This window comes from Gopherus evgoodei, chromosome 22, assembly GCF_007399415.2.
Source record: "Gopherus evgoodei ecotype Sinaloan lineage chromosome 22, rGopEvg1_v1.p, whole genome shotgun sequence".
NCBI classification, from domain to species: Eukaryota; Metazoa; Chordata; order Testudines; family Testudinidae; genus Gopherus; species Gopherus evgoodei.
Window position 1 is genome coordinate 4,288,451 of NC_044343.1, and position 266,072 is coordinate 4,554,522.

Below are 266,072 nucleotides of genomic sequence, written 5' to 3' on the forward strand. Positions count from 1 at the left end.
AGAGAGGAAGGGAGGTGCAGTGGTTAAGGCATTGGGCTGCCACTTAGGCTCTGCCTACACTTATGTTGTGTTTCAATATACAGGCACTACATATGTAGCTACCCACCACAGTGAAAGGCTCTAGCAGGCAGCGGGGTTGGGGGGAGGCAGTTCGACACTACACTGCTAAAAATATCAGTGTAGGTGTGGAGGTGCTGCTTGGGCTTGTGGAGAGCCAGGTAGGGTATAAACTCCGGGGCCTCAGTTTCCCCTCTGTACGATGGGCATCATAGCAGTGCCCTGCCCCAGAGTTAGGGGGGACGGATGTGAGGAAAATACATTAGAAGTTGTGACATGCCCTGATGCCATGGTGGTGGGGCCATATGAGTACCATAGATAGCTATTCTTATGATCCATAGAAATGGCTAGCCTTTTTCTGAATCCCTGACAAGCTCTTGGTTCACCCTATCTGGTGGCAATGAGTTCCACAGGCTAACTGAACAAAAAAAATAGATTTTCTTTATCACTTCTATATCTGCTGTCATTCACTGAATGTCTCCTTGTTCTTGCAGTCTGGGGAAGGATGGAGAGCATCCCATTGGCTGCAGCCTAGGGAAGCAAGTGTGAATGGACTGTGTCAAAGGATGATGATGATGGTGAGGTTGATGGTGATGGATAGAATGCTCTACCATAGCAGCTTCCATACAAGAATTTCAAACCCCCGCACCCCCCACAAGCATTGATTAATTAACCCTTGTGTTCCTGGCCCTCACCTGTTCCAGATGAAATTCACCCCTGTGTTGAGCGGTAGTGCAAGTCTCTGGGGCCTGGGGTGTTCCTGTCTCAGTGCTTGAGGTGCTCACAAGAGATCGAGTTAGTCTGTATCTGGTTCCACCAGGCTGTGCATAACAGGAGCTTCACAGCTCAGCCCTTAAAATTACAGTCTTCAGTATCACAGGGGCCAGCCCTTAAATCCTGTTTTGAGGACTCCGCTAGGACTTCAGTGAGGTGCAGGCCTCATGCTGGCCCCTCTGAATTTCATTTTGCAGAGAAGAAACTACTCCTCAACTTTGTAATTTAAAGATGTATGGCAGAAGTGTGAGTGCTGTGTGTATCACCAGGGAGCTGGCCTAAACGCAGCTTTGTAACAGCACTCAGATGCCAGTAAGAAACAGACTCTCCCGCAGTAAACTTTACACTCAATGAATCACATTTCTGTAGTCACACGAGTAACGCTGTCATTCTTAACGGACTCCGAGTTGATTCATCTCCAGAAAAGCCTCTCTCGCCCGCACAAGGAGGTGGCGGTAAATCTGGGAATACTTGGAAGCATTTCGCTGCACTTAGCATCACGAGATGTAGCTGAAACCCTTTAACAAACACCTAGAAATCTTTGTCTAACCTGACCTCTTATAATCATATTTTGTATCATTGTAAACTAAGTACAGTATAGCCTGTATCTAGCTACCTACCTACATATCCATCCTCCCCACACCCATCTAACTGATCTCCTTCAACCCTGACTCACACAAGCAGTCTCATTTAAATCCATGAGGTTACTCCCAGGAGTAAAGACTACTCGTGTGCGATTCCTGTAATAAATGTGGCACAGAGACTGAATTTTATTCCTTGGCCCTGGTTACGTGACAGCAGACTGGGTTACAAAAGGTTAATGCCCCTGTCCTGTGGCAGAGGTCAGGACTGTTTGGAAGTCCTGAGCTGCTGTCTCCAGCCCTGTGTGTGTAACAAATAAATGATGGGGAAACACAGGCTGGGACTAGAAAGCACCTTTGCCTTGCACAGGGTTATATATGGCCTGCCACTGTTCTGCTGCTTGGTGACGAATAGATACAGCGTGTGCTGACGCAGCCCCCTGGCCTAGCAAATCTGGACATGGCGAATTCCAGGGGAATGATTACGCGCGGCACTCCATCACTGGGCCTCTGTGGAGCAATGCCTTACGCTAACTGTTGGCCTGCCCCTACTTGAACATGCTGCTTTAGTCACCGGGTAGATTTATCGAGCTATTTAAGCAGCCCATGCAAGCCCTTTCAATGTCCTCCCTCGGTGATGTGTGGGAGAACAACATTGCTCCACAGCCAGGGAACTGCAGTGAGGCTACGCTCAGGTAGGCGCTGAGTGAGCAGCAAAAGCCTGCTTGCTAGCAGGCACCAGAAACCCTTTTGTGCTGCTAGTGAATGTGTCTCTGCTCCTATTTCTATGCCGCCAGAGGGACCCTTGTTTATTACACGAAGGGAAGAGGCTGATGATTAACTCCTTGAACTTCATTTTCCTTTGCACGCAGAGGGTGTTGTCCAAGCTCAGGTGTATCCACCAGCCTGATGAGGTTAAGCTACACTTAGGCGGTGCCTATGTACGAAGGTGAATGCCAGCCTCAGAGCCTTAAAGATGCATTTGCAAATAAAGACCTGAGCAAAGATTTAGGGCAGAAAGAGGGCAAGAAGCACATTTGTCTTCACCTGTGCCCTCTCCTCCTTGGAATTAGAATTTTCCTCCTTCCTATTAATCAGGGCCACTCCCCAGTTTTGCATCCTCGGTGGGTTTCATCACCATCGCCTGGGCCATTGATATGTAAAGTGAGCAAAATTAATCCTTCTTGAGTCATATTTCACTCAACAGCCAAATCACTGCTGGAGACATTCTAATAGCGCTCACGTCATCCCCCCGGCATGTGCATGGGGGTGATCCAGCATGTTGGCCCAAGGCAGAAGGCCACCAAATGTCTAGGCAACGCATAAGTCCCATCATTATCCACAAGGAGCTTTTATTTAAAATGTTTTGTCTCTTGAGAGCTTCCCTTTGACTGTACAGATCTAGCGCTTTATCGATCTTCTCTAGTTCCACGCACACTCATTGGCTCGCGTACTGTACTGGGATTCAGGATCACCGACTCTATTCCCAGCTCTGCCACTAACCTTGGGTGTAGCATGTCCTTGCTCTCTGCCTCAGTTTCCCCATCTGCAAAATGGGCAGTAATGATACTGACCTCTTTTGTAAAGCTCTTTAAGATCGATGAATGAAAAAGTGTTCCATAAGAGCTCGGTATTATTATTAATCTATCCAGCCCCGTATTTCTTTCTTTCTTCTAAGATTCTTCTAGATCCCTTGTTAAATATGAACCCATCATATTACTTTCCCATCCTGCCCTCCTAACTTCAAACAGACTTTAAATATATCAGCTGAAGATTCCCCCTTCCCCCCATCCTCCTCCTGAATTCTGTCAGTTTCAGACACTGTAATGTCTATTTCATGCTGTCCCAGCCTACCCTTCTCATTACCTCCTTGGTTCGTTACTCTCTGGTGTATTCCGAGCCTATCCACCCACCTCAAAAAAACCCCCAATCAACCAACCAACCAAACCCCAAGCACATTTATTTTTATCCTGGAGTTTTGCGGAGTGCGCCTCTCACTTGAAGCTGCTTGTACCAGTGTGCTAAGATGCACTGGTAATGATCTCCTCCGCTAAGCAAGGGCTTGCAGCATTGGTCTCTCAAGGCCACCCGCCATACGTTCATGTCACCGCAGCAGCTATCGAGCAAGAAAAAGAGGCATTTCCCGACAATGGCAGGGAGCAAACCTGAGGGGGATTTTTTTTAGGACAGCAGGTAGGAATTGGCAGAGTTCTGTGGCACCTTATAGACTAACAAACATATTGGAGCATGAGCTTTCGTGGGTTGTCTCTACATGCATCCGATGAAGTGGGTGTTCACCCACGAAAGCTCATGCTCCAATATTTCTGTTAGTCTATAAGGTGCCACAGGATTCTTTGCTGCTTTTACAGATCCAGACTAACACGGCTACCCCTCTGATACTTAACATCAGGTAGGAATTGTTTCTATCCCCCTGGCTGCTGCAAATAGCACTGAGCTGGCTGACTGCAGCTCTCTCTACGTCCGGCTCTCTGGGTAGCTGTGCATTGCCTGTCTGAGAGCTGGAAGCAGCATGCACCTCATCACAGAGGCCGGAAAGGGCATTACGCTGCAAAGAGCTTAGCTCATTCCTCAGCATTTACTGCAAAAACCAGCCTCCTCCCCTGTCCCCATGCACTCTAGTCATCTGGAACAAGCAGCGAGCCTTCCTCCAGCTTACCAGGAGGAGGAGTCACCAAGGATCATGAAGATCCTGAGTGAGCCATTGTTCCTCCCGTCCCTGCCATCACACACAACAGATCCCCACATGCTGTGTCCGGCCCTGGCACTGCCCCGCCCGGCAATGGCTGTGAACACGGAGTGATTACGTATGAATATCAGGCTTTTCAGGCCTCTGCCCTCAGCCGCCAGCCGCACAAGAACCACTCCAAGCTCGAGTGCTGGCTAATTTGCTGCCACTTCTCCCCTCTAAGATGAAGGATCCTGCCCCCAGGCTGCTTTTTTTCTTACCTTCCTCAAAGAAAGACAGCGAGAGCTGCTCAATTCACTTCACTTCTCACCTCCTTTTCCCCATTTACACTGGGCCAGAGGCATAGGTGCTGGAACTAGGGGGCCTGCTGCACCCCCTGGCTTGAGCTGGTTTCCATTGTAGACAGGGTTTACAGTTTGGTAAAATGGCTCTCAGCCCCACCCCCACTGTACAAATTGTCCCTTCCAGTCCGTGGCAAGGTTCGTAGGACTTGGAGTTCCAGTCCAGTTCTGCATTAGATTGAGAGCTCCAGCTTCTTATAACCCTAGGACAGGTACTAGACAGCCAGCTGCAGGGTGAGTTTCGCGCACACACACACACGCTAACCCACAAGCACTGTGTCCCTGCTAAGCTGTGATTGTCTGACCTGAGCACTCCCAAGGCACAGCACACCCAGGCAGGGGCCAGCTTTGGCTATATCAGGAAAGGAGGTGAGACTAGGAGAGCATCTTGCTGATGGCTTGGGTGCTAGCCTGGCACGCTAGAGACCCGATTCAATGCTGTGTGACCGTGGCCTCCCTCTGCGTCTGTTCGCTCTCTGGAACAAGGGACTAACAGCACTGCCCTGTCTCCTGGGGGGTTTGGAGGATAAACACATAGAAGATTGAGGTGCTCCGTGTTGGGGCCATACAGTACTATCAATAGACATATTTAATTGTATTTGGCCTTCCCAACTCATGGATCTTTCTAGCCGACAGGGAAGCTCATTCCCTCCCATGTGGCTTATGGCACAGCATAGCCGGTCATGCGCACGCAGCCCCTGGTGCCTTCAAAGCACGATCCAGCTGTGCTTGACGAAGGCGGATTGGTGTTGTTATGCTGACATTACAGATGGGTCAGCTGAGGCAAGGGAAGGGGCAGAACTAGCAGTGGGACCCCGAGAGCCAGGTCAGTAGGGTGGGGGGAGAGATGGAGGACGTTCTCCCCATCTGCGCCATGGCAGCAACAGAGGTGACAATTGAGCTCGTGGATTACAGATACACGACCCCCCTGAGCCGGAGTTGAACAGGTGACTTAGAGCATGGGGGGGAATCTCGTGACCCCCAGCTGGCGTCAGGGGGCCACAGTCATCTCCTGCTGTCAAATTGGAGGGGATTCTCAATGGATGGGAGGGGAATCCCCGGGAGTGGGGTGGGGAAGGATGATCTTGCGGCTAGAAGCACTGGCCTGCCAGTCAGGAGAGCACAGTTCAGTTTCTGGCTCTGATACGGACATGCTGTTTGACCTAGGGCAAGTTGCCTGATCTCTCAGTGCCTGGGGAAAGGGCTGAGAACCACCGACTTGGAGGAAAGATATTTAGCCTGAACCATGCAGTCCACCTGCCCAAGTCTTGCTTTAGGGCAGTGATATGGAATAAGTCCCCTTTGATTATGTTTTTTGCTCCCCGGCTCTCCTATATCACAGTGTCCAGAAGGCTCACTTCCTCCCACCTTCCCACCCTCCGGAGCTGCCTTATTTTGTGTGTGTGTGTGTGTGTGTGTAGGTGGGTGAGTGGGTGTGGTTCCAGGGTGTTTTGTTTTGTTACAAAGGCCAGTTCTTTCTGTGGGACGTCGGGAGGGCTTCCACACCGAATGCTGCCTCCTCCAGTTCACGCTGCTTCACTGCAATAACGCACGGCGTCTCTGCCAGTTACTGTGTAATTAACCAGTGCTCTCCCCGAGGTCATGGGGACTCCAGCAGCAGATAATGGGCTGCACTGCGACTTCTAGCAACTCTCCATCTACCCACAGAGCCGCCCGAGAATGGAACTGATGCTATTAGAATAACAAGGGCAGACACATTCACTTGGATTAAATTCATAAGGGCTCTTGGTTGTCATGCTCTGGGGTATAAAACTATCACGCAGATGGGCTTGGGGAAAATGTTACCCTCAGGGTATATTACACAGTCCAGTATTAATACTCCAGTATTGCTCTCTTCTCATCTGACCCCCATCACCGCACATAGATGAGTCTCATTATTACAGCAGAGTCTGGAGGTGCCATCTGAGATCAAGGCCCCCATTGGGCAAGGTGCTGTACATACAGAGCAAGGTTTTGGTTCAGAAAAACACGTTAAGTGTTGGCTTAACTTGAAGCCCGTGGTTAAATCCATCTCTACTCAGCAAAGGATTGTCCTTAAAGCTAACCACATGCTTCAGTGCTTCGCTGAATCTGGGCCTTGGAGATGATCCTTGCCCCCAAAGGGTTTATAATCTAAAACAGGTAAAGTAAAGGGGGGAGTATTATCCTCATAGTACAGTCTACTCCTCATCTGATGCCTTCATCATTAGCCATGGAAGGGGACAAGATGCCGGACTAGGTGGGTCATTGGTTTGACTCATCTGGAAATTTTTTTAGGTTCTTAAGATTCTTAAAACAACGGTCTTTATAGTTTTTCAGGTTTATCACACAAATGCTCTCCAGCTAGCGCCCAGAGACTTAGCTACGTAATGGCTCGTGGAGTCTAACAGGAGACAATGCCAGAAAGTCCCTGTTCGATGCTTTGTAAGTGTAGGAGCGGGAAGCCAAAAAACCAAAACGTGCTAGGATTTTTTTCTTACCAGTGTGTTCTAAGAACGAGAGTGAGCAGCCAGCACCAGAGAGGTGAATGTACCAAGACAATCAATAGCACAATAAAAAAATTGAATTTGCTATGGATAGGAAGAGGAAACCGAGGCTAATGGTCTAACATCAATGCTCTATCTGTGGATTTCAGATTCACCCAACACCGTAATTTCTTGAGCGGGATGGTGGGGGGGAGGAAGGGAAGGAAATTCGCAGATTTTTTTTCAAGTTTTTTTCCCCTCAATTTCAAAATTTGAAATTTAGACTCTTGAAAAAATCCAGCCAACTCTCCAGTTGGTTCCCCCATTGGTCACAACAAATGCTTTGCCTCTTTCCCCCTGGAATTTCCTCAGAGTCCTGACTAGTTCTAGCAGCCTTTGGACCCCACCTGTTTCTTAATCGTTGCTTGTATCTGCCCAACACGGTATCGCTGAGGACCTAGCTAAGCTACTAATCTGGTCCCCATTACCACAGCACCTCACCGTCTTCAGTGTATTTGTCCTCCCAGGGCCCTTGTGAGAGAGGGGGATATTGCCACGTTACAGAGAGAACTGAGGCCCGGAGAGGCTACGGGTGGAATCCCCCAAGCAGCTAGGTTCTTAACTTCCATCCTAAGTGACTTGCCCAGATTCCACAGAAAGCCTGTGGTGAAGAGTTGAACCTAGGTTTGCCCACATCCCAGGCTTGTGCCCAAACCACTGGGTCCCCCTGGTTCCTGCTGCCACCCCTACTGCAGTGAATGGGCATGTTGCTGATGACTTTGACGCAGCATTGGGGGCCCTACTGAGGATCCCGCTGCTCTCACTGATGCCAGGTGCTCAATATCTCCCAAGGTGAGACCTTGGTCCCAACAAACCCTCAGGCCCAGATCCCCTAAGGGGTTTGGTACCCAGGTCCCATTCATTTCAGTGGCGGTTAGGCACCCAAATACCTCTGAGGCTCTGGGTCTCGCTGCCTCCTGCAAGATGCCGAGCACCCTCTCCTGCTGTTGAAGTCGATGGGCGATGCGGGTCTGGGACCTTATAGGATGGCACCCGGAGCATTTCCTGGAGCTGAGGAGCATCTTTGGCCCACAGTGGGAGCCATCAGCACTTTGCAAGATAAAATCTCAATGGCCAGTGGGATGGAGCAAGACCAGATGGCTGCAGTAAAGTAGGGAGGAACAGGGACGTTAGCCCCAGGCGAAACAAATCCCTGGTACCATGGTAACCAAATGGCTGTTGCTCCAGGTTAATCAAGACACTTGGGGCCAATTAAGATCCTTCTAGAAGGCAGTGGAGATAGCTACATTGATTGAGGCACCTGAAGCCAATCCAGGGCTGGCTGGAACTAGTTAAAAGCCTCCCAGTTAGTCAGGAGGGAGCTGTGCTGTTGGAGGAACGAAGAAGGACAAATCCATATCAGGTGCAAGGAGGGAGGCCCTGAGGTAACAGTGAAGGAGATATTGAGTGGGGGCTGCTGTGGGGAAGTGGCCCAGGGAATTGCACACATCCTATTTCCAAAAAGTCAGCTACCACAGCTGCTAATTTTAGGGTCCCTGGGCTGGAGCCTGGAGTAGAGGGTAGGTCTGGGCTCCCCACTCCCTTCCCTGATTAATCACTGAGACTGGGAGACAACAGAGACTGTGTGAGGGAGGATTGCTTCTCCTCACCTCCATTGTTGGCTTATGATGAAAATGGCTGAGTAAGCTGTGACCCTTGTGTCTAGAGAGAGAAGGGCTATGTGGAGGGACATACGAGCCTCTGAGGCTAGCAAAAATCCACCAGGAAATGCAGGACCCACAAAGTCAAGGACAGAACTTTGTCACACCAGATTTTTCAAGTGCTCCACCCCCATTAATGGGGCAAGATTCCCCACAAGAGCTCGTCTGCTGTGTAGGTACCAAAATAAGTCAGCTGGTGCCCGAGATTCAGCCGTGGCGCTGAGCCATTCTGAGCATCTGGCCACTGATGCTGGTGCTGGACTCTGAGAGCTGAGTTCTTTGGGATATCCATCCTCAAGTGTCCCCATCAAAACGCCCAAAGGTGTGCTAGGGACATCCTCCCAGATGGCACCTCCAGCTGGCAAAGGATTCAAGGAGGGGAATTGTGCTGGGCATCTAAGCTGACTAAAGTTCCAGGAAACAGACAGCTCTACCAACCGCCACCCCATGGCGAACATTACGGAGTCATTATCCATCCCTGCTGTACAATTCTGTACCTATATTTTATTTATATATCCACTCGCACTGCAGGCATGTGGCTAAAATCTATTGGTTTCGAGCACAATTTTATTGTCTTTTTAGGGGTCAGGAAATGGTAAACAAGCCGATTATCCTTGACGGAGGGGGTTAAACGTGCTTCACCCTGCACAGCTATCTGCGCCAAGCCAGTGGGTTTCATTCCATGTTCAAGAAAGTTATCATCTGCCTGTAAATAAGTGAGTAGCAGACAGGGGGCCTGTACTAAAATTACTTTTATGCTAAACGGTGCAGCTGAATGTTCTCAGTTAGAAAGCAAGTTTAGAAGCCCACGTAAGAGACCATGAGGTGCTTTTTCTCAGTCATGCATTTCAGTTGCTCTCTATTATCGGGTAGAAAGAACAGAATGAGTGAGGATGGAATCAGCTTCGGCTGGACTGTCTCCTCCACTTTCAGTTTTCATCCCTCCCATCTCCGTTCCTCAGCAAAGAAAGGCGAAGAGGATTCGGAGCTCGACCCAACGTTTTGCACGCTGAGGGGCATCTGGAGGTAGGGTTTTATTTGAGTCTTTAAAGGACCAGCTGCAAACTCCAGCCTTAGAACACGCAGATTTGGAACGCCCAACATTCAGATCCGGAGTTTTGGTTCAGTCCATTTTAGCGGCGACATCCAGATCTGGAGCTAGCTTTGGCTTGACAGCCCTAAAGCTCAAGGGGTTTTGGCTTTAGGATTTTGGTTCAGCCCATGATAGATAAGGGGCAAGCTGCAAACTCTAGATCTGGACGGGTGTTCTGATTCTGGACACCTTCAAATAGTATGGGTAGTTGGCTGCAGGATTTCAATTTGGGCCAGTTTTAGGTGATGAATTCTCTCCACCCCAAGCAAAGAGAATTCTCGTGTCCTCTTAGGCCAATCAAAAGATCAGAAACGTGTATGTAGAAACATTTCTTTAGCTGCTGAGGTCACCCTGGGCTTGATTTTGCAGGGTTGGCTTTGAGCAACTGTGACGAACTGGGAAAGTTCTTAATGTTTTCTCTGAGTACTGTGTTGGTGCCTCAGTGTCCCCATGGCAGTTCTTAAGTATCTGGCAGAGCAAAGGGTCAGTGCACCTAAATGCCTGACACTCTGTCTCCTAGCAACTGATGGCCTGGGCCCCTCCTTGGCAAAGGTGCCAGCTGAAGGTGTTGGAGACAAAGGGATCAGGTGACCTCCTGGCCCGGGAAAGGGGCTGGGAGGGGTTGTTAGTCTGGAGCTGGCTGGGGTCAAGGGTGGAGGGCAGACCTGGGGGTCTGGCTCACTGCCCCCCAGAATGGACCCTGCCGAGGGGTCCGGTTCGCTGTATCTACAAGCTCTGTTTTAGACCCTGTTCCTGTCATCGAATAAACCTCTGTGTTACTGGCTGGCTGAGAGTCACGTCTGACTGCAAAGTGGGGGTGCAGAACCCGGTGGCTTCCCCAGGACCCCGCTGGGGTGGACTCGCTGTGGGAAGTGCACAGAGGGGCAGAGGATGTTGAATGCTCCAAGGAGAGACCCAGGAGGTGAAGCTGTGTGAGCTTCTTGCCCTGAACAAGTCTGCTCCAAAGGAGAGGAGGCTCCCCAAAGTCCTGACTGGCTTGGTGGGGAGCAGTTCCAGAGCATCGCCCGGTGACTCCGTGACAGCAACGATGCCACAATAGGTTATGTTCCTTGGTCATCCCAAGGAGACCTCATCCATTCCACCCCATGCTGCACTGCAAGCCTCATGCCGTATCTCTGGCAGGTTTGTGTCACGCAACAGCCTGTGAATAGCTCCTCAGGGCACACCCAGTGATTCAAGATGCACCTTTCATGTTCCCCGCTGCTGATGTCTTGACCTCCTTCACCAGTGCTTAATCTGTGCCAAGGCTCGCCAGGGCTGAGTCCCAGCACCTAATTGCTTGAGCCTGGGCACCTCTTTCATTACAAATTAAGCACTGCCCTTCACCCTGTCCCTGACTGCTGGACCTCACCCCATCTGCCTCTCAGTTACTGCTTCTGTGGACCACAGGGATGACAGAGATGTTGTTCTCTTTTCCATTTAAGGACAAATGAGTAGCACATTAGTCAGCTCTGACACTTGATCTCCTTCCTTCACCACAGACAGGCACTTAAAGCGTCAGAAAGTCTAAGAGACAGGGCAGAAAGTGGGAAGGCATCTCGTACCATTTCCACCAAAGATTCTCCTCAGTTTTAATCCTCTGCCCAGCTTGGAGTCATCGTCTACCTTCCTCAGAGCTGCAGAAGCAGCCATGACCCTGCCTCAGCACAGAGGGCTGGACTATATGACCTCTTGAGATCCCTTCCAGTGCTGCATTTCTATGAGTCTACGACTAATTATTTACCTGTTGAATGGGCCCAAGCCTGACTGGTTTCCACAGGGGAGAAAAGGGAGCACTGGAGGATGGCGGTGGGTGTCTGTGTCCCAAAACGGCCGCTTTTTGATTCACCAGAGATGGATCCGACCTGGCTCATGTGCCTTGTCTGCCTCCTGAAATGGGTTGTGTTTGAAAATAGGTCGAACTGGACCACGGCTGGCCGGCCAGACCTATGTAAACTGGACCAACCACGTTCCACCACCAGTTCCACCCTGGCCCTGATACTAGGTCTTGAGACTGACTTGTGGACAAAGGCTCAAACCCTCATTAGGTTCTGGCCTACATAGGCCAGCTACCCATGGCCCAGTACTGTGCAGAGATGGAGCAGGGAGGAGCTGTGCTTGGAAACTGTTGTCAAGTTGGGCCTGTTTCCAGGGGCAGACGAAGTTTCCTCTCCCCGTGTTTCCTCTTTAGAACTCAACAACACACACTATGAGGGGCTTTCTCCGTACCTCATGCCCTCTACAGCCCAGATCCCTCTCTGACTCACACTGGAAGGGGCTGTCTCTGCCCCTCTCACCCTCAGAGCCCCTTTTGCCCCACATGGGATGGGTCTGTGTCTGAATCACCCCTCAGGGCCCCCTCTGACACATGGCAGGTGGGTCTATGTATCTGCTCCCTGCAGAGGCCTCACTATCCCAATGTGGGGTCTAGGAGTTTCTGGGGTGTGAGGTACCGAAAGGTCTGTCTCTGTACCTCACACCCCAGAGCTTTCTACACCCCCCACTGGGGGGCAGGGGCTTGTGACTCTTTGAGTTGTCGCTCACGCCTGCCTCATCTTCTCTTTGTCCCGCCTGGGTGGAGACCAGCTTTTCCCAGTGCTCCGAGCACTCTGGCCAGTGCTAGAAGGGGAGGTAGGGGCTGCTGCTCTGTTGTCTTTTATTAGGAGTAATTTCCTTCCTTGTAACCTCTCCTGACCCCTTCTGTTCCACACTGGAGACTGTTATCTCCCCTCCCTCTCTCATTGGATGCAATATTCTGCTTTTTATCCCCCTGGCAGGATTTTCTTTTCTTTGCTTGTCACACACGGAAAGTTCAGCTTCCTAATCCCCAAATTGTCCCTGGTCGGTTTTACATACATTTATAAGCTCTTCATAATGGATTTATTTTTAAAAAAAAACCCTCAGAGGGTTATTATAGGATATTTTCATTTTAATTGAAAACTATTCCCAATTCGGAGGGGTTAGATCCGCAGCTGGAGTAAATCAGCACAGATATATCAGTTTCAACAGACCAACACTCATTTTCACTAGCGAAAAGTCCAGCCTGTTATGTCTGGCTCTGCCATTGCCCCTTTCCCTGCTATCTGCCTGCATGAGTCTCACTACAGCTTAACCGAGCAGAAAGCTGGATGCCACAGAGAACTAGCTCAAGTGAGCTCAGCTGAAACTATGTACTGTAGCAGGATTTTAAGCAGCTCACCCGCTCTTGGCTGGCAGGAAGTTTAGCTAGTTAAAGTGCGTAGCTCTGCATGGGAGCCAGTGATCCATCCCAGAACTGGATTCTTTTCTCTGGGATGATGGTTAAAATCTGGATTAACTCCATTAGTTGGAGTTGGTTTTCCACTGGTATAACTGAGATCAATATGGGACCCCTTGTGGTTAGCAGGTTTTAATATATGTGCCATCACCTTGGTTCTACGGTGAACCCTGGGGAATTTCCTCAGTGTCAAAGTCAGAGTCGAGCTGAATGGCCAGTCATTTCAGGAGACTTTCGGCCACAGACGCATGCAAACATGTCAGAGAAGCCAGACCTAGATTTGCTTTTTAGCAAAGCAAGTCAACGGAGCTTGGTTAGATGTGAAATCGGGCAGGTGATGAGCCTAAAAGCACAGCTGGAAACGGATTGTAAATGTGGCATCGGGGCTCCAAGCGTCTCGTAAGACTCCAGATCCAGTGTTCCAGTTAGAAACAGAAAGGTGCTTGAGCACATCCTTAGCAGGTGTAAACTGGTGTAGCTCCAATGAGTTCAATGCAGCTGTGCCCGTCTGCAGCCGCTGAGGATACAGCCTGCTCTTCCTAACAGCAGGCCTGCTCATGTAGCCTGGGATCTGACAGTCAGACTGGTTCTTTCTTTCCTACACATCATCTCAGTAACAGAGGCTCTGTAGCCCAAAAGATGACCTCAGTGACACCTGTGCAATCCCACTGCTGTCAGTGGGTTTGCACAGGTATAATGGGCTGTAAGCAATTGTGTTGATTATGCACAAGTAGGACCAGAGCCCAGTTTGCTGCCTCTCAAGGATGTTAATTCTGCAGGGATGACAATAAAAAACCAGCAAAATAGAAGCCGCTATTTTTGTCACTGAAGTCGGCAGATCGGATTCTGACACACAAAGGTGCAGAATCCACTGAGTCAGAGGGAAGCCTTTTTACGGTCACTTTTCAGAGCAGAATTACACTTGGGAAGGAAAACTCCAGTGCACCCTGGACAGGTATTTGAACCCTGGCAAAGATGAGCTATTTGGCCTTGCAGTAGCAGTTCATGCAGTTGAGTGCCTGAGTCTGGTCAGTGTTTACCTGTGGCAGTAGCCTGTCCATGATGCCGTGGAGGAAAAAAGGGCTTGTCCCATCCCTGCCAAAACAGGTGGCCAATTGTGCACGGTTGTGTTCAGGTGGATACGGGATGGGAGGCCAGCTGAGCTAGACTGAGAAAGGTGGAATGGCTTCTGTCTTAGTCTCAGAGCTACTATTCTTGGTTGTAAAGTAACGCCTAGCACCTACCTGGCACTTTTCATCCACGGATCGCAAAGCGCTTTATGAAAGCAGTCACTGTAATTATCCCCATTTTACATATGGGGAAACTGAGGCACGGAGTGGTGAAGTGACTTGGCCAAGGTCACCCAGCAGGACACTGGCAGAGCCAGGAAGGGACCCTTACAAATCGCTGCTGCTCCTAGTTAAAATTCAGATCTGATTGCGGTGAATAAATTATCAAAGGAGAGAGCATGTGGAGCTTGGGAAAAGTACCATATAACCTGGGACAGAATTAGCCACGAGAAGGGAACCTGATGAAATGGGGAGGGGGAGGGGGGAGAAGGAAGGGGAGTAAGAGGGGAGAGGAGCAGGGTTCAAAGGCAAAAATGGAAGGGGGGGTGAGTTCCCTTAAGGCTAAAAATCGGAACCAAAAGTGACCAGAAAGGAGGAGTGATTGCTTTTGGGGAAGGGGAATTGTGGCATAGTCCACATTCCCTCTGTATATAAACAAGGGGGTCCTGATCTCCAGGGGGGCTCTGCCAAAATGCAAATACCTATATTACTATTCCTACTAACTCTGCTGAGCATCAAAGAGAAGCGGGCAAGAGGTTTCCTCTCCTTTAACTGTGCATTTGAGATAAGTGTGAACCAAACCCCCCAAAAAACAAAAAAGCCTCAAGCCGCCCAGACATGAATAAGTCTGAATCTGGACCCAAATCTTGCGGGAGACTCTGGCTGTTCCACTTTCACAGACTCCTGTGATTTTCTCACAAGGTGTTTTTCTTAAAGCTCCAGCTCCTAGAGTCTGGTGATGAGGTGAGAATCTCTGCCTTCATTTTTTTAAACAAGTATGTTTCTAGCCCTCCTAGTGTTAGAGAAAAACTTGGAAACGGGACTTGAGGGCAGCCTAAAGGCTCTGACTCCAGACTGCAAAGAAAAAGAACCAAAGTGTATTATTTAAAAAAAAAGAATTTTTGTGTTTTTAAAGCCAATCTCATGATATTTTGTGGCCACAGACATGTGTTTTTTTTTTTTTTTTTAACATTTGGGGCTGGCAACATGACGGTTTCTCAACAGCAGGTCAAGCTCTCGAGCCCTGGACATTTCAAATCCATCTCGGTGTGTCTCGTGGACCCCTGCCTTCCAGCAAGAGCTATTATTTAGAGAAAAAAAACAAAAAACCAAACCATGAATATAGAGTTTGGGAATTGTGGAAGGTTGCTTGCCTCCCCGCCAGCTGTCTGTCTCTTAAAATATAAGCTCGGAGAGCTCATTGATGGGTTTCATTCGCCTTCTTTCAGTTCTGAGGAGCTTTAATGTTGCAGGAGATGCAGAAACGATGAATGGTGTCTCTTCCCTTAGACGTTTGTCTCCTCTCAAGCGCTGTAATTCCATTCGTCACTTTCATACCCTATGCGTTTGTTTATCACGCTCGCATCTTTCATTTAAAGCTCCTATACTGTTACTTGCAAGGGACTCTGGCTGTCGGGAATGCCCGGATCTCAGCCTCCCTTAGGAAAAATTTTCCCAGCTATTTTTTCTCTCTCCCTGTTTAATAAAGCAAAATTGGAAGTCAGAGGGGTCTCAGGGGGCTGCCTTTTCTATCAGTGCCCTCCAGTCTGATCTCAGTTTCCCTTTGCGGTTGGAAACTGATTGTATTCACAGAGGGGGAAAGAAAGACAAAACTAATTAACTGGAACACCTTGTTAGATGTTTTTAGTGTGTGGCCACTAATGTACCTTTCAGCTTTTCTGATCCGATGGATCAAGAACAAAGAGGCACTGAGAGAGCGACCAGGGGCCAGGAGTGACAACTGACAGATGCCATTTGCCCCTGAGCATATGGGGACTTGGTCTATGATGAGAAAACGGCATTGGGAGACAGGACCCCTAGTGTGGATCAAAACCATGGGTCTGATCCTGTCCCTCCCCCTATAAACCGAGCCACCATGGGCCACGTGAGATTTCCTTCTGTCCCTGAATAGCATGGGGCAGATGCCAGCATGGCCAGCCTTATGTTGTCACCTCATGGGCAAGGATGGTAGGGGGCATGTCCATAGACTGTCATGAGGAGGCTGCTGTTGGTGAGACCAGTCCCAGAAGATGTTCTCCACTATGTCAGGCACCCTATCAGCCCCGCACAGCAGCCCACAATCTGGTGGGGCTGTGGTGGTCCATCCTTCCCCATTGCCTGCATGTCTGGCTCGGGGATCGGGAGACCTAAGATCCATCCCTGGCTCTGCCACTGATGCCCTGGGTGACCTTGGACAAGACACTCATCTCTCCATAAGATCAACATAAGAACCCCCATACTAGGTCAGACCAAAGGCCCATCTAGCCCAGTATCCTGTCTTCTGACAATGGCCAATGCCAGGTGCTTCACAGGGAGTGAACAGAACAGGGAATCATCAAGTGATCCACCCCCTGTCGCCTATTCTGGCAAACAGAGACTAGGGACATCATCCCTGCCCGTGCTGAGTAATAGCCAATGATGGATCTATCCTCCATGAATTTATCTGGTTCTTTTTTTAACCCTGTTATGGTCTTGGCCTTCACAACATGCTCTGGCAAGGATTTCCACAGGTTGACTGTGCATTGTGTGAAGAAATACTTCCTTTTGTTTGTTTTGAACCTGCTGCCTCTTAAACTCTGTGCATGAGTTTCCCAGATGGGGGTAGTGATCCTTCCTTTGCCTTTCTTGTCCTTTTAAATTGTTTGGGGCAGGAGCCATCTCTCGCCACATGTCTGTGCAGCACCTAGCACAATGGAGCCCTGATTTCAGTCGGAGTCTTTCAGCTCTATTGAGACTCTGACAAATAATGACTGTGAGATTGTACAGTGATAATGACTGTATAATTCAATTGCTGGATGCCGGAAGCTGTGGTTTGGAGAGAAAACTGACCTGTTAACTGCCCATCTAGGCCAGCTGCTAATTGTAGTGATTAGTTTTCCGCTGACCAGAGGCAAAAGCTGGCATATTTCATCCCGGATAGTGTTGTTTCTCCGTGGCAGATTGAAAATCAATACAAAAGAAAATTGAAAAATACATATTTGGGGGGAGTGGAGGGAGGGGAGAACATCAACGAGCCAGACTCATGGGGTTAATTGCTACCAGTTCATTACACCCAGCCAATAAATAAATAAGTACATCACATTTTCTCCTCCACCCGCCAGAAAAGTTATCCAGAAAGGAGGAAGCCAGGAAGTAAAAAGGAAGCAATAGATTGATGGGTTGATTGCAAAAAGTGGGATGAAGGCTATAAAGCATTCCTTTCCCTTCATTAGGATCCATGCCACTCATTTCCCTAATAACCCACCCTGAAAGCTTTTAAGCACTTAGAGCCTGTTGCTAAGGGTCTGCTGCTTTTCCCCAATCAAATCCTGATTAGCTCAGCAGTGGGCTAAAATTGGGTTGTTTTTTTCCCTCCACTTGCTCATCGGACAAGTCCACCTCCTTCCTTCCTTCCATTCTTCCCCTCCACCTCTCCCTCTGTCCTGAGACAAACGGGTGTTGGAAATTCAGGCCCTGGTGGGGGGGATTTTTCTTCTCCTTCTAACTACTGTAAAGTTAAAAAACAAAAGAGGAGACAAGGTAGAGGCCGGGAATTAGCATGTGTCAGCAGCAGCAGAGGCAGCTGTATCCAAAGGGAGTTTGCAGAATGCTGCCAGTATGAATGGTTTTTCTTCTAACTTCTTCTTTGTATGGTGCTGGTGCCTAGAGGCTCTAAGCGAGGGATTGAGTCCCATTGTGTGAGGTGCTGTACACTTATATACCATGAAAAGGGCACGTTGATGTAGCAGAGAGAGGTATAGCACGAGTCGGTGGCTAGAAGGGAAAGACACACGTATTCCCATTGGAACAGGGCGGAGCTGTTTAACATTGGAACACTCTGCTAAAGGAAGTGGTGGCTTTTCCGTCTCTTGAAATCTTCAGATCAAGCCTGGGTGCCTTTCTAGAAGATGTGTTAGCCAAAACAAGCTACTGGGGTCAATCCCGGGGAGACAGGTGATATTCTCTGGCTATAGAGGAGCTCGGGCTCCCTTCTGGCCTGAAAACCTCTGACTTGCCTGCCGAGCTTGCAGTCCTCAATTAAAGACACAAGAGAGGCATTTTCCAAAGCAACTGCTGATTTAGGAGTCCCACTGAACTCCCACGGGACTTATTCTCCTGTGGGAAGTGGAGTCTTTTGAAAAACATCCCTTTCCCCACCAGGTGAATGCAACAGCCTGCCAGGGCGCGCCAGGCCAGGTTGGACTGGGTAGCCCTGTTTGAACACAACTGTAAATTCTAGGATAGACGTGATATCAATGTTTGTTCGTAGTCATGTGTAACCCTGTTATTATCCAGATTATAGCAGCGCTTTCAGACACCCTGCTCCCCACAGCTGCGCCGGGCGCTGCAGAAAGGCCTGGTGAGAGACAGTCCCTGCCCCAAAAGAGCTGACAATTTGAACAGACACAGGTTGGGAGGGGAAACAGGTGCAGACTGGAGGAGTGACTTGCCCAAGCCCCTGCAGAAGGTCAAAGCCAGGGATAGAAGCCAGTTTTTCTACCTAGAGGGAGCAGGGCCCTCTCCACTGGCCTGCAGCCTAGAGTTCAATGCAGTTAGCGGCAAAAGTCTATCTCCCGTCCACACCTTCAAACGAGAGCGTAGATTCAAGTGGGAGACGTATGGGCCGGGGAGTGTCAGCTCATTAACCAGCCAGGCAAATATGGAGCCAGTGTGTGTGTGAAATAGACGCCGCGAGGCACACGGGCAGCACGCAAGGCCTCGAGAGTTGTCAGTCAATAAATATGTCAGCATGGCCTGGCGGGGGAGAGAGGCGGGGAAGTGGAAGGGAAGCCATTTCCTGCAGCTTTATAGATCCGAAAGCTACAGTAAATTGAGGATTCCAAGACCTGGGCTCGGCTATTATCGGAAAGAGGCTTTGTAGGACCTGTCTGGGTGCAGTCCTGTGCTGTGATTTGCTTTTCTCCTGCTTTTCCATATGATAGACGTGTGTGTGTGAGAGAGAGAGAGAGTGTGTGTGTGTGTGTGTGTGTGAGAGAGAGAGAGAGATCCTGTGTGCACGCACTTCTATTTGTGCATACTTGTGCACAATCATTCGTGTGTTTGTGTGTGCGCGCATATGTCTTTCTAGAGAGCTACATCCAACCAATGCTGCATAGATGTGTTTAGAGAGCAAGTGTTATGCTTGGAAGTATATCTTGCCTGTCACTTTCCACCTCATTAACTCCCCAGTCCTTCTCTCCACATCTCATGGATCTTTCCCCCCTCTCTACAGCTCTTTGCTCTTCCCTCATTCTCCCAATGTTTGTTATTTAACCCCACTGAGTATTTTGGGAAATTCTGATCTGTGACATCCATGGAGCTCCGAGTGATGTCTGTCTGTCTAGCTAGCCATCCATCCATGGTTCTTATACCACTTCCCTCAGTGTGAGAGAGATGCTGAGGGCATGAGGATTGAAATATTGGAGCAGATACACCATCTGAGCCCTGAAGCTGGCAGCTGGGAGCTGGAACGAATCCCCTATGTGCCAGGAGATCTATCCTGCATGCAAAGCGGTGACCAGAATTTGGTCTGGCAGGACTCCAGGCTGTGGACCTCAGCATGGCCCTCAGCAGGGCAACTTGTTAAGAGAACCCTTCCAGGCTTTTAAATGTATATGTCAAATATGGCCTATGGGATGGAGCTGCAGCCTAGTATTTTCAACCTGAAGTTAGCCCCGCCCGGCCAACCCCTCTGCATCCATGGATGCAGCTCTGTAGTATCCATGTGAAAGCCCGAGGGATGCTCTCCCCTGTCTTTCCATTGCTGCTTCACAATGGCCTTTTTGGGTGAATTCCTGACCTGGAATTTTTGCTGCTGACCTCAACAATCAGGTTGCTCAGCTCCAGTGGAGGAAATCCAGCAGGTCTGATGCCTGCCTCCTGCTCTCACTGACACTTGTGGGAATCACAGAATATCAGGGTCAGAAGGGACTTCGGAAGTTCATCTTGTCCCACCCCCTGTTCAAAGAAGGACCAAACCAGGACCAATCCCCAACTAAATCATCCCAGCCAGGACTTCGTCAAGCAGGACCTTAAAAACCCCTAAGAAGGCGATTCCACCACCTCCCTAGGGAACCCATTCCAGCGCTTCACTGCCCTCCTAGTGAAACAGTGTTTCCTAATATCCAACTGTTAACCTAGACCTCCCCTGCTGCAATTTGAGACCATTGCTCCTTGTTCTATCATCTGGTACCACAGAGAACAGTCTAGATCCGTCCCCTTTGGAGCCCCCTTTCAGGTAGTTGAAAGCTGCTATCAAATCCCTCCTCACACTTCTCTTCTGCAGACTAAACAATCCCAGTTCCCTCAGCCTCTCCTTGTAAGTCATGTGCTCCAGCCCCCTAATCATTTTTGTTGCCCTCCGCTGGACTCTTTCCAATTTTTCCACATCCTTCTTGTAATGTGGGGCCCAAAACTGGACACAGTACTCCAGATGAGGCCTCACCAATGCTGAATAGAGGGGAATGCAAGTGGACCCCGTCAAAGTCCCTGGAGTCACTGTGGCTCTGCACCAGAATGCAGTGCAATGGCAAAGCTCTCTTTGGCTCCAGTGGGCATCAGTGCTTGGCCCTCCACTCTCCAGAAGCCCCCATCTTAGCACCCCTCTCCTCCTTCCTTGTGAGAAGAAATGGCATCCCGGCCCAGCTCCACATCTGAAGGCCAGGCTGCTTACGCAGCTGCTACTGTTCTAACAGGCGAGCCCGGGGAGAGAGAAACAGCATGAGCCATTATGGGTGTACCCTGTCCGGTCCACAGGGTGGGGAAGGGGTGGAGAGGGAATGTGCTGCATCCTTAAACAAACGTCATGACGTTGCTGAAATGGCTTTGCCCTGAGTTTGCTTGAAAGTTTCCTTGAAACCTCCATTCTCTGTGTCCTGGACAGAGAGGAAGGTCTCTGGGTGAATTAACATTTATACAGCTGTGCCTTGCATTCTCCTTCCCCCTCCCCCCATCTCTATTAACACCTAATAAAGACAGAGCTTTGCGCAAATTCATAATTATAGCACTGGATGGAAATATTTGTGTTTCTGTTCCCAGAGAGTTTGCCTCGGAAGCCCCTCAGCCAATTTGGAGTGAAATTACCAGTGGGCTTCCCCCACCTCCCTGCTGGCAGCCCGGCTTGGTTGCCAGAGGCTGTTTGGGGAGCTTACCATGATGAGGGTCTGGAACTGGGAGGGATCCCAGAGGGTAGATCATAAATAGAGAGAGTCACGGTCAGCTGGGTTCTGCCCTGACCAAAAGGCGCAGGATCCAAAGACCCAACATGGGGGAAGGAGATTGGAGGTGGGAGAAAGTTCGCACAACTTCACCTCCACAGGGAGCAGCTGGAGAGGGGTCAGGCTAGTTCAGAGAGTGGGCAGTGCTAGATGGGAGGGGGGACCGGCCACGGCTGTGATGACTCCGTGTCCTTCCCGCTGCAGAAGTGCCCACTGGAGAGTTGACTGCGACGTGAGAGATGCTCTGTCCTCCAGTCCAAAACCAGGCCCTGGCTGGTGCTGACTGGTCTATTGAGCAGAGATGCTGAGACACAAACAGAGACTGACTTTCCCTCGCAGTTGGGTGAGTGCCAGGCTATGTCGCTCATTCAGGGGGTGAACAGAGTACCCCAGCCCCAGCCCCAAAGCTCCTCATTGTCTTGGCCCAGCATGCCGGATGGCACTGGGGGAACCCTGACAAGGATGGCCAGACACGTGTGGCAAGGGTGTGACGTTGCAGTGTATTTGTTAGCCGTGTGTGTGCGTTTGTGTGAGAGAGGGGGAGAAAAATGAAGCCCTCTTCTGACTGGACCCACAAAGAACAGACGTGACCATCCACGTCTACCCACTAAAGCAGCTCCCTATTAGCTCAAAAGGGAAGAGGCCTATAATTCGCAGGCTGCAAGAATCTGAAGTCTCAGCCCAACTCCCCAGGATCTTTCTGCAACACGTGGATTCTTATTACCAACCTGCACTGAATCATGCCAGGGTCCTTACCGCGCCCTCCAGCCTGGTAGGCTTTTGCAGCTGCCTTAGGGGCTGGTTTTCACCAAAGAAAAAAGGTTGAAAACCAAAGAAAAGTCAGCAGAGACACGAAGGAACGGCTCTGGTGGGCAGCAATGTTTCCCCAGTGCATTGCCCATTTGATATTTGCAGCCGCGGCTGTGTGGGTGAGGATGCAGAGGGAAAGCAGCTGCTGATGGATTGGGCAGAACAAAAACCTGTCGCCTTAATTTAGATGGAATCAAGGGGCCCAAAGAGTCAAAGCTGTTAATGTGACTCAGCAACTGTCCAACCCTGGCCAGTGTTAAATGAGGTTTAGGGTTTGGGACCATGGCAAACACACCCCTTCCAGCCTGTTGTTAAAGATCCAGAAAAGAGGGGGAAACAATGAAAGCATTTGAAATGCAAAGTATTAAGTCAGGCTTTCATTTTACCAGCATCCCTTGCTTCCTCTCCCTGTAGCTGGAGAGTTTTTAGAAGGAAAAAAACCCTTGTTTGCGAATCTGTTACACAGTATTAAAGATGGCAATTACTGTGCCACTGGGAAAAGAGAAGAAGTTGGATGAGATGGGCTGGAGCGATTGTTAAAAACCGATCCAGTTTCCTAGAAGATGAAACAAACCAAACACACAGAAGGGGAGAGAAAAGAGCAGCAAAGAAAGAAAATGCAGTTTCTGTCTCACTTGCAACCTCGCTGCTGGAAAAGCACAGGCCCAGCACAATAAGGACAAATGCAAAGTGCTCCACTTAGGAAAGAACAATCAGTTGCACGCATACAAAATGGGAAATGATCAATTAGGAAGCAGCACTGCGGAAAGGGACCTGGGGGTCATAATGGACCACAAGCTAAATATGAGTCAACAGTGTAACGCTGTTGCAAAAAAAGCATTCTGGGATGTATTAGCAGGAGTATTGTGAGACACAAGAAGTAATTCTTCCGCTCTACTCTACTCTGCTCTGATTAGGCCTCAGCTGAAGTATTGTGTCCAGTTCTGGGTGCCACATTTCAGGAAGGATGTGGACAAACTGGAGAAAGTCCAGAGAAGAGCAGCAAAAATGACTAAAGGTCTAGAAAACATGACCTGTGAAGGCAGATTGAAAAAATTGGGTTTGTTTAGTCTGGAGAAGGGAAGTCTGAGAGGGGACATGATAACAGTTTTCAAGTACATAAAAGGTTCTTACAAGGAGGAGGGAGAAAAATTGTTCTTGTTAACCTCTGAGGACAGGACAAGAAGCAATGGGCTTAAACTGCAGCAAGAAAAACTTCCTAACTGTCAGGGTGGTTAAGCATGGGAATAATTTGCCTAGGAAGGTTGTGGAATCTCCATCACTGGAGATTTTTAAAAGCAGGTTGGACAAACATGAGTCAGGAATGGTCTAGATAATACTTAGTCCTGCCTCGAGTGAAGGAGACTGGACTAGATGACCTCTCGAGGTCCCTTCCAGTCCTACGATTTTATGATCTCATCAGCCACCCCGAGACCTGGCAAACTTCTACCGTCGGGCTGTTTAGATAATTGCTTTTGGTTGCCTCTCTTGTCACAGGCTCACAGCAGGGTTGCAAAATATTCAGCCTTGGCTGGCTGGGACAAAGTTTACCATCCCAGGGGAATCCCAACACCCCAATTTTGGTTGGTCGATTTCCAGCCCTCTCCCCCTCTGGTTTACCGGTCATAATCCTAACACAGTCCTTGAGGGGAGGCCAATAAACTCCTTTTTCTTTCCATTAACTCAGATGTTCTGTCACCTTCTTCCATCGGTTCTCAAACAATTGGATATGACAGGTCATGAGGACAATGAGGAATTTTCGCTCTCTGCAGACCCAGTTATCACAACAACTCCCTGCTCAGGCAAGACTTGACTTGACTCCATCGGGGTCACAGGCTAACGGGGTGACGCACATCCCTGTAGGGGTGGGGGGGAGGCATGGAAGGTGGAGATGCGGCTGTCCTGGCTGGTCCATTCCGTCACCCCCACCTTCCCAGCCATCGCTGCGCTGTGTCAGCTGCTAGAAGGCTCTTTGTAAATTCACTGCACTGCCTAGCACAAATGGGTTTAAACTACCTTAAGTGTTTCAGCGGGGAACTGGCATTCCCAGTGTAACACTGTATTACCGCAGCATTAGGAGTGAAGTATCGATCGTAATCCCCTGGCTCAAAAATAGGATTATAAAAAAAAAGAGGGTGGGAGAGAGGCGGAGGTGGGGCATCCCGATGGAAATGTAGACACTCCAGCACCCCCAACCTGCCCATGCCCGGCCGAGATGCCTGTTCAGCCGAGGCAGAAAAATGAATGCATGGCCCTTTAAATCCAGTTTTCTGTTCAGGATGGGGTCAACCCCTCCCTTTGTCGCTGTGATGTCCCTCTGGGGCAGCAGCAAAATGATCCATAATTTAACTATAAAGGGGGGGGGGCTAGATTCAGCTTGGAAGGCAGGTGCGTGTGCATCCACAGATCTCAAAGCACTTTACAAAGGGGGTCAGTACCATAATTTCCATTTTACAAAGGGGGAAACTGAGGCATGGAGGGCGGAAATGACTAGTCCAAGGTCACTCAGCAGGCAGAGAATCCAGCTCTCAGGAGTCCCCAGCTAGTGTGTTAGCCATTATACCACAATGTCTTTTTTGTCTAAAGCTGGACCCACAGCGAACATAAGAGATCACAAGCTGACAGCACACTCCTCTAACACCGGGGGTGGAGAGTTAGCTATTTGGAGCCATGAAGTATTGCCCACCCCCGTGACATTGGCCAGGTTCTGAGAGCTTGCCGTCTGTGCAGGTCACACCCATCTAGGGTGACTAGATGTCCCGATTTTATAGTGACCATCCTGATTTTTTGGGTCATTTTCTTATATGGGCTCCTATTATCTCCCACTCCTGTCCTGATTTTTCACATTTGCTGTCTGGTCACCCTACACCCATCTGCCAGTGCCCACTGCGAGATTGGGCTGAATCCCCATATATATCTCATACCCACGTCTTCCTTGCTCTCTGTCTGTGTAAGGGCCTGAACATAGCCCACTGAACTCAATGGGAATCTTATCTGTTGATTCCAATGGCTTTTGGATCAGGCTGTGGAAAGTTTTCAACTCCAATTATAACAATCATGTGGCTTTGGGGCACTGAGGCTTGTGTGAGGCGGGAGGGAGAGGGGGAAGGGGGGCAGCAGCTGAAATGGATTTTGGCTAAATGTAAAATATCATAACAGGATTTTTCCTCCTGCAAATAAGATCCTCGTCTTCTCATATCAGTGATCTCGGTATTAGCTGTTCCATCTGACTGTGTCTCCAGATGCATATTTCCATTACCTGGCCCCTGCAAAGCCATTTTCCCCAATCAATACCGGGGCCTCTATTTTCCAGCTGCAGCTAAATTCCTATTTCCTGATTGACTGATTGACCGATATAATAAAACCCTATGGAACCGGCCTGTGGTTTCCTATGGCTGAGGACCTTTGTTCTATTTTTGGTTTAAATATTGTGCAGAACAGGCCAAGCCCACAAGGCACCATTCCAAGCACCTAACAGGATGGACTGCAAAATAATTATCCATGCAAAGCAAGTACAAATGGCAGCAAATTCTTGCCTCAGGAATCTTGGGGGGTGGGGAGAGGGGAAAGAAGGCAGATTTTAGCTACAAAATCAGCCCTCACCGCCTCCATGGAAAGCAGGCTGCTGTGTCCGAGCCAAAACATTTTCAGTTACGTTCTTCCACCAGTACATAAAGTGTTTACAAGGAATCAGAACCATAGGCTCTTAGCTGATGGAAGGGTGGATCGCCTGAGGGGACAGACTCAGGCTGGGGATGGAAGACAGCCCGAGTGCCTCATTTTGCCAGGCAGGGAGCGGGAGCTGGGTGGAGGTGGAAGGGGAGGCCCACCTGTTGGAAGACATGAGAAATAAGCAGGCTACCAAGGTCATGGCGGAAGAAAGAGGAAGGCATGCAGGGCATCGGCGCTCCGTGGAGTCGAGTAAGTTTATAACACACAACAAACCAAGCTGTTGTACTGAGAGACAGGCTCCGGTTACAGAATTTGGTGCTACTCAGGTGTGAGAAAGTCCTGTAGGGGTTCGGGATGGGGAGATAGGGGGTTGGGTTGGGCTCATCACTTGTTACAACGGTGTAATTACCTAGCAGTTGCCGGCCATGACAATTCAGAAACGGCCAATTCAGTTCCCATGAGAGTTAGATGCCTAAATTCTTGGGCTCCTTGAATGCCAGCTGATGTGAATTAGTGCTGGATTAAGCTCCGCCTAGCGTGAATTGTCACTCAGAAATCAAACCCGAGCGTCCACAACCAGGTGGGGTAAGGTGGCTTTTACCCCTTTGGGCCTGGTGCCCAGACTAGCCTGTATTTCCCTGGGGGAAGGGGCTGGATTTGATCTGCTTGTAAACACCCCAAACCCCTGGCAAATGATCCACCATGATCGTGTCAGGCTGCTCACTGGGCCCAGATCCTCGAGGGCCCTGAATCCCTGGCTTCAAGTCAAGCCCGCTTGCAGTCGAAGGCCTGATCCTGCAATGGATTGTCTGAGTCTGCTGAGAGGGGACCTGCTCAGCGGCGACACTTGGAATCGTGGGCACCGGGTGGGCAGCAGACTCATGGCTGTGCTGACGCGGTGCCAGCTTAGGGATGCAGCTGTGCACCTCCCATGTTTAGGTCTGTGGCACATGACATAGGAGAGACCCGCCCTTGTGACTAACCTAGGTTGCACCCCCAATTCTAGTGACCACTGTGGGGCCATTACAGAGACCCAGAATTGCAAGGACTTGGGTCTGTCCTGGCCACACCTTCACTTCACCTCTGCCCCAGGGTGCCCCCTGTGTCTGGAGTTCCTGCAGAGACAATTCAGGGGCTCCATACGCCAGGAGGTGGGTATTCCCCTGGGGCGGCCTTATGATTCCTCTACAGCAATGTTTCTCAGACTAGGGTCGCTGCTTCTGTAGGGAAAGCCCCTGGGGGGCCGGGCTGGTTCTTTTACCTGCCCTGTCCGCAGGTCCGGCAGATCGCAGCTCCCACTGGCCACGGTTCTCTGCTCCTAGGCCAATGGGGGCTGCTGGGCCCTAGGGACTTACTGGCCGCGGCTTCCAGCAACCCCCATTGGCCTGCAGCAGAGAACCGCGGCGAGTGGGAGCCGCGATCCGCCAGACCTGCAGACGGGGCAGGTAAACAAACCGGCCTGGCCCACCAGGCGCTTTCCCCACACGAGCGGCGACCCCAGTTTGAGAAACACTGGCCGACAGCCCCTTTGCACCAATCTAGCTGATGCAAAGGGGCCACACGACAACAGAGAATAGGGCCCTGGGGCTTGAGTCCCCTCCCCAGCAGGCAGGTAATTCACTGTCATTTGCTGCACTGGGTGCAAATGCAACCCTGCTCAGACTGGCAGCGCTTTACCCGTCATATTGCAACAGTGCAAATGAGGACACGAGGCCAATGGGGAACGAGCTGCTGGCTGGGGATGAAGGGGGACATGACTCCTCCCAAAACAACTTTTATGACCTGGGTTGACGTGCCTCTTGGCGTGGCTGCAGGCTTCGGCGCAGCCTCGCTCCTGGCCCCAGCCAATTTGTTTGCATGGGGTAGCTGCTTGCATCGATCTCACAATATTTCCGTTCTGTTGACTGCCTGATGGCCCGCCCCACTCCCCCTCTTAGGAACCCATCTACCCTCCCTGTGTGGGTCTCGGTTCTGCAATGGTCTCCATCTGTGGCTGCCTCCTTTATGTTCTCAACCACTCGAGGCCAGAAAGCAAAGTTAGGAGAAGCCAGAAGTTGGAAGCATATTTCTCCCCCGTGCGGTTCATGGAACTCTGCAGCTGCAGCCACCACTGTGGAGCTGGATGAAACCTGTCATGCTTCATTACTGATCTCGCATTGTCAGGCTGTGACTAACAAGCCAGGAAGCCAAGAGCCACTGCTGCCGATTATATGCAAACACTGAAACAACATCGTGGCTACAGTAAAGCTCCAGGAAGGAGGGAAATAGAAGATGAAGAAGAAAGAGGGGAGAACACAAAAAAGGGATTTTTTTTTCTGCCTGCCAAAGCCAGGTCTTGTGCTGTTGACTTGCCCCCCACGCCCTTGCCTACTGGAGCCACCAGTGTAGGACCTTTTGGCAAATCCTCAGCCCTGTCTCTCCAGCAGGAGCAGTGCCTGACTGCCTCTGCCTCCAAGCCTCCACAGACCAGCAAGTTAGGGTGAAAATTACTAGCGGAGGGGGAAGCCTGAATCTCCTCTCACTCAGCCAGGTGTAAATCAGGAGTAACTCCGCTGAGATTAATGGGCTTGATTCTCCTCAGGCTCACCCCAGGGTACTGCAGCACAAATGCCAGTGGAGTTATTGAGTAAGTGACTGAAATAAGTGAGTGGTGGTCCAAAGCCTGCTGGATTGCACTAATGGACCTCGTACTGCTCTCAGTCACACCAGTAAATCCAGAGTCACTCCCCAGTCAACCGAGCAGAGTCACCCAGAATGAGAGCAGAATGTGGTCTTTAAAAAAAAACACCACTTCCCAGTCGCACCAGCACATAGACGGAGGACTGGAAGGCACCTCAAGAGGTCCTGTAGTCCAGTCCTCTGCACTCACGGCAGGGCTGAGTATTATCTAGACCATCCCCAACAAGTGCTCATCAAAAAGAACTAACTCCCTTTGATCACTCTAGGAGGAAGGAGCCAAGACGCTCCTCAACCTCCATGAAAAGAGAGAGAGAGACCTTCCTCCTTTCCCAACTCAGGGCGCAGGGCAGCTCACTCTGGGTTCCTCCTGTGGATTGCAAGAGGGGGCCGTCCTGTTCGGCTGCGAATTCAGCAAAGCCCCAGGGTCCCTGAATGATGAAAATGGTTAGTCAGTCATGAAAGGGGAAAATGGATTCACTCAATTTCACTGTTGTGCATCTTACTGCAGCTGACACAGGGCAGAATGGCTGCTTATTATTATAGATTAATACGTACGACTGAGGCCGAGGCAGTATGGGGCCGAAGGTGGATTCAGAATTCTTTTATGCCAGGAAGAAAAAAGCTCCCAGGGCCGTGCAGCCTTTATCCACCCCACAAGCTGTGCCCGATGGACTGCCTCATTTATCTTATCTTTGGAGATTTTTTGGTGAGCGAATCGGATGCATCATCACATCAGAGAGTGACAGATAAATCCAGGCTGGGATCCATCCACTGAGCTGAGCCTCACCAGAACTCGACTTGAGTCAGAATCCTACTTAAAAAACAAACATCCATCCATCAGCTTAAGACAGGAATAAAATGGAGAGAGTCGGATCCTGAATCGGCCTGGCTCCATGGGACTCAATTTACAGTCGCTGGGGCTCTGTTTTAGGCTCCGTTATCGTTCTGGCAGGAAAAACTGCTCTTAGGAAAAAGGCTGAGACCTGAGAGAACTCATCAGAACTGATTCTGGGGCCTTGCCCTGGCTTTACACCAGTGTACCACACTGATGGCAGTGCAACACCACCTGATCCCGCGGCATGAGTGTGATCAGAATCCGTCTCCCAGGAGATAACTTGGGGCACCCCAGAACTTATTCAAGTGTAAGAACCCTAGGTACCAAGTGTTATGTTGTTTTCCCCTCTTTGTATTCATTCTACAAGCTCTCTAGCACGTGCAGCGCCTAACACAACCGGGCTCTCGAAGCTCCCGTAATACAAACAGTGGCACTGCTGTCACCGCTGCGCTTTGCTTATGGTCATGTCGCTCAGGTCTGAGCCTCCTCTCTTTGCAACCAGTATAACTTCTGCTGCCTTCTGTGGCGTTACTCCAGATTACACCGGGGTGCTGGCGGGGTCAGGCAGGTTGTAACGGCGACACATTGGCTAGGTGAGCACATAGGATCGGGTCCCATTTCCTCACCTGCCATGGGGCTCTAGCCCTTTCCTGGTTCCACAGGGCAGTCTTGGCCATTTCGACACAAGACCCCTCTTCTGTGCCCACCCGGCACCAACCCGGCCCCAAAGCCTGGAAAAATGACCCCCCCATCTCCTCTTACTAAAAATAAAGGGGATGAATGAGAGCCAGAAAAAACCAAACATGTGGCTGCCACCAGGGGGGACTGGGTATCATCTGCATAGCAGGAGCATTTTCTGCCTGCCGAGAGCCCTTCGAGTGGCTCAGAACAGCTGCTGGTGGCTTAAGCCTGCCTTTGGCATTCTCCAAATGGCTCAGCCACCCCCCTTCTATATTTTCGTTTCCCCCGATTGACTGACTCTGAATAGAGTTCATATTTCGCTCCTAAGCTCCTCTCCATAGTTTTAATCCCCCTCACTCCTCCTGGGCTGGTTTTGTTTCCCTCTTCCGCCTCGTCTTCCTTTTCTCTCCTTCTTCCACCTCTTCCCCCTTCCTCCCCCCCCGCAAGTCAAATTACGCTTAATAATATTCTGAAGGCCATGACACCCATGTTGTCTCTTTGTCATCCTTCGTGGTGCAGCTTGAAAAGATAATACAAACTGCGGCACTTATCTACAATTGAGAGCCGAGACAACTTGCTAATCCCTTAATAATGCCACATCAACAGCCTCATTGGCTGGCAGCTCTCGAGGCTTCCTCAGCTGCCTGTGAAATTGCTACTCGGCTGCCAAAGTCTGTCTCTTCTCTGTTTGTGTGTGTGTGTGCGTTATTCCAGCTGCTGCTCTTTTGTCAGCGATTCCTAAACTATGTCTGGCGATTTGAGCCATTGACTGGGCCTTGCGGGCCTGGCTCCCTGAGCGCTGGGAGCAAGGATGGAGACAGGTGAGCCAGCTGAGGGGACGCACCCACGCCGAAGGGGCCAAAGGAGACGGGTGCTGCGTTCTCTGGGGCTATGCCTCAGCCATTTCTGCAGTGTGATCATCCTATCTAAAAGCAACCCAGGCCGTGGCTTTGCCGCCCGGGAAGGGCCTGCCTCTGACCTTAGCTACGCAGATGTAAATCAGGAGTAACTCAAGTGATGTCACTGGCGTTACACCAGTGTAAAACCTACACTTAAAGAGAGCAGGATCACGCCCAAATTTTAAAGGCGGGCCTGAGTCTGATCTCACTTATGCAGCTGTACAGGTGGAATGATTCTATTGCAGTCACTACAGGTAGCCTGGTTTAAAGCTGTCATGAGAGGAGAAATAAGCCAGAAAGCTTTCCTGCAAACCTAGTTCAGATTCCCCTTTCACACTGATGTAAATGCCAGCTGGCACTGATTTTCACTGTGGTGTAATTGCATTGGTGCCAAGAGTTGCTCCTGGTTTACACTAGTGAGAGCAGAACTGGTCCTTTCTCGAGCACAAGGGTCAAGTCCTGAGAAGCCCCTTGACCTCATCAGGAGCTGCGAGCACTCAGCAGCGCCTGGGACATGCCTGTGATGAAAGTCACCAGGAGTTTTGCCTGTGTGAAAACTGAGTGAGGACTTCTTGGGACAGCTCTAAGCAGGTAGAGGGGCCCATGTCACCAGCACAGCCGGTCGTGTCTGTTGATTTATCTAAGAAACAGATGTAGGCAAGCACCTGTCCTCTGCTGCACTCATCCAGGCCGAACCAGGCTCTGTTAAGGCACAAGAGGGGAGTTCACGTCCTGTGGCCAGTTAGCACTGGGGTTCTTTGTTGAGCCAACTGCAAAGCGAGCAATTATGCCAGACGTGGAGGGGAGGTGGCTCCCTGCTTGCTGGGAATTGGCTGATCTATAAAAACAGTCCTTCGTGTCCATTCTTAGGACGCAGGGCCAGATCCTGTGCTAATGTAAATCATTGTTGTCCTCAGAGTTCTCCTAGCCGAGGAGCCTGCGCCCCACGTCCAGCCCAACCCTTCCCCATCACGTAGCCCCCTGCTGAGGCTCTAGCAGGCCCAGTGGTGGTCATCTGGCGAGGGGAGTCACAGTGTAAAATCCACATGATCTAACGCGAATCAAAACCAGACACCAGGCATACAACTGTGTTACAACTGTGGCTCCAGACCTCCCCTGGCCTCACAGGCAATGAGAGACGAAGAACGTCGGGCTAGTGGTCCAAGCACAGAGCTGGGGCTTGGGAGCGCTGCGGTCTGTGCTGGGCTCTGCTACAAGCTCCTCACAGGCTGATCTCAGAGGTAAAGTGAGGACAGCAATCCTAGTGCGAGCCTCTAAGGGACAGACAGTGCCTGACGCTGCATTCGAGCACCGCCCAGCCCAGTGGGACCTTCATGCTGACTGCAGCCTCTAAGTGCAATGGCCATTACAGTAAAGATTAGTATTATTATGTGTATTACCATAGCTGGGAGCCCCAGTCATGGCCCAGCCTGCCCCCAACCCCCCTCCGCCCCCCGTGCTACAAACAGACAGATGACTGTTGGGTACATCAGTGACCCAGTGGAGTAAGAACTTGGCCTTAGCCTAGTTATCAACAAGCCAGCTTTCCCTCCTGGAACACAAAGTGCTCCCCAGCAATGGTGTAAATCAGGAAGCGCTGCGACACCGTCACCCCCATTACGGAGAAGCTCAGAATGGGGCCCCTGCCCCCAGCCTTGAGGACTGTGACGGACAGCAGTTGCCACTTAATTTCCAGCATTCTCTCCCTGCCCTGCTTCCCATTCCCCACCCTCATTTTGATTTACGGCTCCCTGGAGTAGTCCAGAAGCTGTAAACACACTTTTATTTGTCAGTTGTATCCCTGCAGCTTGCAAGCCTGTCCAGAAAGTAATATATGAGTCTAGTCCTCTTTGCTTGATGCTGTCAGGATTAGGAGCCCTACATATTTTATAGAAACCTCTACATGATCTTCCTTTATAAATCATTTAAATAGGAGTGTCTTTTCTTGATGCGCGACATAAAATATTTACTGGAGTGGATGAGGCTGCTCATTCGTGTTTACCCTCCTGCTTAGCAAACCGGCTACATTTACAAATAGCCCTTAGGTGTCCAGGCGGAAGACATGGTTAAGTAGCAGGGCTCATCCATTAAAATCCCTGAGCTCCGTGCCTAGCCGGGGCTGTGAAGGAGAGGATATAACCCCCGGAAAAGAATGAAATAAGAAACGCACGCTGAGGTGTAGCTTCCCCCGCGACGTGTCTGGAAGCTGCACGGGAGGGTGGCAGAGGCTGGTTTGCGTCTTGTGAAAGGAGGAATTTTTGATGTATTTTGTTTTTCTTTGGGGGCTTTTATTCGGGACTCACTTACGCACATACTTAACTTTGGGCCCCGTTGACATAACCATCTGTTTGCTTATTTATTGTCTCTCTTTTGGTTGTATCATTTGCTCCTTGTAGAAGCAAGACACAATGGGACAGTGTGTTTACGAACTACACACAAAGACACTCCAGCTGGATCTACACCCAAAGAACACAGTCAGAGCTACTGGAGGCCTCACAAGCTATTTAAAGTGATACTACCTGATTCCTATAGCTATACTGTTCTTTAACTGTAGCTCTGTTTTCGCTTTCTTCCCCCCGCCCCCATCTCCCGCCCGCTTTCCCCCACCCCAATTTGGCAAGCATTTAAGCACATACTTAACTTTGATCCCATTGACTTAAACGTGTGTTTGGAATTTAGAATTTGAGCGCGTGCTGGCTTTGACTCAGCCGGACATTCGAAGGACACTGTCGAGTGTAGGGATTAACTGGATTTTATTGTACCAGAGCAAACCTCTAGTGTAGAATTTGCACCAGCTGTGGCACTGGCTCACTATATTTAAAAATAAGCAAAACAAAACCAAAAAAATCCCCAAATGGCTTTTGGCTAGGTCCCTAATCTTAGCCAAAAAAATCTGGAAGAATTTTTAAAATCCCACTCTCCTCTTCCCTGATTTGTTTACTGCTGTTTATACGTCACTCACCTGGAATGATTAAAAGAGACAAGTCACATTCACTTGTCATCAGTTTCACTTTCTGGCTCTTTCGCACTAGCACCAGGCTAGCTGCAAATGCTGCAAGGCACTTTTCAATCTCTGTTTCTCAGGTTCTTATGAGAAATCTCACTCTGGGGTATTGGCTGGAAATGCAGATCCATTTCAATCCAGGCAAAAACTATGGAATTAAACAATAAAGTCATGGAAAAACTTGTGGTTTTTTTTGGCCTTGTTTTTGTTTTTTTATTTTCACAAAACCTAAATTTGGGGCCAAACTTGACCCATTTCACCTTCAGGTGCCCCAAATATCAAGTGACCTAAGCAGAAAATAATATCACTTCATACTAACTTTTTAACCCATAGATTTCCAACAGCCTTGCAAGGATGAGCCCTTGTCACAGATGGGGAAACTGAGGCACAAAGCCAGGCTGTGATGTGCCCAGGGTCACAGAGCTAGACGGTGACACAGCTGGGCATGGAACCCAGGAACCCTGACCCCAGTCCCGTTACTCATTCACGGGACAAGAGAATAATTTATTGAATGGTTACAGAGACTGGTTCTGATGCCATGAGTAAAGCGATGGAATTCTGCCCTTTCAGCACTGTGTGACTGGAGGTCAGCTGATGAGATATTACCATTGATTTGAACATCCAGGTGCTGCTGCCACAGCTGGATATTCTCAGTGGTTGACTCTTGACCTGGGGCTGGCAAAGCCATGAGCTCATTGGCCTTTGGACCCTGGCAGAAAGACTGTGTGTTTGCTCAGGCCATGAGTCACAGCTCTGGATCTGGGTTCTGATTGGGGAATGTCGCCTCTGAGACCAGTGTGCGTGTAAATAAATACAGGAGACGGTGAAAGGGAGCTCAAGCTGACCTGGTGAGAGTGCCGGAGAACAGACTGCATCAGGGCAGCCTGTCACTGGCCAGGAGAGCAGAGATGAAACCAGCAGAAGGGCCTTGTCCATCTCAGGTACACGTGATCCTAGGTTACTCTGTGTGATGAGGGGATGGGATCTAGCTCCCTGCATTGGGATGCAGTAAGTTTTGCTGACTCCCCTTGGCCTCCAGACCAGGTGGGTCCTGTCTGAATCAAACCTATACAGCCAGGTCTGTGCCAGCTCCGTCGTGCCATCCCCATCCCCTGCCTTGCGACTGAATACCCCGGAAAAGGACCGTGGCAGTCTCAGTCATTAGCATTCATTGCAATTCTTTTCATTTGTTACCCGGCAGAGAAATGAAAACATGTTGCTCTCCTCAGTGGGGTGTTTCCAACGGAGAGCCCTAACTTGGTTCAATCACCCTCTGCCATTGAAATGCCAGAGCACTACTTTCCCCTGCCCTGTTGGGTAGGAGACATTTCTATTAAGAGGTTTGCGCCGGGGCATGTATTTTACATAACACGCCGCGTCCATGCTGTGCAACATTCATGAGGCTCATGCTGGAGCAATTGGTCCAAATATAATGCCGGTTACCTAAAGCGAGAGGCGCGCACAGAGGGAGAACGGAGGCTCGTTCTCTGACTCGGCGAGAAATCGCTCCCTATTAAAGCTCTCTGGGCTGGAAAAGGACTGGAATCGAGTACCAGCTCGGAGTCATGGAGTTGGATACAAATGGGTCTTTGGGCTGTAGGCTGAACTGCATTAAGGTCGTGGGCTGAAGGGAGCGGGTCACTCTAGCAGGACAGGCGGATGTGGGGACAGAGAAAGAGAGAGAGAAAGACTCACAGGGTATGTCTGCCTTGCAATTAAACAGCTGGCCCGTGTCAGTGGCCCCAGGGCTACCAAATTACAGTGTCGACGTTTGGGTTCAGGCTGGATCACAAGCTCTGGGGCTCTTGGGATCCCAGCTGGACCTGGGATCTGATCCACTCTGGCAATTTCTCCCAGCAGGCTCCGTCTACACTAAGCTTTGGGCCAGCCCTGCCCACCCCAAAGTCAATGCATAACTCCTTCCCCTGTGGAGAACCGAGCTCTGATGCCCCTTCTTCAAGTCTCCTGGTATCAGTCAGGCACGACGGGAGCAGGAGACCAAAAAAAAAGGGCCACAATGCTCCAGACGAGCCTCAACCACCCTGCCTCTGAGATCCAGACCAGCCAGGGAGTTGGGTCTGAGCAAAATCCGGATCTAAACCTCATCAGGCTGCCGCAGTCTCTAGCTCCTGTGCTGGGCAGGCGCCTGCTGGAAACATGACTTAATCACTGGGGGAAGAAATTGGCTGCTCTGCAGAGAACCTGCCCAAGGTCTATCCGCCACTTACGTCCCACTTAACACCTATGGGATTAAGTGGCACTTGAGCGGTACATGGGCCTATGAGCATGAGTGAGCCCTAACTGGAGTGTAGGCCATGGGCTGCAGGCTATCAGAGGAAGAACACAGCGCAAGGGTAGGTTGTGAAGGGCCTTAAAAGCAAAGACAAGTAGCTTGTGTTTGAAGTGGCAGAGAAGGGGAGCCATCAGAGGGATACACAGAGTGGGGTGATGTGGTCAACACATTACGCACACCTAATTTGATCACATTTTATGTTACAGACCCATTTGTAAAGAGTTTAGTAACAGTACAATAGTATCAAGATCGGTGTAGGATAGGATCGTAATTAGTCGGATGGAAGACCAGCCAAGTTCCACACCTGTTTCCCAAGGAATGGCGCTACGCGGCCAGTGATCACATGGTTGCCAGATGTTTCAGTGGTCCCATAGAATCTCCCATGGAGGACATGGACGGAACATCTAGCCAGACCCAAGGACCCAGCTAGACATTGAGACAGCTCACGCTCACTCTGCAAGGAAACTCGGTCTTGTTGGGATTTGGCTTGATGAAGGTCATGATGATGGTATGGTAGAGGGATGGTATAATTGGTTCATACGTGAGTAATAGATGCTTTAATAACTGGTTACTATGTGACTGAAAGGCGCTCAGATAAGGGCAGAATAGAATAGGTCAGTGGTTCTCAAACTGTGGGTCGCAACCCCATTTTAATGGGGTCGCCAGAGCTGGCTTAGAGTTCCTGGGGCCTGGAGCCAAAGCCGAAGCCTGAGCCCCATCGCAAGGGGCCAAAACTCCAGGGCTTCAACTGTGGGCAGCAGGGCTCAGGTTACAGACCCCCTGCTTGGGGCTTTGGCCTCCTGGCCTGGGGCAGTGGGGCTCCGGTTTTGGTCCCCTCTTCTGGGGCCATGTAGTAATTTTTGCTGTCAAAAGGGGGCCGCGGTGCAATGAAGTTTGAGAACCCCTGGAACAGTCAATAGGTTGCTTACAAACCAGAGTTTATAATCAACTACTGTATATAGCAACTTCTATTGAAGGGCTTATAACCGTCAGTAACACATGCTACTCACGTCCAGATATGCTTATAAGAGCTATTTGGTCCTGCCATGAGGGCAGGGGACTGGACTCGGTGACCTCTCGAGGTCCCTTCCAGTCCTAGAATCTATGAATCTATGTATTAACCCTTTATAAACCACTTATATAGGAAATCTCGTATAAAGTGAGATCCCCCCCATATTTTTTAAAGTATTTTTCCCCTGGATCTCTCTCTCAAAAAAAATTAACAGCTCAAGAAACAAAATAAATGTCTAATGGCCTGAAAAGTTTCATTTCCTGCAAGCGAGGGCCCTGCAGAATAGCATGTAAAAGAGGCGACAATATCTGCACACAATTACACACACGGCTGGGTTATTCCATGGAAATCAATGGCCGCAAAGGGACATCGCATTAGGGGCTCTGCAGTATCATACACTGGCTGGTCTCCCATGATGTGTGAGAATGTCTTCTCCCCTCCGGTGCATATTTCATCTGCTTGCTGGCACCACACGAGGCTGAGCATTCAGATCAGCTGGGGATCAAAGGGGCTCTCTCCGCTCCACCAGAGGAGATGTGGCCCAGGCATTCATTATTTCCTAGGACTTGTGTGCTGCTATGTTCCAGCCAACTCCCTGCTTTCCCCTCACTCTATTTTCACACACCATCCTACTGGGCTGGTGTTTTCTTGGGCGTTTAACAGCAGGCAGCTTGTAACATGAACATTTCTGGTTGTATCACTTGTACCTATCAGAGATAAGGATGAGGAGAAGAGAGAGAGAGAAATCGTGGGATAAAGTATAGAATCAAAAGGATGGAGACAATAGTCTTACGGGAAATAGGGGAAGGGGCAGTGGCTTTACCAGCACTTACACACTGAGATGACAGTCTGTCTGTTTGTCTGTCTGTTAGGCGGTGGATATTACAGTGGTGCTTAGAGGCCAGGCAAGTCAGGGCCCTGTTGTGACACAAAATGACAGGCCCTGCCCCAAAGAGATTACAGGCTATGGGACAAGGCCCAGTAGGTGGCCAAGACAAGTGAGCAGAGCGGGATGGTGGGGAGATGGGGATGACAGAAAAGGTAACAAGAAAAAATAGGGTGTGCAGAGTTTTAGGAGAAGTGATCACGGCCTGGTACCTGCATAGTCAGTACTATCTATCTAGCCATCCATCCATCCCCAACACCCTACTCTATCCATCCATATCCATACACCCCCTCTATCTATCCATCCTCATACTCCCACTCTATCCATCCATCCGTCCCCATAACCCCCTCTATCTATCCATCCATCCAGCCCTATACCCCCACTCTATCTATCTCCATACCCCCACTCTATCCATCCATCCCCACACTCTCTATCAATCTATGCTCTTACGTGGTTCTTATATGATCCCTATCACCATAGTACCTAGCTGCCTTCCCAAAGCTCCAACGGGAGGGGGGGTGCCCTCTAGGTGCTGGGCTACCCAGAGGGCAAAGGCAGACCACCCCAGGAGGACCCCATCGCGACGCTGTTGGATCCAGCAGCTCCTCCAAGGATTTCTGGATAATCCCCGAGAGCCTGTCATGGTGGAAACTGACCAGAGGGAGCCCTAGAGGTGCACACGGAACAGCATGGACCGGACCCTGCCTAGCTTTGCACTGACGCTGTGTTCGGGGCAGACTGCACCTGGAGTAGGAAAGTGGGGTGTGAAACAACAGATGAGGAGCCGATAAGGGGAAAGAAAACCAACCCTCTATGTTCTTGGTTACAAGACCATAAGAATGGCCCTACTGGGTCAGACTAGTGGTCCATCGAGTTCAGTATCCTGTCTTCTGGCAGTGGCCAATGCTGGATGCTTCAGAGAGAATGAACAGAACAGGGCAATTATCAAGTGATCTCTCTCCCATCGGCCAGTCCCAGCCTTTGGTAGTCAGAAATTTAGGGAAACCCAGAGCATGGGGTTGCATCCCTGGCCATCTTGGCGAATAGCCATTGATGAACCTGTCCTCCATGAACATCCCCTGGCAATGAGTTCCACAGGTTGATGGTGGATTGTGTGAAGAAATACTCCCTTTTGTTTGTTTAACACCTGCTGCCTAGTCATTTCATTGGGTGACCCCTGGTTCCTGCGTTATGTGAAGGGGTAAATAACACTCCCCTATTCATTCTCTCCACACTGGTCATGATTTTATAGCTCTCTATCATATCCCCCCTTCGTCATCTCTTTTCTAAGTTGAACAGTCCCCGTCTTTTCAATCCCTCCTCATATGGAAGCTGTTCCAAATCTCTCCTCATTTCTCTCTATACTTTTGCCAATTCTTTTCTGAGATGGGGTGACCAGAAATTCAAGTTGTGGGCGTACCATGGATTTATATCGTGGCATTCTGCCATTTTCTGTCTTATTGTCTATCCCTTTCCAAATGGCTCCTACCATTCTGTTAGCTTTTGGGGCTTTTCTGATTGCAAGGCCAGCTCTCAATGTGTTACATCGGGTGTATAAATAGTTGCTTCTGCAGGGCTCCAGAGGACACCGAGGCAGTTCTCAGAAGGTGCAGCTCTGAGGTGCATGCTAAAAACTCCAACCTAAATAGCCTGCAAAGCAAGGGCTAAAAAGATTAAACTGAATTATAGAGACACAACATCAGCCCTGCTCAGCCTTCTGCAGAACTGACAGGGCCAAGGCTGGGGAGGGGGGAGCATAAATGGGAGTTTAAGTGAAGGAAATTCACCACAGATGTTCCTCCAGGCACAGCTTCTTGGCTGCGTGGAACTGGGCTAGCAGAGAGACGTAGCTCCAGGAATTACACGCAGGGCCTGTTTGAGAGGGAGTAAGGGGGCATCCGGGGAAATGAGTCGGGGCAAAAGGAGTGAGCTTTAATGGGTTCCACGCATTGCTGGAAGGGGAGGGGAAAATGTGTGTGTGTGCGCGCACATGGGCGTGTGTAGTGTGAGAACATGCATGTGTACACATGCAAGTGTGTGTGTGCACACACTCAGCAGGGCAGGGCTAGGGACCAGGGTATAGCTGTGAATGGCATAGGAGTGACTGCTCTGCTCAGGCTGTGACAATACACAGACTGAAAGAGTCAGTCTCTCCAGGCCTCAGGTCCCCTTCTGTGAAATGGGAACAATGCTGCCTCCTTTCCTCCAAGCTGGGTCTGTCCGGTCGGTTCAGACTGTAAAGCTCTTCCAGGCAAGGACTCTCTTAATGTGTGTCTGGGAAGCACCTGCCCCCATGCAGCCCGAACCTGGGCTGGGGGGTTCTGGGTTCTACAAATAATCAATAAGGCTTGGCTGAAAGAAGACCCAGTCCAAACTCCAACCGAGCCACGACCCTGTTGGGAATCTCACCCCGTTCCTCTAACTTCCCTGCCCTCTTGGGCTTCAGTTGCTCCCTGGGCTTCACTTGCAAGCAGACGTGACAGCGAGGCTGACAGGCAGGATGTCCCGGAAATCCAGTGGTTATATTCATTACGAATCACAAATGCCAGGAGCCCACAAATCGCAGCCAGCCAAAGGTGCCAAGTCGTTTACTGTACATTTTGAGCAACCCCTGTGAATGTTATGCACCACAGGCACCAAATGCCCCCTGGAGAACTAGCGTAAAGGCTTATGCCATTGGCTGGCCAGCGTGAGGCATAGGAACCAAGCTATGGGTTAAAGTGGGGCCTACACCTGGCGCTGGGTCCTCTGCTTGGTGATGACGGTCACCCTTGGGAAGCAAAAGGACGTAAGTGCAGGGCAGGCCCCCCTGAGCAGGGGGGAATTTCTCCCAGAACAAGGATTGCCCCGTGGCTGAGCATCAGCATGAGTAAGTGACCCCCCCCCACATACACACACACGGGCGCATTAGCCCAGAGGCATCCAGGAGGGATGGTGGGTAAACGCCTCTCCCGCCCCGGCCTATGTTCCATGCCGCCTCTGTACGCCCAGGGGACTGCGTCAAAACTGCATCAGTGCAAAGCGAACATCAGCCCGGGCTCAGCACAGCAAACAGGTCAGGACGTGCAGTCTCGCTGCGTTGACTCCCCACCCGCGCACCAGCATAACAAGTGGAATTCAAAGTGCCAGGAACTTTGGGGATTCAAGCAGCCTGGAAACAAAGGATATTTATAGCCCTGAACAAAATCCACACTTTTGTAGGTGTGTTATCCCCCTCCCCTCTATCCAAACAGTACATAAAGGAGTCAGTTCTGCTTTCTTTTCAGGCCCCTAATGTGCTATTACAGGGGGCCTAGCAGCAGTGGCTGGGGGGGTGTTGGATTCTCTGCTTGGGAAAGACAGAGGTACACAATCTCTGAGGGCCGAACGCTGAGTTCTTTACTCATGCCAAGTGATACTTTATGCTGACGCTTTCAGTGGGGCAGCTTGCCACATGCATGAGTGTTAAACAAAAAGTAGCAGCAGATGTGTTCAAGTGAAGGACTGGGAGCCAGGACTCCTGGGGGTCTATTCCCAGCTCTGCCACTGACTTGCAATGTGGTCTTGGGTGAGTCACTTAATCTCTCTATATAAAATGAATCACTGACCTGTAGGGCGGGGTGGGGGAGATATAACTTTTCACAAATAGGGGTTTGTAAAGTGCTTGGAGATCCTCTCCTGAAAGCAGCTGCAGAGTTGTGAGCCTTTCCATCATCAAACACGGCTTTAAGAGCGTCTCTTCAGCCCTGCCTTTAAACCTCAGCTTTCAAAAACTTTGGTCGGAGGTGGGGCTGAAATTTCATTCCCAGCCTACAGGATTGGAGGCCAAATCTGCAGCTGGCGTAAATGGGCACAGGCCATTGAAATCTTACATGGCTTTGCACCGGCGGAGGATCGAGACCACTGCTTTTATTTTGGCAAACGTCATTTGAACACTCTGCCGCTGATGAAGTCTGACAGGCGAGAGAGAAAAAAAAGTCTTTGTGAGCAGAGCGCAGCTGCTGGGTCTGATCCTGGTCTCAGTCGCACCAGTGCGAATTGTGGCTAATACCACTGAAGTCGACGGAATTAGCAAGAGATAAGCAGATCAGAATCAAGTTCCCTATGTTGTATGTGCCTGTAATGCAAAACCCGCATCCTTTCATGCCAGTCAGGATATTCCTCTGGACCAGCAGAGCATAAGTGCTTAGTTTCCTTTAAGAGATTAAAAGTGGGGCTGGGGGGGAGAATTAATGTCAAGATGTTGAAATGACCAAGTAGCTACGTACTATTCAAGAACAAACAGGAGCTGTTTCTTCTCAGAAAGGCCACACGGAGCGGTATGCGGCACCTGGAACGTGCTCTGTGTAGGAAGATGCTTATGATTTATCCTGGCAAACTGTGATTAAGGGCGACTTGATATTATTATGATGCTGATTTATCATTTGTGTTACCATAGCGCCCAGGCACCCCGGTTACAGCCTAGAACCCCCTGGTGCGAGGTGCTGTGTGAACACACAACCAAAGACCCGACTATCCAAGCATAAGACAGGAATCGACAGATGGGTGCAGCCAGTCGGGAACTATGAGGAACCAGTGAGTCAATATTGGGCTGTAGGCTTGACCATCAGAGGTCCAGCTGCCATCATGGCCCAAATGAGACCAGAGCCCTGTTGTGCTGGGCTCCATATATACAAAGGGTGAGAGGCAGTCCCCGCCCCGAAGCCCTCGCAGCTAAATACACAAGGCAAGCAGGGAAACTGAGGGCACACAGCAGGGGAGTGGCTTGCTCCGGGCACACAGCAAATGTAGTTGAAGGGCCAGGAACAGTAAGCAGATCTCCCATCTCCCAGTCCAGTGCTCTAGCCATGGGACATGCTGCCTACCCCTCCTGCAAATGCTGTTTATAAAACATGGACCCATTTTGCTTCATTTTGAAGGTTTGAGCAAGCCTGGAAGGATTCTGTAAAAGATACTAGGACCAGACCCTCCGCTTGTGTAGACTTGGCGTAGCTTCCTTGAGTTCAGTCAGGCCGATTTATCCCAGCTGAAGATCTACAGCTCGTATCATGGAATCCTAGAATCTCAGGATGGAAGGGACTCAGGAGGTTCTAGTCCAAGCCCCTGCTCAAAGCAGACCAATCATCCAGCAGGGCCTTCATCAAGCCTGACCTTAAAAAGCTCTAGAGCATGTGCATGTAGCGTTGTGTGTATAGGCTAAGTACTCATATTGCATATGGATCGATGCACAGACATACTCACATGCAGTACAGGAACTACGTCTCCGAGCATGAAACGATGCCACTTCGGGATACAATGTGCAGCTGTGGCATCCATTGCTCCATCCCTTATGAAAATGAGCGGGGGGCTTGGGACACACATCCACGCTGCGATCTCACACTGCTCAGTGCTTCCTCCAGTGCCCGACTCCAGGCACCTGCCCGTCTCCCCCGAAAGCCCTACAGGCAGACCTGCTGCGGGGGCAGATGGGCATGTGCTCTGCTGGCTTCGGTGGTGCAACGACTGCCCCATAGGGCTTTAGACTCTTCCAAGGGCATGCCAGGTGGACACGGGTAGGACACTCGGAGACAGAGGGCAGGTTGGAGCCAGGGATTCTGCTCCGGCAGGGGAACTGTTCAGCAACGGGGAGTGAAATAGCCTGGCTGGTGCCAACTTGGAGGATTCCTTTGCAGAGTTAAGTCCAGCAGAGCCGTGCATAGTGTCTTGGTTATCCAGCAGGAGCCCAAGGCAGAGCTGAGAGCACGACGGTCTTTGGGAGGGGCGAAGGGAGATTTGGGAACAGGAAAATATGCTCTAGCACCACCTTTGCTTCTCCCTGTGACCCCTCTCCTCCTGTCCCTACCCCCTTAGTTTGGAGCTACAGGGACCAGCTTTGTCCCATCAGCAACAGAGGGCGAAACTGCTCAAATGGGTTTGCCAAAGGACCCTGGGGGAACACGGAGCCCAGCTAAGCCTGGGCGTGAAAGAAGGTGGGGAAATGCAGTTCTCTGCTAGCCATGCTCCCAGCCCCAAGCAGCGGCCACTGTGCTGGGTTTCTTTAACGCGGCCCCCCTAGGCTGGAGGAGCTCTGCACGCAGGGCTGCAGAAGGAGAAGCTGCATCAGGCAGTGCAATGAATCCAGCGTTGGCCCCGTCAGAGCTAGATCCATTCCCACTGGCACTGGCAGCCCCACAGAGCAAAGGGAGGGAAGGGCCTCACGGTTGCATTTCTCCCCATAGATCTGTCTGGAAACAGAAAGCTCTGGATTCCTATTCCCCGCCAGGCCCCTTCTCTGCCGCTCCTGGTCAGAGTGCACAGGCCTACATGGGATAATCCTCCCCTTACTCCCCCATGCCCAGAGAGACGGTGCCTGGCACAGCAAACGGGTGTGATCTACACGGTGCGCGTATTTGTGTCCCAGTAAGAGGCCTGCCTTGCAGAGCAACCAACGTCCACCCACCCGTGAAAACGAAGACACGTTTTAAAGCCCGCTTCCCCTCGATGCACCTACCTGCTAATTGTCCGATGGCTGCTTGCCTGGCAAGAGGGGGGTAGCTGGGATTCCTGCCTCAAATATGTGCTGCCGTCGCCAGCACTTTCCATCAACAGCTAATAGGGCAGTGAAAAGCAGCCAGTCTTATTACTCACATGGGACACCTCGTCAATTAGAATAAGATGAAGAGTGTGGAAGGCCTGGTACATCCTCAGGGAGGGCGGGGGCACAGAAACGAGAGTGTTCGCTCAAGCTGGGCTGTGTTCAGAGAGTCCCTGTTGCCTATTAGAGGAGGATTTATGGTCCGTGGAGAAAGCAGAGGTCCTGGGGTCTAAATCGGCTTTGTTTCATAAGCCTGGGAGCCTTTGGTTCGTTCTGCCCGACACCCGAACATCTGGAATAACAGCAGCAGACTCGTCGGTCACGTACCGTACCGCCAGCAAGCTGAGCAGTGTGGTCCTGATGAAATTGGCCCGGCTTTACTCCTGGCGGTAAATCATCGCTCCTTGTAGCCAGAGGAGCTGGAATCCATATAACACCAGCCCTGAAATCTCCACCATGGGGCCTAATGCGGGTTGTAAACCTCCGGCGTTGCATGGCTGGTGCAGCTGGAAACCCTTCCAGGTTTTATCAGGCGACCAGACCGACTATGTCTGTGCAGAGCCAGGCTGGTGTCTGCCACGCAGCTGTGGGCACCATGGAGCGCGGATCGTCTCAGACCAGAATCTCCCAGGCAGAGCAATAGCCCAGGGGAGTTGTAGGGTGACCAAAGGGCAAATGTGAAAATTGGGATGGGGGTGAGGGTAATAGGAGCCTATAAGAAAAAGGCCCAAAAATATCAGGACTGTCCCTATAAAATCGAGGCAATCTAGTCACCCTAGGGAGTTACCAAGTGCATGGTGGAATGGCAGATGGTCGAGGTGGTGCTCTGGGTCCCAGCACGCAGTAAGGAAGGAGAAACTAGAATACAGAACCAGTCCCGAAAGCCCTGAGTTACCAGATTAGGTTCTCCAACATAGAATCCTAGGACTGGAAGGGACCTCGAGAGGTCGTCTAGTCCCAGTCCCTGCACTCACTGCAGGACAAGTGTTTGTCTAACCTGCTCTTAAAAATCTTACAGAACATGTGCTTGGAGGGCAAGAAAGTGGTTCTGGCTCTGCTCTGGGCACCTGGGTCCTCATCCCCATCCGAATGGTTATTGCACGATCCTCTGACAGCTTGTGAGATGAAACGGACACCTGAATTCCACATCCCAGATCACTGCCGCTGGTTAGAAGGGAGGCTCCCGATTAGGCGGTAAATCACATTACAACCTCCCCACTTTTCCTCCTGCCCCAGAGCAGGTCCCTGGCACTAAAGGGAAGCCGGCTCCGCGGGCGGGGGCAGCCGTGTTCGAGGAGTCGGGATGCCTCGGTTCTTGTCTTGGCTCACTATGCAACCTTGGGTGAGTCACGTCCCTTTGCCAGGCTGCACCTGGGCAACGGAGCACTAACAACGCACACTCCCCGTTGACAAATGCTTTGAGATCTGGGAATGAAAAGGGCCTTAGAAGGGCCAATCATTATATTCCTTCCCCAGTGCAGCCCTGCGGCGCTTTCAAAGGTTAATTCTGCCCCTCACGCTACAGCAGGGCAGAGTACCTGCTAACAGGACACGGAGCCAGCTCCCCCGCTGGCAAAATCGGCACAGCTCAATGGGCATGACTTCAGTTGTAATGACTTCAATGGGCCAGGATTTCAAAGGAGCTCTTGTCAGCTACACCCAGATGAGGATCTGGCCATAGGCTTACCTTGGACAGCGATCAATCGGTTCCACAAAGCAGCAGCCCCTGGTTTCAGCCGCGTGGGCTCTCCCCCGTTTTTTGTGCACACCCATCAAGAATGAATGCTGCCAATTAGGACAGTCTCTGCAGCAGGTCCATGCACGTGCTGCTCGGCCCACAAACATCAGCCTCACGTCCCTGCTTTTCCCTCCTCGTCTCTTGCCATTACTGCTTCTGACTCACGTCAGCCAGGCTCAGGAGCTGTAAATCCAGACAGATTTCGCTCCATTACGTTCCCCCCCCCGGCCCTGCAATCCCACCATTTCTGCTAAGTGCAGAAACTTCAGAGCCATCCACTCACCTGTACCACCCACCGGGGACACAAGCCCCAGCCCACCCTGTTTCTTACCATCTAGCTTTGGAACTTCCCTGGGCCCCTGTGCCGGAGTATCTGAGCGTCTCCCAGGCTGCAGTGCATGTATCCTCCCACCTACCCTGGGAGGCGGGGCAGTGCTGTTACACCTCTTTTACAGATGGGAAACTGAGGCACGGAGCCACGGTCACACTAGGCATCCATGGCAGAGCAGGGAGTTAAAGCCAGGTCTCCCCAGTGCAATAAGTGCAGGACTTTCTGTCAAAGGTCACCTGAAAGCCAGGGCCCATCAAGCCTGGTGTCTTACTACCCAAGTGTCCCACGCGGCTGTTTGCCGCAGGGAAAACTGGGTGCAAAACGGTGCCGTGTTAGAAGAGCACTTTACACTAGTGTCAGTGACTGCGCGAGATGCAGGGCGACAGAGAATCAGGCCCGTGGCGTTCACAGGGCCTGATCCTCCTCTCACTGCGGGCCCCAATACCAGGCCTAGTACTAATATATTATTATAGTAGCACTGAGAGGCCCCAGCCAAGATCAGTGTCAGGTGCTGAACAACCCAGAGGGAGGGACAGTCTGTGCCCTGGAGAGTTTGCAATGAAATGGACAAGCTAGCAAAGGGTGGGAGGGAAAGAAGTGCGGCTGTCACTAGTTGACACTGAAGTCGGACTTCAATCAGCTTTGGACCAGGCCTCTGCATGCGTGTAAATCCGGAGTGACTCCATTTACATTGATGGAGCTGCACTCGGTGTGAGAGGAGAATCAGGCCCTACAAATCTGTTTCAAGCACTGTCAGACACCAGATGTGTTTCTTATGCCAACCAGCCCAGGCTGGGGACTTCATGGTGATTGCTCAGCCTGCTGCTGTGGGTGCTAAGACAATCTCCCAGTGCAAGAAGCTAGGGGTTTTTCAGCATGTTATGTTCTCGGCTAATCCCAGCACGAGACAGGACAAGCGCCGAGTCTCGGATGTTCAGACTCACCTCTGTGGGTTGAAAGGTAGTTGTGGCCCCTGGCTTCTCTTCCAGCTTTTGAGAGCCAGAGGTCCCTTTGAAAACCTCAGGCATACGTTCTTGCACTGCTGTTTGGAGGATCCCAGAACTGAGAGACAGGACCAGCCCCACGAAATTGCCTCCAGTCCAAAGGTGTAAGACAACGGAGGATCTTTCCCTCCAAAGCATCATATCCCCAAGTTTTTAAACAGCCCAAGCATAGCAGCCTCCGGCTCTGGCCTTGGGAGAGGGTTTAACTGACAATCCCCCAGCCCACTATTTGATCACATGAACGCTTTAAAATGGGGGGTTCCCCGCCAGCTGGTAAAAATAAATAGAAAGAACTGGAGTAGGTTTTATGGCCAGAGGAGACCATTAGATTGGCTTCTCTGAGCTCCAATCTAGCATAGGCCAGAGAATTTCACCACGCTTACCCCTGTTTTGAGCCGAGCAGCTTGTGTTTGACTAATGCACTTCTGGCCATATTTTGCAAAATAGCTGCCAGCTCCTCGTGATAGAACAGAGGTGGGAGCATCTCCATGATGGGCCCATTCCACCCCATCATTCACCCTGGCAACAGTGCACTGCACAGGGTCTGCTCCAGCTTGCAGACAGGGTCCGGGGACCAAGGCTGCGTAGATTCAGCCATTTCGAGTGGTGGAGTTTACCGCCCTGGCCTTCCATCGGTGTGGTGCCCTAAGTAAACGTGTGTGGTGTGGGGGGGTGTTAGGGAGAACTAAGGCAGAAGGATCGAAACTTACAAATCCTGGCCTCCCCTTTAAAAAGAGGAGCAAACGGCTCCTAAAAAGTCCATCTCACAAAAGATGAGGTTTAAAAAGAAATCAATAAAAGGAGTTTGGGTTTGGGAGTTGGGGTTCTTTTGGGTTCGCCTTCACCTTGGCAGCCTTTCATCACCACTTCAAAATGTAATTGCGCTGTTCATCTGCTCCAGCTGAACGTCTCTGTAATGGAACCAGGTCCCAAGGATTCATTTTTCTTCTGGGGTGGGGAGGGGAGGGAATTCTTTCTTTCTTTCTTGGCATGTCCTTGCAGAGACGCTGCCCCTACATCTGGAAGTCATCGCAAAGAGAGAAGCAACGCTGAAGTCCCCAGAGCAGGAGTCACCATTGGTCCTGGTAGTGGGCAGCTATCAGCTGGCTTTCCCCTAGGACCACCCCTGTTCTGCATCCTCCCACTCCTCTTCTTCCCTCCCTCCCTCCCCCCCGGCCTCCGAGCAGCCAGCCCTGACCACCGCTGCTAGAATGAAATCCAGATTGGCTCCAGTGGTAATAATTTTCAGGGGGTCCTTTTGATCACATGACTGGGGTATAACATCCGCTAAGAAACATTGGATGAAAGCTAATGCTGGGACTGAAAGAACTTCTGAGTCATTTCAGCTCAGCCGTGCCTCAGCAGAAGCTGTCGGCCCCTGTTAAGCTGGGTGTTTTAGTAATGGGATGGGTCACCCCCGTCTTTTGAAATGGTTGTCACTCCCAAATTCCTCTCCTCTGAGGAGCAGATCCGTGTGTATGTGTATGTGTTTGTTTGTGGGAGTGTTTCAAAGCTATTGGCACTTTGCTGGACAGATCTCTGTCTGCCTGGTTAATAGCTTACAAGCCAAATTTTGTCCTTGGTTCTACCCGTGCAAATCCTTTGTAAGTCAGGGGGTCAAAAACTCCTTGCTCTTGTCCAGTAAACTTCCCTTCAAGTCGAGCACTGGGGGAAAGATTACATACACGGTGCGCCCTGACAGGAGCAGAAGGTGGAGTGTTGGAGACGGGCACTGTTAGGCACAGACACAGAATAAACCAGATCTCCTGAAAACACTGAGGGACAGATTCTAGATATTACTTCGTCCTGCCTTGAGTGCAGGGCACTGGCCTAGAAGACCTCTAAAGGTCCCTTCCAATCCTACAATTCTGTGATCACTGAACATGACAGAAGGCGCCCAGATAGCACGGTGATGGGTAGCAGAAAAATACTCTGAGACAGAGAGATAGTTCTGTGACCAAAGAGAAAATTTGGCCTCCGCATTAACCAAGGGTTTTATGGCAAATAATCTTGCCTCCTACACTTTCATTTCCATTGCATCTGGGGGAAATTCCCCTCTGTGCAGAAGACCAGCCACCACTTACATCCCACAGAGATGAAAGGGGACATAAGTGGTGCATAAGTTTCATACTGGCCCTCTCTTTGCCAGGGAGGAGTTTCACCCTCCTTAAGGTCTTGTAAGAAGGAGCATTTGCAAAGGCGGAGGGCAGATTCTGGTGTCGAGTGCACCGGTTTAAATCTGGAGTGACTCCATTCAAATGGACGGAGTTGGTCAAATCTAGATGGACAGCAGTGTCACTGAGAATCGAATCTAACCCCTCATGTTGAAGTCATCTGGGACCCAGAGCACAGGCTGCAGGAAGTACTCAAGTGTGCCCCTCTATTGTAGCATGGGCTCTGGTGTTACACTGAAGGGATTGCTCACATGTGCTAGGAGAAGCAGCTGCTTAAGGACTTCCCTGAATCAGGGCTCTAGAGAACAGGGAATGATGTTGATTTGACACCAGCTGAGGCTGTGGCCTGCTAGTTTTAGTCACTGTTCCTATACATGGTTTGGCATTAAAGAGAAAATGAAATTTAGACGTGTTTCATTCACCAGGTTGGAATTCTTTGTTTTCCAACAGTGCCAGACACCTTTCAATAGGAACGAGAGGGACATGGAAACGGGGTCTGCTCCTTAAAAGTCCATCTGCTTCTGCTGTTTCTTTCCCAGCTGGGGACGTAACAGTCCTCAGTTTCTGGGATGGCATTCATTTCCCCTGCAAAACCATCCCGATGTCACCGATGGGGGTGGAGGGTGCGAGGATCCAGGCAGAGGGGTACACAGAAAGCTAAACCAGAAGAAGGAAAAAGTCCAAGCCTCTGTCTTTACTCGTGTGAGTAGTTCTATGGGACTCCTCTCCCCAAATAAACAACGGCAGCAAGATTGGCCCCAATTATTTCACTTAATGTGATTTTCGAAGGGACTGATTCTGATCTCATTGACACTAGTGTAAACCTGGAGTGACTCTGTGTAGTTACTCCACCAGAGTAAATGAGACAAATTTCGGGGCCTTAAGAATAAATAGCCAATTCTGATTCCTTTATGTCGAACAGCACTTTTATTCCAGGCCTGAGTCCATTGACGTGAAGGTGGACAACGTGCAGTGTAAGTTGCGAGTACGCCAATCAGTGTCTGGAATCAGTGACATTAGGAGCCTAAACACCAATGTGGATCTGGGCCTCAATTTTCAACCCTGTCTTAATTCAGGCCCAACTCTCACTGGAACCAATTGTGCTCTGGCACCAAGGTGGCCTCTGCACCAAGCAGTGATCTACATTTTATCTTTACTCCTTTAAATAAGGGGACAATTAGGCCCAAATGAGAGTTTTGCCTAGATAAGGACTGAGTAAAATCTGAATAAGGAACACGGGCGGCCATAACAACACCCCAGTGATCACCAGTGTCGTGAACACCAGGAGGGAGGGAAGTAAATGGTGCAAACGCCACCCACACGCTGCAGTGATGGGTGACATATAAATGAAAACACAATAATTTAACGCATAACGGGCTCTCCCACCTCGGCCAACGAGAGCTGGTTAGGGTGACCAGACAGCAAGTGTGAAAAAATGGGGCAGAGGTAATAGGAGCCTATATAAGAAAAAGCACTAAATATCAGGACTGTCCCTATAAAATCGGGACATTTGGTCACCCTAGAGCTAGTTCTCCGGGGCATGTGGCTGTCGGATGATCTGACCCCAGCTCGAAACTGGGCTTTGGTCAACTACCACTGGACAAAAGACAGATTTTTCGCTTCGCTGGAAGTGCCACAAAATCATGGGGGGGGAAAAGCATTTCGGGTCGACCCCTGGAATGGAATTTTCCCAAATTTCCAACAAATCAAAGAGTAAAAAAAGACCAAAGAAAACAAAACAATTCTAGCCAAACAAAATGTTTCGTTTGACCCAATACGATTTTGTTTTGAATTTTTTTTTTGCATTTCTTTTAAATACCATTGAAAGACGTTTCTAAACCAAAAGGTTGCTTCGTGCCAAAAAACTGAAGCGGCTGTGACGTTTGGGGAATTTGGTTTGTTTCTCCGCAGCTAGCCTGGTGAAACTGACGTGGTCGCACTCGCCAAATCTGCATTGGGCTCCTCCAAAAAGGTTTCAGCTGAAAAATTTCACCCAGCTCGTAAGCTCAGCTAGTGCCAATGAAACCTTCCTCATCTGCACTCGGTTTTGTCCCAGTCTGCAGCTAGCCCGGGGTAGGCAGCCAATGAGGGCTGCGGCAGGGCTAATCCGGGTATAAACAAGGCCCGGGAGCAGACAGATCGAAGTGAAGCAAAGCTGCAGGAGACGGCTTGGCAAAGAACGTGTTTGTGGAAGGCTCCCGTGAGGCGACAGCTGATTTTAAAGCCAGGAGCTTTAGCGCTTCTGCTGCTCAGGAGCCACGAAACGACAAGCGCTCCGCATCCCACACCTTGGGGCTGGCGAGTCCCTTTTCAAGGACAGGCTGCAGGGCCTTCAAATGCCAGACGCCTTTGCCTCTCCTCTGCCCCCCTCTAAACCGTGACACCCCCCTCCACCTCCTTTCCTTCACACCATCACAGGTTGCCGTGGTAATGGCTGTGAAGCTGACACAGGGGAGGGAGGGAATCCTGATAGGGATAAACAACAGGAGCTGGCAAGCTCTTTAGACCCGAACAGCCCAGAGTCACCGCTTCATTTCTAGGGGAATCAGGACTCCTGGGTTCTAGACAGAACCACTGAGCACTGATAATGGCTACCCCCATCGGGAGGGAGAGGGGAAGCTGCTGGGGGATGCTGCTGATTTGTGCCTCAGTTTCTCATCCTGCCCTTCATCTGTTTCTGCCATGAGCTCTTCAAGCCAGGGACTGTCCCCTACTAAGGGACATCTACCCTGTGATTGAAAAACTCAAAGCACAGAGTCTCAGAGCCCAGGCAAGCTGGGTTCAGCTCGGGCTATAAAATTGCTGTGTAGACCTTCAGCCTGGGCTCTAAGACTCTCTCCACTCATGGGGTCTCAGCGCCTGGGCTCCAGCCTGAGCCCAAGCGTCTACACTGTGGTTTTACATTGTCCCACAAGCACGAGTCAGAGCAGCCATGGCCCTGGGCTTTTACTGCAATATAGACATAGCCAAAGGGTGTGTCCACACTGCACACTGAGCCCAGTCTGTGGGGCCCGACCTTGTGGATTAGCTGTTTCCAGGCCCGCACTTCATCCACACTGCACTGTTAAACTGGGCTAACAACTGCCAGCCCCTGGGTCTCACAGCTGGACTATTGACTCCCCACCGCACTCCGCAGCCCTTCTAACTCGGGGCTGTGGCTTGAGCTGCGTCCACACTGCACACTGACAGGGCTTGGACCCACATCACAGCAGGACTCTGGCTCTTGCCCACCCTCCTAGCAGGGTCCTAGGACCCAGGTCCCGCGTGCTTGCTGACCTGAGTCAGACAGGGTTGTGTGTGGACGGAAGGGGGGGGGGGGGTTGGGGTCCAATCTGACTCACAGCCCAGGAGTTGGGTGCAGTGTAAGTGTGCCCTAAAGGTACATCTACACAGCAAAAACCCAGCTGTGGCAGCGCCTCTCAGAGGCTGGGTCTACACACCCAGGCTCCACTACAGTGCTGAAAGCAGCCATGTAGCTGTTTGCGCTCGGGCTCTGAACCTCACCCCTCCGCCCCGGGCTTGTGAGCCCAAACAGCTACACGGCTAGTTTTAGTGCCCATGAGCTCGAGTTGGTAGCCCCAGGCTCAGAGACGCATGTCAAAGCCTACAATGTGTACATCCTTGACTCAAACGCCAGTCAGCGCTCAAGCAGCATTCTTTTCACTTTGAATCTGTAAATTTCCCTGATCATCGCTGGAAAGATTTGTTCATCGCGCTGTGTGCGTCCGGTGAGATCGAAGTTTACCAACATTTGTAGCTAAAAATCTCACCTTTCCAAGTCAGGCATGGACAAGTGCCCCTGAGCGCTACGTGCTGTACATAGCACGCCCTCCCCTGGCTTTTTCTTTCACTTTTGTAGCCAGCCCTCAGTTCGTCCCTGTCACTGATTGCCTTGTCTCCTAATCAAGCTCAGGGCCTCATTTTGCTAGCTGCTGTGAATGCACATTGTTAAAGACGTGAATGTTACAGGACAGAAGCCCACGTATGTGCAACTAGAGTGTTGATAAGGTGCCAGTGGATGGAGCTCAGTCATAGGGAGGTTCCTGGGTTCAGTAGGTCTGATATGTTTGCTGTTGTGCCCTTCCAATAATGTGCTCTGAGCAACCTCACTGGGAAAGACAAAGTGAGGCTTATTAGACTCATTTTACATGGGGAGAACTGAGGCAGGGAGCGAGGCAGTGACATCCCCAAGGTGACACAAGGCGTCTGTGGCAGAGCTGGGAGTTGAAGCCAGGTTTCCCGAGTCCCCAGCTGACGCCTGTCCCACAAGGTCACCCATCTCCAGCCAACTCCTTCCTCTTTTCAGACGGTCACCTGAACTCGCCCCCTTCTCTGCTCTGGGGTGGTCCCTCAGCAGGGCTGCCTTGGCTCCCGGAGCCTGTTAAATGCCGGCTAAACCCTTCTCCTCTTGCCACATGTCTCGATTGCCAAAGATCTGACAGAGCTGAGACGTAAGTCCTGGATTGTGAGTTGGCAGCAGGGTGGCGCCCTGGCACAGAGCCAGCTGTGCTGGGCTTGGAGCTGCTCCAGTGCCATGAAAACCCAAAATCTTGCCCCTGTCATGGTGAGACTGGACTGGATACAGAGGCAGCCTCTAGCCCCAGCAGCTACCGTCACTAAGCGCCCTCTAGCGTCCTCAAGTGCGTATGGCAACCGCTCCCTCCTGCCCTGTTGTGCAGGTCCTTTGGGGTTGGAAATTAGCAAGCGTTTGGAGCAAAGGGGCCAGCGGGGTTCATTTTTTATTGGGCTCTCTGATAAAGGCCACTGGAGACCAGCCTGGTGACAAATGCCATTTCAAGAGGAAGCAATAAAGATAATACAACTCTGGGGCAATAACTCCCCACGCACACATACACACCAAAAAAACCCAACCCCCCAGGCCCGGAGCCAGCCTCCAGGAGTGTGTGAAATGCGGTGCCTGCCTTCCCAGCGCGGGAAATCAATCACACCTGAGTTGTGTGGTGCTCGCCGCGAGATAAGAAGCCTCTGAAATGTTTAGCTGCAAGGAATGCACAGGTTTTTTTTTTTGGGGGGGGGGGGGGGTTGTGCTTCTCGTCGACCGTTCTCCATAAAGGCAAAATAGTTCAAACCCTCTGCCAAGAGGCTGCATTTCCAGCCCTCGAACCATCCAAAACCAAGACTTCCGAGACAGGCAGCTCAGGCCGATGTGGGTGGGGGTCCCATCAGGAGAGGAGGCAGGTTCCACGGGGACCTTCCAAAGCAGAGAAGGGTCCGTTTTCATACACCCCAAGCCTAGTGAGGCTCAGACTAAAGCAAAGTAGCAGAGTTCCCTCCGTGGCCTATCTAGCTACTTCTCGGATCCCCCGTCCCCATCGAAGGGTTCTACAACCATTAACGAGCTTACCCAGCCCCCTCACCCCCCCCCCATGCAGGGGGTACCACGTTCCCTCACCTTTGCACATGGGGAACTAGAGATTACAGACCCCAGCCAAAGCTCAGCAAAAGCAGCCGGGGCCCAGCCTCTATTTATTGCTGTTTAATTTGTGCTGGGTGCATTACATCCTGAGCCGGGGAGAAGGTCCCGGCCTCCCACGGCCTCACCCTTTACATAAGCTAAACAACGAGTGCCCGGGGGTTATTGTTTAAGGGGCTAAGTAGGGGGCTGCCAGGCAACGCAAGCCATCGGATGGGGGTTCCCTTCCTACCTCAGCCACAACCCCTACAAGGGGCGGGACGGAGGGTGCCTTTTAGTTAACAGAAGCATCAGGACTCCTGGGTTCTTTCCCTCGTCTGCGGCTCTCCTTGATTCAGCAGGAGTGTTGCTCTTTGTGGGCACGGTCAGTATTTATACCCAGGAGCCTGCGAGGCGGGGGATGAGGCCTCCTGCCTTAGTGTTGTTTCTAGCCATGCCTAGGGTGCATGTTGGGGCTCAGTCCCAGGGGGCAGGGAGTTGGCACCTCTAGTTCAGGTATTGGTGCAGGAGCTGGCCCCACGGCAGCAGCAAGGCCGAGCAGCACTGGCTGCCTCACTGCAGGTTTGGCCCCATGGCCCTTGTGCACCAGGGATACCCCGCCTCGCCCTCTCTTCCAGCAGCCCACGTCCCCTCTGCTTCGCCTGCAGGGCTCGCTCAGCAGCAGCCTCCAGACCTGCTACAAAGTGAGAGCCCGCCTGGCAGAGCCGGCGGGGAGAGGGGCAGGGGAAGTCTGAGGGGGGGCTGCACCCCTGCTCCAATCCCTTAAACAAGGAAGGAGTCTAGGACTCACTGGGTGGAGTCCCAGTTGTGTCAATGACCTGGATCGAGTCCATCTGCCTGTTTCCCCTCCCTCTCCTGTGAGCTCTTTGGGGCAGGGGCTGTGTGTGCCATGCCCAGCAGCGTCCCAGAACTCCCAGCAGCGGCTCGCCTCATGCCGGAGGGGGCCGGTTGGACAGCTTGGCCGTGGCAGGCTGAGGGTCACACAGATGTGTTTACTCCTGGCCAAGGCCGTTTTCCCTTTGCCCAGTCCCCTCTCTGCCGCAGCTGTTCCGAGAGATGTGTTGGGCGCACATGGTGCTGCAGATGGTCTCGGCAATTGAATCTTTCAGTGCATCAAAGAGGCGCTCTGGGAGGGGAGGCAGGGGCAGGGGACTGCTATTCCCACAGCCACTCCCTCTAATCCAGAGCACTGAGAGTCAAATGGTTCAAAGGAATTTCCCCCACTGACGAGCGAGTCGCTTTTAATTAAACATTTAGTAGCTTGGGGTTTCCTCAGCGCCACCAGAGTTGAGAATTCACGTCCCCTCCCCACTTTAAAGGTAGCCTGTGGCTCACCTGCCATTGATGGGGCGACCCCACCCCGTCACTCCCCCAGCACCCTTAAACCCTCGCCCCAGGTGGCAGCCCTCAGACTGGGCTTAGTCAGCACTGCCACACAGAGCAAGGTGCCATGGTGCCAGTGGCCTCGGAGGTCAGTGATGACTACCAGGGGGAGTGGAGCCCAGAGGCTGTATTTCTGGCTGGGCTATGCTGGCCATTGTGGGGAGGGGAGGTAGTGGTTAGACCAGGCAGACTTGGACACCAGGACTCCTGGGTTCAAGCCCCAGCTTTGGGAGGGAGGATGGTCCAGTGTTTAGTGCAGGCAGATGGGGCATCGAGACTCCTGGGTTCTCCTCCTAGCTCTAGGAGAGAGTGTATCTAGTGGTTGGTGTAGGGGACTGGGAGTCAGGACTCCTGGAGTCTCCTGCTGGCTGCACTTGTGCAAATCCCTTCACTGTTCGGTCCTGCCTCAGCACAGGGGGCTGGCCGTGATGCCCTCTCAAGGTCCCTTCCTGCCCTGCATTGCTCAGATTCCAGGCCCGTGTTTCTGGAGGCCGCGTCCCAAGTGGTTACTTCCAGCAGCAGCCTAGGAGTCAGGACACCTGGGTTCTCTTGGCAGATCCGCCACTAACTCTCTGGAGGACCTTAAAGAAGTTAGTTTACCGCAGTGAAACGATTTCCCCCGTCTATAAAACAGGGTCGATGACACAGGCCCCCCAGCATGGATACAACTGCAGAATCAGGGCTGAAAGGTGCCCAGAGCTGGACTTGTGTCTTCCTGTCACCACGCCCCTTATCTCCTGTCCTCTGGGTTTCCCGCCCTTACAGCCATGGGTTGCATCCTGTCTTAGACTGCAAACTCCTTGGGGGAGGGGCCCTGTCTTCCTGCACAATTGTGCGGTGCCCAGCTCAACGGAGCACAATCCGAATTGGAGCTGATGGGCGCTGCCGCCAGATGGATGTAATGGATGAGCGGAATACAATAAATTGGTTGTACTAGTGCCTTCCCCTGGGCCTTCCAACTGTGGATCACAAAGTCATCCCAAATGAACAAGGTGCAAATAGTTACCAGGGAGGGCAATTGACTGTCGGAACTGGCTTAGGGACGGGGTGGAGCCGCCATCACTTGAAGCCTTGACATCAGGACTGGATGTGGTTGTTACGAGCGTGATGCAGAGTGTCCGGGGTGAGAGGCCATGGCCTGGGCCATGCAGGACATCACACTGGATGATCATAAAGGGACCTTTCCGGCCTGAAAAGTCTATGACTCTAGCGAGCATGGCCTAGTGGCTAGAGCCCTGGACTGGTATTTAGGAGATCAGTGTTCTGGTGCTGCTGCTGGGTGGCCGTGGGCAAGTCACGTCCCCTCCCTGTGCCTCAGTTTCCCCATCTGTAAAATGTAGATAGTCACATTGGCCTCTTGTGTAAAGTGCTTTGAGATCTAGGGATGATGCCAGCTGGGTATTAGCACTACTTGTATTATCAGCTCATTCAGAAACCCTAGTCACGGGCCAGATCCCAATGTGCCAAGCGCTGGGCAAATCCCGAACAAAGAGATGGTCTCTGCCCCACGGGGCTTATTCTTGTTATTACAATTAATTAATACTAACAATGTGTCTCCGTGCTCTCCTTGCTAATTTGCTGGTTTTATTCTAGTGTTTCCAGCCCCATGTGGAAAAAAGCATGAGTCAGGCCTGAAGAAAAGGGCTTAAAAATCATGAGAGTTCACATTTTTATATATGTAAGTCGCTGAGTTCTTTTTTATTCCCTTCCAGCTTCTGAGCCGTTCGATTGCACTCGGGTCAAGCCTTCATGCTTTTCTTCCAAACTGGAGGCTGAGCGTCTCCCATATTCCCCTGACTCTGGGAGCAGGCAACTTTCAGAAAGGTGCCCAGAAAAGTGGGTCCCAGATGCTAAATCTTTGGGCCCAGGTGGCAGTGTGTGGGAGAGACTGCAGAGATGCGAACAACAGCAGTAGAGAGCGTCTGATGGGGGCCCAGCTGGTGCAGATGTGCTCTGTTTTGAGTCTCTGGCCTGGGGCACTGACCCATCTGCCTAAGTCACCGATGTCTGTTAGCTGTGAGGCATGTGTATATTCTCTGCTATGCTATGGCCTTAAAGCGGGTGAAACCTGCTTCTGAAAACCTCCCCTGTGGAAGCCCAACTCCCCTATCTTGGCATGAGGCTGGAGCGCACTGGTCTTTGACAAGTCAATGCTTCTCAGGCTCCATAGGGAGTCACAGGAAGCAGCATACATTAGAGCAGCCCTGGGGCGGCTCTATATTACACTGAGGGAACAGGTCTCTGAACACCCACAAAATCCAGGGAGCACATATGTAGCTTAAAGCTACCTTAATTGCCAGCCCTTGGTCCTTGTCCCAAGCACAGGACGCAGTCACAGAGAATCAGGGTCATTTGATAGGGTGGAGACTGGCTATCTTTGGACCTGCAGCAAAACACTGGAACATAACACCTCTGCATTGCGAAGGGATCCAGCTCCAACATTTACAAATGCCTCCTGGCTTCACGCTGGGCTGAAAGACACACACACACACACACGGCCCAGCCTTTCCTGACCCTTGGGGCACACAAACCCCTGAGACCTAGCTGAATTTTGCAGCTTGGCCTCATCACTCCGCTCTTCAGAAGAGGGTGGGGTTTGGGGGACGCCCAACAGCAGCCTCCACCTGTGCAGGCAGAGGGCCTGCCAACCTCCCCTCATGTTCGTGGCTCGGTGAATGCCATCTCCTAAATGAGCCTGTTTCCCAACCAGCGGGAACCCCTGTGCGCCAAGTCACCGAATGACGGCCTTTGTCCTCACTCAGCAGGGCAAGGAAGGAGTGTGTGCTGAGCCTCCGCTGCCACTGGAGAACATGTCACGTGCTCAGTGATCTGAACACTGGCCTGCTAACTCCAGGGTTGTGAGTTTAATCCTTGAGGGGGCCATCTGGGGCAAAATCAGTACTTGGTTCTGCCAGTGAAGGCAGGGGGCTGGACTCAATGACCCTTCAGGGTCCCTTCCAGTTCTAGGAGATAATAAACAATGGAGACATATCTATTTTATTATGTGCTTGAGGGGGATTCGGCTCCCAAACGTTCCCCCCTCTGTTTAGTCTGGGGCTAGCTGTCTCCCCGTCAGGGCAGGCTTTAGGAAGTGCGGGGCCCAATTCGAACATTTTCGGCGGGGCCCTGGCAGGGATGACTTAAAAAAAAAAGTGGAAAAAAAGCCTTTCATTTCTTTCATGTATTATTTACTTTCCATAACTATATAAATAATAAAATTATATATTATGTACATTGCATCATATATGCTGTTGATTGGTTATTAATAACTGCCGTTTCACATGTGTGGGTCCCAGCTGCTCCCTGCCCCCCTCATTGAAGCAGGTGTGCAGGTTGCTGCCCTGGGAACTGCAGGGCACAACTGGACATGGGGCTGGCTGCAGGCAGGGCAAGGGGTGCGGGGCTGGTTGGAGATAGGGGGTGTGTGGGGCGGGCTCCATTCCAGACAGGCTCCATTCCAGTTCAGATATATGGCAGCTTCCAAATCTTGGCCTCAGACCTAAACTGGCAGCTAATCCAGGCTTGCAAATATCTTGAAAAAATACCCAAAGAGGGTCAGGTTGGAATTAAACAGCAAACAAAAAACAACAATGGCTGCAAACGTGGCAGCAAAGGCGGGAGGGGGAAAAAAGCACAGAATCAACCCTCTGAACAGGGCTCTGGCTGGCAGGTTAGCCAGGCTGGCAGGTCCTATCCTGGCGTCCCACTCTCTTGCTCCCCCATGCATTATCATTATTTCTCACCACTCTTGGTGCACAGATGGCCCTCATTAAAAAGCAAAATTAGTCTTTCACCCTCTTGTGGCCAACTTCAGAGCCCCAGATCAGCTGTATTAGGCTGAATTAATTACCAGCGGATTGTTCCTATTCTGCTAATTATGCTGAAATATGCATTAAACACTGGAATTTAACATGGGCTGCACAAAAAAATTATTTAGCACTTAAAAAAAAAACATGATTTTTTTTTTCCGCAGGAGGGAATTGGCTGGCAACTGGCGTCCCAATGCAAAGTGGGTTCTTGACGGTGCAGCCTGCTTTGCTTTCGAAACAGCCTCTCCCCTCCACCAGGGCACTTTTTTTTTTGATGTGATGGAATCGGGAGCAGAGCTGACAAATTCTCCTCGTGTCTATTCAAATTCCTTCAAGAAAAACTTTAAAAATGAGATTGAAAGAAGGATCCGAGTTCTGATTTCCCCGCTTGATTCATTTATTCCTTCTCGCTTCAAGAAACACATAGAGAGGGGCCAGATCCTCAACCAGTATAAATCAGACGCCCTGCACCTCGGCCCAGGTTCTTGTGTCGTCGTTTACATCACTGTGTAGGGCTGTGTGACTTTGGAGGAGTCACGTCCCAGCTCTGAGCCTCAATTTACCCGCTCCCACCATCTATGTCTGTCTTGTCTATTTAGGCCTGGCCGATGTTAAGATTTGCACCACTTTAATGAAGGGTGGGAATTTAAGCCGGTTTCGCTCAAGCTTTGTGTGGATGTTCCTGGTTCAGTTGCAGAGTTGCCTGCTTTGGTTTAGCTTGAGTCGAATGGGAAAAGGTTTCAGGTAAATTGAAATACGCTCTTTCCGTAGGGTGACCAGATTTCCTGATTTTATAGGGACAGTCCCGATTTTTGGGTCTTTTTCTTATATAGGCTCCTATTACTCCCCACCCCCGTCCTGATTTTTCACCCTTGCTGTCTGGTCGCCCTATCTTTGAAACACAAATCCAAGTAGTAAAAGTCTTTGGGGGGCCGGGACTGTTTCTTAGTGTATCTATACAGCGCCTAGCACCCCGGGGACTCCAGTGCTTGGTGCTGTTGTCGTAACGCACCCCCATTGCAAAGATGTAAATGACAACGCAGGCTGAGCCATCCGGCCTGTTGACCTCTGTGGAGTGACGGCTGATGGGCACCAGTGTAAACACGAAGGGAATCATGCCCTGGCAGGGATATTCACCTGAGCGAGGACAGCAGGGTGGTCCAAAAAGAATCAGGGCTCCCAGGCTGCAGGGATGAGCATTGGAGCTCGGAGGCAGCAGCCGAGCCCTGAAGAAAGCATCTCCAGGAGGCAGGGAACACAGCACTGAAATAGGGGCCTGGGATTGTCTTGTTGTGTGCACTGTAGAAGCTCCCCTGAGAGCAGGGCCCCCTTGTGTCAGGTGCTGCCCCCGGGGAGAGCCAGAACCTGCCCTAAAGAGCTTACAATCTCAGTGGACAAGACAGAAGATTAGCATTCTGCTTTTGCAGATGGGGAAACTGAGGCACAGAGACATAAAGCAATTTGCCCGGGACAGGGTTGGGATTTGCACTCGGACCCACTGTCTTAATTCCCAGGCCACACCTCTTCTCACAGCATTGCACCATCGGCAGGTGAGTTGCAGTCATTTCCTTTCCAGGTGCTGGCTGCTGTCGGTGTGACTGTCACAAGCGTCTGCCTCACTCAGCAATATTCCCGGCTCTCATAGGCTCCCGATTTCTTTGATCCTTTGGGGATTTCGTTTCTTGGCTCGTCTCGTGGCTTTGGTCTTCTAACACTAATTAACTCACTGAGGATCGACTACAAAACAACAGTACTTTGCACTGCTCAAAGTTCCTCTCACCTGGGGATCTCAAAGCCCTTAACAATCAATAGTTCCACCTCTTTACTGGGTAGGGAAATATTATCCCTAAATAGCTAAGGAATGTATATAGCCCAATAAAAGCTGAGCACCTTGTGAGGGGTGGGGAAACTGAGGCACATCGCTTTTAAGTAACTTGCTCAAAGTCAGACAGCAAGTCAGCGGGTGGGTGGGGGCTTGGACAGTACCCAGGAGCCCTGAGTTCAAATTCCTTGCTCAAAAAACTAGATTACACTCCCCTTCCAAAGCAGGAAATAAAACCCAGCAGCCCTACCTCTCTGGTCCCAGCTTTGGCCACTAGAGCACATGTCCTCCTGGAGTGGGGAAAAGAACCCAGGACTCCTGACTCCCACTCCCTTACTCTTGGCCCTGGAAGATTTTGTCTGTCAGTGTTGGTATTTGCAGGGAGGGGAAGAAAACACTCAACCAAAACCAAAAAAGACAATAATCCAAGTGAAGCAGAAAACGGGGCATGCCAAAGGGGTGGGGGGAGGAAAAGGCAGGAGAGGTCTCGAAAGCAATGGACTCACGTGACATTTATTTTCATTTTATTATAAAAAAATACAGACTCCAAATGAAGTTGTGATCGGGTTTCCCATCAGCACGACGTCTAGAACGAAAGCTGCATGTCTAAGAACCAAGCTAGGCTGAGCTGAGACCCACAAGCGAAAAACAGTTCCCGGAAGATGGGTTCATCCCCGAATGTAACACCAAAACCCCCCCAGACCAAACAAAAACCCCCCAAAACAAACAAAAAAAACCCCAGCCCCCACTTTTTTAAATGCTGCTTCCTTATTTGCTTTCTCTTTCCTCTTTCTGTCACTGTACTATATATATATAACATATATACCACAGACCAAAGGCCCGATTTCACCACTGCTCCACCGCCTGCGATACCGAGATGATTTATATTACGGGAGCCAACCAAGATGGGGGCTTTTTTGGGTTAGACATTGTACATTCACAGTCCCTGCCCCCACGAGTTTACGGTCTAAGCCCCTTGTCCTGGAAGCGGGCTCTGGGTGAGCCTGTCTGTCCAGGATCGAGCCCCACCAGAGAAGACAGACAAAGGAAGTATTATTACCAGCTGGGGGACTGACGCTGGAATTTTCAAAGGAGGCACTGACTTTCCATGGGCACTTACAATCCTTCAGGCTCCTTTGAAAATCCCCGCTGAGTCAGCCAATTATTTAAACACGGGCACAAGAGTTGTTCCATTGACCTCCAGGATCACTCGTGTTTCCGTCCCTTGCTGAATCCGGTCCAAAGGGTGCCAGGCCAGCCTCCCTTCCCTCTTTACTCCATTGGCCCACTCCTGGAGCAAGGCGACTCGAGTTGAGCCAAGGAAGCAAAGTCTGCCCCCCCCCCCCGGGCAGGGAGGAGGGTGACGCTTGTATAAAAGTGGTGCTTTCCTCTGCCTTTAAGAAAACGTTCCCCAGTCTAGATCCCATGGGGGGCTGGGGAGGGAGGGGAAGCAGAGCGGGAATTGTTGATAAACGAGATGATCTTATTGTGAGTTTTTAGCTTCCTAGTCTAAAAAATAAAAACAAAATAAAATTAACATAAAACCTTCCATAAAATTCATTCTCAACGATACATTAAAAAACCCCCCCAACCCCTGTCACAGTATAACGCCTGCTGGCTATATTTACAGAAGGACCAGGGCCGGTTAGCTCCCTGGGGCTCACGGACAGATGCTGTAGAAACTGATGGTTTCTGTGCGCGTTTGAAAAAGGCATCTGCAGAAAGACCGGTTTTTTGTACTATTATTAGGATTGTGATTTTAAAGCTATGCTTTATTTCCAGGAGCGAGGAGACAACTCAAGTTCTGCCCTCACAGCGGGGGGAGCCGGGCAGCAATGGAGGCGCCCGCAGACAGGGCTCCTGCTTTACAAGGTGATGCAAATCTCACCCCCGGCCCCTCCACCCCAGCCAGACTCTTTCCCCCACCCCAAATACATCCATTGCATCCCTTGGAGAGAGACTAGCATTCTGCCAGCACCTTGCTGGACTCCTCTTTAATGGGCACAGGTACGTGCAAAGAAGAATCAGCCACTCGCTTTTCCCCCACCACCGCCACCACCTTTTCCACGTCCCTTTGCTTGTCCCTTGTTCTTAGTTCTTTTTCCCTGGAATGTAACTTCCTTTTATCACCAAAATCCTCCAATGGGGGTTGGAGCAGAGGAGAAGGGGCAGAAATCAGGAAGTGGGGTTTTATTTGGAGATGGGTTTGTGCCAAAACACTAGATGCAGACTGTCCCCGGATGCAAGGACAGGAGGGGTTGAGATCCAGGCCTGGATGGGGATCTGAATTTTGCGAAATGGGCCCCGTTTAATCATCTGAATTCCGAAGTGTGGGGCCAATCGGCGGCTTTATTTTAAAGTGGAGAAGGAAGCAAAGAAAGCCAAGCCAACAGTTACTCCAAGCCAGTAACAGCGCAACGGGGGAACAAGCCATCGGGATGTGCAGGATCGAAGGAGACTCATAAAGGGAAGGAAGGATGCCCAGGGAAAACTTCATAGAGATCCACCCCCTCAGGTCAGTTTCAATCTCTCTCCTGCTGTCGCAGGCTGATTAGGACCTCGCTTGCATCTGTAATACAGCCGGAGATCACTGAGCTGCACGGGGCGGTGGTAAGGACAAGACAGACGGGGCTGCTCTGCTCCACGTGTCTGGAAGCAGTGGCCACAGGAGAGGGAATTGGAATGGCAGGGCTGATGACGCGGATCCGTGCTGGGATCAGCAGGGTTACATAGGCAGGGGCACTGCTTTCTCAAAGGGACTGGGGGGAAGTAAGGAGGGGATGGTTGCTGTCAGCGCTGGGAGCTCATTAAAAAAGGACGGGGTTGGCTATGAGAGAGGAGAAAGGTGCTAGGCAAAGATTTGGGGCCGGATCCCCAGCTGGCGTAAACAGATGTAAGTCCGTAGAGCGATGCTGATTTCAACTGGCGGAATTTTTAGCTTTGGGAACCCAAGAGGGTGAATTTCACCTGCGCGCAGCCTAGTTTAGTGGCTCGCGTGGTCCATGGAAGGGCTCTGCCCAGGAGGGAGTTCAACCCAGCTGCCCTCCGAAGGCTCCCTCTGCATCCCCTGCCCACTTAAGTCCCCTTTGCTCCATGGGGAGGTGGTAACCAGCCAGAGCCCCTTCTAAAGTCCAGCCCCGGCCCCTACACTAATCGCTCGGCTGTCACGTGCCAGCAGAGCAGTGACATTCCTGACATTAAACCCCCTTCCCCTCCAGCCTTCCTGCTCAACTTTCCCAAACTAGATTTTTGATCCTGCTTGTGGTGACCTCAGTGGCAAAGGCCTCTCCCCACACATTCTCCCAGTGCCTTTGCTGGGCCCAGGAACCCTTCCGCAGGCGTTGCTCCTGGCTTCTCCAAGGACGTCAATTGCAGGGTCAATTACATTTGGCTGGCTTATTTGTATACCTGCCCATCCCTTCCCCAAGAAAACCAACCCTCCCCCCACCCAAAGAAACCACCCACATATCCATGAAAATGGTACAGTCGTCCCACACGGTTCTGACAACCAAGCCAGGTCAGTGCTCCTCCAAAAAGCCTCTGATGGCCTGTTTCCATCTGGCCCCCTGCCTCCAAAACACAGGCCCTGAAAGGAGCATTAAGGTGTTAGCACCGCTCTGCCCAGGTGGTGCTGAGTCCAGTGGTACCAGTAATGGCAAACATCTGGGCTAGTTTGGGAAACAGCTGTGAGTACTGTCATTCTCAGCCCGGATCCGGCACGTCCCAGAGTCCGGGCACCTTGTTTGTTCGCTAGCCACCAACTCCCCTGCTTGGAGCCTGGGACTGAATCGGCCTGAGCGTCGTGGAAAACCCGGGAAGGAAAGCCCAAGCTAGCCCCTGATCCTGCATTCCCTTGACGGCTTGGAAGGGGAATGCTGCTCACGGAGATTTATGAACCACGGACGGGGGAGAGGGGGTCTCGTTTTGTGGCTAAGTCTCAAGGAGTGCAAGAAAAGCACACAAAAAATATAATAATAAAAGGATTCTAATATTTGGTCTAGAAATTTCAAAAGCAAAATCCTACAAGGAGGGTCAAAGCGAGCTGAGCCCAGCACCATGAAAAGGGCGCTGTCCCGGAAGCAGGAAAGCAGCGCCAATCCCACGCTGCTCTTTTCCACTGTTATTTTGTCATTCTCCGCCCCCACCTCCAAACCAGACTGCCGAGGCGCGGGGCAGGGGTGTTATATTTTGTACATCGGTAGAAATTTTGCAGGCTTCTTCCAAGCGAATCCACGCCAGGAACAGAAATGCTCCAAGCTGGGAGTAAGGCCTGGATAGGGAAAAAATCCTTCCTCGTGTCCCCTGCCCAACCCCAACTCCCGGCTCAGGAGTTGCAGTTCAAAGGTTATTGTGAAAGAGAAAACTTTTTGAAAAACAAAGCAAAAGGCTGGCTCGAGAGGGTTCCTTCTCCCCGGAGGCAGACAGAACATGTCTCTTCTCCTGCATGTGTCCGTCTCTCTCCTCCTTTCCCTTGCCAAACAGCTCCCCTCTTCCTTCGTTTTCTCCTCTCGGGGCTAGGAAGTGAGAACAGTCCAAAACACTGGCACCACGAGGATGAGGTGCGGGACCCTGAGGCTGCAGCAGGAATTATTGCTGGTGAAAATAGGTTCCGGAGATTCGTACAGGGAGTCATCTGTGAAGGAGGAGGAAAAGAGACATGTGTCAGACCACAAAATGCCCACCTGGGAAGCTGTAGGGCCTGATCCTGCAATGTGCTGAGAATGGTCAACAGGGGGTGCTTAGCACCTCATAGAATTGTTTGGGTCTCTCCCAGGATCAGGCTCACTGGAGGTCTATGCTGTGGTCCTCCTGCATTGGATCATCTCTGTATTGTCTGATGAGGTCTGAGCCAACTGCAAGGTTGTCAACCCCCTGGGTTCTGAAATCATGAGCATTCACCTCCCACCCCCCGAAAAAAATCATGAAATTTTAAAGTAATAACTATTAGATTCTTTTTTTATTTGCTTTCTGGATTTTATTTGCCTCCTTGGGGGGTGTGCATGAGTCACATTTACAAGCTTTTTTCCGTAGCCAGCAATGTGAGAACCGTACTTTATTAGGGTGTTTAAATGAGAGTTGAGATCCTTGCCTAATCACATGACTCCAGGAACTGGGGCTTTAAAGAAATCCACCAAATATTAGAAGAGTGGTGATAAACTCAACACTGAGATTGCAGGATTGGTGTCTGAGATTGTAAAACTCTTTGGAGCTGGGATTACAAGTATTTCTAGCTGCTCTGGGAGGGGTCTAGAACATTCTTATGGACGCTGTGAAAGAATAAATCATTCTAATAGGAACACAGGAACTGCGAGAGAGGATGAAATCCAAGAGCCAGCTAGCCCGGTATCCTGTCTCCCACAGTGGCCGATACCAGACACTAAGAGGAAGATGTAAGAACCCAGACATGGGTTAATGATGTGGGATAATCTGCTCCCTACATCAGGTCCCACCTTGATCTCTGATAGTTAGCGACTAGCTTAAGCCCTGAAGCCTGAAGGTTCCTTCAGAAATTTTTGGTGTCATTAATCAATTTGCATAATCAAAGACATGCTCTTCATCTAGGAAGGTCAGTAGCTAGCTGTGTGCATAAGACGCTGTCGTTTCTAATCCTTTCTTCGTGGGCACATCAAAAGAAAACTTCTTCCCAACTGATTTTGTTGTCTTCAAGAGCTCCAGACACACAGTGTTCCAGATCAGATCCACACCGGGAAACTAAACTCACTATGAAAACGGATAGAAAATACAGCAGCTGCATTTTAGAGCTGCTTAAACCTGGATACTTTCCCCCCCTGCATTTAATTTCAATGGAGCCTCCCTCATTCACCTGCCACTTTCTCTTGGTTTCCTTTGGTAAGTTATGATTGTTCTTTGTTTCATTTGATTTATTATATCCATAGAAATACCAACAAATGGAACGGGAACATACAACCAGTATGGGGGAAAGTGATTAGAGCAAGAACACCGTCAACCTCACGCATTCAAAACTCTAGAGCGAGGCCTTCAGAAGTCACAAGACTGGCTTCAAAATCTTAAGATTTAAAAAAGAATCAAGCACATTGGGCTCCTTTTTAACTTGCCCTCTGGTGTCCGAAACTTTACAGGTCCCATCTTTACATTTTCTTCTGCCACCACAGGGGCTGCACTTCTAGCTTTGGGTCTTTTGGTTTGTTTTCTTGTTGTTTGTTTTGATGACACCTGGAGTAATTTACCGCACTAGCAACTTACCAAACAGGAATTAATTCAGGGAAGTCTCGTGGCCTGGGTTAGACGCAGGAGGCCGGATTTTAGTATCACAATGATCCCTTCTGGCCTAGGAATCGCTGAATAAGAAAAACCTCAGACACTGTGAGCCTGGTGGTAAAATCGTGAGGGCAGGCAGTGTGGGATCAAAGAAATGGAAAGGCAATTCCATAGTAAGAGCCTGGCCCAGGGCCGCCCGGGGGAGGAGGGGGGCAAGTGAGGCAATTTGCCCCAGGCCCCGCAGGGGCCCCCATGAGAATATAGTATTCTATAGTATTGCAACTTTTTTTTAATGGAAGGGGGCCCTGAAATTGCTTTGCCCCAGGCCACCTGAATCCTCTGGGCAGCCCTTCCCGGCACCAACAATGAGACCCAAGAGGGGAAACAATGCGGCCAGATCTGACATCCTCGCTCAGCCAGGAAGGATCTATTGAGCTTGAGGAAAGCTGGCAAAACCTGGCCCACAGACACAGAAAATCAAGGAAGCTGCAAACGTGGACCTGGCAAATGCAGGTCCAGAAAATAGCTATTGCCCTGATCTTGGGGAGGCTTCAGCAGGTGAGTAACTTTTCTCTCACTTGGGCACCATCACTGAATGCTAATGGTTCCTTCTGCATCTTAGTCCATGTGTTTGTAGTCATCCTGGCTGCTTAATTCCCCACGCAACCAGGTTCTGCAAAGCCTCTGAGCTGAGGCCTGATCCAAAGCCCACAGAAGCCTGTGGGCATAAGAACGGCCAGACTGGGTCAGATCAATGGTCCATCTAGGTCAGTGTCCTGTCTTCTGACAGTAGCTGGTACTAGGTGCTTCAGAGGGAATTAACAGAACAAGGAAATTATCAAGTGATCCATCCCTTGTTGTCCGGTCCCAGCTTCTGGCAATCAGAGGTTTAGGGACGCTCAAAACATGCTGTTAAATCCCTGTCCACGTGCCCAACAGCCATTGATGGACCTATCCTCCAAGAACTTATCTAATTCTTTTTTTAACCTTGTTATACCTTTGGTTTCACAATATCCCCCGGCAATGAGTTCCACAGGTTGACTGTGTGAAGTACTTCCTTTTGTTTGTTCAACCTGCTGCCTGTTAATTTCACTGGGTGACCCCTGGTTCTTGTGTTATGTGAAGGAACAAATCACACTTCCTTATTCACTTTCTCTACACCTTTCATGATTTTACAGACCTCTACCACGTCCCCCCTTAGTCGTCTCTTTTCCAAGCTGAAAAGTCCCAGTCTTATTAACCTCTCCTCATAAAGGCTTTGAACTGGGCTCATGGTTCAGCAAAGCAGAGACCCAGTCCTACTCTTGTGCAGTCCCGGCGGCAATGCTGGGTTGCATAGGAACCCCCAGTTCCAAGACAAACATGGGCCCTTGCAAAGGGAGTTCTGTGCGCATTGGCCCAGACGGGAGAGCTAAGTTGTCTTGGTTAAACCACAGCGAGGAACTCCAGCTGCTGAGTTTAGAGGCTGTTTGCAGCCAGCAACAAAAAGGACAGTGAAAGTGGGGGACTCAGCAAGGCGGGGAGAATGATGTGAAATGAAAATACCTGCTGGGCAGGTATGAAAGCTCAGCCCTGTCTAGGCGCTGCTGCTGCTGCTTTTATGGGCTGATGTTCTCAAGGCATGTGGTGCAGGAGGTTTTTGTTCTGCTTCGTTAAAACCAGGCTGACAGACCTATGGGAACAGCTGCCTGCCTGCACAGTGAGCCTTTCGGAATGAAGTCCCCAATATCCCCACGGAGCTCGATGCCGAAGGAGTTGTTCAAAAGCTGATCCAAGGCCCACAGAAGCCCGTGGGCATAAGAACAGCCAGACTGGGTGAGATCAATGGTCCATCTAGGACTCAGAGATGTCAACTGGGTCTTGGGTTTTGGACTGTCAGTCTGGTGACTTGAGAAAAAGCCACAAGCGAACCACCGTCCACCTCCCAAAACGTATGAGGTAACTGCTCAAGACACAGTCGGATATTAGGAAAACTTGCGAACTGTAAGGAAAGTGAAGCACCGGACCGGGTTACCTAAAGAGGTTATGGCATCCCTGTCATTGGAGGATTTAAGAACAGACATTTGTCAGGGATGGTCTAGGGTTATTTCATCCTGCCTCCACACAAGCGGTTGGACTAGATGACTTCTTGAGGCCCCTTCCAGCCCTACATTTTCATTATCTCTCTCCCTGCGTCTGTCTGTATTTCACACGCAGTATGAGGCATCTGCCTTTCCCACATGTTTTATTGTCGTATAAACAGCAGCTGGAATAACAGGTAATCGGGAGGCAAATTCTTGGGGTTTGAATCCTGGGATATGCTCTTATCTGCTTTTGTTCCCGGCAGCTGTGCAGTGTAGCAGAGGGGGCTGGGAGCTCCCTGCGCTGACCCTGGGGGTAGGGGTAAGGTTATTGCTCTGTAAATGGGATTAGAAGGCATTTCATCCCGATTCTCTCCTAAGCCTCTCCCTGACAGCCGAGTATGCCAAATATGCGGGTGGTATTGTGCAAGATGGATTAGATCCGACCGCTGTTGCCAACTTGTAAGAAGCCTGGGAGACTCACGCCCCGTAATTCTGGCCAGAGCTGGAGTTGGACCAACGTTTGGGAGGTCAAAGGGCAATTGCTTAATAACAATCCAATAATCCAGCATCCAAAACTCTAATCAGACAGCAAAGCAAGATTCATTCAAGGGAATAAGTTAAATTATGACTAAAGCTGTTAACGTGTTCCCTGGGCTCCGCTCTCTTCTGTTTGTTACTGGATTAAGGATCTTATGGACCTGAAGCCAGGAAAAGCAGAGCTTTCCCCTGGCCGTTGGTGCAATTTTCTCCTGCTCCTGCCTGTCCTATTTCCCTCCCTCTCTTGTGTCTTTTCTTTCCATCTGTTCTTCTTTCTTTGCTGCCGCTCTTTTGCAGTGTTTTACACACTTGTGCCATTAATGTTCGGGTTGCAGTAGCGCCTCCAGGTTCCATGCACGATCAGGGCCCCAATGTGCTAGGTGCTGCACAGACACCTTGTAACAGGGTCTTTCTTCATGAGTCTGCAGGTCATCGTGCAGCGGGGTGCTGGTCCTGTGCAGCACTGAATACTCCCCTTTCCCTGCAAACTCACACTTAGTTGGGAGCAGTCATGAAGTTTTGGGCTGCTCAGTACGTATGGCATGCTGAGCCCCCAAAACGCCACCTGAAATCAGCAGGAGGGGGGACATTCAGGAGCTCAGCCCCTCTGCAAAAATGAAGTCCACGCCCTGTCTCGAGTCGGACTCCCAGAAAACAGAAGCATTCAAAGACTTCATGGCCGCTTTTGAAAATACAGGGGCTCAGTATCCACCGGCTGGGATCAGGACCCCGTGGGACAAGCTGGCAGTTCAGATCCTCATTTGATCTCGCTTAACAATAACCAAAGGGTTGACTTAGCGCCTGATCCAAAGCCCACTGAAGTCAATGGGAATCTCCTACTAAGTCCCGCTATAACGCCTAGCATGGTGCGGTCCCCGATCTCAGCTGGAGCTGCCTGGCAGCAGTGTCATAAAACACTAACAATATTGATCGAGATTTTTTTCATTCTATAAAAGCCGCCCAAAACCGAGAACTTGTTTTTCGGTGGCTTCATTATTTGGGGTTTTATTTTAAAGCCGCTCGAATGACAAAGAAACGACGTCCTTTCCACCAGTGCAGTCGGTCCCTCACTTCCCCAGCGAGAGCTGCTGCCACGCACTAATTACACGTTAACAGGAGAAGAAAATTATTAATTTGTTTTTCGAAACGCCTGAGTTATTTGATTCTGAAAAGTCGCCACTGTGCCGAGATTATTGTTTTTTTCCCCTCATTTGAAACTCAGCGGCAAACGTCCATCTTGCAGGTTATGTGCCTGGCAAGAATTGAGGTACCACGCAGCCTCCTGCAGGCTTTGGCAGGGCTGGTGTGCTAGGAATTCAGGTGCCATTCAGTTGGTAGGGGAGCTCCCGCGGAGCGTTCGTCCTACACAAAAATCCTGGCAAAAGGTTGACGTCAGTGCGCCTTCAAAGCTGTGACAATAGCCAGGGTTTTAACCCACTGCATGCAAGTGACCTGTGGGCACAAGTTTGATATATGGGGATGGCTTTATTCTCACCACCACCTTCAAATATTTTTAAGGCTGCCCTGAAGAGCTGTGGGATTTTTTTTTACATTGCAAATGAAATCAGGAAGAGCAAACGAATGCGGAGCAAAGCACCCGTTGTGCCTAGGGGTTGCCAAGCTCCTCAGCTGGCATCAACCCATGTAATGCCACTGAAATCAGCACTGATTTACATCAGAGGTGGATCTGGCCCAGGAAGGCAGGAATCCTGTATAACGAATTTAAAAGTATGTAATCAGTAATTTGATATGCATATGTGTTCGCTCCTGCTGATGTTAGAACCTGGCAATGCCACTGGGCAGGATCAGGAGCTTTCCCCGCGCATCAGAATGGCAGGGAGGTTAATCAGACTCTTCTCAGGATCCTCTGAAGTATTTCCTGAGTGTGTTTCTGTGGTGGTACAAGGAGCCAGATCAGCATCTCCCAGGGAGAAAAATCCTCCAGCTAGCAGTAGCCACCCTGTACCACACTGCAGGGAAGAGACAGGGCTCCGGTGCATTGAACATGACAGAGATTCTTTTATCGAGGCTGCTGCATAGAGACCCACCATGCGGTCCCCTCTAGCTCCCACCTGGGCCACTCAATGTTATCACACAGGGGGTCTCCATAAGTCCTGGTGTGGATCATGCAGCCCTCGAAGGGACTTTGCCCCCGAAGAGAATGGGCAAACGAAGCTGGGATTGGAAGAGCCAATGGTGATTGCGGTAACGTGGGACAGAGCAGCCATCATGGCTGGGGCTGGGTCAGAACTTGCGCAAGGTTTAGGGCTGTTTAGATCCGAGCACTTGGCTCAGTTCCGTCTCTATGATGGGGTTTTGCCAAATCTTTTTCCCCTTCGTTTAAGCCATTGTACTTGAAGGGAAATTTAATTAGTAATATCCCCACCCCCTCAGCGTTCCACGCTGGGCAAACTCAAAAGATCACTGACTGGCAGATTCCCACCCTGCTCCTAGCCTGGTTGAGGAAATACCACAAATAAACTCGCAGCTGCTCAGAGCTTGCATTTCGCCCTAGCCACATGGAACAGGAAGCTCGGCAGACTCCGGGCCCGGTTCTATGTCGAGAACCCCTGGGTTCTAAGCTCTGGGTTCTAAGCTCTGCACGATGCGTTCTCCCCTCCTGAACACTCAGCTTCCCAGCTCCCATCCCCACTTGGGAGCAGGCAACACACTTGAGCTACTTACTCGTTGGTCGAACGTAAACCTTCAGCTTTAAGCAGGGCCTGTCCACCATGTTAGGGGGAGAAGCAGCTGGAAGAAACACAACGGAGAGAGAGAGAAAACACAGTGGTGTTAGGAGAGGAGCGAGACATTTGCCTTAGCAAAGACCAGCACAGTGCTACCTGCTAAACCAGCAGCATCTCTCACTGCAGCTCCCCCGGCTCGCAGCAGGCTGAACATAAGCCAGTTTATTGAGGACTACAGTATAGGCCGGAAGGGCACCTAACTCCCTTAGGCACTTTTGCAACTCCCAACAAATCGTGCCCAGAGGCACAACTCAGGGTCAGGGCCATGTTGAACTGGGAGTGTGACCAACACATATAAAGACATGGCCTCTGCACCAAAGGTCTTTACATCCTAAGCAGACGAGCGACATATGAGGGGTGTGGGTGGAGGAGAGAGAGGATCAGGCAGGTGCAATTTTCATAGACATATCGGTCATTGTAATTTTTCAACGAAGGAGGGCTGCCCCTCAAGCCAGTGTAAATTGGCTGATTTCTTATAGGCATCTCCCCAGAGCTGGGCGTGGGGGAGATATTTGCAGAGGGCAGTAGCCTGAAGGATCATTGATCTATTTCTAAGCCCGCCTGAATTCACCTATAAATAGCAGTTCCAGCTAAGCACACAGGTTTTCCTTCTATGGCAACTGCTGAGCTGCCGCTGTTGCTTCGTATCACAGCTGGGAGGTGAGGAATCTATACTCTTCCCGCGACTCTCAGCGGACCCTTTTCTGTTCAATATTTAGCAACCAAGTCGCTATGCCCATATTCAAGCAGGACAGAAATGTTAGCCCTGTCTCCGATGCTGCTAGCGTTTCATGTGGCAGGAGTCCCCAGGACAGAGCTTCCGCACCAGCAGCAGCCCCAGCCTTGCGCGTGGGGCGGGGGGGAGGAGAAGGCTCGGGCAAGCAGCTCAGGCCAGCCCCACAAGGGGGTAGGGTGGGGTGGGGCCTCAGGCTAGCTCCACATGGTGTCCCAGTTTCCCTTCGGGAAATATGGTCGTCCCCAAGCATGGCTTAGAGCATGGCTCACTTCTCTCACTCAGCCTCATTAACACGACTCAGCCCAGACCTCGAATAAACTGGGGCTGAGGTCCCTGAATGCCAGCTATCCCCCTTTCCCAGCCCTGGCCTCTCTGCTGCAGGTGCCCGTGCTCTTTTGGGTGGCGGTTTTTGAAGGTGGCCCTGGGAAATGGGCTGAGGCCCATCAAACTCATTCCACACAGGGGCCTTTGAGCACCCATCCGACATGGGGTCTTGGGGACTGGGATTCCGGAGGCCTGGACCTGCCATCAATTCTCCTGTGTGATTTTGGGCAAATCACTCGATCTCCCTAAATTTCTCATTTGTCAAGTGGGGGTAAAAGTCTTTCCTTTCCCCAACCCCTTGTTGGTTTGGACTGCAAGCAATCCTGGGCAGGGGTTGTCTCTCATTCTGTGTCTGTGCAGCACCTAGCTCGACGAGGCCGTGAGCACCACTGGGATCTCTAGGGCCAGGATGTTTTTCACATATGTGGCAGTTTACAGACTATCCAGGGACGTTGCTCATGATCTGAGGTTCTCTGCACTATACAAAACCAGGTGCCACCTTCCTTTAAAGCTGCCCCTTGCAAAGCTACTGCAAAGGGTGGGTGTGTAAGAAATGCCTTTTCTGTGGCTTTTTACTGAGCGGAGAAGGACAACCGGGGTCTCCTAGGTAGAACTCGCCCTCAAAAGGCAATGAATTAAGAACAGAAGAAGCAAAATACTTGATCTGGTCTACCCAATGCCTAATCAGCCAGTGGAACTCATTGCCACATGATATTATGGAGGCTTAGTGGGATTCCAAAGGGGATTTGACATTTGTACGGATAATAAAAAACATCCACCATTTTATTGCATAGCCTGAAAATGTAAAACGGGGGACAAATCCTCAAGCTCAGAGGATGGATCAACAACTCACTCACTGGGGCAGCTTGTTCCATTACGGGATTTCTTGCACTTTGCTCTGAAGCTTCTGGTACTACTGGAGACAGGTCAGACAGACTGAGCACTGGCATGTTAGTCCCTGTGTCCCTGCCATGCTTTCTGTGCATGCAGCAGTGAAATCTTTGACTTGATCTTTTTTAGCCTTGGTGTCCTCACAGCAGCTGTTGCATCTGCAGCTCGCGAGAGGTTACTGGCAGTAGAATGTAACACTTCTCAGAAGCAAGGTCCGGTCTCTCCCTTGTGCTTTCCTGGTTCTAACCTACTTGGCTCTCAAGTCGCTGAGATAACAGGGCTTCCTACTGAGCTTCCATACGGACTGGAATCCGTGGCTATAAAAGAGGGGACAAGCTAGTCTGGGAGAGAGAATGCACATCCAGCCATCTCTGCTTGACCTCCAGCTGCTCCCAGCTCCCTTTAAGGAGCTTAAAAGTTTGAAGGCATCAATCGCATTATTGAAGTGATCCCTGCCACTTAAACCACCTCTTTGATCAACACTTAACTGGTGTCAAAAGTTGCCCGACCCCGGGCTGTGCCTTTCTGCCGGACTGTCCCTGGATACATGTTCTAACTGCAAAAAAATGTCTGCCAAGCCAGATTTCATGCTTGTTACAGACTCCTTCAATCCGAAGGAAGGGAAGGGGGGTCGGCGGGGTTGTGTGTGAAACCCCTGCTGCGAAAGAACTACGGGCGCAGTGGGTACAGGGGGCACCTCAAAGCCTCGTTGAAGTTTGCCTGAGCGGCTGTTGAAGGGGAACAGTTTGCAGTTAAAAGGGTGCCAAGTGAAAAGCATGGGGGTGGGGAGAGAAGAGATTAGGTTGGGGAGGGGGCTAAGCCGGAGTGATGAGGAGAGGGAGTGTGTTGGGTGGGGGGAAGGGTGAGAATCGAACAAGGTGAGGTGGGTTTTTAACTCGCTCTGAGACTGATCCTCTCTGACAGCCCCGACCCCAAGCTGTGCTGATGAGAAAAGCTTGCTGTTTCCTGCCTCTCGGGGTCATCTCAAATAAATGTTAAAGCAGTTTGAACCATTGAGTGAGAGTATGTTCACCAGGGGGGCAGGGCCCTAGAGTGCAGACATTCCTCCCACCAGCACCAGGACTGGCCTCTCTGCACCTGGCCCACATCCCTGAGATTCCCAGGCCCAGCCACAAGCAGGAAGGGAATTGTTTGCATAACACACAGCCAGAGATATGAGCCTTGTAATCTACCCCTTCGATCATTTTCACTGCTCTTCTCTGAGCACTTTGTCAATATCTTTCTGGAGCCCAGTAACATAAGAATGGCCATGCTGGGTCAGACCAAAAATCTGTCTAGCCCAGTATCCTGTCTTCTGACAGTGGCCAGTGCCAGGTGCTTCAGAGAGAGTGAACAGAACAGGGAATCATCAAGTGATACATCCCCTGTCACCAATTCACATCTTCTGGCAAACAGAGGCTAGGGACACCATCTCTGTCCATCCTGGCTAATAGTCATTGATGGACCTGTCCTCCGTGAACGTATCTAGTTCCTTTTTGAACCCTGTGAGTATCTTGGCCTTCACAGCATCCTCTGGCAAGGAGTTCCACAGGTTGACTGTGCATTGTGTGCAGAAAACAAACATTGTCCCAAGCAGGATCGCATTAATGCCATGGGACTAACTGAAGATGATGTTTTTATGTATGTCTCTTATCTACATTCACCACAGCATCTAAACGCTTCTTAAACATTGGTCAGTTCGTCCCTGAGAGGGAGAAAAGTGCTACTATCACCATTCGACTGCTGGGGAACAGAGACACAAGGGACTTGCTCAAGCTCAGGCTGGGAGTCTGTGGCCCAGCTGGGATGCTGTCTTGCATCCCAATCCAGTGTCTTAACCACAAAACCAGCCTTGGATTCTTTTGTAGCCAGATCCCACTGCGGCCTCCTGGCTAACCTGCACTCGGTTCTCCTCTCTCAGTCTCACTGCTTCCCCAGTTCCCCTCTGCCTTCAGCTCTACGCATCAAGAATTCATTTTTCTCTGATACGTTTTCTTGCATTTTCCCAAGCTACACCTCATGTGGCTACTGCCTGGCCATATTCCAAATCTGCGTCCCTTTGTGCTTCGTTTGTTTCTGTCCTCATCAGCATTTCATGGATTCAGAGATTCCAAGGCCAGAAGGGACCACTGTGATCACGTAGTCCGACCTCCTGTATAACACGGGCCCTGGGATTTCCCTGAATTAACTCCTCTTTGAACTAGAGCAGAACTTTTAGGGAAAAAAGATCTAATCTTGATTTTAAAGTGGCCAGTGATGGAGAATCTACCACAGCGCCTGCTAAGTTGCTCCAGTGCTTAATTACTCTATTAGAAATTTGCAATGTATTTCCAGTCTGAATCCATCTGACTTCAACTTCTAGCCAATGGATCTCACACCTTTGTCTGCTAGACTGATGAGTCCCCTCTGTTATCACATAATTGTTCCCCTGTGTAGGTACAGACGCTCTTTGGGTTACGCAAGACCCAACTTACGCAAATTCGCACTTACTGAAAAAGTTCCATAAGCCAGAAATAGGATTTTCGAGTTGCAGAAATGTTTGTGTAATGTACGGGTATACGTTTCCGACTTATGCAAAATTCGAGTTACGCAAGGCTTTCTGGAACAGAATGATTGCGTAAGTCGGGGGGCATCTGTACTTATAAACCGTGATCAAGTCACCCCTTAACCTTCTCTTAGTTAAGCTAAATAGATTGAATCTCTCACTAGAAGGCAGGTTTTCTAACCCACTAATCACTCTCCTGGCTCTTCTCTGAGCCTTCTCCAATTTACCACCCTCCTTCTGGAAGTGTGGGATCAGAACTGGATACAGACGTTGCTCCATGACCAAACTCCTCCCAATTTACTGCCACTCCTGGGTTTCATGGCAGCGCTGGTGCCTCCCTCTCTTTGAGATCAGGAATGAAGAGGCATGAAAGGGTCATCCCTAAAGGGGTGGGTGGATTTTGTGGGAAGGGCACCTGTGTTAGGAAGTGAGACCATATAACTGACTTTACATAGGGCACTGAATGGCCCCATCCAATGGGAACAACCTGTAGTTACTGCCAACCTGGGCAGGATCGAAACGAGTGGCCTTGAGCTGAAGGGTCTCTCCCCAAACTCCCGGGAGCAGGCAACCCTTTCCTCCCCTTTAGAAACTGACTCCCATCCAACTAAACCTGGATTCCTTTTCTCTGGACCTTGGGAAAAGGGAGCGGAGAAACTCTAGGGTCTGAGCGAATGGCCAGAGACCAGACTGACATGCCACACAGGGCTGAAAGCAGCAAACCTGGGATCCAGGGACCCCCGGATTCTAACCCTATCCCTGTCACCGGCTTTCCAATCTGCGGCTGCGTCATTCCCAAAGTTCCCCCTCTGCCACCCCTGCTGTGAGGGCTCCTTGGCTAGGCCTGTACACATAGAGAGCACTAGGACGTCAGCACTGCTCCCAGGCCTACCCTTCGCTGCTGCGACCCCAGCCTGGAGAGGGGAGGAGGCAGCTGACTCTGTGATGCATGTTCAGCCCCTAATGAATGCCATTTCTGCCTCTCTACGCTATACCCATGGGCTCCCCCCACGAGCGGCGCTGCCAAGCCACTGCGGCCTCCCCGAGAGCTCCGTTAACGATGTGTGTGTGTGTTTCCAGTGTCCCACCAGGACGCAGCAACCCCTTGAGCCCTTCCCCACTCCCTGCTCTGTGCCAGGGGAGGGAGCTGGCACCGAGACAGGCAGGAAATGACCCATGTTTCTCCATTGTGTGGGCCTGAAAGCCAGGAGCCGGTGCTGTGCATTTCACGCCGAGGGGAGAGGAACAAGCAGCTGCCAGGAACATAATAATCAGAGCCCACAGAAAAAGGTGAGAGGACTGGGTCTGTGTGGGTGCTTGGGCCTGTTAATGCACAGCCACCTGAGCTTGGGGACGACACATGCAGAGCCTGGGAAGAGCCAAGCAGCCCAGTTCACAGCGGCAGGAGCTCCCCTCCATCTCCCCGGCTCCCTCCCATCCCAGCAGGGGTAGGAGCCAGAGACTGGGAACACCAGGGAGGGGCCCCAAAAGGGGCTCCCCTTAAGGGCCTGGGAAGTCTTGCTCTGGAGAGTCGACTATTTTGTAGGCATTAGCTCTGCCTACCGCCCTTCCAGCTGGCCCGAGGTGCAGCCTGGGACATGCTTCTCCCACTTCCTCCTGGCACATAGGGGTGGAAACCGCTCCCCCCTCCCCACCCCCAAGGTTTGTGCAGGATGTTGTTACTCAGGGTATAGGAGTGGATCAAAGGACCAAGGCAGCAACAATAGAAATAGAGTTGGGTGGGGACCAGACAGCCCCCCTCCTCTTCCCTCCCCAAGTCCTGACAGGAGCCTTTCAAGGGAGGGCAGCCCCCCAAAAGGCAGGTTAGCAGGAACAGGTTAGTCAAATGCCCCCCAAAGATCTCGGGGCAGGGAGGGAATGAAAAGCCCCCTCTGTTAACAAGAGGTTAAGAGAAATCAGAACCTAGGTGTGTTCGGGGGCGGGGGGGGGGGTTTGCTCATCACTCCCTGAACCAAGGCTCAAAGGGGAGAGCTGAGACCCTGAAAATGCAGCTACCAGAGCAGCTCTGCGGTGCTAAGCAAGGAGAGGTACTTGAGTGCCAAGCTCTTTGTTTGCTCTGGGAAAGGAAGGAGCTGCGCTGGCTCCCATAGAGCCTGGAGGGCAGCTCGGCCTGAGGTTTGCAATGCAATCTAATACCCAGGAAACAGCAGCCAGCTCCTTAGGGCCAGGAGCCCTGATGAAACACCATCTGCTTGAGGAAAAACAGGAGCAGATTCTTAGGCCCCCAAAACCCACCCAACTTCCAGAGAGAGACCAGGACTGTGCCTGGGATACAGTCTTCCTACAAATTCTAAATAGCCACCCCTACAGAGCCAGAGGCCCTCTGCAAATGCCATTATATAGGGAGGAAGTGGGGGGGTGGAGTTATGCCTCAGACCACACCCACCTCCTGAGACAGGCTATAAAAAGCTGACTGTAGGTACAGCCAGGTTTCTGCTGTTGGGTGGGGTTGTGGGCTGCAGTGATTAGGCTGCTATTAAGGGCTGTAGTGGAAGATACATGAAATGTTCTTGCTGTGGCTATAAGGGAGTCTAGATGAATGTGCTTTGCTAGTGAAAGCTTTATTTCCAGGCTGAATTTGGTTAGCTTCAACTTCTAGCCACTGGATCTTCAACCTGTGGCCGCTAGATTGAAGAGTCCTGTACTATCAAATATTTGTTCCCCATGTTTGTACTAACAGAGTGTGATCAAGTCACCCCTTAACCTTCTCTTTGTTATGACAAATAGACTGAGCTCCTGGAGTCTCTTGCTATAAGGCAGGTTTTCTAATCCTCTAATCATTCTCCTGGCTCTTCTCTGAACCTCCTCTGATTTATGAACAGTCTCCTGGAATCGGGGACACTGGCATGAGCCCCGGTATTCTGGCAGCAGCTGCACTAGTGCTAAATACAGAGGTAAAATAACCTCTCTCCTCCTCCAGATTTCTGTTTGTGTGTCCAAGGATCATATTAGCTCTTTTGGCCAGCATTGCACCGGGAGTTTATGTTCAGCTGATTATCCACCACAATACCAAAATCTTTTTGAGTCACTGCCTCCCAGGAGAGAGTTCCCTGTCCTCTAAGTATGGCCTATGTCTTTTTGTTCCTAGAGGTGTATATTTACATGTACTAAAAGACACGCTCTGTTTGCTTGAGACGAGCTTATCAAGCCCTGCACATCACTCCGCAGCAGTGACCTGTCCTCCCTCATTTATTACCCCAATTTTAGTGTCCCCTGCACTGGAGGGGGAGCTGCTGATGTGTGAATGTGGTGGTGAAGGAAAAGCTTCATCAGTCTGCATTTTTGCAAAGTATCCTGCTTAGAGCAGAGTGCGTGGGTCTGGCTGGGCTGACATGAATCCTTTTGTGTGACGTGACCAGAGCCAGCTGTTGCCGGTGCCTTTCAATACTGCTCAGCGGCCTGCGCGGTGACATTGATAATTTACAATGACACTTATTAACAATAGAAGAGCATCGTCATCCCCTCCCAGCCCTTCAGGCGCCTGTAGCAGGGAGGGGCTTCCCTTTAGGAGGTGAGAGAACTCGACCACTGTAGTGAGTCCTTGGGGGGTTCATGCTGTTGTCTGTTCCAAGTGGCGGTCTGTGCGCCTTTCCCCCTTAACAGGGAACACGAAGATAAAAGCACGTAATAAAAATAATACTCATTGGGAGAGAGAAAAGGCATAATTGCAATAATTATCTTGGCAAAACTCCCCTCTCCAAATGGAAAATGGAATTTTTTTATGTGCATTTTAAAAAGAACTTATTTATTTTTTAATTAAAAAGGGAAGGAGAAAATTATTCTCAATAAAGTTTAATTTAAAAGTTAAAGCAGGGGAGGTGTGATTCTCCCAATTGCTAATGTTAATGGGCCTCTTATGTCCCACCCCTGCGCACACACAATCCTCTCCTCTCCAAATGGGGACAGGGGGATACATCCCCGCCTTGATGGATCCCCCACGTCCTTCTAGGTGGGGACAGACACAGCCCTCTCTTCGCCACACAACTACACCCCTCTCCTCTACAAAGGGACTCCCCGGCCCCAACTTGGATGAGGAAAACAGTTCCAATTGCCCCTCCCTGTTTGCAAGGGTGAACTAACCCCGGGCTTGGCAGCCGCCAGCCGTTAGGGAGGGGACCCGACAACCCTGGCTGAACATCCCAAGTGTTGCACGGCTCGGCACGTGCCACCGGCCGCAGCTGCCCCTCCACAACTTCCTCGTGCTGCAGCAGCCCATCTCCGGCGGGGGCAGCTGGGGCAATGTTCCTGCCCTCTTCGCTCTGTGTTGGCTGCCCACAAAGTGCTGGGTTGATTTTCATTTCTCCCCAGTGGCTCTGAAAGCTCTTAATAGCACAGGCCCCTGGCTGTCCTCCAGATCTCCTCCCCCTGCTCCATGTACTCAGAGCAATCCCCACGCACGCACCCCCTGACCCTGTCTGCCAGGGCATCCCACCAGGCACTGGGCCTTGGCTGCGAAGGGCTGAGGCTCTGGATCCGCCCCCCGCTATCCTGTCTCTGGGCCTGGGGCCGATCTCGATCAGCCCAGTATCATTCAGAAGCGACTCGATTGACTGATCTAAACTTGTGGTCGGTGAGCTCAGAACTGGGCCCTCTGCCCACCTCCCTCGCTCCAGAGAAACTGCTCAAAATCATTACTACCCCTTGGTGATTTCATTGTTCAGCAGCAGACACGCAGCCCCATCTTAATTCCCTTCCCTTGTTACGTCCTGCCAGGCACTCTCTCCATTCGAGCCACAATATCATTTTCCAAGCACTCTTTAAAAACGGTATCTTATTGCAGACATGACCATGCTCCCAGCCTGTGCTAAGGCTGGCTAGCTGGGGTGGTAAGCTCTGGGCTGCAAGGACTGGTTTAACGGTTGTCTTGTGTGCAATGGGCATGCTTGCTGGGGCCTTGATAACTATGAATTAATAAATAGAAGGTTTATGAGTAACCTGATGGAGAAGAGGGAGTATTGTTTATAATTGTTAATGGTTATCATTTAACATCTCTTACAGTACCGCCTAGAAGTCAGCTCGGTTGGGCCCCGTTACGCAAGGTGCTGTAGACACTTATAGTCAATGGCTGTCCCACTATCTTTCACTCAACTGTTCAACAATCCTGAGTTGGGTTCCCCAAAATCACAAGACTGGTTTAAAAATTGTACGTTGTTTTTTAAAGGTTGGGCTCCTTTCTATTTGTGCTCTGGATTTTATTGCCTTCAAGGCGTCACGTTTTCAAGCGTTTGTCTGGAGACGCATACTTTTGTTTTAAAAAGAAAGCTGAGATTCTCACGTGACTCCAGGAGTTGGAGCTTTAAGAAAAGCCCCAAATTATTGCAAGACTTGGTGACCCAATGACCTTGCCCCAAAGAGCTTATAGTCTGAAAGACAAGACACGCCAGGTGGAGGAGAAAAACAAGCAGTTCCACCACTTTGTCCACACAACCTGGGGATCTGCCCACTCAGACACACCCGTGCACACACTCAGAATATACTCAGTGCTGTTGAGGGTACATTCACACTGCAATCAGAGGTGTGACTGCTGCACACATAGGCAAAGCCAAGTTGCTTTGAGCTAGCCAGCTTCCTAAAACCAATGGTCAAGCCATGGCCACGTGGGCGACAATATGAACTAGCCACCTGAGTATAAACCCACCCGGAATACTGGGTAGGTACTCAAGCTGTAGGCTAGCTAGATCAAAGCTAACTCGGGTGTGTCTACACATGCCACAATCACACCTCCCAACTGCAGTGCAGACGTACCCTGACAGTCCTGTCCAGCCATCTTCTCTGCCCCCTGGTTCTGTTCTTCCCTCTGGATCTCCTCTTGTGCTGGGCCAAGTTCTGGTGCTCTCACCCAGTTCACATCCATTATTACTGTAGTACAGGAGGACCTACAGGTCCCAGGTGTGATCAGGGCAGAAGGGAAACAGAGGTACCGAGAGGCCAAGCGATGTGCCCAAGTCACCCAGCAGGTCAGTGGCAGAATTGGGAATAGATCCAGTTAGTTCATTCCTCCACTGCTGCCCTCTGCCCAGCTGCCACCTGGGGGTGTCACAAGATGCTGTGCAGCCTCAAAACCTGGAGCAGAAAGGTTCAGGCGGGAGCCACGTGCTGGTAGGTGGCAGGATGCCTGAAGGGAGGCAGGTCCCAGATGGAGTGTCCACAGCCTGCCCCAGCCGCACGGATAATCGCTGTTCGCTTAGAGTCCCACCGTTGAATTCTGGGACTCGTGACCATCTCTTGATATGCAGCCTGGCCTCCACCCCTGCATCCAAACTGAAATCGTGGAACGAGGGAAGGAGTAAAAGGCCCTGCAGACTGAACTTTTAGCCCTTATCTATGCTGGGAATTTGCCCTTGTCACAGTCATCGGTAGCCAGCCTCTGGCATAGCAGTGTCAGTGCAAACCTCGAGTGCAGACAGGCTGGGGCCAGACAGCACCAGGGCGAGATGTGGCTTGTAGCAGCTTTGTCTAGCCACGCTAGGGATTTGCAATCATGCCACTACACTGAGAACTGGCCGTGGATAGCTGAAATCCCCAGCCCAGACAAAGCCTCCGAGTCACCGGCTATTTCTTACCTCCACAGCCTAAAGGGACGCAGCCTAGCTTCGTAAGAAACCACGCAGTATTCTACTTCGTGTGTGTGTGTGTTTGTGTGTGTGTGTGTCCGTGTCCGTCCACCCCCTGTGCCGGGCCTGTCTGCTCCAGAGGCTTGTTTGCCAGCGGGAGACTGAAATGTTACCGAAAGCTCCAGTTCGTAGTGCTCATTTGTACTGTACCTGCCAGCGCAGACAGTGCTCATCTGTAACGTACCTGCCAGGCCCCCACTTGCTGCTTTCTTGTTACGGGTCCAGCATGTCTCATGTCATTTATCTGTTTTCAGCAAATAAATTCTTTGCAGCTTCCAGGGGATCTGATATGGTGGATAAAGGCTGGGACTCAGGACACCTGGGTTCTCTTCCCAGCTCTGCTTCTGACCTGCTCTGTGACCTTGGGTGAGGTCCTTCCCCTCTCTGTGCCTCAGTTTCCCCGCCCACCCATTGTCTATTCAGATTGCTCTGCAGCAGGGACTCCCTCTCCCTATGAGTCTGTGAAGCATCCAACATAATGGGGTTCTGATCTAGATTGGGGCCAAATAATTAACCATAATGTTTAGTGTTGGAGCCAGGTCACATGTCTGGTCTCCCCCAATCTTGCAAAGTTCCCCATTAACTTGACTTTCCTATTTCAGCCCACGTATCATTTTCTCTGCCTGGGGTCCCAAATCACCTTCCTTTGGCTTAACAACCTGATTACTTCATCCAAGTACTCCTCTCCGACTGGGAAAGATGTGTCAGTCTCTCGGGCTCTTCTCTCCTTACCCACAGATCTTTGTTTTAAACGGATTAACAGGTATCCTAAACTGAAACCAACAGGGGGCTGAAATCCTGAAGCATCTGATCTCTGCTCTAGACTCCGCTCTGATTGCCAGGCATAATGATTTTTTTTTCCAAGGAATGATACAGCACATTGTCTTGATTGTGCCGCACCCCGATCATGAACTAACCTCCTGAGCTGGGGAGAGACCAAGTAACCCAGTTCCAGATCTTCAGAACGCAGCTGTAAATTCTGATCCAATACGAATCGGCAAATGGGTCTCACCATTTGTTCGTGTCCCCAGCGCCAGCTCTTAACCTTGACCCAGAACTGGGAACACAAAGCTTCATCTCTCTGCCTGCGAGGTTAATGGAATTCCAATTTGTGAGCTCTAGAAGGAGGTAATTTCTCTTCTTTCATGTCTGCTAAATACGGTTCCTCAAAGAGGCATAATTTCTAATGTTCCGCATGACATGAATTCTAACTGGTTTAGCGATGATCAGTTTCACCATTTACTCCTGTGTAATCTCTCCCTAACGACATTAAAAATAAAATAATAATAAAAAAAACAGAATAAGAAAAGAGAGTTGTAGACGCAGTGACTTCACGAGTGACATTTTATGGGGGAGGGGAGAATGGTAATTTAATCTAGATAAAAGGAACAAATTAAGTGGTTTCCAAACAGATGCTTTAGAAAAAGGGGAAAAATAATAAGAAAAGATAACGGGGCTGGTAGTTCCCACACAAGAGGAGAAGAGCGTCTGGCTTCAAATGACACTATCAAGTGCTTTTGGGTCATGATTTTTTAATTTTAACCTTTAATTGCAAAACTCCTGGGGTCCGATCCAAAGCTGCGAGAATTGTTTCACCGGCTCCAATCCGCTTGCGCTCAGGCCTCATAATGCAACTTTTTCCCTATTTGATTTTTGTCTTGTGTACATCCACTCAGGAGGCTGAAAATTTAAAATGGGCCCGATTCTCCTCTTGCTTGGGCCCCGATCCTATACACGTGTGCTTGGCTTTAAGAACAGGAGTTGCCCTGTGCACTGCAGTTAAGTCGCGTGAGTAAAATTCTGCATGTGGTCAAACACTTGCAGGATCAGGGCCTTGGAGCGGGGTAAACCAGGAGAAACTCTGTGGGCTGTTTGTAAAGGGCCTGTCAGGGTGCTAACTGCTGGAAACTGGGCTAGGCTGTAACTCCAGAGGTGGCCAGACCTCCAAAAGGAGTGAGATTCATGAGAACGTAGGAACTGCCAGACAGGATCAGACCTGAGGTCCACCTAGCCCAGTGTCTTTTCTCTGACAATGGGTAGCACAAGATGCTTCAAAGGAAGGTGTAAGAAATCCTGCAGGAGGCAGTGAGGGGATAACCTGTCCCCATAGAAAGTTCCCTCCTGACCCTTTTAGTTAGGCTGGCTCATGCCCTGAAGCATGAGGATTTATATACTTAGCTAAAAAGTTTCACATCTAGGATGATCTATTCAAAATGGCCTCACTCCAGTCCCCAGGCACGTGCTTCCAGTGTCACAAGCCAATGCAGCCTCAGCTGGTCTCAGCCATTTTTGTGGTGTGTAGGGCGAGAGCGGTCCCTAAATCAGCTGTGCTCTCTATAGGGCTGGTTTGGAAATGGTAGGTAGCTCCCACCCCAAACACCCTAATTTCATTGGAAATGGTTCAGTTAAGGTTTTTGATATTTTTTGTGTGAAAATGACAAATTTTCAGTTTTCATTTTCTGAGGCCTAGGGGAAAAAAGGGGGGGGGGGAGGGAGAAAAAGGGGAAGAACCTCCAAATTATTAAATAAAATAAATGATTTTTTTCTAATTAACAATTGAGTGATATAAGCTTTTTCATTGAAAATGTTTTCACAGACCATGAAAGTCCCTGTAAGTAGCTGCTGCCATTGTGAGTTGTACTGGGAAGGGGATGAACCGGTTAGTGTAGGTCAAACTGCTATGGCACAGCTGGTAGGATACTGCGCTGGGTGCCCGCTGAAGCTTCTGAAGGTACATCTACACTGCAGCTGGGCAGAAAGACTCATGCACTAAAAATAGCCGTGTGGCCGTCGTGACTCTGGCAGAGCCTCGGGCTGGCCCCCTGAGCTCAGACCTGGGGGGCTGGGTGGACCCGAGGCCCGAGCTGCCGTCCAAGCTGTGGTGTCCACCCTGCTGTTTCAGCATGCTAGCTCCAACTCCACCAGCACAAGTCTGTCGCCCCACCCCGGGAGGCTCCCTCCCAGCTGCGGCAGAGATATCCAGAGTGGTGGAACCGGCTCCCCGAGCTGTGCGTGCGAACCGGTGAGGATGCACAAACGCCGAGGGTGCAGGCCAGGTGGCTTGTGGGCGGGGGCTGGGGGGGCAGATTTTGCACTGAGTGCTGGTTCTTTTTTTACGACGGGGTAAATTACAGTAGACGCCTCGGCCCTGAAGAAACAGGCGCCAGAGGCACCGGTGAGCTGAAATCTGCTATCAGCCACGTGCGTTTAATCCAAGGGAAGCATAGGTGCTGGAACCGGCTTGAAGTGGTTTCCATTATATACAGGCTTAATGGCTGAAGGGAAGGGACAGGAGGAAGGCGAGAGACAGCCCTTACTACCACCGCCTTGACGACAGACATGGGGGAGCCACATAACCCTTTGACCCTTCACCCTCTCCTGGAAACCAAGGCCTCAGCCTCTCTGTGTCAGCCAAAACTCTGCGGCTCTGGCCAAGGGGGAAGATCAGCCTCCCCTGCCTTCTCAAAGGCCAAATACGTCCCTGTGAGACCGTACCCCCATCTGCTGGTCCTTGGAGACCCACCAGCCGTGACAGCACTGGGGAATATGAGATGGGGGGGGCCGGTTCGGAACTAGACCCAACGGACGCTCTTGACTCAAACTCCCAATTTTAGGCCACTACGGGTGCAGATGGAATTGTCCAGGCTGGAATCAATGGAGTTCCAGCAGGGATCAGTTCTGCCAACTGAACTAGGGACTCAGTGGCCTTCCCCCCTCGCCTAGGCCCTCCGCCTTCCCCTCCGAGCGAGGAGCCCTGGATGGAACCTTCTCCTCCGTCCTAGCCCCAAGCGCCGTGCCTTCAGTTTGGCTAGGTGTCCCTCTCTGGGACCCTAAAAGAAACACAGGATAAAAGCCCTGCTTCTAATCAAGATGAATGGGGCTCTGTTAAAACAGAGACGTAAACCAGCCTCCCCATTGGGTGGTCGGGCGGGTAATTATAGTCACTTGATTATTTTTGCTTGCTGGGAGCCCACGGCAGGGGAGACCCCCCAGGCAGCTTAAGCTCTGCATTTTACAAGGCGAATGGTCCATGGGGCGGGAGCAGAATGAACTCTAATGCTCTCATCCCTGGCTTTTTGGGGGAGGAAACTCCGGCTCACCCAGGAGCCTCTCCGTGTGTTCGGGTTTGGTTTACTAATTTTCTGAGCACTCAGCTGGCCCGGATCTTACACGAAGTCTTAGTTAATGCCAGCTTCAGTGTTTCAGATTCCGGCATGATCAGCAGAGAGTAAATGGAGTTGCTGCTTTAAACCACAATAAACCCTCCGTCACCCAACAAAAATGGGTGAGCTTTGTTCTGACCAGCAGTATAGCCTTGTGGCTGGAGTGCTGGACTGTAACTCAGGTGACCTAGGTTTTAGGCGTGGCTCTCCTAGTGGCCTGCTGGGTGACTCTGGGTAAACTTTCTTCCTCTGTGCCTCAGTTTCCCCATCTGTAATATGAGGCTAATGCTAGTGCCCACCTTTGTAAAGCACGCTCAGGTTTACTGATGAAAAGTGCTATGCAAGAGCTGGGTATTATTCACTGCATGGAAAGCTGCTGTGTCCTGGGAGAGGCAGAATGAAGGCAACCGGAGGACTGTAGGCACGCTCACCCGCAGCTGTGCTCAGAGTTAAGAAGACTGGGGCAGTTCACACCTCTTGGGGTTCTTGTTTCAGGACCTCTGCAGATCCAAGCAGGCAGAGGTTATGCTGGTCCCAGGGGCAACTGACATGCTCTTAGCACACCGACACAGCAGAGTCCAGTGCATGGAAATAAGGAAGGCCCCATCCTGAAGGGAAAGGAAGAGCCCCAGAAAGATTTTAGGTCTGGGATTACCGTACGGCCAGCAGACCAGGGAATCATTCAGAATTCTTCCTAGAATGCTAAGGACGGGTCCATTCAAACCTCACCCTGGCCCTTCACCTGAGCCCAGCCCGTTAAAGTTAACGAGAAGGCTCCCATTGGACCAGCCCCCTAGGTTTTAATGTGACCCAGATTTCTAGTCCAGTGGAGGTATGAATATTGGACTGGGGAGCCATTGATCCTTGACCTCTGATACTGGCTGTGACGTTGGGTGCGTAGTTCTGCCTGTCTCCCCACAAAGGGCTATCCAAGTGCTCTGACAGTGAAAAGCACTAGGAGTTATTCCAGATTTCATCTGAGATGCTTGGAGCCAGATTTGCGCCGCACACTCTGGCTCCTTTGCACACCTCTGGTATTGCAACGCAGCCATAAAGCAGGGTTTAGAAGCGGCCGCTTAAGATGGCTTCACAGCTGCTTTGCATCACCGGAGCGGCACAGAGCAGACAGCATACGTCCAGCAGAACCTGGCTCCTGCTTACTGTTCAGACTGTATTTTCTGTTGGTGGTTTCTTTTTCTAAAGGGAATTTTAGCCTTGCAGGAGGGAAGAGGCCCAAATGACAGGATTTAACCACAATGCTGCTAGCTTCCCTGCAACGCTACCCCCATCCTTGCACTCTGCCTCCATAGCTATGTCTTGGGAAGATCCACACCTCCTTATCCACCCACAACGAACAGTTCCCTGATCAACCACGGGCTTCACTTGAAGGGCTGGGTCTGTCACCCCCAAGTCAACAGGATTCCCATGTGCTTGAAGTTCATCGTGTCCATATGTGCTTTGCTGGGACAGCGCCAGTGTTCAGCACCTGTCAGGATGGAGCCTAGAGGGCCCTATCCTGGGAGATGCTGAGAGAACTGAGTACCTCAGAGGAGGTGCTCTCAAGGGATCTGGGCCTGGGATTCCATGTGGCAGCCAGTTCTCTAAGTGTCATTAGACCCAGAACCAGCCCGTCTCCATATAAAAACTCCATGTGCCTGGACAGCAAAATCAAGGCAAAGGTGAGTGCGGTGACAAAGCAGAGAGTTGGAGACACGTGCCTGGGCCAAGCTTTCAATGCAAAGGAAGGCAGGTGATCAGCTGGCCTCTCGTATGAGCTCCGGGTTTGACAAGAGCACCTGGGTTCCTCATGTGATGGGGTTACTTCCTGATTATTTGAACTCTCTGGCTCTTAAACAGTATTATTCACTTGCGTACAGACTCGAGCCTGTAGCCTGACCTCTGCCTTAGCAATGTTTTTTTTTCTGTTGGCATAGATATGTTTTTCAGTGGACATTTCTACCTAGAGCAAATTGTCACAGCCCTACATGAATCTTTGCATGGTTCATTTTGTGGATTTTGTGGCTTTACAAGTGATTTCATAAAACCCCAAGTCAGCAAGGAAGCTTAACATCGTCGCAAACCACAGCCAGCTTGCGGCGTCATGGCTGTGACTTCCCGGTACGCAGAAGCCACTTGAAACTTCAGAGACAGAGCTCGAATTGTCCTATTCCAAAACTACATCCCCCCGCCACCAGAGCTGCTAGACGGGACACACAGCAGAATGGTTCTGACTGTATCCAGTAGAGGGCAGCGTTGCACATACCCACCCTCCAGCTCAATTCAATGTGCTTCACGTGGCTGCTAAGCGAGACGCTCACACTGAGCCGTGTTAACCGCTCACCGTGCAAATTTGCACGTTCTGCACTAGGCCTTCCATCTGGATTTTCAAGTCACCCTCACCCTGTTAGGAACAGGCATGCACCGCGGCCAGGGGCCGTTCTCCGCGAGGGGGCAGGGCACAGCCAGCCTGCAGCGTGGGATACTCACAGATGTAGTAATACTCGTGCCCTGGTCTGAACTCAAATCCTAGAGAGAAGGGAGTGAAGAGCTGGAACTTCTCTGAGAACTTCAGGGGCCCGTTGGGGGAGTCGGGCCTGTTGCACTCCCAGCGCTTGAAGCCTTTCTGCCGGTGGTCACAGGAAGCATGACCCTCATAATTGACCATGTACAGGATATACCGCTCCATCCTGTCCACCGGGAACGGGTCCTCATAGTGAGGGCAGTAGATATCCAGGTAGTCGTTGATGCTCACTTCCACCGTGTAGTCCCCCCGATGGAACCTGCGGGGAACGAAAGGAGAAAGCGGGGGTGAGAAGCAGGCAAGGACCGCGGCGGACTGGCCAGCCTGACACGTGTCAGCCAGAACACCAGGTTCTCTGCAAGATGAGAGATCGGGTGCCCTCAGCAGCACAGCTTTGGATGTACCTGCTTGGCACTGTGGGTGCTTAGCACCTGTGACTCTCAGACCCAAAGCAGTGTAACCCTTCTGCCCCTCTGAGCAGTACGCGCTTCTGAAAGATTTCTAGGTTAAGACACACGCCCAATGCTGCACAACAAGTCAGCAGCAGAGCCAGGAAGAAGACCCAGGAGTCCTGGCTCCCATGAACCGCGGACTACACACCTTATGCCAATGGGATGCTTCGGGCATAAGAAATTCAGAAGTGACCAGTGACTCCAGGAGCCTGACTTGGGACACCTTAAAGGGCCCTGATTTCTAGACAATGCCAAGGTCCTACCCTCTGAAAATTACAGCCCCCTTTCAGTATCTCAAACTGGGCACCAAAAAAATCACTAGCCACTCGTAAAAATCACTAACCACTTGTAAAAAGCTAGACCTTAAGTCCTGACTCTCTGCTACTCTTCTCCTTCGACAGGCACTGGCAGCTGTGCAAAGTGAATGTAGAACACAACCATGCTGATTCATATCACACTAACTCAATATAAACAAAGGCACATGGGGCCAAGCCTGGGAGAACTGGGCCCTACATTTTTCCCTTTTTCTTTTTGGTACCTGTAACAAGCACAGAGAACCTATCTCTTCTTTTCTGATTCTGCCCTTCGCTGTGTCAAACCAACCACCCCCTATACAGAGAATAAGGGTGTGACGTTAGTGACGTAATCTGTAACTGTATAGATCACTGTTGCAGCCACTCATATATTTGCAGCAAATACTGTACAAAGGTTGTCCTGTGAGGGATCTGTGGGAAGGTTACGATTTGCTGGGTATGATTATGCTCTGAGCCATTTTTGTAGTTGAAGTTATGAATATTGGCTCTGTACTTGCATATCAATGTGTTTTGATTCTAAGTAGCTTTAGTAAAGCATTTGGTCAGCTTCTTGAGAAAGGAATTTGCAACTTAAGTGCCCAGTCAAGAAACACTCAACTGACAATGGATTTTGGGAGAGGCTGATTCTGGGCATCTAAGTTTTCCTGGAAACAAATGATGGTGTTGGCCTGCAAACTGAGTCAAGCATGGACATGTGACTCCAGACTCCATCTTGCTGCTGGGATTTTCCACAGGAAGAACAAAGAGGTGTTGTCCCACAGGCAGAGAATATAAAAAGGCCCTGAAAACTCCTCCATCTTTCTTCAATCCTGCTTCATATCTCTGGAGGAACTTTGCTACAAACTGAAGCTTTGAACAAAGGGCTGAATGGATGCACTCCAGAGACTTGATTTGTGCCTGCAGTTTATTCCATCACTACTACAAGTCTGAACCAAGAACTATGACTGTGTGTAATTGAGTCATTCTATTTAACCAATTCTAGCTCGCATCTATAGCTTTTTCCTTTTATGAATAAACCTTTAGATTTTAAATTCTAAAGGATTGGCAACAGCGTGATTTGTGGCTAAGATCTGATTTGTCTATTGACCTAGGTCTGGGGTTTGGTCCTTCGGGATCAAGAGAACCTTTTTTCTTTTACTGGGGCATGTTTTCATAACCATTTGTCCCCATAACGAGTGGTACTGGTGGTGATACTGGGAAACTGGAGTGTCTAAGGGAATCGCTTGTGCTTAGCCAGTGGGGCAAAACTGAAGTCTTTTCTATTTGGCTGCTTTGGGTTGCCTCATTAGTAAAGGAACCCCAGCCTTGGGCTGTGACTGCCCTGCTTTAAGCAATTTGTCCTGAATTGCTACTCTCAGTTGGGCCCCACCAGAACCAGCATTGTTACAAAGGGAAACAGACAGTAAAAGTTTTGCCCTTATCCAGTGCTTCTCAACCTAGAGTTCAAAGCACTTTACAAACATTAGTTAATGCAGGCCTGCACAACTCATAAAGCAGGGAGGGCCATGTTACTCCAAAGAAAACAGTTGAGGGCTGAAACCCCCCAGCGCCGTCAAACCCCCCACAGAGCTGCCCAGCGCCCCCCAAAACACAACTCCCCTCAGTGCCACTGAAACATTCCCCCAGCACTGCCCGCCCCATGGAAACAAACCCTCCTTTCCCAGCGCCACTCCACCGAAACAACGGTATTAAATCTTGGTAATATGTTATAGCAGGCCCCTACGGTAGTATAATTAAGGTAAAAGAGAGATTTTTTTTGCTAGAAGTAGAATAAGATCTTCCCCCCACTTTGTAATCAGTTGTCCAGTTGAATGAATGAGGTGTGAATGAGCAATCTCCAGACAGCTGCAACCCTTGGAGAGGGGCTGGGAGCCAGACCAGATCAGTAGAACAGGTCAGCCACTGACTCCTCAGCCCCGCTCCTGCGGCTCGCCCACTCCCCCCCCACACCCCGCCACTGCCCGCCCGCTCGCCTCCTCAAATCCCCCCCTCACCCACCGCTTGCCTACTCACCCCCCGTGGGCTGCACGGTGAGCCCACTCAGACCACTTGTGGCCCCCGGGCCTTATGTTGTGCAGGCCTGAGTTATTGGAACCCACGAAAAGCCCCAGGAAGGGAGGTTTGACTCATCCTATTTTACAGAAGGAAAACTAAGGCACAGAGACATTCAGCAACTTAAAAGCCCAGACAGCAGATTAGTGACATACCTGAGAACAGAGTTTAAGTCTGAGCCCCTGTGTTTCACAGGCCACAACTGCCACCCAACCACCCCAGGGTTTCTGACTCATACTCCCCTTTACTTTAACCACTAGACCACTCTCCCTTCCAAAATCAGGCACAGAAACCAGGAATCCTGACACACAGGTCCTCTGCCCTCACCACCAGTCAAACCCTCCGAATCTGCGTTTGCGCTACAAGATTAAATTCAGGACCTCATTGTTTTAAGAGGAATAAACTGGTGACACTTGGTAATAAGTAACAAAAAATCATTATGCATTGCGATACCATCAAACCCTTTTGGTATTACTGCAGATGTGCGCTCCAATCCTATTGTAATGTATGGTTTTTGGTACTGATTATCTGAGAGATTAAGGGATTAGCAGAGCTGGAAAATGACTCTACAATACCTCGGCAATTCCCGTTTTAGACCTCGATACGCCACAGTCCCCTAAGACTAGGCAGCTCCGTTCGCCACCTTCCAAACCCACGCTCGCCTTCTGGGGACATTTAAAATAACTTACTGTGTAGATTTGATTGGCCCTCGCGTTTGACGAGGACTCCTCAGTCAAATGCACGAGCCCCTCAGGCGCAATCCTGCCTTCTCCCCACACCGAATGGGTTTTCTCTGCTAATTAATTTTAAGTTCCTATAGAGGCACTTGCCCTCAAATAGAAATTCTCTTGTCGGCATCAGCAAGGCTAGGGCAGGTTTGTGAGACTGATTCACTTCCAAGCTGCTGAGAGAGCACAGAACATCTGGAATAAAAATTGGGGCCGTGGTGCGTGTTTACATACACCCACGGGCATTCACAAGATGCCAGGAGACACTTAACATAAAACCGTTCCTCCTTCTTCTGCTTATATTTTGGTTATGTGATGAGATTTCCAGACAGGTCGTATCTCTGTGCCTTTTCGGCCAGGCTCTCTGACGACATACTATATCGTGCCGATGACTGTGGAAAATACCAGCTTAGGGGCCTGATCCGAAGCCAACAGTAAGAATCTTCTTGCAGAAAGGCAGTTGTGTCTTAGGGCACGGAGCACCGGGCCGGGGAGAGGTCAGGGTGCTTGTGTTCTATCCCCGGCTCCACCACTCAGTCTCTTCACTGGGGACAACAGTGCTCAAAGAGCTTCGACAGCCACCAAGGGCAAGCTGCAGTCATCTGAAGTAGGCCAAAATCAGTGCCCCCCACGGCTCTTTGCACTGATGTACCTGACTGTATGCGGTGACGGGCGCCAGGGAACTGGGCCTCTTGGGCTCTCTCCCTGGCTCTGCCACTGCCCAGCTGTGTGACCCTGGGTGAGTCACTTTGCCGGTCTGGTCTATGGTGTGTGGGGAGGGGGGAGATTTTCACTGAAATAGCCACTCCAGTGCAAGCCCCTCCAGCGTAAACACGCTGCACTGGTGCTGCTGAGCCTGAGAAGGGACTAGCACAGTGTGTCTCCGTTAAGAGTTCGAGCCTGTCCTCCTACATCACTGTCCTGGCACATCTGTTCCCTTGTCAGAACAGTACCAGATACCAGGGTGAGGGGTATGAAGGGGCTCATGTCTGGGGCACTAAGAGCTCAGCATGATGCTGGGTTTGCTCCCCTCTCACAGAACCCCTAGGGCCCCCCAAAGCAAAGAGCAGGCCAAGAACAGACCCCACTGTAGCCCCTCAGGCCTGCTCTCCTCCCGCCCTAGGATTCCCCGTCAGGCGAGACTGACAGGAGTACATGGGCCCCCTGTTGTGCGAGGGACGGGAGGGGGCTGGGCCCTACGGGAAGCCTTGTCAGCTGTCAGTCTCTCTTTAAAACACTGCAGACAAAAAAGCGGGCAGACACCCCTCTGCGAAGGCAGCAGGCAGGTCACTGACACTCCAGCAGCCGAAAGAGGAATTATTCATGAAAGCCGGATGGGGGAGCCTTAAGACACACAACCCCCCAAACTTTTGTTGTGAGTGGAGGGGAAGGGCGGCATGAGCGGCAGGGGGTGTGTGTGTGAGAGTCCAGGCTGTGCCCCGCTGCAGTGCATGCCTGGTGCAGCCCCAGAGCCAGGAGGCGGCTGGTGAATTGGTACCGGAACTGGTGGAACAAGGCCAACAGCTGGGCCAGGGCCATCTGAGAACCGTGTGCCCACCGCGACTGAGCCACAGCGCTCGGCTGCAAAGAGGGACCAGAGCTGTGGGAAACCAGCCCAGATTATAAAATCCATATTCTCTGCCGGTTTCAGTCAGCGTCACTCCACTGACCAGTTTGTCAGCCGGGGATCTGGCCCATAGTTCTTTAGGAGCTAACCAGCTGGGTGTCTCCCTATTATCCAGACCGTGGTCCTGTGGAAGAACAGAAAACTTTCGGGGATCCCTCCATGAGTTTCAAGGACCCCTCCCCCAGCTAGCCCTAAAGAAACCGTGAGCAGAGTGGGAGCGAGGATGCTGAGCAGAGGCACATGAAGGCAGACTGCTTCCGTCAGGGGTCCGGGCAAAGGAGATGGCAAGAAAGTTCATGGGAACGGACCTCTTGGAGGGCCATGAAAGGGACTGGCGGACCATCGGGTTCTGATTCCTGTGAGTGTCCATGGCTGCACATTCTCACTGCAGTTATCTCAGGTTAGCAACACGCAGGATGAGCTAACTTGGGGTCTGCCCAGTAGCTCAGGGCGTGAGGGATGCTTTGTTGTGGGGGAAGGATAGAGACATCAGTGTGTGAATGTGGAATGGGTTAAAGGCATGTTTGAACCCATGTTAAGTCTGCAGTGAAGATGAGGCCTGAGCCCTGGTCTACACTTAGCTACGCCAATCACAGGCGTGGAAGATTCACACTCCTGAGTGCTATGAGGGCTGAATGCAACAGTGGATACTGCGACCTGGCCCCTGTGCTGCAGGGAGCTGGGCTGAGACCCATCAAACTCATCCCATGGGGGCCATCAATCACACACACTGTTACTGATTGGGAGGTGGGGGTGGAACTGTCAGGGAAGATGGGGTGGGGAGGCATCAAGTGGTGAGATTGAGCCCCCAAAGCTGTTTACACACAGGCCAGAAGCTCTGCCCCAGATCCAAGCACTTCCACGTCTGGGGAGGTTCGAAATTTGGATCCGGACCCAGATCTGAATTTTGCAAGTGGCCTTCCAGCTTTATAATGGGCCTGAACCAAAGCCCCAGGCCTCTGCCCCCCCACACCCTGGAGTATGAAATCTCTCCTCCTACCTCTCCCTGCAGTATCTGAGCTGCAGGAGCCAGACCTGGTTCTGAATTTTGCATCTTCGCTCCCCACATCTCCCTGAGGATGGGTTCCAACCCCCGTGCTGTGCCCTGGGTGTGCATGGTGGGAGGCGCAGGAAGGTGCCCGCTGTGCAGCATCTGGTTAAAGAGCCTCCATTTCAGAGGAAAATTCATATCCCCCCCACCTCCCAAATCGACAAATCACGTCCCCTCTCATGTGGCGGAGATACAGCCACATCTCCATTTAGATGGAGCTGGCCCGGTGGACAAACAGAGCCCCACGGGGTCTCTAAATGGTAATTCAGCGCTGTAGGATGGGCATCCTTCTCCAAGCCCCTGGCCTGCTTGTGAGCCAAGCACACACTGCTGTGTGTGTAATACAACCAGGCAGGGGGAGGGAGAGGGGCCGCATGCCAATGGAGGCCAGTCAGTGGGAGAGTTTAAAGGGAGGGGTCCCCCTCCCACTCCCAGGGCAGGGTGTGGGGGAGATGTTGGCCCAGCAGTCAGCCTGTGGCAGGAGGCGAGTGGAGCTCTCCTGGCTGCACAAACGTGTGTCTGGCTGATTTATGTGTGTCATGAAAATCCAGGCAGTGGCAGGGGTCAGTTCTATGGGGCAGCAGAGAGACACAACACGCGCACACACACACACACTCTGACACACACACACACACACACACACACTCTTGTTGCTGAGTGCCCCCACACACATAGAGTCACTCACTCAGACACTCAGAGGCGTATACCCCCCATTCTCTTCCTCTGATGTGCACACACAGACAATGCGCACACACAGGTATATACACAGACCCTTGCCAATGCTCATGCACAATGCACACACACACAGACTATGCACACGCTCAGGCATACACACACACAGGCACATGCACACACCTGTGCACAATGCGCGCACACACACAGAAAATGCACACACTCGGACACACACGAGTGCACACACATGTCGTAACTCTTGCTCTCTCTGGCATGCACACATTCCAAGGCATTTTAAAGCTCTGCAACTCAGACAGCTAGAAAATGTAAGTGAAAGCTGAGGTTCTTGTGAAAATCTCATGACTCCAGGAGGTGGGGCTTTAAGGAATGCACCACACACCGCGCAACTACTGATAGACTGGCAAGATAGTCGGCGACACTGCAATTCCCACAGCCTTGGCAGGGTAAGAAAGAATGAAATGTACAGACAATGACAGGGATATGTGTGTGTGTGTGTGAAATAAGAAAGAAAAACACTGATGCAGCCCCTCAAACCGCCAGGAAACAAAGCAGGGGATTCAAGAGGATGACACAAAAGACACGCAGTCATCACAAAGGGAAGAAGGGAATGAAAAGAAAGGAGGAAGGAGAGAACAAATGGAGAGCAGAAAAGAGGAAGGCTGTTCCCTGAATATTACTGAAGCACTTCTCTTGCAATCTTTAAGCTACTATGCCCCTCATTACTCGCTTCATAAGCACTCTGATCACACAGTGAAATACGCTAATTAAGGAGAAGGGTTTTCTCTCTCTCTCCTCTCCTTTTCCGATCCAGTCATGCCAGCCCTGCCCCTGGCAAGGTAACATTTTAAAATGTAAAATTAATACCGAGGGCCGTGATTCACCGGGCACCAATTTTCAAATGCGCACGCACAATAAAGGGGAAAAAAACACCTCTCCTCTCCTCCCTTTGTTTTTTGGTAAGGTATTTATTTATTTATTTATTTATTTATTTATTTTTATGATTGTTATTAAAGCCCAAGGAAAGAAAGAGAGAGAGAGAGAGAGAGAAAGAAAGCAGGATTATCAGGGGAATAATTATTATTGTGGGTCTTTTGGAAAAAAAAAGCAACTAACTCAGAGGGCCTTTGCTGGATGAAAAGCTGCTGAATTAGAACCGATCAGCTGTGATAAATGGGGGGGGGGGGCGGATGAAAGGATTTGATGGGTATGGGGGGGGAGGGAAAGGTTTAGCTTTCGGCTCTGAGGTGGAGGCGATGAAATCGCCAAGTGATAATAACAGTAATCCCTGGCTCTTATCTAGAGCTTTTCATCCGTGGATCTCAAAGGAGCTTCGCAAAGCAACTCAGCAGCACGCACTTCATTTTTACAGAGGGGGAAACTGAGGCACGGGGAGGGGCCATGGCTTGACGAAGGCCATCCTGCGGCTGGCTCTGAGGAGTGGGGGTCCCCTGTGCCTTTGATTTCAATGAGGCACCACACCGGCAGAGCGGAGCCGGCAGCAGAAGTGGGGTCCCCTGCAATCTGATCGCTTTGGCCAGACCTCTTTGTGGGCTCCTGGAGGGTTCAAAGGAGTGACGAAGGCTGCAGGACTGGGAGCCAGGCTTAGCCAAGGATATTTCCCCCGCCCCCCACCCCCTCGACATTGGTTTCTTGGACCATTTCAAGGCTTTAAAAAGGAAAGAGAGACAGGCCCCAACCTTCGAAACCAGCTGCTCATCGCTGGGGGATGTGCCACCCAGTGCTGGGTTTCCAAACCCCAGCTCCCTGGAGGCAGATGGTGCACCTGCTCCGTCACACAACACCTTAGGTTGCTGGAGAGGTGAGTGCATGGGGGGCGGAGGGGAGGGACTCTTTCTCTCTTCCCCGCGGCTCTCTGGTGTTTCGACAATGTACCAAGAACCAACCGCTGGACTGGTGTCGTTCACCAATATAACACTCAGGGCTCTAGCATGCTCCACACATATGACTCAATGCATGTTACAAATGGGGGGTCACGCTGCACGTTTTCCAGAGGGCAAAGTGGTGGCACGGACTGGGGAAGGGACTGGCCCAATGTCACTCGGCAGAGCTGGGAATTTGGCCCAGGCCCTCTCACTCCCAGGGCCCTACCCATTAGGCTATACTGCCTTCCCCTACCGCACTTTATAAGATTACGAGGAGGAGGATTTATTAGCTGTATTACAGTAGTGCCGAAATGACCCAGTCATGGACTGTGCTAGGTGCAAACAAAGATGGTAGTGGCCTCACAGAGCTGAGAGGGAAAGGAAGGATCATTGTCCCTATGCTACAGATGGGGAGACTGAGGCCCAGAGAGGTGGAATGACTTGCTCGGGGTCATATTGGGCATCCAAACCCAGATCCCCTAAGTCCCATGCCCACTCCTTCCTCTCCAATATCCGAATGAGACGGAGAAGGAAGGGCCCCATCCCGAAGCAGGCAGTAGAATGATATTCAATGGGGCAATGAGCAGTTTGGAGGGGCAGGGGGGATTTGAGGGATGAGCGAGAGAGGTTGTTTTTCCTGGACTAACACAATGAGAAGGAGACTCTCTGCTCCTTTGCTTAGGTAGCCGAAGGCTAGTCCCTCCCTGGACTCCCCCCATCCTCCTCCTCTCCAGATCCCCTTGCCAAACGCTCCCCCCAGCAGGAGGCCTTCTGCCCTGACTAGTAGCATGCTATGTATTTTGGGCTACTTGGGATCTTAAAGGGACCCAACTGCATTTGGAGTGAGGTGGCCAAAGAGGGAGCAAACTAGTAGTCACTCCATCCTCACTCAGGTGCAAGAGACATGAATAGAGTCAGAGCGAGGGAACGGACAGAGGCATCTGCCCGCAGGCATCTGAGCGCAGAATCACAGAAATGTTGGGCTGGAAGGGGCCTCGGGAGGTCAGCGCGTCCAGCCCCCTGCGCCAAGGCAGGACCAAGGAACCCTAGACCATCCCTGACCGGGGTTGTCCAACCTAGTCTTATAAATCTCCGGTGATCGGAATCCCACCCTCTCCCTTTGAAGTCTGTTCCAGAGCCTCCTTATTCCTAACATCGAACCTGAATCTTCCTTGTTGTAGATGAAGCCCATTGCCTCTAGTCCTATTGACGGCGGATATGGAGACCTCAGCATCCCCTTGATAACAGCCCTCACTGTGTGGGCAGACGGTTATCAGGTCCCTCCTCAGTCTTTTCGCAAGACTGAACATGCCCAGTTTTTTAAACCCTTTCCTCAGAGCCCAGGTTCTGATCACTTTTGTTGCTCTCCTCTGAACTTCTCCAATTTGTCCACATCTTCCCTGAAGCCCAGCACCCAGACTTGGGCACGGGACTCTGGCTGAGCCTCAGCAGCGCCAGGGGGGGACAATCACCTCCCGTGTCTGACGCACGAGACCCCCGTTAACACACCCCAGCATGATATTAGCCTTTTTCCCAGCTGCAGCCTACTGTTGCCTCAGATTAAATCTGTGATCCACGAGGAGCCCCTTTTCCACAGTACCGCCACCTACCCAATTCGTCCCCAGTTTGTGGCTGTGCGTTTGAGTCTCCCTTTTCCTAAGTGTTGTATTTTGCACTTGTCTTTATTAACTGATAGTCAGCTGCATGCACCTAATGTCTGCCCTGCGAGCCGCAGGAGAGAGAAAAGGTGAATCTCTGAAATTTCCCAGCGCTCGGTAAGCTCTGTCCTTTCCCTCGCTCAGCCTCTGTTCACGTCTCTTACAACACCCCAAACGAGGATTACATTTCAGTGTAGCCAGCAGATAGCAGCCCGATAACATTCTTCCCCGCCTTGTATAGCCTGTATCTTGCAGCTGGGATCTGAGCCTGAAACCACACGGACAACAGACAGCCCATTGTCTGGTTCTCCACATGAGCAGGTCAGAGGCACGGAGCCCTTGGCTGTTGGGCTGGGTTTTTTTCCCTTTGCACATTCACATTCCAGGGTGCAGCCCCCCTGCCCCCCTTAGGGAAAGGGAGCTGCAGAAACCCAGAGGCAGGCACACAGGGCCTACATCTTGCCTGGTGAGTCCAGGGGAAGGGGAGCCCCACAGTCAGGAAGTCGTGCTGCCCCTGAGGCTGCAAGCAGGCTGGTGCCCCCCCACCTGCAGATCTCTCCCAGCCACGGCTGAGTTGGAAGGACCCTGTTGCATGGAATAGCATCAAAGGCCTTCTCGGCCCATTCTGCTAAGACAGGGCACATGGTGTGTGGAGGGGCAGTTCATGCCAAGTCAGATGATGCTTTCAGTGCCCACTAGAAGCTGGACTGAGACCACCCCCCATTCTCCCAACCTGTCACCAGATGAGAACGGTTCCTAGTCACTCCAACATGGGCAGGAACTGGGGCAGTGATTCAGAGGTGACACCATCCCACCTATCCTGAGCCACCCCGTCCTGATCTTGGCACCCTGTTTCCATTCACTCACAGCAGGCATCTGGGACGGACACATATGGCCAGTAGAAGGGATCTGGTAAGCCACTGTTCCCCTAGCCCCTGCCTACAAGGGGAAACACAGTCTGTAGCAAGCTCTTTGACTTCCAAAAGGCACAAGAACTCAGGACTCCTGGCATCTCTTCCTGGTTCTGTCATTGCCTTGGGTTGGGAAGGTTGTCCCACTCTGTGCCTCAGTTTCCCCATTCTGCAAAACAGGAATAATACCTCCCAACCTCATCCAGATATAAATCCTGCCAGTGCTCCAATACGACAGCGAGGAAGAGCGAAAGGATAAAGAGCGTTAGGCATAAAAATGAGGCCTTGTCTATCACAACCCATTCCCCCAGCTATTGACTTCTGACATCCCTTGGCATAAATAAAAGCCCACGGTTTGCCACGCCAGGTACATGCTAGGTTGCATATAAGCCATGTGCACTTGTGACTTACACCTACACAGGCTCCCTATGCCCATGTGTTGCATTTGGCCCTTTGGATGTCTCTCTCAAGGCTTTTTCCTCTGGAGAGGCTTTGAGGAGCTAAGCCCTTGCAGTATGCGAATCAGCCAGCAGTGGGAGTGCCATATACTGTTTTTCTCTCCCTGACTTTAAGTTCACCTGTGGTCCAAATGCCCCCCAAGGTATGAGCCCTGCTCCTAACCTGGGTTCCCTGCCTGGCCTCTCATTGCTACGGATCCTGAGCATAGCAGCGGCTCTGGGTTATGGGACCCAGTCCTCCACCTGGGGCTGGAATCCCTAGAAATCAAGTTCGCTGATTTTCCAGTCATGGAAGGATGCCCAAATGTGGGCATTTCCATTCCATTCCAGCACAATCTCCGTAAGGTCCCAATATCTAACATGCCGATTTCATAGGTAATTGCCAGTCCTCTGGTCCCGACGCGGTCCCGCAGCAGTGGGAGCATTTAAGCAAAGTCCCTGCCCTAACTTTGAACCTTGATGGGTTCCAGGGTGGGAGCAGCCAGGAGTGGGGACTTGACAGAGGCAGCTGCCCAGCCTGTTCTACTGCGGCTCGCTCCTTTCTTCCCAGGGACTGCGAACGGGGCCAAGGAATGCCATACTTCTGGCTCAGCACAGCAGAGAGCCTCTCTCCAGTGCTCTAGGGTCTGGCTTCCAGATGTCAGCTGGGCTTCAGGAGGGTTTATTTTACAGCAGCGTCTAGAGGCCGCAACTGAGATCAGGCCCCCAGGGTGCTAGGCACCCACCATGCCCGACTAAGAGAGAGTCCCTGCCCTAATGAGCTCGCAATCCAGATAAAGGATGGGTTAGCCCCATTTCACAGATGGGAAGTGGAGGCACAGAGAGGCTACGCAACTTGCCCGAGGTCACACAGGAAATCTGTGTCAGGGCTGGGAACTTCCCCCTAACTCTTCAGAGCCCAAAGCCCAGCCTTTCTACAGGCTTCAGCATCGATCCGAAAGCTTCCCCCTTATGTTGGGGTTCGTCTTCCCGGAGCCCAGTGTGTGCAGCTCTCACCCTCCTTCCCCACACCCTGGATCACTGCGGTGTTCCTCCAGAGTTGCTCTCTATAAGAACACAGCCTAAATGCCCAAGCCGCTTTAGGGAAAGGCTACCAGGATTCCAAGGCAGCGCGGTCTTCTGGTTAGAGGCAGGGACTGCGTCTCAGGAAATGTGGGTTTCTATTCCCTGCACTGCCCCGATCCTTTGGCGAGTCATTTCACCGCCACTGAAACATACATGGGGGATAATGATACTTAAACTTTACTTAAAAAGGAGTCTGGATCCTCCGGTGAAGGGCAGAATGGGGCCAGATCCCCAGATGGTGTAAATCAGGCCAGCTCTGTCGGAGTCAAGGGCTCAGATCACCAGGTAGCATGAGTCAACCCAGCTCCATGGGAGTCAATGGGTCAGATCCCCCGCTGATGGGAAACAGCATAACTCAATTGACTTCAGTGGCTCTGCAACAATTTACACCATGTAAGGACCCAGCCAGATGCATTATTATTATTTATTAAGTCCAACCCCAGCAAATGTGACTCTCTCCATACCCTGCCCCCTGGCCCATCAGCCGAGATGCCCCGTTTGCTGGGGATTGACAGGCGGTATTGACCCGTGGTGCAGGGCTCTGAGTGGCAGATGGCGTCCAGGTGGCTTTGAAATGATTCGTTTTGGTTTGGGATGTTGAGACACATTAATTGGCCCCTTGGGACATCATGATAAAGTACAGTAGAGAGGATTGATTAAGCTTCCCAGCAAATTACACCTTGGCAACCTCATCCTCAGCTCCCTGGATCATCCCTCCCTGCTGCAAACCAACTCCGCTGTTCCCTGGGATGGTTGAGGTTGCATTGCCCAAAGCACAGCCTGGGTCGCCCAGTAGGAATCCACGTGGACGCAAGCGACGAGCCAGCTGCCCAGCTCCAATGGGCACTCAGTGCCCATGAGAACAGCTGCAACGTAAGCCCCTAGAGAGACACAGAGAGGTCCTTAAGCACAGGTAATCATTCGGGCCAGGGACTTGCCTGAACCAAGTCCCCCCCAGTGCTGGGAGGTCAGGCCACATCAGAGGCACCACGATGTGAGGTGTGGCTTGGCGCACACACGATGCCCTCTCTCAAGCAGCCCTAGCCACCCGTTCTTCAGTTGTTAGCATGCCCAGCTGGACCATCAACCATTGGAATGGCAGGACAGATGGACAGCACGCCCCAAGGGGAACGGGCCATGCATCAGACCCACAGGGCTGCCCCGTGGCTCCCGTACCTTGCACGTGCTCAAAGCTTATCACGGTCACTTGCAGGTCCAATCCACCCCTCCCAGCCTGTAAGCGAGGGATCTGCTCCATTGTTCTCAGCGGGAGCTGCCAGGTGCTGAGCATCCTTGAAAGCCAGAAAGTGCCACGGAGACCAAAGATGGGCTCCATCTGAACAGGGCACCCCGATAGCTGCGGGAGTTTTTGAGGCTGGAGAGGCGATGTTCCTGTGGGGACCTCTGCGCTGCAGGACCTCCCCAGGGTCGTGTGCATGATCTCCAAGGCCCCCAAACGGCTGTGTCTCAGCGTGTCTGTCCTGGCTTTTCTTTGCCAGCACATTTTTATTTATGTATCTGTTTCCCCCTGCTGATTCGACCCCTCCTATAAATATTACATTTCTGCCTGATCAAACATTCCCTCCCGATGGCTTTGCTGAACGCTGCAATAAGCACATTCCAGAGGCCCAATTGGGTTTTTAAGCAGTTTCTCTCTTTGCCTCTGTGTGTGCGGGTATGTATGTGTATGCATGAGTGTGTCTGCGTGTGTGCATGCGGCCTGTGCCTGATCCTCGAGCTCTGCTGCTTCCCTGCTCACCTGGGAGCAGAGGGCAAAAGTAAAGAATGCAGTGCCCAGGCCTCGGGTCTAACCCCGGCTACCGAGCATGGCGCCGAATACAGATGTCATGGCTCCCCCAGAGGAGCCTCGGGAAGCACCAACAGGCTTGGAAGCTCCTGCGGATGGAGAAGATCCAGACAGTCAGACCAGCCACTAGCCGCAGCGGCTCAGTGAGAGGCCCAGCTGGTGCACTGAAAGGACCCGGAGAGTTGAGCTATCTTAGCACCACATGGGATGGTGTCTCCAGCACCTGCCGCTGGCCACCGAGAGAAGCAGCACATGGAAAACCAGTATCTCATGGAACTAGCGTCCTGCGGATCCCAGGCAGCTTGGAACCCGGCTCCTTCTGAGGCCAGAACAGAGAGCTGGAGTGACCCTCAGTCATCCGCCCCCGCCCCCAAATCCAAATGAATCAGCGCATACCTGAGGAGACACTAATACTTCCTGTCACTCCACCTTCATCTCCAGTTACACTTCACACTGCTCCAGCATGAGCTGTATCAGGCCTGGGAGATCCAGTAACTTCCTGTTACTCAGACATTGACACATTAATGCTCTGCAATACTGTGGCATTTAGTACCATTAGCTGGGGTACACTGGAAGGCACGTCAATACTCCCAGTTACTCTGGAATATACCAGAAGATACACTAACACCCCATATTATTCCAGTATTAAGTACTTTTTGCTGGAGTACACCAGATGATACAATACTCCCACTTACTTTAGCATTAAATACATTTGGCTGGAGTATACCTGACGGCATGCTAATAGGCCACGCTACTCTGGCATGGAGCATACTGGATAATTCACTAATACTTCAGGTTCCTCTGGCACTAAGTACCTTTATCTGGAGTATACCAGAGGTGACACTAATACTCTATGTTACTCCAGCATTAAGTACCTTTATCTGGAATACATGGGGAGATACACTAATACTCCATGTCACTCTGGCTGGAGCACACTGGAAGATATGCTAATATGCCGTGTTACTCTGGCATAACGTATGTCTGGCTGGAATACCCGGGGAGATACACTAATACTCCGTGTTACTCTGGCATAACATATGTCTGGCTGGAATACCCAGGGAGATACACTAATACTCCATGTTACTCTTGCATAACGTATACCCAGGGAGATACACTAATACTCTGCGTTACTCTGGCTGGAATACCCAGGGAGATACACTAATACTCCACGTTACTCTGGCATTAACCACTCTGGACAAACTCCATTCAGCGCAGCACGCCCTAAGGTCCAGTTCTTGCCAGGGTGCAATGAAGTGAGGAAGAGCTGATACGACTGCATTCGTCATATGTTCAGCCGGGGCCTGTGCAGCGTGGACTCTGCAGACTTCCCGATAGACCTCTGTGCCGTTTGCATGGCAGAAAGGTGACTATCAGATCAGTTTGCAACAAGGGGGATCATGCCCTGGACCTTTCTAGCCTGTCTGATCTCTGGGTCCCCCAGAGGATTGAAAAGCTTTCTTTTCCTTCAGCTCCACTCCTGAAACTCTCGGATTTATTACCCAGACTGTCTGTGTGTATGAAATAACCTCACTGCACTTTTGATCACAAAGGCAGCCGTTTGGAAGGCACCGTCAGAGCTTGTTAGAGGAGCGAAGTCGGCAAGGGACCCTAACGCTGCAGCAACAGCGAGAAAGAACGGGATCCGTGCTGCCAGCCTACAGCTCAGCACCTTCCAGGCCACACACACACACACACACACACACACACACACACACACACACACACACACACACACACACACACACACACAAATGAAAGCGCATACAGAGACACAGACGTGAATGCACAAACACAAGAGAGGCAGAAACACACACAGACACAGACAAACATAGACACTCAAACACACACACACACACACACAAAATGCACAAACACAGAGGCAGAGACACACACAGACTGACACACAGAGATATAGAGGAACATAGACACACAAATGCACAAACAGAGTGACAGACACACACACATACACTGATACAGAGAGAGACACACACCCAGAGACATACATGGAAACACACACACGTGCGTATATACACACGGAGACAGACAGAGACACACATAGAGAAAAACACAACCATATAGAGACACACACACACACACAGAGACAGACATAAACTCACATACTCAGCCACAAACACCCAGAGCAACAGACACAGAAGGAGACACACACAGATTCAGAAACTCACACCCGCACGCAGACACACACAGAGACAGACAGACACAGCCTCACCCGCACGCACAGAGCCGTCTGTTAATTTGTTATCATTTAAGTCTTTCAGTTCGTAAAATGTCAAAAGCGTTTAATATAAAACCCCCACCTGGCAAGCTCCCCATCGCCCCGTGTGATACCCACAGCAGGGCTGCCAGGCTGCGATAATTAAAATGAGTGGGATTTGAACTGTCTCAATGAGGCACGTCACTAATTCGTCTGCTAAGAAAAACCCTGCTTTAAAACTCACCCAGGAGGAATGAGAACAGGGTGGGGCTGGGACTGGCAGGGAGAGGGGAGGGGGAATTCCCGCTCTATTCTTCTGCTTTCCAAATGTCCTGATCCAGCAAGCTTAAAAACACTGCCAGTAACAGCATCACTGTAGTTCCCGACCCAGGTCAGGGCCCTGTGCACAGAGAGGGAGAGAGAGGTCCCGTTCCAAAGGGCCTACAGGCGACGTAGACAAAGAAAAGGTTGTTATTCCCATTTTACAGATAGGGAAACTGAGGCTGCAGGGGTGGTTTACAGGCCAGATTTTCAACCACTCAGCACCCCTGCTCAGTGGGACACTTATAGCTCCTGAGCCAGCTTCCGGAGCTCTTCTGAAAGCCTGGCTCTGTATCTTGGTGGAACTGAGCTATTGAAAACCAGAGTGGAAGGGACTTGCCCCAGGTCCCCCAGAAAACTTGTGGCAGAGCTACAACTGGAATGCCAAACTCCTGATCCCCAGGCCAGCATCCGCAAACCTGTCCTTCCTCTCTGCGGCATAATGCGAGGGTAATTCTCTGCCCTTCCGTTGCTCCTTTCAGCCACGGCTCCCAAGGCCCTGTGCACTCACTGACTAAGCTATACAATGGGGCCTAGGCCCGGGTTGGGCACACTGGGCACCAGAGGTTTGTCTCGAAGTCTTGGCCAAGCGCTCGCTGTGCCATGCCTCCAGCCCAGAGGTGGCTGCATCTCAGTGCTGTGGTGGGAAAGGTGTCGGAATATGCATTGTAAGCCAGACATGAGAAGCAATCCTTCCGCTCTACTCCGCACTGATTAGGCCGCCACTGGAGTATCGTGTCCAGTTCTGGGGGACACATTTCAGGAAGGATGTGGACAAACTGGAGAAAGTCCAGAGAAGAGCAACAGAAATGATTAAAGATCTAGAAAACATGACCTGTGAGATTGAAAAAATTGGGTTTGTTTAGTCTGGAGAAGACAAGACTGAGAGGGGACATGATAACAGTTTTCAGGTACATGAAAAGTTGTTACAAGGAGGAGGGAGACAAATTGTTCTCTTTAACCTCAAGGACAGGACAAGAAACAATGGACTTAAATGGGTTTAGGTTGGACATTAGGAAAAACTTCCTAACTGGGTGGTTACGAACTGGAATAAATTGCCCAGGGAGGCTGTGGAATCTCCAACTTTTAAGAACAGGTTGGACAATCTAACCATCAGAGGAGTGAAGTTCTGGAACAGCCTTCCAAGGGGAGCAGCGGGCGCAAAAGACACATCTGGCTTCAAGACTGAGCTTGATAAGTTTATGGAGGGGATGGGATGACAGGATAGCCTAATTTTGGCAATTAACTGATCTTTGATTATTAGCAGTAAATATGCCCAGTGGTCTGTGATGGAATGTTAGATGGGGTGGGATCTGAGTTACCACAGAGAATTCTTTCCTCACTGAGGGCAGACCAAGCCCTGTGTAGACTGTTGCATTTCAGTGTCTGAGGAGGAGCTGGGACAATGCGAAGGGAGATGCTGGAGCAAGGGTATAAACTGCCTTCAACCATTCCCCAAGGGCCTATCACTGCTCTCTGCATGACAGCTCGCTTGCCGAACACACCAGCCGTCGGCGCAGTGCTGTGATCTGCTCTAGCGGGGGGTGACCACAGTCTGCCCCTTTGAGGATAGGGCGCAACACTCCCTGACCCCTCCTCTGCCAGCAGGAATGTAGGGATGGGGAGGGAAGGGGAGGCCATCTCAATTCCTGGGGAACAAATTATTCCTGACACATCTTCCCTCCCCCAGAGCCGGCACCCCGAGTGGGGATGGAATTCACTTCTCAGTTTGATTCCCCTTCTGGTGTTTTTACTTCCCCAATCCCTGTCTGGCTAGATAAAGGCTCCCCCTTCTCCAGTCTCCAAACTGCGGACTCGGGTGTATCTGTCAAGCACATGCGAGCATACACATTCATAGGTAGCCATGCGAACATGCATGAACACAGATTTCCAGCTATATGCACTCATGCACGCACAAAGTCATATATGTGCACACATGAACACACACGCAATCGTGTAAACATGCACACGCACAGGTTTATAAGCCCATTTATACACATGTATACATGCACACATGCCCACAAAAACATGCAGGCTATGTGTGCACCCATGCACCCACACGTGTCCACATGTGCATGCACCTAGGTGAACACACACGCTTTTACATGCACTCCTACACATCCACACATGCACGTCCCACACAGCCATCCCGGGCAGCGAAAGTAACTGATTGTGCTGCTGGGATTGTGGCAGCCTTTTGTCAAATGGCCCCTCTATTATCTGCCATCGGGGCTGGGTTAGCCAGGGCGCTGTCTGGGGGCTGCATTTTATCAAGCAGCTGAGATGCAGCCTTGTCCAGAGCAGAGCTACAACCTGTGATTAGGCAGCACTTTGGAAGGAGCGAGGGAGAGAGCGAGCGAGAGCGTTCCCCTGTCTGGGCTTCATAAATCTCAAGCCACTTAGCTCCTTTACAAGAAAAAAACAAAACCAGAAAAACACCCCACGAAGCAGCAAACCTCTCCCTCCCAGACAGCGACAGGGACATCTCAGCTCCTCCCTGAGCTGATGGATGCAAACTTTTCCTCCCCTCTCTCCGCCTAATAATTTCTTCTTCACTCTTCATTTGTTTCCCTCGATTGATTCCCAAACGCCAGCTCCTCAGCTCGGCCCATCATTTCGAGACAAGCTGGGGGAGCAAAGAGGGCTGCTGACCATCCGGCAGTTGGGATAGGCCTTCCCAGAGGGGTTGTTGGTCACATGTTGGTCAAGCTCCCCTGGGTGAGGGGAAAGGCAGCTGAAGCAAACACCAGATTCTGCTCCTGTGAAACCAAAATATCAGCGAGGGTGACCAGATATCCTGATTTTATAGAGATGGTCCTGATTTTGGGGTCTTTTTCTTATATAGGCTCCTATTACCTCCAACCCCCATCCCGATTTTTCACACTTGCTGTCTGGTCGCCCTAATATCAGCCCAAGGTTGCTCCGGCCCCACCCCCGTTCTCCTGCCGTTTGCAAACGGTGGGGGGGGATTTGGTCTGCCGTGTGGGTTATTGACCAAGCCTGGAGCCTGGCGAGTTTCACTAACTGGCCCCAAGCACACATGGACAGTCATTCAAGGACCACGGAGGCAAGCCTGAGCCTACGTGTACACGTCCACACATGCCCAGAAACACACCCACACACGCCTGGTTCTGCAGGCACCATGCACACACACTTCCGCACCCCCAAGTCCACCCCCCCACACTTACAGACATGCATGAGCCATGCAGCGAAGGATGAACACACACCCTCGTGCACACACACACATTCTCACAAGTCACTTTCCACACTTGCCACTAACCTGTGGTCCCATGGCTTACAGCAGGGGTTCTCGAACTGGGGGTCGGGACCCCTCAGAGGGTTGCGAGGTTATTACATGGGGCGTCATGAGCTGTCAGCCTCCACTAGGGTGAACAGATGTCCCAATTTTATAGGGACAGTCCCTATTACCCCCCCACCCCCATCTCGATTTTTCACACTTGCTATCTGGTCACCCTAGCCCCCACCCCAAACCCCGCTTTGCTTCCTGAATTTATAATGGTGTTAAGTATATTAAAAAGTGTTTTTAATTTATAAGGGGGGCGGTTGCACTCAGAGGCTTGCTGTGTGAAAGGGGTCACCAGTAGAAAAGTTTGAGAGCCACTGGCTTACAGGGAGGGGGGCTTCTGGCAGGAGTCTTTGTCTCTGGAACCTCCTGCTCTCCCTGTTGGCCAGTGGCCCGGTTTGATGACGCTGCAAAGCCAAGCCATTGTCCTGGGCTTTCCCAGGCAGGGTGGGGGCTAGCGAGTGGGCTGGGAGGGGCCTCGGCTGGCACCACATCAGCCTGCACACGGGTTTTTTGTTTAATCATTGTTTTCTAATTTTGCCTAGTAGAGGCACTGAGAGACACGAGATCAGGGTACTCAGGCATCTGCACGGGGACGTGGACCAGCCTGGGCCTTCCTTTAGAAATCACTGTATCACAGACACATCCCCGCAACACCTCGACACACACAGCCTCCCCCCCAATCCCCTACCCGCATACATTCTGTGTCTCATCGGGACACACAACACATCCCTCTTCCACACACAACTCCTCCTGCCCTCCTGCCTCCTGTGAGATGCTCGGCCGTTCTTTTCTGGGGCCGTGTGATTTATCTCGGCGGGGGGGAAGTGCACGTGCAGAGCCCGTCCAGGTGTCGTTCTGCCCCCTCAGCATTGTGTTTCTGCCAAAAGACTTTTCCCCAGCTCCCCAAGGAGACAAACGGCTTTAATTTTTAATAACAATGAATGTAACCGTGGGGATGGGGGTGATCAATCCGGCTAACAGCCATGTCGGGGCGCTCCCACAGCAGGCAGAAATCAATCCTATCTGGCACCCCAAATACACAGGCTACCAAAGTCCACCACACAGGGCCTCTCTTTGTTTTGTGCCTGGTCGGCTCGGGCTCCCGGCCCGGGCTCCCAGCTCTCGCAGACAGGGGCCCGGCCGGAGAACGGGGTCTGCCCAGGTTACACAAAGGGAGCTGTGCTTTGCCTCGCTGCTCAGCTGGAGCCCTGCAGAAGCTGGGCCTGGAGGGACGGCTTCTTCTGACTGCACACAGGGCTGGGGGAGCCAGATCTGCTGGTGCAGTCCATTCAATGTGGGTGAAAAAATAAAACCTGCAGAGGAGACTGGTCTGCACTCCATGCAGGACTGACCTCTATGGGGAAGGGTCTGTTTGTCCCCCTGTATGGTGATCTGGCCAGATCCAGGAGTCCTGCCCCCATAAACTGCTCTAATCGCTGGACAGAGGCTCCAGGAGTCCTGACTCCCAGACCTGTGCTTTGACTACTAGAGCCCCCATCCTCTTCTCAGAGCTGGCACGGAACCCAGGAGTCCTGACACCTAGCCCCACTGCTGCTCTAACCCCCTCGACCACACTCCCTCCCCAGAGCTGGAAATAGGCTCCCAGCACCCCCTACTTTCTCTCTTAGGCCACATGCGGAACAAGAATAGAACCCAGGAGTCCTGACACCTCTCCCCTCCACCCCACTCCCGTAACCACTAGAGAACACTCCCTCTAAGTTACTCTCTTGGCGCTCTCTGTTGGGGCGAGGACCTTGCAGGCATCTATTGACGGGGTGAGGGTGGGGCACGTTCTCAAGTCTCACTCCAGGAAGTGGGGGATGTGCCGCACTCCAGAAATGCACTTAGCCCCCAGGGAGAGCGCAGGGGCACATTCCCCACACGCTGTCCCTCAGCGCCGCGGCCCCATGGAGTTGCAATTGCTATGCAGGTCTGCAGAACTCCAGAAAGCGGCGAGGTAATTATCTCTTGCTCCCGCCAGCAGTTAAGGTGTAATTACCGGCCCCTCGACGGCGCAAGCTAAACACTCATGAAAACAGAAGTAATGTGTGCTCCAGAGGACGTGCTGAAAACAGGGTTATAATCTCTCCACGGGTCAGCCTGCAACGACTCACTGGGACTCTAATCGTTTTGCAGGAGCAGTGTGCTTCACGCAGCACACGCCCACCAGCCCAGGTGGGGATCTCAGTAAGCACAGGAAAAAACAGCCGCTCCAGTTGATGGGAGGGAAGCTCATCGTGGGACGCTGGCGGGACACCTGGGTTCTAGTCCTGACCTTGGAGAGATCTCGTCCTCGTATGACTGTGTAGCGAAGTAGTACCTAGAGGCCCCGCTGTACAGATGCATAATGGGCGCCAGACCCCGCCCCGAAGAGCTTACACTCGAAACAGACACGGCCAATAAAGGAATGATTATTACTCCCTTTCACAGGGAATGAGCAGCAGATCTCCTGAGCCCCAGCCCAGTGCCCTTCCTCGTATATGTTCCTTCTCCAATTGGTCGCCTCCTCTACAAAATGGAGATGACATGACCTATCCTGGTGATTTAAATGATAACTACGTGATTTAAATCATCAATATTTACCAGGCACTTTGCGCTCCTTGGCGGAATGCGCTAGAGAACAGCAAATTATTATATAGTCACTTGATTCCACGAATGGCACGTACCTGAATTTTGGAGGCTCTGGACTAATGGCCAGGGAGCTGCTGGTTGAAAGCTTAGAGCTGCTCAGGTTTGTGGGGAGGCAGATAATGATATAAAGGACCAGGGCGAAGCACAAGCGATAAGGCTAATGGGATCCCAGACAGTAATAACCTACTCAAGACTTTCAGTGTGTTTCTTCCTGCTACATAGAAACCAACTGCATGCTTCAATTGGGGGGGGGGCATATTTCAGCAGCAGAAAAGCAACTTAGAGGGTTAGATCCTTAGCTGGTGTAAAGCATCACGGCTCCATTGGCGCCAAGTCCCCGGACAGCGTAAATTGGCCCAGCTCCACTGAAGAGCTACATCGATTTACACCAGTTGAAGATCTGGCCCAGTGACTCGAGAATGGAACCGTATCCACCCTTCTTACAAACGCTCCCTCCGTCTTTAATCACAGCCCGGCTGGACGCGCAACTGCATCCTGCGCTTTCACTTCAATAACCACTTTTTTTTAAGCATGTCCAGCTACACTTGTGCCGCCGCACCCCTGAATGACAAGATTTCTCGCAACGGTGAATTACCGAGCTGCTTGCTACCACTGACCTGTTAACTGAACAGGAGAAGCGTGTAATTCTCATAGAGGAAGAGTAAATACCCCCAGCTCTCCCATCTAGGGCTGCATTTAGAGGCAGTGCAGTCTGCTGTTCGCCAGCTCTGGCACCAGAATGGCTGGGTTCTTTTCCCAGCTCTGCTACTGACTAACTGAGCCACCTCGGGTGAGTCACCAGATCTTCTTTGTGCGTGTTTCCTCGTCGGTGAAATGACGATAAGAATATTTTTCAGCCTCACAGTGGGGGGTCGTGAGGCTTATCCCATTAATGTTTGTAAAGTGCTTTGAGATCCTCAGCCTGAGGAAGGACACATTGTTATTGTAACAAATCGAGGCCAATTAAGACTTCACAGCTGTCACCTTGATGTATCCTGAGGCCACCACACAGTGACAGCAGGGAAAGAACTCAAACTCTCCTACTACAAAAACACAAATCCCTTCCACGTAAGCTGAAGGGGAATCTTCCCTAGTTATCAGCAGTATAGGGCATATGAAACACTATAAAGTAGTTCTGATTCCCTCCAGCAGAAGGCAATGAGATACGCGCGCACACACACACACACCAGTTAATTAAAGTATTATTTGTATGGCTAGGGTTCTAATAACACAAACCTCATGATTTCGAGAAGGAATTTTCTCATGACATGGTTGCATGAGAATATTGCTAGAATACATGGCTTTGGAGCATTAAGAACACTGCTATCGGCTACAAGTGAATGAAAGCTAGGGGAAACACTGCCCAGCCCCTGTGTTTCCAAGGAATCAGGTCCAGTCCATGGCTTCTTGGGATTTTCATTTGGCCTTGGAAACCAAAGCTTCCCCCACAGTCCCTGTGTGGGGATCTGCACAGGCCACATTTGACAATGGAGCTGCTCCTGCGCTGTTGTACAATGAATATGATTATCCCTATCTTACACAAATAAAGTCAGACACTTATAGGGGAGGTGAGTGGCCTGCGGGACCAGTCATGGAAGAGGGGGCTTTTCATCTCTAGGTCGCTGGTTCAAATCCAGGGAGGGCTCGGAGGGTCTGCCTCCGCAAAAGGAGTTTGCAGAATCAACGCCTGGGGTGTTTTGGCACCACTTTGCACAAGGATGAGAACTTCCCTGCAGGGTTCCACGCCCCCCTCAGCACTGTAGCACTGAGTGCATTCAGAGGCACGACTGGCATGGTGCTTTCTCCGCCGCCGTGTCCAGCGGCACTAGAAGGGCTGGTGCAAAAGAGGTCCACAAAACAAATGTAAGCTGCCCCTCCCCAATCAGGGAATACACCCCTCTGCCACCTTCAGAAGAGCCCTGAGGGGGCCGGCTGGCGGGAGCAGGGGGTGTGGCTGGGGCAGACCTGCCTCCTGACGGTAAAGGGCTTTGCAGGAGGGGGCACAAGGCAGAGCTGCTGCTAGGGGAGTCCCCTGTACCTGGGTGGACGAATGAGGCTCTACTAAGCTAACATCTCCTGCTCCCCCAGCCCATGGTCTCTCCAACTCCGGGAGGCAGCTGCCTACTAGTTACTCCCCCTGAGACACATGGAGAAATCAAAAGAGAAAAGGCTCCTTGTTCCTGGCCTCATGCTGCTGGAGCAGGACAGCACATTGCGGGCCCTCCAGTACCAGCAAGGGGGAAAACGGGGCAGGCTGTCCACTCACTGAGGCGTGGGGCGTCACCACAAACAACAGCAGGGCGTTGGATTGGACAGTTTATTCAGCACACTAGCCCCAGGCGAGTGACATAACACACAGGGCCAAATGCACTGAAAAACAGTGTGGCCTAATGGATAGTGCACTAAACCAGGGCTGTATTCCCAGCCGTTCCCCTGGCCTGCTGGGTGGCCTTGGGCAACTCACATCTGCTCTGTGCCTCGGTTTCCCCCTCTGCAAAAACGGGGAAATGAGTCTAATGACCTTTGTCAAGTGCTTTGCAATCTACCAGTGTAAGATCTGGGTATAATAATTACCTCTAAAGGCACCTCTATCTGAAGCACTCCCCGTAGACGGGGATGGAAGACAGACAGTGGCTGTGATCCAGCCCGATGTAGAACAGTGTGACTCTGAATCACAGCGGTAGAGCTCAGCTCGGCAGTTTCCCATGCCGGAATCGCCTTGGACCGCCCTGTGGCACATTTGTCGCATGTCCTCAGAGCGGAGAAGTCTGGGGGCTGTCCACAAAGTGATGTTCTGTCCTCAGGAGTGGATGGGGAGACAGGACCCCTGACATTCCTGGGCTGGGTCTCACTCCAGACACCCTTTCGTCTAGGAACTGAGGAAGGAATTGAGAGTTGGGGCCCAACAGGGCCCCGTATCCGCTAAGAAAATCAGGAGCCGTCACCCTGCCATGGTGGTAGCCCCAGTGGACTGACTCGTGCAGAGCAGGGTCAGACGACAGGGCAGAAGTAGCTGAGACTCATCTGCAGTAAGGAGCCATGGGTCCAAACGCTGCTAGTGGCGTCACCGTAGTGTGACTGGACGCAAGGCAGGAAGGATGGTCTGGGGATCAAATCCCATAAGGACCCCTTGGTTCTATGCCTGGCCCGGGGAGGAAGTGCTGTCTAGTGGTTAGAGCAGTGAAGCAGCAGTCAAAGCTGCCAGGTTCCTAGAACCAGCTCTGCTATTGATGTGCTGCGTGACCTCGGGCAAGGCATTTGATAGACACTAGATAGCTCCTGATTGAGTTAGGGGTCACTGTGCTTGATTTTTGACTAGGCCTCATGATACAGGCGCCCCCTCCACTGCCCTGCTACTGCAGCAGGCAGCACGAGCAAAGGCAGGGCTAGTCTGGGTCGAGTCGCTCAGGACAGACCCGTGCTCCTATGGAAAATGGCCTGGGATCTTTAATGTCCACCCAGAGCAGACGGGGCCCTAACTTTATTATCTGAACTGAGATACCAACAGGCTGCGTGGGACTCAGCCCATCTCCCTGGGAAGGATGGGCCTTAGCTCCCCTGGCCTGCGGCAGGTTCCCGGAGCCCCATTCCGCCACCCCTGATGGCCAGGCCCCAGAGCGTCCCCTCCGGCAGGGACTCGGCCATCACCGAAGGGGTTAACATGTACGGCTTTGTTTTTTCCTGACAGGAATGAATGAAGCAGCCTCCACATTTCACTCCAAGGGGATGTTCTGCTTGACAATTGACTACTCGCAGCTTTCAGCTCTGTCAGCTACCATTAAGGCTGGGATCCTGGCTAATTGGGTGCTTCATTAGGGGCATTCTTTACTGTTATTGCCAGCTGACAACCAGGCCTCTCTCCTTCCCCTGTAGGGTGGAGACCAGGACCAGCTCCTGATGCTTTTAATCCCTTCCCTCCATGCCCAGGTCCATTAGATGACGTCCCCCCATACTGGCCAGGGGACCCAGGGGCTATAATCTGGAGGAAATCCACCCCTCCTGACATCCCTAGACAATGCAATGCAATGCAATCCTGGGGCATTAAAACTCTCCGGAGATCCCTGGAGGTACCCGGATGAATTCTAACCACGTCTGCAGCTTGCGTTTCGGACAGCACCGGGTCTGATCCAAGCTGGGCAGCGTTTCGAGGACTGAGGGCAGGTAAGTCACTGTGTCATGTGTCCCTCCCCCACAGCCTGCCCCCGTGTATGTCCATTAAGCTGAAGGAATGAAGCCATCCCTCCAGCCCCCCTGCACAGGTTTCATCGAGGAAGGAAGGGTTCTCCACCCATCTCATTGAGGCATGTCTGTGTCACCCCCCCCCCCGTAGCCTCCAAATTTATGGTGCAACGTGGTCTAGCGGTGAGAGCAAAGGATTGGGAATCAGGAAAGGAAATAGTCACTCAATGGATAACTAGACTGTGGAACTCATTGCCACAGGATGTTGCTGATGTCAAGAACATAAGTACAATTTGAAGACAGGCTGGGCGTTTCTATGGATAACAAGAATTTCCAGAACTATAATAGCTGATGCTCAGAAAGTTTCAGGAAGGATTAAAATTGCCCCTCGAGCTTCAGGGCTTAAGCCAAATTCTAACTATTTGGAGTTAGGACAAGACCTTTGCAGGAGCAGCTTATCCCACATCTGCCTCCTGCTAGATTGTGGACCTTCCTCTGAGACATCTGGTGGGGTCACTGTGGGATCCTGGACTTGAAGGACCAGGGGTCTGATTCAGTCTGGCAATTCCTCTCTTCCAGTGATTTCGGGGTTTTTTTCCTGGAAGGGAAGGTGGTCTGGTGGCAAGAACAAGGTGTTGGGGTTCACGACACCTGGGTTCTAGTCCTAGATCTGGGAGGGAGTGTGATCACTGTAGGGGCGAGAGCTGGGGACTGGGATTCAGGACTCCTGGGTTCTATCACTGGCTTGGAGAGTGATGTCTAGTGGTTAGAGCTGGAGACTAGCCATCAGGATGCCTGGGTTCTATTCCCAGCTCTGGTACTCATTCAGTGTGTCACCCTAGCGGCAAGTCACTTCCTGCTCCGTGCCTCAGTTTCCCAATCTGTACAATGGAGGACAATGAAACTGCCCATTTCCCAGGGGAGATGGCTCAGCTGCCACTGTGACACTTCCAGAGAGATTTTCAAGAGAGCTCAGAAACCTCTGGCTTGAGGCAACTCGCCCAAATTCAGGCGGGGGATCCCCCAGCAGATTTCCCGAGGCCCAGTCCGTAAGAAAGGCTTGTCTGTCCTAGATTATTACTCCCATTACTCCAGCTCTTTAGCTGCACAGAGAGAGCTTGTCGGGCTGCACCTGTTGAGAGCAAAGGCTGCAGCACGCGACGAAGTGAAGTGTGTGCGGCGAGCAGCGGCTTTCGATCCAGACGAGAGCCGAATCAAAGCAGCCTCGTCACAGCCAGCCCCGGCGGGAGGATTTCTCGGCGCTGGAGGTTGTTGGCAGTGGCATCGCAGCCTTTCCCATGGGGCCCAATTTTCCTCCCTCGCCTTGCTCAGGAGCTGGCTGCCAAGGCCCCTCTCGGGTGGGGTAGGGAAGGCAGGAAGGACGTTGGCCCATGCGCCTCATGTCTCTATTAATGAACCCTCTCTTCTCTGCCCCTCGTTTCTGTGGCAGCTTTCCAGCTGCTTTATTAAATAATCCCCAGCTCGGCCTTGGTGCAGCAGCCAGGATGTTGACATGCACTAAACTTTCTAATCATGTTCCTCCAGGTGGCCTCGGATCCATGTGGCCTGAGACCGGCGGGAGGGGAGGGGATGGCCATGATGGGAGCAGACAGCTCAGCCTATCCTGGGGTCAGCATTAGCCCCCCCTTAATGCCCTTTACGCAGCCCCCTAGGTTCTGGCTCAGTTACGCCAGGGCTGAAATAGCCACATTCACCTGGCCTGGGTTATCTTGCCTGGGGGCTTGTGTCCTGGGAGTGGGCAGAGTGTGGCCACCCACAGGACATGGTACAACAAACATGCAGCCAAGCGTTGGGTTACTTATTATCAGCAGGAAACCATCCAAATTCCTGGGACCCTTTTATGGACCCATATCCTCAGCTGGCGCAAAGCTGGTGTAAAGTGAAGTCAGTGGAGCAACGCTGATTTACGCCAGGTGGGAGTCTGATGGGGACGAAAGAAACGACCATATAAATCAATAAACTGGGGGGCATCCAACTTGCCAGAGTCTCCATTTAAAAGAATCAAGCTGGGATGGAGATGGCAGCTGAGTCAGGTGTGGGCACATCATTCTCCCCAGCAAGGGAATCAGCTACGGATAGTCCCCTTTGGGTTTCATCTGGGCTTTCAGCTGATTTTAATTCTGTTCTCCAGTGTTGCGGCCATGTCTGAGGAGGAAAGCATACAGAGTAAAGGCTGACTACAGACCCACTCGGATTTCTGAAGGACACAGAACGCTGCTTTGAGGTAGATCTAATCCTCTGAGTTTGACAGGGCTTTTTACCAGGGGACCTCACAGCACTTTACAGACATTAATGAATTCAGTTTCATGACCCACCTTCCTGGAGTGGGGCCAGTGTTACTACCCCCACTTTACAAATGGGGAAACTGAGGCACAGCCAATCCATAGTCAAAAAGCAAATCTGCAGCTGGACCAGGATTGCAACTGGCACGTCCTGATTACTCGTTCCCAGCTCTACCCAATTGCAAGACCTCACAGCAACAGCACAGCCAGAGCTCAGATCTTCCTGTTCGAAAAGCACAGGCCCCCACTACCTGAGCTAAGGGAAAATCAGTGCTACCTACACAGTGTAGGGCTTATGACACACATCTGTGCAGTTCTGGCTGGTGCCCATATATGCTAGTTTGCTACAGTACAAAGGGACTATGCAACCAGAAGACTGCATCAGAAAGAGACAGCAGCCATGAAATAACAGGTATTCCCACCTGGATTGACTCTTCATCTCGTTTCTAATTACTTCTTTGGCCCCTTCCCACTGCTCGTTAACTCTCCAGGCCATGGGGACCCCCACCCCCACCCCAGTGCAACCTGCCGAGGCCCCCCTGGAACGACACCAGGGATAAATCCAGCCCCACCATTTGCACAAAAGATGCCCCAGAACCAAGGGTTGCATTATTAGGTATGCCACACCCTCAGCATGCAAACCTCTCCCCCGCAGGTCTGCGGCCATCAGCTGGGACGCTAAGGGCACGCGCTGCGGCTGTGGAGTCTGTTCTAACCTCTCTGGGGCAACTTCAGCCTGTCCCACTGAGATAACTTTCCCTGCGCCGGGCCCAGCTGTCCCGTGCCTCCCCCATTTTGCAGACAAGAGCGGAAATCTGTTGGACTGAAAACTGCCTGGAATAAAATATCAGAACTAATGAACTGACTTTGCTCGCCCTTCCACGGTCCACCCCAACCCACCCCGCTACACACAACCTTTGACAGTTGCCTCTTTATATGCCAGCCCTGTGTTAAAGTCAGGGCAGGAAATTAACTTCTCTTCAGGGATTGCTTTGTGAGCTTTTAACTTCCAAGGTTTTTAACTCTCAGATATTCACCAAAAGAGAGAGAGAGGGAGAGAGAGAGAGAGAGAGAGAGGGAGAGAGAGAGAGAGAGAGAGAGAGAGAGAGAGAGAGAAATCTTCTAAGAACATTTCCTATTATACAAGCCCCTCGTGGGATATTTTGCTCAAACTGGCTCTCAATAATTTTTTCACAAGCTTTTATTTTTTTTTTTAAATACCCTGAGAAAATAAATATTCCATCTACTTCCAATTTGTTTGAAAGAACCCTCCATTCTCAGCGGTTGCTTGCAGTAATTCTGGCAAGAGTCTGATCGCGTCTGACTCGGTCATAATAATGACTTCTCTGACTCGGCGAATGGAACCAAGTCTCCGGGAAAGCAACAGCTGTGATTTTTTAAAAGGGCTACGCTAAAAAGTATCACCTCGAGGGCCTGATCCTGCACCACCAAATTGAGTTTTGCCGTTGGCTTTGGGGGGACCAGAACGAGGCCACATGTGCTACTGTGATCGAAACAGGAAAGGCCTTAAAAAAAAATCCCGTTCATTTTGCACCTTTGGTTTACAATGTAGCAAACTACTCCAACATGGTCTGGTATATAGGACATTGGCTTAAGAGCCACCATATTGGTTGCAGCTGAAAGTTTGAAAAAAGTGACCCCGACAGGCTCAAAAGCCACAAGGCCAAGAAAAAGAATCTAATGTATTTTTTCTAGTCTTGTGATCTTTGGAGGCCCGAGTCATGATTTTTGAACATATGGAATTAGCATGTGCATGATGATGCTCACCCCGTTTTGTTAGGTGCTATGGATGAAAAGCAGCTATATAAAAGCAACCAGTTATTAGTGACTCCAATCTGCTGGGTTTCCCTTTCCAGTTCCCATTTCCCAGCCAACGTTTTGGATTCCCCCGGGGCCAGGGGAAGGTTTAAGCATTTTGGCTCCTACTCGTTTGAGCAAAAGTGTATTTATTTATTTTTAACAAAACCCACATTTTGAACCTAAAATGACCTGAGCAAGAGAGCGTCCGGCACACACTATCCGACCAGCTCAGGAAATCAAAAATGAAATGCACTTGTCATCACGCGCTCATACTGCTCCTGCAATGATCTGCAGAGGGAAGCCGCCTCTTCGCCCAGCATAGCATTGAGTCTGCACTGAATCAGAAATGTTTGTGTGCAAAGAATACACCACTCACTTTCTAAAAACAGATCGTCATTCTCATCAAGCAAGGGACAAGTCCAGCAGGCGCAGAAGAAATCAGACCTCCAGTGATAATGATGGGTCCACGGACAGCTGATCCATTTATCAATTACTTCTCAAAGCAGAGACAAGCCCAAGCCCGAGCCTGCTGGTAGCCAACAGAGAACTTGACTACACTGGGATCCAGTCCCTGGCCTGGGGTTTAACTTTGCAAACTAAAAGCCTGACTGAGGACGTTTTGCAAAACACGGTTAGGCTCATCTCCCTGTCTAACACTCTGTCCGCAGGGTGGGTTTGCCACCAAGGTAGCTGCATCAGTGCAACCCACCTTAGGGCAAGCCACGATTTGCACCTTAAGTTTTATGCAGAGGTGCAAACAGTGGTTTACTCTGTCTACACTGAGGGTCGGCACCAATGCCTGGAATTCGGGCAAATCCCCAGCACAGATAAGATTTAAATCTCTTTGCTGATACTGCTTCCCTCCAAGCCCTGCTTCCTCCTCCCTTCTGCCACTAGGTCCTGATTGTGTTCAGTGGCTTATTCCATATGTACACACCCACGCACGGTGCCATTTGCTCTGGTCACTGTTAATCTGGAAGGAGCCATTCTTGTTCAACAAAGGTGCATTCCCTTCCCCAACGGAAAAACGTTTGGTCGAAAAATCTCCAGCTGGCGATGAGCACCAGGAAGCAGCTTCAAAACCAAACAAAGGGTCCAGAGAGTTGGCGTGAACCCCAGTAAAGAACCTTTCTCCCAACAGCAACAGGAAAGGTCAGTCCGCCAGCACCTGGGATTCCCTCACAATCAGCGACTAGGCAGAAGGCATCCCATGGAGGATCAATGGCTTTCCTACACAGTCTCTAACCCTAACCCTCCCTCTTCCCTGCCACTGGCTCTCCCTGTCCTGGGGATGGGGCCCCATCTCTCTTCTCACTAGCCCCACTGAATCCATGCTCAAATGTGAACCCTGCTTTGGCCATAAATCAGAGCCCTGCACCCTTGCCTGCTCCAGATCCAAACACAATCTCTTTGTCATAGGTCTGGAAAACAGAGTTAGGACACCTGGTTCTGCTTCTCTTCTGCTGAAGGGTGTACGGGATCATGGTTAAAGAAAGAAGTCACTTCCCTTCTCCGTGCCTCAGTCTCCCCTTTTGTAAAACAAGGAATAACAAAAAGCACTTTGGGACACTGAAGATAAAACATGATACCTGAACACTGGGTGGCAGTCTTCTGGTCCCTAGTTAAACACCACAGGATTAGCTAATGTCCCAGGGGTTAAATAAGACAGTTTTTTCCTTCCAAGCAGCTTCCTCTGCTCATGGATTCTGTTACATTTTTCACTGAGACACTTAAAAATCTTACCTACACTTGCCTTTCCAGAAATCTCCTTCATTCAAATTGTCACAGCTTGATCGTGGGTAATAAGCCTATTTTAAAGCAAAATAAAACACCCCCCTCCCCCCCGCCCCACACACTCACTCTGGCCATCTTTTAAACATACCCTCATGAAAATGAAAATGCGAGATAACACCCCGGCTTATGTCGCATTCCCTCCTTCCCCCTCGAGTAAGTATGCAAAATCCAGCTCCTCATTTCTTATGTGGGACTGCACGGGAATGACTCCCGCAGGAGGAGGTATGTGCATGTGTTTTCTTTCTGAAATATTAAGGCTTGTTTTCTCCATTAATCCTGTCACTCTGTCGGTTCCTGGCATGTCCATAGCTCGCAATGGACTTCATGCCGGGAACATTTAAGCTAGTTATCCCATCTGTTTCTTTTTCTCCTTGGACGATCTGTATTAAAATGCCTCGGATTGGAGCCCTGTCCTGTGTGAAGCTAAATCCTGTGTCTGTGGGCAATGCTAATGCTGCTGCAAAGACAACAGGAGGCGGCCGGAACCCATTAAGGTTACACTGAGTTGATTTTTTTTCATTTTAGTTCTGTATTTATGAAAATACCCTGGATATAGATTAATCTTCTTTGCTTAATAGTTAATTTTGCTTCACCAGGAAAGGGAGGGGTGTATGGGCTAGTGTTCAGAACGGAGGCTGGAAATCAGCATTTCTTCTGGCTCTAGGAGAGAGTATTGTCTAGTGGGTAGAGGCAGAGCTGGAAGTCAGGACTCCTGGGTTCTGCTCTGAGTGAGATGCAGTGGCTGAAGCAGCAGCCTGGGCATCAGGACTCTGGGTTCTACTCCTTGCTCCAGGAGAGAGTGTGGTTAGTGCAGGAGTCTAGCAATCAGGGTTCTCATTCCTGACTTTGCCCTCATTTCCCCATCTGTAAAATGGGGTGATAACAGCAACCTGCCTCACGGGGACCGAGGTTTATTTTTTCCACGTTTGAGGCACCTGGACGAAATGCACAGTACAAAGGGAAAGCGTTGTTATTATTCCTCCTACCTGGGAAGGTTTCTCTAGTTCCACTGTAGCTCCTGTAAATGCCTTTGAACCTCCTGCTGAAATGCTATTTTGTAGCTGCTGGCAGCAATGCGCTTCAGTGAATTACCACAGTTATTCCTACGCCTCCTACAGCAACAACACAGGAAGGTGGGGAGGCCGGACGGGGGAGGAGAGGGGACCAGGACGATTTCCCCTCTTTCTCCGTCACAGCAAGGACCCCACAAAGCTGGGTAAATGAGAGCCCTGCGTCTTTCCTATTGGGCACTCGGAGTCCTGACCAAACAATACTGGCTCTGCAGGGGTTTTCCCTGCCCTCGGATGTTAATGGGAGGCCTGTATCAAAGGGCAGAAACTGGCTCAGACTGAGCATTAAAGACAAAAGCAATAGAAGTAAAAAAAAGGGGTGGGAGATGCTATAAATATATTCTCTGTACGTCTGGAAATGGCTCCTCTCCACCCCCAAAATCTCCAGTGTTCAACATGCCCAGGGTTTGGAGCCACATCAGGACTTAGGGGTCTCTGTCTCTTTAAGAGACTGATCCTCCACTTACACCAGGAATCAATCAGGAGTAATGAACGCCACTGAAGTCGGTGGGGCTGCCTCTCCATTCTCCTGTCGCTCGTGAGGTGGCTTGTCCCGCCGCCAAGCAGGTATAAAACGCTGCTCTTCTGATCTGCACCCACGTTGCCGGGCACCAGAGAACGAGGCTCCTAACAGAATCACCAGGGGTAGTAAACTGGAGAGCAGAGAATCAGGCCCCACGACTGTATTCAAAGGGGCCAGGAATGTCTGTAGTCTGAAGGGGAAGTGAAACAGGGGGGAAGGTGGCACAGAGCGTCTAAGATCCAAGGAGCTGCTGAGTGAAATTAACGACTGGTAAAGATGAAGGGACCTCACAGCCCCAGGCGCTCGGAGAGTCAGATCCGGGGGTCAGGTTTGTAGACACGGCTGGGTGGTTACATGAGCAATATAACCATGTGTGCAGCTGACCGTGTGCAATAGGGATGATCGTGCTGCTTGCTGTATAGTGTACGCTCATTGCCCAAGGGACTGATTCTCACACACACACACACAGAGTGCACAGTGTTGCACAACTGCCCCGTTAACCAGGGCCCAGGAGAATTTCCTTGGACACATCAGGTGTAGGCCACACACACACACACACACACCACAATGTTGCACAACTGCCCCCTTAACCAGGGCCCAGGAGAGTTTCCTTGGAAACATCAGGTGTAGGCCCCACTGCAGGACAGGGAGGGGGGCACTGGCTAACCTCCTCAGCCCTGCCCCAGCCGGCCCTGCACTCAGGCTAAAAGCCAGGATGGATTCTCCAGGCGCAGCCTCGTCTTTGGGGGATGTGGAAGGGGTATCACCATTACAATGGGCACCCAGGACACAGCAGACAGAAATCACAGGGCTCATGGGACTGCTTAGCAGAGGCTCTAGGAACCCAATCTAGATTCAGCCTGCACCCTGCAAGTGAGATTATTACTCTGCTCCATCCTCTGAGACTGGGGCCGGGGGGGAGGAGACTTTGATTCCGGTTAAATGGGTGCCAATCTGGAGTAATCCCACGGGAGTCCCAGGAGTTACTCCGGATTGACAGTAGCGTCACTGAGGTCAGAATAAAACCGACTGTAGTTTATCATGTGTGCTACGGTAACACCTCCAAGTCCCAACCCCAGGTCGGGGCCTTTTTATGCTGGGTGCTGTGCAGGCATTTTGGAAGAGGCAGGCCCGTCCCCTGCGAGTTCATGAGCTAGTACTCGGAAAAGGGGCTGTGCTGCACGTCTCTACTGGAAGCCATTTCACACTGAAGAGGAAGGCTGGCCTTGTGATTAAGACACCGGCTGGGAATTTAGGAGAGCGAAGCGCAATTCCTAGCTCTGCCACAGCCTCCCTGAGTAACCTTGGGCAAGTCACTTCATCTCTCTGATACCTCACTTCCCCATCTGTAAAATGGGAACAATAATCCTTCCTTTCTGCCTTGTCTGTTTAGGCTGTGAGCCTTCCTCTATGCGGATGCACAGCGCCTCACGCAATGAGCTCCAGTTTTGAGGCACTACCATAACACACATGCCATCAAAGCCAAGGGATGGATTTGGCCTCGTGTCTCCAGGATCAGAATGGGGTGAATGCAGGAATTTCCCAGAATGCCACTCACCAGTGTGAAGTATCAGAGGGTAGCCGTGTTAGTCTGGATCTGTAAAAGCAGCAAAGAATCCTGTGGCACCTTATAGACTAACAGACGTTTTGGAGCATGAGCTTTCGTGGGTGAATACCCACTTCCTCAGATGCATGTAATGGAAATATCCAGGGGCAGGTATATATATGTGTGCTAGCAAGCAAGCTAGAGATAACGAGGTCAGTTCAATCAGGGAGGATGAGGCCCTGTTCTAGCAGTTGAGGTGTGAAAACCAAGAGAGGAGAAACTGGTTCTGTAATTGGCAAGCCATTCACAGTCTTTGTTCAATCCTGAGCTGATGGTGTCAAATTTGCAGATGAACTGAAGCTCAGCAGTTTCTCTTTGAAGTCTGGTCCTGAAGATTTTTTGCTGCAGGATGGCCACCTTAAGGTCTGCTATAGTGTGGCCAGGGAGGTTGAAGTGCTCTCCTACAGGTTTTTGTATATTGCCATTCCTAATGTCTGATTTGTGTCCATTTATCCTTTTCCGTAGAGACTGTCCAGTTTGGCCGATGTACATAGCAGAGGGGCATTGCTGGCATATGATGGCGTATATTACATTGGTGGATGTGCAGGTGAATGAACCAGTGATGGTGTGGCTGATCTGGTTAGGTCCTGTGATGGTGTCGCTGGTGTAGATATGTGGGCAGAGTTGGCATCGAGGTTTGTTGCATGGATTGGTTCCTGAGCTAGAGTTATTATGGTGTGGTGTGCAGTTACTGGTGAGAATATGTTTCAGGTTGGCAGGTTGTCTGTGGGCAAGGATTGGCCTGCCACCCAAGGCCTGTGAAAGTGTGGGATCATTGTCCAGGATGGGTTGTAGATCCTTGATGATGCGTTGGAGGGGTTTTAGCTGGGGGCTGTATGTGATGGCCAGTGGAGTCCTGTTGGTTTCTCTCTTGGGTTTGTCTTGCAGTAGGAGGCTTCTGGGTACACGTCTGGCTCTGTTGATCTGTTTCCTTATTTCCTCGTGCGGGTATTGTAGTTTTGAGAATGCTTGGTGGAGATTTTGTAGGTGTTGGTCTCTGTCTGAGGGGTTAGAGCAGATGCGGTTGTACCTCAGTGCTTGGCTGTAGACAATGGATCGTGTGATGTGCCCGGGATGGAAGCTGGAGGCATGAAGGTAGGCATAGCGGTCACCAGTGTGATGATCACCCAAGGATTTTCCAGGTGAGCTGTCAATCAGCACGACACTGTCTTGCCGAGGCAGTCATAGGGTGAGAGGTGCGGCACGAGGGGCGGGGCAAAGGGGACGTTGGGGCAGGCGGAGGGAGGAAGGGAAATCAACGTGCAGCTGGATCTCACAGCCAGTCTGTAATGTGGTCTTGAGGGATCTGCCGTACACACTCCACGTAAATTATTGAATTTCTCCAAACTGCTGCACCTTTATAAATCATTAAAAGCTGCTTTTGATCTGTGTTAATGAGGTTTCCTGAGTGCAGTGCCTGGAAATGCGGTTCGACATGAGATAGCAAATCAGCTAATTAAAAAAATAAAGAATGAGAGAGACAGTGGGACAAAGAGACAGAGAGGACAGAAAGCCACGTGTAAAGTCCCCTCCTCGGGAAAGGCCGGAAGTAATAGAGGGTCTCTTTCTCTCTCTCTCACACACACACACACACCCCTCTCTCTCTCTCTCTCTCTCTCTCTCTCACACACACACCCCTCTCTCTCTCTCTCTCTCTCTCACACACACACACACACACACACGTACGTACGTACGTACGTACATTGTTTGGGTTTTAACCCAAGTGGGAGGGGAGTCAGAGGGAGTTTAAGAAAAGCCTACTAAGTTTGTCTCATGATGTTTCTTATGCGATGGGGGAATTTTAATTTGAAATTTTAAAAACAATTTTAAAGCAGGTCAGCAAATCTGATGATTAATATTAATAGAAAGAAGTCCTTTTATTATTTAATTTTTATTTCTAAAATCTCACACCTGTATAAACGCCCATGTATGAGCCACAGCAAACATAAACTCATTCAAAAATCTAATGGGTTAGGTACCTGGATTAAAACCACAACTGATGCCCTAACAATGAAATTCCTACCCTCCTCAGTCCTACAACTCCAACCTTTCAAAAATTGGCAAGTCAGGCCCCCCAGATCACAAGCTTTGCTCAAAACTCATGAGAATTTTTTAAAATAATAGATCTCTTTTTACTAGCCTTCTAGTGTCCGAGCCTTTAGAATGCAGCCAGGTCCCCACGTTCAAGCTTTCCTCTACATGTAAGCTAGAAACGTACTTATTTTGTAAATGAAGACCGAGATACTCATGCTGTCTCTTGAGTCCAGCAGCTGAGGCTTTAAGAAAAACACTAAATCTCGTGAGATGTGGTAAAATCGCAAGAGTTGACAACACAGAACTTCTCCACACCCCTGGAAAGAGACAGGTCTGGCAATTTTGCTGTATTTCACTGTGTGACGTGTTTAGGCTTTAATGTTGTCCAGGGTACTATCCCTTTAAATCTTTATGGATCGTTCCATCTGAGGAAGCCATGTAACCATTTTGTGCATTGCTCAGTGCAGATTGTAAGAGAGGAGCGACACACACTGTGCTCTCACTCTCATGGAGACTATACTTCTGTTCTGTCTGCTGGGCTTTGAATCAGGTCCCCAGTCTTATAACAAAGGGTCATTCTGCTTTGTGCCTGGAGAAAAACACCAGAGACGTCAATTTCAGGCCACCACCGGGAAGCAGACATCTTCCCATTTAAACCTTAGATAGGAGGCAGACCCTTGCTTCAGATGATCTCAGCAGCTGTGGGGTCACGCAAGGATGGGAGAAACGGGAGGCTGCTCTGGGAAGAAATATGAGCCCCAAATGTCCTACTCCCTGCAGTTGGGGGGAAGCTGGTGCCATTCAGCCAGCTGGCCTGGAGGAAGCTGACAGGCAGGGTCAGGCGATTAGAGGCCTGCAGAGCCCGTGTCAAGCGTTACTTCCCCAGCCCTGACAGCTTTAATATCAATATTTATCTCAACTACAAAACTCTGATCCCAGCTACATATTCAGCAACTCGATTACAGGTATCTGGAATGATTGTGACGGCTTCTATAGATGGGAGGTTGGTTTAGGCTTAATGCTGTTTGACAGGCCTGCTGCAGCCCGTGGCCAGGAGCTCCGCGCAGGTTCGACTGGAGCCAGACAGCACCGGTTCCAGGGAATCGCTCGGTAAATAAATAAATAACCTCGGCCTGGGTGAAAGGGCTTCTATGGAGTCAGCCGGGGACAGGCCACTGCCTTCTGCCAGCTCCTGGAGGCTCAGGAGAGACTGGGGAGGGCTGATTCTCAGTGATGATGCTGAGGCCTCCTTTGGTAGCCCATAAGGCCTGAAGGAGCCTTAAAATGGGTGGAAGTGGCCCCCTGAAAATCCGCCCTGTGCAGGGGGCTTCCCTGGCCTGCGTGGAGCTACACACCCACTACAGAGTAGAGGGGCACCAGGCAGGTGAGGGGGTGTCCATGGTGCACTGCTCTCTGGCTATGGCTCTGCTGGCCAGCACCCCTAGGAGGCAATGGGGTGCAGAGAATACCTTAGAGCAGCCTGGAGGCTCCTCCAGTTACACCAGGCAGGGACCTGCCCAGCCCCGGAATACAGGAGTGCAAAAGTAGCTTAAAGCCACCCTAACATTCCCCCGATTCCTCCTCTCCATCACTTCCCCTAACACAGGAACAGAGCCACTGAGAATCAGGTCCTGGGTTCAGAGCAGGGCAGAACCCAAGGTGATTGCAGTGCCTCGCCGCAAGGGATTCTGGGTTCCATTCAAGAGCAAAATAACAACCAGAATTTCTGTGCCCACCTTGGATGGACACGAGGTAACTCCTATGAGAGGAGGAAGGTGCTGCTACTGCAATGGATTCTGGGAAGCAAATGGATTCCCGAAGCAAAGAGCCTGACCTGGATTTCTGTGGCCACCACTAGAGTCCAGTTTGAGTTCTTGAGAAGAGAAGAACCGGAACGGCGTTGGAATGGACCCCAGAGGGAGTAGGAAACACCCCATGGCACTAATGCAAGGACACTGCATTGACTTCCACTCTGGGCAAGTCATTCAGGTAAAGCTTTAACAATCCCACAGGGCGTCGTGTTCCCTGACAGTGCAGGGTAAATCCACAGGCACAATGACTCGTCAGCATAACACCTATTCTCCCCCCAACGCTTCTAAATACATGCCAGCCTCTCGCCCTCACAGCCACCTCTAAGGTCCGAGCGGGGAAAAGCGCATGCACACTTACCAAACCCAGGGAGGACACCTCTCCGCTCCTGTGGGCACGTGTCCTGGGCACTCGGCTTGGAACCTCAGGGGGTGAGAGGGGCCCTGAATTTTTTTTCCTCTTGTAACATGAGGTCACACTAAGCAGACGGCTGAGAACCACTGGCCTAAGCAGTGGTGGATTCACAAAGGCTGAGAAATGATGGAGCAGCAACAGCTTAACTAGAAACCGTTGCGGAACTGGCATTTGGTTTATGACAGATCGAATTCTGAGGTCTTTGATATTGATTCAGTAGCTACACGGTAGTTAGATACTCCTGGAATTCTGCCTCTCTCTCTATCTCCCGCCCATACGCATCCATCTCTCTATCTATCTATCCCCATACACTCCCTCTATCTATCTCTCTATCTATCTGTTTATCTATCTACCGTTTAATACTGCACGTACAAGAGTTACAAGAATGATCTAAGGCTGGAAAACATAATGAGAGACTTAAGAAACATGGTGTATTTAGCTTATCAAAGAGAAGGTTAAAAGGCAACTTGATCTCAGCCTACGTAAGGAGGAGATGTCTGATAGTAATAGGCTCTTTATCTTAGCAGACAAAGGCATAAAAAGGTCCAGTGTCAGGGAGCTGAATTCAGCAAAATTCTAAGTGGAATTAAGGGCCAATTTTTCAAGTGAGGTTAAGCCACTGGGACAGCCAACCAAGATAGAGCAGGGTGGGAAATGATTTTTCTCCACTCCCCCAAGAAAAAATTCAGCAAAAATCATTTAGGTTTTGTCTAAATGAAATTTTTCAAGTATTTGTCAAAAAACTATAAACTGAAAAAAAAATTGTTTTTTCTAGGAAAACCCAACAATATTTGACAAAAACAGGTATTGTTCAAGAAAATGTCTGTTCTTCTCAAAAAGCCAGTTTCCAAAGCACTTAGAGGGAATTTTTTCAGCCATCTCCCTCCGTGGATTCCCCACGGCTCAGAGTTCTCAGATCCAGGCTGGACACCTTTCTCAGAGATATGCTCCTGTTCAGTCACCAGTTACTGGGCTGGCCACAGAGATCTCTGAGTGAAACACAATGGTCTTTTGTGACAGGGTGTGCATACCCCCTGCTGGGCTGGAAGGGGTTAACACCACACTATGGTTGGAGGAAGTCCTGCCCCTCAGACCGTACTGGGCATGCTCCAAGTGCTATGCTAGTATAAAAGGGAGCAGCCCAGCTCAGTCTGGGCTGACTGCTGGAGAGGGAGGACCTTTGGTGGAGTCTTTAGCTGAGGAGCCATCACAGCACTTGCCTGCAGGAGCTGGAGATCTCAAGAACCGGACTGGAGATCTGTGGCCAATGGAGCCCCAGGAATTGCCCACGCTGAGGAACCTGGTGACCCTGATACCCCATGGACTGCAGCTTCAGGAAACACGGAAGTGACCCAAAGAGGGTGAATGAGTGGTATCTTAACCCATGTGAGGTCAGCATGTTTCAGTGGGACCACTCTGCCACTGACAAAGCCCTGGTTAGGGGTCCAGTGGAGTTGGGTGGGTCCGAGACCCCCTACTTGGGCCACCATTTGCGTGGTGGCGGCCCTTGGGTATTGGCCACTAGGCCACACTGCCCTGTATCTGATGGCTGTTGTATTGATTTAGGCCACACAGCCCCAGACCCAAGGACCACCACTTTCGCTATGGCCCTTGAACCCTCAGTGTGATGGGGTCCGAAACAGTCGGGTAGATGGTAACCGCAGTATCCACACCCACTGTCCACCTCGAGTCCTGATCCCTTTCTCCTCCTCCTCCACATCCCTCCCATTCTTTCTCTCTGCTCTGAGCTGTGTGGATGGGCCTGCCCCAACCTTGCCTGCTACAACATGCTCCAGGTCCTGGACTCTTGTTCCCAGGGCCATGCTCATCTCATTACTCACTAGGGTCGGCCTGACGTGCCCCAGCTTGGCTTCAGAATCTGCTTCCTCCCTTGTGATTCATTCCTTGATCCCATCCTGTGCAGGCTGCAGGGACGATGCACTTCAATATCAGTAAATCGTGAATGGATTCAGCATTAGTGTGTTTTTCCATCCGGCATCCAAAGGAAAAACGGATTCTTGGCTGCAGGATTCAGGCTGCTCTCGAGTAATAATGCTCAGATGGCTCCTTGCTCCACAGGGTCCCAGCGTCCTTTTAAAAACTAGTAACTGCATCTTGCAACAACCCAGTGTGGCACTGAGCATCACTGTGTCTGCTCTACAGATGGGGAAACTGAGGCAAGAGAGTGACTTGCTCAAGGTCAAACAGTCGGTAGCAGAGCTGCAAACAGAACCCAGGAGTCCTGCCCCCCAGCCACCTGCTTTAAGATCTAGGCAATATACACTCGCTGTTTCCTGCCTCATCCTGCTTCCAGCTCTGCACAGCTGTGGCTTGTCCTCCTCTAGGGCTGGCTCCTCCATATGCACAGCCAGGGAGCTAGGGAGTTCTCCTGGGGACCAGGAGGTGAGGCTGAATCTTACGCTGTTGTGAGGCTCCTCCTGCAGCACGTCCAAGGCCGCTGTATCCCGTAGCCTGTGTCCTGTATGTGCAGGGGGCGAGAGTGTTACCTAGGCATCTGCACCGTTGCAATGCACCAGCCTGCCCGGCTTTCCCAGACTCTCCCACAACATGCGTGTCCCAGTGCAGAGCGGTCTCCTGCAGAGCACAGCTGCATAGCAAGGTGGGGCTGCTCACCCTACATAGGCCCTCCGAGGCACGATGATGATGACAAGGACTCAGCATCCAGGAATTAGCTGCTTCCTTCCCTGCAGTTGCAGAGGGGACCAGGCTGGAAAGAGAGATCTGCTTGCTCCAGTATCCAAGGTGAAAGCCTCTGGCTTGGTTCCTCTGGGTCCATGCGTATTAAGAAGATGCCACCAGGCTGCTGATGTGAGCAGCATGTCCCCATTGCCTCGTTAATCTAATTAAAGATGGAGTTTGCGAAGTGGTTCGGACAGAGCCAGGCCTGGGTTATTCAGGGCCCAGGGCCATCTAGACTTTCTGCCTGTTGTTTGTATCACCTGCTTGCTGCCGGGATCCCAGCTGCCCTAGCCCTATGCCATATTTGCCCCAGGCTCCCAGCACCCCAGGGAGCCCTGAGACCTGACCAAACTGGGGGGTTGTGCAAAGCATCCTGAAAGCAGAAGCACAGGCAGCATGGGGTGATTAAGTGAAACAGACAAGAGTCTGGACTCTCTGCAGTCAGCAGTTTTCACAGGCCCTGCCCTCGCACCCTCTCTGGTGACAAAGGATCTACCAGACCACATCGAAACATCAGTCCATTTACCCTACTATCCTGCCTCCGGCAGTAGTCGGGAACGGATGCTTTGGAGGAGAATAAAAACAGCCCCTCCAAAATCCCATAAGCACTTGGATAATTATGCATATAGGGAAAAAGATTCCTTCCTGACCCCTGTAGCAAGGAGTTTATGCCCTGGTATATGAGATTTCCATTCTCCTTGTTAGCTTAGTTTACGTAGCTAGAAATAACAGAAAGCTGCCGCCTACCACCCTCGAGGATCACCCCACTGAGACCCAGTACCCCCATCTGAGGGGGGCGTGCTGGTGTGGGGAAGAGGGGAGTATTGATCCTTCAGTCCCCTATTCTGACAAACAGAGCCCTGCAGTTCAGGCAGAAGTGCTGAGAAACTGACCCTCAAACTGCCTGTGCCCCTTGTTATTCACAGGCCCAAGTTGTTTAAAAAAAAAAAAAAGGCTGAGGTAGGATTTGAACCTCCATTTCCAGGCAGCATTAGGATGATAAATGAGACATTTAGACCACTAAGCCATACCCCCTGGTTGCCTTGCTACTTCTCTCCCAGCATTCTTGAGAGTTTCTCTAGCATTCATGCCTCGGGCAACACCAGCTTAGAAAGATAGCAAGAAACCGCATCTCAATGTGACATCTCAAGAGAGGGGAGAAAGGAGAGAGCAGGAAATTCCTCCCCCCCCCCACTTTTTTTTCTGTGTTGCAGTTATGGGCTGAGATCTTCAAAAGCAACTGGCAACTGTAGGTGCCCAACTGGAGACACCTTAGAGGGTCCTGCTGCCCAGAGAGCAGGTGCTCTGTACTTCTCAGAATCAGGTCACCCAAGATCACTGGGCTGTTTGGTGGCCAAAGGGATTTGTTCAAGGTCGCCAATGGACACAACTCACACAATGAGGCATAGTCCCATGCCTTAACCACAAGTCAACCATCCTCTGGAGTAGGCTGGAAATCTTGGCCTTGAAAGTCAAGTGTTAGCGCTTCCACCTTCCCTCCCCTGCACAGATTCCTAGGACATCCACAGCAAAAGAAGCTTGCAATACAGAGCTGGTTGCCTTTGGCAGGCTGGCTGTATAACGTACATATCCCAGGAGAGCACCTTCAGGCAGTGGGTCACTCGATGCACCACTTACAAACATATGGCTTGTGGCAAGGAATGGTTTCTTTCCCCCCCACTTCCTAAATTTACTTTTTTTAAAATTGCTTTTTAAAGTTTCCAGTGGGTGATATAAATGCCATCAGCTATCCAGCACTGACACAATGAGGTTATGGCGAGCCTGAGCAAAAAAACAACAACAACAACACACACACACACTTTCAAAGTAGAATTGGAAGGGGCAGGGGATTGTGGGTAATGGTATGCAAATTATCATGCAGAACTGACACTCGGCTGCTGGTGATTACTTTCCCAAGCTGAAGGTAATCACTTTCAGCCCGCCGTGCAAAATTTGCAGGGAAATCTGTATGAAAACTGCCACCAAGGGATCTGTGAGGGGGGCAATGAACCAGGTGAGGGGACATTGAAGGATCTGGCAGTGAGTTGTGCTTTTCTCAATACCCCTCCCTCACCCCCAAACAAGCAATAAAAAAGTGAGATCTCATCAGAGGATAGAAAAATGTCCCGATCCTGAATGTGGCTGGTAAAGTCCTGCCTTGCACTGGAAGTTCCTTATGAGCATTCGTTAATCAAACAACTTAGCCCAATTTCTGTCCCTTCACACTAATACATGAGTCCTGCTGGCCACCTCATACCCCCCATGCATGCCGTTTTTACCAGCACCAGGCCAATTCTAGGCTGGCTCAGCCATGCCCACGAGAGGCCATTCAATTTTGACACACAGACTTTTACAAAAAGAGGAAATGACTTGCAAGGAAAAGCAGGGCAAAGAAAACAAAAAGTGAAGGTACTTCACACAAGCTTTGTATCCGTGGTCCCAGAGGAACTGGATGTTTTGGCTCCAGTGCTCAGTGGTGGAACAATTAAGGCTGGCATTTAAATCGTCCTCATTACACTCCAGAGCTAACACCCCAACTGACGTTTCATTTTCAGCCTCATCTTTTGGGAGATGCTTATATGCTACAATAGAAACAGAAAAGCAAGACAGAAGCCGTTCACATCTCCCAGAGGACAGCCCTGTATCTCTCATGCTCAGGTCTCCTTCCCAGCCAAAAGAGCTAGAAAGTTACATTTTGTTGAAATGAAAACTTAAACTGTACATGATCTGTGTGGCCCACTGGAAAAGTCTGAGCATCCCAGGAGCAGCTTGTTGGACTCCAGAGAACCAATCAGATTCACTTACAGGTCAGATACCGATTCAGAATCTGTGACTGGAAGGCAGAGGTCTCGCTGTGTCTCAGTCGTACACCCCCTCTCCCCGACTCTGTCAGAGGAACTATCTACACTGCGGCGGGGGGTGGAGTGCATGTTTAACTCGGCTTAAAATAGCAGAGAAGTCACAGCAACTTGGCTTTTAACTCAGCTTTGCCACTTGAGTTCAAGCCTGCGGTGACCTGAGCTGCCACATCTTCCCTGCTATTTGAACCTGAGGTAAGAACACAACTTTTCTGCAGTGTAGACATACCACTTGGTAAGGGGCCATATCACTCCTGGAGGATTCTATCAGTGCCATGTTCTCCAGCCCCAGGTGGCTTGGGACACCTGAAACAAGTACTCAGCACCTTGTTCCACCAACCCAGCTTAAGACTATGTCTTCACAGCCTGCACCTACGTCTTCCCCTAGCCTAGACCCAGCCAACACCATTTTCTGTTGGTGTAGGAACACCACCTCCCTGGATGACGTTAGCTACACTCAAGCCACATCTACACTACAAAATGAAGTCAAATTAACTTATGTCAGCGTACAGCCGCTGCGGTAATGCCATCGCTTGTGCGTGTTTACACGCTGCTCCTTGTGTCAGCAGTGCGCATCCTCACTAGGAGCACTTGTATCGACTGTACTGTAAGTGTGGGGCATTGTGGGAAGGCTCCTGAAAGCCAGGAACTGAAGCAATGCTGGGTCTACACTGACACCTAACTACAGACCTGGACTCTACACCACTTCTGGAGGTGGCGTTATTACGTCAGCGGGAGTGAGATGTTAAGTGTAGACACTTCCATCGTTAGACTGACGTAAGGTACCTTGCATCAACCTAACTCTGTAGTGTAGACCAAGCCTCACAGAAGCCCTCTTAAGTGGAAATAGCTGTGTCTACACTGCTGGTTTTGTTGGCTTAAGCTAGGTCTACGCTGGGGGGGAGTAGACCTAAGATACACAACTTCAGCTATGTGAATAGCACAGCTGAAGTTGGCGTAACTTAGGTCGATTTACCTGGCCGTGAGGACGGCAGCGAGTCGACCACTGCTGCTCCCCCATCGACTCCGGAAGCCTCTCGTGCGCAGTGGAGTTCTGAAGTCGACAGCAGAGCGATCGGGAATCGATTTTATAGCATCTACACTAGATGCGATAAATCGATCCCCAATAGATCGATCACTACGGCGGGTAGTGTAGACATACCCTTAGCTAGGTGAGTCGGGGTGTATGTTTTTCACATCCCACCACTGTAGCTATGTTGATGTAACTTTGAAATGTAAACCAACCCTAAGCTTTTGCATTTCTTGGAGGCGTCACAGGTCACCAGTTCTCTTGCAACAGAAGAAGACAGCTCTTCCCAACCCACAGGGCTCTTTACACAAAAACAACCCCAAGGCAATCTGCAGTGATTGATAATAAGGCAGAATCTAAACAATTCCAGGCGGGTCCTATGGTCTCATTTGCCCAGAGAAGCACTCAGCCATTCTCACATCTCAAATGCTCTCCAGACAACACACTTATCTGATAAGATGTGCCCTCAACCGTTCATATTAATTTGGAGCTGAATCATGCAGACCAGCTCTGGATGTCTGAGACAAGCTACAAAGTGACTTGGATGGAACAACTCTTCCAATGGGCTTTTATATATATATATTATTCCTCCTTCAGTTCAGACACAACCAGCCTGAGGATTCCGGGCTGCGTGTTGTGTATTGATGGAGTGAGACTCCTCAGCCATAGTCCATCCTGAAATAAATCCATGGGCACCCCAAGGCGTAACCCACCACCAATGGAGTCTCTTCCCTCGGGACTGGTTTCCAGGCTACAGGAGGGAGCATAAGCCAGTGCTTAGAGCCTGGGCTACAAGCCAGGACTCCTGGGTTCTGTTCCTGACCCAAGCTGGACATGGGCTCTCAAGCTTTTCCTTTCTGAATGACCCCCCTGCCCCACCCCGCGCAACATGCTATAAAAACTCCAGGGTCCAGTGGAGGGGGAGCCTTGGGGCTCTGGGCTTCAGCCGCCGGGCAGGCAGCAGAGGGGCTTGGAGCTCGGGGCTCACAGACCCCTGGTTGAGAACCACTGCTCCAGGAACTAGAGTAGGGGACTGGAAGTCCTAGATTTTATTCTCAGTCCTGGAAGGGGAGCGTGGCCCAGTGCTTCCTGCACGGGCTGGGGAGACACTCTTGGGTTCTATTCCCACCACAAGGAGGGAAGCGGGAAGTCTAGGGTTTCAATGTGGGAGTAGGAGTCGGGACTCCTGGGTTCTATTCCCAGCTTGGGAGAGGGAGGTGTCTCCAGTGGCTCATAGCCATGATCTTGGACACTTCTTCCCCTCTCTGTACAATGGGGAAAGTGATAATAATTCACCTCACGCGAGGGTTTGGAGGCTTTAATGGTTGTAAAGTGCTGATCAATCCTTGGGCAGGAGGTGCAGAGGGAAGTGAAGTGGAAGGAGGAGTCTGCAAACTGTTGGTGCTGAATTCGAGAAGAGTCTGTGTTAGCCCCACCTCCGTAGTTCTGTCAGCCGTGCCAGTGTGGGGCAATGGGGGGGCATGGCCTCTCTGCCCCGGCCCTTGCTTCTTTCCTGGGCGCTCTCAAGCTTCCCAACATACTCTGTCCCAGCCCCGCAGTCCCATCCCTCCCCCTACTTCGAAGTGCTGCAGCGTTAGAGCCTTTCACTTTACCAGCCCAATGAGCACGAAGCTAACTGGGGTGACGTGTTTTCCAAAATCCCTTGGGGTTCACAGTAAGCGTCCCCGGAGCTGCAGCTTTGCCCCTTCGAAATGCGGGGGCAGAAAGCGTGCACTGCTGGGGGGTGTCCTACCCACACTGCAAAGCGTGTGCCTATCTGGTGAATGGGTCTGTAATACAGGCCCTAACAGAGATCCTGAGCGCTGCAGGGGGAGCTGGGCTTTCTGCTCATTTTCATGCTTCAGAATTGTCCAGAAAGTCTTCTCTGGGGGTTGAGGCCCCGATCCGGCAAATGCTTTAGTGCTCAGGCTTAACTTCCATGAGCAGTTCCGTTCATTTCAGCAGGAGAGCTCAGAGTAGAGAACGTATTTGCAGTGTTGCTGTAGCTGTGTGGGTCCCAGGATATTAGAGACAAGGTGGGTGAGGTGGTATCTTCTTGGTGAAAGAGACACGCCTTTGAGCTTACGCCGAGCTCTGAAGGCCCGTAAGCTCCAAAGCTGGCCTCTTTCACCAACAGCAGTTGGTCCAATACCAAGTACTGCCTCACCCACCTGGCCTCAGTAGTAAAGTTAAGCAGATGCTTAAGTGTTTGCAGGATCAGGTCCTATACTGAGAAATCAGAAACCTCTTAGAAAATTCTTTATTCCTTTAGATCACTCTGTCCAAGAGACTCCCAGCCACGATCAAAGTCATGGGCCCTTTGTCCCAGGAGCCAGACAGACCAGAGCTGGTGAAAAAATTACAAAACAATTTTGTGAAAAAAAAATCAAAACATTAAAGGGCCACCCCCTTGCCCCCGTTTTGCACTGGTTCAAAATAGAACAAATGTGGTTTCTGTGATTTTGTGTGTGTGTGAAAAATTTCAAATTTTCAGATTTGTAAATTTTGATTTTTCAATGTTACAGCATGGCAGAGTCACAGACTTTCAGGAAATAATGAGAAGGGAAGGCCACACAAAGCCAGGCATACCTCATTCAGTGGCATTCAGTGGGGAGGAGAAATAGAGGATAGAAGCAGGGAAGCAGGAAACAACAAAAAAAGAAAAATCTCAAATGTCAAAAAAACTGAAAATTTTCTGTTTTGAAGAAAAACTGTAAAATGTTAAAAACCCAAAAGCTTTTCATTAAAATTTTCAGTTGGGGGAGTGGGAACCCCCACTTGTCATAGGAAAACAGCTTTGACCAGTTCTGCTACAGACACGCAGCCCTTGTCTACCCACAAAAGCTGGACTGCTCTTACTCCATTTGTGTCGTTCAAATGATGCAACTCCCCTAGTGCCGGGCCGCCCAGAGGATTCCGGGGGCCTGGGGTCTTCGGCGGTGGGGGGCCCCCGCTTTGGTGGTAATTTGGCGGCGGGGGGTCCTTCCGCTCCAGGACCTGCCTTTGAAGTGCCTCAAAGACCCGTGGTGGGGTCCCCCTGCCGCCAAATTACCGCCAAAGTGGGACCCGCTGCCGAAGTGCAGTCGGGTCTTCCACAGTAATTCGGTGGCGGGGGGCCCCCGCAGCGGGTCTTTGGGGCACTTCGGAAGTGGGTCCCGCTTTGGCGGTAATTCGGCGGCAGAGGGTCCTTCCGCCCCAGAGTGGAAGGACCCCCCGCCAGCGAAGACTGGGAGAGAAAGAAGCTCTGGGGGCCTGGGCCCCGCGAGATTTTTCTGGGGCCCCCAGAGCAAGTGAAGGACTCCGCTCCAGGGGGCCCGAAAAACTCTCGTGGGGGCCTGGGGCAAATTGCCCCACTTTCCCCACCCCCCCCGGGGCTGCCCTGTCCTAGTGTGGATGCTGCTATACTGGTGTAAATGTGCTTATACCGGTCCAGCCAGTCCCATGAGGGAAGGGCAATACGCTACACTGGTATGAGGCACTCACAGAGATAAAACTGCTGCCAAATCAGTTTAAGTATTTTGTTTAAACACTCCTAATCAACAGTTGTACCAGAACAAAAAATACATGTAAACCAACCCAGGATGAGAGCCAGTCCTTGTCCCAAAGAGTTACATCCTCTATTTTACTCTTGGGAGTAGCCCCCTGCCCCCTTGAAATCAAGGGAACTATTCACAGTGGTAAAGTTAAGCAGATGCACAAGAGTTTGCAAGCTCAGGGCTCAAATTAACCAAGGGGTGGGGGGGAAGGTAGACAGACTTGCCGAAAGACATACAACACTTTAATAGAAGGACAAGAACCCCTATCTCCTGGCTCCCAGCTCAGTGCCCAGGCCACCAAACAACACTGCCTCCCCGGCCTGCGCTCTGATTATGAACCATGAAAGGACTTGTGAAAGCTAATGGCGTTTTTACCTTAATGCTCATCATTCACATTTCTGAATATCATGAAAACAGCCTCATTGGCTTCTGTTGTTTTGTTTTTTTAAATCAGCGTCAAGCTCAGTTTCATGTCTTGGGCCTCTTGCATTAGCATCATGCTGCAGTATTTGGCCTGCACGCTTTTCCAGGGGAATAGTTGGTTTTGGTTTTAGTTTTAAGACGGAAAGAAATCCCTTCCCACTGGATTTAAATGGATGGAAATATTTCCACTGGTCTACAGTTCCATAAAAACTTAAGTTTTTTTCAAACAAAACATACTTTGGGGACAAATTTGATGTGGCAGCACAGATCCTTTAACGCAAGCCCTGATCAGACTGTCGGCGGATACTGCTGTATCGGCCCAGTATAAAATAGATGGACACATGCACAGATAGATGGGTATATTGCTCATGACAGACAGATACTGGTTTTCCTCTGTCTCATAAGGTTGCCTGCTTCACTATGAAAAAATCAGAAACTAAACCCAAACTAATTTTTTGAGCAAAAATAATCAGCCTCCCAAATGCCAAACATTTCTCTCAAAACCCCAGATGTGTTCAAGTTCCTTTAGCCAATCACTGGCTTTTTAACCATTTCTCTCTGCCCCCCTCCCATCCACCCCCCCCACACCCTGTTTACTCTTTTCTTCCCAAGAAGGTGGAAAATCTATAAGAGGCCACACAAATATGGTAATTGAAGCTGCAGCCCCTGTCTGAGTTGAGCTATCATTAGTCCCCATAATCAAAGCTCCCTGGAATTGTACCAGCTGCTGTAATTCACACCACTCACCCTTCATTAACATGGATGCTTGTTAGCCAAGCACTAAGACTAATCAATACTGCTATTAACGAACTATTCTGAATTAACGCATTGTAACCTGGCAGGCCTTAGGACCTGGTCTCTGGACAGGGTGATAGCAAGCTGTTGTCACCGACAGTCCATCTTCTTGCCTTCTCCCACGAATCCAGCCCTGCCAAGCGACAGGCTGGTACACAGACCCACAAGTACAAATTGGAGCCCCGCTCCGCCTGGCTTGCAGTGTGGCTCCATGAGGAACTGGTGAACGTAGGAATTGCCATACCGGATCAGACTGGGTTTATCTCAGTCCAGTGCCTGACGACCACCTTTCCTCTTGGGGCCTTCCTGGAAGGCCACATCCAAAGGGTAATGATGAGAAACTGGATTTCTGCCAACAGACTCTTCACTTGCAGAATATCACAAGAATCCATTCCCTCCCTTGTTCCCTTCCATGCAACAGCTACTGGTCTGTACAACCGCTAGCAGCAATGGTGAGAAACCCCAGGCTCAAATGTCAACAGCATGCAGATGACACACACCTCCTCCTGTCACTCACAGGCCAGGATAACATACTGGGCACCCAGCTGTCTCAGAGTCCTGCCCAGAGCGGCATGGGGACATAGATGATGGAACTGGCGGTGCGGGGGGTGCTGGCTTGAAGCGGTTTCCATCATACGCAGGGTTTACAGTTTGGTTCAATGGCTCACAGCACCCCCACTACGCACTTTGTTCCAGTGCCCCTGCATGTGGATGAGGAAGAGGCAGCTAAAGCAAATCCCAGTGGAGATCAGGTTCTGCTGCAAAGAGCTGCCATGGAAGCCAGGAGAGCTCAGGTGTTTACTCATCTCGGAAAGGTCCAGGCTCCGTGTTTCAAATGGAGCTAAAAAGAGCCTGAACTGCCTGATGCTTCGCTAAATCCAGCTTCAGCCTTTGATCACCAGCTGCTCCTGCACCTCCAGGCACCATCCAACTCAGACACCACAAGCAACCAAAAGCCAGGACTCAGAGTTCCTGTGCCAAGGGAGGAACGTCCCAGTGGACACAGGCTCTGCAGCTGCTAACATCTGCGCTAGTGGGCAAAGCTCACGAGCCAGGACTCCTGGGTTGTAATCCTGATGCTACCACTGATTTGCTCTGAAACTTTCGCCTGTCTCAGAGGAGCAGCCATGTTAGTCTGTATCAGCAAAAAGAACGAGGAGTCCGTGCGGCACCTTAGAGACTAACAAATTTATTTGAGCATAAGCTTTCGTGGGCTAAAACCCACTTCATCAGGTGCATGCTCTGTCTGTCTCCTGTCTGTGCTTCAATGACCCCCATCTATAAAACAGAGATAATGACACTGCCCTGGGGTGAGAGAGGAGGTTGTGCGACTCAATTCATTTATGTTGGCACCCTGCTTTGAGACCCCAGGAACACAACACAGTAATACCCCCCATGAGGGGCTGATTTTACCCCTGCTCTGGAGAGAGGTCTTACAGATCTGCCATTCCTCATCCTTCCTGTGGCCCTTTCCACACCCAGAGTGCCACAGACAGGGACCACTGACCCCAGCCCAGAAATCCTGGTACCTCCACCTCAATCCATGAAGGCACCAAGCTTCCCCACCCTCCCCTACTCCTCCCTGGCTGTCTCTTACAGCCTCTGGCTACACAGAGATCAGAAATGTTAGATCTTTCTTAACATCTCCTGCCAGTGCTGTCAGTGGCCCTCTCCAGAGTACCAGGGCTCTCTGTTATGTAAACACAGCACATCCTCTGTCAAAGATTACCCCAAAAAAAGGCTCATTTGCACATAAAAGCAGCCTCTGCACTAGTTTCGGGCATTGTGGCATGTAAGGAAGACTGTAGGTTAAACTCAGTAATAAAGCAAGGCGGCGGAGAGGCTTTGTCCTCCCCCCCCCACCTAATCCCGTCTATAAATATTGCTTGACTAGCTGACAATTGAGTGATACGTGCAATCAGCTTTTAGGAGTCAGGGGTGAGGCCGGGACCGGGCACAGTGCCCGTCTCAATGGGCACTGAGAATGGACAGGGGCTGGCACAAACTGGCTTTACTGAGGAATAAAGCCCCCCTCCTTTTTTTTTATAGTTGGAGTGGATAGCAATGAGCAGCTGGGTCCACAACTCAGGCAACTCCCTGGGCAGCTGCCCATGGTGACCACCGGGTCATACCAGCCGCGTGATCAGGCACAGCCTGGGAAAAGGGGTTTCCATTACGCCACACTGCCCTGCCCCTTGATCCCCTGTGATGCACCTCAATCCTGACCAGCAACGCCCCTGCTCGGCTGCTGCCAGCTCTGCTGACGCCACTCTGTGTATTCCAACCTTGGGCTCCCCCGTCCCCAGATCCACCACTGTCCCTCACTTCTACTGTTCCATCCTGGGCTCTCCCACACATAGATGTCCCTTAACTGTGACCTGCACCCCAACCCCACCCCACTAGTCCAGCCCTGGGCTCTCGGCCAAGTCCCCAGACACTGTGACCGGTATCCCCTGCACCTCGCCTCCCATTTTAGATCCTCCTGGGGCTCTTTCTTCCCATTTTTTTCCATATTTTTAACCATTCATACAGGCGCCATCCCCAGATCCCCTGGGAGCTTCGAACCCGCGAACAATCTAAATCATTGTATCCAGTTCGTGGCCAGTCACTTCTGTGCTGTCTCCCCCACCACCTCCATTCTTTACTGACCTGTGAGTCGCTCTGCTGGATTATGAAGCACCAGCTGATAGCAGACAACAGGTATTGCTTTCTGCCGCTGACCCGTAAGGCGGGTACCAGGAGGGTACCACTGGGCAGCTCTCCCTACCCAGCTAGCCAAACTGATCTCACTCATGTTACCGGTGACTTGGAATAACACCAGTACAATTACACACAAGAAGCTGCTTGTCTCTTTAATTGTAAATACAGTAAAATATTTTATTGCTGGCCCGTGTCAGTCCAGCTCAAAGAGGAAAAAGTTGTTATTTTCCTCTTCAGGATCGAAAGGCTCTAGGGATTACAAATGCCACCCTGTCTTGCCCCTCTACCTCGCTGACACCTCACTCCACCATGCCCATAGTCTGGGGACAGGGCCAGGCTCTGTCGATAATGCTGGGGGAATCCAGGCTGACTTGCTCAGAGGATGGCATCAGCCATTTGATTGTGAAGTCGAGAGCCCTGCAAATTGAATCAGATCAGAAATTCATTGTCAGGAAGTCGGCGGCTGGGAAGTTTAATGATAATTGTGTTAGCGTCGTCAGCTGTGTCTCCTCGTCCTCCTGCCATTCCTAGAGAGTCCGAGATGCCCAGAGGGACAGGACAAGGCACAGGGCGAGAGAGATGCAGCTCCCAGAATAGCATGAGGCAGTGGTGAGAGCCGGGGAAGCAGGAACTCCTGGGTCCTGATATTCCTGCGCAGGGAGACTAGACAGGCCAAAGTGCAGATCGAGAGCAGTGTGTCTTGCAGACCATCCCCTGGGAACGGTGAAGAGGGGCGGGTGCGCTGCCAGCGAGGGGGATGGCTCAGAGCCTGGCAAGGGACGGGGGACAGTGTAGGAGGCACTGCAAAAGCAGCTGGCTCAGGAGAGGACAGGGACTGAGGCAGCAAAAGGTGTTTATTGTGGCAGCTGACTGCAAGGGTTAGGGACAGGGCTGGACTGGGGGCTGAGTGGTGGGGGGAAGGGGCAACCTGCTTGCCCCAGGACACATGCACCCACGCCTCCATGTGCACGTGCACCCACACCCACACATGCTCGCACACCCGCACAAATACACTCCCATATGTGCATGCACTTTCACGCGCACCTCACACGTGCACACTTGTACATGTGCCATGGCCCACACCCAAGCACATGGGCTTTGCAAGGGTGCCCACAACCAAGGGCAGGCTCCCAAGGCCACACACACACACACACACTCACGCCCCTGTCCACACACATTCACAAGTGTGGCGCCGGCACATGCACGCAGCCCGGGTGCGCTGCAAGGGCACTGCCACTGGATCACGCCCGCGCCCGGCTGCGTGAGCACACCACCCTGCTGCTGCTCAGCCTGGAAAGGGGCAGAGGGCCTCACCCCAAGGAAGATCCAGGGGACTGAAAGCTGGAAGTATCAGTGACAGGACTGATCAGTTTCAGGCTTCACCCATGAGATCTGGAGTAGCCTCCACATGTTCCACATTGGGTCCAGCTCTTCCCTACATTCTGGCCCCCTCATCTGCATCTAGGGCAGAGAACGGGTCTCGAGGGTATGTCTGATCCATGCCCTCCCCAGCCTCTGTACTGGCTCGGCCCAGCTTCTTCATGCTGTCTGCCCTAATTAACACATCTGGCAACGCAGGCGGGCGCTGAGAGCTGGCACCGGCTGGGATCTGCTGGACTTTATCTACCGGAGGCAGGCAGGGGTCCCCTCCTGGCCACAGCTGATCAGCACCGAGCAGCAGCTCGCTAGGAATCCATTGGGAAAGGGAGATAAGGGAGCAGGTTTTGGGACTGTCCAAAAGGGCGGGGGGGGGGGAGCGGTGGCCCCACAGGTAAACAATCCTGCAGGAAATCAATAATTAGTGCCCCAACGCAGGAGCTGCCCTCGTTAACGCTGCTCTAACGGGCCCATCCCTGGAGCTCCAAAGCTAGTGCCCTGCTGGGATGATCCCTGACAATGCAGAGCCCATCGGCTATTTGGACTCACAGCAACGTTAACAGGTGCAGGGCTCCTGGATTGGGAGGGCGACGCAGACACCAGAGGAGGGATCTCATGGACGCTGGGCCACTGCTGGCCCTGGGCCCTGGCCCTGGGACTCTGCCAAGCCATCTCTGATCTCCCCAGCAGGCTGGAAAAGCAAAGCACCGCCTGGCGACATGGCCAAAGCTCTTTGCCAAACGCTGCAGAGACACTGGTCCAGAGACGCAGTGGCGGCCCCAGCATGGGCCGGGGGCATAGGCAGGGATGGGCAGGTGGGTGAGGCTGGCAATGCAACCCACACACAACAAAACTGTAGTGCCACATGTGCACAGGGAAGGGAAATACAGCGCGGCACCCAGACAGCTAGAGGGAGTTCCTGAGTCCCGGTCCCAACCTCCATCCTCCGGTCCCCACTGCTTCCCAGCAGCCCACCTATAACCCATCACCCAGGGCACAGCAGATCCAGGGAGAAATCATGGCCCTCCCAAACACGTCATGCCCAAGTTCCCCTCATTCAGCAATGCCAATGTTCCCTTTGCCTGTGCTGTACAGAGCCATGCCAGCTCCTCTGTGTTCGCTCCAACTAACAGCAGCTTTGGGGGGCAAGCAGAAAGGGTGAAGGCAGGATGCACTGATCTGTCTATGGTCTCAGTGTGCTCGGGGCTGTACATACAGACAACCCAGAGACAGACCCTGCCCCAAAGAGCTAACAGTCTAGGATTTAGACAGTAGGCACCAGGGCCCTGATCCAGCAAAGCACTTAACCCTGTGCTTAACATTCAGCCTATGCTTAAGCCCCTACCCCACTGAAGTCACTTACGCACTTGCCGAATCAGGGCTTAGTGAGTAACGCAGACAAGAGGGAAGAGATCAAAGTAGCTGGGGAGAGGGGTGTGACAGCACAGGTTAGTAGCATAAGGGTCTCAGAAGCGGCCTGGCCATCCCACTGATGTTCTGGAACCTCTAAAGGAATTAAAAAATATAGCCTCCTGACTGGATCCCTGGGTAAAAACTACCTCTACCCTAGGATGAAGTGGGATTTGGATCCATTTATGGCAAAGAACAGCTATAGCTCCTACTTCGAACCAGCAGACCTGGGTTCTAATGCCTGCTCTGCCACTGACCTGCGGGATGACCCTGGTCCAGTCACTGCCCCGTTCTGTGCCTCAGTTTCCCCTCTGATCTTTTCTCTGTCTCATCTATACAGACGGTAAGCTCTTTGGGACAGGGACTGTCTCTCACTGGATGTCTGTACAGTGGGGCCTCGATCTTGGTTGGGCACTACCATAATACGAATAAGTAACCGTATTCCATCTCACTTTGTTTTAAGCACATAAACGAACATGGCTGAGGGCGTGTGGAGTTTATTGAGGCTGATCCAATGGCCTTCTTCATGCTTATTTGGTCTATGAGCTACTGATTGAATTGGGTCTCTCCCTGAGAGTGAGTGATTTGTTTTCGTCCATGTTAGTGGATATGACACAGATAAGATGCTCCCATTACAGATGAAGCTGTTAAGGACGCAGGCGATTGCTCTCCACTGGCTGATGCTGCTTTTCATTTTTGATTATTTCATTTGCTGGTTTCTTTATTGTCAGGAGGTCTTTTGTCACGGTTGGTCACTGTGGGAGGCGGAGGGGGCCGCATGTTTCACGGGTGACATTTTAACCTTGTAACACTTTAATTCGAAGGGAATTTCAAAGGAGCGACAGGAGCGGTTTCTAAATGTGTTGGCCGTCAAACACACTCTGTCGTAACTTGATCGGCAGGAAACAGAGGAAGTCATCCCGGGCCCAGAGCTTTGCGATCACAGCGATAATGCCTCAGCCGTGGAAATCAGCTGCCTAAAGGCTCTGCCTGGTAAGGCGTGGTTATGTCAATGGGAGCTGATGGAGATAGCTAAACGGGTCGTTCAGTGGCTAGATAAGTGGAGGGACAGATAGTGGGGTATGTAGGATAGACAGACAGACAGACGGCAGTATATGTATGTATTTATGATAGCTAGATAGATGCACATGTATGACAGATAGCTTGTCTGTCTGTCAGTCAGTGGGAGTTAGTAGCACTCAGAGCCTATCAGAATGGGCTCCAATTGTGCAATTTTCTCCCTGGGCACAGGCAGGGGCATCCCTTCCTGACCCGCACGGGGCTCCCTGCACCCCTCTTGCAATCAGCTCCTCCCCTTCTTTTCCTGTCCGGTCCAGCTGTGTTTTATGGAGCAAGGCCCATGCTGCTGAGCCCTCTCCCCACGCCGGGGACACAGAGGTTGCAAGTCTCTCTGCAGGGCACTGTGGGAAGAGTAGGATCGCCCCTCCCAAGTTCAACACCCCCTCCTCGGGCAGAACAGCCTGTGTTCTAGGCCTCGTGCTTGGAAACTCAGAGTTACACGGACTGAGACAGGAGGGGGGTGCACACCACTGCAGCCGGGAGGGAGAGCTATGGGGCAGCCCCTCCTACCGCAGCTGAGGAGAGGAGGGGGAGCGTCCCTCTACTCAAAGCAGAGGAGGGGGAGGGCATCTGTGCTCCCCTACCCCCGTTATGTCTCCTCTGGAGCTGCTGCTCTCAGGGACACGGCTGGCTCGCTGGCTTGTCTCTCCTTGCTCCAGTCTCTCTCCCTCTCCATAGTCCCAGCCAGTTACTGGCACTAAGGCCTCTCCCCTCATGCCCTGGGGTCCCGTGGGGCTGGCATTGGAGAGATAAGAGAGGCCTGGGCTAGACCCCACTGCCCCCTCCCACATGCTTTCCAGGCTGGCGAGGTGTTGCCGGGATCTCCGTCCCCATGAACTATTCGCGGAAGACAGAAGGCTTCCACTCCCTCCCACGTCTGCCCGGTCGCTTCTCGGTGCTCGACCCGCCCCGGGGAGACAAGCTGGGTGTGAGTGAGGTGGGGACATCCCAAGGGCTTTCGTTACATCTGCCAGGCCCCTGGAGCATCAAACAGGGCAGAAACCCCCTCCCCACTGGCCTCCGCTGCCCAGGGCGCTCACAGGGGCCCTTCCCATGCCCTAGACCAGGGGTAGGCAACCATTGGCATGTGTGCCAAAGGCAGCACGTGAGCTGATTTCCAGTGGCACTCTCACTGCCCGGGTCCTGGCCACTGGTCCGGGGGACTTTGCATTTTAATTTTATTTTAAATGAAGCTTCTTAAACATTTTAAAAACCTTATTTACTTTACATGCACCAATAGAATAGTTATATATTATAGACTTATAGAAAGAGACCTTCTAACAATGGTAAAATGTATGACTGGCACATGAAACCTTAAAGTAGAGTGAATAAATGAAGACTCAGCACAGCACTTCTGAAAGGTTGCCGACCCCTGGCCTAGACAACTCCATCATCTCCCCACAAACCCGCACGATCCCTCCTCCCTGCTCCCTCCCATCACAGAGCCTGGCAGCCCAGAGCTGGGCTCCCCCCTGCATTCCCCCATCTCCATGCCACGTGCTACTCCAGCAGCACACCCTTCAGCTGTCCCTCCGCCGCACCCCACCGGCCTCCCTTGCATCTCGAAGGGGAAGTGATCTGAGCCCGGATGACCCCCAAATCCAAAGGACAATGGGAGACTTGCTTTCGAGCCCTGCTGCTGATGGATTGCACAGCCAAAGGAGCCGTAATTTGTCAGGCCAGCCCCTGACAGCTCCCTCTGACGGGGTCCCGGGGGCGGTGGGGGGGGCTGAGCGATGCCTTTTGTCTGCCCGACAATTAATTATTTCCTGGCTAATGATGAACTCTGACTTGCAAAGCAGGTAGCAGCTGCGTGAAGGAATGATGCCAGTTTCCTTTGCCTCCCTCCCTCTCCTCCCAGTCCTGCCCCTCCGTGCCCAGACTTCCTGCCCACACATGCCCTCCCCCAGCCACACTTGGGGAGTTATCTAAGGGTTGGTGAAACCAATGCCTCCAGGCGTGAGGGTGGGGTTGTCAATAAGCAAGGGGGGAGGTTGGCCATATGTCACTGAAGTTTGCAACCCCGAACAACATTGGATCCTAGAATATTTCCCCTCCATCTGTACGTCAGACACAGTCTGCCCAGAGACCCACTGGGCATCCCGAGCAGCAGAAGCTGAGCCCTTTGTTACTGACTCCAAACCATGTTGTTTTCGCTTCTTACTGCCCGCAAAGGAGGAAAAACAGATGCCACCTTCCGCCCCACCAACTCTGTCAGTCGGCTGGCCGTGAGCCAACACACGGCCCTCTGGGGTCAGCCTGGCATCAGCCGCTATTTCTGTTACCCAAAAAAAGACAGCTCAAAGTTTGCTGAACTGAATGTGCGGACAGGGCAGCGTGGACCAGAACATTGGCATGTGTATGTATGTGCGTCGGTGGGCGCGTGTGCATGTGCACAGGTGAGAATGTGTGTGCATATGTCTGAGACTGTGCGTGGGCACAGGTGTGACATGAGCATGTGGGAGGATGCACGGGTGTGTATGCATGTGGGATCCGGTGCATTTGTACGTATGAAGCAGGGTGAGAACTTGAGTGGGAGAGAGGGGGGCTGAGTGTGGATGTGTGGGAGAAGAGGTGCAGTTGTTTGCTGTACCACAGCAGAGTGCTTTAACTGCCAGCCAGCCAGCCCGCAGGTCTGGCGCGCTGTGCTGAGGAGCTGATAACTGGATGATAGGTCTGTGTTAATGGAGAAAATCCATTTAGGTTCACTCGATACTCTCCCCACAGGCTTTCATTACACCTCAGGGGTCCGCGGTGCACTATACCCTGATATGGGTAAACTGTGCAATCCCAGATCAAATCTCCACCGTGTATCTGTCTCTCTGCAGAGGCTCGAGAGGGAAGCAGAACCTGCCTGTTGTGTCTAAAGTGATGTTTTTAGCCCTAAACTCGCAGCTGTAGGAGGCGAAAGCAACATTAATATCCCACTGGGGCCTGGCACGTGCCCTGCTCGCCTGAAAGAAACGCCAGAGCCGGTCCATTACAGATGGCGTCTGGCTGGTGACGCCAGCACCTTCAGCACAGGGCGGGTGGGTGCAGGGAGCAAACTACCTTGACAGGGAGACGGACTCACGCTTCTGCCCACAAAGGAGACCCTGACCCTCCTGGGAAGGAGGGTTTCCCATAATCTAAACAAGAGGCCTGGATAACTGGGGGGTCAGTAACAACGAGAGAAACAAAACCCTGGATCCAAACACCCTGAATCTCTGGAGGAGTCTGGACCCGGATCTGAATGTAATGGCACTGACTTGGCTAGAGAAAGGGGAATCAAATGCCATGCTTCCGGGCTCAAACCCATCACCTGTAGCCGTCAGGAAGGAACACCCCCAGCCTTAATCCATTGGCCAGATGCGTTAAGTGCGGGTGGAGTGAGGGAACACGCCTTGCCTCTTGCTAGAGCATTGGGCGTCGACTGGATGCACAATGTTGGACGAAAGGCATCGAGCTCTGATGCAGTGCAGCAAACAGCGTGCTTCGACAAGCACAGAGATTCGGGAACATCCTATGAGTCACACATGGTTATAGACTAGCCCCCTGTACTGACACAGGACCACACAACGGGTGGTTTTATTTTGCCTACCCTCCGTCACTCAGTGTGCCTCCCGAGTGCTCCCCAGCGCTAGACAATAGCAGCAAAGGGAGATAGATGAGATACACAAGAAGTTGTAAAAGCTAAACAGAGGGATCAAGGAAGAGGGGTACAGCAAGGCTGTTCCAGGGGTCAAGGGGCTGCAAAGGAGAAGGCTCTTGTGCCCATAGCAGGGAGGCACAAGGAGAAGGTCGGTGCTAGATGAGCAGAGGGGGAGCAAGGAGTGACAAGATGGCTTGGTTCCTCCTGTCCCATGCCCCGGTGTAAATCAGCAGTCAATCCCCGCAAAGCCAGTGGCACAAAGAGAGAGGCGAATGGCGCCCAGCACACATTCGCGGAGGAACATAAAAACAGTGCAAGATGCTCTGACACAGATCCAACACACAGCGGGAGCTGCGCATGGATGGAGTGGGTGTGAACTCTGCTTACACACGGGGGGGCACACCCCCAGCAGGAGCAGGCAGTGGTGTTTTCGGAAGGCCAAGGGACCATTAGGACCCTGTTGGGTCACGGGGAAGAAAATGGGTTGATGAGCTGCAAACAAAAGTAAAATAATTATGGAGAGCTCCCAGCTCCTCCCCGCCCTTGTCCTTTCTGTTTGAGGCTGGTTAATAGCTAGTATTCTCTGGTTAGGCCTGAATGACATTTTCAGAGTTATAATAACTGAGCTATTACTTGCTGTATTGATGCATTCCCCCTGCCGGCAGCCTGCTCATCCCAGCCCAGCGCAGAGCAGCCAGTTAAAGCTCCTTTAGTCAATATCAGTTCTATTTTTCATTACTCCCTGGAAATGTGGCTCTTGGAAGCTCATCCGTCATTCAATTATGCCCTGGTTCAGTCCTATCATACACGTGTCATAAAGTTCCTCAGATCTGAACTGCTGTTAATTTTCTGCGTCGTCCCAGGGGGATGCCCAGTACGTGCTTGGAAAGTAACCAGTGAGCCCAGGGCATGCCGGGTACTGAGGGTGGTTTGGGGGAAGGAAGGGAACTCAGAGTGGGAATGCCAGGCGTGGGGAGGGGCCGGGGGCGAGTGGGAAAGGGGCCAGAGTCGAGCGTAAGGGATGCGGTGTTTTTTTGCCTGCCGGCTTGCAACCAGGGGCAAAGGTGGTTAGCAAGCTCAGAACCCCCACTTCGCAGAACAGCGGAGGCATCTCGGAGTGCGTGACCTTGCCAGTACAGGCAATTTATTCCTCTGCCTGGTTTCTTCTTCTGTCAGGTGTTGGTTTAACAGGGTGGGTTTTTCCCCCCCTCCTCCCTTCCCCTTTAATCCTTCCAGCATCTGTGTACAGCACGTCTGTACACAGAATAATCACCTGCCTGGCAGATTTGTCACTTCACCAGATGTAATCGGGGAACATATATATATTTTTTTTAAATCTCATTTTCTGTTTCTTGGAAGCTGAAGCTCCCGGGCAGCAGGCTGATGTCACTGAAGGTTCCTGCTCTGGGTTCTTTCTTTCCTAACCCAGGGGCCTGTTTTGTTTTGCTTGGTTCTCCAGCTGGGTTTTGACTAAAGAACTAGAAAGAATTGTAGGGCAGCAGCATGCAAGGTGGATTTTGAACCCAGTACCCTGCTGGTTCCACGCCCCTTCACGCAGGAATGTTTATTGTCTCTCCAGTTCTCGAATATGTTTATTTCCGCCTCTGCTGCCGTGTGTTCCACTTCATATCCCCTAGCAAGTTTAAAATGCCATTCTAACTCATTAATCCGCACAAGGGGAACTTACCAAGCCTGCCTTATGGGGGGAAACTGAGGGTCAGAAGGGAGAAGTGACTTGCCTGAAGTTGACAAGTCAGTGGTAGGGTTTGGGAGCAGACTGCAGGATTGTCTGTATCAGAGGCCATTCCTCCAGGCCACGTTGCCTTCCATTTCTCCTGTTTAATCCCTTCTGTGCTTTACTGATCAGCACTGAAGAGGGGCAGAGTGCTCTACTCTTCTTATTGTAGCACTCGGTCACAGCCCAGGCCCGCACTGCGCTAGGTGCTGTACAGACACACAACAAAAAGACACTGCCCACAAGAGCTTCCAGTCTAAGCATAACACAAGAGACAACGGATCAGCGGGGGAGTCCAAGGAAAGTCAGGGACTGTCCTGGTGAGCATGACAGGCAGGGGTCTCCGGGCACAAGCAGGGTGGATAAAAATCAGTGATTTGTTCCAAAAAACCAATCCGATTTTTTAATTTTATTTAAATTTTAATTTAATCGTGAGTTTTTCTTTTTAAAAATCAGCCTGCTTAAAAGGAAATCTGAAATTGATACCAAACATGTTAAGGCCTAAACTCAGTACAATTTAGCTGTAAATGTGGAACACGCTTTGCGAAGAGCAGTTTTTGTATCCAAAACATTTGAGGTTATTTTGTTTAATAAAAATAAATTTATATGCGGTTTTGTGGGTTGAATTAAATTCCAGTTACCATCCTAATGCAGCTTGACACAGATCATGAGGAAAAAGTTAACTAGCTAGTAAGAAAACAGTATATCACTTACCATCTTCTAAAAATGTATAATTCAAAGAATCTGAAAATGTTAAGCTAAATAATTGCTTAAACAGACGTATATAGTTATAGTGTAGAGAGCAAATAGATGTACCAAAAAGCTCTACTTAGTTATAAATCAACATGTTTGAATGATTATCTCAACCCAGGAGAATGCACCTTTCTTTAGAAAATAACTGAAGTACAAATGGAAAAGTTGATTCAAATCCATGATTTCAACCAAGACTTTCCACTTGGTGATTTAAATCGCTTGGACTTAAATCAGTCCATCCAGGCACGCACTGGCTAACCGCTGCAGCTGGAGGAGGAGGATTGGGGGTCAGGACTCCTGGGCTCTGTCCCAGCTTGGGGAAGGGGCTGTGTTCCAGTATAGGGTTTCTCAGCCTGTGGGTTGCAAGCCGGAATTGGCTCCCCAGAATGTGTCAAAGGGTGATGTGGGAGGTTGGGGTCCAGGTCCTGGGGAGGGCAAGGCCCTGGGATGGAGGGGAATTGCAGAGCCCACCCTACATTCACCCTGCAGAGGGTCACTGCGGCTCTGGTCCCGCAGGGCTTTCAGCTTTGGCCCAGCCACCGCTCCATCATGATGATGTGGGGTCAGCTGGGCCAAATTTGGTGGAACGGCATTGCAATCCCACGCTCCAGGTTGCAACTCCACCCACACCAATTTGGCCCAGCCGTCCCTCCCCCACCCTCCCTCCCACCATCATGGGTCCTGAGCCCGAAAAGGTTGAGAAAGGCAGTTCTAGGGGTTTGAGAAGCAGACCCAGAGTCAGGACTCCTGGGTTCAGGAGTGCTGAGGGGGCTTGCGCAGCTTATTTCCCCCTGCTCCAATTCTACCGCCACCTGACGCGCAACGTGCTGCGGGTGCGAGAGATCATGCTGCCCCCTAGCGGCTGGTCCACAGGCACGAGATAAGCCCTAATACTAACTGCTGCCAGAGATTCACAGTAAAACCAACTGGTTCAAAACGTTGGGGGTTCTGCTTTTTGACCCTTCCTTCCCCTTTTTGGCACTCAAGAGGGGAGGGGAGAAAGGGCTAAAAAGGAAAAACCAAAACCTGACGCAGTTTCTGTTTTCATTGTAAAAATGCTGAAAGTTTGGGAAAACACACAAACATTTTTCCATTTTTTGAAAGAGGCCACTTCTCAACAACAAAAATGTAATCGAAAAATCCCAACAGGTTCCAGTCGGGAGCCTCCCCAGTGAAAGGACACTGCAGACCAAGCCCTCAGCTGATCTACATCAGCATCGTGCTGTGATAGTCCAGGCCAACGTACACAGACTGAGCACCTGGATAAGTAATCACTGAAATGAGCCCTTCAAAAAATACTACAGCAATCCAAACACCACAGCTCACACTCGTGTCACGGCAGGATCTGAGCCACGACAGTACCATTTTCACTATATACTCTACCTCGTTTTATTCTTTTTATTATATACTTAATATTATGGGTTTTTTTTAACTACAGAACACGGCGGTATTTTTACTATATGCTTAACAACGTGAGATTTTGCCACTGTGTAAGTAAAGTGCTTAAGTACTATTGTGATCTGCACTATAGAAAACCCACAGGTAACAGAGATTATTATTCAGTAGCGATATTAACAGAGAACAGATATTATTATTCATATTACAGTAGTGCACAGTGGCTTAGACGGTGATCAGGAACCATTGTGCCAGGCGCTGCACACACATATAGTACAAAACCCCCAAATCTCTCCCAGAAAGCGATACAATCAAAATAGAATAGACCAACAAAGCTCCTTGAGGCAGGGCCTGTTCTGTCCTGGGTTTGTGCAGCAGCTTGCACAGTGGGGTGCTGTACTGAGGCTTCCAGGTGCTACTGCAATACAGATAATAGTAAAGGAAAGGTCATGTTGTAGATGGGGACCTGACGTCCAGAGAGATGCAGTGACTTGGCCTAGGTCACACAGGGGGTCGAGCAGGGCCAGGGATGTGTGTCACTGGAGCCCTCACTAACCATCTTTCTTGCAATACAAGCATGATCAAAATGACAGTACTAATTCCATAGGTTGTTTTTCCTCCTTGCTACCTATTTCAATGTGCATTAAAAATCTGACAGGGTATTTACTTCTGTAACCTTGCAGAATCATTGACTACAGATGTAGTTCTCTGGTATCTTTTAACAGAGGAGAATTTTTTAATAAGAGAGGTGCATGTGTCCTTGCAGAAATGTTAGGAGCTTCCAACCCACCTCTGTTTTCAGACTGAAAAAATAAAACCCTTGAAGATGACACTGGTCCTGTTTCCACTCTAAACTTTTAATTGTTTTTGCAATACAGGAGTGTCCAATCCACGTACCAAATCACAGCATTCCCCATACCAACCTCATGTGGATTGTGGCCCACTGGACAATGCACTGCCTTGGGCTACAATACAGACAGGTTCAATTCCTGGACTGGGAGATGGGCCCAACGCTCACTGTCCCCGTCTATTAAAGGGGGCCAATGGCACTTTGTGGTGTTTTGATTCCACAAGCCCGTGGCCAGGCAGTGTTCACGTAGCACCTGAACTACAAACAGGTTGCAGACCTGCTGATCTCTACTGGGCACATGTCTGACTGTGAGCCACACCAGGGCCTTACTTGTCAACTCCCGCTACTAGAAAATGGGAGAAAAAATCATCTGCTTGCCATCCCCTCCCTGCGCCTCTGCAGCTCCTGTACTCATGAGAGTTACCTCTCGGTGATGCAGATCCCTCCATCCGCACGGCTTCCAAAGTGCTTTCTAACCACTATTGATCGTACACTTTGCCCACGCGGCAGGGCAGCCTCCTCTGGGGTGGAAAGCAGCCAGAGTTTAAGAGCCTCACCCATGCTTCTCTGTAACCGCAAGGAGAAACTAGCTCGGGAGAATGGGATGGTGTCAAGTGGAATCTGACCGCGAGGCCAGGGTTCACACCCAGCACAAAGTGCCATGGATACTGGTGATGACTATCAAAGTGTCTAGGCAGCATTGGTTCATGCTGCATCCGTGCACCACACACATTAATGCATGTAGAGGCTGGGCTGTTATCCCCATTGTACAGGTGGGGAACTGAGGCAGAGAGAAACTAAGCCCAAGCTATCTGGGATGGAGTTAAGAACTGAGCCCAGCTCCCCTGAATCACAAGCCATTGGGCTGGCCTTCCTCCTCGAGGGACCGGCACCCTAATTTAACAACTCTGAACGATGGCGGCAGCACTGTTGTAGCCACGTTGGTCCCAGGACATTAGAGGGACACGGTGGGGGAGGGAACATCTTTTCTTGGCCCCACCTCTGTTGGTGAGAGGGACATTTGCGCTCCACAGAGCTCTTCCTCGGGTCTGGGAAAGGTAACCAGTGTCACCGCTCAGCTTCGCTCCAATAAGCTGACCAGAGCTGTGCTGATCTAGGCCAGCTGAGAACCTGCCACGCTGACCTCACCAGCCACAATGGCCACGGTCTTCCTTAGACGTCCCCCTGACGCGGTGTGGCTAACAAGGCAGAGCCAGTCATCCATTCTTCCATCTCCCCAGCCTGCCCGGCTGCCTCCCCTTGCCAGCTGGAGTCCCTCCTACACCATCCATCCCTTAAATTATTTTCTCTCTCTCTTTTAAAACACAAGCAAGACTTATGGTCTCAGCTTTGGACACAGCTAATGACTGGCCTAACTGATCTCCAATGAGCGTCTTCTCCCGCCTAGTGATCGATTCTGGAACCGGTTCAAGGCTTTTCAAAAAGTCATTTCTCATTCTTTTCCCCACCCCAGCCCTGTACCCCTCCCTCAATAGAAAGGTTCATTGATCAGGGGCGGGATCCAGGGCCGGCTTTAGGAAGTGCGGGGCCCAATTCAAACAGTTTTGACAGGGCCCTGGTAGGGATGATTTAAAGAAAAAAAAAAAGGAAAAAAACACGTGGGCTTGTACCACCGGGCAGTGCTCCAAGTCTTCAGTGCCACTCCGGCAGTGGGGCCTTCACTCACTCCAAGTCTTCGGCAGCACTGAAGGACCCGCCGCCAAAGTGCTGCCGAAGACCCAGAGTGAATGAAGGACCCGCCACCAAAGTGCAGCCGAAGACCCGGAGCGCTGCCGGGTGAGTAAAAATTTAAAAAGTGCCTCTAGCCAGGGAAGGGATTCTCACTGGGTGCGGGGCCCTCTTAGGCGCGGAGCCCGATTCGGGGGAATTGGTGGAATAGGCCTAAAGCCGGCCCTGGCGGGATCAATACAATAGAAATAATTAAAGGGAGGGTGGCAACTGCGGCAGAAATTTGAACCCAGGGCTGCAACCGCCAGGGGACCCCCCCCGCAGCCTTGCGCTCTGCTGTCCTTGAGCACTGACACTTTGCTGCCTGGGGGCGAGGGGGAAGGCGGGTGGGCAGGCAGGCTGCCAGGTTTGATGCAGCCTTAGGACAGCAAATTCAACAGTACCCAAACTTGGTTAAAATGGGACAATGCAGGATTCCCTCCAGCTTTGGCTGAGTGTTTGCTTTAGTCAAACACAGGTGATTGGGCTCAACACAGGCGTAACGGGGGGAAATCCCCCGGCCCGTGTTAGGCAGGAGGTCAGACTAGACCAGCGAATGGTGCTTTCTGGCCTTGGAAGAGATGAAATTGACCATGAAACTAAAGCCAAGCCTTGCCTGGCTCCTCAACCCTCTTCCCAGGGTGACATCAGCTGGAGGATCTGAAATACCTTGTCTGTAGTATAAAACATACCCCCCTGCTAGCCACCAGCACGGCTCCAGGAAGGAGTACAAGCATGGGCAATGCCCTTCCCTTGCCAACTTCCGTGGTGCCCTTATTACAGATCAGTCTATTGTAAAACGAGCCACATACCATAATGGGCTAGTGGATAAGGTGCTAGTCCTAGCTCTGCTGGGTGACTTGGGGCAAGTCATTTCCCTGCATTGTTCCTCAGTTTCCCCTCCCCGTGCCCTTGACTGTCTTATCTCTTTGGATTGTATGCTCTACGGGTATGTCTACGCTGCAATCAGAGGCGTGACTGCAGCACGTGTGGACACATCCGAGCTAGCTTTGATCTGGGTAGTTCGGGTACCAACAGCAGGGAAGAAGCAGCAGCGCTGGTTGCCTGACTATGTACCCAGGCTCCCTGGCTGGCTTGTGCTGCTTCGGCTCCACTGGTGCTCGTACCCACCCCTCTGACTGCAGTGTAGATGTAACATACCCTTTGGGCAGGGCCTGGCTCTCCCTCTTCGTCTGTGCAGCACCTAACACAACAGGGAGCTGAGCTCAGCTTGGGGCCTCTAGGTGTTCCTGTTATATGAATAAGAAAAATATGATGTGACAGATCCATGTGGCACAAAGAGCACTTGAGTGGCAGGGTTAGGAGGCTTCGTATTACAACATGAGAAATCAATAAGCGGTGAGCAGATACACGGTTTGTTTTACCAATTCCCCAGGCTGGTCTGTGGCTAGAACATCCCCTGTTCAAACCAGCCGCCTGCCGAGAGGTGAGGGGTCTGTTTCATGCATCCTGACCACAGGATCATTCCTCATGGAGCGATCTGCTGCTTTGGTTTCTACCCACCAATGTTCCTCTCCGGAAGCAGCAACTGCTCTCCTCACTCAGCAAGTTCCTAAGGGCTCAGAGGAAATAAAATGCCAGCCACAACTTTGGCTCTTAACTCTCCCTGAAACTCAACTTCCCCCCTCCCCAACTCTTCCAGGGGCTCAAAAAATCATTTCCTTTTCCAGTATCTTCTGCCCAGGTCTGGAACCACTTCACTTGGTGTCAGCAAGCCCTGGTCCCGCTCCCACCGAAAGCCAAGGAGCATTTCTTCCACGGCTTCTGCTGGAGCCGGAGGGGGCCTGACAGCGCTAACGGCCCAGTTACTCCTATGTTTCTTTTGGCAACCCCTGGGCTGGGCATTAGGGCTGGGAGGAGGACGAGAGTAAGGGAAACCACTCCTCTTGTTCCAATTAATTAACGACTCTAATAAATTGGGGGCACAGACAGAGGAGAAGGGGAGTTTTGCTCCTTGCAACGTTGGCCAGTCAGGGCCTGAACGAGCCGCAAAAGCCCATTCACAGGGGCCACGGCTTGCCAAGGCCGGAGGCGAGGCAGACCCTGCTCACAGTCTCTGCCCCACCAGAAGAGAGACGCCAAGGTCTGCATTTGCACTTTCCGCGCTGCTCCCTGGCCCGGGCCATGGCTGGGGGCAGGTCAGCAGGGCCAGGGAGCAGCGCGGAAAGCGCAAACGCAGACCTGCCTTTTTCATTTCTTCCCCTCATGATCCCCCAGCCAAATCTGACCTAATTTGGCATGATCTATCGGGGTCTCCCCTTCACAGGACACAACAGCAGCCGAGCCGCCGTCCCTGCTCCTTTCACTGGGGTTTAAGTCTTTTCGCTTTCTCCATTCACTCAAAGGCTAATCAGATTAAAGACTTTCCAAAAGGTGTGCTCTCGCTTGCTCTGTCTTTGCACTCCCCCATCCCTTGGCAGCCAGAGCTCTTCAGCTTCGAGGTGCAACTTCATCCTTCCTTACCATGTTTGCATCCCCCCTGGCAACAGGGTCCACCATGGAGCATGCCTGGGCTGACCCCATTGGGGGGGAGGGGGGGCAACAGGGTTGAAGGAAAGCAGCACTGACTGCTGGGGGAAGAGGATAGGAAGCTGGTGCTGCTTGGAATGGGCTGATGCCAACCAAGACATTGGGGACGGGCCATGAGTGCCCAGAGGGCATCAGGAAAGTACAGCAAAGGGAGGTAGCGACAATAAGAAAGAAAGAAAGAAAGAAAGAAAGCCAGGCTGCCAGCCCTCTCCTGAAGCCTAGCACTCTCTCTTTGGGGAATACCTCCCCTCTTTTCAGCGATGTTTCACATTTCAAGTCAGGCTAAAGGATCATCTAAGAACAGAAGAAATGTAGTAAAAAGGATTTTTTTTTCCCCCCAAGAGGAGTTTTCGCCAGACAGAAGCGTTCACTCCCCAGCAGCTGCCCTTGACCAAACTGCTCTGAGCTGAATGCTACAGGCTGCTTCCTTAGAAGCAGAAATAGCTGAGGCTGTGACCTTAACCCCGCCAACTTCCTCACGGCTCTGCTCCCCTCGCCAGCTGGGACTCTGGCACCAGCAGCAAATAAATCAACCCACTAGCGTTGGGAGTGGGGGTGGGAGGGGCGAAGCTTCTGTTCTAACAGCTAGACAAGCCAACCCGGTTTCTGGCCTCGGGATTCCAGTGCTGGGGCATGGCGGAATCTAGGCTTTCCTGGGCCAAAGCGAAAAGGGGTCTATTGCTGGGGAGAGACCAGGTTAGCCCCATCCCTCTCTGCCTGCTGGGCTGTCTCGCCCCACTCCCATCTCTCTGTCTCTAGTTCTGTTTCACCTAGAGGTCCCTTCAGCACGACCCAAAAGGCTCAACTTCCAAGGGACTCAGCAGAGAAGCGTTGCACACAGGGTGCCTTTCGCCGCTAAGCAGCTGGCTCGGCTCCAGACCAGGGTACGGGTGATGGCTGCTTGAAAGCCGGGCAGGGCTCAGTGCCAATTCAGTGGCCAGGTCCCCAGGTGAACAGGCGGAGGGGCCTCTTGCTGCCATGGGGAATTTCTGGGGAGAATAACCAGTCAGATAGCAGAAGATCCACACGTCCCCTCTTTGACAGTGCCCACCTCCAAATCAATATTCCCAGGGTCACCCCCCAGTTTATCCCTGGGAACCTCAGGGCTCGTATTTTATCAATGAGGTTTCCATGTAAGGCCAGCTAGGCCTTGCAATTTCCCATTTTTTTTAAAAACAAGACCCTACAGAAGGGAATCTTTAGGGTGGGAATAAAACTGTCTATGGCAAAAAGAGGGACCCGCGGGACGGGACGGATGGACGGAGGAAAGTTGTGCATTAAATTCCACCGTCTCCAAACTTCTCAACTTCTCCCCACCCTACTACTTTAACCGCCCCATGCCCATGTCCCTCCTTACAGCAAATACCCAACACCAAACTTACAAAAATGATTGAAATTCAAAGGGGCCCTACTCAGCACACAAATGCATTCGACACGGGCACTCTCCCCAGCCCAGGATTGTATGCAAAGGCAGTTAGGGGCCAATGAATAATTCATACTTCGCTGTCTTTCAGAATTATACTGTGGAAAAATAAATCTGAGACTATATATTAGAAAACAAAAGAAAAGAATGGAGTTGGGGGGAAGGGGGTGTCAGGAAGGGTTGGGGGGGTCCGATCTCTCCCCCCTTTGCCCCATTGGCCAGACTGCTGCCAAAGGATGAAAGAGTTCCAGCTTGTGAGACTTTTTTTCTTCCCTTGAACAATCTGATATTCAGGTCTGTGCGGAAACCACCTTAAATCCTTCCTGTGCTTTGTTCTGGTCGCCTTTTCACTGAAGTCTTAAGGAGGTGGCGTGGGGGGACAAGGGAGGCAGGCGGGGAGGAGAAGGAGATCTTTAAGGGGGTCCCTTTGAAGAAACCCACTCATCCATTTGGCTGGTTGAGTTCAAGGAGCTGGTGCGCTCAGGCAGCCCAGGGGAGGAGGAAACGTCTGTCAAAGCCACCATGCCCTGCAGGGTGCATGTATGCCGTTACCCCAGCCCCCCCCCGCTCCCCCCGAGTCCCAGGTTAGGGAGGGGTGTGTCTGTCTGAGCCGTCCATCAGTCCTATAAGCCTCATGTCAATGGACAAGCCGTGGCTGGGCAGAGTGGCAATGGCCGGACGCTGACCGTGCTGGTTCCACCTCAAGACAGGATGGGCGTCTGGTCTTTGGAGGGGGCTGGGTGCTGAAATCTGGACTGGAACCTGGCTCCGGATTTTGCTGACAGCCCCTTGGCTCCGCAATGGACGAAAGCAAACCCAGAGGCTGATCCCTGTGTATTTGGGGAAGGATCTGGAATCCAGATCTGCATTCCTGTGCTCGGGCTCTGCTCCCCCCGCCACACCTGATACACTACCCCCCACACACCCACAAGGCAACTCCTACCTCACCCACCACAGACAGGCCGGGGCCCCTCCACCTAAGCCCCTGGGGCCCCACTGGCCGAGCTCCTCAGCTAGCTGAGCCCCTTCCAGCTCTCAGTGTGCAAGGACCTGCAGGACACACCTCCTCCCTGTGCAGGGCCTTCACTGGCCACGTCAACGACCCCGTCCCACTCCTCATGACCCCCCTTGCCCCTAAAGAAACTGCAGAGGCCACCAGAGCAAACCCAAGCCTGCTTCCTTCAGGGTTTGGGTATTTATAAAGGTCCTCTGCCTTTATATACTGCCCCTTCTGGGTTCTCAAAGTGCTCTGCAAAGCTGGATCAGTACCATTATCCCCTCCCCACCCACCCCCGGCACAGATGGGGAAACTAGCACAAAGCCAACTGGTGACTGGCCCGAGGTCACTCAGCGAGTCAGCAGTAGAGCCAGGAAGAGACTCCAGATTTTATTATTATCGGTTATTTATAGCCTACTAGCTCCGAGATCAGGATCACGCTGTGCTGGGTGCTGCACAGCCACTTAGTGAGAGCCAGGCCCTGCCTTTGACACAAAATAGACCAGCTGGACTAAGTAGGACGGGGGAGGAAGAGATAAGCCCATTTTACAGCTGGGGAAGTCAGGTGTGGACAGATTAAAATCCAGCCCTTCAGAGAAACTCGCCTTCATTTTGGTGCCTAAAGGACAGCTGAGCAATTGAAACCCTGGCACTAAGTGACTAGCTGAAGGTCACCCAGGGAGGCAGTGGCAGAGCCAGGAATCGAACAAGGAGTCCCAGCCCCGTGGCTCACTCATCCAGCCAGCCCCCCTCTCCCCAGTGCTCACCACTGGGCCACGCTGTTCTCCTAACACCAGCCCTGCCCAGCAGCTGCCTCCACGCCAAACGCTGCCACCACAGCTCGCCAGGGCCAAATTCCCCGCAGCTTGCTGGGGCCGCGCACTTAGCGCGCGATTTGCTAACGAGAAGGAAAGGAAGCGGGAGCCTCTTTAATTTGGCTATTTAAAAATGAAGCAATAACACCGGCTTTGAAAGCCCAGAGGGGTCCCAGCGGAGAGACCTCCCTCTCCCCTTCAAAAGGCTGCCTCGGCTTTCTTCCACCCGCTAGCGGCACACAAAGGTGCACGGGCGCTTTCGTCTCTGCGGCGAGACCTTTTAATTGGTTCCAGGCAGAAAGTCACAAATTCTCCCCTTCCCTGTACATTTTTCTGAGGGGCGGTGGGTGTTAAAGAGAGAGAGAGGAACTGCAGCACTAGGCCTGCCGGCGCTGGAGACCGGCTGCTGGTACCAGCCGGCCCGCAGGATGCATGTGGACTCAGCGGGTTCACCTCGCACTGGGGGATGGGAAGAACAGTGACATCTGCTCCCATGGCACGACCCCAACGATAGAGAGATGGGGGGGGCATGGGTGACCCCCAAGAGAAGGTGCAGGAGGGATCGGGCTCTCACAAGCATCTCATGTGGGTAGGCCTTTGGCTTCCACACCAGGGGGAACCTGAGTCACACCTGTCCCCTCCCTGTCCTCAATGGCTCTAGGGTTAATGTTCTCTCTAGACAGGGTCTATCCCTGTCTCACTCTGACCCAGAGAGGCCTGTAAGGGACAACACACTAACACTCAGCTACACAGGGCAGACATGCCCCTCCTGCTCTAGTCATGCGTCGATCCCAAAGCATTTTGCTGAGGAGGGTACCCGTTTAGTGGATGGGCAAACTGAGGCACACGGGGGATCAGGAATGCAGTCACTTGAGGTTATACAGCGAGCGTGGGCCAGTGGCAAAGTCAGGAATTGAACCCAAGAGTCCTAATCCCCAAATCCGTTCCGCCTTGGTCGACCCTGACAGTCTGTTAATCATTTCACTGGAAGTCCCCTTAAAAGAGCAGCCCACCATGGAGGGAGCAGAGGGGGTCAGCAGCGATGGGTTTAGTTACGCCACTTGGCAGATCTAGCTAGAAGTTTAAAAGGCCCATTCCACCCTGCCCTTCCCATAGGACTGCCCCAGTTCTCACTGTCCCCCTGAGCTAATTACACGTTCCGGGGAGGGAGCTCCCCCCCACCCCAGCGCTGACAGGTGTCCACAGAGCTAGGTGTGCTAACGCTGCAACCAGGGACCAAACTAGCAGCCACCTGGAGGCCCCTGAATCCCGCTACAGCAGTTGGAGGGCTGGGGCATTTGCTTGTGCGTGTGCACGTGTGTTCTCAAGTGTGTATCTGTACGTGTCTGCTTGTGAGTATATGCACGTGTGTGTGTGCAGCAGAGCCGCCGAGAGCAGATTCAGGCCTCGGTGAAAAACATTTTTCGGGCCCCCCAGCAAGGGCGAACCGGCTAAACAGGGCTGACGAAGCTGGGGAAGCCGAGTCCCGGGCCCCCTTCCTGACTGCCGAGCCCCGGTAATTTGTACCAGCTTCTCCCCCCTGCCCCCCGTCGGCCCTCTGTGCAAGTGTGTGTTCATGCGTGTGCACACGTAGGTGTTGCAGGCGAGGGGAAATGGGGACTCGAGCCGTCTAGCCGCAGAACGCCACTGCTCGGGAGGGGGCTCTAGCCGCACTTCTGGAGCCTGGCACACAGTTTGTGGCTGACTCCCTTGCCAGCCCTGCTACGGCAATGTCCCCTTGCCTGGTAACATGTGGCGAGCGGACGGCCCATTCCCAGCGGCATCACTTCGGCGCCCAGCCGATAAGACACCGCTCCCCCCGCCCAGACGCCACAGCCCTCGAGTCCCATCACTTTCCTTTCACGGAAGGGGGAGCTGGGAAAACACACCCATTCCTGAGCAGGAATGCCACGCCCCCCCCCCCTAATGCCACTCAGCCAGGCGCCTCCAAACGCCATCTGCTGCAGGGTTTTTCCAGCGAGCCTCAAGGTCAGTTTCACCGAAGCTGAGAAGAAACAGGAGCGATGCCCCTTCCGGCCGGAAGGGCAGCCGGGCACTTGAGCGGGGAGCAGGGCTTTGAGACGGGTCGGGGGGGGCTCAGCATGGTTAGAGAGCAGGGCTCTGGGCTGGCTGACCAGGCGAGGGTACCACTTTTGGTGTGACCCTATGGTCCACAGGACCAATGGAGTCCCACCCGCTGGCTGATGGGTCCCCATTGTATGCCATTAAGGGGAGACCCCCAACCCAGATGCCTCCATCAGACAGCACAGGAGGGACATGGGGGACGTGGCGATTCCATTATAAAATGTCTTTCTGGCCCATAGAGGAAGGGGACGTGGTTCCTCACCCCCCTCCCCCAGCCCAGCACCTGAGGTTTCCCCACACAGGGAGCCAGCAATTGGATCCACATGTTTTCTCCATTAACTAGGAAACTGCTCCCCCCTCCCCCCCACGGGGGAACGGTTAAACGGCCACCACTCAACCCCCTTCGATCAGCCTTGATCGGAACCAGATGCCACCTGATCGGTCCCCTCAGAGCCATACGGAGCCAGACAACGGGGAATGGGAGGGGGAGATGATAGGGGCCACAGCCAGTCGCAGGGCAGTTGGAGAACCTGTCGCTGGGGGTGATGGGGGTGGGAGGAACACCCCTGACCCCCTTGGGAAGGGGGGGCACAGCACATCTGCAGCGATTTACCACCCCCCAGTGGCCAGTGGCAGAGAGGCACGTCGCAGCTTTGTCTGACTCCGACCCATCTTCCATCACCGCTGCAGCTGGGGCGAAGGAGGGGCTGGAGCTGCCCCTCGGAGACGGCCACAAATGCAGCTGGGCGATCAGAGGCCTTAGGGCCTGTGCCAGAACCACCCTTCCTGCCGGCCACCGACGCCTTCCGGGGTGCCCCAGGCCAGCTACAGATGTGCTCAGCCCCGATGCGTCCCCTTCACAGCCTCCCCCACAAAGGCATGCGTGTTCCTGCAGCAGGGCCCTCTGCCAAGGAGCTCTCTGGCCTCGGGGCACCTGGCGTTCTGCAGGCCTGACGGGCTGATACAGCAGCGCGGGGTTATTCTTCACCCGCCAACATGGAACAGTGAGAAACTAACAGCCCGAACAACAGCCAGGACGCCCAGCCTCAGGGCCTTCCAGAAAAGGAAGTCTCAGGGCGGCTGATTGCTCTCCTGGCAGGGTGCACCCATGAGATGAGCTGGCGGGTTCCCCTTTAGCATCCAAGGACCCCAACCTTCTTCACCAGCCCTCGCTGGTTCCCACGGCTGGCTCACAGGGGAGGGGAGCATCAGCAGGCCCCTTTGGAAAGAGCCAGAAAACCAAGGCACGGAGCCGTTCTCCAGCAGGAGAAAGTAGCAGAACTAGGGACAGAACCCAGGAGTCCTGACTCCCAGTCCCCCCAGCCCTGCTCTCACCACTACACCGCACTCCCTCTTATTGGAGCTGGCAACAGAATTCAGGAGTCCTGACTCCCAGCCCCTCTCCCGCCAGCTCTAGCCACTTCACCTCTCACTGTTCCTTCAGATTCTTCTTTTGCCCCAGCAGCGCTGCGGTGACAAAGCCCAAGAGCCGCGTGGCTGGAGAACCCCCTCCCCTCCCAGCGGTGGGGCACACAGGCCCTGGCAAGGCAGGAGCAGGGGGTGATGTAGGTTTCCACTGCTGGGCACGGAGGCTCAAGAACCTCCCAACTAAACTGCCTGCTTTTGCCGGCTAAATGAAGCCAGACGAGCCGAGGGATCCGCTTGGCGGCTGCACGTCGGTCTGTGATGGCAGCCCTGCCCTGCTGCCCATGGAGCTCCCCTCCGGAGAACCAGCCGCCGGGAACCGGGCAGAACCCCAAGTGCCATGACACAGGCCTGGGGCAGGGAGCAGGGCTGGGCAGGGCACATGCTGGCAGCGCTGTGAGGTCAGGAAAGGGATTGCTGGAACCAAGGGGCTTTCCCTAATGACTGTAACCCTGGGTGCTGCAGATTGGCCTGAGATCTAAGATCCGGCTCCCAGATTCTCCACAGCCTCAGACCCCACCACCCCTGTCTGCAATTTTAGGGCCCTCCCTGCTCCCGGATCTGAGTCCAGCAAATGAGGAAGCCGTCACCTTTGCAGATGGGACGCGGCGTCTCATAGCCACACAGCCGCATCTTCCTACCCCCCCACCCCTCCTGCCCTCCACACAGAAACACCAAACCCTGGAAACACCCCACTTGGAAGGGAGATTATCCCCTTGCCCCTCTCAGCCCCTCAGGGCTGCAACGTCCGGCTCCTGGGAAAGCCAAGCGGTGGAGCAACGGGTGGAGTAAGACAGGCAGATCAAACTAGCCCGAGGAGCAGGCAACTCCGTCTCAGGATGCTACCCCATTAAAGGAGGCTTGACAGGTCTCTGAAGTCCCCGGACCAGCGTGAGAGCCCCCCCCCCCCCGACCCTGGCAGAGCCGTAGGGCAGGTTAAAGTCCACAGGGACCAGTTGCAGGGAAAGGCCAAAAGCCAGGAGGGGGGTGGTGGCAAGACAGTCCTTCCGGCCTGGGAACGTGCACCAGGTTCCAGGGCTGGTGTGCTCCCTCCCCCAAAGAGGTCACTGTGCCGGCTGAGGCGGGCGGGGAGCAGGGGGCTTTCCCGTCTCCGAATACTAAAGGTCAAGTTCCCAGCAGGCCTAAGGACGAACAGCTCCACTGATGGCAGTGGTTCTGCTGCAGCCCACTGGCCCCAGAGGCGGATCGGTGCACCTTGGGGAGAGCTACCCCGGGAGCAATGACATCGCTGCCTCACGGGAGGTCACATGACACCACACACACACACACACACACACACACACGCACACACACACACACACACACACACACACACACACACACAGAAGAGCAGGGGAGGTTGGCAAGCAGCTGGACCAATAACAGCCTGCAGCTCTCCAGCCCCAACCCGAGCACCACAGCCCAGCCTACCCCGGCTCTCTGCTGTGCCCCAGGGCAGGGTCCTTCCCACAGCTGACACAGCTCCTCCCTCGTGGGTTGGGGTGCAGCCTGTCCCGCTCTGCTGGGACTCTATGATCAGCTAGATCTTCCCCATCCCTAACGGCTCCGAACCTCCTCAGGGAGGCGGGGGACGCGGCAGGCTCTGTCGGACCCTGGAAAGAGGCAAGGCCAGTGGATTCAGCTGCAGCTGATGCCCAAGCACTCATGCAGCTAACTCCTAACCCGGGGCTAACAATGCAAATTCCCCTGTCTCCCCAGCCTGGCCCCTGGGAGACGCAAGGACCATGGTGGTGACTTCAGAAGGAATTGTCCAGGACCCCGTTAGGAACAATGCAGACACAATACTGTACTGGGCTGGGGGCACGAACTATGTAGGTATAAGTGCAGTAATGACTAGTTCTCGGGCCACATTGTAAATCGGCGCAGCTCCACGGGAGTCACAGACTGTCACCGGAGTCAATGGGGCTATGTCCAGTTACCCCGGGTGGGGATCTGTCCCCTTCACTCCTGTCCTTCTGTCTCACCTCACCCTGCTTCTCTGTACCTCATGTGCTTGGCCTCCCACTCCTTCAGCCCTCCCTTCCATCCCCTCTCTCTCAGGCTAGAGACAGTCAGCTGGAGTCTTCCCTCCAGTAAATCCTACGTAGGACCCTGTCTGCAAGGAGCTGGCCAAGGCCCCACTCCCAGGTCCTGGCATCACATCAGGGCCATGGCTTCTTCTGGCCGGCAGGGAGGAGGTGGGGGGAGGCAAGTTATTTGTTTGCCTTTCTCTGTCACCTTCCTCACTCACCTTTTCTGCCTCCCTGATTTCTCCCTCCAACAATCCCCTGGCCACTTTGCAATGTAAATTTCGATTAACCCGCCTAGCAGGCAGCCCAGCCGCATGGCTTGCACCGACCAGCTGTTCCACTTCATTTGCTGTTCAGATCTGCACACACTTCACTTCCAGAAACCTGCGCTGCAAAGGGAGGGAGCAGTGGCGGGGCTGAGGACAGAGCGATCTGCCAGCCACCTAACCCCAAGACACCCCGGCTTTCCTCTCTCAGCTCCTCAACCTAGAAGCAGCCTCTCACTCTTAAACACTCACCCCGGCTCTGTGCGGCTGAATCTGGCCGAGTGATACAGGTTCCATCTGTCCCCACCAGTGTTTGAAAACAGTTGTTTGCTTGGAAGGCCTAGTTTCAGCAGCTTCCATTCCAGCCCTCCAAAACCTGTGCCACCAGCAGGCCAGTCCCTCCCAGTGCAGACAGATGCTTCTCTAGGGCACGCTGGCTGGAGGCAGGATCTACAAATCACTGCGGAAAGGGATCTGGAGGTCATAGTGGACCACAAGCTAAATATGAGTCAACAATGTAAAACTTTTGCAAAATAAGCGAACATCATTCTGGGATGTATTAGCAGGAATGTTGTAAGCAAGACACGAGAAGTAATTCTGCTCTACTCCGCTCTGATTAGGCCTCCACTGGAGTATTGTGTCCAGTTCTGGGGGCCACATTTCAGGAAGGATGTGGACAAATTGGAGAAAGTCCAGAGAAGAGCAAAAGAAATGAATAAAAGTCTAGAAAACATGACCTGTGAGGACTGATTGAAAAAATTGGATTTGTTCAGTCCGGAGAAGAGAAGACTGAGAGGGGACATGATAACAGTTTTCAAGTATGTAAAAGGTTGTTACAAGGAGGAGGAAGAAAAATTGTTCTTAACCTCTGAAGACAGGACAAGAAGCAATGGGCTTAAATTGCAACAAAGGCAGTTGATGTTGGACATTAGGAAAAAGTTCCTAACTGTCAGAGCGGTTAAGCAGTGGAATAAATTGCCCAGGGAGATTGTGGAATCTCCATCATTGGGGATTTTTAAGAGCAGGTTGGACAAACATCTGTCAGGGATGGTCTAATACTTAGTCCTGCCATGAGCGTAGGGGACTGGACTAGATGACCTCTCGAGGTCCCTTCCAGTTCTATGATTCTATGCCCTTGGCCAGGTCACTTCCCCCTCTGTAAAAAAGACGGTTACTCACCTTTGTAACTGTTGTTCTTCGAGATGTGTTGCTCATATCCATTCCAGTTAGGTGTACGCGCCGCGCGTGCACATTCGTCGGAAAACTTTTACCCTAGCAACTCAGTGGGCCGGCAGGTCGCCCCCTAGAGTGGCGCCACCATGGCGCTCCATATATACTCCTGCCGGCCCACCCGCTCCTCAGTTCCTTCTTGCCGGCTACTCCGACAGTGGGGAAGGAGGGCGGGTGCGGAATGGATATGAGCAACACATCTCGAAGAACAACAGTTACAAAGGTGAGTAACCGTCTTTTCTTCTTCGAGTGATTGCTCATATCCATTCCAGTTAGGTGAATCCCAAGCCTTACAAAGGCGGTGGGGTCGGAGTGAAATGTGGCAGAATAAAACTGCCGAGCCAGAGGCTACAGCCTCTCTTGAACCAGGGCATACTGCGAAGCAAAGGTAAGGACCGAGGACCAATGGAGCTTCGCGACAGGTCTCGTGGGTAGAAACACGAGCCAGCAAGGCGGCAGATGAAGCCTGAGCCCTGGTAGAATGCACGGTGATGTGGCTTGGGGAAATATGAGCCAAATCATAACAAGTGGGGATGTCCGCCATCACCCAAGATGAGATCCTCTGAGAGGAAAACAAGCAAGCCCTCCCTTTGGCCCGCTACCGGGGCAGAGCTGGGGCACCTTAGGAAATGATTCTGTCAGCACAACATAATGCGAGCACTCCACAGATGTCCAAGGAGTGCAACGGTTATGCCCATTGCGTTGAGCTGTGGGTAACATGAAAGGCCAAAACACCTTAGGGAGGAAAGCCGGGTGCGGTCATAACTGCACCTTGTCTTTGTGGAACCTTCGTAAGAGCTCTGATCTCAGAGACCCGTCTGGCCAAGACTAGGTTGAGGCCCCAGGGCGGGGCTGGGCGGCGCACCCGAGGGTGCAAGCGCTCCAAGCCCTTGAGGGACCTCGAACCCATAGTGGGACACTGAACGTCCATCTTAGCCTGCTGGAAGGTAGGGATGGCTGCTGAGAGTATCCTCAGCGATGATACCGCCAGATCCTGCCGCTGAAGGCCAGAGGCAGGCCAAATAGAGGGGATCGAGACCTCAGCAGGAGCAAGATCGAGCGTACTGCAGCTGTAAAGGAAACGCTTCCACCTGGCTCGGTACGTTGACCAGGCGGAAGGCTGCCTGTCACCCCGACTCAGGTACGTGAGGCGAAGAGGCTGCAGGTCCAAGTGACGAAGCCTGTCATTGCCCTGAGTGATGAGGTCTGGGCTGACAGGCCGAGCAACGTGGTATGTCAGTGCGTAACGAACCAGTGGGAACAGCGGGAAGGCATAATGCAGTTGGCCGTTCCACGGCATCAGGAATGCGTCCAAGATCGATTCCGAGGAGAGACCTTGGAAGGAGCAGAACACCTGGCATTTCCTGCACTCGCGGTGAGCGAACAGGTCTGTGTGAGGAACCATTTCCACTTCCGGAAAGCGGGACGCCTCACATGGGGCAGAGTGATGACTCGTAAGACAGGAAAGACCTGCTGAGTCAAAGAGATAAGACGTTCTGAACGCCTGGGAGAAAGGACGTCGCCAGCTCCATCGAGTGGGCCATGCAAAAGACCCGGAAATGGATGGCCTCCTGACAAAAAAAGGGGGGAGGACTATGTCCCCCCTGAATGCTTATGAAGCACCTGGCCATTGTGTTGGCTGTAAACACCGAGATACAACGGCCTCGCAGCTGCCGCTGGAACCCCTGGCATGCCAGGCGGACTACTCTCATTTTTGGGGCATTAATGAGGAATGCCAGCTCCCTAGAAGACCGAAGGCCTTAAGCTCGGAGGTGACCATGAGCACTCGAGCAGAGAGATGATGCGTCCGCCGTCAGGGGCAGTGAGGGCTGGGGCGGATGAAACCGCATCCTGTCCACACCAAGGAGGGAGTTAGCCACCACTCTAGGGAGCCTAAGGCGTTCGAGGGAACGGTGACTACCATGACCATTGGCTCCCTGTCCAAGCGGTACGCCGAGGTGGGCCGGACTTGGAGAGGACGGAGGCGGAGCTTGGCGCTTTTGGTTACAAACTTGCGGGCAACCATGGACCCAGGAGACTGAGACAAGAACGAGCTGAGGTCGTTGGGAAAGCCTTCAGATCTCAGATGATTGATGCCATCGCCTAAAACCGCAGTTGCGATAAGCAGGCTCCGGCTAGGTAGGAGACCAAGATAGCCCCTAGGAAGCCCAACCTCTGCGTGGGAACCAGAGCGGATTGCTCTATAGTAATCATCAGGCCTTGATCTGTGAATAAGACCGTGACGATGCCCACGGGCTGAGTGGTTTGTGTGTCAGAGTCTCCTCGGATAAGCGAATCGTCCCAATACGGAAAAACGCATATCCGACATAGCTACGGTAGGCGGCGACTATGGCCGTAAACCGGGAGTATTCACCGCTGGCTATAAAGCGGAGGCATCTCCCATGCGGAGGGAAGATGGCATTGCGAAAGTACGCGTCCTTCCTATCCAGGGCGGCATAGTAGCCCCCCGGAGGCAAGGATGGAATAATGGTTCCCAGGGATACCATGCAGAACTTCAACCTTATCCCAAACCGGTTGAGTCCATGCAGGACCAGGGAGGTCTGAGACCTGTGGTCGAGTGGGGGACTAGGGCATAACGGGAGTAAAACCCCTAGCCCCTTTCGTCCGCTGAAGGGGGACAGGGCTGGAGCAATTTAAAGGTGGTACCTATGCTCCATCGTGCGCAGGACCCAGCGATCTAAAAGTAACTGGGGCCATGCCAGGAGAAAGCGGGATCAGGATCCCGTCCTGCGACTGGTACACCGCCCTCCGGCGAACCTTGGAAGGTCCGTCTTTGGTCCCAGTGGTAATTGCGAGGGACCTTGACTTTGGCTTTTTAGGGGGCCTGACGTTTGTCTGCGACCACCTTGGCCTTGCCGTTTTCCAGAGTTCTGCCTCTGGCTAGGCACAGAGTATGGCGGCTGGGGCCATAAAGGCCTGCGTTTGGTCGCAGGCGTATACATGCTGAGATGCATTAGGACCCTATTGTCCAGCAGGCTTCGCAGTCTGGGGCTGTCTCTGCCGCGAAGATGCCTTTACCAACAAAGGGTAAATTCTTTCCCCCGTCCTCCAAGACGGCAGCGAACTCTAGGTGGGAGGTTCGAGGGAGAAACTCCTCCACCCAGGTGCTATAATTATCGCAGCTAAGCAAGGCTTGTTGCTTTGCTACCCAGAGGTGCAGGGCCCCTGCAGAGTACACCTTGCATTCGCCAAGGCTCTTTCTGCTTCGGGGCTGGCGCCCGCTGGCCATGATATCAGGATCGTGGTCCTGAGCATAAAATCCGCGCATATGGGGTGACACGGATGCGTGTCCGGACGGCCATGGAGGTACTAAAAGAGGGCACGGGCCGAGTCTCTGACTCACTCGGACCTTGCCCAACTCGGCACCGGGGACCGGCATCGGGAGGCGTATCGGTACCTGGAACGAGATCCAGACCCGCAACCAGAACGGTGTCGGGAGGTCGACCGAGATCTCGAGGCTCGGAGAAGAGCTACAGGAGTCAAGGTACCTGCCCCGGTGCCAGATGTCGGAACGGTGCCGATAGCGGGTCGGCGAACGGGATACCGACCGGTGCAGTGAATGTGACCAGTACCAAGGAAAACAGTACCGGAACTGCCAGTGGTGTCCGGCGTGCCGACAGGACTTGGAGCGTCTGCGGGACCGTGATCATGGACGGTGCCGCTCTGCTGTACTGACAGGGGACAGTCCCTTGAAGAGACTGTATTACCCGTACCGGCGGTGCCCGGGTCAGGCAGCACTGACTCCGTCATGGCACTGAGAGCCCTCGCCGTTGGTAACATCTCCGGCGCGCAGGGAACAGCAGGCTCAACCACAGTGCGTACTGGGGAGCTGTCAGGCACCGGATTCGACGGCCCTCGTGGGGCCGGGATCCATGGTACCGAGGTCATCAGAGCTTCGGTAGGTGCCGGTGCCGGGAGAACCGAGTTAGATAAGCCGTCTGGCTGGGGTGCCGTCAGCACTGAAGCAGCGGGAGTAATACGCTCAACCACGGCGCGTGCCGGGGAGCCGTCGGGCACCGGATTCGATAGCCCTTGTGGGACTGGAATCGACGGTGCCGATGGAAGCAGCCGGAACAGGAGCTCAACCACGGCGCGTGCCTGGGAGCCGTCAGGCACCGGATTCTACGGCCCTTGCGGGACCGGGATCGACGGTGCCGACGTCATCGGTGCCGCAGCAGGTGTCGGTGCCGGGCGATCCGACTTAGACTAGCCCTCTGGCCGCGGTGCCGTTGGCACGGAAGCAGCCGGAGAATTAGCTCGACCACGGCGCGTGCCGGGGAGCCGTCAGGCACCGGATACTACGGCCCTTGCGGGACCGGGATCGACGGTGCCGACGTCATCGGTGCCGCAGCAGGTGTCGGTGCCGGGCGATCCGACGTAGACGAGCTCTCTGGCTGCGGTGCCGTTGGCACGGAAGCAGCCGGAGCAATACGCTCAACCACGGCGCGTGCCGGGGAGCCGTCAGGCACCGGATTCTACGGCCCGTGTGGGACCGGGATCGACGGTGCCGACGCCATCGGTGCCGCAGCAGGTATCGGTGCCGGGCGATCCGACGTAGACGAGCCCTCTGGCTGCGGTGCCGTTGGCACGGAAGCAGCCGGAGCAATACGCTCAACCACGGCGCGTGCCGGGGAGCCGTCAGGCACCGGATTCTACGGCCCGTGTGGGACCGGGATCGACGGTGCCGACGCCATCGGTGCCGCAGCAGGTGTCGGTGCCGGGCGATCCGACGTAGACGAGCCCTCTGGCTGCGGTGCCGCTGGCACGGAAGCAGCAGGAGCAATACGCTCAACCACGGCGCGTGCCGGGGAGCCGTCAGGCACCGGATTCCACGGCCCTTGTGGGACCGGGATCGACGGTGACGACGTCATCGGTGCCGTAGCAGGCGTCAGCGCCGGGCGATCCGACTAGACGAGCTCTCTGGCTGCGGTGCCGCTGGCACGGAAGCAGCAGGAGCAATACGCTCAACCACGGCGTGTGCCGGGGAGCCGTCAGGCACCGGATTCTACGGCCCTTATGGGACCGGGATCGACGGTGACGACGTCATCGGTGCCGTGGTAGGTGTCAGCGCCGGGCGATCCGACTAGACGAGCTCTCTGGCTGCGGTGCCGCTGGCACGGAAGCAGCAGGAGCAATACGCTCAACCACGGCGCGTGCCGGGGAGCCGTCAGGCACCGGATTCTACAGCCCTCGTGGGACCGGGATCGACGGTGCCGACGTCGTCGGTGCCGGGCGAGCCATCTTAGACGAGCTGTCTAGCTGTGGTGCAGCTGGCACAGAAGCAGCAGGAGCAGTAAGCTCTACCACGGCGCGAGCCGGGGAGCTGCCAGGCACCGGATTCCCTGGTCCTGGGGGACTGGAATCGACGGAGCCGAAGTCATCGGTGCCTCTGCAGGCCGGATAACGCAACTGAGGCGAGCTCTCTGGCTGCGATGCAGGTGGCACGGAAGTAGCGGGAGCAGGGGGCTCAACCACGGCGCGTGCCGGGGAGCCGCCAGGCACCAGCAGGAATCGTAGACTCTCTCGACCTCGGAAGAAGGGAACGGTGCCGAGTCGACATCGGTGCCGGCGACGGTCGGTGCCGAAAGGCCTTGGTGGTACCGGCGGGGTCCGGTGCCGAGGAGGCGCTTCTGCCCGCCGCTTGAACATCGCTCCGCGCCCAAGGTGGAGGGGCAAGTGAAAGTCCCGCACCTTTTTGTTCTCGGCTTAAAAGCCTTGCAAATGGGGCACTTATCTGTCAAGTGTGATTCCCTGAGGCACTTCAAACAGGAGTCATGTAGATCTCTCTTCGGCCGCGGCTTCTGGTAAGCCGGGCCCCTTTTGAAAACCCGGTGAGCCATGCATGGCTCCGGCACTGGGCTCATGGAAGGGGCTACTTCCTGAACCCCGCTAACTAAACTAACCATGTTAGCAAAGAAAACATGTATAACCATACAAATATATATATAAAAGTGTTATAACTGCATAATTATATACGAGAAAACGAGTAGCTAGGGAAGTGGAGGTCAGCTAAGCCGCGCTCCACTGTTCCAACGACCGACACGGGCGGTAAGAAGGAACTGAGGAGCGGGTGGGCCGGCAGGAGTATATATGGAGCGCCATGGTGGCGCCACTCTAGGGGGCGACCTGCCGGCCCACTGAGTTGCTAGGGTAAAAGTTTTCCGACGAATGTGCACGCGCGGCGCGTACACCTAACTGGAATGGATATGAGCAATCACTCGAAGAAGAATCAGAGATTATTCCCACCCCACAGGGTCCTGCAAGGGTTAATTCATGCACGCTAAGATCCTCCAGCAGAAGGGTAAAGTACTGTTGTTCCTCATTTCGTGGCACTGACTGCTGAGTCTGAGACCCAGAAACAGTGACTCTGGCCCCAGCACAGAACCATTCCTGGGGTTCTGGTCCTTTCACTGCAGCCCAGAGATATAACTGAGTCCTGATGGCCCCATCTCCTGGAGAAAGGACCCAGCTGAGGCCTGGGGAGGGTTGTCCCCACTGAAAGGCTCGCAGCGTTCCTGGTGGAGTTGTCTGCAGGTCTTCCAGCCTGCAAAGTGGGCCCAGCTCCTCCAGAGAACATCTGCCCCAACGAGGGGAGATAAGAGACCCCGATGACGGCTCTCCAGCCCTGCACTCCCATGCTGCACTCACACCAAGGTAGCTGCCTCCAGCCCATGGGAAAACCTGCAAACTCCCTGGAACGCTCCAAGGAGGGGTTCCCCAGTGCAGCCAGTCCAGGCACCTCCAGGAAACCTGCCTGGAGTCCAATCATCACTGGAGCTGTGGGTTTGTGGGTATTTGGGCTGGCTCAGTGGATGGCTCCATTCCAGGTCTGAGACCCCGTGTTTCCACCAGCCACAGGGCCAACATCAACCTGGAATACTCAGCGGGTTGGGCGCAGTTAGTCTGAGTAAGTGTGGGTGGCAGCCAAGCCAGAACTCGACGGGCCGCTCCATTCCCTGGGCCCCGCGCTCCCTGTGGTCATTCGCGCCAGGGCCAAGCCAGTTCAGATCGCTGCTGAATCAGAAATAACAATGTGCCCCGGCTTTGCCCTGATGCCACTAGCCGCACAAGAGGCAAGGTAAGTAAGAATCCGCCCCATGGGCCACGAGCAGCTAAGAGAACTTACCCACTGCCCTGTTGTGGCTCCAACCTCAGATCACATCCTAACTAAAAGGAGCAGAGCCAAGGGGTTTGCAACCGCAAGGTCACAGCTTCCTCTTTGAGTCAATCTGCTCCAGGGACCTGTTCTCTCAGCATCTCATCTCTTATTTCTCTGAAGTCCGTGGGACTCGCACATGCTGAATATACAATGGGGAGTGGCAGCATGGAACCGAGAATCTCCCCCTGCTCCCGTGACTGAGTTCTCAGGGCAAACAGCATAAATAAAGGGTCAGACCCCATGGCCCAGCGCCAGGGAAAGGACCCTCAACTTCACCTGGGGCTGCCCTTCCAGCTTACCCTGAAGCCTGCCAAGTCGCTAACCAGCCGAGACTGAAAAGCGCTCAGCACCCAACGGCTCCCCAGTTTCTCAGTTGGGGGGAACAGGGAGATTCGCCATTGTTCTGAATGAAAGTTGCTGAGTGCTCAGCACTTGGGGAAACCTGGCGGCGTCATTCAGGGGCCCAAGCAGGAGCTGAACTCTTCTGCAACCTGGCCATCTAACCTCGGGCTGGCCTGAGCACGGACTGACACAAACCCACCACGCCGGACGCCTCCCAGGGAAAATCTAGTTACGACCACTGGAGCTGGGGATCCTTGTGATCTCTGCAAACATCCCTGGGAGTGACTTTAAACTGCTCCTCCAGCTTTTTCCCCACGTCAGGGGTGTACCATCAAGCCCCCCCAGGATCCCAGGGCCTCTCATTGCCAGTTTTATTTATACTCAGGATTTTCCATGGATGGCTTCTGTCTTAGCCCCCGCCACCAAAGGACTGTGCCGGCTGAATATGGCCGAGTGATACAGGTTCCATCCATCCTCCACAGTGTTTCGAACCAGGCATTTGCTTGGAACACCAAGTTTCACCAGCTTCCATTCCAGCCCTCCGAAACCCATGCCACCGGCAGGCCAGTCCCTCCCAGTGCAGATAGCTGCTGCTCTAGAGCACGCTGGCTGGAGGCAGGATCTACAAATCATGGTCAAAGCTGACAGCAAACAGCAAAGCCCGGTGCTGCAGTCTTGATGATCAAATACGAGCCAGTGGTTTCAGACCCTCAGTTCCACGCTGGTTCTTCACAGCGCAGATAGAATCTCAAATGCCTTCATTGCCACCTGGGGAGCTAGGCTGCCATCTCTCCAAGACAAAGGTGCACAGGAAGAGGCACTGAACAGCACACAATGGGCCTGATTCTCCCCTGCCTGCACTCTGTGGGCCCGAACCATTGTTGCCCATGGCTTGTGTAGTCACTTTCACCAGTGCAAAGGGAGTGTGAAATGCCACCAAATTGGATACTTTCTCTGCTCATCCATGCGGGTTCGAGCATTTACACCCATAGTGCAAAGTGTAAATGGTGACTCAGGCCCAAGGCAGGAGAGAATTAGGTCCAGGATGGTTCAGCATAGTCATCTATTTAAAAAAAAAAAATCAATGAAATTGGGGGAACTGAATTTAGATCCCCATCCCTCCTGTGCAGTGCTCTGACCTTGTAATAGGGCATAGAGGCTGTAACCTTTAGAAATCAACTTGAAAAACCAGCACCTGGAATCTGCCGCAAACACACAAAGTGAAACTGACGTGTCCTAGTGTCACCAGCTCGGGCGATATTGATCAAGTGAAAAGCTCAGCTTTCATAAGAAAACTTGTATGTTTCCCGTGTTCTTGATTATGGAGCAAAGTTTGAAAACATGATCCCTGGAAGCCCAAAAACCAGACGAGAGAACCCAACATTGATTTTTCTTTTGAACGCCTGGGGTTGGTCATGCTGCTGTCAAAGGGAACAGCAGAAAAACAACAGCAGTTCCGGGTTAGTGGCCTACGATGCTATGACCTGCACGTGGTGGCGGGGGCATTTTTAGCATCAAATTCTGCCCTGCCTTAAACCCCTGAAAGTCCCAGTACGGGCAGAATCAGGGCCGTGGTTATTAAACTGAGGCCCAACAAACTCACTTCACACAAGCGCCAGTGTCTCCTTGGCGCGGCCGTGGCCCTGGGCTGGATCTGAAGCAGGGTCCTTGAGATGAAGCGCTCCCGTCTCCCATTACCAAGCCCCAGAGCCACACAGTGCCCCCTCCTCCCCCGACTCAGATGCTCTTTAACTCCTGCCTCTTGCGTGTGTTTGCGTTTGCCACAGGACTTGGCTGGAGCAGCACGATGAGCCATGGGGCCTGCCAAGATCCACTCTGATGGATCGAGGCTCATTCGCTTGCTCTGGCATTTAAAGCCTCTCCCTCTCCTGATGACGGATTTTCTCGCTCAGCACTTTTTGGGGGGGGGTATGGGGGAGGATGGAGGGAGGGATCTGGCTGGTTTAAACAATCACAAATTGGGGCCCTCCCACAGCCAGGAAAAATGAGTGTTCCTGGCATGCCACAACCCTTCTCCAGGTCCCCACTGCCCGCAGAGTGCTCTGTAACCCAGAGAGAACATGGGGCCCCAGAAGGAGAGGAGAACGCCCCTCCAGTCACTTATTTATTTGGTATCAAGTTCCACTCTGCTCCAGAAATTCATTCCATCGGTGCTTGTGCTGCTTCTCGCGAGTCGCCTTCCTGGTCTGATCCTTCTGGAACAGCCCCGATCCCTGCACCGGTGAAAAGACTCACTTCGTGCTGATGCTAATAACAGACTGGATCCAGCCCCTCCCCCCAGGGGCGTGAGCTTGGCGGGCACTGCCAGGGCTGCGGGCACGTTGGCTTTTGGAAGATCAGGTCCTCTCAGTAACTTGCCTATGGGAGCCCCTCACCGAAAAGCCGAAGTGAATGCTGCTTGGAGGCTCATACGAGATGTCTTTGGCCCGGAACTCTCAGTCAACCAAGACATCCTGGCATTTTGGGGGGCATTCAGCCTGTTGTCCTGGCCAAATTCCAGTTTGGGCAAATCAATCACGAGGAATTAAATTCGTCTCCCACGTTGCTTTAGTAAATGCAACATTTCCTTCCTGTGGGGCAGCACTGCTCGGAGGTGCTAAGTAGCTGCTGCTTTCCACTGCAGAGAGGGTGAGCTAAGTGACCCCCATAGATGTGTGGAAAGGACTCACGGCAGGTGACAGGTGAGGCATAAAAAAAATAATAATAAATCGAGCAATACTAACACATGAGCAACAATCACGTACAAGAGAATAATAACTTGCCTCCTGGGTCATGCACAATGAAACTCCGGTTTTACCAAGGCCGGGTGGAAGATCCAAAGCCTTTATAAAATATTCCCGTTTCTATACGAATTCTGGGTGAGAAAGAGATTTGGATCGTGCTGGGAGGGAAGCTGGAGTTCTCCATTCCTAACAAACAATCCTTCCTGGCCTTAGAAATGTACGACTCTGCCTGTCGAGATCTGCATCACGCTGCTGGGCAAAAATACAAGGCTGGATTTTCAACAGAGCTTGGCAGGTTGGGTGCTGAGTGGGTTCTGAGCACTTCCAAAACTCTGGCCACAAGTACCAGTGTGGGAGAAGCAGGGCATCGAGCACGTCTGAAAATCCGCTCCGGCCGTGGGCGCAGAGCCCTTGAAGATCTGCCCCAGAGGACCCAATTCATCGCTGCTGTTACACCGTTGCAAGGGCTGCAATTCCGAGCCTTACATCCACTCTGCACTAGGCATAAAAGCTCACACGAGGTGCAGGGCAGCGTCAGGGCAGCCACTCACCAGGTGAGAGAGCTCTCCGGAGATTTTTCCTGGCTGCTATGGGCACTGAGAAGTCACATTCACGAGAGGCAGAGCTGGACTCTACCTGGGTCTGCGTTGTTACAGGGCAGCTGGGACTGGCAGAGGGACATACGTGCTCTCAAAGGGTGACTCTGCATCACAACTGCTGGAATACCACATTGCAGATACAACTGATGCCCCTTGCTGCAAGGGGTCCAGACAATCACCACGTGGTGTGCCGAAAAACAGCACCTCTTGTGTCATGTACATAAACAGCTGGATAAACCTAGGGGCCCCTGTGCAGACAGAGACCAGTAAAACCTCAGTCCCAACTCAAGTGCCTCTGGGAACGTCTACATGACGATAAAAAACCTGCAGTTGGCCTGGATCAGCTGACTCGGGCTCCGGGGCTGAAAAATCGTTGTAGTCAGGCTCGGGCTGGCACCTGAGCTCTGGGATCCTGGGAGGGGGGAGCCAGAGCTTTGACTCCAGCCCGAGCCTAAGCGTCTACGCAGTGATTTTTAGCCCCGCAGCCCAAGCTCGAGGCAGCTGACCCCGGTGAGCCCCGGCTGTGCTGCATCTCTTTGTACCCTCTGTGTCAGACAGCCAGGCTGGCCTTGTGGCTGGTCCCAGGACACCTGGGTTCTATCCCCTAGCTCTGCTGTTTCCATGCTCTGTACCCCATCTGAAAATGAGGGCGAAGAGAGTGCAGCCAGTCTTAGTTCATTAACCTCAGAAGAAGGGCTCTGAGCTCCTCGGATGGAGGGGGCTGAGGAAGGGATTATTAACTGAGCTGAGAGACGGGAGGTCAGGAGAACCAGCCGACTCGTTCGCAGCTGTTATTAATAGGGCTTTGTGCACTGCTGATGCTGTCTCAGCGGCCTTGGGTGGAAGATGCGGGCTTGGATACTGGAAGTTCCTTCATCCTCTGAATCCGGATCGGGGTTTTGCAGCTTGGCCCGAGGACTGCTGGAGCCAGCCTTCTCTCTGGGATCCACAGAGAAACCCAGCGGTCGCTTGCCGAGTGTTGGCCCATGCTCCCTGACCCGGTAGAGCCCTGAGCAGGAGTGCAGGCAGATGAGAGAACTCTGCAGAGCCGTAGAAGCTGCTGTGAAATCATCTCAGAGGAAACAAAATTTGCCAGTCAGCGATCTGGCTAATAGCATGTGGGAATTAAGATACCAGAAAATACTTCCTTGTCCCTGCCAGCAGCTTCCCAGGCAGGTGTGTCTGCAACAGCGTGTTTTCACGGGGAAGGACGACCGATTCATGCCTGTACAAAGCTGATGACCTGGTTTTTCCTTCCCTAGTAGCCCAGCACAGAGCTACAGGCCAGACCACACCAGGGTGCAGGGTGCGACTCACATGCCCCAATGAGGTACCTGCAGTCACACTGGCACCATACAGGGAGCTTCAGGGCCTGGGCTCATCCACATCCCAGCATTTCAACCAGAAACAAACACGCGGGAGCCCTGGACGGAGAGAAAGCGTTCGCCGTTCGGCTGCACCTGCCATAAACCCCACAGCAGGTCGGAGATTTCTCAGGACAGGCTCTGATCTCTCTGGGCCTTGGGTGGCACCGCAGAAGCCCTGGCTGCAGGAGACATGACTGTGACTGCAACGACAAACAGAATAAGATGGGTGCAGCAGGGACCCACAGCTGCTCCACTCGCCGAGCCCCAGCACAGTCACTGAGAGGTGGAACCTGCGGGGTCCCTTATTTGTGAGTTGTAATTTTTACATGGCAGGGGAAAGCCTTGCAGGGAAGGAGGATCAGCGCAGAGGAAGATCTCAGGGAGCCAGGACTCCGCTCCATGAGGGAGAGCAGCCCTGTGCTTACTGGGGGAGGGCAGCTTCAGGCAGTGTTTATGACTGGGCTGTCCTGCTGCACTCAGCCCAGTTGCTCTCCAGAGGCAAGACTCTGCCCCTTTCACCAGCACCAGCAGCCTCGCAGCTTGGCACCAGGGAGATGATGCAGAGAGAAACAAAACCGAGCTGCACTCGGCTCCTGCAGAGAGACGAGCCCCTTTGTGGATTCGCTTTATAGGGTCACAGAAGACGTATCGTCACTGAGATATTTAAACTGCATTTTACCATCGGAGAAATTAGAATCACAGTATTAATTAATCCTCAAAGCACTTTACGAACATTAACTAATTAAGCCTCCCAACCCCTCTGCGAGGTGGGGAAGGTAGCACTGTCCTCGTTTTACAGCTGCAGAAAACGACATGCAGAAAACGAGTTGACGTGACTCACCCAAGGTCATACCGCAAGATGGAGGCAAAGCAGGGAAGAGAACCCAGGAGTCCTGCAGCCCTCTCCTCTTCCACTCCTGAGACCATGGGCCCTCCCGGAGCTCAGAATAGAACCCAGGGGGCCTGACTCCCACTCCTTGGCTTTCCTTGTTAATGCCCCTGCCAGAAGAAAGAGTTAAAGCAGGTGGCTGGAAGAAACAGGACTGGGGACTGTAATAAAATTCCATGGGGAGATGCCTATAAAATCCAGGCATAGGCACAAGTGATGGCTGATGCCAGGCAGATGGGGCATTAATGACTGGAGCACCTCGGGATGCTTTTTGCAGACACTTCTTAAATTAGCCACCGCAATCCCCCCGGTGGGGTCGGTCAGTGTTATGATCCCCATCTTACAGATGGGAAACTGAGTCACGGCAATGAAAGCAACTTGCCCAAAGGCACATACTGAACTTGAAGGAGTTGGGAACAGAACCCAGGAGTCCTGCCTATCAGCATGCCCCTGGCTCTAGACCCTCCTGTCCTCGCAGAGCTGGGGATCGAACCCTGGAGTCCTGCCTATCAGCATGCCAGGCTCCCCTCCCAGAGCTAGGGATAGAATGCAGCAGGCCACGCTCCCAATCCCCTCTTCTAGTGCCTCAGAGGACTGATCCCACCCTTGCAGAGGACCCAGAAAACTCAGCACACTGGTGAACTACCAGGTGGAAGGCAATCAAGCCCACCAGAAATATACCAAGGACACTCCACTTGCAGCTCTCCTGTCTTGCTGCAACGGGAAGCGTTTGGTTCACGCACAAGGAAGTGGCCATTATCAGATCTGGGCTCAGCGCTCCTTGTTTTATGCTGTTATCCTGCGTCATGTTTGCCTCCCGAGGTGGGTCAGGTACAGAACACCAGGAAGGGCTCATTATCCACCCAGGGCAAACAATGAGTAATGGAGATAGGAAACAGGGCCAATGCCCTGCAGTCCAGAGGGCAATCCAGGATCTCCTGCCCCTTCACCGACCTATATCCATCTACACGCACCCCCCTTATGGGAGCACAGAGACCCACTTCTCCACACCTGCCTGAAACCCCTGCCCAGCACCGCGTGGTTTTGGTGGCAGAAGCGGGAGAACGTCAGCAAATTAAAATAGAAAAAGCTGAGGGGTTTTAGCGAAAGTGAAATGACCCTGCACCGTTTAACGGCGATTAGGGGCCTGGCCGGAGGGCCTCAATCGCACTGCATTGATCCAGATAATAGCTGATAAAGCCACTGGAACACCAGTCATAAAGCTCAGACGCTCTCACTCGTCTCCACGCGGACGGCAGCACGGCCCGTAACTCACCGCTGGTGGTAGCCACGCTGGGCCAGGCCTCAGAAGGTTTCACCGCTGCTTCCTCAAGCCCCGCACTGGAGAACACGCCCAAGCGCCCTCCCCACACTGCGGCTCCCACTGCCAGCAAGTTAAAGGCCCCGCGGTTCCCAGCCGCGCAGATGAGGCCCCTCTCTCGGTGTTAATGCCAAGGGCACCACTGAGGACTCAGGCCCGAGGTTCTCAGGCGCTTTCTTGCTTTGCTGGATCAGGGTCTGTGCATGAACAGAGACCAAGAGGCCTCGTAGTTCAGCTCAGGAGCCACTGGTCCCTTCCTTCTGACCCCTCTGCATCCCAGCCAGGGAGAACTCCAGGCTCTCCACGCTGGCCACCCCTCTGCCCCCACTCGCTGTACTGCCCCTGCCCTGCAAATCGGTCTGAGAGCCCCTCCTTAGCTCTGCCCTGTCCCCCTCCCCCTGCCCCTGTCACCACAGCCTTCACTGGGCCCCAACCAATGGGGAGACCCCGCCCTCCCCACACCAGACAGACACACCAAGCTAAATCCCCTCTCCTCCCCTTTAGCTACTGAGGTCTCATCTCCAGTCAGTTTCCCCTTTGTTCCCTCTGTCCTAAGAGCCATGCAGCCAGCCCCCCAGGCCCCTCTCCTTTCTTGGCTCCGCCATCTCCCCATCCTATCCCCTTGCCATTTCCAGGAGGCGAGTGATGTTCCCGCACCCACCAAGATCCCTCCAAGCTTCCTGAGCTGCTAAGGACACCTCCACCCAGCGGGCTTGGAAAAATAATGCCCTTTCCCCAGCCCTGAACTGAGATTTCTGGAGCAATTCCCTGGCTTGGCGTGAACAGGACAGGGGCAATCTCTTTCAGCTTCGTTCCCCAGACCTGTAGCTCCCTCCTCTGCCTTTCGTGCCACACCACCCAGGCTACACAGCTTCCGGAGTGCCAAGGAGGCAGACTACAGGCCTCGGCACCCTCTGGAAATCAGGCCCTGTTTCTTTTTGTAAGGCAGGAATCAGATGGGACCAAGAGGGGTTACTGAGATCTCACGTGTCCCCTTGACACCCCTCTCGGAGACTAGCAGCAACACACGCCTGGGTTGGTGGAGTTCAAAGCCGGTGGCTGAGAATCGCCGTTTCAAGGTTTAATCCAGCGGCTTTATGGTAGTTAGGAGAGAGCGCTCAGCGATCGCCGGGGCCCCTCAGCCACTGACTCTGAAATCGTCTGCTCGACGCCCTGCACCTCCCGTTCAGCCCTCAGATCTGATTCCTCACACTTTAACTCCGCAGCTGCTGCACTGTTGGGATGCTTAAAAACACAACAAAAAACCACCTCCCCCCACGCACCCCAACACACTCACACACAGAGCACACACGCGGTAGCACAGCTGGGCCAACGGCGCTTCGCATTCAGCAAATCAATCGACTGACTGAGACGCTCTCATGGTTCGGCACAGCAGGATTTTTTTAAGCTCCCAGACTGGACCCCGCTTCAGAGATGTTCTCCCAGCAACCTCCTCCAGCAAATTCAGCTCCAATCTTAAAACCTGGCAAGCTGAGACCTTATAGACCCCCAGGGCGCCTTCCCCAGCACCTGTGAGCCAAAACTCCCTCCTTCTGAATGGCTGGGCAGCAGGGGATGTGCTGTCGATATTACAAGGGGCGCCTACAAAAATTAACCCCCTTTAGACTGTGATGAAGCCCTGGGTGCAAATGGAGGGAGGGCTCTAGTCATCTGTTTCCCAGTCAGAAAGCACTTTCCTCAAACCGCAACCCAGGAGAGGAAGTACCATCACTGAGCAAAGAAACTTCTGTCCCAGTGACTTGCTGGAAACATGGAGACTTTTGCTGCCAAGAAGAATTCTGAGTTTTTGACATGTGGTTCTCAGTGTGCCTGGCTTGCGGAGGAAGGGAAGGTTTACAGAGCCCACAGGGAGGTGATCCTCCCCTCCGTAATTTATTTCAAAGTACCTGACACTTGGTGCAATCTGGCCCATTCCACCCACTTCAGAAAAAAAAAATTTTTTTTAACAAGGGATTGGTCACCTCCAGCAGCAGGATTTCAACAGTATTCCAAGAAGGAAGGACAAATAACCAACCCTCTCTGTGTATTGGAAAGCAAGAAGGGAATCACTATCTGCTCCCACACGCCGAGGAGTTGGTGGTAGGATTTTAACAAGGGGCTCCCCAATCCCACTCTCTCCTGTGCATCACAGCTGTCTGCCTAACTGCCACTCTCCACCCCAGAGGTGGCTGCAGGAATCCTCTCTGCACAGCTTTGTGTGGTGCTTTGGGACCCTTCCCTTTGGCGCGGGGGTAAGTGCAATTTGCATATTGCCAGGCACTTAAAATCACCCCAGGACTTTCACCCCCCAACCCAGCAGATGGAGTTGCAGTGGCTTTGTACTCACTGCCACAGGTTTGCAATTTTCCAGTCCACCAGCTCCCACCCAGTCCATTCCCAGGGTGCAGGAAGGGGGAGCCCTTCCTCCTGCTTTTCTCCCCAGCCTCTGCCCACTTTGGACAGGGCTTGCTTTACCATCAGCTGCTTCCGACTGTCTAATGAGCACGAAATGTTACAATTTCGCCAATTACTTGGTTCGTTTGTGCTGGTGTAGCAGCCACTTTTCGCGCAGGGAAAATCCCACTGAGCCTTTCTCTGGCTCACAAGAATTTTGCCCCTTTCTGGTTTGGTTTATTTGGTGTGAGACTCATCCTCCTTGGGCCCCAGCCCTCCAAGCAAGATCCTAGTCATTCGCTCCCCGTTTTTCAACCATGCCCGCAAACGTGCCTCTGGCCATCCATCCACCCTCCCCAGGATATTTCCAGTTCTGCTGATTTACATCACCTGCGAAGCTGGCCCAGTTCAATTCAACATCTCGGCTGCAGGGGGGCTGGAACAATTTGTATAGTGGGGGGGGGCTAAGAGCCATTGAACCAAACTGTAAACCCTGTGTATGATGGAAACCACTTCAAGCCAGGGGTGCGGCAGCCTCTCCCCGCATCCCTTATTCCATCTCCTATGCATGGCTGGTTCTTTAGTGGTATACAGAGTTCCCAACAGCCTCACTCCCGGGTTAATAAATATAATCATCATCCCATTTGGATTCCTGGTACCATCTGACTGAGCCAATCACAGTGACACTTCTACCCCACTAATAGGCCACATCCTCAGCTGGTGTGAACTGGTGTCACTCCCAGTACGGACAACAGAGAAATGCCGATCTACACCAGCTAAATTCTTTGTTGGGGAAGTTGAAGCCATTAGGAAATCCTGTCTGCCTAGGCACTGATGCGTCATAACGAGCATGGGATCAGAGCGTCTGTCATCCCTTTCTTCATAACCCCAATCAGCAAAGACAGGTTCCCCCTAAATTTGCCATTTTCCAGCGAGCGGACAAGGCTGAGGGAAGAGCGAAAAATACAATTCAAAGAGACGTTTCCGTCTGTTTCCCCTTGGATCTGTGTCACAGCTCGCGGGGCAGTACGCTCGGCTGGTACAAACCAGTGCAGTGCCGTGTCCTTCCACATAGCTACACTGACTCACACCGGGTGAGAATCCGGCTCCCAGTGTCAAGGATATGGGGATAAATTGGGAGACACTTACGAGTAGGACTAAGTCAGAGGGAAGTTTGAGATTTTGCAAATCTACAGCAGTCAGGGTGCCAAGCCAAAAATAACCGACCAGTGCCGGTTCTAATCCAGGTCCTATCTGATCCAAACCCCTAAAACAGAGGATACAGGAGTCAGAAAATTGGCTCCGTTTTTGGCCCACTTCAAATCTATGGCCAGATGCCCCCGTGCTGTCAATTGGTGCAGGCCCTGTTGCAGCTATCCTGATTGACACCAACTGGGGAGGTGGCCCAGAATCCAGAGGAAGGTGGGAAGCTGGCTTTGGACAAGACCCGATGGCCTCATGCTGTGTCCGGGTGTCAGTTTCGTAACTGGTTCCAGCACGAAAACAAAGGCTAAGTGCAAAACCATACGGCCTGGTGGATTTCACTCCATCCTGCCAGGGCCCGTCCCTCTCCGTGAGTCCGATTCCCATTCCTTTCATACGTTCCCCGGGCAGCTGGCAGTGCCTCCCAGCCTGTCTGGGGGAGGATTTATGGCCAGGAGAGACCTCTCACTTAAACGAAATCGTTCCTGCAATGCCATCATTATAAAAACATTAAAACAGTTTGGTCGCCAGCAACCGAGTTCATCTCCTTGCAGCTACACCTGGGCCCATAAATCCCGTCTCTGCAAGCTGGCCGGGTGAGATGATTTATAAGGTGAAACAAATATTAAAAGGTTTAAAAAAAAAAAACAGATGGACGCCTCTCCCCTGCACCCTCAAGGCTGGACTTTAGTAACTGTGCCCTCCTTTCTCCTTGGCATATGGGCACTCCCTGGTGGCCCTCTGCAATCAGATACCTTCATCCACTAACCAGACAGCCCAGATTCTTCCCTCCAGGATCCAAGAAGGTCCTGTTTACACAACAAAAACAAGAATGTCGGCCGGGTTGGGGAGTTCTAATGAAGCTGAGCCCTGCCGTTGTTAAAACGCACTCGGCTGTGCAGCTTACAGAGGCTCTAACCGCAGGATCTGTCCCAGGCAGCAGCATGGGAAAGTGGGTAAAATACAGTTTGGTCCCAGCTACGCTGACCAACGTTCTAACCACGCCAGACGATGCCCTGTGTTGTAACTGGCTCCGCAGTTTTACAATGCATATGGAAACCTGAGGCTGCAGGGATCACATTGCCGGGGAGGGGAGCATGCTGTTTACAGAGCGTATTTTTAAAAACCTGTCAGCAATTTTCACCAGCCAGCCTTCTCCCTCCGGCTGGGATGGGTGGAATTCCTGGAGCTGCCGGTGGGACTATGAGCCCAGTGCTTGCAGCTGGAGCTTCCAGCTCCCAGCCAGGCTTTGTAGAGAGAACCACTGCAGCCCCCCTGGCTCCAGCTTGAATCCCAAGTGCTGACGACAGAATCTAGGTCTGGCCAGCGTCTAAACTGTGGGAGGACGTGATATGGAAGAAGACACCTATACTGCTCAGGAAGGACCAACTCTCTACAGCTGACGCAGCGCTCTGCACTTGGATAGCAACACCCCGCTCCAGCTCGCCACGCGCTTTGCAAACGTTAATTAATTGATTTAGCCTCCTGCGAGGAATCCTCACTCTCACGGTGGGGACACGGAGTAGAAGTGACTTGCCTGAGCTCATGTCTTGAGCTGGGAATAGGACCCTGGAGACCTAATCTCGCAGCCCTGTTAACCAGGCGAGCATCTTTTCTCCTTGCCTGGAAGTCTCACTTTCTGGTTTGGTTAAAAGAGATGACGATGATTTTTAATCAACTTTAAAAAATTCTCTACGGCACAGACACAGGGCCGAGATCCTCTGCTGGTGTCAACTGATGCAGGTCTGTTGTGACCTCTGCCAGCGGAAGATCTGTCCCAGTGGGCGGCGTTCCGTGAAGTTCGTGGTTCACAGGAAATCTGTGCAAATCAGCGAAGGCCTGTAGTGAAAATGGAAATGAAGGTTCTAGACGGGGCTGGGCACTGTGCTCATGGGGCGTAAAGAAAATCAGACCAGGGAGAAGCTCAGAACCGCAGCCCGTGAGAACCTACCACCCAACAGGGACAGCAGAAAAGGGGGAACAGAGTCCAGCTGGCATGGGTATAAAAGGTCATTATAAAAGAAATGTAAAAAGTGAATGAGAATTCCAAAATGTGCTGCATCGTCAGTAACTGGTTTATAAAAAAGAAGCGCGGGAGTACACGCAAAATCCAACCCTGTATAGCCCGACTTCCCCTATGAACATGTCCTCCCATACTACATTCCCGTACTATGGAAACAGACCTGCCCTCTACGTCCATCCGTTTACCCCACCCCAACCGCCACCCTGCAATACCCACTAAACATGCAGGGTTAGTTTCCGCTCGAGAGTTCGCAGCTCATCCCGGAGTCAGGACACCAAGACAGGAGACAGGTTTCAACTGGGTTTAACCAGGGTTCCTGCCAAACTGTCTCTAGCGCAGTAAGAACAGAACCAAGAGATGCTACAGTTGGGTCGGGCAGGCAAGGTACCTGACTGCTCCTACAAGGCAGGTAGAGAACCAGGCCCCAGGGTTTTTAAAGGTCCAAATGTCACATGCCTACGTCCAGCACCAGCCAAACCAGAGTGTCAGAACCAGGAATAACAGAGCCGGATTTCGTGTGTGATCCCAGGCAGAGGGCTGTTTGGACCTGGAGTTCTAGTTCAGATGCTTTCAGGCCCAACAGCCGAAAGCAAATTCCAGGTCCAGAGCTGGGTTTGGATTCCATTGTCCTGCACCAAACTGGGGCTGGCCTGAGAAACCGTTTTAGCTGGCACAGTATTTAAAGGGAGTTCCGGGGGTCCAGTGCCCACGGGGCTTTTGCGTTACTCTGTGCCAGAACAGGGCTGCTCAGCTCAAGGGGGCTCAGGTATTTACAGACGATGTCCCAGGAGAGGACAAGCAACAAACTGGGAGAACAGGTGTCTGAACGGAAGCGCTTAAATCATCTGCTTCCAAATGCCAATATTTGATACGCAGCACAACTGGGCAACAGCTTCATTCCAGATCCCCCGTGCTTCACCGCGCCGGGAACGACACAGGAAGAGAGGGAGTACAAGGTAGGGTCCAGGAACAGGAGAGGTGTAATATTTTCACAATTCCCTCTGTATCAAGGATCTAGAGAGTGGGAGGGACTAGGTGGACAAACCCAGGAACCTCTCCCGGGGAGAGAAATATATTGATCAATGCACTCAGATACTGCAGAGGAGAGTGCCAGGAAAGAAAATTATTTTTTTGGTGCAGGGTGGGGGAGACACTCCATTTAGCTGTAAGTTGGGGCACCCTCTAAGTTTGAGGAAACCTGGAATGGAAGGGGGAAGTTTGGGGATTTTCAAGATGGCCTCCATTCCCCAACGTGTGAGGTTGCCATTGAGACAACAGATTGGGAATAACAGTCATTTATTTTAATAAAATAGCCAAAAAAATACCCACTCCAAAGAATTCATCCCCTGTCCAAGGCCCCAGACAATGCAGAGCAGAGGGATATTTCGCATCAGTATCTAGGATGTGAGTGCAGGGGCCAGAACCCAGCTCTGGCTGTCAACTCACTTCCGTTTGACAGGTGACACCGGCAAGTTAATCCCGGCACCTGCTCACCCTCCGAAACACTCTCCTCACCCATATCTGGAGGAGGGCTGGGATCTAGCCCTCATCCCAAGAGGACCAAAGGAGTTGTGGGGGAGAGAAAAGGAAGGATGGATGAAGGACAGAGACCCAAGGATGGGGCTAGGAACAGAAGGCAGAGAGGATCAAGGGGTACATATGGAGGGAAAGACTGTGGGATAGGGAGTGGGGTGCCTGGGATGAGGGTGGGAAGGAGAGGAAACACTGGAAGATAAAAATCAACCAAGGGGAAAGAAGAGGAGAAAAAAGAGGAGAAAGAATAAAACAGGATTAAAAAAGGAAGGGAAATGGAAACGCAGCTGCTGAGAAAGCCGGAAGGAGAGAGCCCGTGGCGATGGAGCAGTGCAGGGCAGGGAACACAGACGTTTCTTTCATGAGACAGAGTCCACTTTCCGGGGCATCCAGAGCCAGGGTCTCGGGGGCAAAGGCCATTTCCATCAACCGCAGAAACCCTAGGCAGAACTCTGCCATCCCTAAAGCTCGGCTCCTTGGGCACTGAAGGAAAAGCACTGGTCTTGTCCCAGAGGTGCTGAGCCCCTATTGCTCACGCTGGCTTTGATGGGGTCAGCAGGAGCCCAGCACCTCTGGGAAAAAAACCCAAACCAGGCCACTTTGAGTCAGGTGCTTAACATGGGGATTTACGGACCCTGACTTTCGGCAGCCAGTTTGAAATCCTCCTCCACTTTGGGGCACAATCCGGAGAGGTGCCACGTGCCCCCAGCTCCCACTGAACTGCAGGCTGCTGCACTGCCCACGCTCAGATTCTCAGATAGGGAAGGGGATGAAATACCCCCTCTCCGAACCCACCCTGCCACATCAGGTGCTAGGGATTCCACCCCCCACCCCCAATTTTCTCAAGCTGGGTGAGGAGCAGAGGCACAGTTCTGACCTGAGCGCTCACCTGGGACCGGACGGCCAAAACCAAGTGTGTGGTTTAGACTTTGCACGCTCAGAGACTAACAAATATATACATGGGAGAAACAGACTCGACATTTAACCCAACACAGGCCTAGGTCCTGCACCCACTGGATTCAATACCCCAGCCTAGGATCTAGCAAAACTCTGTGCTGAGCAGCACCAGCAGCCCGGCTCGCCCCAGCTCGCGGTGCCGACTGCGATCCAGCCAGCGCTGTAAATGAGTCAGGCTAAGAAGCTTAGCCTGCATTTGCTGCTATGCTGCTAATCACGCAATTAAACTCACCCCGCGCCCGGATCGATTCAGGATTTTGAGGCGCTTTGCTCTAGTCGGTTTCCAATCTGGCCGTGAATCGCCAGCCTCATTATTACGGGCGAATGCACAACGTTCTAGACTGCATTTCGGAATCACAGCTGCCGGATCAAGAAGGTGTTTTAGGGTTAGATCCCCAGCAGATGTAAATCAGCGTCACTCCACTGAAGCCAATGGGCCGAATCCCCAGAGGGAATAGATCGGTGTAGCTGCACTCAAGTCTATGGAGCTACGCCAAATCACACCAGCCGAGGATCAGGTCCTTGGTTTTTCAGTGGAGCTGGGAAGGGAGATTTAGATTTATTTTCAAGTAGTAACTTCAGAGGGAAAACTTTTCCAATTTGTACCATTCCCCTCAGCAGTGTTACCCGTCCCCTCTGTGGTCCAGTCGCTTGGACTCAGCCCCTTGGGTCTGTAAGGCAGCACCGCAAATGAACCACGTAGAGAAAGCTTGCAGATGGAGAATTAGAGGTGAGTCAGAGGATGGGACCCAGGGCCCTTGTGAGGCAAAATAAATGGCGCAGGTTTATAAAAACATATCACCCTGCAAAACTGAAGTCCTGTGACCAGTCATGAAATGAATCTCTCATGCTAATGAACAGAGGGGACAGGTCCGATGCATGTGTTTGAAAAACAAATCATAATGTAAGGCGGGGGAAATAGCACTTGAAAACTCTGTTTACATAAAACCATTTAGGGGTGTTCTCAATGGGGAGAGAGAGAGAAAGCAAGACAGACAGACTATAGCTTTATTTGATAATTTCATCAGTGAGGGAGAAAAACTTTTTAGAGAGAATGTGAGGGGTGGTAATATCTTTTTGTTGCATTACCTTCTGCTGGTGGAAGAGACAAGCTTTCGAGCTACACAGCGCTCTTCCTAAGGCCACTTTTAGTAAGTTTTTTAAAACTTCTTTCAATTTACAAACTTCTAAAATTATTTGAAATAAAACTGTCCCTGATTATATAGCTATAAGTACCTATTGCAATAGGTATGTGGGCACACAAACATTTCTATACGTAGACAGGCACATACAGTAATACAAATACACACATACACATATATTACCAGAGATATGTGTGCACACACAGGGCCTGATCCTGTTTCACTCCTTTTGCACTAGTGTAAATAACTGCAAGAAGATGCAGGGCAGCTGAGAGTCAGGCCGTAGTCATGTGGTTTTATGCACACACACACACACACACACACACACATGCACACACACACAGATGTGCACACGCACGGACACACAGATGCGCATGCACACATGTACACGCACACACACAGATGTGCACATTTTAAAGCTTTTTCCTCCCATACCATCACCAGATCAGCGTCAATTGCCACTTCAAAAGAGGGAAGCCATCAGCCTCAAATTCAAACACCCCTCGTAACTCCCCCACCAGCTTTTTCTCTGCTTACTCCAAAATACCAAGCATTCCTGTGGGGCGCTGCCCAGGGGGTTTTTTCCACTCAATTTCCTTCCTGAATCCGTGGGAGATAAATCCGTTCCGAGCCCTTTGCTGAGGCAGGCGGCCGGAACAGCAAATCCAACAGTGCCAGGTTTAATAAGAATCCTGATCTAGAAACAAGATAATAATTGGGATTATCGAGCTGGCTGGGAAACAGCTTTCCCTGCTCCTGATATCTCTTGGTTTTTTGGCAGCTGGCTTAGTTGAATAGCTTAGGCATCTCCACGCCGACCCCCTCTGTGAGGCTCACGGGGAGAGACACCTCACTGGTACCTAAGGCTACTGCAGGCTTGATGGGACTCCCTGATTCAGTCCCGTCCTTCTCCCCCCACAATCTCAAGGTCACAAAGCTAAACCCCCCATTAAACTGCCCTGCACTGGATGCTTCCTAAGCCCCAAAACTCACGGATCTACGCAGGGTGAGCAGACGGACGGGGGAATGGCCACACTCTATACACAGCACGATTGGGTTCTTTAGCAACCTCTCCACCCCAGGTTGGGGTGTGGGGGTTGCAGGGCAGAATGAATCAATGGAACCTATTTGGCCACTTCATTTAAAAATCAGGCATGGGAGAGTTTCTTTTACAAAGATAAACGCATCTGGGGGAAAGGAGCTAAAAGTACGCAGGACTCCTGCCTTCTATGCTCGGGCAGGGTTCTGGAGAGCTCTCAGCAGAGCTGGGGGGGGTTGTCCGTATGGAGGAAATCTATGTTCCCCTGTGCCATGAAATACCTACTCTCCCAGCTCAACGTGCCGCACCTCCCGCGCCGGGGAATCTGTCGTGACTCCCACATCTCCTCGGCCGCTCTGTGTTTTCTCCATGCTTCGTACTATGGTTTGATAAGTGTATTACGATGCACTACGCACCTCGGTCTATGGTTCAAAGACCTTTAAGTGGCTGCCTGTTCCACACCCAACCCATCCCGCTAGGAATTTTACAGGCAGATCTGCGAGATGGAATGCAGGTCCTGAAAAGCCCTGCATATTCCCCCCCAAGAATCCTCCACGTCCGCACCTCCCACAGATCAGGAGACACCATTCTACACCCCCCTTGCCCCCACCTCCTGCAACACACACATACACGTTCCTTTGGCTTCAGAAATCTCAACCACGGAAATAATTCCACTGCGGTTGGATTTGGTGTGGGGCATGAGGGCTGGCAGCTTTTCTCAGCAGAAATGGGATTGAAGAGAGGAAGAACTGGGATTTTCCAAGCTCTCTACGGGGTCAGGCTTGGTGTATTTTATTTCACTGCAAACATAAATAGGGCTTTAAAAAAATATCCCAATCCAGCCTAAATAAAAACCCACTAGAAAGCACAGTAAGAAATCTCACTTGGCAGCCAAATTTTCCGGACCGATTGATCAGAAATATTTGGATTAATTGTCCAAACACTTGGTCTATTTCCTAGCACATGGGGAGGTTTTTACCACACAGAATGTTAAAGAGCAAATGAGATGATACAAATATTTTTCCCCTTGTGCAAAAATCCTACAACATTTGGTTTCAAATTTGTGGGGAAACAGCAAATATTCTCTCTGAAATGAGACTGGACAGTGCTCTAATAAAACACACTTAGGAGACAATTCTGATGCATCGGAAAGGAGAACCAACCAAACAATCTAATAGGTCTTTTCCATCTCTGATTGTTACAAATCAGCCTTGCCATTTATAGGCCTTTGGTAGAGATCCTGCAATAACAGAAGCAGCTGATTTCGGACCCCCTAGAAAATAAAATTATAAAATTCAAAGACAGGGATTTTTGTTTTGTAAAAAAATCAGAAATAAAAAGGTTTCATCCTTGGGGGAGAGGAAGTTTGGGAGGCTGTTAACCAAGGACTGAAAAGAACTCTCTCTTCCTCAAATAAAAAGTCCTGGAGTCGTGAAGAATGGTCCTAAATGCTACAGCTTACAGGAACGCTACTGCAGCACTGGCGGAGATAACCTGCGTATTTATATATGGGCTCCGGTGGGTACAGCATGTTGTCAATTTCATAGTGTAAGCCAGGCGGAATATTGAGCATAAGGGAAGCCTGGGCCATTCTGAAGGGCTTTTTGGAGCGGCTGGACCGTGCCCTTCACTACCGAACTCCTCCAAGTCACTGCTGTATCGCACCCGAGCGCAGAGCAGGGCCAGGGGAAAAAAGAATTTAGAGGAGCAGAAAAAAATCGGCGCATCGGGTGGAGCAAACGCACTGAAAGAGACCAAGGCTGCCTGACACTGGGGAACGGCACCTGCTCGGAGGAGTGGGGAATTTTCAGTGACCCAAGTTTGTGGGGCGACTTTGCTAACACAGTTCCTGAAAGAGCAGCACAGGGCAGGGGAGGACGGGGATCAGCATCTTGCCCCCAAAACTGCCCATGACACCACGCTCTGCCTCGTCTGGCATGTCGGGGATATACATGGTGCTGGAACGCCAGTCTTGGTGGGGTGGGAATAAAAAGTCTTAATTTCCATTCTCCCGCTGCACGCCCCCCCTCAATTAACAACCTGAAGGGAAATATGAGCTGAGCTGGGAAAGGAAAACTCAGATCTTGCTGGCCCCGATGTGGATTTGGCTTCACTGGAGGCCGTGAGATGTCAAATCGCTCTGCAGGATCAATACAGCCGGCAATGCCGAAGGCCTTGCTTCCCGGCATCGATATCCGCTCATGGCCAACAGCGCTGGAGCTGGGTGTGCCGAACCTTCGGGGGACTTTTGGATAACACCAGGTAAACCCAGGGAACTGGAGATCCTACCTGCTGCCCAAGGGCCCTGTTATAGGGTCCAAAAGGCCTGTCCAACTCAGCAGCTGTGCCTTCCCCTGCCCCCACCCCACCCCATCTCCCAGGGGTGTAGTCATTAACATGCGAACTGGGGAAAGATCAAACGCACACTAGGCTCCCCCACCCCACCCCCGCACACCCTTCCCTGCTGCAGAATTCTGTCAGATCACACACAGCAGGACTCTCCGCTACCTCCCCTGGCCCTCCGCCCAGCTTCACGAGGCTGCCCATCACCAGGCCTACCCATCTCCTACCCAAGGGCCTGGGGGGGAGGGTCAGGGCTGTCCCATCACTCCAGTGCTCCATCCAGCCTAAAGCCAGATCCTGCCCTGGTGTAAATGAGCCTGGTTCCACTGACTTCAGCAGAGCTTTGCCAATTTAAACCAGCTGATGATGTGGCCCTTCCACAGACCGTGCCATATAAGTCGGAAAAATAGGCCTAGAAAGAAGCCCCTGAGATTCCCATCAACCCCAGATTAGGGCCTAAATCTGGTCTCGCTGCCACTGGTGTAATTCCATTGCTGTAAACAGGGTCACTCCTGCTTTACACTGGGCTGAGAGTAGGGTCAGGTCCAGGAGAGTCAAGGTGCACCATCCTCACATCCTGACGGCAGCACCGGGAGCTACCCACGCCATGTGAGGGAATAAAAAGTTGTTCCCCATCTTAGTTATTATTCTAGCAAGTCAATTTCCATCCTTTCTTTTTCCATTGTCATTGCTCGGACTCCTTCCATCCTACGTCTGAAGTTTCGGCGCCTCCTACCCGCCCCCAGCCCCAGACCAGGGCGCAGCAGGACACAAAGCGCGGCTTCAATCAGACCAGGAGGTGGGTGGGGAAGGGGGGTGGATTCCAAACTTGCTTTGGAGAGGACCCTTCTTCTCATCAGGTCTGCCAAGCTTTAACCCTGTCCGCCTCGCCTGCTGACTCCTAGAGAGAGGAGCTGCATGAGCAGCTACAGGGTGCCTGCTCCCAAATCCCCGCCACCAGAGAGGCCGGTCTGAACGGGGGCGCGGTGTGAACGTACCCGAGGTTTGCCCTTCCACACCCAGTGAGCAGAGAGAAGGGGACTCACTCCATTCCTTCCGCCACTCTGGCCAGACACTTTATTGTATGCGAAGTAAGCAGCACCCCTGCGTGCTACCCATCTCTTTCCCGTGAGCGCCAGCCCTCTTCCTGAAGCAGCACAGGGGAGACCCCTGGGCACAGCGGAGGGCAGCATGCTTCACACTCGGGAAACTTGGTATGTTCGCTGGTAGAAATATACCACCCTGGCCCCGATCCTGCCTCCTTTGCTGGTGCAAGTCGCATTACTGAAAACAAAGGCCCCATCCACCTCCCATCAAAGTCAATGGGACAACACCTGCATTCCCTGGTTGTGGGACCAGGCCCCCCTTGGCTGCTTTTTTTAAAAGACAGCGGGCCATACCCATTCAAACCAGTAGGGAGCTCCGGTGGCTCGATCCAGCTCCGTGTGGCTAGTTATGGGGTGAAAGGAACACGGCAAACATTAAAAACCTTATTCTGTTCTTGCCCTCTTTCCTTTGTTAACAAGAGTGAAACAGCTCAGAGACTGGTTCAAATACCCAAGCTAAATATTACACACACAGAGAACGTGCGTTCTCGCCATGTGCTGCGGAACCGGCTAACAGCAGAGCCTTTATTTCACACACAAGCATGTCGCCCTATACAAACAATTGTCCCATAACCCTGCTCCTCAGGACTCTCAGTGACTGATTCTACTTCCCTATCAACGGAGCTTTGCCCCAGCCACAGTCCTACTTGATCTTCTCGTGCCAGGATGGCTCGGCTCGGCGATGTCAGCCAAAGCAGGGTTGGGTCGAGTTGACTTCAACCGACGGATGGCGGGAGGATTTGCCCTGACGCGTGAGGCTGTTGTAAGCAAGTTCTTATTATGGCTATTATTTATCTCACTGCAGTGCCAAGGAGCCCTGGTCCTGGACCAGGCCCCAGCTGTGTCAGGCGTTGTACAATCTGCTCAGATCGTCCTGGGCAGCTGCACATATGAATGAAAATGGATCATTTTAAAATGATCACCCTCGACAGTGATATATACAAATGATGACCACTGAAAATGTTCTTTTCGTCATTGTGGATCCAGTCTGTCCTAGATTCTTAAGGCCAGACGGGATTGTGAGCAACATCTAGTCTGATCTCCCACATAAACCAGGCCAATCTCCCCCCATGATTCCTGCACACGTTTTCTGAAACCCACTTTGGAGCTGAGAAGTTAAAACAAAAAAAAATTATCTAGGTCAAGGCCCAGGACGTGACTTATCGCCAAGTTGTTGCCCTTGCTACCCTCTGAGAACAGGCTCTGAAGCACTGGAAGCACAGAACATACAGCGTAAGCCCCATGGCTATTTTAACCGTCACTAGTCTGGAGTGTGAAGCTTTTCAGTCCTGGATCAGTGCAAAATTAAACCCCTACCTTTTAATGATGAAGGGCGTGATCCTGGAGGGTGATGCACGCCCCTCTTTGACTTTCAACAGGGAGTCCGACCGAGCCCCCCCAACCCTCCCCTGGCATCCCTCTATTGATCCCTTCGCTGCCGTCACTCACGGTCTGCCATGCTTTTTTTCAAGACACACAGTTTGCCCTAAACTCACGCGCCTGAAAAAAACAAACAACTCACCATCGTACTCCCCTCCATTCGGCTCTGGCATTTGAGCAAGGAGGTTCATTAAGAGCTAATTAGCCCTCGAACAATGGAAAGCTATTTAGCAGCCTGGCAGCGACAGCATCAACAACCAAAGGGGAGAAATAAATAAATAAACGAAAGTCACTTTTAACACCTACTAATAAATGCTGATTAACTGTCTGGATGGCGCTGGGATGATTCAGAGCAAGGGAAGCAGGCCAGGGGCAGTGTATCCATTACCGTAACACAATTCTTCTTTCTTTCTTTCTTTCCTCTCTTCCTTCTTTCTTTCATGGGTCTTGCCCATGCTTGGCTTTTTCCTTAAGATTTCCCACCCGCCGTACCCATAGCCTAGAACATTACAACGGCCGGGTCACCCCTGCCCCGTCTGCACTAACACTCCTGCAGTTACTCGTGCTGCCCCAGTGGGAGTGCCACGACGGGAGACTTTAAGAGGAGGCGCAGCCTTTGGGAGCAGACCTTTCTGGACTGGCCTTTCCAAACTGCGCTCCACCAGCAAACACGCAGCTGAAGAGTTCAGAGTTCTCCACCCTACCCCATAGTGAATCCCAACACCTGCTCAGAGAAGGTCACTGATTTTAGAGATGCTCCACAAATTCATCTATTAAATATGCTGGTGTCACAGGCTGCAGGAGAATTCTGCTTTCTCTCTCCCCTTGTTGATATATTTGGACCTTACCTCCCTAGCTGCATCTGCACGGTGCCAGAGAGCACCCAAGCAGCAAGGGGCTTCAATGTACAGGATCAGCTACGCGACTCTGCCATTATATTGGTATTTGACATTTCTAGGAGCGTCTCTCATCCCGTCACCCAAGAAGGCACAAAAGGTTGCAGGGGTGGGTTGGGAGGTGGGTTTGATTGGTTGTTTTTTAATAAGCCACAGGCACGAAACTGGTGGAACACAGGCCGTGGAATGCGGCTGCCTCTGGGGTGAGACGTGATGAGCTCAAAAATGTTAAAACTCTCCTCAGTGCTGAGAGCGACAATGCTCAGATGTGATCGCCTGCCAAAAGATACATTTAGTTCTACAGGCAGGAGGCAGTCCCCAAAAACCTGCTTTACTCCTACTGCAAAAGAGCCAACATTTTCACCTTCGGAGACCAAGGGCTGCTTTGTGCAACATACTATTTCTATAGCCAGATAGACATGTGTGGGAAAGTATCACCTATGTAGCAAAACACAGATATGATGTGTGCCTATAGACAGACAGTTATAAATGTGTGTTATACACATTACAGATACATATAGATGTATGTGTGCCTATAGATACAAGAGTGTGTGTGCGTTATATATACATACGGGTGTGTATATTATACAGAGAGAGATGCGTGTGCACCTGTAGATAAATGTGTATATATTATATATAGCTAAGATTTACGTGTGCATGCCTATAGATAGATTGTATGTGTGTGTGTGTATATTGTATATAGATGCAGCATATACGTGTGTCTGAGATATAAAGCCCTCAAGTCTCAATCCAAAGTGGCTTCCTCCCCCCCCACCGTTCCCACTCCGGCTCCTTTCCCTATTGCTCTGCTGTTGCGCTAAGACCAGGTGGACAGCTTAGAGGGTTTAACACGTGGAGTGCATAGGTGAGTAGTGAACCTGCGAACAGTTTCGCTCCACCTCAGACCTCTGAGCTCCAGCCTTCTATTAGGATTCTGTGCATAGCCAGCATCTGGATACCAAATGTACAACCAGTGGGGAATGTAATTGCAATCCCTAGAAAGAGAGAGAGACAGGTAGAGAGAGAAAATCTTGTCAGAGACATTGGACCTGTTTGTATCTGCTGTTTATTAACTGTGCTTGCTACAGACCTTACTGAGTGAAGAATAGCTAGCAGAGCTTAACGGCCTGGAAAAGAGAGAGGAAGGGGGCGGGGGCAGGGTTGCAAACAATCTTTGTATAAAAGGAAAATAAAAGAAATTAAAAATAAAAAGCGCTACTAGAAGAGAATAGAGGGGAGCAGGACAGCTGAGACAGTAGCGTCCTGCACCTCGAATCAGCATTCCCGAAAAAGCCTTTCCGCACACCCCCAAACAATAAGACAGCCTGCTGCAGCGCACGGCATTAAGGGAGCGAGGGGGCAATTATCTGCACTCTGTCAAGGACTCTGAAATTAACTGGGGGCCGGTGCTGATCTTTAAAGAGGTCTGAGCGTAGAGTTCGACACTTTTCTCGGAGAGCTTGGTGCAAAAATCCCAGGGCAGTGCTTGGAAAAATCTGTGTGGGGCGTGAGCCGGAGAAATGGAAGAAATGATCCAAAAGGACCCTGCCAACTCCAAGGACCCCAGGAAGTGCTGGCAAGCAGAGGTCTTGAAGATAAGGCAAGCTGGAAGCCTGGCACTGAATGCTCACGGAAGGATACACATTTGCATGCACTTTCCCAGAGGGCTCTAACCACCCTGTTCAATCCCCCATCAGCAATACCTGGCATCAAACTATCCCCAGAAAACTAAAGACGTGTGCCCCTTGCTCCAATATTTTAAATAAAAGTGTTTTCACTGGGCCAGATTCATCTTTGCTGCAACTCCATTAAGTCAGCAGATCCTGGTGATTAATTTGGCCCATCAGAGTTTAACCGTTGACACCTAAGCTGTGTACGAGCAAAACCATCCCGATCCCAGAATAGCCAAAAGAAGCTAAGTTTCTCGGGGGGGGGGGGGGGGGTTGGTCTCCTCCATAGCTGCTGTGCACTGAACTCCTGGGTAAAGCATGACCCAGGCCAGCAGCCTGTGCCTTGGAGTACAAAGAGGTGCCTCTTCCAGATGTCTTTAGTTATCGCTTTCCAGGTAGGAGACTCCACCGTTTATAGGGAAATAAAACAGACAACCGTGTGTGCACGATATGCGGGTTGGGGGAATGTGTCCCTACTGAGGGACAAGGGAATGCGGATCAGCCTTCAAACCTGCCCTGTCTGGAAGGGAACCCCCCCACTCGCATCCAAACAGCAAGACAAACTCTGACATCTCACCAACTCATCTGCAAGCACCTCAACCCCACTCCAGATAGGGCTGAGATCGGAGCCTGGACAATCCCTGGAAAGCTCTTCCCATTGGGGGGTGTCACTGATGGGGACTATTTGTCCAGTTTGCCGATGTCTGACTTCCACAAAACTGGGGGAATGCAGGGGAGCAGAGAAGAAACCCCAGAGGTGTTAACACAATAAAAGTCAAAACATGAATCTTCCGAGGCAAAGAAACGACTTGGCAGTTAAATACAGGACATGGGTAAACACTAGACCATTTATGGTGTTTGTACCTGTACTGGAAACAGAGAGAGAGAATACCCAATACACTGCACATTTCTTTCTTTCCATATATATATATATATATAAATATATGGCTGCGTACACAGGAACTGCATTTGCTGCAGGAAAGCTGTCATTCTAGAATTACTATAACCTGCCTATTACATAGTTGCAGGTAGAGTGGAGAATGGAGACAAATACTAAATCCACGGTCCTTGCTCTGCCTTTGTAGAGATTTTCAATCATGCACAGAACAGTGCGGGTTTGGTGGGGTTTATGGCCGTACAGTATCAGAGAGCCCTCTTGGAGTGAAGTCATTCCTTCCCACTAAACCTCCGTTCCTCCGAATGCAGCTACCAGAGTTTGTAGATGTGAGTTCCAATCGATGGACGTAACGTGATCCAGCTGGTTGGAGGCCAGGTTTTGGAAAAGTTTCAGTTCTAAGTTCTAAGTGATGGCATGAGACACATACGTGCTTCACACACAAAACTCTTAACTCTCTGCGCTCCATCGGCTTTGCCTACCCTACATTTTTAATTCAACCCAAACTCTACCAACTGGCTCACAAGCCCTACAGATAAGGGTGCCCTGCACTACACTGTCAAATGGATTTAAAATATATGCAATGTCTATGCGGGTGCTGCATAAGAGAACCCCACTGCTCGGGACCTTTAAACCTCTACGGTACAGCACTCTAGAAAATATACTGTGGCAAACAATCCTGCACTGGCCGAGCAATGGCCTGGAGCGCTAAATCGGGGTCTTTTCCATCACTAGAAGTTAAACATTCATGGTCTGTACGTTGGGGTTTGCATGCAATCATACAATGACTCGAGTGAACCAATATGAAAGTGGCTCCTTTTAGATATTCCAGTCAACATGCATGTAACATAGTATGACATAGATTTTTAGATATACATCTATGAATGGGAAACACATATGCCCATTTTATGCAGCTTGATTGGGGTGTTTACAGCTTCATGAGAACAACTGGTACCTCCATCATTTAAGTGTATACAAAAGTATTAGTGTGTATATAATACATACACAAACACGCGCGCACACACAAATAAATGTGTGTATATAAGTACATATATGTTGTATATAAGTGGGTGTATATATAGAAAGAGAGCTAGATATAGATATAGATACATGATATATCTAATCTCTCCTACAGGTATTTCGATACCGCCCAATATGAGACATATTTAATAAAACGTATCTATCGTTTTCCAGATGCAGGGTTACAATACCCTTATCAATACGTCTCTCTCAATCTACTGAGACTACCTATATTAAAAACTTGGACAGAACGGGTAGACCACACTGTCTCAATTTACAATTCATTTTTAATTTGGTCACAATTATCAAGTGCGGAATTACTGTGCAACCCGGACAAATCATGTGGACCGTGAGATTTAACATTGGCTTCTATGGAGTATAAATTATGGTACAAATCAAAAGGAAAAACCCGTATTGCAAAGCCGGGCGAGCGGGTTTTAAGGATTATGGTTTTGTTCCTTTTCACTATTTCTCATTTATCTTTTATGAAACAAGATGGAAAAGAGCATAAATCAAAACAGAAAACAAAAGACAAAAATTAAATTGATGCAAACCTCTGCTATCTCTAGAGATAAATAAATAAAAACGCCACTCCTTGGTTTTTTAAAAAAAAAATGAACAGAAAACTCAACAGAAATTTCTGTGTTTACATCTAATAAACTGCCCTAAATTTCCTGCACCCAGTCACACAGAATGGAGACATACACATGCGGTTATGTCCTGCATTGTGGTGTGCCGCATCAGGAAAATACAGCACCTTTAACTGGATCCAAATGCTACTAATGCATCTCGCTAAAATCCACTGACCCTTTCTCGTTGTTCTTTTTTCCTTTTCTCTGTTTTTTTTTTTTTCTATTTTTAGCACCCCCTGGCCCAATTTTTTTCTTTGCAGACACACTTTCCTTGTGAAACGTTATTTTAAGTGGTAAATACCCCCACTCCCTCCTCTATACCCTCACCCTGGGGCGTGGACAGAGGCGCTGTGGCAAAAAGGGCAATTATAGTGGCGTTTCATGAAACTGGGAGGTAAAGGTCTTGAGCCTTATAACAGAAGGTGAGCGTTATTACTGAGATCTTTATATCAAGCGGGAGTGAAGTATCATCAACTAGTTTCAGCTTTTAGTACTATTTTAACAATCCTTGAGCACCTAGTAACAGAAACTGACCCGAAATACCTGGCGATACTGTCCCCCAGTTCTAATGACCTTGATCCTAAAGCTTGATCGGTCACATAGCATATGTTAAAGCCACATCCATTCTGTCTTGGAAGGGCCCTCGCACATGTTTGGCATTTAACAGAACAAAAGAAAAGAGCAAAGGCCGTGGAAGCTGGGAAGGAACTGAAGCTGTAACCAAAAACTTAGTGTGGGGGGCGGAATCTCTCCTTTCCAACCCCCCACAAAAATGCGAGAGAGATAATAAAATCCATATGCAACAAAATCGGCCCATAAAGAAGCCATTACAGGGATGCACGCACAAAAGGATGGGATTCCCGAACTTTAGGGTTACTGTATGAGCAATGCAGAGCTGGAAGAAACTGTACATTTTAGGATCCTGTTTATCCCTCTGTGAGAACATGTGATGGTTGGATAAATAAAGCTGGTAGAAAGACTTTTAACATTCTCCTAATCCTGTGTGTTTCTAACAGTCTATAGGTGACTATAGATACGTTAATAAGGGACATACTAGTGAGACAGACCGACTTGCATCACAGACCCATGCACAAGTTGTCTCACCAGCCTCCATACATCATGCTATGCTCATTTGGACAGAGATCCTCATTGAAATACAGTTGGGAGCTCTAATAAAATGTAAAAATTTCACTGGAGATCAACTAGAATGAAGAGGCCATTCATACTGTCAGGAAGCGAACTGGAAAATAAAAAGTTCTCTATTAAAGGTTCCCCTTGGAGCTTTCCCACAGCAAGATGGGGGGAAATATCTCCAGCACTGGAAATGCAGAAGGTCTCCCCGTCAGCAGCAACTTTTCGTCTATTTCGCTACCTATTTGTCTATTTCACTATTACAAGGGGGCACAGGTCTTACATGAGGATCAGCTAAGGTTCATGTTTCCATACTTGCCCGGATTTAATGCTCTGCAGGTTCTGAAGACAGCTGAAAAATACGCTTTTTACCCAAATAAAGAAAAACAAGATCTAAAGGAAAGGGCAAATATAAACCCTCTAGTGAATAAAATTAGCACAATTATTGTTCCTACGAACTCAGGGATAATTATATTTAGTGCCCTATAGAGAAGATTTTGGTAAGATTAATGTAATTTTTTTTTTAATTGTAAAAAGTAGGTTTTCTACAGAACTGTCCACATATTTGTCTATTTAAGCAGGTTTTTTGGGGAGGAGGGGGGGATTCCTTATGGTCTTAGTCACCTGAGTCATGGGGGGGGGGGGCCCACAATGATTTCATCTTGATTTAAAACTCAAATTATTTTGTTTTCCCAAAAAAATTCAGACTTAAAAGAATTACAGCAAAACTGAAACTTTGTTTTGTTTTGTTTAAATTAACCTTTGAAAGAACAGAATTAAATTCAAAGACAAATTAAAGTAACCAAATACCATTTTTTTTAACAGCAATGAAAAAAGAAAAAAAAACTTCAAATTTTCCCCCTCCTTTACAGTATTTGGGAAATCTTGTTTCTCATTTCTGAGTTTTCCACACCACATGCAATCACTGTGCTCTGGTCTATTTATTAGACACTGGTAGACTGAATAATATTTCGCAAAAGCCATTATGAGCCTCTGAACACAGATAACCCATTTTCTAGTCTCACCACTGAAGCAGCCATGGGAGTTTATTCTAAATAATCATGTGGCAATAACTGGCAGTATACGATGCTTTTTGTTATATATTTCGGGTTCTCACAGTGTATGTTCATGGCTCCACGGTATACATTTCCCACAGTTAAGTTTTCTTTTAAAGTCAAACTGGAAGATCTATTCTGTTTTCAAGAGCCCAAAATAATACCAGCTCAGGATCCTGCATGGAAGGAAAACTTTAATTTACCCAAAGTTCATTATCAAGGAGTATGGAAGAGTTTAAATATCTCACAACAGAAATTGGGCAAATTTAAGAACACACACCCATGGCTTGCAGAGCCCCTAGGTATGGTCCTTAGGGCAGGTCAGGGCTATCTTATTGGGCTTAATATGAATCTCTAAAGGTAATGCGGCCTTTTTTGGTTCTGACTTCCCGAGAAATGGAAATCCTCACTGTTGAAAAATACACACGAATCCGCAGCCCTCCTGCACTTCAAGTAATATCAAAATTACTTGCCCACAGAGACCTCATCTTTATACCAGGAGCGAGGCTTCTTCTTCAGCCATTTGTAAACTTTAAAAAGGCAACTGAAAAAAAGATTCCAGCATGAGCCATATTTACCTGCGTCCAATATACACCTGAACCAGCAGGCAGTAATCAGAGAAAGATGAACAACTGTCATCGGAGGGAGGGTGTTTAATTCAACAAGAAGAGAGTTCCTAAGTGACGTGTAATTGATTTTACAGTCTGCAGTGGTTCTGAAAACTGCTATAATTTGTTCACCTTGGCTAAGCAGACTCACAACTTCCCAGAATTGGCTTCTGGGTGAAAGGATATTTGATGCCAGCACCATGTCTGCCAAAAAACAGAGCTGTAAAATTAATATCTATATCTACTGGGTTTGCATCAGTTTTGTTTCAACAAGGACTTACAAGTTTAAAAGTGAAACTCTCACAAAGCCCCTTAAAACTAGCATCCGTAAATAAAATAAAATATAATGGTTCGGGGTTTTTTTTCCTGTTAAATATGAGACTTACTGGTAGCTGCCATCTATTATATAAAAAAAAAATCCATTATTCACTGCAAATGGATATTGCCCAGAATTGCTTTTTTTGCAACAAATACTTTTATTAATAAAACATACTGATTTCCTGAGGATATCAAATCACTATGCAAGTGAAACCAAATAAAATAATAGCTAGACCAAATCTACGTCTATATACACATGTATGCATGCGTCCTTCTGCCACTCCCAGTTTTACAACAGAGGAGTCTGAATGAGCAAATTGACAGGATTCATTATTTAGGAATGCTTTGCTTTGCAACAAGTCAGCAATAACACCCACCCACACACACACACACACACAAGACAAATAAATTAATGCAGACTGTTTGCAACTCTCCAGGTAGGCATCTCTCTCACTCCTTAGGGAAATCAGGCCTCGGCTGAGCTGGAAAGTTGGTGGCAACTTTCATATAAAATAATCTCCCCAGCGTCTGTGATAAGCCTGCCCTTTCTGCTCCCACTCCATGAACAAACAGAAAAACCCAGGCACCATCTGATTTCACCTTTCACCTTATTCGCCTCAGCCTGACTCAGCTTGAATGGATCATTAAGTTTGCATTCTGTCCTGATCACTGCCGCTGGGCTTTTTAGAGGAGAGAGGGAGAAGGAAATATATGTGTGTGTGTATGTGTGTGTATATCTACACACCTACATGCATACATAGAGAGAGATCTATCTCCCAGCAGTAACTGCTCTGTGCATCCCTGGAGAATAAAAGACCTTCATGTCCCAGCCAACACAACCACCCACCAAACAAACACATGTACAACAGCAAAACGATGATGTGAGCCAGATTCTCTCCCCCATCTCCCCCAGCCCAGCTCCCTCTTTACTAGGACTGCAGGGATGCTGGCTGTCTCTGATGCTGCCCTGGGGTTGCACAGACAGGGGGGCGGGTGTGGAGGGTGCACGCATGCATTTGGCTTCTCTCTACCTTACCTGGGGTTGCTCTTGTTCCAATAAACAGCATAACGATCCGAGATAACTTTCCCAGTATCATCAGTCCAGACACAAACCCCGACCAGGGCTACCAGCAGCACGGCCACCTCCAAATGCACCATCGTATTTTATCGTCCTTTCTTTCTTCTTTTCTCTCTCTCCTCCCCACCCCACCTTCCGATTTATCTGCAAGGCTTCGCTTTACCAAGAATGCAACCGGTTCATTTATTCCCAGAGCCTCTGGCTGCCCTTTCTCTTGATGCAACTAAACACTCCTGATTCATTCAGAGCAGCGGATCCCCTTTTGCAAGCATTGCTAGGCAGCGTGTGCAGTTCCTGTGTGCAGTCGCCCCTTGTTGCAAAGTCTGTTGCAATCGGATCTTTTGAAAACAAAAGTATTGCCAGGCTTCAGGATGATCTGATTCTGTGGGTGTAGGTGGGGCTGTGGGGATTTTTGTTTTAAATAATCCAGCGGTGGATGAAAGTCCTGTGAAGGTGAGGGGCAGAATTCACCGATAACTTTCTCCCTTCGCCTTGTTCTCGTGCATTCTCTCTGCACCAGCAAAGTCCCTGGTTCTCAAACTCTGCAGGCGGTTTTCCTGCAGGAGAAGTGAAGGGATCCCATGGCTTTAAAAATAAAAAAAATCTTCAATCCAATCGGTGCCAATGTGAAGGAAAAGAAGAGCCAGGAACAGCGGCAGTCGGCGGAATCAAGAGACAGGTTGCAAACGACCCCCCCTTACCATTTCTGAGCAGTCCTGGTCCAGCCCTCGCCAAAGGGGAGCAAAGTCAACAGGCAAAGTTTGTGGTTCCTCTTCTCCCCGAGAGCACCCCCACACGGACACATCCCACCTCTTCCGAGGAGGAAAAGCAACAGAAAACAGGCAACTTCGCACTCAGCTACAGCGATGCGGGGGGGTCCTTCAGTCTCAGAGCCGCCCCATCTTCCTCGGCAATTCCACAGCCCAGCAAGAGAGCCACAAACTTTCCCAAGAGTGAATAATTTCTTCCCCCACCCCCAAACCAAACTTTTCCCCAAGTTCTTCTTCTTTTAAAGGCTCCTTCTTCCCTCCGTTCCCCGGCGAGAGTCGTGGCTTTTTTCGGGTGCCTTCCCCACACCTGTAAAACCAGGCTGGGATGAGATCCGGGGAAGAGGCTCAGCTGCGGGCTCCAACAGGTTCCCAGCGCCCCTCCCGCAGCCAGGATCCTCCCCTCCCTGCCTTCACTTCAGACTGAGGCAGAAGCCGAAGGACCCAACATTGCACCGAAACGAAATACAAAAGGCGGAGGCCGGGGGGGCAGGCGGCCTCTCCTCCCCCCCACCCCGGTATGTTAATGCAAGTGCATCACGCTCCTCAGTGGTGCCCCCCCATCCCTCAGCCCAAAGTTGCAGAGATGTGCAGGGAAACTGCCCCCTCGGCGGCGGCGGCTGCTCAGCGGCTCTGCCGCGGGACTTGCAGGCTCCGAGTGAATGAAACGGATTTTTTTCTACATTGTTGCCGCTTGCGGTCACCCTCCCCGCGGCCCGGCCCCCCATTCACAGAGGCGGAGCCCCGGCTCAAGGTTGGTTGGCCGGCACCAGGCTCGCCCGGGCTTGGGGCCCCCCCGCATGTGGGTGTCTCTCGCCCAGTCAATCTCGGCTCTGCAGAGCGAGAGGGGCGGCTTGGAAGTGGCTCTCCCCGAGCCAGAGCAGCTGGGCTGGATGAACCAGGCTTCAGGGCTGCGCTTTTCACTCCCTGGCTCCAGGGCCGGGGGGGGGGGTATCCGTTTGTTCCTGGGGGTCTCTTTAGTGACCCGGGCAAGGATCACCTTACAAAAATACAGTCAATGGGCCCAGATAGGGGTAGGGAGCCAGGCAGACCACATGGGGTGAGAGAGAGCAGATCAAATACCCTGCATTGATACAGGCCTCTTTCTCTCTAGATCACAGGTGATCGAATCAAATAGTAATCTAATAATGAGAGTTTGCACATATAGGTTGCTTTCCTTTGCAGATCTTGTAGACAGACAATATTGCATATTTATAATCATACATAATACTTATACAGCCCTTTGCATTGAAAGCCCTGTCCCATTATACACAGCGCCTTTCATCCCCAAACCCCGCACAGACTGGACGAGGCAGGGGGCGGCCTGCTGGCACGCAGCGACCCACCTTCCAGCAGGGATACAGCAAGGCGGGCCCTGCAGAATCGCTGATGTAAACGGTGGTGGTTTAGATCACTGCTGCAGGATAATTTTCTAACACCAGCGCAGGGGGAGGAGAACTCTTTAGCCAGGAATACAGGAGCAAACCCCTGTGAAAAACACCTGGGGATCCTTACTTCCCAAGCAGGCAGATGGGAGCTTGGTTATTTAAGGTCTCTTCTAAAAGCCCCCCACACAGTAAAGTGTACGGTGAGCCACTTACCAGCCTCAGATGACAGCCTGAGACTGCAAAGTGCTGAGCACCCTCACCTCCCAATGACTTCAGGTGAGAGCTGAGGGCCTTATAGTTGCAGACCCCTAAGCACAAATTATCATCACCTCAAAAGAATACGCTGATGCTGAGCAGGGGGGGGGAAGAGGTATGAGCCTGCAGCTCCATCTCGTCCAGGCGAGCCTCTCAACTGACAAAGCCAAGCTCTCACTCGGATCTAGTATTGCTGAAGCGCCAGGTTTACAAAGCTATTTAGGCATCTAAAGCTGCAGAGAGGTGCCTAGTGGGCTTTTCAAAAGTGACGAGGTGCCCACTGAAATCAGTGGGAGTCAGACGCTTTCGTACATCTGACGAGGTGGCTTGCAGCATGTTTAGGGACCTGTTTTCCCCTTGAAATCTGGCCCTTAATCTCAGGTACTTTTAGTTTTGGAGGAGGGTTTTTTAACACAAAACAAGCTCTAGTATAAAGCACCTGGATAGGTGCAATATGAATAAAATATGGATTTGCATCATTATTTGGCAAATCTCAATTGAAAACGCCAGTGAACTGTGGGTGTTACACCCCCCAACAATAAAGGCAGAATTCTTCCTCCTCCTGTGCAACTGACTTCTCTGTCATCAAAGTCATACATCTCCTTACCTGACTCCCATCAAGATATTTCTCTATCAAGCCACCGTCAACCAATCTTTCTTCCTGTCAGCAGGAAGCTATCATAAAGCTGTCCACTTGTCCATCAGTTTTACTTGTTTTCATTCATCAAGCCCAGCCACTAAAAGCCTTTTCCCCACACCGACGGGGCTCGCACATGGTCCCGCCATGTATGATCACAGCGGCAATGGCCAGCAAGAGAAAGGATTTGGAAAGAGGGGACCGACCCTGGGTGTAGTGTCAGGCTGCGGCCAGTTGGGCTGTGTAAAACTGCGGCCTGAAGTGCAAAGGAGGGAAAAATACACTAAAACATATTGTGTCCAAGCAGCAGAGCAAGAGAAGTGAGCTTGAGGCTTGGTAAAAACTGGAGCAGTCCCCAAGCCAAGCCAGAATGGAGATTTTTCCAAGACCTTCAAGCACCCAGAATTGGAATGCTGGGACCCAGGAGAGGACTCTTTAAAGAGTTACTCTGGCCACTCATAAATAGCTTAGCATGGTCTGAGATGGGCTTATGAAGCAGAACTACTGGGAATAGGTTGACTCTGGCCTAGAGCTTCTGGATTGGTGTTCATGTGACCCATAACGATAACAGGCTTTCCATGACGAGGGGAGAGGGGATTTCGTACTGGAGGAGAAGCTTCTCATGACCTTGACCTGTCAAAAGCTGGAGCCAAACAACGGCATCTGTCCTGAGGAAGAAACAACCTAGGATAAACATTATATTCTTGGACAGCAGGCAGAAAAGGTACCCAGGCTGAGAACTTGCAAATGATCTTTGCCACTTACGTGTTCTCTGATAGGCCAGAAAGCCTCTCAAGTTTGTGCTGGTAAGACAGAGCTCAGAAAGCTCAAGCACTTCAGGGTGGCTGCTTGGTATAGTATATTACAGATTCTGACGTGGACCAGAGAAGGAAGCATCTGATCATATGGGGGACAACTTTGTTACACCACTTCCAGGGTGTAATTTCATGGCTGGTAATCATCTTCCTGTATGTGTTTATGGTAGCACCTCAATGTCTCAGTCAGAATCAGAGCCCTACTGTGCTAGGCTGTGAACAGACACATGGTGAGAGATGGTCCCTGTCCAAAGAGTCCAACTAAACCAGAGAGACAAAAGATTAGCATACCCATTTTACAGATGGGGAACTGAGGCCCAGAAAGATGAAGTGACTTGCCCAAGGGAGTCCATGGCAGAGCTGGGAAGGGCACTGTGCTCCCCTGAGTCCCATTCCATAAGATCATCCTTCCTCTCAACTCCCTTTGGTTTCAAAAGGATTTACACCTGCTTAGGCCAGGGCTGTATTTGATCCCTTTTTTAAATGCAATAGAAAACAATGCCTGGGCCTACCCAAGCATCTAGCTGCAGCACAAGGGAGTGGCCCATGGAAGTCAGAATTTGGGACACCTGAGGACAAGGGGAGCCTCGTGCTCTTGGAAGATCCCCTCGAGCTGACTGATGGGGCAGAGAGAAGATCCCCTAACGTGGATGGGATTAGCGGGACCATAGGCAGAGAAAAAGCACAATCCCTCCCACGGTCAATCCAGCAGGAAAGCTGCTCAGGACTGATTTCCACTCCCTGACACCGGGCTGCCTGGCCATGTTACTTCGCAGCTGGATGGTGGCTGCTGGCAGGAAGCTTACAAATGCCAATTAAGATAAAAAAAAACTTTTAACTTCAAACACAATCGAGAGAGCAGAAACACAGAGAGAAATGTTTTCCCTCTAGGGGAGCTCTCAGAACGACGCGAGTTTTCTTTTAAATTCACGGCCAGTTCCCATCCAGGTTACCCCTGTCCTTGCGACACCATCTTCTAAAAAGAATAACGATGACACAGCTCACATTTTTGTGTGGGGCTCCTGATCCTGAAGGATCCCAAGCTAGGGGAGGAATACTTCACCAAGGACAGAGGTGCAGCCTGCCCTGGGATGGAACACAGCAACTGAGCACCTGCAAGCCTGCCCAAAAGCGTACAGACCGAGGGTGGAGGGTATCGAGCACAACCTGAACTAGAAGGAGAATTCTGAGAGGCTGAATGTAAACTCCAGCTCTGATATTCAGTCCAGCTGCCATGTTAACGCCTCTCTTGGGGCTAACACACAATAGGCCAGGGACCAGAGATCTGACTCTGCTATAGACTTTTGATGTGTCTCAGTTTTCTGATCTGGACAGCGGGATGGGGCGGGACAAGGGCTTTAGCTGCATGGATCTGAGCGAGAATTGGTTCATTCCCTGTTTGCAAAGCACTTTGAGATCCTTCAGTGGAAGGTGTTAAAGTAGAGCAAAGCATTATTAGCTACAGGGTTGGTGACAGCGACAAGAGGGGAGGATCTGGCCTGTACAGCTCATCCGAAAAATAGCCTCCATGCCCCGCTGGCTCAGTACTCAGAGAGAAGAGCACCATCTGCTGAAGCACCAACCAAAACTGATGTGGGGGTGGTCTCCCATCTGACAACTGGATCCAGGCTGACTTCACCTAGGTTATGCAAAGCAACAGGCTTGCAGCAAGCACAGGACCTGCCACAGCTACAACCCAAAGAGGAGGATGCCCTGTGTGGCAGCTGATGGGATCGCACTCTGACCGGAAGGACAGGTCCCAGCAGGGACTGAGCAATAGCCTTCCCTTGGTCACCCCGCGTTCCTAAGCCCGCTCAGGATGGGCTCAGAGGAGATTGCCAAATGCTGGACACAGGCCCATCTCCCAGCAGGCAGCTTGGCATCAGGAGGCAGATGGCATTCCCTTCTCACTAGCACTCCGATTCCAGCGCTGCTCTGAGTCCATGATGCTGATAGGACTCACATCAAGACATGGACAAGGGGATCAAAAGCTATTGGTTGGATTGGGGCCAGTGGTTTCCTGCAGATATCCTTCCACTGAGCTGCTCTGGTCCTTCCCATCTTCCTGGTGCTAGCTCCCAAGGAAACCCTGCATTTCTGACCCACCCCCCATGACTACCCCACTTCTCATCCCTGCTGGATCCACAGGACTGCAAGCCACACGTGCTAGTGCCCTTCCCAGCTCGGCACCACTGAAGGCTGAACTGAGGCAGCTCCAGCAGAGGAAGATAAGAGGGACATGGCAAAGTAGGCTAAACGTCTCTCTCAGCGCATCAGCTAAAGGACACGTTTCCCTGCCGTTTGACGTCTGCAGTAACAGATTTAGGCCTCCTCTTATGTCCTATCACACTTACGAGGTAGAGCTGAGCTCGGAGAGGGGTCAGGCAGAGACCTTTTCCTAGGCATCAGAAGCGAAACTCCGGCAGCTTTCGATTTCCCAGCTTCTTTGTGTGTGTCTGTGAGGCATCCAGGAACATTAACAATAACCATTCATTTCCACGGCATCATCTCCCCACATCTAAAAATGTATCTACGGACACTGGCTCAGGCAGCAGGATTCAGGTGTGGATCCAGAGTTCAAACACCCTGAAGTTGCTGGCAATGGGATCTGGAATCTGGACTCAGTCCATTATTAAGGCAGGAGTCTGTTTGCAAAAGTTCAGATCACACACACACACACACACACACACACACACACACACACACACACACACACACACACACACACACACACACACACACACGTACGTCAGGGATTTAAGATCCATCACACACACACACGTACGTACATACGTACGTCAGGGATTTAAGATCCATGATGTTGGGGATTCTGATCCAGGGTTTGATGTGGAATGTGTTTTGCATTTGGCAAATCTCCTTTGAGTTTAGAAAGCCATGGAGACCCAGAGGTGGGCATTGTACCTCTCCTCTGCTCCACGGGTGATCTCTCTATTGTATACACAAAGCTACGTTAGAGGAACGTTATTAAGGTTGCAAAGTCAAGCCCTCAAAAGTTAAGAAATGCCAGAATTAAGGCTGTAGGTACAACATTAACTCAGCCCACTTGTGGATATGCATTAGGATACAGTCTTCAATTAAATGATCACATATATTATTTTTCCCACAGGGCCCCTGCCCCATTCAGTGCACGGGATTTAATGAACAGCTGGTCAATATTTCGTTTTCTCCTCATTGTTCAAAAACTACAGTTCTGTTGGCACAGCTTATTCCAACCCTTTCCCGCCACCGCTGTGTGAAAGCAGCTAAGCCAGCGTGGGCAGCGGGTATCAAAGACCAGGGCAGGCTGAGCTTCCCCTAGCCCAGGCCATTACCCTGCCCGCCAGGGTCGGCTCCAGGCACCAGCGAAGGAAGCAGGCACCTGGCGCAGCCAATGGAAAGGAGCGGCACATCAGGGTATTTGGCGGCAGGTCCCTTAGACCCTCTCAGAGGGAAGGACCTGCCGCCGAATTGCCGCAGAAGAATGAAGCGGCGCAGTCAGGGCCGGTGCTACCATTAAGGCGAACTAGGCGATTGCCTAGGGTGCCAAGATTTGGGGGTGCCAAAAAGTGGTGCCCCCAATTCTTTTTTTTTACAGCAGTTCCTCCCTGAGTGAGCGGTAGCTGCTCCACTTCTCCCGCCTCCCAGACTTGCAGCGCCAATCAGCTGTTTGGCGCCTCAAACCTGGGAGGGGAGGAGAATTAGAGCAGGGGCAGCATGCTCGGGGAGGACATGGAGCAGAGGTGAGCTGGGGTGGGGAGGTGCTGCACGGCTCCCTTGGGGGGGAGTTGCCACAGGGGGGGCTGCCATGCGGGGACACCTCAGGGCAGGGGGGGTGAGAAGCTGCTGCAGGGCTGGGGCGAGGGGGCACAAGGTGGATGTTTCGCCTAGGGTACGAAACTTCCTTGCACCGGCCCTGGGCGCGGTAGAGCTGCGGCCAAAGTGCCGCCAATCGTGGCTTTATCTTTTTTTTTCCCCCACTTCGCTGCTTGGGGTGGCAAAAAAGCTGGAGCCGGCCCTGCTGCCTGTGTTTGCCCCGAGGCCCTGCCTCCTTCCCCCTAAAGCTGGTGTAACCCACACACCTCCTGGGCGTGGTGCTCTGTTCCATCTAGTGACACCAAAACCACTTCAGGATTAACAAGTCTGCTGCAGCCTGAGCTAAGGGCCATGTGGCATAGCGGCTCGTGCATTTAGCTCCAGAGGTCCCACGTTCGATCCGGCCCACCGACGATGGTGGAGGGTGTCTGTCGGTGTTACACGGGCAGGGGCTCAGTTCCAGGGCCAGGTAAGCCAGCAAAAGCGCCTACGCCAGGTCTATCACCACAGCTGTGGCAGTCAGGACTCACACCCCTGGCTGCCACAGCTAGGCCAGCAAAACTTTAGAGTACAGACATGGCCACAGTGACACCCATATGGTTCGTCAGCAGGCTTGGAACCTTCAGAGCCACTACACAGGGCTCTTCTGCTGGCACTAAGGAAGTACCCGACAAGGAGACGGGGTGGGACACTTTGCTGAAGAGGTACATGGATATTTCCTGAGGCTCACCCTTCCTCTGCTGCCAGCAATCTTGGGTTTCATTCCAGGCCCTGGAGGGGAGCGTGCTCGAGGGGGCACAGAGTCTTCTACTCATTCCCTCCCATGTTGATCCGTTCTGCCGTGTCTCTGCTAACCTGTCCTTGTCCCAGTCCTGTCCCTTCTTCCGCAGCCTGGACTCCTCGTCCCAGTCCCATTTTCCACTCCTCCGGCATCTCATCCCAGTCCCAATCTTCGTGTCCAGCCTGTCCTAACCTCTGACCCCTGCAGACCCCCCGTCTCAGTCCCAGTTCCCGCACTCCCAGCTCCTCATGCTAGTTGTTTTTCTCCCCCCACCACCTGCCCATGTTCTCAAACCCCGCCGGCTTCCAGTCGCAATTTCCTTCCCCAGGAGTCTTGTCCAGGCTCAATGTGTTTCATTTCCCAACACCCCCCCCTCCACACTCCTTATCCCAGACTCTTGTCCCACCCAGTCCCAGTTCTTCCCCCTCATCAGATCTGCCACCCCTCGGCCTCACCTCCTTCCCCCATCCCATTGGGTCCCAGTCCCAGTCTCCTTGCCCAGCCAGTTACACTCCCCTCACTCCCCATCCAGATTCCCAGTCCCAAGTTCCTTCTTCCCCAGCTCCCGCCCCTGCAGGTCCGGCCTTTGTCTCCTCTATGTCTGAATTAAACAGCTTCCTCCTCCCTGCTGCAGGGGCCAGCGAGGGAGTTATCAAGAACACAGGATAGACAGTCTCCCTGCACACAGTTCAGGTGCCCAGAGATGCAATTGCAGGGAAAGTCCTGCTCAGCCCTAAGCTGGAACACACTCAGTGCACTAAAACCCTGGGAAACTTAGCAGTTAAAAATCTAGGAAGGCTCTGCTGAGCATGTGCAAACTGCAGATTTTCAAAGCTGTATAACTTGGCCAAATTTGGGCCGATTTTCACAGGGATGGTAAAAGGCACATCCCTGACACAGAGGCCACTGCTTGCCAAGTTTCAAGTTTCTGCTCTAAAGTATGGGGAGGTTAAAGCTTTTCAAAGGAAAGGTGGCCAGAATTTGCTAGCATGGGGGGAGGGGGGGGGCAAAACGATGTATTTTTCCCTAGACAGATTCTTGGAAATGGCTTAATTGTTTTGACTGAAATTTTCCAGAGTAATCCAGCCTCAGACAGACACCCAGCATGGACAATGTCAGCCCAAATGGTTGAAGTTTGGCAAAGTTCTAAGTGACTGAAAACAGGATCTTATCATGGGAAGCATTGGGCCACCTACTCCCGGCTTTGCTCCTGAGCTGCTAAATGACTTTGGGCAGCTAACTGCATTTAGATTGCAAGCTCCGGGTGCAGGGACTGTCTCGTGCGATGTGTTTGTAGTACAATGCCTAGCACCATGGGGTCAACGATCTTCACTGGACCCTCGAGATGCTACTATAATATGAACAACATGAAAACCTGCCTGAGGAGGTTGTGAAGGCTAGGACTATAACAAGGTTTAAAAGAGAAGTGGATAAATTCATGGTGGCTAAGTCCATAAATGGCTATTAGCCAGGATGGGTAAAGAATGGTGTCCATAGCCTCTGTTCATCAGAGGATGGAGATGGATGGCAGGAGAGAGATCACTTGATCATTGCCTGTTAGGTTCACTGCTCTGGGGCACCTGGCACTGGTCACTGTCAGTAGGCAGGATACTGGGCTGGATGGACCTTTGGTCTGACCCGGTACGGCCGTTCTTATGGCCTTAATGGGAAAGAGAATCTAAGAGGAGCCTTCCCATTCCAAGTCCTACGGCTCTAACAGATAACCCACATGTACACATTGTTGTGCTGAGCGTTGCAAAGTGACATCAGATTTCTCCATTGTATTTTCCTTTTATGTTTTCAGTTTATTCTTTCTTTTTTAAAAACGGAGTGAGCCAGGATCCTCAGCTGGTGTAAATCAGCCTCAAGGGAGGGATGCTGATTTACACCAGCAGAGGATCTGGCCCTGTGCTGTTCATGTTCCTAAAGGGTGAAGATGTCGTTGCTGGGCAAATTTAGCTCTGCGCGTACTTGAGTGCTGGGAGGAATTGGGTGGGACGGATGAAGGGGAGAAAGTATGAAGGAAACACTGATCCAAGATGCTTTGTCTCTGTGTATGTAGCTCATATGAAACGCTGGCTGCTCTGTGACAATGGTGAGGGGTAGTCCATGCGGGCTGGTAATCAAATGATACTTAGGTGCAGGAGGAGAAGTGGGGATGGGCTCTATACCCTTTGTGCCTGCAACATTTTGGGCTGCTCTAGGGCCACCATGTCCCTGGGGTAAATTAAAGCAGCCCCCCACACACCGCCCCGGAGCTCTTAGGTACAGGAAATTCCCCAAAGTTGGCTACGGGTCACTTCGCAGTCTGGAGCAGCACAGAAACTCCAGTACAGCATGCGCTATGAAGACTCCCCCTCTCATCTTTAGCCCCACCCCTGGCATGTGCCCTGTGGCAAGGCTTGTAAAGAAGGCAGCGCAGGGCCCTGCCTGCCCCTGGCCCCTGTAAACCACCAAAGCAACATATGGAGATGACACTGGAGACAGAAACCATCCCCTAGCTTTTCTATAGGTGCTTTACATCCATAGGTCTTTCACGTGCTCTCCAAAGCCAGTGAACTATTATTATCCCATTTTGCAGATGGGGAAACTGAGGCACAGAGTGATTAACAGCCAGCTGGCCAGAACAGCTCAGTTTCCATTAAGGCACTTAGATGAAGCAGCCAGATTTTCAAAAGTGCTCAGCAGCCAGCACCCCCCCTTGTCCAAACGTTCAACCAGCTAATGACTTTGGGGGACCAACTTGAGACCCCCTGTGGGGGCCTGGTTTCAGGAAAGTGCTGAGCCCCCTCTGAGAATCGTGTGGCTTTATGGTACCTAAAGTCAGGCACCAAAACCACTCGTCACTAGTGAAAATCTAGGCCAATGAGAGCCACTGGGGGCTGAGCACTTTTGGAAAACATCAGTGGCTTGGCCAAGATCACTCAGTGAGTCAGCGGCAGAATCAAGAAAAGAACCCAGGAGTCCGGGCAGCATCTAATTATTTGAATAAAGCAACGAAGCCTGAAGAGGTTCAGAACAATGTTTTCAAAAGGGTCACTGATTCTGGGCACCCGACTGGAAACCCCCAGGGTCTTGTTGTGGAGGGGTTTGCCCCCCACCCCCACCCCCCCAGCCTCTCCTGAGTTCCACTCGAGTTGTGAGTGCTGAGCAGCTTTGAAAATCAGACCTGGGGGAAACAGGCCAGGCCACCCAAAAACGAAGGCACCAAAACAGCCAGCTGGTCCTTTCAATAATGCTGCTGTTGATAATAACTATTTCACTTTCCAACCGCTCCAGGTCGCAGCCCAGCGAATTGTCACTATTCGATCCAGGCCAGCACCGATTTCCTGTTCTCCAGGGCCAAAGTGGGGGAGTCTGCTCAGTTTTCACCCAAGCGAACACCCACTGACTTCGCACTTCAGTGGGAGAGTCACATGAGCGGAGATTGATGAAGAATGCCAGAGTGCCAGGAGAATAACCTGGCTGCGTGTGAAATCGCATCAGAGCTGCTTGTTATTTCTGACCTATCAGCAATTTCCAGACATAAAATATAATACAATACTAATACTGCTTAGCACTTCTTATGGTGCTTTTACATACCCAGAGCACTGAATCAACATTACGGTCATAGCACCCCGTGGATGTGGGGGGGAAAGGGGGTAGGTACCATTACCTCTATTTTACAGATGAGGAAACAGGCATATGGAGGGCCAAAAACCTACCTGAAGATGCACAGTAAATCAGTTGCAGAGTTGTGAATAGAACCCAGGAGTCACAGAATCATAGAATATCAGAGTTGTGGAGATTCCACCACCTCCCTAGGGAACCCATTCCAGTGCTTCACCACCCTCCTAGTGAAACAGTGTTTCCTAATATCCAACCTAGACCTCCCCCTCTGCAACTTGAGACCATTGCTCCGTGTCCTGTCATCTGCCACCACTGAGAACAGCCGAGCTCCATCCTTTTTGGAGCCCCCCTTCAGGTAGTTCAAGGCTGCTATCAAATCCCCCTCACTCGTCTCTTCAGCAGACTAAATAACCCCAATTCCCTCAGCCGGTCCTCGTAAGTCATGTGCTCCAGCCCCCTAATCATTTTTGTTGCCCTCCGCTGGACTCTCTCCAATTTGTCCACATCCCTTCTGTAGTGGGGGACCCAAAACTGGACTCAGTACTCCAGATGAGGCCTCACCAGGGCAGAATAGAGGGGAATAATCACGTCCCTCGATCTGCTGGCAATGCCCCTACTAAGGCAGCCCAATATGCCATTAGCCTTCTTGGCAACAAGGACACACTGTTGACTCATATCCAGCTTCTCGTCCACTGTAATCCCCAGGTCCTTTTCTGCAGAACTGCTGCTTAGCCAGTCAGTCCCCAGCCTGTAGCAGAGCAGGGGATTCTTCTGTCCTAAGTGCAGGACTCTGTATTTGTCCTTGGTGAACCTCATCAGTCCTGGATCCATATCCAGCTGAGATGAGCCCACACGACAATACCTCCTGTCCCTGCTCTATATTGGTTAGCCCTAAAGGTCTGAGACCTGTGTTTGAAACCCCCACAATCACCCTTGAACCCATGGTCTTGGAGAAGCCCGCAGAGGTGGTCAGCAACCATGTGGTTTGGATAGGGAGCAGGGGCCTAGGCCTAGGCACATGGGTCTGGCCTGGAGCTGGCTGGGAGGTGCTCCCATTCTAGAAATACTGATGGGATGCAGAGGAGAAGGGCTATGTGCTCTGCAAGCAGATGGGTAAAGAGCAGTTGAGTCCACAGCAAACTGCTCACAGCTTGGGAAGGAACCTAATACCCAGTGCAAAGGGGGGAGAGGAAACAAGTATGCATGGTAGCAATTTCCCACCAGCCAATGGGTGAGGGAAGTGGATGCTGGCAGGAAGTACCCGAGGGGGAGGCCCTGGGGTAGCTGGGGCATGTGAAGGCAGCTGAACCAGGACGACTGTTAATAAAGGCTGGTTTTGAGGAAGTGGGGTCCTGAATAGTTCAGCCTAGTCACTTTGTCGCCCCTGTATATTGCAGGCCCGTCCTGCTGGGACATTTGGGCAGCATGGGCTAGGAGGTGGGATGAGGGGGTAGTGATGCTGGCAGATTTCAGCATGGGGGTGTTGGTAGAAGGAGGGGTGGGTTTGGGGGCGTCAGTGGGGCTGGGGTTGAACAAGGAGGGTTCTGCTGCTTTACAGGTCTGGGCAGGTTTAGAGGCATCTGAGCAGAGATGTTCCTTTGGCAGGCGGGCTGGGGCCACAAGGTCAGCAGGAAGCTATTAGGAGAGGAAACGCTCGCTCTGGGACAGTGGTTCGCTGGGATACAGGAGAGTCGTCTGCAGGGCTGGCTGCAAGAGGAGCTGGTTGCTCACTTTGTGGGGCTCTCCCTAAAAAAACCGTTCAGTTTGGAGGTGGGGCTGGTCTGTTTGGGCCTCTGGCTCTGTACGATGGGGCTAGCGACATTCAGTCTGGGTCACGCCCTAGTGACTGGGGCTCAAGGCAGGAATCGCCGGGAGACATTCCCTGGCCCATGGAGGTCAGACTAAATAATCGTTCTGGCCTCGCAGCCTGTCAGTCTCTGCCTAACCTTGCTCTGGCAGAAACCCAAGGTCCCTTCAGGGTTTGCTGAGGGCAGGAGACCAGCTGCTCGGAAAGCTGAGTCACCTACTAGCCTTGGTGCAGCAGATCGGCCCTTACCTGCACCATTTCCCCCTCCTCCTGGGGGGGCTACAGAGAGCTGGAGGAAAAGGACTGGGAGCCCAACTCATCCCACTGACTTCAGTAGGACTTTGGCTAATGGTTACAGTGGGGGGTGGGGGCGAGGGCAGGACTTTGTTCTGTTTCGATACAGAAAATCCAGCAGTGATGCTCAGAAGGTAACCCGAGATCCCAAAGGAATAAACAGCAGCGTTAGCAACTGGGAAACCCTCTCTGGAAAGATGCAGGAGTGGGGAAAAGACCCAGGTCTCACTGCTACCTTCCGCCCCAGCATCTCCAGCTCCATACTAATGATAGCTGTGCCTGGACAAGCTGGCCATTTGTTAGCCACCCTGAGACCTTCATTTCCTCCTCAAGATGTGCCTCCTCCCACCCCCAAAATTCCAGCTATCAGGACCGCCACCCCCCACATTGTCCAGCTACACAGGACTCTGGCTTGGGCCAGCTGGTGCCTTAGACAGGAGCCAAATTCAGACCTGGCGTGCGAGGGTGCAACACCACGGAACATGCACAGATTTGCACCTTCTTACAGCAGCTGTGGTTTATCCTGTAACTTCTCTGGGGCAGGGACTCTCAATTGTTCAACACATTTTCACTTCCTATGGTACCAGCTGCAGTTACAGCCTGATCCAAACCCCAGGAAGTCAATGGAAAGACTCGCATTGATCAGGCCCCTACACAGAGACATTAATAATGATACTTAATACATCTTTAAGCCCCACAACATCCCTTGGGATTAATGTTTTTTCCTGGGCTGCAGACACAGAGGCAATGAGAGGTTTACATCAGTATTTTCAATAGTGGCCATTAGTTTTGGGTGTCCAGCTAAGACACCAAAATTAAGGCTTGCAAAATTAATGGCCAGTTTTGAAAATTTAGGCTAACCAGCTTGTCCACGGTTGTGCAGTCAGTCAGTGGCAGAATCAGGAATAGGACTCAGGGGTCCTGCTGCCAAATCTCCTGCTCTACTTCCTCCGAGGGCTGGGAACAGGACCCAGGTGTCCTGATTCCCTGTTCTAACTATTAAACCCCACACTGTCCTCCCACGGCTGTGAGTAGAAGCCAGGAGTCCTGACTCCCAGTTCTTTTCTCTAACCACTAGATAACACTGGTTTGGAGAAGGCTCTGCTAAGTCGCACTTGGGCAGATAGGTTGCCCAGCTCCGCCAAAGCGTTCAGGAAAGTCATGGATCAAATTTACTGGAAAAGGGCTTGTAAGAGGAGAAGCATCGAGAACACAAGAAACAGCCCTGGTAATCTTTTCTCCTTGTTAGCAGTCTCCCCTGACAGCGACGAATGTTTACTTTATTATGAGGTTCTGTTTTACTTTCTCTGTGTCCCCTCGTCAAGCCCAAAGCTCAGCTGCAGCTTTTCATATCTTGATTTTTTTCCCCCCTCTGCTACTTCTTGGTGATTGGAAGAAAAACATGTTGTATGATTTTTTCTTTCTTTCTTTGTAACAATGCTAATCAAGAAAAACACCCCCATCTCACCTTAATTATGGCAGTTCTCAAATCTCCAACCTTCTGCTACTCTAGGGGCCAGAACTGGTTGTAAGGAAATTTAATTCACACCTCTCTGCTCTAGCTTCAGCAGACCTGGTCCAGAGGGCAGGAAAAGTACTTGCTAGTGGGGAGAAAGAAAAAGAAAGAAAGAAAGAAAGAGAAGGAAATTCCCTGTTTAACCAATAAAGTGATAATCCTTTGAAAAGAGCACAAAACTGAATAGTCCCGAAAATGTGGCACAGAAATGAATGTCTCTTTAACAACACATCTGGGTACTGCCTGTGAGACACAACAGTTAAAAGGAGGCTCTTATGACTTGCTGGGAGTTTTTGCAAACCTGGATTGAAATCCTTAGCAGGACACGAGTATGTCCGAGTGGGGGAGGGGGAGCCTCGGCCCTTAGAGGAGTTGATCTGCACCATAAAATGACTGCAGATTTGGGATGTGATTGGCAGCTTGCTCAGGAGAAATTCAGGACTGGGAGAGCCAGGGCTGCAGGAGGTCAGGAGTGATGTGCCTCGGCAAAGCTGCGTTGGGAGGGGAAGGACTGGAATGGCAGGGGGTGCTGTGGGTCAGGACTGAGGGGCATTGGAAAAGCTCTGTGTGTGGGAGCCTAGCATGGGAACGGCAGGGGTGAGGCAGGTTAGGTTTGAGGGGCATTTGCAGAGTCGGGGGGAGGAGGGGAGAATCAGAACTGGAATAGCAGGGAGGCTGCAGTCAGGACACAGAAGCTTTGGAAGGAGTATTAGGAACACCAGAGTAGCAGGCAAGCAAGACAGCAGGTCAGGGCTGAAGGGCATTGGCAGAGCGAGGTATGCACAGGAAACCTGAGATTGGAATAGCAGGGGGGACTAGGGGGTCCCAGTCAGGACTGAGGGGCATCCTCAGAGCTGGAGGAGGCAGGGCAGGACAGGACCAACACAGCAGGGGCTGTTGCAATGGGCAGGGCTGTGTGTGATTTGGGGTAGTGTGGGAGGAGCTTTCCCAGCAGCTGCCCACACTAGGCCTGGCTTTAATCCATGCATTGAGTCCCTCACTTTCATGAATACCAAACTCACCCAAAAATGTCTCCAGGGCGGGGTGGAGTTTGCTAGTTAAGTGAAGACACATGTGGGAAATTAAGGGCTAATTTACAACTAGGCCAGGCAGACACTGGAGGGGAAGGAACACAGAAAGGGAAAGAGACAAATCCATTAACTGACCCAAATGTCAGGAAACCCAGAGTAATGAACAACCACAAGTACATTACTGCCAGCTTATTAGCATCCCCCGTCAACGCAGGCCTGTCGGCTCCCCTGAGCCGCGCCGGGCTGGGGAGCCAGAGCTCCTGAACTGTAACAGCTTCGCGCCACACCGGGCAGCCTGAGAAGTGTCTGCACTCCCGGTTCAAGAGGGATCAGCTGGCACAGAACCACTGCCCCTCCTCCCCTAAAGGCAAACAGCAATAAGGCCTGTACTTCTAACAGGGAGCTGACCACAAGTGGAACCCGCTACCGAGAGCGGCAGTGGAGTCTCCATCTCTCGAAGTCTTGAAATCAACCCTGGCCGCCTTTCTGGAAGATGCTTTAGTCAAACAAGTCAGGGGGCTCAATACAGGGATAACTGGGTGAAATCCTCTGGCCTGGTATCAGAGGGGTAGCCGTGTTAGTCTGGATCTGTAAAAGCGGCAAAGAATCCTGTGGCACCTTATAGACTAACAGACGTTTTGGAGCATGAGCTTTCATGGGTGAATATCCACTTCTTCAGATGCATGTGGTGGAACCTCTGGCCTGGGTTACGCAGAAGGTCAGACCAGATGGCGGTCTGGAAAACGCAGACAGCCAGCAGGGGTCGCTAATGCTCTCAAGCCTGTTTTGCCCATCCCGTGAGCAGTCCCGTCCTGTCTATGACACCTGGGTGCCAGCCTCGGGAGACTCCATATAGTGACACTAGGCAGCACAGGCTGGGAGCTAGAAAGCCAAAGAGCCACAGGATCTGTCTGTCTCCTGCAGTCTGGAGAGAGCGAATCCCTTTTCTACCCGCAGGTCACCTCCCTGAGACCCAGAGCTGCTGGCCCCGGCTTGAGGCGCTCAGTAAAACTCCCCAGGAGACACATTTGCATAGGAAGGACTCAGCACTAAGAGCGAATAACCACAGGCCATCCTGAGCCACTGACATCTGAGCTTTCAGAGGGGAGTTCTGCTTAAAGGTCAACAGCCCCGTGCAGCCAGCTGTAAAAAGCACCTGGCTGCAGTTTGTCAGGAGAAGCCATAAGAAACAGACCTTCCCAAGGCAGGCTGGGTGGGCAGCCTCCTTCCCTCTATCCCACCCCCTTGAGAGCATTCACACCCACCCACTGGGGCTGTGGTTTTCTTTTTATTGCTGAAGCGGCTCCAAGTGGTCTTCACAGAGATTGAGTCACAGGAGTAGGTATCTGCCCCTGTTCAAACCCCTGCCACCTACACCAGCTGCCATTCGAACCCAGGTCTCCGGAGTCCTAATCTGCACAGGAACTGCAAGGCTGTCCTCTCCCTCCTGGAGAAAGGCAAGCCAGAGTGGGATGCCCCCAAAATCCAGCTCTGACCCAGCAACCGGAGGCATCAGGCCTGCCTCCATGCCCGAGGAGGGAAGCATGTGAAACACGCCACTGCTGTCCTAGTGTAGTGGATGAGGACCAGGCTCTCTCTCTTCTCAGAACGCAGCACCTGGAAGCAACTGTGCTGCCCAATGCTCATTAAAATGCCAGTCCTAGGAATCCAGCTGCATATAAAACCTTCCCTCATCTGCTGAGAGAGGCCATAGGCCTTGACTTCAAAGCTGATTTACGTCAGATGGGGATACGTTTGACCCCACATGCTCCCCAAGGGGGGCAATTGCTGTGGAGGAAACCAAGCAGCATCAGTGCAGGCCCCAGTGAAGGGGTTCACCACAATCCCATCCCTGTTGTGTTCAGTTCCTAGCCCAGGCTAGGGGCTTCCCAGCAAGAGCACCAGCGGAGAGAGTGGATGGCGCAGAATGTCTACAGGCAGCTGGTGGGCGGGTGGGAAGTGGGTTCTTCTGGGAGGAGAAGGTGGTGGAGCTTCCTTCCAAGCTGGCAAATTCAGCCCCTCTCTGCTAAACGGGAGAGCTGGGCGACGCAGCAGGGATTCAGTTTAGTAAGGGGTAATGTAGGTGGCAGTGCTGTCTGTCACGAGTCTCACGATCATTCTTGTTTTCCTTAAAGCCCCAGCTCCTGGAGTCAAGTGATGATTTCAGCCTTCATTCTTAAAGAAAAAAGTACGTTTCTAGCCCTCGTGGCTGTGGAGAAAGCTTCAAAATGTGACCCTAAAGGCTCACAAAGCAGAAGGCAACTAAAAAGAATGCCAAATCTGTTATCTTTACATCATCTCATTATTTTAAAGCCAGTCTCATGATTTGTGGTGAGCCCAACTCATGGTTTTTGAACATAGGGCATTGGCAATACCATGTAGGGTTCCCATCTCTATGGCAGGGAGGGCAGAGGCTCATGGACGGAAATGGGGACAGCTGAGAGGAGCCTCTGGCAGAGGATCCCCAGACTTACCTACCTTTCTAAGTGATTTTCAGCAATGGAAGGGGTCAGAAGTTCTATGCTTCCCGTTTCCCCTTCCCCTGCCCCCAACACTCTGCAGCCAGCCCCCCTGCCTCTGTAGCTCCCTCCCAAAGCTTTCTTAGCCAGGACACCTGGAGGGTGGTCCCTTGGGAGCTGATCAAGCTCACCCCTTACTTGTCCAGAAGCTCCTTTTCCACAGGGCTCAGCACAGTGCGCAGCTCACAGCAAAATGAACCGGTGTTTTATCTCCAGCTGAGCAGATGTTCCCTCAGAAAAAGCTTTGCCATTCACAAACATAGGCAGGCACTGCTAATATCCCAGCCCCTCTTAGCAGCAGTTCCCAGAGCAATTGGCAAACATTAATTAAGCCTCAGCCCCTTTCCGGGGAGATAGGTAAGTTATCCCTCCCATATTGCCTAGCTAGGAAAGAGATTGACACCCTCTATGTGCAATTCAATACCTAATCCCCCTGTTACAGATGGGGAAACTGAGGCACAAGGAGGTGACTCCTCCAAAGTCACACAGCAGCAGAGCTGGGAGTCCTGGTGTTCAGTTCTACACCATGCATTAGCATATTCTCCCGCCCCAAAGCTGACTCCCTGTCCCCTGCTCTAACCATTAGATCACGTTTCCCAGAGCTGGAAGGAGAACCCAGGAGTCCTGCTCTCTAACCACTAGAAAACACCTTCCTGTGTGCGCTGTGGCTGTCCATCAGCCATGCTCAGAGAGCCCTGTGTGGCTTTATTTATTTATAAAAGTCACTTCCATTTCTTCAATGCTCTTAAATCTCCTGCCCCTGCAGCATTGTCCAGGCAGCCAGCAAACCCCCTAGAGGGGTCAGCTACTTTCAGAAGCTAAAGCCTCATTTCTAAAAGCACCGATTTCCCAACAAAGTGACAAACCCCAGACCCTTCCTTATCAGAGCTGGGATCAGATCTGCTCAGGAATCCAGCCCCGTCCTAACAGGAAAGTCACCTGGGGGAGAACTCTAGGCTGCTGGGTACAGATTGGCTGCCCATAGGATGCACACTCTGGAGTCTTTCCTGTTTCTATATACCCAGATTTGTTTGTCTTGAGTTTCTGAAGGAGCCATTGAGAAATTCCAAGGCTGGCTGCAGAGGAAGGAAAGTCCTGTTGTTACCAGGGTTACACCCCCCTCTCTCCCACAGCTGAGGGAGCTCCAGCTGGAGGGAGGGGCTTGTGGATAAAGCAGTGGGCTAGGACTCAGGAGGCTGGGTTTAGTTCCTGGGTGATCTTGGGCAAACCTCTTAGGCTGGCTCAAAGGAGGTTATGGCAGCTGAGGCTAGGTTTGCTGGAGTTGGTGCCTAAAAGGGAGCGGAGCTCTTTGGGAAAACCTCTCCCTTGATATCTCTGGGCCTCAGTTCCCCTCTGTGAAATGGGAATAATAAACCTCGTCTCCGGTTCGATTGCAATGCCCTCTGCTGCGTCTTGGGCCCTGCATCAGCCTGCTTTTCCAAAACTGAAACTCCCCTGGGTTGTTACCAAAGCTAGCCCTGAGCACCAGACTTTGTTCAGAGTAGGTGCAGTGCCTACCCGCCGGTTAGAAGGGAGGTCACAGACAGACATTTGCAGTGTGCCAAGCCACAAGCAGTTTCTTCGAGGCAGTTCCTGAGACGATACGACTTTCTCCCATGTGCCCAGAAAAGACAAACACGTCCTCCCACGATCCACTGCGAAAGAAATCCTAGGACAGCCCAGTCTGCGCAGGGCTACAAACCACATGCCCCTCAAGCCGGGCCGCCACCCCCAAGAGGGGGCAGTAACTCCATCAAAGCTTGCAGCAACTCATGAGCTGTTGAGCAGCGTGGCTGCTAGCACTGAGCGAGGCTAACTCCAGAGGAGCCACCCGAGTGTAGACAACTCGACACCATCCCCACTGGGTGTCTGCAGCACCAAGTGTAAGGTGGCTGCAGTTTCAGCTGGGCCTCTCGGTGCTACCATAACCCAAAAAACCAGCAGCTGCAGCCACGTGACACCACTACACACAAGGTGCCTCATTCCTACAGATATGGATTGTGCTAGAAGGCTCCATCCAGACCATGCCAGCTCCTAATCCAAAGGCTTCCTGCCAGTGGAAGTTTATAGCAGTCTGAAGTCTATTTTCCCAGGACATAAAATAATGCATTATGAATAAGGTGGACAGTAAAAGGCATTTTATTGCACACACAGACAGTCTGCTCCATGCAATAAGGGATTTCCATAAAACATTGAAGAGGGTTTAGGGGTTTTTTCCCCTTTAATTCAAAGATTTTATAAAAAGTTCTGTAAAAGGGATTATTAAAAGATCAGCCTCCCTGTTCTTATGGGCAAGGATGGAAGGGAATTCAAGTGTCACCTGTCATAAGGGCTGCAGACAGGAGACTGTAAGGTGGGGAGGACGGGGTCGGGGGTTGCATGCAACCTTCTTACTGCCAGAGACAGGGATTCAAATGAGGCTTAAGTTACAAGTGAAACTGTTCTTGTAATCTTATCTAGTGAGCGTTAGTCCACGTTGCCAAAGCCCAGTTAGACGGACCATGTGGCCTCTGCAGAGATGCCAGGGCTGGAATAGCAGGAAGGGCCACTGATGCTAGGACTAGGAGTGCTTATCAGAGCTGCTGCTGCTGCACCCCCAGTATAAAAATTGTTCCAGCACCTATGGGAGGGGCTAAGGGTCAGGACTTAGTGGCATCAGCAGAGCCAGGAGGAGAAGCACAGAACGGAAAGAGGCTTGAGCAGGCTACAGCTCGGGAGCAAGGTGCAGAGCAGGGTATGGACACTTAATTTCATCCCAAAATATTAAAGCAGGAGGAAAGCGTAGCCATACAGCCAGCACTGGGGGACTCAAGAGACTTGGGAACTCTGTGCTAGCAATGCCTGTGTGAGCAGGGGATGTGCCCGCACTCCAGACTAGGGATTCCTGCATCCACCCAGGTTAGATGGGGCTAGGGTGAGCAGATGTCCCAATTTTATAGGGACAGTCCCAATATTTTGGGCTTTCTCTTATATAGGCGCCTATTACCCCCACCCTCATCCCAATTTTTCAAACTTGCTGTCTGGTCACCCTAGATGGGGCAGCTGTTTCAAAACCTACAGCAAACGTGTCCTGCAGTTTCTAAGACCACGTGCTGAACGGTGCATGTGGAGAGAGAAGAACCAGCAACGTCTGTCGAAGCTGGGAGCCATGGAAGGCAGCTTTTAGACATCCTTCTGAGCTGTTACAAAAGGGGAGAGGGGTCAGCTCAGACTATATTTCAACAGGGAGACAGAGGCACTGAGACATGCTCTTTAGTCAGTGCTAAATGACTCTCGTGAGTCATTAAAGCCTGACAGGTGCCTCTCACTCGGCTGGGTGAAAAAGGGCCCAGGACCGGAGGCCCTATGAAGGAGGGCCAAGATTTAAACTCAAACATGGTCTAACAGCGAGAGCATGGGGCTGTTACTTTTGTGGTGGAGTTTCTCTTTTGGGGGGGGGTGGGGGAGGGAGCTGGTGCAAGCAGCAAGAGCATTTGCTTCCAGCCTTAATCTCGAGCGAGCGTCCAGGAGAGTTGCCTCCTGGGAACTGGGTATTGATATTTGGGCGGACAGTTTAGAACAAGGGGCTTGCTTGCATGGTGTTTACGACCAGCTCTGTTCCAGTGTTCGTGTAAAGCGAACAAGTTACACTAGAAAAATACTTGACTCCACATCACTGGTTTCTTCTCCAATAGAAAACAGACCTGCAAGGCCCCCCAAAACTGTGACTGCTCGCAGAGGGGTTACATTATTCATTATTGGGGACAATATGGAAGCCCAGGACAAAGGGGTAAGGCTGCACCTGTGTGTCCTAGATGGGGGGGGAAGTGAGAGACACTGGGTTTAAATGTGTAAGAAAGGCTTGTCCCAGCTCCTGGGTAGGAACCTCCAGCCTCTTTTGGGAATCGCCACAGGGATTTCAGAAGCTAGGTAAGAATCCGGGGCTCCTGGTCCCATCCTCCAGGGTTTGGTCCCTATGGGGACATCTAAACTGCAGTAAAAAGCAGCATCGAGTCCCTCAGAGCCTGGGTCAATTGACTCAGGTTCAGGCTTGGGGCTGAAGATTGCAGCGTAGACATTCAGCCAGGCTCTGAGCCCCACCCCGCTGGCTGGATTTCGGAGCCAGGGCTCCAGCCCAAGCCTGACAGTCTGCACTGCAGTTTTCAGCCCCGCAGCACAAGCCTGAGTCAGCTGCCCCGGGCCAGCCACCACTGTGCTATGGATCTTATATTGCAGTGCAGGCATTCCCTACCAGGCTTGTACGGAGTGATGGATAAGAGCCGAGAGGCTTTGATCTGCAAGTTCCCCAAGGTTCAGGGGTGCAGGGGGCGGGGTCAGTGTTACACTTTGACCTATTACAGGATGAGTCCAAAGCTGCAAAGTGTTGATCGTGCTCTAGCTCCAAACTTGCCCGAAGTTCAAGGCTGGGGGTTCAGATCTGCTGCTCCGGTTTAGGATCAACTCAAAGATGCTAAAACACATGCAGTCCGTTTTCATGGCACCATCACTCAAGCTCATTACAAGGCAGGAGCTGCTATCAAAGGCCAAGTAGCAGATGCATTGGGCCTATTGTCTGACACATTTCCTGCACTCCATTTAACACCCTGCTCACAGCTTCTCTTCTCCAGCAGGCTCTGGGCAGCTCTCGGGAGCAGGGGCCTGCAGAACGGGATGGGTGAGACCTCCGCCATCTCAGCCTTTTTAGACTCACCTCTTTAAAAAGGTTCTCTAAAGGGGGAAGCAATAAATCCTAAGCCAAGTGGAGATTTTATGAGCCTTTTACTATGAATATCCATGGCAGAAGAAACCCAATTAATTTTAACGACAGCAAGAATTATGGGGCCTTTCCTCCCTGCCATGTGGAGGGAACCAATGACTCTCCTCGCTGCTTAGCCAGCATAACTCAGGCCAACGGCAGGCAAGCCTGACGCTTTTACAGCGGCACATGACGCTGAAGGAGTCCCTGAAAGGAAGCAGCACAGAATGAAGCTTGTCAGGATAAAATACAGTGCCTGATGGTGGGCAGGGGGCAGAAGCACCTCCCTTGGGATTTAGAGGGTCCCATATCAAGTTCTGCCCATTGTGATGAACGTGCTCTCTAAATGAGAGAGGTGTGTAGACCTGTACATTAACACATACGGTGCCAGTACAGGGCATTCAAGATAAGGGGTTTGTAGGACCAATCAAATGTGCCTTGCCACTGGCTTCATGCAAGCAGCTCTTTACATGATACTCTTAATAGTCACTTAGAACAAACAAAGAACAGAAGTAACAATCCCTGAGTTCTAACCCAACTATCCCATCCTCTGAGACCCAAATTTACTGAGCAAGTCTGGGATTCTCACACTTTTATTCTTCTTCACTATCTACAGCAGAAAAGGTGGAATTAGAACACTGGGATTTGCCATCCTGTCATTAGGGGAAGACAATTAATCCCCCCTCATTTAAGAGCTTCACAAACTATTACTTTGTGATACCTCCCTCGTTCTGCAGCAACACATGCAGATCTTCCTTCATAAGGGGACAGAGGTGTTTTAGTTATATAGAAAATGATGTATTAGGGAAAATGTGAGAGGTATACAATAGAAAGAAAATAAAAGATTTTAAACGTACTTTGCCAAGTTGAAGTGATTCTCTGAGTAATGTTAAATTGTTTCAAAAGACAAAATACAAAGTTATGTTCTTCTGAAGTTTTGATTTCATTTTTTAACCAAAGCTGCTACTGAAGACAAAGGATGTGGCCTTGGTTTTCTGGTAACTGATAGATATACAATCGCTTAGACAATACTTCCCCCTAGTGGCAGCTCTGTGTTATGTCCCCCCCTTGTGAGAATTGCTTCACTAGGAGAATACCTCACCTTTCACTCAGAAGGGAGTTTCTCTGCAGTCCAGAGGAGCTTTGTAAACGTGCATGGGAGGAGATGGCAATCTCTGAGGGGCACACGTGGGGCTTTTTGCATTTATGGATGCAAATTTCACCCTCATAAGCTGAGTTTGTCCATAGCAAACAGCCCATGAAGTGCGAACATCTGCAGATTTCTTTTGTTTGCTGTAGAAACCTAAACAAAGTTATGGGAAAACTTTTTAAGATGCTGTTTCACACCATTTGGGAAGTGAGCTTCCATATTGGCACTAAAAGTCTTGGGTGAATGGGGATATTAACATTCAAAACCCACATGGCAGTTTTCCAGCTTGACATTCCTCCAGTGGAAGCAGGGCATCAGGCCCCAGGTTGAGCAGCAACAGAAGCTGGTGCTGCAGCACTCTGGCAGGGCGTGTGCTGTAGCAGTGGTGGAGCAGAGGACGTGGAGCCAGGACTCCTGGATTCCATTCCCAGCGCTGCCACTGACCTGCAGTGAGACCATGAGCGCTTTAAACCACTTCCTGTCTCTGCTCCTCACCTGTCAAACGGGGATAACACTGATATACTATAGCACACAGGGGCATTGTCAGAATTCAAGAGTTCTGGTAAAGAACCTGGTGGGTCTGTTTAAAGGAGGCCACAGAACAGCAGGGCACGTTGGAATCCATGTGACAGGGATGGCTGAGACCTGAACCCCACTTTCTAAACACCTGCCTGCAGGTACAAATCCATTCTATAGATTCTTCTCCAGCACCCATTCCTGTACTATCTCAGCACCTTCCACTAGTATATATGACTAACATCTGTCACGTGTCTGTCCCCTCCTCCTCTCCGGGGGGAGGGGAAAGGCCAGGAGGGGAGAAGCATACATATGGAGTGTTTTGTTTGGGATTTTATTAACTTGGTATAAACACACCCCTTGCTATATGTTTATGGCAGAGAAGGCAGGTCAAAGAAATGCATCTTGCGCTTGGAGAGGAAGGTTTACGATGGCCTTAGTACCTGAGGAGTTCACTGCACTGGCTTGGACAGGCCCCAGAGGAAGTTCTGGGAGCTTTCTCCGTATCACTGAGAGTTCCTTTGTAGCAGAGCAGTGTAGTTGTCAACATGGTCTTCATCCCCAAGCTTTAGTGGATCTTTTAGATGTCCTGGGCTCAGGCCATGCAAAGTCTTCCAAGATAAGGACTCAGAGCTTGAAGTTGACTCGCTATCCTACAGGGAACTGGCACAGACCACAGAGGATGGAGGTGATGCGCTGCAGCATTCTGCATCAGGTGGGGTTTCCTAAGGGCCCAGGTGTAGGCCTGCCAATATAACCAAGGCCAGGTCATCATTCGCCAAGATGGGGAGGAGTCTCTTAGCCCACCGGAGATGGCAGGAAGTGTTACCTGTGGATACTGCAATGTGAAAGCCCGTGAGGAATCCGGTAGCCATTGTGGGTGTGCACCTTCAACCAAAGGAGACTGTGCCGTGGTGGCCAATCCTTTCAAGTGCTTTCTCCTGCCTGCCAGCAAAGCTTCCGACGTGCCTGGTTTCAGCTTCAACTGGGGTTTCTATCCCTAGGCCCTGTTAGGATTTAAACAAAACAAAACAAACACACACACATGGCGGCCATGCTCCTTTGCCACCCTCTCAGCTCTTACCTAGCCATTGGCTGGGATGTACCTTTTAACAGGCTAGGTCTAAGTCAGATCTTGCACTGATGAACACAGTCTATGAACCTGGACAGACCCAACCGCTGCACTGACCCCAAAAGCCAGTGGCCCCTTTGCGGCTGCCTCCCCAAATCCATCCCCACCCCAAATGCAATCAAGTTCGTGCACCAAAAACTGTTTGACTGTGTGGCTGTCTCCAGGAACAACATACAGAGAGAGGGACAGGAATATGGGGCCAGATGCTCCACTGGTGTCAATGCACATCCATTGTGCCCATTTACACCACTGGAGGATCTGTTTCAACATGCCTGGAGGAGGCGAAAGGCTCGCTGGCATGTATCAGAAGGGGGGGAGACTGTAATCAATGGCTTGGCCAACATTCCAACTGAATGTTTAGGGTCCATGGGGTTGGGTGGGTCTGACTAAGGCAGGATACAGTGGGCAGAAGAGATGCTGGAGTGAGGCTGCCGGGGCTCAATTCTGCTCTTGCTATTTTCACATTAATGGGGTTGCAGCGACTGCCATGGAGTCACTCTTGATTTACACCAGCGAGAGCAGAATCAGCCCATCAGGTGTCTAACTCTGTGCTTCAGCCTCTTGAATATGGAAACCATAAGAGAAAAACCACATTCTGCTTGGCCAGAACCCACCCAAGTGGAATTGGAAGCGGGGAGGGGGGAGGGAAGCAGCCCAAACAGTTAATCCACTTTGAATTGCAACTCGGCTTCAGCCAAAGCGCAAACACATTGCATCTGACAGCTTGACAGAGATGGAGTGGCAGCTCCTGAGGTGAAACATCCAGCCCCGAGATATGGAACCATATTAAAGAGCATCTTGACGGGACAGGTTTCATTATTTCATTTTCGGGAGTGGGGGGAGGACGGAGGAAACTGGATAGCAGAGACATGGAACAAACCCTGAGTGAGTGGGGGCATGTTCCTGGTGGGGACCAGGGTCCATCCACTGAGGGCTCACTGGTTGGCAGGAACATGCTTGGTGACCCCAAAGTTATGTGGGGAAATGTGATCCCCCCTCTCCCAGACTGACACGGACACAGGGTTTGTGCAAGCCCTTGACAAGATTTTTCATGACTCTTAGGACCTGCATGTCGCAAAGATGTCAGTGCACTTGGCACCTTACAGGATCAAGTCCATCAGGACATGGGAAGTGCCACGCTGGACCAGAGCAGGGGTCTGTCCTGCCCAGTATCTGCCTCCAGCACTACAAGAAAACCCAACAGCTCAGTATTTTCACAAGGGCTTTGCACCCAGGAGAGAACAATGGACCATCCCTCCTCCTGCCACTGAGAACAATGGAAAATCCCCATTGTCCCCTCCCATGAGAACCAATGGGAGCAGCAAAGTGTTGAGCATTTGGGGAAATCTGGCTCCCGTTGCTTCTGCCGAGCACTTTTTGAAAGTCTGGTCCCTAGTGGACAACTATGGAATAACCTACCCATGGGGCAGTTTCTTCATAGTCCCCGTCCCGGAGAGGTTGACTTGTACCCTGAACAGGAGGGGTCACAGCCCCTTTCTTTCTCTTTTAACCCTTACTCTTGTTATCCACAGAAATGTCCAACCTTTCCAGACCAACAACCTCTATTATGCATCTGATTTTTTTCCTTCCCCCTTTGAGGCAGGTTTGCTCAGTATAATAAGGATCAAACTACTTTGCTGTAGAAAAGATAGTCCAGATCAGAGTTTACTGGAGATCTAGAGGAAGTAACTTTTCTAGCAACACGAGGACGGGCGCGGGCGCCTTCTCTCCAAACAGCCTAGGGAGGAGCTTCTGTCCCTTAATCCCCAACGACCACATGAAAAGGGTAACAGTTTGTTCTTCTATAGCAGATGGGGGTCACCAGGGCTGCCATCAGACTTGCTGGGGCCTGGGGCTGAAATCGAAAGTCCGAGCCCCACTGCCCAAGGCTGAGGCCAAAGCCTGAGGGCTTCGATGCTCAGGTTACAGCCCCCAACCACCCAGGGCTGAAGCTCTCAGGCTTTGGCTTGACACTCGCCAGGGGGACAGGGCTCAGCCTTTGGCCTTGGACTCCTTGCCTGGGGCAGAGGGGCTTGGGCTTCAGTCCCCCTTTCCGGGATCATGCAGTAATTTTTATTGTCAGAAGGGGGGTCACGACGCAATGAAGTTTGAGAACCCCTGTTCTATAGCAATGAAGGATCTCAAATGCACTTTACAAGCAGGAGCAGATTTAGCCTCACAGTGCCCCAAGGAAGCAGTAATTATTCTCACCATTTTACAAATGGGGAAACTGAGGCACAGAGTGACACAGTGACTTGTCCTCCAAAGTAACACAATTATAAGTATCCTTCCTTTTTCCCACCCGTTGCCTACCTTGCAGACGCATAGTGTAGGCTCTTCAGGGCAGTCTCTTATTCTGGGTCCACAGTATCTAGCACCATGGAGCCCTAATTTAGCTGCTACTGGGACACAAATAAATAATAGACCAGCACATGACCATAATTTGCACCACGCTGCAACACCATGAGTTAGCCATGGCATGTGAGATTCCACCTCATGTTGTGCAGATAACTCAGGTGCAGTTTCACAAGCAGAGCAATGCATGTGCAGTGGGGTCTGGAAAATGCAGCACCAGTCGGGTACTTAAAAACCTTTGTTTAGGCAGAAAATAAGTTTAAAAAAGAAGAAGAAGAAAGTGAGCCAGCAAGTGAGTGTCCTGCTTCTCCGCTCTCCACTAACCTCTCCACAGCTCTGGACTATTGCCTGTCAGGAGCGCAGAATCACTGCTATACAGCTGATGTCTCCAAGGGATGGTAGGTCAGTGACCCACATATCTTCTGCCAAGCTGCCTTTGTGCTGGAAAAACTTGGAAGGATAGGAATTCATTACAGTTCCCTCCCAGAGGGGCTATTCCCAATGGAGGAATCTGCAAGCTCACATATACCCTAAAGGGGAATAGATTATCTTCTCAATGCTGAAACCTGAGCCAGCCGCAGAGTTCAGAAGGGCCCGGTTTGTTCAGCCCCAGCATGCAGCAGGTTCTTGCTGAAATTAGTGGGGTTAGTGAAAGCGTGTGTGGGGGATTATTCCAGATTAACAGTCATCTCCAAGGCCCTGATCCAAAGCTCATTGAAGTCAATGGGAGTCTTTCCCTGGATTCCACTAGCCATTGGATTAGGCCACAGCTGCTGAGAATCTGCTGCAAAACTAGCCCTGGTGCATTCACAGCAGTAAAGAACAGACGATAACAAATATAACGGGGATTCTTTATATAAACTGCTGGACATGGACACATCCTGTGGTCCTTTCTGGTTCCCAGATTTACACAGCCTATGCTGCCCAGTCCCCCACGCTAGGTATCTCTAAATCCTGACCTGGACCAATCAGTGAAGGAAGGACTATGTTACAATCACATCGCTGACTAGCTTATGCAGGGCCCATCACTGTCGTTTCTCTGGCTTGTGCTCCCCTGCACAACAGCTTAATGAATACAGCCCACCAAGAACAAGTGTCAATGGAAAACAGAAGCTGCAAGTGAATTTCAAGGCAATCTGAGTAACCATGTGGACTTCAGAGCACATCAGAGAGTTGTGCTTTAAACAGAAAATAGGTTTTAACCTTAACTAGAGCAAACCTGGTGGTCCATTAGAATCCATGGGAGTACGTTTTAGCTGTAGCCTCTCCTTCTTCCAAGATGCTCCTCACTCTATCATAGTATATCCTAGCAAAGGGATCTTGCCATTTGCACGTTGTTTGTGTCCCTGCAAATCCCCGCTCCCCAGGCTGACAAGGAGGGGAGGAGATGATCTGGGAGATGGCAGAGACTGTTTATCTCCCAGTGCAGGATTGCTCTGCCTGCACAGGATCCTGCTCCTTCTTTCTGTGGCTCTCTAAGCACTTTGAAACCATCCGTGCAACACCCCTGGGAGAGATCATCCTTGCTTTACAATATGGGGAAACTCAGACACAGCTTGGTCATATCACTCTCCTGAGCTCATACAAGTCAGTGGTAGATCTGGAAATAGAACCCAGGCATCCTGACTTCCAGGAGCCCCTGCTTTAACCACAAGAGAACACCCTCTCCCAGAGCCAGGAATAGAACCCAGGAGTCCTGCCTCCTTGGTCCCCCCTGCTCTAACCACTAATTCCTGTTCCCCTCCCAGAGCTAGGAGACAACCCAGGAACCCTGACTCCCAAACTCTTCTCCCCCAGCTCTCCCTCCTGGATCCTACTCTCTTTCCTGTTTATATTTTTTTAATGAGAAGCTTTTCCTTAAACGTAATGCTGGTGATCAGTGGCCATCCGACAGTGCTGCAGACTGAAGCCCTCCATTTAGCCACTCATAGACTCATAGACTCATAGACTCTAGGACTGGAAGGGACCTCGAGAGGTCATCGAGTCCAGTCCCCTGCCCTCATGGCAGGACCAAATACTGTCTAGACCATCCCTGATAGACATTTATCTAACCTACTCTTAAATATCTCCAGCGATGGAGATTCCACAACTTCCCTAGGCAATCTATTCCAGTGTTTAACTACCCTGACAGTTAGGAACTTTTTCCTAATGTCCAACCTAAATCTCCCTTGCTGCAGTTTAAGCCCATTGTTTCTTGTTCTATCATTAGAGGCTAACGTGAACAAGTTTTCTCCCTCCTCCTGATGACACCCTTTTAGATACCTGAAAACTGCTATCAGGTCCCCTCTCAGTCTTCTCTTTTCCAAACTAAACAAACCCAATTCCTTCAGCCTTCCTTCATAGGTCATGTTCTCAAGACCTTTAATCATTCTTGTTGCTCTTCTCTGGACCCTCTCCAATTTCTCCACATCTTTCTTGAAATGCGGTGCCCAGAACTGGACACAATACTCCAGTTGAGGCCTAACCAGCGCAGAGTAAAGCGGAAGAATGACTTCTCGTGTCTTGTTTACAACACACCTGTTTATGCATCCCAGAATCACGTTTGCTTTTTTTGCAACAGTATCACACTGTTGACTCATATTAAGCTTGTGGTCCACTATGACCCCTAGATCTCTTTCTGCCATACTTCTTCCTAGACAGTCTCTTCCCATTCTGTATGTGTGAAACTGATTGTTCCTTCCTAAGTGGAGCACTTTGCATTTATCTTTATTGAACTTCATCCTGTTTACCTCAGACCATTTCTCCAAATTGTCCAGATCATTTTGAATTTTGACCCTGTCCTCCAAAGCAGTTGCAATCCCTCCCAGTTTGGTATCATCCGCAAACTTAATAAGCGTACTTTCTATGCCAACATCTAAATCGTTGATGAAGATATTGAACAGAACCGGCCCCAAAACAGACCCCTGCGGAACCCCACTTGTTATACCTTTCCAGCAGGATTGGGAGCCATTAACAACTACTCTCTGAGTACGGTTATCCAGCCAGTTATGCACCCACCTTATAGTAGCCCCATCTAAGTTGTACTTTCCTAGCTTATCTATAAGAATATCATGCGAGACCGTATCAAATGCCTTACTAAAGTCTAGGTATATCACATCCACCGCTTCTCCCTTATCCACAAGGCTCGTTATCCTATCAAAGAACGCTATCAGATTGGTTTGACACGATTTGTTCTTTACAAATCCATGCTGGCTATTCCCTATTACCTTACCACCTTCCAAGTGTTTGCAGATGATGCCTTTGATTACCTGCTCCATTATCTTCCCTGGCACAGAAGTTAAACTAACAGGTCTGTAATTTCCTGGGTTGTTTTTATTTCCCTTTTTATAGATGGGCACTATATTTGCCCCCTTCCAGTCTTCTGGAATCTCCCCCGTCTCCCATGATTTCCCAAAGATAATAGCTAGAGGCTCAGATACCTCTTCTATTAACTCCTTGAGTATTCTAGGATGCATTTCATCAGGCCCTGGTGACTTGCAGGCATCTAACTTTTCTAAGTGATTTTTTACTTGCTCTTTCGTTATTTTCTCTTCTAAACCTACCCTCTTCTCGTAAGCATTCACTATACTAGACATTCCTTCAGACTTCTCAGTGAAGACCGAAACAAAGAAGTCATTAAGCATCTCTGCCATTTCCAAGTCTCCCGTTACTGTTCCCCCCTCCTCATTGAGCAGTGGGCCTACCCTGTCCTTAGTCTTCCTCTTGCTTCTAATGTATTGATAAAAAGTCTTCTTGTTTCCCTTTATTCCCATAGCTAGTTTGAGCTCATTTGTGCCTTTGCTTGTCTAATCTTGCCTCTGCATTCCTGGGTTATTTGCCTATATTCATCCTTTGTGATCTGACCTAGTTTCCATTTTTTATATGACGCCTTTTTATTTTGTAGGTCCCGCAAGATCTCAAGGGTAAGCCAAGGTGGTCTTTTGCCACATTTTCTATCTTTCCTATCCATCGGAATAACTTGCTTTTGGGCCCTTAATAGCGTCCCTTTGAAAAACTGCCAACTTTCCTCAGTTGTTTTTCCCCTCAGTCTTAATTCCCATGGGACCTTGCCTATCAGCTCTCTGAGCTTACCAAAATCCGCCTTCCTGAAATCCATGGTCTCTATTCTGCTGTACTCCCTTCTACCTTTCCTTAGTAAGGAATGGTATGGGGCTCCCTGGCCTGCTCCATCCTGCCATCGTGCTTCAACTCTGAGCTAAAGGGACCACCCTTGTGGATGAGGGAGGAGCCCAGGCAGCCCTCAGCCTCTCTGCTGAGATGACCAACAAACTAAGGGGATCTTTGTGCGCGACATGGACACTGGCCCTTGAGGAACTGACCTGGAACCAACAATCCCTTATCCAATGATCACTGCCCTGGGCTGGAACCAGACGGGCCACCTAGAGGGTGAAGGCACTACTACTATTTCCCCAAGCCATTTTGTCCCTGTCCTGGTCTCCTTGCGGCCCAAGAACCTGCTTCGTATCCCTGCTGTGACGTGGGGAGGGACAGCTCTGGTTTGAGCATTGGCCTGCTAAACCCAGCGTTGTGAGTTCATCCTTGAGAGGGCCATTTAGGGATTTAGGGCATTGGTCTGGGGATTGGCCCTGCTTTGAGCAGGGGTTTGGACTAGATGATCTTCTGAGGTCCCTTCCAACCCTGATATTCTATGTCACCCTTCGTAAACAGCCTCTTTTGTCCCTCTTTAGGAGCTAGTCCATGTGTGTAGGGGCATGAGTCTGCCACTGCCTTTGAGCTATGGACCCTGGGTTCTTTAGCTCAGGCAGTAGCAGCTCCTGCTCCTGCTCAATCCCCAACACCAACCCATTCAGGGATGCTGCGTAACAAGTGCAGCATAACCTCCCACTGCAGTGCCCCTGGCCACTCCCTTCCGATTCCTTACCTGTCTAGAGATGAACCCAACCCCAAAATCTGCCTCCAAGCCCTTCTGAATTTGGGGGTCTGGATCCAAACCTGGTTCAGGCCCAGCCTATCATCATCTCTTGTATTGATCAGAGACGGTGAGGGAATGTCCCTGCCCAATTCTGAGATGGCTGGAACCCTACAGATGGGCTGATAACACAAGCAGCAGGACCAGTTCCTTGCCTTTCCTTGACTCCTCCTGCTGCCTCCCACCATGGGGCCTGATTAAGGAAGGGTAGTCTTGTGTTTAAAGGCACCGGAAGGGGACTTGGGAGTCCTGGGTCCCCAATTCTTGGCTTTGCCATGGACTGTGCATGCGACCTGGATCAAGTCACTTAGGTCTGGTCTTCACTGAGGAAAAAAGGGGTGTCCTTACTTCATGTTAGCTAAATTGAGGTAAAATCCTAACAAAGACAAGGCAGCTGGTCATTTTCACAGGAGTGAGCAGTTTGAGACAAACCCCAAGGGTCCTCCATAATCCTTACCTAGACTCTCTAGCACATGTGAAAACTACAAACTGCCTCCTCTTTACTGGGATTTTACCAGGTGTTGGCTAACTTGACTTAAGAACACATCTTCTTTCCTGGTGAAGCCCAACTCCTTAATCCCTCTGTGTCTCAATTCACCATCTGTAAAATGGGGATAATCAGCCCTATATGACTAGATTGTAAAGTCTTTGGAGCAGGGACTGTCTCTGCCTGTCTGTGCCAAGCAGAGCCATTGTCACTCCCCATCCCTTCTCCCTGTCGTGGCTGGAGCCATTGCCATGCCATAAACAATGGCGAGCCTGTGAGTTGCTAAGCACCCAGGGGTCAGGACACTCCAAATTGGGTCCCCAAGCATTCCAGGCACACACCCCAGGTGTAGCCACATGCCAGCAAACCAGCTGCCTGGGTTGGTTTTGAGTGCTCCTGTGTTTACAGCCGTCTTCCCCGCTTCCCACAGCTGCCAGGTTCTCTCTCAATCATGTCAAACAAATCCAGAGAAAAACATGTTTGACTGCATCAAAGTTCAAACCTCCACCTGGCTTAGTCCCCAGTGCGGGCCCTTTAAAGCAGCAAAGATGTAAACTCCCCCAGGTCTTCATTATGTCTTACAGGCCCAACATTATATCAGATTATGGAATCATTAAACAAAAAATTGTATTGCTCTGTGTCCAGAGGGGCCTCTAGTTACCTTGTCTAAATATAACAGCATCATTTTTAACCAAGGAGCTGGTACAATCCCTTGGGCCTTCATTATACTTCATGGACCTCGGCTGGAATATCTTCTCTCACTCATTGCTCGAGAACTCACTTTGCACTTGTGGCAAGGCCAAGCTGAATGAGCCTCCAAACCGCTCCCCCCTCCATCTCTCCCACGCACACACTTGCGCGCGTGCATGTCCCTCACCCCGGGCTCTGCAACACACCTCCTTGCACACTCACCAATCAGAAGAGGATTCAGTGATAGCACCTGGTTTAGAGGGCTAAAAGGAATAAGGACGGGTAGGGGACGTGTGTTTGTGGGATGCATTGCCAAGATGGAATGAAAGCATGAAAAGGAGCAGATGAAGAGAGAAGGAATGGGGGCGGGGGTGGGGCAGGGAAGAAATCAGACCTAGGTATGAGCCCAATTTTAATTGCATGTAGGTGCCATTTAGGGCTTAGTGATGCATTGCACATCATTGTTTACTGCTCCGAGCAGAACCAATTATGTTTGAACACAGAGGAACCAACAGACAGCAAATAAACAAGCAGGCGTGAGTTAGAATTCACTGTATGTAAGTTTGCACCCATCTGTCAGAGAGCAGTCAGCCATGGACTTAGCAGGTGAGGGACAAGAAGGAAGATTCCTCCCCCTCTTAGCACTTCCCCAGGACTGGATTTTATCAAGGGGGGGCACCCCAAGGTACAGCTCACCTGTCAAAGGTAACAAGACAAAGAGAAGGGGGAAATGTAGCCGACTGTTTGGAACAGAGGGGGAATATATATATTGTTTCCTGCAAGGTTTTGACATGAAATGTCAAGATTGGCGGTGCATGCGTTCCTTTCTTTACAGTAAATAACTGTCAGCAATTAGAAAGTGTATGTGTTTATAGACGGGATTCAGGATTGCTCAGGGGTGTCAATCACGGAGAGAGAGAGGCAGCGAGCTCTGGGCCAAGAGGACTGCATCCCTGGAGCTGCCTCAAAGGGAGGGGAGTGACAGCTGCCTTTGGCTTGCAAGCCCACGAGGGCCCTGCTCAGGGCCTGGTCTGCGATCACAGGATTCAAGTCATGGAAAGGGAGATTATTCACTGTCACTAGCAGGAATCATCTGTATTACTATTATACCAGAGGCCCCAACCGAGAGCCGAGCCCCACTGAGCCAGGGCCTGTACAGACACATGGTGAGACACAGACGCAGCCTGTAACAGCATACAGTGTAAATCAACAGAGGAGAAACAGAGGCAGAGAAACTTGCCATGGTCACACAGCCAGGTCTGGAACCCCTCTCCTGAGTCCCAGCCCAGTGCTCTATTCGCTAGACCACGATGCCTCATTTAGTTCATGGATGGAAAAAATTCACCCCTCATCTACTGACAATATTATTCCATCATCTCCAGAGCTTGGAAACTACACTGCCAAAGGCCATATATACATACCATGATATACAGATTATTATTAATGACTTGTATTATGGTAGCGCCCATAAGCCCCAGCTGAGATCAGGACCTGATTTCCTGACTAAGCCCTTTATGGGAACTAGAGGGAGAGCCAGGAGACACGGCTTTTAGTCTCAGCTCTGCCACTGATCTGCTGGGTGACCTTGGACAAGTCCCTCTCCCCACCCCCTTAGTCTGTAGTGTCTATTTAGTCTGTCAGCTCTTTGGGGCAGGAACGTCTCTTATTGCAGGTCTGCAGAACTGAGCACAGCTTGGTTTGAGCCTCAGCGAGCCAGTGTAAACCAAATGGGCTCTGGTTTTCAAAGGCATCCAAGGGAGTTGGGTGCCAAACAGCCACTGACTTCAATGGAAGTCGGAAGCCTAACTCCCTTAGTTTAGCCACACTTAAATATACGTAGTAGACAGGGAAAGGGCTAAGAGTTCACACTCTAGGCAGACGAGATGCACAAAGAGGGGGAGGATGGATCATTACGCCCATTTTACAGACATGGCACTGACGACTCGAGAGAAGCAGGGACTTGCCAAAGGTCACGCCTCTCTGGCAGAGCCAGGCACTGACCTCCTGAATCCCAGTCCAGGGCCCTGCCTATTATAGCTCATAACTCATCATCTGGCTGGTCCCTTCTCCTGGTGGAGGCCTGAGGAAACAGGCTCTGGCTCCAGGTTGCTGGGCCCAGCTCTCCCTCTCCACCCCATAGTCAAGGGAAATTTACAGCAGTTTAGCCTCTCAATCTGCAAGTTCTCTGACACGAATAACCTTTGCCTTTGTGCTTCTCTGCTCAGAAAGGAAGTCTACCTTTCAGGTTAGCAACAGCCTGCTGCGGAGCACGCAGGCCTCCGGGGCCTTGTAGTCAGGCCTTTATAAGCTAAACTTCACAGGCTCATTACAGCACAGCCTCAGGAGCTGGGCCACAAGAGACCTGGGCACATGGGGGCAGGAGATGCTGGTTCCTATGGCGACCGCGAGGTTGCTGATGTCGCCGCCTTAGGCTGTACTTTTGGTACTTACAGATCAAACAGACAGGGCAAGTGGTGCTGTGGAGCAATACACAGAGTGCAGGAAATTTAATGACTTGAATTAACAACACAAGAGCCAACAACTCCCCTCAGTTGCCATTGGGGAGAGACACAAACTTTGCCTTGTTAGGTTAAAACTTTTAATCTTTTTCCTCCCACCCCCTTTTTCCACCTTTTAAATGTCTGTTCTAAAAAATATGCACCCAAAATAGCCCTGCCTAGCAGACAGCTCCTGAGTCCCTGAGCAAGCAGGAATGATACTGTGCTCTCCTATAGGCCAAGCATCCGATCAGCTCACCATGCAGGGATGGAAACCAAGGCACAGAACAGGGACGTGACTTGCCCAAGGTCACAAGGCCCATGTCTACATCGCTCAGGGGTAAATTCACAGCCCTGAGCGACGTAGGTAAGCCACCGTAATCCCTGGGGTAGATGCGGCTAGAGAATTCTTCTGTCCAGCTACTGTTGTTAGGAGAGACAGATTAACTACAGCAATGGAAAAACCCCTTCTGTCGCTGCTGAAAGCATCTACGCTATAGCAGCGCCTGATACCATTAGCATAGCCCTGCCAGAGTCAGGACAGAACCCACAAGTCCGATTCCCAATTCCCCAACTCTAACCACTTGCCCATGCTCCTTCCCAGAGTCAGAACAGAAGTCGCTCCCTCCTTCTAACCACCAGGAGGTGAGTTCTCAACCTTGGGTTTATATGACTGCATGGGAAGAAGATCCCGAAATTTAGGGTCATGGAAAAAGCTGGGAAGCAGTGGACTAGAACAATCCTCTCCCCGAGTCAGGCACAGAACCCAGGAGTGTTGACCCGCACTCCACTGCTCTGCCCACAAGACAAAGTGGTTGGCTAGTTTGTTTCAACAGGGAATGGGACTCGGTTCAGTCTTTCCCCACCATCCTTCCCTTCTATCCCTACCTCTCTTGAGCTTATTTTTCATTGATTCCCATTTCTCTTGCTTGCTCTGCCCAGCTCTGCTGCATATGGGGCATGACTACGGCATTAAGAGACAGCATCTCTTAGTGGAGCATTAAAGGGGCCGTGAAAACACTCAGACTGCATATCAGACCATCTAAACCCCCTGGAGCATCCTTTGAAAAAAGCACCCCATCATCTAATCCTACAAAAGAAAATACACATGCAAACCTCTTAGCACTAAGGAACAACACTTGAGCTTTCAGATGCATGCAACCCTCCCATCTCCACTTCCAGACTGGCCATTGGAAGTTTAATTAACAGCTTCTGCAGTCAATTTCTCAATACCCCTATGGTTAGATTGTTCAGATCATTTGGGCCATTAGCAAAAGCAACTGCCACCTGCCAAAACCCAACCCACACATCTGATTTAACAGAAAATCGCTCTGCCTTGAAGTCTATACCCAAGACTGGAGATTTATATAAAATATAGATTCTTTTTTAAAACCATCACAGCCTGACCACACAAAAAGGAATCAATTTCCTACCCTTTCCCTCCCCCTAAAAAAGTTGAACCTCAGCTATCTCAAGCTATTAAAGGTAAATCTGCCCTCCTTGCCCTTTTCATTGATTATACAGTTCTGACTTAAAATCTGGAAGAAATATGCCTCGCTATATATGTACATACCATGCCAGAAGGTGTGGCTCCAATTAGGGCCTGTCTCCTGCAGCAAAGGCCACTAAGGGTACCTCTACAATGCAGCTAGGAGACAGTCTCCCAGTTTGATCTAGTGCACTAAAAACAGTAACGTGGACAATGGAGCCTGGCTGGCGGCTTGAGCTCGTCTCCCAAGCTTGGACCCAGGGGATTGGATGGGCTTGAATCTGGGCAGCTAGCACGTGGCCATCTACCATGGCTGGGAGGCACAGTTGCAGTGTAGACAAACCCAGAGGCAACACACAGGAGTCCCCTGCCGGCTCCTGCGCAAGTGGGGCTAGGGGATCGCACAGGGTCAGGATTGAGAGTCGGCAATTTTCTGTGCTTGGAAAATGCTGTCCTTTTGACTCTGTTCAAGAACCACTAGGAACAGTCAACACTGCTCAGTCATCTGCTGCCTCCCCTTTTCCAGTGAAAGCGTAAAAACTGCCTTTCACACTACTGCCTTTGGATTGCTTTCCAAACATTAATGATGAAGCCCCAGCACATCCCTGTTATCCCAGTTTGATAGACGGGGATACTGAAGCACAGAGAGATTATGAAAATTGCCCCGCATTACACAGCAAATTGACGGCAGAAGCACGAAAAGAACATAAGGAGTTCATGGCTATGTCATGCTACCACTTACGCTGGTATAACCTTTGTTGTGCAGGGGTGTGAGTAGCCACCCTTGCTTAGCGACATACATTACACTGACCTAAGCACCAGTGTGGACAGTGCTATGCCACCGGAAGAGCTTCTCCCACCAACGTAGCTACCGTCGCTCACAGGGCCTGGAGTAATTGAGAGGAGAACTCTCTCCTGTAGGCTTAAGGTTTCAGAGCGGTAGCCGTGTTAGTCTGTAACAGCAAAAACAACAGGGAGTCCTTGTGGCACCTTAGAGACTAACAAATTTATTTGGGCATAAGCTTTTCTGCACTAGAAGGACATCATGTGCTGCTGTAGCCCATGACTCGAGTCAGCAGACCCACCCCACTCCCCTCCCAGAATCAGGAACTGAACCCAGCAGCCCTGGCTCTAACCACTAAACCTCACACCTCCACTTTTAAACCTGGGATCAACAGCAGGGACTGGCAGTGGCAGGCTAAGCGTGCTCGGCTGCAGGAGGAGTGGGTGCTGATTCCGTCGCTCCGATGCTCAGTGTGGTGATGGAAGGCCCAGAGTGCCCAGTTCAGCCTCTCCCGGCCAACGGGATCACTCTGATGTAAGGTCTTTGAGCAAGAAAAGGGAGAGACCAAAGGACCCTGCCCCAGTGAAATGGCTGCCCGGTGGACACTAGCAGAACTAAAAGGAAGACATCAACCTTAAAAAGCTACGAGGAGCTGGCAGGAAGCATCCGGTGGAGTCTTACCAGCAAGTCAAGACTAAGGTTTCGGGATAGGAGAGTTGTATGGGGAGGTCCCAATCAGGATTGAGGGGCATCAGCAGAGCTGTGTGTGGGGAAAGCCCAGGACTGTGACTTGGGATCAAGGGCATTGGCAAAGCTGTGTGTGTAGGGAAAGCCCAGGATGGGAACTACGGTGGGGTTGCAGGTTGGGATTGAGGGGTATTTGCAAAGCTTGGCGGGGAGGTGAAGAGAGCCCAGGACTGGGTATAGCAAGCACAGGGCTGCGCGTTGGGATTGAGGGGTGTGGGCAAAGCGCTGTGGAAGTGGGGGAAGCCTAGCAGTGGAACAGCAAGGCAGGGCTCTAAACCAGGTGCTTCAGCAAAGCTGTCCGCAGAGAAGCTGCTCATGTGCCTCCCACCAGCCTCAGGTCTGCTCCAAATCAGTGCTACGAGCCCTGCCTTTCCGATTGCTAACTTAGCCCACACATGTCAGAGAAATAAGACAGGACTGGCACTGTTCTGGGATCTAGCCCGCCTCCCTTCCTCTGGTGGATTTGCATCTCTTTTTGGGACTGCTCCTGTTTCCAACACAGAAAGGGCCCTCTGTTCAAGTCCTTTTTTCCCCTTTCCAGCAATTGTTATGTTAAAATCCCCAGGACGCATTTCTGCAAAGAATTAAAAGGGGGTGAGGAACAGATTGTTTTCCTTGGTGTCTCGCTAAGTCTCTGACCTTGAGCGTGAACAGAAAACAAGAAAAAAGGGACTTTATGCTAATATCACTCGCTAAGCACAAGGGGAAAAAATAATAATCACAAACGAAGATTATGAATGCAAATCAACTCACTAAAGCAATACGGTCTGAGCAGAAGTCTTGCTTTGCTGTTCCAAATATTTTTGCACAGCCTGGCTGTGCTGTACCCTAAGTCTAATAATTACAAGTTCTATCTAGACAGCAAAAGGATGATGAAGGTTTAATTGTCTAATTATGACATTGTTTGTTTCCCCCTCCTCATGTCTGACCCTTTAAAGAAGCCACATAGTGCAGCGGATGGAACCCCCTGATGAGGAGTCAGGGAGACCTGGTTTCCATCCACTATTTCATAGATTGATAGGGTGAAATTCCAGCCCTATTTGACTTCAGTAGAGCAGGATTTCACCCATCGAGTCCAAAGCCAGAAAGGCCCATTAAGATCATCTAGAATGATTCACCCCCACAGGGATTGTCAGCTCTTTGGGACAGGGCCTGTCTTTTGTTCTGAGCTTGTACAGCACCTAACACAGTGGCGGCTTGGTCCCTGAAGTTACACTAATGCAAATAATAAATATTAGTAATTCCACCAAGTGATTCCTGCATCTCTTATAAAAAGCTACCCAGTCTTGATTTATCTGTATGATGGAGAATCTACCCCATCCCTTGGTAAGTTGTTCCAAAGGTTATTGATCCTGTTTAAAATTTGAACCTTATTTCTAGTCTGAACTTGTCTAGGTTCAATTTCCAGCCACTTGGTCATGTTATGTCTTTGTCCATTAGACCGAAGTGTCCTTTATTATCAGAAATTATCTCACGTAGACACTTCTAGACCATTATCGAGTCACCCCTTAAACTTTCACTGACCTGCCATGTGACTCTGGCAAGTCACTTCCTCTCTTTGGGTACGTCTACACAGCAAGAGAAACCCTGCAGCCGCAAGTCTCAGAACCTGGGTCAGCTGACGGGGTTCATGCTACATAGCACAAAATAGCAACACAGACATTCCCACTCAGGCTCTGAAACCCAGCAAGGGAGGAGGGTCTCCAACATGAGTGGGAACATCAACACTGCTATTTTTAGTACCCGCAGCGCAAGCCTCAGGAGTCCAAGTCAGTTGACCCAGGCTCTGAGACTCACTGCCACTAGGTTTCTTTTGCAGTGTAGACGTACCCTTTGTGCCTGTTTTCCCTCACATGTTTTATCTACCTTGTAAGCTCTTCAGAGCAGAGACTCTCTCACTGTGGGTGCATACAGCACCCAGCAGAATGGGGCTCCAATAGGCACTCCCATAATACAAATATATAATTTAAAACTCAAATCCACTACCCCAGCGCTGGAGCAGCCCCCGAGCCCAGTCAAACCAGACGCACCCCTGCTCAGTTCGCCAGCAGCTCTGAGAATGTCCACTGGTTTTGTTTTGAGCACGTGTTCATTTAAATGAAAGCGAGCGGCAATGGGGCTGTTTGGTAGCATGGGGTTTTAAGGTCTATCTATGTAGTTTTCATAGACACAATTCTTTGGATGATCCAAAATCCACACATCCCATGGCTAAAGAGTTCCCAAGAAAGCTGCATTTTCATATGGGTACCTTCCTGGCAACAGATCGAGCTGGTCTGCTGTGTTAGCAACAAATCTGGAGCAGGGACATCTCAAGCTGAGCTCAGATCTCACAGGCTAAGTGAGATCAACATGTTGACGGGAGACCTCTGCTGAAAACCTGCTGGCTGCAGCAGGAAAAGGTGATGGCGCCTCAGTAGGTGGCACTGTGCCCACCACGCTTCAGCTGCTCCATCCCTGGCACAGTGCCTTTAGGGGCAGCGGTGCGGCGCTCTGGGAGACAGGGCAGAATTCTCCCCCAATACCACAAGGTCAACTGGATTTAAAACCAACAGCATTAAGTTGGCCCAAGAGGAAAACTGACATTTAAAACTGAGGCCCTGCTCACTGAGCCAGCCCGCTAGGCTCAGGTGACACCCATGTTGTCTGTTTTCAGGATTAATTAATGCAATCCAGGGCCATAGGCATACCCCTCTGCCTCCTCTCACTGCCCAGGCCTGTCGCTCTTTGGGGCAGCCGCATACAGCAAAGTTCAAATAAATGGGGCAGTTCACACTGATCGGAGCCATCCCTCTAGGCTGTCTGCAAACTCAGACAGGCATCAAGGTGTCTTCAGGTCAAGTTTTTAAGCTCTGCTTTGCATTCATGAAGGCTGGAGAATTTTTTTTTTTTTTTAATTTAAGCTAAGATCCTGCAATGATCCTGTGGCCCCAGGGAGCTTTGGGGTCAGGGCGGGGGAATGGGGGACAGCCATGGGCTGAGAGAGTTTTAATCCAGCTCTGAGTCTGCCTCTCCCCCTTGACAGTGCTGTCAAATACTTTGGGTGGCTTCACACAGCACAAATCAATGTTGCTATTATCTTCATCTTCCATCCTCCCTACACAACATACACAAGAGAGTTTAGGCTGGGAACGCAGCTCTTTAATCTCCAACAAGTCTTTGACAATCTGTCTCTTCCTGGCTTTTAGCTGTGTGAGAGCTGCTCACTAATGGAGCATTAACCTTGGAGAGCTTCTGCAATTACTCCAACACTAATTCTGACAGTTTTTGGTGTATCTGTTTGTTCTTTTGACAGGCAAAAGGAATTTCTTTTTAAAAGCTGTTTGATACATTTGAGACCTTCGGTCCATAGTTTCTTTTTTTGCTGGAGATTTGGAGACGAGGGGGGAGTTGAAGGCAATGAGTTATGAGATACAGAGAGACACAGTCTTCTTATAGGTTTCAGATCAGTATAGGCAGAAGTCAAGATATTTCCTCCACCCCCTCTTTTAAGTGACAGAAGCATTTGGTCTCTCCTGACCTCATTAGGGTAATTAGTAAACCTTTTGAAGCTGGGAGAATGGCTGTGGGAAAGTGAGGAGAGCAGAGTGCTTTTAAAAAGTGTGTTTGCATTGGGGGAAGGGGTGAAAAATCATCTCCAATTATGTTAACGGTGATCTGCAAAGACGGGAGAGTGAGGAATACGCTGCTGCTTTCTTTGTCCCCTGCTCTGTGATACGAAGTTGGCCTGAATTTGTCCCCAGACTGCCCCTCAAAAAGAGGATTTTACATTAGAAAGTCGGGTCTTGGCTTCTCTGGGAGACTACGCGGGTGACTGGAGAACTGGAAAGAGGAAGAATGGTCATATGGCAAAGGCACTGCACTGGGACTCAAAAGATCCGGCTTCACTTAATAGAATCATAGAAGATCAGGGTTGGAAGAGACCTCAGGTCGTCATCGAGTCCAATCCCCTGCTCAAAACAGACCCAAAACCAACTAATTCCCAGCTCTGCTATTCCCTCCCTGTGGGGGCTTAGGCAAATCACTTCATCTCTCTGTGGCTCAGGTCCCCGACTAGTGTAACAAAAGGATAATACTGCCTCTGTGAGCTCCCTGAAGCCAGGTCTGTCTTCCATGTCCATACAGCGCCCAGCCCAACTGGGATCCAGTTCAAGCCTTTAGGTGCTGCTGTAACATAAACCTAACCGGGAGAGGAAAGGATTTTATTCATAATTAGAGGGTCTTCACCAAAACTTATCTACCTCAAAACACTTGGGAGGCAGGGAGGGAGGTTCTTAGTTAAGGATTCACCATCCCTGCCTCTTCTAAGAACAGCTGAGAGAGCTCCCAAAGCATTCAAGTCAGCTAAGAAGCCATCCACCAATAAAAGGGAACATGAGAATTGACAATCCTGAGATTTATAATGGATGGGAGTCTAAAAACCCTCTGAGAAAAACTAACCTTTCCAGCCATCTGTACAGATCACAAAGGGCAGGAACCCAATCACCCCCCACCCTATAAATAGGGAGTGTTGGGTGTGGAAGAGAAAAATTGGTTTATCTGCCCTCTGGTATGAAGTGGGTTAATGCAGTGACCCAGGTTCCCTGAAAGAAAAAGTCCAGGGGAGAAACTAGTACCTGGCATTTAAACTGATTAGATCCCTGGCTCCTGCTGTAACTTCTAGGTATCATTCTTGACATTTATAGAACAATGGTGCCCAGAGGCCACCTCACCGCCATCCTAGTGTGCTACAGCAACAGATGGTTCCTGCCCATTGTGGGCACCACCATGTTAGCATTTCCTCCCATGGGGAGTCCGCTGCTTCTTGTAATCTCTTGTAACCTTTATGCAGAAATGTTCCCAGTTAAGTTGCCTCAGGAATCGGTGTGAGGAAAGGGATCCCCATCCAAACCATTCTCAAGTTCTGTCTGCCAGATGAGAGTCTATAACTTCAGACAGAACTGTCCCCTTGACCTTGCCGGTTATGTACATGGACAGCAGCCAGACATCACATGTGTGCATGACACCCTGTGGCCGAGGAGGGAAAGGCAAGTTCTGATGGATGTCCTGGCACTGATAGTGACCTGATGTAGGAGAGCACTCCCGGCCTGAAACCTCTCGAGGGGTAGATACGTTCTAACTGTAGTCGAGTCCAGCGTGACCCTATAAAATGTATGAACCTCATGGGGCCTATTGTAGATTTTTTGTGATTGACATGGACAACTAGGGAAGGCAGAAAGGCTGCCCACACCCATTGGATTTCCTTGTAGGAACTGCCCATCAGAAGCCAACTGAGGAAGGGGAAGACTGCAAACCCCTCTCTTCTCATCCAAGCTACCACTACTGAAATACCCTTTGTAAACATCCTGGGAGCTGTAGCTAGACCAAAGGAGAGGACTCCAAATTGGTAATGTTCTTGATCAAAGAGGAACCTGAGGAATCTCCTATGGGCTGGATGGTTTCTATATGAAAATGTGTCTCTTTCATATCAAAAGCCGAGAACCACGTGCTCTCCTCTAATGAAGGAATTATCTAGGAGCCCATGTGGAATTTTGGTTTTTGAAAGAACCTGCTCAGCTGTTTCAGATAGAGAACTGGCCTCCATCCTCTATTGTTCTCAGGGTTCAGGAATTAAGAGGGAAAGAATCCCTTCCTTTGATACTGAGGTGAAATCCTTTCTACGGCTCCCTCACATTTACCTCATCATAAAATCTCATGAGACTGATCCCTGAACAGGAACCAGAACAAGGGCTTGTGGATCGGACGTACCAGAAACTCGATCAGATAGCTGCCATAACCTGTAATATCCATGTGTTTGTAGTTAGGGCCCTCCAGTTTTTCACAAATTGGGTAAGCCAGCCTCTGGATGTGAAAGGAGGGGAATGAAGCAGCATCAGTAAAAGGATGAGGGTCTCAACAGTTTCATCAAAAGATGCTCTTCCTGTGGGGTTAGAGCATGACGTGGTGGATGCTGCAGAGGCTGGGTTCCTGGGTCTAAAACCCTTGGTCTCTTGAGTGGTGGCTCCTAAGGGCATTGGTGGTAAAACAGCTGAAGCGCGGTCTAGCCCTCTACCTGGCTATGGTGTTTTCTCTTCAGAGCAGGGATATAAATGCCCATCTAGCGAAGCATTGTCCTTGAGACTTTGAGGGAGTTTTGCAGTCACCTTGGGCATTGTTTAAAGTCATCCAGCGGAGATGGAGAGGCTGGATGAAAATGATCAGACTGCTCCTGGAACCATCAGACCCAGCTCACCTTCCCCTTCCAAACATTTTGACAGGACCAGTTGTGGGTGTCCAGGCAAAGGCAAATAGGACTCCTACGCTAATCCTGGGAATCTAGAGTAAGGCTCCCACAGTCCTCAATATAGCCAGTAGGATGGCTCAACTGGTGGAGGAAAACCCCATGGCATAGGTTACCACCTGTCTCTTGGCCAATCATATCTGTTTGGAGGCCAGAACCCCAATCTTCTGGGGCTCCTGTCTCATGCCACTTCCACCTGATGCCACAGAGACTCCAACTCATCTGAAGAGAAAGCCGGATCTCTTATATCTGGTGGAACTGATGGCACCAATGGTTGCGCCTCGCCTCAAGGCTGGCAGGCAGGATGGGAGAACGACTCTGCTTCATCTGGATGGTCTTCCTCTGGAGTCACAATGTCCTGGAATAGAGATGATCCCAATAGGAGGGGTGAATGCAGATAGGGAAGAGCAAAGATGTCCTCCAGGGACAACTGAGGCAGAGGCTCAGGGCCAGATCTTCAGCTGGTGTATATTTGAGTAGCTCCGGAGAAGTCACTGATGTACAGCAGCTGAGAGTCTGAGCCTGACTGGAGGCTTTTGGGTGCCGAAAAACATAAGTGTTTATTAAGAATAAGGCTAAAAATAAGGCAAATCTGCAATTCAGAGCAAAAAGTGCCAGTTCTGGAGAAGCCATGCAGATGGCAGATCACCATCCCGACCATGTGGAATACTCAGTCACCTCCAAAACCGTTTCATGAAAACCTTAATGCAGCCACAATGACAACAGGAAGAGATCTCAACAAGCGAACCCAGACACTGCTTTGAATACGGGAAAAAGATTTAAGCATGAAACACACAAAAGTTTTAACAAAGACTCCACTGACATGAGAGGAATGTATTAAAGCATCAGCACAATACATATAATAAATAATTACAATGGAAACATTGTATTTGCTGGGGAAGAACACCACAGCCTACACAATTAGATATTATTGGAGGGGTCACTGCTTTTACAAAGGGGGCCACTGTCAAGTTTAAAATGATCACTGCAATTTATCGAGATTTTTAATCATTCATCATCATGGCATCTGAACTCCTTCCACAAGAAGTAAAAACCTCAACTCCGTACAGGTGCTAACTAACGCCACATTAGCGTACTGTAACTAAAAGCACCCTAGGGGTTTAAACAACATTTTGCCATGTACCGTCCTTATATTGTGCACCCGGACAAAGCTACGTGAGTTACAAATGCACATTTTTAACAGTGAGGGTAATTTACCACTGGACCATATGACCAAGGGATGTGGTAAATTCTCCATCACTTGAGACTCTAAATCAAGACTGAAGCTCTTTCTAACAGATGTTCTATTTTAAATGATTGGGCTCCAGGCAGGAAACACTGGCCTGTGCGCCGCAGGAGGCTGAGACTACATGATCAGCCTTAAATCTACAGATCTAGAGAGTTTCACTTTCTGGTGCTCATGACCTAGTAGTAAACTGGAATATTTGGGTTGCAAACAGGGCAGGGGAGCGTTTAAATGCCAACAACAGAAGAACCACTGGTTTACGACTGGCCTATAAAGCGTGGCACACAGGAGCTAGCACAAGGTTTAACTAAATCCATCTAAAACACAGTTCTGGCCAGTTCAGTGCAAGTTTGGTGTGTGGCCCCGATCCTGTAACTGCTTCCATGTGGGCAGGCCCACACGCCCGTACGCAGCCCCAGCACAGCCAACAGGGACCACCACGCAGGCGCAGCAGCCTGCCCACACGCAGGACTGGACCTTCATTATGCCATTCAGTGGTCTGAGCCACAGGCCACTGACCAATGGAAAGACTCCCATTGATTGCAGTGGGGTTTGAACCAGGCCCCCATTCCAGTTGTGTACTGGATTTCACTACCTGTGAGGCCTACCAGATGTTTCTTCTCTCAGCAGGTATTCTCAGACGTGGGCTTTGGCTTGTGACTTTGATCTGGCGATGTAAGAAATAAAAGACTAAAATGTAATATCTGATCCAATCATCTCGAGTTTAATTTTAGGGGCATCTTCTCCGTTCTGTGCGCACACAAACTCATTAGCATGCATCAAAAGTACAGCATACCCTTTAATGTTTACTCCTCCCTAGATTGCAAAAATTGTCTGAATTCCTTCTTCAATTAGCTATTGTACTCAAAAAAATATTGTTCAGTTGCCAGTGGAGTTATGATCATGCCTTTCCTTTATACTTTTATTCCCTAGTGCACCTTAAGCAGGGTGGGGGAGGGGAAGAAGAGCGCACACACTACAAAACCACCTTCTTTACAAATTTTTTAAAACAACAATTAACATTTCTAAGGGCGAGTCCTTTGTGGATAGAATGCCATTTCTACTCACCTTTCCACCTTGTAAGGAAGAAAAATAAAAATCAGAAGGAGAGTTTAGACTAAAAGGCAACTAAGTAAAGCTAATTTTTTACAGAGACGAGTCTTGCTAGCTGGAGAGAGGCGCTTTGTTGAGTGGAACAGAAGAGACATCAGACAACCTAGAGCAGATTTTGAAAATACTTCCAGCTATCTTTATGCTGAAGAGGAATGTGCTGTCTGTATTACAAATACATACCGAGCCAACATTTCCGAGCAGATTTGGTACTCCCAGTTCATTGCAGGAGCAATGTTTACAGCTGTGAACTGAATAAATACAACTACCCCAAATGGCTCCTGCAAATATCCTGTGTACCTTGCCACGTTGGGGTTTATACGTGCATGAAAATCATAGAATCTCAGGGTTGGAAGGGACCTCAGGAGGTATCTAGCCCATCTCCCTGCTCAAAGCAGGACCAAGCCCCAATTAAATCATCCCAGCCAGGGCATTGTCAAGCCTGACCGTAAATGGTTACAAGCACAAAATTGCAGGCACAAAATTGAGAAGGTGCATGTGGAAACGCAGCCTGCAGGGAGCACTAGACGACCCCAAAGTTATTCATTTTGTTTAGCCTTACAGGTGTATGGCAGGAAGTACAATATTTTAGCATGAAAATGCAGATATTTTCCTGTTCAATGTCTAACCGCTGTCTTTTATTCAGTAACACTATAACTTTCCAATTCGAGTATCTCACAGTGCTTTACGAGTATTAATACATTTACCCCTCACAGTGCTTTACGAGTATTAATACATTTAACCTAGGCACTCCTGAGAGGTGACTATTTTTATTCTAGTTTTACTGAACCAGAAACAGGCATAAAGAGAATGTGATTCACCCAAGGTCATGCACTCAATCAGGAACAGAACCCAGGTCTCCAGAATACAAGTCCTAACCACTGGACCACACCACTTCCCTTCACCAGACTAAAACAAGACTCCAGAATCCTAAACGACAATGCTCATTGCCAGGCTGTGGGGGCAGTGAATAAGGACAATGGAGCAGAAGACTTGAGTGTTACTTGCTTTGCCACTGATCTGCTGTGTGACCCTAAGACAGGTCACTTCACCTCTCTCTTCCAGAGAATATGGGAAATGACTGCCTAGGAAGTAGCACTGCGGAAAGGGATCTGGGGGGTCATAGTGGACCACAAGCTAAATATGAGTCAACAGAGTAACGATGTTGCACAAAAAAAAAAAAGCAAACATCATTCTGGGATGTATTAGCAGGAGTGTTGTAAGTGAGACAAGAAGTAATTCTTCCGCTCTACTCTGCACTGATTAGGCCTCAACTGGAGTACTGTGTCCAGTTCTGGGCACCACATTTCAGGAAAGATGTGTACAAATTGGAGAAAGTCCAGAGAAAAGCAACAAAAAAGATTAAAGGTCTAGAAAATATGACCTCTGAAGGAAGATTGAAAAAATTGGGTTTGTTTAGTCTGGAGAAGAGAAGACTGAGAGGACATAATAGTTTTCAAGTACATAAAAGGTTGTTACAAGCAGAAGAGAGAAAAATTGTTCTTCTTAACCTCTGAGGATAGAACAAGAAGCAATGGACTTAAATTGCAGCCGTCAGTTTAGGTTGGACATTAGGAAAAATTTCCTGTCAGTGTGGTTAAGCACTGGAATAAATTGCCTAGGGAGGTTGTGGAATCTCTGTCATTGGGGATTTTTAAGAGCAGGTTGGACAAAGAACTGTCAGGGATGGTCTAGGTAATACTTAGTCCTGCCTTGAGTGACGGGAACTGGCCTACATGACCTCTCGAGGTCCCTTCCAGTCTATGAGTTTATGGTACGTACCCTCCTTCATGGAGTGCTTCAAGATTTATGAACAAAACCCCCTTCGTAACAGTTAAGTATTACAGTACAGTTTGTTTTTGCTAGCAGACCACATTCACACACACACACAAACGATTGTTCAATCTCTTCCCTACATATGACACATAAGCATCATGAAAAACATGGCAAGAGCCTTGCTATAGCAGACTTCTGTAATTCTGCCACCACAGAAGAAAGATGAAAAATAGTTTCCCCTCCTTGATATTGGAGTGAGGGGGATCTAGTGCTTCTCTATGAAGCGCTGCTGCTCAGTTTCAATAGCAATTCAGCAGTGGACAGACGACCGTACAGCCAGGAGAGTTTACAGACATTCAGAAAGTAGCTTGCAGTTCCTATTTCAGGCAGAGAAAGTTGTATCCAGATCACTTTAACGTAAGTTAATATAAAATCAGGGCAGATCGCTGTGGGCTAGTATGTGTGAACCAAATCTCCCATCGAACAAGCTCAGGCTGTCTCTCCCCCCATCCAGAGAACATATCAATTGGCTCTTCCCACCCCAACAAGCCGTCTCATGATTTTAGCACTCCCATGGATACGTAGGAAGGGTGTACAGAGATTTCAGAATCATCCACTCCATTCTAGTTTAGCCTTCCCTCTACTACCCTCTCATCTCTTACGTAGGCCTTCTCTACACTAGAATTTAAAGGTACAGTTAGCATTGTTCTATCCCAGACACGTTCTTATCCCACCCGCATCACTGCAGTATCGGAGCACCTTACCTTAGGGCACCAACAAAAAACCTTGAAACTTGTGGTTCACTCTCCCCCCCGATGGAAAACTGCAGGTGCAGTGTAGTTTTGCTAGGGTGATGTTCTTTATGCCCATGTTGCTCTGGGTTCATGACTCAGGAGGCCCATTAGAGAAGCATCCCAGCACTTGAAGAGGAAGTGGGGAGGTGTGGGATGACCCTTAGTTCCTGCATGAGTTCCTTCCACAGACTCCGAGCAGGCCCCCAGCTCAGTCTCCTGCACAGACCAGTTTTACCCTTACTGTAGAAAGTCCCAAGAGCCTCTATGAGCAGGGAGACCAGGGCTTAACCTGAACAGTTTAGCAGTTATTAAAAGCCACGTGGCTTGTCTAAACTAGACTTTTAAAACATGTTAGCTAACATTACACCTGAAAGCTCAACCTGAGCAAGGCCACACTGGCTGCAACAACCCCGGCCTATACCCAGCCATTACAAAATTCAACTCACAAGATGGGGCCCAAAAGCCTACTCCACTTGCCACCATAGACTCAAGGAGTCGCTGTCTTGCCATAATTAGCTGAATGCTATTTGGACCAGGGAGTGAGTGGCCTTTGTGCATTTGGAGAGTGCCGGAAGTTACTGATACCCAGTGGCACCAGCATGTAGCAAATTCTCACAGAACCCCCATTAACAGCTGTGTAACCCCCAAAGCTGGTCTCTCACCCCCAGAAGTTTGTCCAATAAAAGATATTCCCTCCCACCCCTTGGCCCCCCCACATTAATAGGCACACAGTGTGAGACTGCCACCTAGTGGATTATTTTAAAAATTCCACAGTAATTTCACCTTTTTTCTAGGCCTGGATTCGGACTAATTCCTATATCTGGGCTCCATCAGGGGCGTGATAAGCAAACTCCCCAGTTGTGCTATGGGAAAAAGAGCCACCAGGGTATCAACTGCCCAGGTCTCACTGAGGAGAAAACCGGCGACTCGCTGCTGAGCTGATGGAACACAAAAGTGTTCTAAGAAATAAAGTTAGCACATGGAGAGCCATGAGACCTTTCTTACCCGGAGAGGGGATTAGATATGCATGAAGGGGGGAGCGGGAGAGAAGAGATAAATGCTAATTTGAGGAAAAGGAAAACAAGGTGCAATGTGGGAGTGAGGATCTTTATAACAAGGAAAAGGTTACGTTGAGATGTGCAAGAAAATCCCATTAGTGGAAAGGACCAAAGGGCAAGACAGAGCAGGGCCTGTATGAGGGACACTGATAAAGGCAGAGCACAGAGCAAGAAGTTGTAGTAAAAGGATGCTTGGTAAAATCCTAGCAAGCAAAATACATCTATAGCCTTCACACCATTTTTGGTAACTAAAAGGCTGCTGGGGATAGAAAGGATAATCTAATGCAGCGGCTCAGAATCTTTTTGGGCTCAGGACTCATTTGCAAATGTTGATGGTCTGTCATGATCCAGTAAATAGCCTGGGGGTGGAGACACTGGGTGGCTTTGGTCAGATCCTGCCCAGCCCTTACTCCAGTGGTAGCTCCTGTGTTACTGGGCTGGCTAGGCTTGGCTCTTAGCTCCAAGCATTGAAACCTCAAGTGTAGCAGTGCCACTTAGGTTTGGCCCCACCTCCCTGGATCAAATCTGAGAGTGGAGTTGTGACCTGACTCATGGGGTTGCAGTGCCAGTCACTCAAATTTGGCCTATCCGGACTCCCCTCATCATGACGGCTGAGCCAAACCAGTGCCTGGAGCAGGGAGATGAGCCCAGACCGTCATATGGGACAGGAGCTGCCACACGACCCTTTGAAACATTTTGGCAACCCAATTTTGGGTCCTGACCCCCAGATTGAGAAACCCTGATCTAGTGGATAG

General features: G+C 51.1%; 1 protein-coding gene across 1 annotated transcript; it reads right to left on the reverse strand.

The window, feature by feature from the left end:
• Positions 1-63,253: 63,253 nt before the first annotated feature.
• EFNA2 (ephrin A2) lies at positions 63,254-213,560 on the reverse strand. Its single transcript, XM_030540526.1, has 4 exons — positions 212,270-213,560; positions 91,868-92,160; positions 74,025-74,090; positions 63,254-67,132 (listed from the first exon to the last, which is right to left on the reverse strand). The coding sequence occupies exons 1-4, from the start codon at positions 212,389-212,391 to the stop codon at positions 67,014-67,016; spliced, it is 600 nt and encodes a 199-aa protein (XP_030396386.1). The 5' UTR covers positions 212,392-213,560; the 3' UTR covers positions 63,254-67,013.
• Positions 213,561-266,072: the final 52,512 nt, after the last annotated feature.

Coding starts and splice junctions, on each gene's coding strand:
- EFNA2 (XM_030540526.1), bottom strand. CDS start 212,391: ATGGTGCATTTGGAGGTGGCCGTGCTGCTGGTAGCCCTGGTCGGGGTT. Junction 92,161..212,269: donor TGGAACAAGAGCAACCCCAG/GTAAGGTAGAGA, acceptor CGTTCCCCGCAG/GTTCCATCGGGGGGACTACA. Junction 74,091..91,867: donor GCACGAGTATTACTACATCT/GTGAGTATCCCA, acceptor TGTTTCTTCCAG/CTGCTTCTCCCCCTAACATG.